Source organism: Callorhinus ursinus, unplaced genomic scaffold (assembly GCF_003265705.2).
Source record: "Callorhinus ursinus isolate GAN/ISIS: 27379988/994484 unplaced genomic scaffold, GSC_fseal_2.0 scaffold8, whole genome shotgun sequence".
NCBI classification, from domain to species: Eukaryota; Metazoa; Chordata; class Mammalia; order Carnivora; family Otariidae; genus Callorhinus; species Callorhinus ursinus.
The window spans coordinates 58,333,370-58,621,727 of NW_027397070.1; the positions used below are offsets into that span (position 1 = coordinate 58,333,370).

At 43.4% G+C, this 288,358-nt stretch overlaps 2 protein-coding genes, 1 long non-coding RNA gene and 1 pseudogene across 14 annotated transcripts; 3 read left to right on the forward strand and 1 right to left on the reverse strand.

Moving 5' to 3' along the window:
* Nucleotides 1–757: 757 nt before the first annotated feature.
* On the forward strand, nt 758–37,833 carry LOC141373295 (uncharacterized). Of its 2 annotated transcripts, XR_012379119.1 has the most exons (5): nt 758–1,026; nt 2,228–2,336; nt 22,238–22,386; nt 30,185–33,521; nt 35,176–37,833. It is a non-coding gene; the product is annotated as an uncharacterized lncRNA (long non-coding RNA). The 2 variants fall into 2 exon arrangements; XR_012379118.1 differs by having other exon boundaries at nt 33,400–37,833.
* Nucleotides 37,834–74,950: 37,117 nt separating this feature from the next.
* KCNK10 (potassium two pore domain channel subfamily K member 10) lies at nt 74,951–209,788 on the reverse strand. 6 transcript variants are annotated; one of them, XM_073895698.1, is made up of 9 exons: nt 209,679–209,757; nt 205,658–205,983; nt 142,964–143,298; nt 129,110–129,238; nt 124,040–124,157; nt 112,414–112,574; nt 83,502–83,733; nt 78,919–79,061; nt 74,951–76,815 (listed from the first exon to the last, which is right to left on the reverse strand). In XM_073895698.1, exons 2-9 carry the CDS (start codon nt 205,698–205,700, stop codon nt 76,195–76,197), a joined length of 1,782 nt encoding a protein of 593 aa, XP_073751799.1. In that variant the 5' UTR covers nt 205,701–205,983; nt 209,679–209,757; the 3' UTR covers nt 74,951–76,194. The 6 variants fall into 6 exon arrangements, with proteins under 6 accessions (XP_073751799.1, XP_073751802.1, XP_073751800.1 ...); XM_073895701.1 differs by lacking the exon at nt 205,658–205,983 and having other exon boundaries at nt 209,679–209,788; XM_073895699.1 differs by lacking the exons at nt 205,658–205,983; nt 209,679–209,757 and adding an exon at nt 202,115–202,412 and having other exon boundaries at nt 83,502–83,688.
* On the forward strand, nt 183,609–185,411 carry LOC112822717 (insulin-like growth factor 2 mRNA-binding protein 1 pseudogene; annotated as a pseudogene).
* A 32,175-nt stretch (nt 209,789–241,963) lies between the features above and the next one.
* Nucleotides 241,964–284,595, forward strand: SPATA7 (spermatogenesis associated 7). Of its 6 annotated transcripts, none has more exons than XM_025869504.2 (12): nt 241,964–242,129; nt 248,111–248,185; nt 250,061–250,156; nt 253,429–253,476; nt 267,965–268,116; nt 274,375–274,856; nt 275,979–276,045; nt 277,431–277,546; nt 279,244–279,297; nt 280,685–280,762; nt 283,665–283,722; nt 283,973–284,595. In XM_025869504.2, the coding sequence occupies exons 1-12, from the start codon at nt 242,111–242,113 to the stop codon at nt 284,555–284,557; spliced, it is 1,830 nt and encodes a 609-aa protein (XP_025725289.1). In that variant the 5' UTR covers nt 241,964–242,110; the 3' UTR covers nt 284,558–284,595. The 6 variants fall into 6 exon arrangements, with proteins under 6 accessions (XP_025725289.1, XP_025725290.1, XP_025725292.1 ...); XM_025869505.2 differs by having other exon boundaries at nt 267,983–268,116; XM_025869507.2 differs by lacking the exon at nt 250,061–250,156.
* The last annotated feature ends 3,763 nt before the right edge of the window (nt 284,596–288,358 follow it).

The window sequence follows — 288,358 nt, forward strand, 5'->3', positions numbered from 1 at the left end:
ACCAAATCCTTCTTGGAATTTAATGCCAGGTCTGTTAAGCCGCACGAATGACCACAAGAACAGCCCATACATTTAACTGTCCCTCTCGACCCCTTGTTTTTAAAACTATGTGACCACGATGAGCACAAGTTTGGGGGAAAGAATCAACTTTGGAAAGCTCTCCCGACCGTGATGATACAGTTATTATCACATTTCCTTATTTTACAACTGGAACACGAAATGGCTTTAAAAAAAAAATGAATCGTCGGAAAAAAAAAAAAAGACAAAAGGTAGAATCTGTGCAATGTTAACAGTTACAACAAAACATTTACCAGGGTTACAGTGTTTTGTTACAATAGTACTTTGCAGGAGCGTTCATGTTTTCAGCCAGAGGACTGTAGCAAGGGGGTGGGGGGAGGGGTTCTGAAAAGGAAATACGTAAAAAAACAAAACCAAACAACAAAGTTTTGTTCATCAGGTACATTTCAAGTCATCATTAAGCAGGTTTGCTACACAACGTTCAGCAAGAAAATGTGTTCAAAGGCAAACATGATCACATTTTTGTGCAAAAAGCTCAATCATCAACTAACACTTGTTAAGGTGGTCAGCGGGTTCGACAGCAGGCCACAGGAGAAATGGAAACAGACATTTATTATTCACAGGGCCCCGGGTGGGGGGGGAGTACACAGCAGGCCTGGAGGGGCCACACAGGACGGCGAGGCAGAAAGCAGACGGAAAGAGACTGGACCTGGGGCACGTGACTTTATTAGGGTCCATAGGCTAGGACCACGCTGGTCAATGCAAACCAGAAAAAAGAAGGGTTTAGGTAAGCGCCACGGGGGCCTTGGTTAAGGAGCGCGTCAGGCCGACCGGCGCTGGCGAGCAGGGGAATCTGCAACTCGCAAGATGTGGGAGAAGCCACGTGGAGACCTCACATCTGCTGGAGGCTTTGCGGCTGCAATCAGGGGGCCAGCGTCAGGGTCGGGTCCCCGCAGACCGCTTGGCCAGACAACGCGGGAGCGGAGCAGCTTAGCCAGCTCTCGACAGGTGTGTATCTTAAGATGCGAATTCACCGTTTATCCACCTGGGCATACGCTGTGCTGCCTGAATATGTGAGCTCACGTCTTGTAAAATCCGAGCCGGGTTTTCTTTGAATATTTACTTGTCTTCCTCTAGTCTGCCTTTTAGGAACTCCTGCTCGCTCTTCCCGTTTTAATCCCAATGCTTCTCTGCAGACTGACTCCTAGGAATCTGCTTTGCTCTACTCTGTTCACTTTCTCTGCAGCTGAGTATCGCCTACCACAGGGCTTTCCGCTCAGCATTTTGATGTTCACGTTGCAATGCCTGTATTTCTCTGTGTGTTCCCCTTTCCAAAGAGACCAGTGATCTGGCTTTGTGCCTTGCTTTCATGTGGTTTTCAGTTTTTGCTTCTCATCATTTGTGAAGGTAGTTATTTTTATAGAATTTTGTGTGTTTCTACGACCCTAAAATCCTGGATGTCATTTTGCTCAAGTGTCTGTTGACTCTCTTGCTGTGGATTGGTCCTTCTGTTCCATAGTTTGGGATTATGAAGTCATGTTGGGTTTGTATGTCAGAAGCCTGACAAATGTGGGTTGAGGGTGTCTCCCTCCAAAATGTATTTTGTTTGCTTCTGTCATTTGTTTCAAAGACAGGGAAATTTCTATACTGACTGGTTAGTTTTAAGACTGGGACAAGAACAGGGGAAATTCCAAATTCTGACTCACACGGAATGCTGGCCGGTCTCATGAATCATCGGGGTAAATCTTTCCCCATCAGAGCCCAAAGGAGAGACAGACAAGCTTTCTGCATGAGATTTTTCGCTAGTCCACCCCCTTTTCCTGTACATACAGACTTCTGAAATTTCTGAATTTGTAAGTTACTTCAGTTCCCACTCTCTGCCTTGTGTGCCCCAAGGCCTCGCGTCGCGTCCTCCTTTGGTCTTGAACACCCGAGCTTCGGGGTAAACCCAGTCAAACCCACAGGGCAGCTACAGCTTCGGCCCTCCACCTACATCTTTGGCTCTCCGTTCAGCTTACCTCGCTGGCAACTGGAGACTCCACTGGTTTTCTTGCCATCTGAACTATGCATTTAAAAGAATGTGTCCCAGTTAGCACACTTTTATTGTTTCCAAATCCTTCATAAAAGTCCAGGTCCAAGGGAAACAAGCATGGTGTTTCTCTTTTCGCAGTGGGCGATTTCCTTGTCAAGATCATCTCTTGCTTTTCAGGATCCAGTGTCTGCTGGAGGAGACCCGCTTTCTGTTGTTGTCATGTCCTTCAGATGATTGGAGGGTGGGGAGCGAGGAAAAAGAGAAGAGGAATCATGCCTTGAAATGGGTAAGAGTGTTTTTGTTTGCACATCTTGCATTATTAATATTCCTGTTTAGCATAATTAGCTACCCTCTCCAGCTTACAACCTGCAGTGTTTTATGCCTCTGTTTGATAGCTCACCCATTAGCAAAGCAGTCCGGTTCCCCGAAGGCTGAGTGCAGGTGGTTCTGAACGATGCAGGGTGCCGGTTGCTCAGAAAAGCAGGCGACATAAGCTTTAATTGATGCTAAAAATACATTCGCTAGAAGAATCAGACTCCTTCAGTCTGTCTGCAGTGGATAAAAGCATCTATGGGTTCAGCAGTCTTAAGAAAGGCCCAGCAGAACAAAGGAGAGGTGAACAAATGGGAACAAAGGAATTTTATTAATAGGGAAAGAAAGATAGCTAATACGGGACAATATTACTTCTCTTTATTCAAATAATTGGCAGTCCATTTTACTTATACAATGACTATTGCTTCAGAATATGATTTCAGACTCAACAAAGCAGTGCAATTTAAGTTCCATCATTCCTTGTTGTCCACCTTTGGGCAGCCTGGAAAAAAAGTCACTCAACCTTCCTTATGGAATCATGGGCTGTTAAAAGCTGGAGGAGAGCTCAGAGACAGAATTATATGATATGTTATTATTATATGATATATGTCATTTGCATTACATTGTTATATGTATATTTCAGTGGTCTGAGTTAATATTTTTCCATCAGCTGCTAATTCATTACTCAAGAAAGAGTTATCCATGAAGGAAAAAAATAATCCACTTTGACTTGTTAGAAATGAGTCAACATTGACAGAGTACACACATGGGGGTATGTGAAAGTGATTCTCCTCAATCTGCTAAGCAGAGCACCACCCTAGCATCCAGCAGGACCTGGAAATCCAGGTCAAATAATGCTCTCAGCAAATATTAATATAGTACTGATGATGTGCTAGACACTGTTCTCAGTATTAGCTATATTTAATTTATGTAATCCTTAAAAATCCCTGTCAGGTCAACACTATGATCATTCCCACTTGATACCTAGGGAAACTGAGACACAGAAGTTACAAAAGTCAGGGCACCTGGGTGGCTGGGTCGGTGAAGCGTCCAACTCTTGATTTCAGCTCAGGTCACGATCTCAAGGTCGTGAAATTAAGCTCTGCATCAGGCTCTGTGCTGAGCATGGAGCCTGCTTAAGATTCTCTCTCTCCTTCTCCCTCTGCTCCTCCTCATCTCTCTCTCTGAAAAAAAAAAAAAAAAGAAGAAGAAGTTACAAAAGTCATCTATGGTCACAACGTTAGCAACCAGAGTCAGGGTTTAGACCCAGACAATCCGGTGCAAAAGTCTGTGTGCTTCATCAGCACGTTGTACTGCCTCTCGGTTCAAATTTGAATGTTTCCATACTTACCAGTGATCAGGCCTATATCACCCTAAAACAAGTTATTACCTCATTTTTAGTGTGCAGAGTATTTTCACATGCATTCTTCCATGTGATCTTTGGATCAGATTTGAGAAGTAAGCGTGGCACAAGGTTTTGTTTTTTGGATTTTTTTAAGATTTTATTTATGTATTTGACAGAGAGAGACACAGTGATAGAGGGAACACAAGCAGTGGGAGCGGGAGAGGGAGAAGAGGCTTCCGGCTCAGCGCGCGACCCGATGCGGGGCTCGATCCCAGGGCTCTGGGATCATGACCCGAGCGGAAGGCAGACCCTTAATGATTGAGCCACCCAGGCGCCCATAGCATGGCACAAGTTGTTAAATCACAGATGAAGGAACTCAGAAGCCATTTTCTCTAACTCCTTTATGTTCCTGATTAAGAAAAGTAAGCTGAATACATATAAAGAATGTTTACAAATAAATATTGAAGTAATGCAAACAATTTTATAGAAAAGTAAAGACATGAAGAATATTTCACAGAAGAGTAAACACATGGCTAGTGACCATATGAAGGATATTGAACATTATTAGTGTAGAGGGAAATGCAAATCAAGGCCAGAATGGGGCACCAGTTTCCATGCCTTTTGTGGGCAAAAATGTAAAAAAATCCATCTATGACAATTACTGGGGATGAATAGAGCCATAAGAGATATCAAAAGCTGCTGATGGAAATGTGAGTTTAGAAAAGCTGATATTATCTACTAAAGTTGAACAGCCATGTCTCATGACCCAGAAATTCCACTGCTACATATATTCTCAAAATATAGTCTTACATATCTATAAAAAATGTTCACATCAGCATTGTTCACAGTATCAAAAAATCTAAAAACAACCCAAATGCCCATTAACAAGAGAGCGAATAAATATATTATGAAAAAAAATGTCATGGAATATTATGTAGCAGTTAAAAGTGAAAGGATTATAAAAACACATACCAACATGTATGAATCTTAGTATTATAATAGTAAGTGACAAATAAAGCAAGTCTCAAAAGGTAAATAAACCTACAGAGAGAGGAAAGCAAGGGAATGACAAATAGATTTTAGAGGGAGAGAGCCAGGTGCATGGGATATTGGAAGGATTCCATATAGGTAGTATGGTAGGCAGAATTCTAAAATGACTCCCAATGACCCATACCCTTAGATAATCCACTCTCTTTAAGTGTGTGTGAGTGAGACCTGTAACTTGCTTCTAATCAACACAACATGGCAAAGGTGATGGGCCATCACAGCTATGATCAAGTTATGTTATATGGCAAAGGTGAAGGGCTTTTGAAGATGTAATTAAAATCCCTAACAGTTGACTTTAAGTAAACAAAAGGGGTAGTATCCTGGGTGGGCCTTACCTAATCGGGTGAATACATTAAGGGGACATGGGGTCAAAGGCTCAAAGCAGCAAAGAATCTTTCTGTCCATTGCTAGCTTTGAAGAAGCAAGCTTCCATTAATTCAAGAGCCTCAAGGAAACTGATTCAGCCAACAACTTGAGGGAGCTTCCCTTGTCAAGCTTCCAGATGAGATCCCAGTTTGTCTATGGTCTAAGGCTTGTAAGACCCAGAGCAGAAAAACCAGCTAAGTTATACCCAGATTCCTGCCCCACACAATCTGCAACATAATATTTGGATGTTGTTTTAAACTGTTAAGTTTGTGGTAATTATTTATGCAGCAATAGAAAATTAAGGTAGATAAAGATTATTGTCAAAATCTTAGCTTTTGTTTTAAGATGTAGTCCACTGGTAGTGATGAGATTACTTGTAAGTAATTAAAGTTCATTCTGTCTTCTTTTGATGAGACGTAGGGAAAGAAAGAGCAAAAGTTAAATATTCCATTTATGTCTTTGGCTTCTATAAAGCAAAAGGCTAACAAAGCTAACAAGGACAGCATGTCCAAATTTCCTGCTGGGCATGTCTCCTGCTCGAAGGAGCTGAATGCAGTACTGAATGGCAGAGAGTCCTTGAAGGGGGTTGCAGAGCCTGCAGCACTCTTGGTGATCTGGGAGGGGGGCACCAGACAGACCACCCAAAGACAGTGATAGATGCAAACATCTTACTTAACTGGGCATTCAGTACTGGAGAGTAACTGTCTGACCCCATCAATCCTTTTTATGGAGAAAACAATACTGTTACTGGATTACAGGGTAGGCAGAAATGTGTGCACATAAAGAAGGCAAAAGGCAGATGCCATAGGTAGTAGAAGCCTTGTATAAGAAGATGTCTTGTGGTAGAAAGAAACTGAGTAGAAACAGCTAGTAGTTGAGTGCCGTGGTCGGGCAGAAGCATGAGAAGTAGTGATGGAGAGTAATTGAGGCACCATAATGTTAGTACGATAGTCTAGGAGGGATGGTCCCGTCCTGCTGAAGGGATAACCAGACAGGGCAACTCAGGTGACCACTGAGGTATTCTTTATTTTTCTGACCTCCCTGTCTATCCTAAAAACAAACATCCCTTACTTGAGATAACATAAGTGTCTCTATTCCTGTCCCTCAGAAGAAACCACCTAGCTAGTATAGTGGTGCATGAGCTCTAGTGCTAGACTGCCTGGGTCAGCTTCCAAGCTCCATCACTTCCAAACAATGTGACCTAGAGCAAGTTAGCTAACCTCTCTGTGCCTGTGTTTCCTCAACTGTGAAGTGGGGATATTACTAATATCTAGGATTGCTATGAAGATTAAATAAATTAAGAGTTGTAACGTGCTTAGAGTACTTGGCACATGCCAAGTGGTTGTTGAATATAATTGTCTGTTGAATGAATAAACTTGTCAGGGGGGAACTCTTCTTCCCTACTCCCTAACCCTCCCTCCCATGTGGAGGGACATCAATTGGTGTAACACTCTGGGCTGCTCCCCACCTCTCAATCACCCCTTTCCTGACTTAGCGCCCAAGGAGATGGAATGACTTATCTGACTGGAGAGTTTATCGGTTAGTTAAGTGACAGGAAATTCAAAATAATAGTGGCTTAAACAAGATAAAGGTCCTTTCTCTCCCATACGTAAAGTACGAGGTAAGTAGTCCACGGCTACTATGATGTCTCAGGGCCCCCGCCTCCTTCTAGTTTGTATGCCATCCTCAAAATTCAGTTTCCATTTCATGGTCCAGATGGACACTCCAGTTTCTTAGTCTTGGAAGAAAGGATGAGGAAAACTGGGGAGAGAAGCTCAGATAACCACTATTCCTAAAAATTGAGCACACTTCCTCTTACCCCACCCCCCCGCACCCCCTTGAACTAGGTCACAGGTCACACCTAGCTGCAAGGGAGATTGGGGAATGTAGTCTTTGTTCTGAGGAGCCACTATCCCCCCTGAAAAGGGGGTTTGTATTACTGTAGAGGAAGGGAAGAAGAGATTTAGCTGATAATTCTCGGTCTCTGCCATAGTGAGTTTGTAAGGAACAACTGAGAATGCTTAATTTATACCGTTGCTGGGAAAAGGCTCATCCTAATCTAGCAGGGCTGGGTCCATATCTGCTTGATTCTAGGGATCAGTATTAGAGAGTTGCCTTGGCCACCAAGAGCAGCCATTTTCCCCCATATCATCTTGGACGCCACAAAGGTGATATATTTATCTCCACCTGCTAAACAAGTTTGTCTTGTTTTCATTGTTTCAGAACCCAGGCGGGGAAGTGGGAGATGATAGTATTATAGATCTTTCAAGATTCCTGATATAACACAAGAAAAGACATACACAGAATTTGTCAACACACACAGGAGTTGTATAGAATTCCCTACACTGTGGACTCGTATCACAGAGAGAATCCGGGGTATATTTGTAGCTACATTTCAATTGCAATACTCCCAGATTCAAATTTATTTGGTGGTTAAATATATCTGGATGTACTCTTTTAAAAAGTTCCAGTGAAAGCAATGCCAAGTCCCATCCTCCATTCTGGGAAGATTTGATAACTGAGTGGGATGGAGGGCTCTACTTTAGTGTTAATCCCTTGGCAGAGTTGTGGGGTTTTTTTGGTTTTTGTTTTGTTTGTTTGTTTTTTTGTGTTTTTTTTTTTTTCTTTTGGATCTGAACTATTCTCTACCATGGACTGTTTTAACATTTAGAAAGTGTCCATTTTTAGCAAAATCACAGCTGTGTGAATGTAGCATATTGATGTAGAGGAGGGTTACATTTCAACTTGTTATATTAGAAAAGTAAGAAAATCACTGACTTTTAGATCTGGAAAGGAACTTGGAGATCATTGAGCCAACCCCTCTTATTATGGATGAGAAAACCGAAGCCCAGAGAGGGAAAGTGGCATATCCCTGGTCACTCACACTAATCAATCATGGAATTAGACAGGAGTCCAGTAGCTGCCAGGCCAACATACTTTCCAGCATATCACACCATGCAAAATCCTACTGTACTTTCTTCCACCTGCCACTTTCCCTACAGTGAAGAAAATAAAAAAAAAATGAAGTGGGTTATTTAAATTCTCTGTGCCTCACTTTCCCATCTGTAAAATGAAAATAACAATGCCTACCTCATGGCACTATTTATAAAAAATTAAATTAGATAACTATGCAGATACTATAACACAAAGTAAGTGTACCTCAGAGTAAGGACTTGGTAGTAGCTTTTATTAAAAGAAGCCCTCATAGAGAAGGTTCAAAGAGCTAAGCAAGGACTGATGTAAGGTAATCATTCTGTCACTTGTTCAATCATTCAATCAAGAGTAAACAAGCAGTTCTTGAAGTGCTCTGTGGCGAGCGTTGTGCTGAGCTCTGAGGATATAAGGTGAATCTGATAATTCTCAAAGGGTAGATGACTACATAATATATTAAGGGCAAAAATTGAACAATACAGTATGAAATGTAAGGAGTGACCGATCTTGGTTAAGGGTGTGAGAAGGAAGGTTAATAAAAGCTCCCTGATGAAAGTGACCTCCGAGAATGATTTTCAAAGTCAACTAGAAATGTGTCAGGTGGAAGAACATCCTTAAAAGAAGAAATCATATGTGCAAAGGCCCTGAGGCATGAAACGCCATGCTATTCATGGAAAAATAACAGCATTCAGAATTGCTAGAGAGTAAGGTGCCAAGATGACAGAAATAGAAGATAAAGTGGACAAGAACCAGCACGTGAAGAGTGTGCAGTCCGTGTTGGGAGCTAAGAGTTTGGCTACAGGCAGTAAGGAGCTTGTTGAATATTTTCAAAGAGAGAAAGGTATGGCCAGATCCCCTTTGGTTTGAGTAGAGGAAAGGGGGCAAGCTGCTGAGGCAGGAAGCAGGGAAGCCAGTTAGAAGATGAGGTCAATACTGCAAGCTGTCCACCAATATCCACTCTCCCTTCTTACCTAGATTAACATTTTTACCTGGACATAAGGCTGCCCAGAATGAAGATTGCATTTCCCAGCCATCTTCTTCAGTGAAGGGAGGCCATGTGGCTAATCTTGTCCGATGGGATATGAGTGTAACGTACATGTGAAACCTCTGGGTCCTGCCTCCAACGAAAGGGATATGCCCTCTCATTTCCCATCTCTCCCTTCCTTCCTCCTGAATTCAGGCTCGATGATGAGCCATCTTGAACTGTGTAGATGACAACGGTATTTAAAGATGGTAGAGCAACAAAATGGAAGGAATCAGAGCCCCTACAGAGGAAGAGGCCCCATCCCAGCCTGGGTCATTATATGACAGAGAAAAACACTTCTATCTTGTGTTTTAAGCCACTGCGACTTTCTGCCTAGATGAAAGGAGATGACCCAAGGCAGGGGCAGAGGGAATGGAACAGAGACAACAAATTTGAGAAGAGTTACTGGACTCATTCACAGGATGTAGGAGACAAGAGAGGAGGTGTCAACTGCACCCCCTACATGCCTAGCTTGAAAGCTAGGTGGATGGTGAAGTCATCAAGAGAGAGAACAAAGGAGAAATTCAATTACTTCTAAAGATGTGGAAGTTTGCTGGAAAAGATCTCAATTTTCAGTTCATATGTTCATCCATTCTAAGACCTTTCGCTAAACTTGTGTAAGGAATTGTATATGGAACAAAGGGTTTTTTTAAGTTGTCCATTAGCAGTAAAGTTGTGTTTTTTTTTTTAAGATGGACATCTCATCAATAGATAAATGGATAAAGAAGATGGGCTATACATATAAATATATATGTATACATATGTATATATATAATAGAATATTATTTAGCCTTAAAAAAAGAATGAAATCTTGCCATTTGCCACTACATGGATAGATCTAGAGCGTATAATGCTAAGTGAAATAAGCCAGTCAGAGAAAGACACATACCATATGGTTTCACTCATACGTAGAATTTAAGAAACAAAACAAAGGAAAAAAGAGAGAGAGGAGAAAAACCAAGAAACAGACTCCTAACTATGGAGAACAAACTGGTCACCAGAGAGAAGGTGGGTGGGGGGGTGAGTGAAATAGGCGATGGGGATGAAGAGTATACTTATCACAATGAGGACCGGGTAATGTGTAGAATTGTTGAATCACTATATTGTACACCCGACACTAATAAAATACTGTATGTGAACTATACTGGAATTAAAATTTTTTTAATGTAAAAAGATAGACATCTTAGCTGTAAAGACTATAAAATACAGAACTCTCCAGACTGTGCACAAGAGTGGTGGACCTTTCACGGCTTGAGCTGTTAACAGACGATTACCTATCAGGGCACCTGGGTGGTGCAGTCAGTTAAGCGCCTGACTCTTGGTTTTGGCTCAGGTCCTGATCTCAGGGTCATGAGATTGAGCCCCGAGTCCAACTCCACACTCAACACAGAGTCTGCTTAGCTTCCTCTCTCCCTCTCCCTTTGCCCCTCCACCTGCACGTGCACTCACTCTCTCTCTCTCTCTCAAATATATAAAGAAATCTTAGGCAAAAAAAAAAAAAAAAAAGGTTATCTGTGACCTGGTTTGGTGCTCTTTCAGCTTTGCACAGATAGTTGCCTGGAAAAGGGAAGCGTGGAGAGGCACACTTTTTGCTTTAAGATTTCATAAAAGCTCACGTTTGTAATTGAGGTGGTGTAAGAGAACGTCCCTGAAGTGAGGATAATTCCACATAGCCACTCATTTGGTTGTGCCATAATCCTCAGTATCCTGAGGAAGTCCATTTTAAATTAAATTGTCAGGACAAAAAGATATGTGTGTGTGTGTGTGTGTGTGTGCACGTTCCATACATTTAAAAACACAGCCCTGCTTAAATAATCTCCGCACATTTTCACAGCAGACTTTCTTTTTTGCACTATTTATCCCTCCTACACAAGCAGTTTAAATAATCACTCCACATGATATTCCAGACTTCCTGGGTAGAAGAGCTTTTCTTATATTGATTAAAAATTCAGAGTCTATCTATAAATCAGGAAAGTCATTTAACATTCATGTTAACATCCATATATGTTAGGCTGCCTCAAACATACCCGAAAAAAAGGTTTCCTAAACATGAAATATACAGGAAGGAAGGTCAATAAACTTATTAATTCCATGTGTCTTAATGGGTCATTGGGATCATGCCCATTGCTCTGGTCTGTCCCCCTTAGAATACTCCATTGCCAGTCAAATGAAGGTACTTCTCAGCTTAGTGAGACAAAGGGAAAACATCGGTTTAACTAACCGCATTCGGTGCAGCTCACCTGGTTATTTCCTGAACGCCTACTATGTGCCAGATCCTGTCTTAAGCCTATGGGGATGCAGATGTAAATAAGGTCCAGTGTGACTCTGATACAGATGCAAAGAACTCGGGGGGCCCGGAAGGAGAGACGAATTCCTTAAGTTTGGGATCCAAACATACTTCCTAAAGATTCCTACCTTTGAACTGGGCTGCAGAAAGGAGGAAGGGCTGGACACTGGAACTGCCAAAGAAGCAGATCTGACACTCCAGGCAGAAGGAACTAGTTTCCGCAGGTGTTCAAAGAAGAATGCAGGAGCCCCGTGGAAGTGAGCTGTAGGCTGTGCTGGAGATGTGCTTATGGGCTGAGTTGTGTCCCCCCAACATTCCTATGCTGATACCTCGGAATGTGACAGTATCTGGGGATAGGGCCTTTATAGAGGTAATGAGGTTAAATGAGGACATTAGGGTGGGCCCCAATCCTATACAACTGGTCTCCTTATAAGAAGAGGAGGTTAGGGGTGCCTGGGTGGCTCAGTCGGTTGAGCAGCCAACTCTTGGTTTCAACTCAGGTTGTAATCTCAGGGTTGTGAGTTCATACTGAGCATGGAGCCCACTTAAGATTCTCCCTCTCCCTCTGGGGAGGGCCTTTTCATCTTCCTGGACCCCAGGAACTACAGAGAGCTGAACAGGCAGGCTGATCCCTGCCTACCCCTGAGTCTGATAGAGCAAAGGGAATGGAGCTGAATGGTCTGGTAAAGGAGGGAAAGAATTTTAAATGGCTCACGGCAACATTTGGGAAGCATTGGCAATGGTTTCTATGATTTGAGAGATAAAAACTGGGAGTTCTGTTCTTGATTTTTATGTAGAGATTATCCAATTCATTCTTTAAAACCGTTTTCAGAATGGTCTGGGTGATCGTTTCAAGACCTAAGTCAATATCCAGTGAAACGTTTCAGGAACCCGTATCCTTCAAGGAGAAAGAAAAGAAAACACTCATTACCTTCTAGAAGCTTACTATCTGGCTGGGGATAACATGACGAAATATTTTTTTAAAAAATTAGAAAGAGGGGCACCTGGGTGGCTCAGTCTGTTAAGCATCTGCCTTCAGCTCGGGTCATGATCCCAGGGTCCTGGGATAGACCCCAACACTGGGTTCCCTGCTCAGTGGGGAGTCTGCTTCTCCCTCTCCCTCTGCCCTTACCCCCTGCTCATGCTGCACTCTCTCACTCTCATGCTGTCTCCCTCTCTCAAATAAATAAAATTTTTTAAAAATTAGAAAGGAAAAATACAGGAACACATTTAAAGCAAACTTCAGGTTATTTTTTTAAACAATCTAATAAGAGTCAGTGTGAAAATCCTTTGTAAATTTTGATGCTCTATAACAGGTTAAGGAGTTTTTATTACTGTTCACCAAAGAACAAATACTGAGCTTTTTCTGTGGGCCAGGCACTGTTTTGTGATTATTCATAACAAAAGGATGCAAATTAGCATAAGTAGAGTTCAAACTGAGTCAGTGGTCCCCTGGGAGACCCATAATAAAGGAGCAATCCGAAAGGGTTGAGGGGTACTCCCCCAACACTGTCACAAACATTTTGGACACTCCCATGGCTGAGGAGCATCATGGACAGGGCACAGCTTTAAATTCAGGCCTGGGGCTGGAATCCTAACTCCACCATCTATAGCTATTTGACTCACTTATGTCACAAAAAGGTCATTGATAATAGCATACCTTGAAGGGCGCCTGGGTGGCTCAGTTGGTTAAGCGACTGCCTTCGGCTCAGGTCATGATCCTGGAGTCCTGGGATCGAGTCCCACATCTGGCTTCCTGCTCAGCGGGGAGTCTGCTTCTCCCTCTGACCCTCTTCCCTCTCGTGCTCTCTCTCATTCTCTCTCTCAAATAAATAAATAAAATCTTAAAAAAAATAGTATACCTTGAAGAGTTCCTTTTTTGGGGGCGCCTGGGTGGCTCAGTCGTTGGGTGTTTGCCTTTGGCTCAGGTCATGATCCCAGGTCCTGGGATTGAGCCCTGCACTGGGCTCCCTGCTCAGCAGGAAGCCTGCTTCTCCCTCTCCCACTCCCCCTGCTTGTGTTCCCTCTCTCGCTGTGTCTCTCTCTGTCAAAAAAATAAATAAAATCTTTAAAAAAAAATCTTTTATTTGTCAGAGAGAGAGAGCATGAGCAGGGGGAGTGGCAGAGGGAGAGGGAGAAGCAGGCTTCCTGCTGAGCAAGAAGCCTGATGTGGGACTCCATCCCAGGACCCTGGGATCATGACCAAGAAAAAGGCAGATGGTTAACCAACTGAGCCACCCAGGCACCCCACCTTGAGGAGTTCCTAAAAGATTCCATGATAGCATGTGTAGAGTATCTGGACCACATTCAGGGCCCTATAAATAGAAACTTTTATTATTCTTATCTCTCTTGGTTTCCCAGAACTGCCATAACATCGTACTAAAACCCGGGTAGCTTAAAACAACAGTAATTTATTTCTCATGGTTCTGGTTGGAGGCTTACAAGTCCAAGCAGGGTTGGTTCTTTCTGCGGGCTATGACAGAGAATCTGTTCCATGCTGGTCCTAGCTTCCGCTGATGTCCAGCCATCCTCGGCACTCCCTGGCTTGTACCTGCGTCACTCTGTCACTTTGGTCCCTGCCTCCATCTTCACCTGGACTTCTCCTTGTGTCTCTGCATCTCTACATGGTCACATGCCCTCTGTGTCTCTCTCCTCGTCTTATCAGGACAACAGTCCCATTGTATTAAGGGCCCACCCTACTCCAGTATTGTCTCAAATCTTAACTAATTAAATCTGCAACAACCCTATTTCCAAATAGGGTTTCTGAGGTGCTGGGAGTTAGGATTTGAACATACCTTTTTTGGAGAGGGTGGGGGGAAGTGGGCATAATTCCACCCATAATGGGAGTTTGAATTCAGCTTCTCATCCTGCTCTATCACAAAGCAGCCAAGTGACCTTGAACGAGGCACTGCCTCCAATCCTTAGTATCTTCATTTATAAATAGAGGTGATAATAATAATACTGACCTTATAGACTGCCCTGAGAATCAAGACAGACTATGAGTGAGATTGCTTTGTGAACTATCAAGCATTATATAACTTAAATTAACCTTAAGCATTCCTCTGGTATTACAGTCTTTGAACGCCTATTCTACCCCGAGCCGTCTGCTTCTGCAGCGCCTGTGAACCATCGATGCACCACGGTTCCTTGCTTTCTTTCCCCAGTCCCAAATAGGACATGTTATCAATCATTAACTCTAAGTGAACTAAATTATACCTGTGAGTGATTGAACTACAGCAATTGAGTTACCTGACAATTTCCATGCAAGTCACAGGGCTAGCCTAATTCAACGTGACAGCTTTTTCCTGTAGCACGTTCTTGAAATTCGATTATTCTGAGTAAGAAAACATTCACTGGGAGGCCTCACTCAGATTGCACAAGGCCTGTTCAGCATCCATATGGAGAGATTAGGCTTTGGGACTGAGGACCCAGAGAGCAGCCAGCCCGCCTGTCAATCATCTTTCTCAGGCTCCAAAGGGAATAAAATTGATCTGTGCCTGGTCCTGTAACCTTCTGCAGAATTAGGGACTGTGCTAGCCCCGGAATCATGAAATCTACTATTAGTCATAAACTGGAGGGGTACCTGGGTGGCTCAGTCGTTAAGCGTCTGCCTTCGGCTCAGGTCACGATCCCAGGGTCCTGGGATCGAGCCCCGCATCGAGGTCCCTGCTCAGCGGGAAGCCTGCTTCTCCCTCTCCCACTCCCCCTGCTTGTGTTCCCTCTCTCGCTGTCTCTCTCTCTGTCAAATAAATAAAGTCTTTTAATAAATAAATAAATAAATAAAGTGGAGGAGATATTGTGTATTTTGACTCCAAGAAAACAATTTAAAAGGAAATTGGCCTTTGATACTTACAGACCAGGCACACTTGGGCCCTCGAAATAGGTTTCACTCAGGTTCCTCATTCCACTAGTATTTAGTTATCACATATTGTCGGTGTCGTTTTAGTGAAACAAAAGAAACAAAGCAAAGAACCTGGGCATTTGGTTCATTCTCGTTTGATTCTGTACTGGAAAACGTGCCTTCCCTTTTCTCTATTTCCACGTGATGCTTCTTATCATAAGTTATGACGCCCCCACCAGTGCCCCCAAACGACCTCCGCCATACCACAGTGAACATTTAGTGCCATAGAAGGTAAGCCTGGGGTTCTCACCCCAGTGACCCCAATGAGGAAAATAGGGAAAGGTGATTTCAGAGCCCCTTGGAACGGCACTAGCAAGACACCAGGTCAAGACCTTATTGACCGGGCTGGACACCATTCCTCCCCAGCTCGCCCTTCCCCAGAGGTGAAAGCCCAGGAGAGCCGCAGTCACCGCAAGCCATGTGTCCTGAAGATCCACCACCAGGGGCATTTCAACTCACATAAGGTACTGACCCAGGGTTGGAACAAAACAACACTGAACATTCGCAGGAACTAGTGGAATATGACTCAGCCCTCACAAAGGATGGGTACTTACAATTTACATCAACGTGGATGGAACTGGAAGGTATTATGTTGAGCTAAATAAGTCAGTCAGAGAAAGACAATGATCGTATGGTTTTGCTTATATGTGGAATATGAGAAACAGTGCAGAGGATCATAGGGGAAGGGAGGGAAAACAGAATGGGAAGTCATCGGAGAGGGAGACAAACCATGAGAGGCTCTTAACCACAGGAAACAAACTGAGGGTTGCTGGAGGGGATGGGGTGGGGGGATGGGGTAACCGGGTGATGGGCATTAAAGAGGGCACTTGATGTGATGAGCACTGGGTGCTTTACGCAACTGATGAATTATTGAACACTACATCTGAAACTAATGAAGTATGTTGGCTACTTGAATTTAAGTCAAGTATATATGTTGGCTAATTGAATTTAAATTAAAAAAAAAAAAAAAGATGTTCATGTGAACCACTGATGGTCCTGAAGCCAGTGGGGGAGAGCAAAATACTGAAAAGAATCTCAGCAACATGGAAACTTGAGGTAAATGAAGGTCACGGTTGAAGGTCATAGGCTGTCCCTATAGCAGAATAACCATAGATATGGGCTGTTGTAGGCAGAATCCTAAAGATCTCTCTCTCTCTCTCTCTCACACACACACACATTAGCAACTCTTGATTACTCATTCAAACACTAATATAGGTACTGCCTTAAAGGCATTTTACAGGTGTAATTAAAACTTCCAGTACCAAGTCGGTGGACCTTAAGACAGCAACTCATCAAGTCATGTGAGCCCTTGACAAGCAGAGCTTTTCCCCAGCTCATAGCACAAGAAGTATTCCATTGAGCATCACTGCTGGCCTGAAAATGCAGGGCACCACACAACAAGGGAAGCAGGAGCTTCCAGACGTGGCGAGCAGCCACCTGCCGGCAGCCAGCAAGCGGACAGGGACCTCAGTTCTGCAACTGGAAGACGCTGGATTCTGCTAATGACCAGAATGAACTTGAGAGAGCACTCTGCATTTCAGGTGAAAACACAGCCAACCACCCCCTGCCTTTTGGCTACAGCCCAGACATCTGCGCCAGAATTCTGACCAATGGGACTAGGAGCTGATAAGTGAATGGCTGCTTGTTGTATCAGCTTTATTGACACATGTCTCTCTTACTATAAAATTCACCATTTAAAGGGGTACAATTCAGTAGTTTTCAGTATACACAGAGATGGGCAACTATAGCACTATCTAATTTCAGAATATTTTTAACACCCCAGAAAGAAATTCTGTACCCATTAGCAGGTCCTCTCCATGCTTTCAGTCCCTGGAAACCACTAATGTACTTTGTTTCCATGAATTTGTCTATTCTGGATATTTCATAAATGGAATCATATACATTATGCGAGCTTTTGTATTTGGTTACTTGCATTCAGCATGTTTTTTTCAAGGCTCTATCCATGGTAGCATGTATCAGGATTTTACTCCTTTTATGGCTGAATAATATTCCATTGTATGAGTATATCACATTTTGTTTATCCATTCATCAGTTAATGGATATTTGGATTTTTTCCCACATTTTAGTTATTGTGAATAATACTGTTATTCTTATTTGTGTACAAGTTTTCTGTGGACATGGGTTTTCATTTCTCTTAGGGTATATACCTAAGACTGGAATTGCTGGATCAAGGAGAACTCTATGTGTAACATTTTCAGGTATGACCGAACTGTTTTCTGAAGTGGCTGCGACATTTTGCCATCCTGTCAGCAATGTGTGAGGGTTCCAGTTTGCCACATCCTTGCCAACACTTGTCGTCTTTTTTATTATAGCTACCCTCGTGGGTGTAAAGTAGTATCTCCTTGTGGTTTTGATTTGCATTTTGCTAATGACTAGTGATGCTGAGCATCTCTTCCTGGGCTTTTGACCATTTCTGTATCTTCTTTAGAGGAATGTTCTAGTCAAATACTTTGGGTTTTTTTTTTTTTTTTTCAGGAAGCTGCCAGACATATCACATAGTGACAGTTCTCTGGGGAGGAGACTCTTTTGGAAACCTCCAAACTTTCTCAACCCCCTCAAGCAGAGAGGAGGCTGCTGGTATTTCCAGTTACCACAGGTGCGAGGCTGTTTGTTTTTAAAGCTTCTTTGGAACTTGGGAATGGGAGATGTGAGTATAGTACTTTAAAATGCCCGAAGTTCACTGTTCATGCTGAGATTCAGCTGGTATCCTTGAATTAATTAATTCTCTTCAGATCATTGCAATCCTTTGGTTAATTTTACAGAGTTCTGAAAAAGTTAATTCTGGCAATATTTTGCCAATGCCCCCATTGTTTTTATGGAGAAGATTTTCAGAGGCCCTTATTCTGCCATTTCCAAAGGACTTCCCCCTGGGTCTCACTTTAAACAACTAAGTTGGTGGTAGTTTGTGTAGCAATAGAAAACTAATCCATGAGTCAAGGCCAAGGACATGACTGGACCACAGAGCTAAGGTCGGAGCTCCCATTATGGCAGGAGTATTGTGACTCTCTGGGATGGCCTCTGATTTACCTCTTTTGTGGTTTCTCCTTTAGATCTTTCTTTTTTCTTGGTGCTCCAGCAGATCCTCCACTCTAATCCAGGAAGAGAAAACCCAGGCAAAAATCTGTTTCATGGGGCGCCTGGGTGGCTCAGTCATTAAACCTCTGTCCTCAGCTCCGGTCATGATCCCAGGGTCCTGGGATCAAGCCCCACATCTGGCTCCCTGCTCAGCGGGAAGCCTGCTTCTCCCTCTCCCACCCCTCTGCTTGTGTTCCTGCTCTCACTGTCTCTCTCTGTCAAATAAATTCATAAAATCTTTTTTAAAAAATCTGTTTCATGTTCTAGGAATATCTTTCCAGATGCTTGCTTTCAAAGTGGCAAGCAGTGGCTTTGTTTATTCATTCAGCAAACATGTACTATGGCAACGGCCAGGGTGACCAACTGTACTATTTTGCCCAGGACGTTCCATTTTCCAACACTGACAATGCTTCATCCCAGACAATAACTCAGTCCCTGGAAAACTGAAATGGTTTTGAACCCCAGAATCGCTCAGGCCTATGGTCTAGGGCAGGGGTCGGGAAACTTTCTCTGTGAAGGGCCACATAGAAGGACTTTAGGCTCCACAGTCCAGATGACCTTTCTTACAACTATGCAACTTTGTGTTTGTAACACAAAAACGGCCGTAGACAGTGTGCAAACAAAAAAACACGGCTATATTTTGATAAAACTTTATTTTAAAAAATAGACGGCCATACAAGAAAATACACATATGGTCAATACACATATTTAAAAAATTGCTCTGCATCATTACCGATCAGGGAAATTTAAAAAAATCAAATACACATCAAGCCACAATGAAGTATCACTTCACACCCACCAGGATGGCTACCATCAAAAAGACAGAAAGTCATTGGGACGCCTGGGTGGCTCAGTCGTTAACTGTCTGCCTTCGGCTCAGGTCATGATCCCAGGGTCCTGGGATTGAGCCCCGCATTGGGCTCCCCGCTCGGCGGGAAGCCTGCTTCTCCCTCTCCCGCTCCCCCTGCTTGTGTTCCCTCTCTCGCCGTCTCTCTATCTGTCAGATAAATAAATAAAATCTTTAAAAAAATTTTTTTTTAGAAAAAAGACAAAGTCGCAAGTGCTGACAAGGATGCAGAGAAATCGGGAGTCCCCCTATTTTACTGGTCAGAATGTAAATTAAGGGAGCCACTTTGGAAAATAGTTTGGTAGTTCCTCAAAATGTTAAGCCTAAAGTTACCATTTGACTCAGCAAAGCCACCCTAGATATCGATCCAAGAGAAATGAAAACCTACATCCACAGAAAGCTTGTACCCAGATGTTAATAGCAGCCCAGGAGTGGAACTGCTAAGTCGAATGCTGAGTCTCCTTCTCACTCATGTGCGGATTAGCACTCAGCCAAAAACACAAGGACTTTCTCTGGAGCTCCCTGGAGCTTTGTTTCCTTCCCTCCTGCCCAAATTCCAGCCATATTGGCACTCCCAAATTCCCATCCCGGTCTCCGTCTCTCAGAGAGACTGTCCGGCCATGTTTGGGCTCCTTCTTGCGCTGCAATCTGGAAACTGAATCCAGGCAGTAAACTGTGATCATTGGGCTCACTCCTTTCCCTTCTGTCAGAGACCACAGACCAGTGCTCCCGCCACCCAGGGCCACGCCTTATTAAGTCATACATTTTAGGGGTGCCTAGGTGGCTCAGTTGGTTAAGCAACTGCCTTCGGCTCAGGTCATGATCCCAGGCTCCTGGGACTGGGCCCTGCATCAGGCTCCTTGCTCAGCGGGGAGCCTGCTTCTCCCTCTCCCACTACCTTCTACTCCGCCTGCTTGTGCTTTGTCAAATAAATAAATAAATAATCTTTTTAAAAAAATCATACATTTTAGCTGCTATTTCTTAGCTGCTTGAGGTGGGAGGGTAAATTCAATCTGTTATCCCATCCTGACTGGAAGTGGGAGTTCAGTCTTGCCTGCTTTTGAACTTTGTAGAAATGGAGCCAGACAGATTGCATTCTTTTGTCTCTCTCTGGCTTCTTTTATTTGGCATTCTGTCTGTAAGGACCAGCCGTGTTGTTTAAAGCAGGCTTCGTTCCTTCATTTTCATTGCTGGTTTGTATTTATATACATTTATTGATTTCTTGCCATGTGTGCCAGGAACTGTGCCAGGTTCTAAGGATACAAGTTTGATCAAGATATAGTTCCCACTCTCAACAAGTGTAAAAGCCAGTGCAGGATTCAACAAACCACAGCCCCGTCGGCAAACCCAGCCTGCTACTTGTTTTTTAAACAAATTTTTATTGGGCACGATCATACCCATTCATTTATACATTATCTATGGCCGCTTTCATGCTACAATGACAGAGTTGAATAGTGAGAGAAACCGCATGCTAGCCCACAAAGCCAAAGATGTTTACGATACAGCTCTTTCTAGAAAAAAAAAATTGCTGATCCCTTGTCTAGTGGAGAAGGCTAGTAGCTTCTTACTGTAACACAGTACAAACATGGACACCAAGGCTCAGAGAAACTAAATGACCTACTTAAACTTACCGAGATCTGTCCAGTGGCATGCTGGTAAGCATTTACCAACAGGCACACAAAAAAAAAAAAAAAGGTACATATATGATACATTGTACCTTTATTATAAGTAATAAAGAGTATGTATACAAATGATAAAATGTATATTATTTTTCTAGTATTACACAGTTCTGTGACTATACTAAAAACACTTCTGGTTGCCTGGGTCTAGGGTGGAGGGAGTGGAGAATAACTGTTAATATGTATGGGGTTACTTCTGGAGGCATTAAAAATGTTCTAAAATTAGATCCTGGTGATGGGTGCACAGGTCTGTCCCAAAAACGCCCCTGAAATGAAGAGCTTTATTCAGGCAATCTACTCAGTATCTCTGGGGACTTGCCTATTCTGGACATGTCACATAAATGAAATCTAACAATATCTAGTCTTGGGGACTGACAGTAGTCTTTCTTGTCAAATACATATGAGCAACTGATTCTCACAGACTGCTTTCCTTGATTTTGCTGAACTTTTATACCCATAGACTGCCAGTGGTTGCAATGGATGATTGAATGTCATTCCAACATGGTCATGATATTTCCATTTCTATTCAAGGGTAGAGAGAGAAACAACAAGGACTTACGTCAGAACTTCATCAATGATATGAGCAACTCCTATGCTAAACAGCATGACGGTTTTTGAATACTGAAGTCATGTTGCCTCAGTATTTATGCCTTGCGCAATGCAACAATCATAAATAGGCAGCACAGTTTTAAGTTTAATCTTGATTATTAGCATTTTCCTCATTACTTTTTAAGTCTAGACCCGAGATCGGCAAACTTTTTCTTAAAAGGACTCACAGTTAATATTTTAAGTTTGTGGGCCGTACGTTTTCTCTTTCATCTGCTCAACTCCTGCCCTTGTCACCTGAAAAGGACCATAGACAATAGGTAAATAAAATGGATGGGTCTGTATTCCACTAAGACCTAATTTACATAAACAGAATGAAGGCCTGCGGGCCATGGTTTGCCAGTGCCTGGGTCTAGACAAGCAAGAATATAAATAAAAGACCTGATTTATACTGTGTGCCAATCCCACCAGAATGGCAAGCTACCAATAAGACATTAGTGAATGCGAAGTTAGGAAGACACACACAGAGGGAGGGTGGCATGGTGCTCTATAATAAAAGGAGCGAGAGTAACAAAATTCTGACAGCATAGTACTTAAGATAGGAGCTTCATGGAATATATAAGGCATTTCAACATTCTTCCTATCTTCCTGCATGATTACTAATGCTCTTTGCTCTGGCCCTTTTCCCTAAAGATAAGTTATAAGGGAAAGGAAAACCATATTTCTTCATCAGACTGGTTAAATGTTTCGGTTGTAGGATACCAATTAACATTTTAAGTGACTGACGATATTGTATTTTCTTACAGAATGATGACCTTTGAATAGAATGGCCTAACTAGATTTCAAGGATGCAAGGAAAGTAAGTTTCGAATAAACACGTGAACAAAACTTCCTCCAGCAACTGATTCCTTTCTGTGATCTAAAGGAAATGATGAGTTCACACAATCAAGCACAGGTATTTATTCCTCTAATTACCTTACCTCAGGTTACACTGAAATTCAGTGACAACTAAAAATATCAGACCAAGTGTCCTCAATAATTCAACAATGTAATTTATTTTAAAATTTTAATCTAACATACTGAGATATAACATAGGATGATAATGTGGCTATAACATTACTTACTAGAATTCCTTAGTTACTAGCAAGAATTCGGTCAGCACCCGTAAGATGCTAGACACTCCGCTAAGTAACAGGAACGATACAGACATGAATGAGACACTCCCTCTTCCCTCTCCATTCCCGCTTCTAGCACTCCGCTCCAGGCCCTTGGCCATATCAGGATGACTGCATTTATTTTTTTTTAAAGATTTTATTTATTTATTCGACAGAGGGAGAGAGAGAGCGAGAGAGGGAACACAACCAGAGGGAGTGGGAGAGGGAGAAGCAGGCTTCCCGCGGAGCAGGGAGCCCGATGCGAGGCTCGATCCCAGGACCCTGGGATCATGACCTGAGCCCAGGGCAGACGCTTAACGACTGAGCCACCCAGGCGCCCCCAGGATGACTGCATTTAACACCACTTCTTACACCCTTCAACTCACTCAGCACACTACCAGGTCGATATCCCTAAAATACAGCTTCCATGATATCACTTCCACTCTCAAAAAGCACAAACTCCTTAGCCTGGCACTCAAAGTCCTCAACAGTGAAACATCTCCTCCACCTTGTCTCCCCCTCTACACATACTTCCTCCAACCCTTCTTTGCCCCATAAATATATCTTTGCAATTGGGACCACCACCCTTTTGCACTTGCTGTTTTCCCTGCCTGGAATATTCTCCAATAGAGAGTCCTCCCCACCCTCCTGATTCAAAGCTTTAGTCAGCCTTCGCATCTCACCCACCTCCAGCCAGTAAGGCTCTCTCTAGCTTTGGACTTCCTTACACTTCCTTACCCTTCATTCTACCTGTTCTCCGTGTGGTGCAATTAGTATGAACTATCAACTCTGTCAACTCTATTAGAAAGGGCCCTGTGAGAAATCCAATTTAAGCAAGGTTTGACCTCCCCCCCCCAAAAAAATCTTTACTGAAAGAATATTAGGGTAACTTACATTATGGAAGGATCGAACAATCAAACGTACTAGAGGTGCCCCTGAAATTCGAGAACAATTGGAACAAAGCACAGTACGTCTTGGACTCCCACTGTGTCTTGCCTCTGCTTCTCATGGGTAGACTTGGTTTCTTCTCAAAGTGGATGCCTTCTTGCATGTGGCAGGAAATAGGGCACCCTACAGTCACTGAGTGTCCCATTTAGTAACGCCTTCTTCCCCTGGACTACAAACCTTACTTTTTAGACTCCAGTTAGAAGGATACTAGAGAAGGATTCAAACGGGCTTGGCAGAGGCCACGTACCCGTTCCTGAATCACTCAGCTGTAGCTAAAAGGCAGTGTTACTTAAGTCATATGTGGCTCCTGAGAACCAACTCCCATACATCCAGGGCTGTTCCCAGAATAAAAGGAATATTTATGAATAAGACAATAATCCTAAAAGGTGTCTTGTTCACACCACGCCTTGACTTCCCAGTGTTAAGTGCTATGGGTAGGTTTGTACGTCTGCACATGCGTGTGCACACAGACACACACACACACAGTTTTCAGGGGACCTGAGCACCATAGTCACAAATGAGGACAGAGTTCTCACTGAAGTAACCACAGACACGTTGTCTGGAATTGAGGTAGTTATCAGGATGCCTCTTCGTGCCCCAGGACCGTTATTTGTGATGCCCTTTGTCAGCTCCTTCAGACCTAGCACTCTGCAGTAAGGGTTTTAGATCCCTAAAGCAGAGCCACTACCGCCACCCCTGTTCTCTGGGTCTCTGAAACCCTATCAGTGAACTAACCTGGGCTTATGGCTCTCTCTAGCCCCATACTATTCAGAGCTACTGGATATGCTCTGTTTTAACTCCAGATCCACTCTCCAAGCTGCTCTGTCTGTGCTTGCAAAGCTGCCGTGGGTAGAACCACATGAACGGGTTGATTTTCCCTCTAGCTTCTAGTTGAGGAGAGCTACTAGGGAGCCCCTGTAGGAGACCAGATAGAGGAAGAAGAGTACAGTCAGAGCATTTATCTCCCCAGCTTCCTCCCTGTGGGGTTGCCATGGGCTGACTGCGTCTGTTAACTGAAGATCTCTGTTCTTCTCTGTCCACATAGAATTTCTGTCTCCAAGTTCCCTTAACTTCTTGTAATTCTGTTCTCTACTTCCCAATTCTTGTCTTGCGTCATGACATGTAACAAAGCTAGAATACTAGAAGTAGTTTTTGGCAATTCAGCTCAAGCTGGTAGGAGAATCAAAGACTCTCTGAGAATAATTTGTTGTAATTATGAAAGGCGGAGTTTTACATTGTCAATATCCAAGAACTGCTTGCCTCACTGCTCCACCCAAAGGATTTGAAGATTTTACCCTTTGCTCCTCACCCATTCACCATCACATCACTTCAATCTCTTTCAGAGAATCTGGTAGAACTGAGTGACTTAGGACTGACTCTCGGGATCCTGAGGTAGGATCCTGAGACCAAGAAAATTAAATAGAGGACTACTGGCTAGGGCAGAAGCAGGGGTCCAAGACAAGGGATAGTTTCTTAGTATACTGCAAGAGGACTGAACATAAGAGCCCGCGCACCAGACCCAGGACATAGGACATGGGACCATAGAGGAGCCTAGAATGAACTGGATAAAACAGGAACCACTCACAAATCCTCCCTCCCACTGTGGACCAACAATGGACTCAAGAATGAGACTCAAACCTGAAGTAAAAAATTCCTGAATATTCTTCTGGAATCTATAATCTGTGTAACCTGCTAGGAGCTAAGTTTTTTGAATAATGTCATGTGTCAGTCCTCCCTTCCCTTTTGAAGAAACTAGTCCTCTGTTAAATTACCGTGAATCCAGGGTCAGGGGAGTCATTTCCCAGAGCCATAGCCACTGATCTTCTAGACAGGAAGCCTCTCCATGGTCACCCTGCCCAGACACCTGGATCGCTAAAATAAATAAATAGATAGACAAATGAATAGATGATAGAGAGAGAGAGAGAGAGAGAGAGAGATAAAACGTTTTTAAAAACTAATCTTTTTGAATTAGTTTACATTCCAAATAAATGCCACTAGAGTACAACAATAAGATGGAGAGATTGAAACACAGTCACATTTTTCTCTTAAGAATTACTTTCCCAGAGAGAATACAATAGAAAATTAACACGCGAACAGGCCAGCTGCAGGTGTGGCACTCTCTTGAAAGCTAGGAGGGTATATATTCATTTGCTCTTGTTGCGGTGACAAATGACCACCAATTTAGTGGCCTAAAGCAAAAATCTGTGATGTCCCAGGTCTATAGGTAGGAGGGGCTCACCTGGCTCCTCTCCTCCTGGGTCTCAAGGCCAAAGCCAAAGTGTTGGCCAGCTTCAGCAATTCTGTGGAGGCTCTCAGAAAGAACGTGCTTCCAGACCCATTCAGGTTTTTGGCAGAATTGAGTTACTTTTGGTTGTAGGACTGAGGTCCCTGTATCATTGGCGGCTGTCAGTCAGACATTGCTCACAAATTCTAGAGGTTTGATTATGGTTCTTTTCATCTTTAAAGGCAACAACAGTGAGTAACATGCTTCTTATGCTTCACATCCCTTCTTTGGTCACATTCTTTTGTCTCTGGCTGGAGAAAGTTGACTGCTTTTAAAGGGTTGTGTGATTAGATCAGCCCCACCTGAATAATCCAGAATAATCTCCCCATTTTAAGGTCTGTAACCTTAATTAAATCTGCAAAGTCCCTTTTGCCATGTAATGTAACATATTCACAGTTTCTAGGGATTAGGGTGTGGACATCTTTGAGGTTCATTCTCCCTACTGCAGTGTCTCTCTGCAGAGACACTGAAGCTGGGTCACGGCCAAATGGAGGGAAGGAAGCAGTGTAGACCAAGATTGATGCCACTTTCACATGGGATTTTTTTTGTTGCTATTTTATTTAATCCAACATATTGGGAAAATGTTACAAAAATAAATGTATATTTAAATATACTTTTCTGATTATATCTATAAATACATGATGTACATAGACTATATATATATAGTCACAACCTTGAAGTTGCATATTTAGCTCATTCAATTTGTGAAAAATATCTACCACATAACCTAGTTTGCAAAGGCAGTCCTCCTTATCAAGTTACTCAATCAAATCACACTTACTGTTAGGGGAAAAAAAAACTGACTTAATTTTTTATCCAAATAAATGAATTATACAATCTGCTGAAAAAGACACAAATCACAATGGTAAGTTTACACTGCTGTAACATAAACTACTCAAAGTTATCAAGATTAAAATTACTTGGATATAATATCTTTAATTTATGGATTTTTATAAGTTATAAGATCAAGCATAAATCTTTGTTTTTCATTATTTAACTTGTAATTAGTTCAAAATTTACTGTATAGTTAAAAATAAGTTCTTTGTGAAGGGAGCCTAGGAGAAAAAGTGGATGGGTAAGCATGTGTATACTGAATACTGATGTTAGGCCTTTTGGGGAACGTCACGAAGGGAATTCCCTTGACATAATGGTAGTTTCCAGCTATGCTCTCAGGCAAGCTATCTCAAAGATCACAGAACAGAAAGGTTCACCAACTAAATTAAAGTACTTGAATCACAGAAGTTATTTCATCAACTTGATACCCCCCGAGGACAGAAAGCAACGGGGTAGGCTCACACACTTAGCAAAGGGTACAAGCAGATGAACTTCTCCATCGGGTACCTTTGACATAGACACAACAGTTTGGGGGCCCCCAAAACTCTTTTAATTTCATTTAAAATCATAAAAAGAAAAAAGTATAATTCAGCCTGGATTATATTGGTCTTTCTTTCAATGCAGTAGTAAAATATAATTTTTAATATTTCTTGATGGTGAAAGGGGCCCAGGAAGAAAGGCTCACATGCCCAGGGCCCAGGACAGACATCCTGCAGCCCAGGATGGGAAGACAACACTACCTAAATCTTGGGTCACACAATATTCACATCTTGTCTTTCCTGCATCGACATTCCCCACTGATGGCGGGCTGATGAAAACCAGAGTTGAGGTTTGAACGGAGGGCTTAGCAGACAGAAAGTGTCTGGAGCCAATATAAACAGCAGCTCCCTCCGAAAGACTCAGGACCTGGATGCCTGGCCATAGCCCCAGCCTGGCAGTTAGCCTGCTCCATAGCTTTGGATTTTGACGGAGTTTCTTAGGTAGAGCACATGTGGGGCCTGAATAGGACCATACTGGGAGCCTCCAGGGGATGGCCAATTTCAAGATGCCCAGAAGTGGCCTTCTCATACTTATAACTTTCCATGTCTTTCCCTGTCTTTGTAGCTGTAAGTAACACTCATTTGTTCAATTACACGTTCTATCTATTCCATCTTCAACACATCTTACGGGTTACTTACTATCTGTACTTAACACACTTACAAATTCTGCCTGTGTTTCACAAACTATTTGTTTGCCCATTATCGATCCCAAACATGTCCAATCAATTTTGCCTGAATCTTATAAGCTACTAGCTTCCTTGTTATGCTTTACACTTCTTGTGAGTTTTATCCACCCCATTTGTTGGCCTTTTAGAGAAAGACTGAATATTCTCAAGTAATACAGAAAGCACATTATAGGAAAGATTAAATAAGAATAATATATGATATTAAGAAATAGCACCATTAATGCATTAGACACTGTGATCAAACATGATTTATGTAAAGAGAGAGAAAGTTCTGTTCCACAAAAGGCCATGGGGCTCATCAACTTTTCACCATGCTTCCGTCATCATGTTTCTACTTCATTGCAGGAGGTGGGCAAAATTAAGCATTTTATAAGGTGAAATAAGGCAAGCATGCTAGGATTACAGTGCAGGTTTGAACACAAAAATTTTATCCACGGGTTTTATCCAAGGTAACTTGAAAATTTGATAGCTCCCGAAAAGAGTTCAGTTACGTTTTTTAAAATTAACCATCACTAATCTCTTCTACGTGGGCCACTCATAGGTGTTTTTCTTTCCAGCTAATGACTTATCTCAGGGATAAGCACTGAGAACAACCGAAAAGGATTCCTTACGTGAAATTTGTTGGGGGAAGAGCACCAAGGGAGAGAGCCATTTTTAGCTTTTATTACTTCTTATCAATATTCTCTTTGCTTTATTTTCAACAAATTCTCAAGAGCTATGCATTTCTTGGTAACAGGGGTGAAAGAGTAAGTAATTAAATGAAAGTCAGGCTCATGGCCTACAGTTAATATATTATTTCCAATTGCAGAATACAACAGTAGGGGCCCATATATCCCCATTTCCAAAGCCATGCTTCATCTTTAACAGAAATATGTACAAGACATAAAAGGAAAGGAAGTTTTGGGGGCTGGTCCTTGATTTCATCAATTAAAAGACTCTTCCCTCGAGTCAGTATTTCAAATTGACTATGCCCTGGACAGAGTTGGGAGCAGGGGGTATAACTCAAAGCAATGGGTCACACTAAGAATTGGAAATGGTAAAATGTTTATCTTTCTTAGATGAAGTGGAAGATGGGCTGTGGAAAGGGGAAAACAGGAAAGAACGGCTCTCAAATGCCAGGAAAGAAATGCCCCAGGGGTCTGAGTACCCCAATTTGAAGGTGCTGGTCTTTACCACACAGTGCAACTAATAATAGTCTATTACTACTATCATTATAAAGTAGTTTAATCTTAGGCCATTTTTTTAAGATTTTATTTATTTGAGAGAGAGAGAGCACAGAGGGCTAGAGGGAGAAGCAGACTCCCCACTGACCAGAGAGCCCGATGTGGGACTCCATCCCAGGACCCTGGGATCATGACCTGTGCCTAAGGCAGACACTTAACTGACTGAGCCACCCAGGCGCCCTAATCTGATGCCATTTTAAGAATTCTAAGAATCACTTTCTATACTCCACCCCCCACCAGGCTTCCCAAGTCATAGGGGTTCAATGATACCTATTCATTCAATTCTTCATTCATACATGTGTGCGGGCATTTGCCAACAACCTGTTATGTGTCAGATGCTAGGGTAACAAGCCCATGAGCATGCACTATCACTCTGTGACAGGCACTGTACTAGACACTGGAGATAAACAATGAACAAAACTGTCTTTGAGAAGTTAATTGATTAGCATTTGCTTTATACATTTCTAGACAAAATTCCCCAGTCCTCTTTATTTAAAAATCTCTGATTCTGGTCTCACTATCACTTACTTTTATACTTTATATCTATGAATCAAGGAAAGGTAAATGTGAAACCACTCTGAGCTCATGGGCCACCCAAAAAGAGGGGTGGGCCAGATTTGGCCCTTGGGCCATAATTGGTTGACCCCTGGCTTAATAAAAGTAGAAAGAGAAAGAAAACTGGGGAATACATTTTCCAACAGCAGAGATCATTTGTTAGGTGCTGATACACCACCACTACTTTGGCAACATTGTTTGAAAACCAAGGAAAGAATAACAGTTGTGACAGTATTTCTGAAGGGATTGTTTTGAATCCAGTCTTCGGGTATGAAAACATGCCTATCTCTGAATAACATGCTATTATGGCTATATCTTTATGTTGGGGTTTTAGACATTATCTCCTGGCTTCCTGATATGAAAAATAAGTCTCGTCCTTCCTTCCCCTTCGCTCACCAACATCTTGTGCATTTTCCATCCCCCTCTCCTTTGGCTCAACCCGATTGGGTCAGTGCCTATAAAATCATGCCTCTATGTGCTACTTTATAAGTGAGACGTGTAAGGACGCTTAATTTTCTTTTTCTTTTCAGAAACACAAATTTTGCTTTTTCCTGGAGTGAATTATTGTTCACACCCCTTAGTTTCTGTGTTCTCATCAGTAATCCAAACGCCAGTTGTCCAGCAGAGTCCTAAATCGCCTGGTTAGCGCTCCCACCAGATAATCCATCAGTTTCGTCTGACCGGGAAGCCTCTCTCGGAGCCTCCGGACCTGCTGCAGCCAGATGGGGGGTCCCCCAGGGGTGGTGCACACCGTTCATCCCGCGTAGCTCACAGGCTTTGCTGCCGTGTTGCAGCTCCCGGGTCCAGTGCTGCCTGCGTCTCAGAAGAACAGGTGCCGGCAGACGCAAACCTTGACCTTCCAGGGCTCCACACGACACGTGCGCATTCGCATGTTTGCTCCGTGCCCTCCCACAGTCGCTCGGTTGTGGCTGTAGCCGTGTGTACGTACAGTGCACGCGTCCGCAGTCTTTGCGCTAAAACACCTGCCTCCAAAGTCGCCCGTGAAGGGGAACAGAGAGCTGGAGGAGTGTATATGGTATTGCTCAGGGCCAGACCTGGAAACGGTTTTCATTACCTCTGCTCACCTCCCAGTGGCCAGAACTCCAGTCACAGGACCCCCGACCACCCCCACACCCCCCGCCGCCCCCCACCCCTGACTATGAGGGGCATTAGGGCAGGTCGTCTGCCGGTGTTCCAGGAAGAAGAAACGCTATGGGAAATTTATAGCATTATGTCCGCCGGTCTGCCCGTCTGATCACCAAACCATTTTATTGTTCTTCCAATATGTAGACAAAAGACAACAAAACAATAATCTCCACTGGTTCTGACCCTCTTGGTCTGGCAACTACGAAGTTAAAAACAAAAATCACCGGTTGCATAAACACCCAAATAAAAAGGTCGCTTGGAGACAAAAAGTACCCCAAAAGTTGAAGAACAGCAGATCGAAAACCATCACTGCCCTGGAGCAATTCAGAAATCCCTCTGGGCACGGGGGGGGGGGGGGGGGGCAACCCGTGGGAGTAGGGAAACTTCCTGGATTGGGCCCTGATTCTGCCTCTGGAAGGAGCTCCTGTGGCTATTCTCTGAGGCCTTTTTCTCTGCTTTCTGAAAGACTCTTATTTTTATTTTCCTTGGTCATATCAGACCAGAGTGCTAGCAAACATGTCCCTTCAGGAGGAAAGTATATACAAAGCCTCCGAAGTCTCTTTTTCGGTTGTGGTCGTTGGGCTGCTGGGATTGTTCCAGTTTTCAAACTGTTCAAGATTTGGCAGGGGCGGGGGGCAGTGGTGTCAACCAAATTCATGGTTTCTTTGGCAATACAATTCCCTCAGAAGCCGAAGTTTCTGAGGTATTTGCTTTCCATCAGATTCATAGGCAGCAAGTGTAACAAGTTCTTTCCTAAACATAGGTGTGCCTTCTAGATAGAGACCCCAGTCATTGCCTCCCTCCTCCCTCCCTATTCTTCTCCCAGTTCAGTGACCACCACACTGATGTTATCAGGTGTGAAAGGTACCATAACGCCCAGGTCACTTTTTCTGAGAAGTTTTACTGTAAGTTTATGTCTCTTACCTTTTGTGCTTTATAACTGAGAAGATGGCTTTCAGGGTGCAAATTTCTGTATCCCCTTTAATTCCCTTTGATTTCTCCTTGCACACCAGACAGTTATTTCCAAAGGCTGTCATTTGCAACACCTTGCCAAATGAATCCCAGAGTGGCCGACTCCCACCAACACTTTCTTTGTAACCAGTTCTCCTTGGGCCTCTAGCTCCCACATCGCAGCAAGTGATGGTTTTTTCAAATGTTTGCCACCACATAACTTGGGTCCCCATTTCTTAATTTCTGACCTTAGTTCCTTTGCTAATCGCCATGGAGCCACTAAGCAAATGCCATATAGTTTTAAGTTTCTGTTACATCAACACCCACTTTCTAGGAGTATGAGAGCACAACACTAACTACTACAAAGGCAAACCCCAAATCTCAACGACTCAACTTAATAATTATTTCTTGCTCATGTCACAGTCCAATGCAAATCAGGTGGCTCTTCACCTCATAGAGAGCCATCTGGAACCCAAGGCTTCAAAGTGACCATGGAAGGGAAAGAGAGACCAGACGATCATTCCAATATTTTTATATCCAGACTTGATGCACCAGACGTGATTTGGGGGCAGGGTGTTACATCACTTCTCCCACATGCCACTGGCCTGAATTCCATCATATGGCTCCACTACAACTGCAAGGGATGCTGGGATATGTAGTCTTCCTATGTGCTGGGAAGAGGAAACACGTGGCATTATCTCTGACAATGTCCTCTGATTTCTTGGTGCTTCCCCTCCCTGCCCCCTCCCCCGCCTTGAAAAGGGATACATAGAGAGGTAAAATTTTGAGGACCTCAGATGTCTGAAAATTTATTTATTCTAGCCTCTGTCTGGGTACAAAATTTATTGGAAATTTTGGTTTCCTTCAGAATTTTATAGCTATTCCTCCAGTACGTTCTAACTTTCAGTGTTGCTGTTCATTTTGAAAAGGGTCTGATCATTGTGATTCTTTTGCATGGGGTATGTTTTCATTTGAGGTAGGCAGGTTGTTGTTATTAGTGCTTCTCCCTCTCTCTCTCTTTCTGTGTGTATGTGCGCGTGTGTGTCTTTCTCTCTCCCTAGAAATCTGTAGAATTTTCTCCCTGGTGCTCCAGTGATTTCAGATAAACTACACTTGGGTTGTCTCAGCATGGATCTATTATTATTCATATTTCTGGACACTGTGAGCTTTTCAATCTGGGAACTCAAGTCTTTCCATTTGAGGAACTTTTATTGACATTATTTAGTGGATTATAGTCCATCACTATCTTTGTTATTGTCCTTTCTGAATGCCTATATTCAGATATTAGACCATCTAGGCTAGCTTTATTATTTTATTTTCTCTCCTATTTTTTATATTTTTGCCATTTTGTTCTACTTTCTGAAGCGACTTTTCAATGTTCTCTTCTGGCCCTTTATTGGATTTTCTTCTTTAACATCAAATTTTTAATTTTCAGAAACCTTTTTATATTCTCAGAATGCTATTTTATGGCAGCCTGTTCTTCATGCATGGGTGCTAGATTTTTTCTACAAACTTTCTTTGAGGATATTATTTGTTCAAAGTTTTTTTCCATGCACAATTGAGTTTCCTCCAGAATGCTTTTTTCCTATTGCTTTTATCATTACAAGTCTTCAGACTTCTGCTAATGGATGTTTGGCTGTTCCTGTAGACTAGAAGCTCTGAGCAGATGAGGGGGGCATGTTGACTGTGAAGATCCATATTTTCCAGAGAAGATCTTCCAATTTTCTGCCTGGAGACCAGTGTTCCTAAACAGAATGGAGAAAGATGGTTGTAAGTAGAGGTGGGGGTCTCTGTCTTCCACAGACATATTTTGGTTAAACCTCCATATTTTCAGTTTGGCACTCTGCCTTCAGTTATGCCTGGCTGCTCTTGGTCCACAGACCCTAAGCTTAGTTTCTTTCCTGGGTGAGGGAAGAGTGGCTGCCCCACAAGTATGGCGTAAGAGAGAGAATCTAGGGGTCTCATCACTTCTTAAACAGCATTCAACCCTTCTTTCTTATAGGAAATACACCATTTCAGAAGTCCCTGAACTACCACCCCCCTCCCAGTTTCAGAGCTTTTTGAGGATTTTGGAGTTAAACCAGTTCCCTTTCCCCACTGGTGTCTGATAAGTCAGTTACTGTTCATCCGTTTTGTTTTCCAGTCTCAGAAATTTTGTTACTCTGGGTGAGTTAACTGAGCAGAGCCGCTTCCATCCCAAGGAGGCAAAGACCCACCCAGGGTCTTTACCATTCCCCTTTGAGATCACACTCTTGGTATAGAGGACCCCCAAATTCTCTTTCCAAGTAGTCCTCAGGACATGCCGAGAGCCTACCAGGGTTTCTTCCTCAGTCAATCCAGTAGGCTGACTCACACCCTAGACCTAAGGGATGGTCAAGAAAGGGCTCTATGCAAGGGCTGAGGATGGAGGTGGACACGTGCGTCCATGCTCATGCTCATGTGTGCATGCCACTGCCTCTTCCCAAAGCCAGTCACAGCTTTGACAACAGTCAAATGAATTTTTACATTGCACTGTCTGCAGTTATTTGGTATGAATATACCCGTATATGTTTAATGTTGTCATTATGAGGGTGTATTGGTCAAGGCAAGAGGATAAACTATAATAGTTTGTTGTCTTGATTTATTACTTAAATATTTAAACATATGGCATGGCCCTCCCCATTCTTGCTCAGTAGCTCTGCAAATATCGGGGTGGCATGCTCCCCATATTTATAGATTTTGCCCTTAAAAGTCACATTACTGTAAGCTTTTAGAGGTGTTTCAGGAGGGAACCACATTAGACATGTGTGTCCAGTCTGCCATGTTAAACAAAAAGTATACCCGTTTCCCTCTCTACTTGAGGCATTTCCCTGGTGCCTGATGCTCCCACATCGGTTACATTTCCTCCTCTCCTTTTGGATTTTTCCTTTTTTGTCTTTCTCAGCATCACTGCTGCTCACTGAGGTATGACCAAAGAAGGAGGTTCATAAGGAATATTTATTCTTGTGCTTCTGCACAAGAATTCTTCTGCATTTTTCCCCTTATACACATTTTCCCCTCAGGTCATTTCAATTTCTTATGAAGTTTTTGAGGTCTTCTCATTTATTTTCACTGTATCTTATCATCCCGCCTCATTCACCCTTGAGTCCCATACAGTGTTTAGCATAATTCCTAGCTCAGACTAGAATATTTGTTCAATGGCGCTGCACTGAATTATAAGCTCTGAAAATCTATGCCAAGGGATGTTATTTTGAGATGTCACTGAATGCCTCCTCTTTGCTGACAGAAAACAGGTGACACTATAACCAGACTATTTAAGGCATAATTATATTTACATGCTTCCTGCCAAAGGGGTAGTTAATTGTACTGATTGGTTGTTTCAGAACTGTATAAGATAGTCTCAAAAGTACATAATCAAAAGAGCTAAAATTATGCCTCTGCACAGACTTATGATTCCCGGGGATAAGGACCATCCAAATAGAAAAATTTCTGAAGTTCTCCAAACATTTCCCTCCGTACGTATCCCTGCATATCTACTCGGACGGAAGGGACATCGAGGCATACTGTGTACCTCAGCCATGGGCTAGTGGGAGCAGAGAAGCTACACAGTGAAAGTGAAAGGAACTGAGTTGGTTGTAGGAGCCAAGGGACCTCTAACAAGAGAAGCCACAGCCAGCAGCTAAGACAGTCCCCAGAGGGACATAATAAATCCAGGGAAGATTTCAACCAGCTTTAAATCCTCTTCAGGAAGAAGCTCCCAAAGGGCATGAGAATTGGCATTTGGAAAGCCAACAGTGCAGTGAATCCAGGTGGTTTGGACTATCCCAGTGAGTGTCTGAGGACATGCCAATCAGTGTCTGGCCTCCCAGAAGAATAAAAATATCTAAGAAAATTGTCAGCTAGCCAAGCAGGCTTTGGAGTCAGGACAAGATTTTGATCCCAGCGAGGAGATGTGGGGAGCTCATCATGAATCCATCATGAATCCATCATGAATCTATTTTGATCCCAGCAAGGAGATGTGGGGAGCTCATCATGAATCCATCATGAATCCAAGTTGGCGTCTGACTTCAATGACCTTTGCCCTTGGTTTCTCGGCCATTTGAGAAATCTCTGCTCAAAAGACCTCACTAGGGCCATGTGTTTGGACTTCCTCCTCATTCTCAGTTGCTTAGAACAAAAACAACAGGCCTAACTCCCCACCTTTGAAAGTAAGGGAGATGTATTAAAATGGACCAAACAGGGGACATTTACTGTAGGAAATTCCATCATCATTTGAAGTCAAATCTAGGGATGAATTGGCCAACCCAGCCCCTTAGAACCAAGGTTGAGTTTTCTGCAGAATAAGGAAAAAACAGCTGCATCCTCAGTCAAGAAATTCCAACTACAAAAAATAGAAGTTTTGTCCAGTGGTTCCTACAAAACCAGGGACTTCCCATCAAGATGCCCAGTGACCTTCGTCCACTGTCTTTACTGGGGACGCATTGCTGTGGTTCCTCCAATTGCTAATTTTTTCTGCTTTGGAGATCCAGGAGCATATTTCTCTTGCTTTTCCCATGCCATCAAAAAAGTTTAACTCAACCTAAGAGCAATTTAAAATATTGTGCTAGTAATGAGAAATCTGACGAGCTCCAGAAGAAAAGAATGAAATGAACAAAAGTCAGATCTTAGGGGTTGGGTTTGAAATTAAAGAAAAGACCTTTTAAACTAGAAGTTAGGTATTAGGAGCTGGCCTCTTCCAAAACAAAAGGCAACAGAAACATAGCTTCCAGAAAGGCTCTACCGTCCTCTGTGTAATAGCGCCCTCTGGCTTTAAATTCCTTGGCAATGTATTTGGCTTTGAGCCTCAGGTTTTGTTAAAAGTCCATGGCTGGGGGCGCCTGGGTGGCTCAGTTGGTTAAGCGACTGCCTTCGGCTCAGGTCATGATCCTGGAGTCCCAGGATCGAGTCCCAGGATCGAGTCCCAGGATCGAGTCCCACATCGGGCTCCCCGCTCGGCGGGGAGTCTGCTTCTCCCTCTGACCCTCTTCCCTCTCGTGCCTCTCTATCTCTCATTCTTTCTCTCTCAAATAAATAAATAAAAATCTTAAAAAAAAAAAGTCCATGGCTGGAAAGAGAACCCAGGATCCCCCATATCTGAAACCCTGCTCATCTGTTTTTCCTGCGTCTGCCTCTGCAAATAGGAAGTATGACTCAAGCAATGCTTCGTCATCTGTGGAAGAAAGAACTGTCAAAGAACAACTCCAATAAGTGCTTGGGGACATTAGAAATGTCTTACCAGTCTCTGGAAAATACTCTCTTGAGACTGCCAGCATACACCAAAGAAAATGGTCTTCAGGTTGAGATATGGTCAACTAGAACAAGTAGTGGGAAAGGAAGAGACCCATCCGAGACCATTAGTATAAATGATTATTGATCTGTCATTCATGAAGGAAGCTGTGAGGCTTCCTTGTTTCTTGTCTGTGTTTAATTTTAAGACTCCTAAAATGACCTCTAAGAAGAAAGAAAATGCTCTTGAAGCAAATGACACAAAACCTTGCCTACATTTGATTCTTTGTGTGAATACAGATAATGAAAGAGCTTCTGGATTCTTCATGGGGGTTTTAAGAGGAAGGTGTGAGAAAAATTCCCAAAGGCATCATTGGCTTTTGGCTTTCCATAAGAGCTCAATTTGATCTTTTTGACCCTTCAAAGTGCTGAGCCTGGTTTCGCTCCAGTTTTGACCCTTCAAAGTGAGTCCTTCCTGGAGCGAAACCAGGCTCGGCAAGAATTAAATTATTCATCCCAATGGGAAGGAAGAAAACTACATAGGTTCATGGAGAAGGGCAAAAAACTATCTTGGGAAAAAATCCAGCCAGAGCCCTAAGAATCTTCTCCTGGCTTTGGGGAAGACAGGATGGTCTGGGATGGATCTTCCCCATGATACGCTTTCCTTGGAAAGCATTATACTTTTGCTGCCCTCAGGTGAATTCTTGCCTACCCTTAAATATTCAGTGTGGAGATAAACATTTTGTGCCTGAAACTACCCCTCTCTTGGTAGATCTTTAGAATAAACCAGTGTAGCTAAGAAAACTAAGCAAGCTGCACTGGTATATCGGAAATGCAGATTTTTATCAGGCTCGTACCTGGTTTGACTGGGCATGATATCATTTTGTTTTCTCCCACCAATGCCTGAGGCAGATTCCATCATTTTCAAGTCAATTTCAGCCATTAAAAAAACAGCCCTGTCTTCAGGAATTAATACATCCAGTCCAGACCATTTAGATCAAAACATTAACCTTGATCCAATTAAAACTTCTTTCTCCACCAAGCTCAGGCTTGACTTCAGGTTTGGGAATCAGCATCTCAGAAGAAGGTCATTGTCTGGCTTTGTCTCTTTGGCAATACCTCCAGTTCCACTTAATTCTGCCCAATGCCTGCTTTTGGGTTCTCCAGGTATAAGAGGGATAAGAGGGAAAAGATCAAAGGAATTTTTACTTAATTGGTGCTGTTTTCAGTGTTCTCTTGGATCTTGAAGTGCCTCCATCATATAAATACTGGCTTTATTTTATGGGCAACAGTTATGGGCATGTTGGAGACCCCCAGGGGGACCAGCCTGTGACACCAGCCTCTAACCCGAACAATTCTTCCCCTGGCTGAGCTCCCATGACCCCTGCCCCATCAGCTCCAGCACTGGCAGTATGCCTCGAGGTCCCCTTACCACCACAGATAACCTTCTTAGACAGCATCTTTTCAAGACAACTTCAGCCTGGATCCTTTTACACATTTGCCTGAAGCCTTGGAGATACACTCTCGTCCCTTAAAAACTGCAAACATAGCCTGCTCAGCCACTGAACTTGCCCTTCTCACCTACTACTGTGAGCTGCCCCAGCCAACCTCTCACTTTTATACTTCTTCAGGGGATACCTGTCAACCTTTCTAGAGAACTCTGCTCCTGTAGGAAGGCTAATGACTTTCTGAACCCCAGCTGGCATTCAGCCAGGGGATGTGACATGGTCACCCCTTCTAGCCGACAACGCCCAAGTCTGTGCGAAGTTCTGGTGGTTCTATTGGGCCCTCTTTGTTTGGCTAATGAATGAAAGCAACACCCTCTCCTCTCCTCTTTTCCCTTCTCTGAGGAGGAGACCTGTAGCAACTTTACTCCTGCAAATTCCCTTCAAAATAGTTCACCCAGCAAATACCAATCTTCCTGGATGATAGGTGCAGGTGTTGAAAGGGACCAGCCTGGTTTCTCTTTGGTAAATTCTGAATGAATGTGGAGTTATTTATTTCACCCATTGCCCCAAACTTAAAGGCTTTAGCCGAAATTCCAATATGGAGAGAAAAATCTCTTCATAGGCCATTGACACAGATTCTGCCTCTTGGTGAATGAGATCTACCTCTACCAGGTTAAAAAAGTCACAAGATGAGGTGACAGGATGAGGTGTCTGCTTCAAAGCGTCCATCTCTATTGGACTTCTCTTTGGCTAATGCCAAGGAGTCCTTAGCACAGACCCTCTGCTCAAAGTCATGTGTCAGCCCCAGCCCTATGTACTTTGACCCCTCTACAGGAAGGTAACTATCCTTTCCCCAAAGGAACACCAACCAAATTTTCAAGGGGCTTTCAGACAACTGGATGAGTCTTCAAGCCTTTACTTCCATAAAGCACTGAAGCATCATATTAATGAAAACTGGCTACATACAGGCAAAAAAATGAAAATCCTTAACCAGTAGCATATGTTAGCTCATTAAACATGAAATTTTTCTTCTAACCCCAAAGAACATCATCAGAAGTAGTCAACCTAAAGCACACCAAAACATAAGAGATAAAATGGAACTTAATGAGTAACATCCACTTTCAGTGACCCCCTTGTGATTTATTGAGAGGAAAACATTCATTTCGTCCAAGCTCAGTATAGGGGTGGTTAAGCTACCCCGTGTAATGGTGTGACATCAAGGAGTCAAATCTAATTAGATATCCCTCCCCAAAAGAGAAGTAGACGGTTAATCTGCTCCAGGAAAAAAACACATAGTGCATCTCAAAGCCAAACACAGATTGCTTCCGGAAATTCTGTTACATTGTCCATGGGTAAGGTGGTGAATCTGATAGGAAAAACCCAAACATGCATATGCTTGAATTTTCTCACACATCAGAGCTATTGAAAGTAGACTGACTGTGATACTCCATAACCACAGTGTAAGGCAAGTCCGACCTTTTCTTGTTGCGTGTTCCCAGCATGGACAAAACAAGTGCACATATGAATTACGGACTGGGGTCCATTCTGAACACTCAGACAAGTAATGGGGGCCATGAGAAGGATGTGGTGAGCAGAGGGAGGGAGGCGGCTGGGCCTCCGTCAGGGCATGCCCCTAGGTGTGACACGTTCCAGCCTGGGCCAGCTCCCTGGTCTTGGCTCCAGAAGGGAGGACCGGCAGAGAGAGCAGGACAATCAGGCTGTGCCTGCCCTCGCCCAGCTCTGTTCATTGGCTCACCTGGGCACTCTCCTGGCCTCACTGTACCCATGAGCTCTGGGACCTTGGCCTGGTCTCCCTTTCCCGGCCACTCTTGCTCCCTGTGTTTCATGCGTCAATGTGTTTTACACATATGGGCCTTTTAGGAAAGGCTTTTAAAGACTCATATTTATGGTGCCCCGTTTGGGTGGTCCGGTCAATCCTGCCTCACCCTCCTATCCTCCTCCCATTGAGTGTTGTAGAACTGGGACCATTCCCGTCTGAGAGTGTCACCTCGGACCCATCCACATCCTTTAAATTGCTATTCCTTTCCCACTTCTGTTCTAAGCTAAGTGGAGCTGATGTTCCAAATATTTAACAACTGGTACTTGGTACGGGCACCAACCAATCAGAACGTATTCCAACGGTAAACATAAGCCATGAAGGGCTGGTGGCACCTGCCAAAGAAGAACCCTAAAGTAAGGACAAAGAGACATCCACCTTTTGGGGGGGTTGCGGTGGCTAATGGCTTTTCTTCTGTTGCTAGCCCTGGTGTTCTTCAAGAGCCCCACGGCTGTCTACCACTAGAGCTTAGCTTGACCCATCACATCATTTACGGAGGTAAAAGCCTTATCTTTGTGGAAACCAGAGGAGTCACGCCTATATTTTTTGTTTTCTGGGTTAAGGGTTGTTGGATCTTTTGATATTTAGGTCACATTTCCCCACAAATAAACATCTCCACACCTAAAATTTTCAACACGTGTATTTTTCTGAAACAACTTCCCTTCCCAAGGACAAGCCCTTTCCTGAACTGCTAGGAGGTTCCAAGGAAACCCGTAACTCTGAGCTGGGGCTTCCTCTACATTCAGGGGACCAGGAAGAACGACATCAGCCCTCACAAAGTGTCCTTGACTGCCCCAGGAAGACTGTGCCTCCTGTTTTATTCCTCTCCAAACAAGACAGACCGATTGGCATCTGAGAGAGAAACCACATTAAATAAAGATGCCCAAATATAAGTTCTATTTTAGCAGGCCAAGTAAGAATTCATGATTAAGACACCAGCCATTTCCTGGAAATAAAAGCCCACCCGGAGGTGTTTGGGAGCTCAGAGTATCGTCAACACCAGCTGGCAATTAATCTCCAGGGAAAGCTCTTCTTCGAGTGTCTCTGTTACAGGCTAAATATACCCTAAATATAATTTTAAATATAGATGTTCTATCTATTCCTCACATTCCCTGGGGCTGCCAGCGTAAGACACGGATCAGCCCAGGGGCACTTGGCATTACAGGGTGTCCGTCGAGAGAGCATACTGACCCTGTTAGCTCATCAGTATCCCGCATCGGCTGAAATGGTCTGCACTCTGCATATTTAAAAAACACTCATATCTCTTCCCTCAAAAAAAGAAATTCATGAATTTCTTGAGTATTTTTTTGTTTTACTATTGAATTGGGATAGTGAAATATGTTTTAAATCTGAGCATGAATATTTGTTGCAAAACTGCAGTTATAAACCTCCCTGCCTTTCACTATAATGTTTTACTGCTTTTCAAGATTTGGACAGAAATATTTGTGTACTTATATATTCAGCAGACGTAGTCAAATTACCCAAAAGACCAAGGTCTGCCAATGGAGAGAAATTTATGCCTAGAGCTACAGGGTGAAATGGCCCTTGTCAGAGCCCAAGGGCCGTTCTCCTTTAATTCTGCATTTTGTGGGCATCTCAGCCATGTAGGGCCAATATGGTCTGAAAGGAAAGATCTGGGGTCAGTTAAAGAATAAGAGTGAAAGAACAATCATAGGACAGGAGGATTGGGCATGGTTTTGATTTCTTTAAAAACGCCCAAGTGCATAACCTGCAGCCAGCAGGGAAATGGCCACACGGAGCAAGAAACAAGAATGAAGGCAACCACCACTGGAGTCTCCGAACACGGAGAGAAACACCATTTCCTATCCCTTTTGTCTGAACCAACGGGCCAAATGTTTCTAGACTCCAGGAACCTGACACTGCTCCCAACAAGTTGTTTGTGCCTCTGTGCTTAGAAAACATATCCATGGTTTTAAAAAGAAGTGCGCTGGCCCTGAGTTGTAAATCTCACCCAAAAGGCAGCTATTCTTCTTAAAACTCTCTTCCCCAGAAGTTGCTCATGTGGGCCAGGTGTACACAATTGCACCGTGAATATCTATCTGTATCCTCCTCCGGAAGAGATTTCACTCCAGCTTGGAGACATACCACTGAGGAGGTCATCACCAAGAACACAATGTTGATCGGAGGCAGATTTGGCCAAGCTGGGGGGTCCAGGACCCCATGTCCCTGAGGGGGGCACCAGTATAGAGGCAGATCAAAGAGCATTTAGGACTGGGTGCCGAGATTCAAAGGCTAAGTTCTCTTAAGGCCGGGCTCTGGATCCAGGTCTCAGGTCATTCCCAGATGGTCACATGCGTAAGGTACAGGTAGAAAAGTACTCTCTGAATGAAGCGGGTCAGTGGGAATCTAGAAGAAAAGGTGCACAATTGTGGATACAAAGAGAGCCTCCTGGTTTCCGTGGTCTCTAGGAGGCATCCTGAGCAGACATGGGCGGCTAGGGTCAGATGGACCGAGGGTTTGCCCCTGGTGCAAGGTTGATGGGATGAACCCTGACAAGTCTTCCTTTTGTCGCAGCTCAACTTTGTTATCAGTCTCTGCAACAACATTAAGCGTGCATTTGTACATGACTGCTTTTAGACGACCCAGCTCTCAACCAGAAAAGCTCACAGCTTCATGGAACATTAGCGCAACTAATCTCTCAGTGCATCTGGACCCCCCACCCCAGCTCCCCATTTTCCCCGACACAGCCGGATCTAGCCCAGGCCAGTTACCTCACCCAGACCAAGGCTGGCCTGAGGAAAGAAATGGTCCAGTTGCTTCAGCCCTCCGTCCTTGTCCTTCTGACACCACCACCCATCTGGCAGGTCTTAGCTTTAGATTTCTTGCCCATCGAGTGGCAGGGGAGTGGTGTCCATCCATGGTGGCAAGGATACAGCCTCATGCCTGGGACCACCCTGGCTGCCATCTCGACCTCTAAGCCCCAGGACTGATCCCTGAGCTCCCACCCATCCCCTCGGGGCATCTTATGTGTCCATTCTAATATCAGGGCAGTCAGGGTTCTTGCAGCCGGGGGTTCCCAGACCCAGATCTCTGTGTGCCCCACATCATAAAACTGGGTTTCTGCCTTCTACCCTGTGTTCCAAGGTCCCGTTCTGATTCTCCAGATCAGCTGTTCTGATTATCCGATCCCCCAACCTTCAGAAGCCCAGGCCCTAACCACAGCCAAGTCAGGCTGGACGATGACCTGGCAGTGGGCGCCCTCTGCTGGAAAATGGGGTCTCCACTTCATTCTCCCAGCACACTCTGTGGGGCCAGATCCAGATCTAGAACAGAAACCCCCTCCTTTGGACACCTTTCCTGATTCTCCTCACCCCAGCAAGGTGAGGGGCTTTGCTCCAAGGTTGCAGAGCCCCCGTGTAGTTTGTCTCTAGGATAGTGCGTTTGTATTCCATTGTAATTCTGCTTCAACTTGAGTGCCATGTCTAGTAGACCTCCTTGTAGGCAGGGATAAAATTTTAACCTTTTCTGTACAACCTTAGTGCAAACACAGTGCCTAGCACGGAGAAGGAACAAAATACATGTCAAATGAAAGAACTCTGGATGGGTGGATGAGAAAAATGAATGAGCTTTCTTATCGATAATAGCCAGCCTGCCTGGACTTCTCAGTACACCCTGAATTTCTGTGACCTAGGTCCACCTTCATGATGAGATTTTGCTGGGCCTCCCAGGAAAGTTCTGCCCACCTATCTGGACCTCAGCTATGGGGATCTGTTGCTGGACTTACTACCCCAGAATCTACCCCACCCTACTGGGAATGTTGGTGATGAGATGTCCAGCACAACCCCAGCCCTTGTGACCACTCTCTACTTTGATCATGTCTCACAGAAAGCCAGTTGTCTGGTGGCACTAACTAATTCTGACATGTAACACAGCACCCTTTGAAGTGATATTGTATAAATCGGTACCATTTTTGGAGTGGCATTGACACATATCTCCTTAAATAATATTCCAATAGTAATGACTCATGTTTCACAAACAACCAAGTTCACAGGCTATGGAAGAGAAGAGAGAAGAGCAAGGAGGGGCATTTTACAATTTATCCAAACAAGTGCAAAAAATCTTTTAAAGTTCTTAATCATTGAACACCAACAGCATAGAGAGAACTGCACTTAATCGTGAGTATAGACAGGCTTTGGAGTATTGTGTGTAGCTTGTCCCAGTGCCTCTTGAGAGTAACCAGAAAAATAATCAGGGAACTGAGTTCAGGAGAACCCGTTTCACTGGGAGGAGATTTGGAGAGGCACCAGGGCCAGGGCATGGAACGCTACAATGCTGGACTTTCCAGAACAGTCCTGATTTCAAATATTCAGTCCTGTTGTACAACCAAACAGTATTTCAACATTTTCTCATCCAAACTACATCTCCTGGACCATCTCTTACACATAGGAGTCCCTGTGTCCTGATCTGAGGGTTGAGAAAAAATAGTACCCACTGATAGTTCCTAATAGAGATAGCCTTTAACTTGGGCCTTTTATAACTAGATCTGCACTTTCTGGGTAAAGCCTTTCACTAAATAGATCAGAGGGGAGGTTCTCGAGCTTCTCTGAGAATCCTGAGAGTCCTCACTCCATCCCTTGCAGGGGTGAGAAGAGTATTAAAGCAGAAGGCTCTAGAGAGCATCCTCACCTGCAGAAGGTGCGCAGAGCATGTATGCAATGGCACAAGGCTTATCTGATGGGGCAAGAAACTGGAAGAGATTCTGGGCATTGGAAAATTGCAGTTACTGACATCTCAAATGGAGCTGCCTTCTAGGGTCACAAAAAGCCTCTTTTTGATAAACTGGGATCAAATTATTTCTTTTTAGTGGGAATGGATCGAATTATTTCAATTGTGAAGTACTAAACTGTCCAATTGGAAGTATCCACAGAGTTCCTCATTTGGTTCCCCCAGGCACCCAGGACTCTGTAGGAGGATGAGATTCTTCCTGGTACTACTCTTACTGACCACTCACCAAAGTCCTTGCTCTTGGCATTATCTGGTTATCATAGTGCATCTTTTTTTTTAAGGTTTTATTTATTTATTTATTTGAGAGAGAGAGAGAATGAGAGATAGAGAGCACGAGAGGGAAGAGGGTCAGAGGGAGAAGCAGACTCCCCGCTGAGCAGGGAGCCCGACGTGGGACTCGATCCCGGGACTCCAGGATCATGACCTGAGCCGAAGGCAGTCGCTTAACCAACTGAGCCACCCAGGCGCCCCTATCATAGTGCATCTTTCCTAGTTATGAACTTGGTACATTTATCATCCTTGGTCTAAGTGGTACTTAGGAGGTACTCTTCTCAGCTTTGTCTTCCAGGTAAGAGGTGATCCTCCTTCTATCCATTTTATCAGAGTTTATCCTCCAGGTAAGTTCATACTAGCCACTACTACCTAGAAATTCTCCAATCCCCTTCATCACACAACTAGGACATCTCCAACTCTAGCAGCCAATAGGTATCACAGATTTGAGTAGCAGTTAAAGACATCTATCCGGCCTTTGTCCTCCAGCCACAGTGCAGTAGGCAGATGGCATGTATTCTTGTGGGGAGGGGGGTGGAATAGGCTCTAGCTACATGACCCACAAAAAACAAAACCAGTTTTCCATAAATGGGAAGCTCACACAGTGCACAGCATTCCTCCACCCAGAACACCCCTTCTGACATAAGCTCAGTAATATCAATATTCTTATCACTTTGGTACCTAGCCAATACCTTAAAGGATTTCAAAACAACCCTTGGTGTGCAAAAAAAAAAGTAAAAGACAGTGACTCTCAAATCAGTATCCATGGGTTGGCATCAAGGGAATCATAAAAACACTGAAACTGTATGCAATGTTCTTCCTTCTTTCTGAAAAAAAAAAAACAACAACTACTTTCTTCTATGTTCATAGAGATCCATAACCCAAGTGATGTTGAATTCCACTCCTGTAAGGTATGTTTCAGAGTTACCCACTGGCTTTCTGTGGAAAATGGAAAATACACCACTTTCTTGTGCCCAAACTTGAAAACCACTGGTAGGAGCCGCTTGAGGTAACCAAGGATATAACCCCATAGCCTTCCAGCTCTGTCAACTTCCCTTCATAGGCATGTGCCCCATCTCTCCCTGGGTACTGGCTGTGCCTGACTTACCCAGTTTCTGCTCATTGCCCACACATTTTGGTGACCCTGCTTGGGGTCCCGGGTTCATCACTGGGGAACCATCTGTCCCCATGGACACCATGGCCAGCTTTGGTACCTACTTCCACCAGGAAGGGCACAGACCAGAAGAGCTATTTCTTGGTGTCTCCCTTTTCCACATCCAGCACACTTTTTCATCAAGGATCCCAGGAACTTTCTGTCATGATCTGCCACCATGAGGGCACCCAAAGGTTGGGAAAGCAGTATCTACCTTGTCCCACTGATGCAACTAAATGCACCTGTATATTCTGCTGCAGATGCATGTAGATGATTATTGCAAACAAGAGTACCCCACTAGTGATTCATTCAGGACCACTCTTTTGCTTAGTCCTGTTAAGATCTAAGGTTAAGATCTAAGATCTTGATTTCAGCCAAGTCCCATGTGAATCACCTTCTCTGACTTAATGACATATTGAGTTCTTGCTTCACATGTTACCTCAGTTCTGGCCCTTGTTAAGAACACTCTAACACTTTGGCCATGGAGAGCGTCCCCCACAGTCTGGCTAAACTCTCTCACTTCCCACTTCTCACGTCCTCAGGTCTGCCCATGAAGGTTTCTAGAAGAGTAATCATATTTATAAGTTTTTCAGATGCTTGGACTATTTCAGGGCAAAGAAGGGCATTTCAACTCACTTCAGGCAATAAATTTGCCCACCTTTTGCTGTTTGAATTTCTGAAACCAAAGAAACTGAGTATTGTGTTGAAACATGATTTTTTCCTTTTCCCTGATAGAAGGTGAAGGCCTGGCCCTCATAGAGCAGATGTTCACCTGCTTCCTTGCCATCTTGAGTAAAGCAATAAACAAAGAGGGCCTTCCCATTCCTTCTGTTCTCCACACCCAACAAGCTGGACCTCACCCTGACAATTTCTTCTTTTCCACATGGTCTTAGAGGCTCAGGATGGCCTGCAGGACACCTATTGTGAAAGATTTTCTGGACTTTGCTGCCTTACCTTACAGGATGACTTCCTCCTATAGAGCAAAGAGGATGCTGCAGCCCCTGGAGCACTATCCCTGGTCCTGATATGCATATTCCCTTGAGGACCTCACAGTCTTTTCTTCTTGGGAACCATCCAAGAGCAAATCCATCTGGTTGTGAGTTCTCTAACTAGAGACTATTGTTGGTAATTGGACAGGAAAAATGACCCTTTGGCTGGGGTTCATCACAAGGCTCACCCACTTCACACTTCACAGAGTGATGAATTTGGTCCTTAGTTACCCTGTTTCCCCAGGAAGGCAGATATCAGAAGGGGAAGGCGGCATGGGTCATGGCATCAGCTCCTTTCAGTGCCCTCAACCCTGTCTGGATGCCACCCTGCCACCCACCTTCCCCTCTCTTTCTACCCCTTTGGCTAAGCTCTCTTCTGTTCCTTCCCCTTCCCATCTCTTCAGTCAAAACCCAAGTACAGATCCAGAAAAGACTGGGAAAGAAAGGGGGTAATGCTCGGTAAGGAGAGGAAAAGTAGAAGAGATGACACATTCTAACTCTTTATTCCACCACTGAAAACACTGGTCCTCTGAGATTTTACAGAATGAAGGTGACAAAGATCTATGTGAAACAAAACCTCAGATCTGATTATGTCTTTGCCTTTGGATCATGACAGTGCTCACCTTTCACTCAACAGAGTCATGCACCATCTTCTTTCTTGTTTTTTCAAGGAGGCAGAAAGGGAGAGAGGAATGAGCATCTAGAATCACAGGACCTGAGGATATGGTGTCTGGCCATGCAAATCTGAGTCAATGAATTGTAGATCCTTGGTTTGGGCTGGTGCACATGGAACACAGCAACAACCACAGTCCCCTCCAGACTTTTGCAAGCCCTGTGGGCCTCCAGATGTATTGAAACAAATTCTAAACAATTTATTTGAATCCAAACTTACACAAATATGAATTGATGCAGCACTCTCCAGTGACCTGGCCCATGCCTTAAAGCTCTGATCTTTTATGGGGGGGAAAGCTGGGGTCCCAAAAGCCAAGAGTTCCCTCAAAGACAATGGAGCCCTTCCTCACCCAGAGACCAAATCCAAGCCACCTTTGCCAGGCCCTGCTAGTGGATGATTTTCTTTACTCTTTATAAAACTAAATAGCTGGTTTGTCCCTGCGAATCAGCAAACGATTAGTGAACACCTCCTGTATGAGAACACTGCGGGAAGAGTCCGTGCAAGGTGATTCAAATAGGAGTATTTTATAAGAATTGGGGCTCCTAAGGGGGCTGGGAAAAGAATAAGAGAGGCAGGATGCCAGTATCCTTAAAACAGTCTGTGAGCCACCAGCAGTTCAATCCTTGTGTTTGTTTCTCAAGAACGGAAGCTACGTATATGGTCCAGTGAACTGATAATCAACAAATAGCAAGTGTGATGTTTGCCACAAAGACAGAGGGGGTGGAATCTCTAAGTTAGCCTTGGATTTGATGTTTGTTTTGCAGATGGAGTTAAGCAGACAAAAATTCTGTCCCCTCCCCAAAGCTCTGTTTGTCAGTTCTGCATCACAAAAGTACAATCAGGCTCATTCTCGATGTTGGCCCCTCCTGGTAAATCCATGGTAGTTTTCAGGCAAGAGTTATCATTGTCTCTAAGAACTGGACATCTTACTAAACAAAACTGCATCCCATTTGGGTGGCAAATTAAGCAGCTCCGTTTACCCTGGGGGGGATGGGGAGGAAGGTAGGAGGACCCGACTTTCACATGGTAGTTTATGAAATAGTAGGAAAAGCAAGGCTACTGCAGAGGAAGGCTGGCCACAGATACAGAAGCCGACAAGGCCACAAAGAAGAAAAACAAAGCCCGAAGTCCACACCTTTCACTTCACTCTCCTCTACTTAGGGAGAGTTACCGCTGCCAAGGCCCTGCCCGCAGGGAGCACACAGTGTCCTCCGTCAGAAGGCATTTCAACCCCTCCCAGTGGAGCGGCCAAGTGATTCAGGTTCGTGCAATCTGAGGCCTGAAGAAGGAAGGAAACCTCTCATAGAAAGGGTCATAACTACAAAGGGAAGACTGCTGTGTTAGAAAGCCCAGTTTCCTATTTGTCAAGGACTCACCCAAGGTCATGTTGAACTGCAGTCTTGAATCATCGACTCCATGAAAATTCCCAAGTTGCCTATTCAGTAAGTAGCACACTCACCACCCAGCTACTGGCCTCTCCCGAGGCAAAGGCAGTAACTCCAGCAGAAAACCTAACACAGGGAATTTGCAGGCTCCTCAGATATGAGCAGAGCTGGGAGCTGGGTGCACCCTCCTCCAGCCCCTATACCCCTCTCCCTCTCTCTATCACACCCACGCCCCACATCAGGGGAAGGAAACAATCTCTATCTAAAACAATCAGAAGTTCTGACTGCTTCTGCCTTCTGGGGAAGTGGCGTGATCCATCTCCCTGTAGGTGGTTTTTCTGTTGAGATTATCAGTTGGAGGGTCCCTTGGGATGTGAGACAGGAGGCCATTGACTGAGCTGGTCTGGATGGGTGTGGATTACCAAACAGAGCTTAACTGCTTTGTTCAGTAAAGCAACCAACACCTTGGAGCCATCTGCAGATGCCGCAGTGAGGGGCCTGGGATCTCGGAAGAAATGGGGAGGTAGTGAGGTTGACAGCAAGGGGGGGTGGAGGGGGGGCTCCTAGGAGAAAGGTGGCCTGTGAAAACGTCCCCACAGCCCGGGATGGATGGCTAATGAATCATGTCTCATGTCTCCTCCTAGTGCCTGTGGTATTAAAAACCTCTCCTGCTAACCCCAAGCCTTCAGGTACACAGAGAAGTAGCAGTGTTTCATTCTGGGCTGATGGGGCCAAAAAAAAAAAAAAAGAGAGTTAAAAGAGGCCAAGGAATGGGAAAGAAAGACTTAGGCCAGGTCAGGAAAAGGGAGAAAGGAAAGAACAAGAGAAATTCCAGGCCCACAGAAAACCCTTGGATGTGCTTGGGAAGGCGCTAGACCCCAGAATGGGGGTTCCAGGCTGGCGATTTAGTCACGCAAGGAGAGAGCCCCTGACCTGGGAATGACGCTGGACCTGAGTGAGGAACGAGCAGACTCAGAGTCTCAAGGGGACCTTCTCACCTCCACATCACCTTGTCTGCCTTAGTGCAGCCAATTACAGGCAGCTTAGCTAGAGGCCTGCTCGAGTCCTTCCATTCCTCCAGCCCCCAGGTGGCTTCTCTGGTGGGCACTAGCTCCTCCTCACACTCTCCTATCCTGGGGCAGCCCCATCAGGCTCCTGTGCCTGACTCCCCGGTTCACATGGAGAATACTCCCTCTTCCCCGTTCCACCACCCCAATGACCAATCAGAACCAGAGCAGGGAACCCGGGGGTGCCCCCCTCCATGCAGCTTTCCTGTTGGGAGCAAGTTGGTTATAAAAGACGTTCATTGACACGAACCTTCTATCTTCCAGACTTAGGAAATGGTGAAAATGCAAAAGGAGACCAATCGTAAAATGTCTAATGACAATTTTCTTTCAGAGTTTGTGGGGAACTGTTACAGACACAACCATCCATTTTTGCCACTCTAAAGCTCCATCCAAAATATTTGACAGGCTGCCCAGCGACCACACAAACTGACTGAGGCTGAAAGTCACCAATTCAAGACAATTTTTATTACTTTTTCACAGGAAATGTATACTACTTGTATTTCTGAAGTCTCGATACATTTTTTTTTTTACCAGCCTACCACAGCTATGTTCCGAATTCATTTCCTAAGGCTGTCGTCATTTCTAAATATTCTGATCCATTTAGGCAGGATAAATCCCACTGGATTCAAGGCAGAAATATGATAGTGTCAGGAAAAACTGAAAGCCCCCTGTTGCTCTAGGTAAAATCTGGTTCTTCCTCCAGAATGTCCATTTGCTCCCCGCAACCCCACAACCCAGCATACCATTTTTACTTCCTTAGTCAGGACACAGAAGAAATATGAGTGTGCAAAAAAAAAAAAAAAAAGCCCATACTTTCTGGTGCCAGGTAGCCTAGGATTTTGCCACTTATCAACCTGTTTACCTAGGGCAAGCCCATCTATATTCTCTGAGCATCAGTTTCTGCATCTGTAAAATGGAAATAATTTTTCTACCTGGCGAAGTCCTTACAAGAATTAGAGTATATAATGCATGTCCGGGGGCACAGCTGTGTGTCCAGCAGACAGCGGGTGCTCAGGGAAGGTGACTGCCCCCCCACCCCTCTCCTTCCATCCAGCTATGTAGACTGCTTCCCTTTATCCTTTGACATGAGGACCGTTTCCTAATTTGAGGGAGACTGTGGTTAGGAATCAGTTTTGCTTTTCTGTTTTCATCTCCAAAACGTCACATTCAACTCCAGCCTTGGATACCAATGTAAGTAGAGGACTCCGGGCGTCCTTCTAGCAAATGGAAGGTGTGGGTGTCGACCTTTCACCAGCAAAACACTCTCTACGCCTTGGGTCCCCCATGAGTTCTAAAGCCCTCAGAGCTCCCTGGCTTCAAGCCACCTTGAGGCTTTGTCTGTCTCAGCTGAGCTGGATCAGTACCTCCCTTCTCTTGGAAGGAGAGTAAGTTAACCAAAATACCTCATCGTTTCTTCAATCCTTTGGCAGTAGCCAGAGTGGGGTTACAGTTGTAGACCTTTGTGCAGCCCTGGGAAATATAAGAGGTCATGGAAATTCGGGAGAGTGAAACTGTTCGTGTCATCAACTGAGGATTCCTGAACTGGGTTTTTCTTAGGGGAACATGTCACAGTTTACCATCAGAAAGGAAATACTCTGTGCAGGGAGCTTATGTAAATCAATTCCCCAAGAACTGATTGAGCAACTGGCTTTTTCTTGGGCCCAGGTGGGTATAAAAATGAAACAAGCCCCCCGTCCTTGTGGAGTTCCTAGGCTCTTAGGGGAGACAAGCATGTAAACAAATCATGAAAACAACAAAACTATATGCATCGAGTAGCAGAAAACAGAGTCAGGAAGGGCTTCCCAGTAGAAGAAATGTCTAAGTTCATCCTTAAAGGGGGAAAAGGAGTTTTCTAGAGTCGGAAAGTAGGGCGGGTCCTTTCAGGCCAAAGGAAAACAAGTACGAAGTCCCAGCAGGTGAAAAACAGCAGTACCCATCTGGAACGTGTAAGAAATTTCTTTCCTAAGCCTGCAGCCCGGGGAACCCCGGGGAGCAGCCGGAAGCTGGGGGGTTGGGGCTCCAGGCAGGGGCAAGGCCACAAGGCAGGCTGGAGACTGTGCCTGTGTGAGCAAAGGGTCGACCCTGTAGGTGATGGAGAACCACAGGGGAAAGAAGCCCCTGGAAGCAAGGCTTGCAGCTTAAGCAGCAGCATGAAGAACAGGAACCCGGCTGCTCACTGTGACATTCACACTTTAGGAAAGGAGAGCCCGACAACAAATGTCCACAGTCACTCTGCGCCGTGACACCCACCCTATGACCTTCAGAAAATAAGGGGGGGGGAGCTGATTTTGCTGACTCCTCTTAACCAGAAAGAACTTCCGGAAGGAGTGGAACGGTGGGTGTATGAGGGCAGGTATCCTCCATCCAAAATTTTGAGTGAAGGCATTCCAAATAATTTGGGTAAACTAACCGAAACAATTCAGATGATGCCCATATTGTCAAAGGCAGCAGGTTACCCATCTGCCTGTACTTGGGTCCAACCTGAGTCCGGAGAACACCCCTGGGACAGCTCTTGCTCGGATGCGTTCAGGCAGTAGAGAGGGAGGCCTGGCCTGGCCCACCCACAAGTACCCATATCAGGTGTAACCTCGAGGGAGTCTCTGAACATCTCTAAGATCAAAAGAGTGCACCAGAGAAATAGGAAGCTCTCTTTTATTTCCAAAGTTCCATGATTTATCTGCATTTGCGGGGCATGGGGGTGGGGGGGGATAGTAGATCTAGGGAGTGATTCAAATTCACAGAACTAGTTATTGGAAAGTACTGCCCACGATGAAACAGGGTGAGGAAGAAATTGGAAAGAGAGGAATCCAAGTACTCTGCTAGAGGGGAAGGCCTCCAGTGGAGGCCTGGACACAGGGGGTAGGGAGTATCTTAAATGCAGACACCAATTTCTTGCATCTGCTGAACATCGGTGGTAGCAAGAAGTTTGAGCTTGTCAACACTTGGAAGACAGAAAAGAATTTCCCTCTCTCTAAACCCAAAGGACCTCCAGTTTTCTTGCCTGGGCCTCTGGATTCTTCCCTTCCTCCACTATCTATAGTGAATGTCTACACTCTTAGCATTAATTCCTTTCTCCCCGACTCCCTTCAAGGAAGGAGCCCCTAGCAATCCATCCGTATGTGATCATCCATCCATCTTGTCCAGGGTTATTCTCCATTCCACCCTCAGCAAGCACAACCACAAGACACAACTTGACAGGGTTGCCAAGGGGGCTTGGCCCTATGTTCCTGCTCTTATAATGGAGCCTCTGCTAGCAAGGATCTCCTAGGGAACTGCCCCCAGGCCCACCTTCCCCAAAGAAGGCAAAAATTCCTTAGGGAAGTGTGTGGTCTTATGTAGGTTTGTGTCTGGCAGGACATGTAGGTATATATACTTATACCACCTTCACTTGATGGAAACAGAGACCTTCATATCCTATCATTTCAGACGCTTCAATCCATTACATTGGGCAGCTACTCTGCTTAAGGGCTTAGCACCAGGCACTGTGGGGAACACCAGGAAATAAATAGTATGACCCTGTTTATTAGGATCTTACAGTTTAGCTCTGCAGAGTTTCCCCGGGGTTATGGAAGATCCGTGGGCAAATTTCCCCATATACAAATTGTTCCCAAAGGCACCGACTAAAATTTGAGATGCGCGTAAAATTATGTATTGCTGAAGTAGCTACAAAGTCGTCTTGAGCATAGATGAAAGAAGAGAGAGGGAGGGAGGGAGGGACAGGAGAGGGGGAGACTTGAGTTTTCAGCCCCATGTTTCTGAATCATCTGGATTCTTCCTTCACCAGCTCACATTATTTCCATGTTTTGTGTATTATTCCTTTTCCACCTGCCCACATGCATCCTGTTATTGCATTTTCACTGTGATTGGAGACTCCAGTTGAAGCAAAGAGTACAAGTCTTTCTGAGGACATAAGAAAGAAAACACAGAGATTTCTGTGGTCAGTCATGGCTGATTCAAAAGATTTAGAATCCACTCCCGTCTTTATGATGTCAACGTGATTTCGAGGTTTTTAGGTGGCTTCTATGAAATAAAAGCAAAAGACACAAATCCGAAAGCTTTTTTGTCTTATTTATTTAACTTATGAGAAATCTGACTTGTTCACGGAAAAGGGTTATTGCTTTTCATAGATGTATAACCAAGTATGCAAAGATAAACACATAATTAAGCAACTAACGTCTATAAGGAATACTAGCGGGGGTGGGGGGCGCCCATTTGTGGTAGTAAGCTTTGTGAGCTGGGAAGCCTGGAAGGCTGCATGACTACACGGGGGAGCTGAGTCTTGAGTAAGAATGGGTGGGGTTTACAAGGGGAAGAAAAAAGGAGGAGGGTCCTATTGGGAGGAGGAAGCCTGCCAAGTATCTGCAGAGCCAGAGGAGCTATGTCCCGGATGCGAATGGACCCAAGGGTTGCAAGATTATTGTAGGCAAGCACCATGAAATAAGAGCGGAGAGTTCCTCCAATGGGAAATTAGCAGCCACGTTCGTGTTCAGCTGGGGAGATTCATGGTATCAACTGTGCTTCTGGAAGGGTATCTGGCATATCTAACTGTCATAAAGGCCCAAACTTTCAGAATCACCTAGAGACTGTTATGCAAAATAAATGCAGGCAATGAGAAAGGGCAACTCATTTTTACAAACCGAGATAAGGAAGAACTAATTCTTTTTCTCCCTGGCTAGTTTGTCTCCCTACTCCGTATCAACTTCCGTAATTTCGGCTTTACGTATGCACCCATCAGGTACTTCAAGAAGCAGATGGAGAACAGATGGAGGTTGAGACATCTGAGAATCCTGGGAACAAGAAAATGTCTGGAGCCCCAAATCATTTCCAAAAATGATAGATGGAGTCAAGTGTGTGCAACTTTACATATGCAGTCATAACAAGATACAAAAACAAGAAACCAAATTGCCATTCAGTCATATGATCTCCCAGTAGAAATGAGTTTAGTGAAAGTCAATGCTCCTAGAACTAAGAGCTTTTTCTCTTCTTGTTCCCTATTTCAGTTAGACCCTTAATTATCGTTACCCCCATTTCCTAGAGAATCTAAACTGCATAGGATGCAGCCATTAAACCTCATATAGAAAATGGTATTAATGTGGGGAAATGTAATGCATTATTAAATGCAAAACCAGGCAAGAGGGAAGTAGGGTAACATTTTTATTAAAACAATATAAATATTATATGAATTTATATATATTTATAGATAAATCTGGGAGGAGGAGAAGCCAAATATAAACCAAAATATATTGTTATCTTTGCATAGACGTGACTGCAAGTGGATTTTTCTTGCTTTTCTTCCCTTTAATACTACTCAAATTTAATATTAAGCATGTGTTTTTAAACTAATAAACTGTGATGTTTTGAAACTACATGAGTATGTGGGATAAGACAAGACCCACAGATTATAGTTTTGATTAGTGGAGATTCCTGAGTCTTTTATCCTTCCCTTTATAAGCAATTTGACAATAGAAAGCGGTAAAAGAAGTCCATGGTTGATTTAAACCTGTGACCAAGTCCTCCATTATTGCCAATGTGGGCAGTATCCCACATCTTAATCCAGGTATATCTGCAAGTGATTAAACTCATCAAGCTAGATTGGGAACGGGAGTGATGGACCCCCAAGAAATGACCATGGATGTTTTAAAAAGAAAACAAATGATAATGTCAAATATTCAATCCAAGGTGTTTGTATGCTTTCACATGCTCCCAGACACTGAGTCACCGACAAGGACTATCTGAGTTTATGGCCGCCAAAGGGATGTGGGTTTCAGTTAGAAGATGGGTTCCATTTAAAGATGGATCGCTTGTGTCCTCACCTCCTGAATCATAAGCAGTTACAATTAATGCATCTCAGCATACTACAGTGCAACATAGAAGAGAAAGACTTCATGCTGAAAGGCAGAGTGGGGTCCATCCCAGATCATTGCTTCCGCAGACCCTCAGTGGGAGACCACAGGCAGATAATGTCCTGCCTGCAGCCAGAACCACAAAACACACTATTATTTCTCCCTAAACTGCTGTCCACAATGAATCTGCTAATACGTAATTAATAGGAGTTATCAAAACGCATTTCTCCTTATCCTGAAAACTCATTGGCAACTACCATTATTAGGCTGCATTTGGCATCTGTAAATCTTACTATAGAAACTAGAGCTGTCATTGATATTTTCTACCGACACATTTTTCTTTTCTCGGAATGGAGTGCCATCCAAGTTCACAAGAGATTGGTAGCAAGATGGCAGACTGGGACACAAATTTCCATAATGCCAGTACCTCCAAGAGGGTTTTCCTTTGTCCTTCAACAGATTCTCAACGGTGTCCATTTCTTTCCCTCTCTGAGCTAAAAAACAAAGACAAAAAATGAAGACCAACAGCCTCTGAGGTATTCTAACCCTGGCAGCCATAAATCAGACAAGGTGAAGGAAAAAACACTCTTTGAGCCAATGGGCTTCTCCTAACATGCCACCTTAGTGCCTTCTAAACTTTAACGTGTGTAGGAATTACCTGGGGATCTTCGTAAAATGCCCTAGGTCTCAGCTGAGGCCCAGGATTTGGGATTTCTAAGGACCCCCTACATGATGTTCATGATGTGACCAGACCATGGTCCATACTTTGGGTAGCAAGAACCTTGACTTTTCTGACCTTGGCATCTTGTGGATCCCGTTGGTTGAAAAAACTCACTAAAATCACTTTTGCCTGATGGTGCTCCAAGGTAAGAGAAATTTAATGTGGTGGTAAAGAGCTCACTCCTGGCCAAGGCATATTAGGAAGGAATTCCAGTACTTCTGTGCCCTGATCATTCAGCAAAATGTGGAAGGAAAAGGGAGAAAGAGAGCACAAAGAGAGATAAAAAGTGACATATAGTGGAAGACATATTCCAAGGTCCTTCCAGAAGCTAAAAGGGTAAAAAAACCTGATTACCATATTCTTACCCTGTTGAAGTCAAAAGAAAGCCAGGCACCAAAACAACTCTGGAAACAGAAACAGTACAAAACTGAAACAGAGCTATTGATTTTTTAAACTATTTTATCTCGGAATCTAAAATGTTGGGAAACGGAGGAATGATTTGCAATAGGAAAAAAAGGAGATCATATTGCCAGTGCCTTTATAGGTGACTGACCCCGGCTGAAGGCATTAGGAAACCAGTAACTAGGCTCTCTGCATTCAACACTAGAAATGCAACTGTACAAAGACATAAACTACGAGGCAGGAGAGGGGGAGACTTGAGTTTTCAATAGGTCACAGCAATGAGATTCCTTCATTCCTAATTTCCAATGTTTTATGATTACAGAACATACGTGAATTAAGGATGCCTGGGGAGGATACATTTACTGTCTTCCTAGTGAAGCATCTGTACCTGCTCGAGTCTATCAAAGATGCCCACTCCTTTGTGATCTCCTCTTACATAAGATGGTTAAAAGTGTATAAGTGTGCTCAGATATCCCTACACCATAGCTCACCAGGGGTACAAGGGATTATACACCCACATTCTCAGATCACAGAGGACTCTGAGGCCCACATGACTTGTCCAACTCCCAGCTGAAGGAACATTCTACCATGCCAAGAAGGGAAAGTTATTTATGGCAGAATCACAGAAGCTCCGTGGTGTCTGGATTTGGATTCCACTTGGCCCAAATTCAGAACTCATTTACAATTCCCCTGCCTTCCCAATTTGCAGGCTTCAGGGAAAGAGCAAAAGGCCAAAAGGGGAAATTTGAGCAAAAACATATCCTTCCTCTTCAGGGACTGCTTGCTGGAAAGAGCAGATCCCCTGAAAGAGGTGCTGAACCTGAGTATCCAGCTACGAATCACAGTCCCCGTGACAGGATGGGGGAGCAAACCACACAGCAACTCTCTCTGGCAGGTAAGAAGCCAACCTCTGGCACCCATGTGAAAGACTGTACTTACACATGAAGGATATTCTTTGTATTGTCCCAGACAACCAGAGCCAGAAGCCCACACTTGGACCTGCCCAGCTGGGCAAGAATCTAAGAATTAAGGTAAAGGAAAGTATTCTCACATATGCAAGGTCTGTAACTTCCTGTAATTGTCTGGGTGACCTTTTTTGAAAAGTTAGTCAGTGTTATAATAGGAAGAGAAGAGAGAAAGACAAAGGGACTCGTCTTCAGAATCCCTAAAAGTGAGGGAAAAGAAAAGCGTTTTGGACACCCTTATCCCACACTACCAAAGATTATATTGAGCAAGTGGATCTCTCCGTCAAGATGCAGACTTTTCTCCCGTCAAGATGCAGATAAGTGTGGTTAGAGTACTGGCTTGAACAATAAAATAAGCAAGCTCAATAAAGGTCTGCTGGAAAAGTCTGAACTCTACCCCTCCAACAGCCAGACCCTCTGTGTGGACCTTGCCAACCCCTAAAGTAGCACTATCTTTGAAATGTTAAATCCCAAGTCTTGGCCACCATGTCCTACTATCCATTCTACTCTTAATTCTTCTCTGGCCTTCCACCAGTTCTTCAGTCTCCCTGATCCTGTACTCTCCCTGCCCTCCTTCCCTCCCAGCCTAACCCCTCTTTGTGGCTTCTCTTCCTGTTCTGGAAAGGCTCCTCGTTAGAGTCATAGTGAGCCCTTCCCCGCCCCTCCCAACACCCTCCATGTCCCAGTCTTTTCTCCTCCAGCCTCACCGGCCCTATCGCCAACCTTGGATCGGTCCGCTCTCCCCCTCCTATGCTTCCACCCCTGTGCCGCGGAGCACTGCTTGAGACAGTCACCGCGCAGGGTCCGCAGCTTTTCCTGGGGCCTCAGTGTCCCATAGTAACCTTTTCATATCCTACCAGAGTTATTCCAAACCTTCACCACTCTTACCAAATCCCCGTCGCATCCCCAACCTCCTGCCCTCAGCGGACCGTCTTGCCTTCTTGTACCACAGAAGAAAACAAAGCCCTCAAAAGGGTCAGGCAAGAGCCCCCATGCCTTTGAATGTATCCAAATCTGTGTCTACCCTCACTCCACTTCCTTCAGAGAATGTAATCTATCTTCATGCTTGAGAGGCCATCTTGCCAACAACTGCTCTACACCCAGCCTCTCTCCCCTCTTCCTGGCCCGAGACCCAGTCTCTCCCCAGTGCTTCTTTTCTCCCTCTGTATGCTCAACCCCTCTCATCAGGTTCCCTTTGTATAGCTTTAAACTGTGCTGCAATGCTGCCTTCCACACCTGTGGAAAAAGCAAAGTTTCATTAATCTTCCATCTTCTCCAGCAATTGCTTCACCTTCCCTGCCAAGTTTACCAAAAAAAAAAAAAAAAAATCAACTCCACTTGCCGCCGTCACCGCCTCCTTTAGCTCACTGCAACCAAGCTCCTCACTCCTCCAGCACTGAAAAGGTTCTGGCAAAGGTTATAGGCCACCTCCTACATGACAGGCCCAGGCTCAGTGGATACTTTTCAGACCTTACCTTCCATGAATGCTTTACTGCTTCCTTCTCAAAACTCCCTCACCCTGTTCGAGCCCCTGGCTCTGTCTTCTGGGATCCCACTCTTCTCTTTCTCTCCCCCCACCCCTGCTTTACTAACTTCTGCTTGTTTTGCTCCTTCCTTTGGCACGATGTCCTAAGGTTCTGCTCTTCTTGCTCCACATGTTCTAGTAGAAGGCTCTTCCCCACCCTCGTGGCCTTATCTCATGGATGGGCAAATGGACCCAGAGCAACCGAGTCCTTTTCTAACCATCTCTGGGTCCAAGTTTTCTAAAAGAATGCACAGGCACTTCGTTGCCTGACTGATCCCACAACTTCCAAGTCACAAGGAGGGTACCACTAAGTCTGGGTGCCTTCATAGAGAAAAGGGTCTCAAGAAGTTAGAAAGTTTGAAGATGCGAGAGAGAGGAGGAAAGAACAGGATTATTGATGGCACAAATAGAAGCCTTAGCTTTGGAAATAAGCTGTGCTACTGAGGAAGAAAACCGGGTATTTATTGAGTGCCTACAGGTGCCAGCAAGTACGAAGAACTTGCATATAATAGTTCAATTTAAGCTCACAATCTTGTGAGACACAGATTATCATTCCTGTTTTACAGAAGAGGAAACATATGCCAAACAAGGTTAATTTGCCCAAGATCACAAAGCTAGTAAGTGCCAAAGTCAAGACTCAAGCCTAAACCAGCTCTCTCCAAAGTCATTGTCCTTAAGGCATGAGAGAAATAAAAGAAGGATCCTGGAGAGAAGAGAAATGGCAAGGAGAAGAGAAGGGAAAATGAGAAGTCTGACAAACTTCTGAATATGAATATAAATAGAAAGAAAAAATATCACAAAATCTAATAAACTCAAAAGCTTGCTAGAATATTGCCCAATGCCTTCCCATTACCCAATGTCCCTTTCTCCATACAACCCAACAGTCACCTGGATTCATAGTATTTCCCTTCCCACTGCTGCTTTTTTGTTTTTTTGTTTGTTTTTTTTTAATGTACGTGTTAAATCTCATTTGTGGCCTTTGGTTACCTTATTAAATTTTGAAGGTAATCTAAATAGGGAATGGAGATTTTTTTTTTGCCTCCATCTAGTGACTTTTGACTCTCTTTCCTCTTCTTACCCTTTCCCTCCCCCATCACTTACAGTGATGAAGGAATTTTGTATACTCCATTATTGCTTTAGGTCTTGGCACTCTGGGCATGCAACACTCACAACAGATACTTCCTAGGATCTTGATTTTATTTTCCTGAGGCTTAATCTTGGTCACTACCTTTCATCTTCATCATTTTCTTTTAAAAATCTTAACCATTTCTATAATTTGATTGGGCTTTTATGGGAGAAGGTGGGGGAAGATGAAGCAAGAAATCCATATATTTACTTCCTTGGCTTTTTTTCTAAACTTACGACAATTTCCTATGCCAAGAGAGCGATCTCTTTCTCTTTTGCTTAGCTCTGGAAATGGATTTTGAAAACCAACAAGAACTACATTGGACAGCTCACAGACAGTTTGAGAGTATATGTGGTATGTGTATGTGCACGGATTGAGGGTGGGCTGAGAGCATGGTCTCTGAGGGACTGACCATTGAAAACCACTTCTCCTGCCAGGTTACCTTCTCCTGAGGGGACTGAAAACTAAGGATCCAGGTACTCTCTTTAAATATTATAGTGAGAACAGAAAATGATTCTGACCAATTAACATCCAAATCACAATGTTAGTCCAATTAATGAAAGCCCACTTCTAAATTTAGCTTCAGTTAGCTGTTCAATAAACACCTCTGCAGTACAAGCGTAGATCAAAAAATATTTACCTAAAGAACACTAGGGTTGGTCCTACTGTTTTTCTTTTTGCCTAATAGAGGCATGCAACTAGACCTCAAGATTTGGGTGATAAACCATGATCTTTTATCCCTCCAGGCCCTGTTCAGCCACAAATTAGCTAAGAAATCCACATTTTTGTCAGCTCCTCAAAGTAGCTTTCCCCTTGTATTGGAGAAAGGGCTGCCTATTCCTCTTGGAAAACCTTTGGCCCCAAGTCTGTGTGAAATTCATACTGAAGAATGGAGCAAACCCCATAAAAAACACATGTAAAGGGGGGGGAAATGACAGACATTGGAGAAATTAGATCTTAAACTTGAGATTTAAGGTGCCTTCAGACACACAGGAAGAGAAACCAGTGCTGTGTCTCTGAAGGGAGGCAAGTGTTAAGAGGAACAAGCCAAAGAACAGTTTAACTGAATGGAACTTTCATGAAGGCAAGGTACCACTTCGATCCTCAAATCTGGAGGAGGCTTTGGGGGGGCCTCAGACTTTGATTGCTTTCACATTCCAATGAACACATGACTCTTCTTCCATAATCAGTATTCATTTTCTTGTTCATCTCCCACTTGATTATAAGCCACTTCATTTATCTCAGTGCCCCAGCCAAGCCTGGTACATAGTAAGCAACCAATGAATATGGCGGGAAGGAAGGATGGAAGGAAGAAGGGAAGGAAGGAAAGAAAGGAGGGAGGAAGGGAGAGGAGAGAGGGAGGGAGAGGGAGAGAAGGAGGGAGGGGGGAGGGGGGAGGGAGGAAGGGAGAGGGAGAGAGGGAAGGAGGGAGGGAAAAACAACTGGAAAACCTACATATAGACACGGAAGAAACGATTGTAAATGAGCAGAAGACCTGTCTCACGTAGACAGCTGAAAGACCCAGAAAATTTGGTGGAATTTCTGAAAAATTCAGTGGGCTCAGCTCAATGGAGAAGAGGTTCAAAATGTCCCTAGTGGCCAAGACAAAAAGGGAAATCCTGAGGATGTGCTCTATTCTTTATTCCCCTGAGTGCCAGGGCCAGAAGTTGCACAAAACCTGGCAAAAGGTGTTCCCTCAAAATATCTTGAATGAACGTGAAGCTCATCTCTAAGGCCCTTTCCAGCTCTGACATTATGGGACTCTGCCTTTTAGGAGCTGCTGTGGCTGGCAAATCTCTACAACCCTCATTCTTGGGCCTGGCAAAATAGACAAGGATAAAATTGCAAGTTGGAGGTTAGCAGTAGAAGTGAAAGCTTGACCTTGGGAAGCGGCCTCACTGTTTAGCCCCCCAGCTTCCTGTATTGCTAACCAAACCAACGTTTTCTCCAAGAAAGACCATTCTGCTGATTGATGGGAACAGACGTTGTGTTGAGAGACACATTTACCTATTTGATTGATGGTCTACACCACAAAACTCTGATCCACATTTCCTCCACACTGGAGCCCTCCATGGCCTTATCTATGAAGAGGAGGGCTAGTTCCCAAGCTTGAGGCATATTTCCAGTCTGGGCTCCCTCTCTTGTTACCAACAGAGGAGCTCAGCCTGGTTGACCTCATCCAGGGAGGGATGATTTAGGGAAATTGCTCTGTGCCTTAACTAGAAGGCACGCAGTCCATAGTAGGAAGAATTACTAATGAGCTTTTGCCTGCATTTATTAGTGGGCAGTTAACAAGAAGGAAGGGAGATGGGGGGAGAGAGGGAGGGAGGAAGGGAGGGAGGGAGGGATGGAGGGAGGGAGGGAGGGCATATACGCAGATACAAATGAAATAAGAACCGAAAGGAACAAAAGCCCCCGTCTCAAGTGCACAACTTTAAAAAAAACAAAAACAAAAACAGAAAATTGTGTTGAATTCATTTCTGAAAAAGGAGAAAAGTTGTAACTGAACCCGCCTCTTGGGCCTCACCCTTCCTCACAGACCTCACAGACCCTCAGTGCTCCCCCACAACCTGGAGGATAAAGTCCAAGGTCCTCAACATGGTATTTGAGGCCATCACGGGCCTGGCTCCTCCACACCCCCATTTTCTAACAGCACCCCCATGGCTCATCCCAACCCATGCATCTCTGTGCTTTTGCTCGCAGTTCTGCGCTGCTTGGAACCATCGCCTACACCCTCCCAAGGCCAACTGCTGTGCAGGCCTCTTCCTGAAGACTGCCATGACCCCTGCGTGCTCATCCCCACTGTGAGGTGACGCCTGGGACACCCCTACCCTGGGCATGCCTCTGTCGTTGCCCTGGCCACGTCCTGTGACATTTATCGGCTTCATGGATTTCACATGATAGTGAGGTCCTTTGGGCAGATCCATCACTGGATTCCCCACCTTTGAGCACCATTCCCAACACACGGCAGGCCGTTGATGAATGTTTGTTGGGTGAAGGGGATGACTGAATGATCATCTTCTCTCCACACTTGAAACCAAGATGTCCTTTAGAAGATGGAAAACAAAGTTTGAAGACACTCTTGTTTGTTAATCCCTCCCTCTGGCCCCTCGGTAGGGGCATATTTTGTGCCTTTTTCTCCTCATACCTTCGCCTGTTCCTGTCTTATTCTCCTTTGTCACCTTGGTGGCATGCCAGCCCCTGTATGCTGGAAGCCTGGCCATGGTGCTACCAGAAAGTGTCAACTGTCAGAGATGGGGCCGAGTCAGTTGGGGGCATCAGGAGGCAGAGAGATATCCTGGAAATCTGTTCCTAGGGACTCAGAGTATGTTGGGAGACAATGCTTCTGTCTCAAGAAAACCAAGGAAAGCCTGACATACAAGTATGGGCGCCACATCAGGAATGTTGTGTTGCCTTCTGGACCCTTCCCCACTCATGGTGGAGATGTGCAAGGAGCAGCTAGAGGGCCATCTCTCAGGATTACTGTAGAGAGAACGTGGGCTCCGTATGGAAGGTTGGAATAAGTGACTTCAACATTCTCTACCCCCCTATTGGCAGCTCTCCATCTTTGAATACAGTTTGGAGAAACTGCACTGAGTCTCTGACTGGGGCTGTGATTCAGACCCACTGTCTCACCCCCTCCCCTTCCTTCCCAGTAGGGGGTACTGGGAAGGCTCTAGGTCCACACATCCCTTCTCCCTGTCCTTGGAAAGATTGGGCATCCTCCTCCCCTGGGTTCTTGCAAGGTCCAACCTATGAAAAGGAAGTGAAAATTGGAGTTGCAGAGAAAGACAGTTACCATAATGTCAAAGAATAAACACATCCACCCCTGGGCCCTGCCGATATATACACATAACATATGTGACTCCCCTCTAGTTACTCAAGGCAGTGTGGACTGTGGCGGGCTTGATGGCAAAGTTTTCAGTGCCTCTGGCACAAGCACCTCCCAGGACCTTCTGTTGGACATACATAGTTAAGCATCAGCCCCAGGACCTTCTGGCGTCTTCCATGGCCTGCCTGCCAGTTTGAATGTTGGCAGGTGCCCAGAGCTGAAGAGGGAAATGATGAGTAGTGTGTGAGAGAGTCGCTCTTGGCGGGGAGTGGTGGGGGGACTCTCAGGATGATGTGAGAAACTCCAGGGGCAGGGGCTTCCTGGGCAGGTGCAGGCAGCACCCAAGAAATAGTGCTTTGCTGCTCTGGCTGCAATTCTCACCCTCCAGGTGATTGGGGATTTCCCCGCGAAGTTCTATCGCATTCAGAACAACTGGACCAAGAGAACTCCTGAGAAAGGGTTTGGGAATAAAGAGAAATGGCAATCCAGAGGCATGAAGCCATCCTCGTAAGTGGGGGTGGCAGCAGAAGCCTGCGGCCGTAAGGCAGGGCTCTGGGCAGACTGTCCTGGTAGGCTGGCAGAGCAGAGAGGAGCCTGCTGCTCAGCAGCGGTAGAGGGAGAAATGAAAACAAGAAGAGGCAAGCCACTTTTTGTCGTGATTATCCAGTGACTGGCTGGGAAGGTTTTCCTGGCCCACGTGGACCCAGGAAATGGGGCCTCCAAGCATGCTGTGCAGCCAGGGGGTCGGGGGGTGTGTGGGAGGTGGGTGAGGGGGCAGTAGCTGTGTGCCGCAGGGCAATGGGATGCAAGGTCACTGCTTGTCACAGCCCTGCCTGGAGAAGGGCACAGGCTCTGCTTGAGTCTGGAGTCCCATCCATATCTTGCCCATTTCTGTACTACCTCCACCACCCACCCTCCCAGACCCCATGAAGCTCATGGGATGGACCCAGGAAATGGGGCCTCCGAGCATGCTGTGCAGCCAGGGGGTGGGGGAGGGGGCATGTGGGGGCTCATCACCCACCTCTAACAGACTCTGCAGGCAAGGAGAACCAGGCAGGAGGGAGAGGTGGAGGAATGGCCCGTCACCTCCATTCTCTCCAAGAGCCACATCTGGTGAAGAGAAACTATCCAGGATGAGGAGGGCAGGTGTGGCCTAGAGAAACTATTCCAAATGCCCCGGTAAGGATGAAGCCTACCCACGTCCCTCCAACAGACCCCTGTTCTTAGCTGCTTCGAACAGGTTGGGACTCAGGGAACAAGAGAGGGAGACCGAAAAAGAGGAAGGTGAAGACCCTACCTTGTCTTTTCCATTACACACTTGTACCTAACCAGGACAGCCTAACACGTTTCCTGATAGGTAGGGAACTTTCTGGCTTTCCCTAGTGATATTACGGACGGATGGATGGACAGCCCGTACCCTGAGCTCTGACTTACCTTCTCACCTGAGCTGGATGGGGCTGTTGATATTTTCTGGGATAAGTCCTCCCTCGGGCTGGCCAGAAATTGATCCTGGACCCCAGATCCCACAGGGCTGAGCTAGAAAGGAAGAGAGCCCAGGGGCGGGCGTAGAATATGTGTCTGGGTGCCCCGAGGGTAGCCAGGTCTGGGCTGGTGTGGAGTCTGGTCCCGTGACCTGGTTTGGCCGTGGGTCTGATTGGATCTCTCTCTCTCCCCACGGGAGCCCCCCCACCTTCCGCCCCCATCCCTGCCCCCTTCTTCAGGCAAGTAAATTCTGCTGGGCCCCACCTTCCCACTGCTGAGGCAGGAGGGAGATGAAAAGTAGTTCAGCTGAGGGGTATTCCTGGTCTCTAGCTAGAGGAAACTCCCCAACCCTTCCTCAGAAAGAGATTGTCCAGTCCAAGGCACTGCTCAGATAAATACAAAGTGTTCCAAGAATAAGAATCTTCCACAAATCAGGGAGAAAATGGTCTTCTGTTCCTGCCTAAGCCACAAGACGATATGGTTTCGGATCAAGAAGAATCCTTTAGGACAGAAACAAAGTTCAGGTATGCAAGAAATGGTGAAGCTCTTTCTTTTTCTGTCAATCAACCTAATTTCCCTTTCAAGGAGTGTGGGAATTTACACGGCGTTGGTGGTTGGGGCTGGCATCCTGGGGCCCTGTACCTCTCCCAGCACCGCACCCGTGCCCCTGGCCCTTCTGGCAGGGCTGGCCCAGGGCTTCTCTGCTGAGGCTCATCATGCTGTCTGTCCTTTCTCTTCAGGGGGCTGCACAAAGGTCTCCGTCTGGCGGGGGGGGGGGGGGGGCCGCAGACTCTGTCCCCAACCTAAGGCAACCTCCTCCGACTCGGGGAAGATGCTTTCCCACCAGTGTGCTCCAAGCTGCTATGCTTTCTGTCCAGTGAAATCCTCCCGTGGGCCTGGCTGTTAAAACCAAAGAGGCAGGAATATTCTTGCCATAATATTCCTTCTTTGGGGAAATGAAGCCAGCACCTAGGGTCTGCTTGACGTGAGACAAGAGGGAGGGAAGAGAAGCAGATGTACTGCTCGAGTGCTTGAGTCACGTGTGGCTATCAGGAGTTACCATTCCTGTTGCAGTCGGTGCCTGACAGAGCTTATCTTCTGTTCATCTTTTAAGTTTGGCTTGGAGTTTGCGAATGATGTGTCATCGTAAAGCTTTCCCACCCTCAGAGAAAATGTCCTATAACAAAGTAATCCCAAGCAAGGATTGATTTGTGGTATCCTCAGACAAATGGATTCATCTTAAATATTATTGCAAAGAATTATGCTTGGGAGCCAGCCACGCACCCCTGCTCCCTAACCAGTCCTCCTCTACCTCCTTGAAGATTTCACCTCTTAAGCCTGCTTTGACTGCCATGGTGCGTGCTGACTCTCATGGCCTCTGAATTTCTAGCCCCCTTGTGCTTTTGAACCAAATCACATGCTGTCCTATTATTGCTCTTCCCAACCCGATTGCCGGATTTTGCCATCCAGGGCACATTGCCCTGGGCTGCCTAAGCGTACAATGGGAGATCCGTGAGGGCTGGGACTATGGCTTTGCCAGTCCCCGCCACCCTCCCAGGACCTCATACAGCATAAGCTCCATAAATGTTTGTAAATGGATGGATGGATAGATGGATGCAATCTGCAATCTTCACCAGTCACCGTCCCCATTAGCTATTTCTCTTTTTTTTTCAACCATAATTCAGTGGAGAAATTGTTTCGGATTCATATTCATTTATGGGAATAAGGGGACACCTTGTTACTTTTCTTCTTTCTATGGAACCAGACAGCTAAAGAACAATGTTCTTTGAAGGCACAGATTAATGCTTTATATAAAATATGAAATGTACACCCGTAAATTATGTTAGCATTATGTGTATTTCTCTTTCTTAACATTTGCAACTAATGTTGATTCCAGAACAGTGGCCTTCTCCAAGGCTCTTCATTTCAAAGCAAATTTATATCTTATGAGGTCTTACCATTGTTCTTTGCCTCAGGTATTCACAAATCACTCAAAAGAGCCATTGATGTAAACGGTTTATAGATAACACAGATTACTCTATTGGAATATATTTTAATATTATGTTCCAAGTGAGGAAAAATCCTTATTTATCCTAAATGATTCCACATAATAATTAGTGACCTTTAAAATTCATTTAATAAACACAACTCTTTCAAAGAGGTTGTGTGAGACATTTTAAATATATATATATAAGCTTTAGAGTCTTACAACATATTTTTAAATTTATCTCTAAGAACCAGCCATTAAAAATTTGAAATATTTCCCACAGAGGCAATGGATGGCTGTTGACTTATGCACCATCTCAAATTCATACAGCCAGGTATACCCTAGCATTTCAACGCTGGAATAATTTTGTGTTAAGGTTGTTTACACTGCTCTGATTGCCGTGATTGATGTAAGACCATAGAAGTGAGCAGGTAAAAGTTGTCTTTGATGTCAGTGTTCTGTATCCAGAAATCTTCCAAGATACTTTCCATTTGTCTGGACTGCTACCCTGTGCCCTAGGCTCCCCTCTCGTACTGAATCCGTCCAACCTCCCCTCAAGCTCCCCCCCAGATTTGGGCTCTCTTCTTCTATTCCTACAGTCCACAGAGGCCCTTTACTCAACACCATGGTTTTGGATTTGCTATTTATCCAACAAATGTCTCTTGAGCTCCTACCATGTTCTGTGCACCGTGCCAGGCCCATGAAAACAACGATGGAACAAGATGTCCCTCTAGGAGCTCTGGATACGGGGACGATGGGACAGTTACAACAATGGGGGGACAGTTGTCACCAGGGGGTCATTAGAAGGCCATCGATTCCAGTCCTGGAGGGGCAGAGAGGCTTCTAGAAAACTGATACCCACAGCATGGTGGCCGTGACACTGAGCACCTTTGAGATGCCTCTGGGATTCTTGGGGCTAACTGGAAAGGATTTTGAGGGGCTGGATCCTCACAAAGCAGCCGGGCAGGACCAGAGAAATATTGTATCTGGGTACTTTGGACTTCTCTAAGAAACACATATCTATTTAAAAGAATTTTGGAAAACTCTTTTAACGTTCAAGAAAAGTTATCATATGACCTTGCCTCCATCCTCTGAGTCACTACTACTCCTCAGTTCTAAATGCTATGACTTCAGGGCACCTGGGTGGCTCAGTTGGTTAAGCGACTGCCTTCGGCTCAGGTCATGATCCTGGAGTCCCGGGATCGAGTCCCATATCGGGCTCCTTGCTCAGCAGGGAGTCTGCTTCTCCCTCTGACCCTCTTCCCTCTCGTGCTCTCTATCTCTCATTCTCTCTCTCTCTCAAATAAATAAATAAATAAAATCTTTTAAAAAAAATAAAAATAAAAAAATAAAATAAAATAAATGCTATGACTTCATGAAGGAATGAGAGTTTAAAAGGTGAATAATGTCTTAGTATTGTTCTGGAAATTGTTCCGACCTCATGATCCCAGGAAAGAATCTGGACCACATTTTGAAAACTACTAACTTCGTGTATAGTCTTAAAGTAGATTCTAGAATGTACCTGGCTTAATAGGGAAGTAACTCTGTGATAAAAAGAGCTGCTTTGGGCACAGGAGTCAGGAACGGAGGCATATTTGCCATATATTTGCCAAATATTTGACATCCCCACGAAGCATAATCATCCTTTATTTCCTAGGTTCACAGTCAAACTGTATCTGTAGTAATAAGATCAGTTTTAAAACAAAAATTCCATCACCAAACATCAAAAAGAGAGTTATCCTTCAGAGCAGTCATCTTTGGAGTCTAGTTACTTCAAGAACTATCACTACAAATTTTGGAGTTCTTTGTAAAATACAGCGCAAACTCGTTACTTTGTGGGTAAACTGGGTTTTGACCTTAGAAGCAGGATAAATTGCTTATTTCACCAGCCTTGGCTCCAAATGACTTCCAAGTCAGGAAAAGATTAAATCTGTCTTGAAGGATGAAAATGTGCTATCAATATGGGTATTAAAATTACTCCACCAATAATGTGAGTGTCTCTAATTTATAGAGTGCTCAGCGCTGGAAGTGGAGATGAAAGGCCTAATTCCTGCCCTGAGGAGCTTATAACCTGCATCAAACACCCAGCAGGCTCCCTCACCTGCAAGACAATGGGTTTCCATAGGCTCTGGCCTGATGCTGATGCAGGCCTGTAAGTGTGTGCTCTGCCAGGCAAGAAGCCTGTCCCCAGAAGACCTGAGAGTAGCTCCTACCCCAGCCACTGTGAACCATGCTTGGCCCCACAAAAGAAAGGAAAACAGGAGAGACATTGTATCAGATCTTCCAGAAGGTCTTTGTTGCAATTTTCTGCATCATTGAAAAAAAAAGTTACATCATCATCAAATAAAGACAATAGCAGCAGAGCTCATTGAAACATCACAAGCAAATTTGCTCTTGTAGTTTGCCTAAGAACATTACGAAATTCCCTCCTCCCCCCACCCCACATTATTTTCTGTAAAATGCCTTTTTTCTTTTTAAAGCACCATGAAATCCTACAGAGAGAAAAACAGGTAAAACACCTCCACACGTGGGTTTATCGTCGTCACTGGGGCCCCTGCCTGGCAGTCTGGGACGGGGAAGAGGCTGAAGGCTGACTTGTGGGTTGGTTTGCACATCGCTTCTAGGCACCACTGCACCTCCTCCCTCCAAGCCCGGCATCCTGATGGCAAAAGGAGAGGTTTTTCCAATCACCCTGTGTAGCCCTGGTCTGCTGTACGGAGCTGAGTCCTCTCAAGGATGTTTTTGGTTTTTTTTGTTTTTTTTAATGCACAGGGAACTATTTGAGGTTTTTCACTTAAGAACCAGTAACAGAAGGTAGATTTCAAATCTCTTAGGCACCTGTGAAAAGGATCATCACTTTCTGTAAAATCAGAGACACTTCCTATGTCTCCTCAATGCCACTGTGCTGATGTCACGTGACCTAGGGACGGCCGCGGGAGGACTGAGGTTTCCATGGATGGCTGCTGGTTTATCCTGCAAGGGCAGAGTGCAGGGCTTTATTTAGAGCCATGTAATCAACATGCTATTCCCAAGTTTCCGTATGTAGAATTAACAGCATCTCCAATGCCAAATTCAAGTCACCTTTGTTTCAGAGAGTTCCCGTTTTTATCTTTTAAGGCCATCGCCAACTAGCTCTTACACTATACCAGTGCTGAAGCAGCCACGGTCTTCGCACACAGTTGCGTCGTGGCAGAAATAATAAACCTCCTCTTGAAACCTTAGCGGCATGCAGAAAGCAGAGACCGGAAAAGCAATCCTGGGTTTTTTCCTCATTTTTTTAGAGAGTCTCTGCACATTTGTTTGTTGTCCTCTGCCTTACCTGTGGTTCAGAAACCATGGTATACATTGGATGGTCTACATTCTTACCCAATCCAATGAGTATAAATCTGCCCCACCCAGATTCTGGCCACATTCTCACTAGTCCCCAAAACCAAGCACACAAATAGATGAGCAGCATTGACTCAGCCAGGAAATGACATCCTCTCAGGGAGGTAAGGGGGTGGTTTGCTAATGTCTAGCACAACTAGGACTTTCAACATCGAATGGTCCCCATGGAACCCAGAGCAGCCATTTCCAGTGTGTGTGTGTGTGTGTGTGTGTGTGTGTGTGTGTGAGACATATCTGTCTATAATATATGAATTCATGAAGTAATCAAAGGGAAACTTTACCACAATTGACTGCAAATAGCAACAGCTTAAAATTCTTTAAATAGTCTTAACACCATGCAAAAAATGCCCGTGTAGCCTGAGCCCTCTGGGTGACCGTGTGCTGTAAGGGAAGATAGTGTGAGCCTACACAGGGCACGATTCTAATTTGGACACCAGGCTCCCAAATACATCTGGTCTCCATTAATTACCAGAAAGCAAATCCCAAAGGGCAGGAGACTAAGCTCTCCTCTTAGCCTAAAATGAGGGGGCCCGCTAGTCAGTATACACAAACCCAGCTAATACTGTTCTTAATGAATTTCACAAACTCATAGACCAGGGGAGATTTGGTCAGAGAATTGCAGAACTAAAAGGGACCTTGATGATTATCTGTGTTCAACTCCCTTGGTGTGCCGATGAGGTAACAGAGAAGCTTAGGGACCGAGGTGCCCACGCTCACAGGCTGGGACAGGGAAGCACGGACAAATAGTCCCTGTTGCCTCACCTGTAGGCCAGGGACACTCCTAGCCACACACATGTCAGGGCCCTACCCTAAAAGTGGTAAGTTTCTAAGTTCACTATTGGGTTAGGACTGGGTATGGAGCTACAGTCTCCAAATGGTCCCCCAGCTGTCCCCAGTAAACCTCCAGATCTATTAGGGAAGAAAAAATGGGTACCCAATTACCAGGTGAAGCAAGAGACACCACCACCCACTGAAGATACGGAACATGTGCTCTTCCTGTGCGCAAAATCAAGGCATTGATTCCAGGTTTATGGCAGGGTGCGGATGTGTGTTTAGGGGCAGGGCTGTGCTGATGTGCATTTAGAATTTGCAGCAGCTTTGCCACGTGCTATTTGCTATGTGTTATTTGGCCCCATCTTAAAAGGGTACCATTCACACAACTTCATAACAACTGGACTCCCCCCAAATCTTAGCTTGTACACATTAAGAGGAGTCCAAGCTCGTATTCCTTCTCAGCTTCTCCTTTGGAGAGTATGTTATAGTTTGTCCAATACTTCCCACATATTTAATGGATCAATCTCCATAGAGGGAGGGCTCTTCTTGGATTTCATTCGTCAGGGCTTTGGCCCCCTCTGTACTCAGGGAACAGGTTATATTGGATATTTTCCCACTCTCAGCCAAGGGCTATTTTTGATTCCTCTGTATTACTGTGATTTGACTCCTTTGGGGAAGCGTCTATGCACACACCACCTGTTCCATTTGGTAGAATGTGCAGCTTAGTGCTTTGAATTGTTTTATTCCTGCTGTATACGGAGTTCCTGCAAGGTAAGCAAGTAAAGTGCAAAAGAGTGCTTTCAAAGGACATTTTTAACAATACAGAAAGGGCGCCATACAGCATTCCCAAAACCCAAACCGAAATAAGGTATAATTGTCTGTAAGGGTAACACTTTAGGTCATGTTTACACAAAGACTTCATACCCTCTTGGTAATAGAGATCTTCTCCCCACCTCTGTATGTCGTGTCCATGAAACTAAAAAGACACACATGCACACAAACACACACATACACATACCACACACACACGCACAAGAGTGCATGACATGGACATTATAGCAAAGTCAAAAGCAGACTTTGGTCAGACAGCCTTTGAATACCAGCTCTACCACCTTCTTGCTGTGTGCCATTGGGTAAGTTACTCAGCTTCCCTGAGCCTCCATGTCCTCATCTGTGTAATGGGTTTGCCAACACTTCCCGTAGAGGGCTGCTATGAGGTTTCAGTGAGCTAACACCCATAAAGTGCCTGATCTAGTGCTTGGCCCAGGGAAACCACTGGATAAATAACAAGGAAGCCCCTCGGCCAGATTTGTCTGTAGGGTCTAGAATTTTTAACACATGACTATAAAGAAGGTAACGAGTAATACAGGGCAGAAACGCAAACGAATGAGATCAATGGATAGTTTAATCGGGATGCTTTTAACTTGTCAGAAGAATAGAGAAAGTCCCAGATATCTACCACTCAAAACACATCTTGTCAGGCTGGAAAGACTCTCACAGTAAGAGCAGTGCCCGCACCTGCATAAGCATCGTTTCCGCGTCTGTTAATATGCCGCGTCTGTTAATATGTGGACACAGGATGTCACCAGTGAGCCATGGCTCCAGCCCAGTGGAGGTGTTAAACCAAATCTACAGTGGACAGGAAGGGCCTCGTGAAAGCTGATTCTTATTTGGCTCCTTCTCAAAGGCAATGCCAGAACTCTCGCTAGAGCCTAGGAGGTTGGGGGAAGGGAAGGCGGAGCCACGTGCGCTCCAGGCGAGGGAGAGCTGTGCATTTTTGGGAAACGGGCAGGAAGAGGTCTGCCCTGGTACCACCGGTCAAGGATGTGGTGGGTATAATTTTCCCCAGAAGTCAGAAAGCGTTAGATTATTTCAGGAAGTCTCTGCTAGTCTTGTGATCTTTCGATAAATCCACTCTGTGTGTTCATCTTGTGAAATCTCCAAAAGGTGGCGCTGAGCCCGGGTTGGGGGGGGCATCACTAGCAACTTCCTGGGGTTGCCAGGTCCATATGCTTAAGAGCGTGGTCCAAACAGCTACGTCTGAACCATCGATAGCCAGCCAACTATGCAAGGGACTGAGGCACACACAGGATGGTGAGCCTAGCACCTATTTTGCCCTCTCTGATTAAAAAATCCATTTAAAATCTTCTCCAAACTTGACTAGCCCCTCCCCCACTTTCCTTCACTGACCGTTCTAACCTCCTGAAACAATAGTGTTGCTATTGTTGGCCTTGGAACAATCATGCTGGTCTTCCAATTTTAGGGAATAGCAGGTTCGAGACAAAGAAACAAGCAAGGAAAAGAAGTGATGCTTTCAAAATAAGGAACACCCAAACATAAAAGTGGAATGTTGTAAATACTTCTTTTAAGCATTAGTTTTTAAATGGCATTAATGGCACTTAAGCTGCAAGCAATTAAAACAATTCAATTTTCTTGTACAAGAGTTGGTTGGGGGATTTTTTTCTTTTGTTTGGAGATAGCAAGATTGGACCTCGTCACTATGTCTACCGTAAGACACCCAAAGGGACAAAAAGCCCTGAGATGGAATGATGCCATGGTCCTCCTTGGTATGTCTCAGACATGCAGGATGTCTATTTTTATAAAAATTTAGGATCAGCTAGACAGAACAGCAAGCCACTGGCATCATGCAAGGCAACCATTTTGGTATTTTTCCCCCTCTTATCAAAACAAGTTATAACCGAAGTTCCACTAGAAAAGTGAACATGGACATTTCAAAACCAGTTTATTTTCACCACTGCACCCACTGAGGAAAATGCATGATTTTTGCCTGTAACCATGCAGCGAATGAGGTTGAGTTTTCGCCAATGCTTGCAAGTTCATTTGTCATTTGTCGATAGACAAAATTCAGTAGGCTTCTGTCATTGGTTAAGGTGATATCCACAGTGAGATGCATTTGTGATTTTTTTTTCTTTTGTAATGAGGAAAGCAATTGCACCTTTTAATACGTGTGCTCTGATCTGTTTCCCACGAATTCCACGTGCTCCCGGGTCCCATGGACACTCATTTGGAGCTTAGAAAGACTAGGTGTGCACTGAAGGATGTGTATCAAAATTCAAGCTCAGAGCAACATGCCACAATGTCAGCTCGAACCCTCATTGCAGGTACTAGTTCATCCCCCATCCGGTTCCCTTCTGTGTGTGTGCATATCTCTAACGGTAGGGTCAGGAAACGAGGCTCCATGTAAAAGACACACCAGTTCCTTCCAGAAGGCTGGTCTAAGGAATAGCTGCCCTTTCTCCACGCCAGGCCTGGGCGGCGCCACACTGGGGGCACAGCGCCGTCCCACACCTGCCCTTAACTTTTGTGGCCACGACCTCTTGCGTGTGCGAACGCTCCCGGCGTGTCCCGCGGTCCCTGTCGGAAGTGCGGTCGTTATTCTTTGATTCCTTTTGGCAGAGCGATCTTTCTCCATCGTTTATGGCACAGTGAAATATAGTCTTCAATGCTATGTAATTTCGGACTAACGAGAAGTCTGTTTAAGGCACGTGTCTCAGGGTGAATATAAAAAAAAAAACACACATACACACACACACAAAACGCTTGGTCAAGTCCTAGGTCCTCAGCATTTAGTTTCTGTCTTCAAGTAATGCATTGTTCTCAAGTTCCCTGTCTTTGGTGTCCGTGGGGACCATTCCGTTCTCCATCCCGGCCTGCTGCTGGACGCACTCGGTCAGCATGGCGGTGCTGGAGTGGTCCGAGTTACACATCTTCTCCGTCTCCTCCTCCTTCTTCTCTTCGTCCAGGGAGTAATTCCGGAAGGTCTTGTAGATTTTGTGAACGTCCTCGGGCAAGGTCTTTTTGAGGTCCTTGTTTTTCCTCTTGGTGAGTTTGGAGGTGGACCCAAACTTGTTGATGATGTTGTCCTCGGAGGCCCCCTGCCCGTGTTTGTTCAGCTGCTCGGAACCCTTGAGGCGCAGGTTGTTGGGCCGGTTGTTGATGCTCTCCTGGGATGAGGCCTTGAAGCGGCCCGTGTCCAGAGCGGCGAAGACAGAGCGCTTCTCTGGGGAGAGCATGTCCAGCGAGTGGGCCCTTTGGTCCAGGCCCAGGCGCCGGCGCTCCATGCTGCGGATGGTGGCCGCCCGCTGCAGCTTGTCGTGGATCTCCACGCTGAGCCGCCGCCGCGTCTCTCGGAACTCGGCCGTCACGTTGGCCTTCCACTCGGCCGCGTGGGCCTTGATTTCACCGACCTGGCCGGGAGACAGGAGAGCAAGGGCACGCTGAGAAAGTTGTCCCTGCCTCGGGCCCCCCAGCCCTCCCGGCGCCCACAGCCCTTGAGTGTCCCGATGGGAAGGCTGGCTCCGGGGAGGCCAGGGGGTAGGGGAGCCCATGCCCGGGTGGGGATGCTACCTCTGCCCTAAAGACCCATCTCAAATTGGCTCCTGTGGCTCGGGGGGCACTCCTGCTAGAGAACCCGGCAGGAGCCTGAGATGTGGAGGTGGTGACCGAATGGGAGGAGGACGGCATTCTGCGGCAGAGGTCGCTATCTAGAGTTGGCCAGGCTTGGGTTCACATTATGCGTCCACCCCTTTTTTAGTTGTATGGCCTCATTCCTCCGGCGTAACTGGGGTGATCATATCAAGCTCATGGAGTTCTTAGTGTTACGCGAGACAGAGACATGCACTCGGGCACAAAGCAGAGGTGCAACCTGGCCTTGGCCCTTCTCTGTTCCTCCAATGCTTCTGTCTGCGTAGGGTGAACAACCCGTCCCAGTTAGACGGGGACTGTCCTGGTTGTGGAACAGAACGTCCTGTGTCTTAGGTACCCCTGCAGTCCTGGGCAAACTGGGAGTGTTGCTCACCCTGAATCTGGGCCACACTACGGTCGAGTGCCATCCGGCTTACCCTGCTTTAAGAAGACCCTCCAGGGCATCTGGGAGCCAAACTTCCCTGGTCATGTTTGCGAAAGCCCACAGAACATTCCTCCTCAGAATGCATGAGGATCGATATCAGGTTTCTTGGCTCTCATCCAGCACGGCCAACAGCACTAGCCCCGTGTTTTCTATACAGACGAGCCACTCAGAAGTCTGCATTTTTGCGTTTAGGAAAGTCGATATTTATATAGTTAACTTTCTCTTTCACTACAGCTGACTTTCAGCAGGTCAGTTAGCCATCGGGGGAACCAAACTGGAGATTGCATTGACGGGATTGCATTGCCAGTGTTTTTCTAAGCCAGGAAAATTAACCCTGGGGCCCGGGAATGAGATGGGAAATGTTCCCATTCGGCAACTTTGTCCTGGGGCCTTCTATACAGAACGTCTGTCTGCCAGGAAGCGAGCAGTCACCTTCCAGGAGACTCTCCCTCTTTCTATTTCTTTGTTTCTTTTAATCTCCCTTCCACTTGTTAGCTCTTTTCCTCTTCTTCTCTTGCCCTCCTTTTCAGTTCTTTTCCTCTCTTCCTAGAAGAACTACATGGACATTTTTTTTTTAAATCACAAGATCTACCTTCCCCTCTTCTGTCTTTTCTTGCTTTTGTGTAGGTTTTCACACACATTTACCCAAGGGAGAAAAGGCTGCATGTCCCTGGACATGAGGCTGGTTTTGTTTCCATAGATCTGACAACCAGGAGGGGATAAAGGTGAAAAGGGACCCCTTGTGCTCGCTTCCCCACAGCTGGTCACTGTTGGAGGACTTCAGTCTCAGAGAATCGAGAAGGAGTCCTTGTATTCTACTGCATTTCCATATAGACCCCATCCTTCTCAAGCTTTTTACAAACTTTCTCAGCCTCTCCCACATATCTGCACACCTCCCTCAACTACGGTCTACCCCTGCTGACCACTGCTATTTTTTAAAAATCATTCTGGGGTGCCTGGGAGGTTCAGTCGGTTAAGCATCCGACTCTTGGTTTCGGCTCAGGTCACAATCTCAGGGTCCTGGGATCCAGCCCTGCATTGGGCTCCGGGCTCAGCAGGGAGTGTGCTTGAGATTCTCTCTCTCTCTCTCTCTCTCTCTCTCTCTCTCTGTCCCTCCCCCCACTCAGGCTGGCTCTCTCTCCCTCTCTAAAGATAAAAAAAAAATTTTTTTAATAATAAAAAAACAAAAAGTCGTTGTTTACTAGTCCTTCCAGGATCTGTGGGCTGATGAGTCATCAGATGTTCTCACCTGCCAAAAAAGGACCCAAAAATAACCGCTATTCCACTGAACTTGGCTTTTAGATAATGATTCAAAAAGAGGAAGCCATAGGGGCCCTCCACGTATTAAGAAACCCTCCAGCCCATAAAATAGAGACAGGTCATTCTTGACATGAATTCATCGGATCTCAGAAACATTTATAGAATTTGGAAGGGGTCCTACCTCTTCTTTCGTCTTTTTGGATAGAACCCGTAGCCAGTCTCCGATCATACTGAGGACAGCTGCAAAGTAGGCCAGGCCAACAAGGATCCAAAACCACACTAGGGGCTTATACCACTCCCGGTAATTGATGCCGGCGTTTCCCCCTGAAAACAACCAAACGTTACTGTAACCAGGGTCTAGCATTTGGTCTTTGCAGAACAAACATATTCTAGTCCATGTAGCAGAGATGTCATCCCATCCCCATCTGATACTCAGCTGTTAGGCCTGCTGTATACAAGAGGCGACAGGCAAGGGAGGGCAAGGAAAAGATGGGTCCCTTCCCTAAAGGAGCCTGACTCGTGGCTTAACTTCTTTGATTCTTGACCACTAACCATAATACCCATAACAAAAAAGTGTCCGTGGCCAACTTGGTCCACCTCTGCTCAACCGGGGCTTGACAATGAATGACGTGAGCTAGAGACAAGACATCAGGCCCAGCTGTCGATTGTCTTCTTAAAGTTCTTTAAGTGCAATAAAAATAAAAGATCAGTAATCCCCAATGGCTTGGAATTCTTGGCACCATTTCCTCCTTAACACACGCATTTACTAAGAGCGGACTGGATGTGTGGAAGTAAAATTAGACCTAATGGCATTCTTGAGACTTTGATCCTGGCAGCAGTGATTTAACACTGAGGGATGGTGTTTACATGATGCTAATCCAAAAGGTCAACTAGACTGAGTAATTAGAATCACCGTGCTAGAACTAAAAGGCCAGTGAGTCCAATCCCTTTATTTCATACGTAGGGATTACAGTAGAAATCCATCAGATCCAATTGGCCAGCTGCCCGATTGCATTGACCGGCTGTTGTGCTAAAAGGACCAGTCATTTATTGCAAATAATTAGCCTACTTATTCTAGCCCTCCTACAGGCGCTACCAAAGGTAGCCGTGCAAAACAGGCTCCAAGCCCAGCCCCTTCCCTAAGGAAGTGAGGAAGTAACTGACATCAGCCTGGCTCTCACTCTGTGAGACACTGTTGCCCAGCGAGGCAGGCCCGCGGTCATTTCTAAGACGACCGACATTGGCGATGTATGGGTAATTATGGGACTACGCGATGAGTGATTACTAGTCTTTCCCACTGGGTCGTGGCTGTAACCTCATCTAGCGCCACTGAATCCACACTGAGTTCTTACGGTATCAGTAATACCTCCCAAACGCAGCTGGGCAGGCACTGTGGCCAGGGGCTCCTCTCAGTGAGACCAGTGCAACCCACAAGGTCCCAAATTAAATGGCCACTGCCATCTCTTAAAATTAGAATTCCAAACACCACTAATGGGCTGTGTGGCCTGCCCCCTTCGGTCTGGTTTAACTGCCTTTGTTCCCCTCCCCCCCCTTTAGGCAACTCTCCCCCGCAGCTTCCTCTAGGATACTACTGGAGTTCCTGCCACAATGCGTGGTTTTTGCGGTTCATTCCGTCTCTGCACGAGAAGGGGGCAGCTTTCTCCTTGGGGCTAAGAGGAAATAATCATCTTAGCAAGTCGCCGCCACCCAAAAAAGCTTGTCACTAGGGGGCGCTAGCGAACAACGCAATAAACACCCTTCGGCTCTTTATCGATGGCTGGTCTGGAATTCAGAGCTCTGTGCGCGCTCTCAGTCAGGGTTTCCAAAATGCAAAATGCTGTGATGTTGTTAGGCTGTCCTGACGTGAGTCGGCTACGAAATAAACCAGCACTTAATCCTGCATGGTGATCAATGTTCCAATTATACTTCTGGAAGGGTTGATGCCATGTTCAATCACAGCAATTATCAACTCTCTTTAATGTACCTTTTTTTTAAAGGATCTGGTATCCTTCCCCATTGCTCTTAGAGTGTTGCCCAAAAGGTTGTGACAAACTTTCAGGCTTTTAAGGCGTGCATTCTTCAGACCAGTCTATGTAAGCTCTGGAAATCAGAGCTTCGAAGGGCCTGGTCTAATTGCAGTCAGCACTGTGAATTATAAGAGATACCTGTCCATGGAGACCTCAGGACAAACAAAATCAGGCTCTGTAATCAACAGCAAATAAGGGAATTAAAACAGGGCCAGGCCTGTGACTGTGGAGGTCACGCCCTTTCTAGGTAAGTAAAGATAAAGGTCAAGTGCAAGTTTGTACTACATGCCCTCAATCCACAGTGGGTAATTAGAACAAATAATCAATTAAAATCATTGGCAGCACCCCTTGAAGCACCAGAGTCCCAGCTCATTTTGTCCTTGCTCCCCCCCACCCAAGGAGGAGCAGCAACCAGCTGGGCAGTGCTCCCTAACAAGTGAGGTCCTCGTGGGTGAAAGGGTAAAGAATGTGGATGTCCTTTCTTCTCTCCCGTCCATGGTGAAGAGCAGGGGCCCACTTCCCGTGCATTTATGCGTCACAGTGTTAAATAAATCACATGTGTCCTTTCCTGGGTTATCTTTAACTTTTTTACTTAGAACCAACATAAGCAAAATCATTTAGGTTGGCCAACTATATTCGTCTAAGATCTAAATAAGTCAGAGCTACCTTTCCTCACCTTTTTAATAAAGCTCTAAATCAAGTCCATTGCATAGGCCAACCGAGAACATCCATGTGCATTAAATCGGGGGCTCCTTTTATTTTACTTTTTATTTTTTGGTCCTTCAATCAATGTTGTTTTATAAAATGTAAGTCATATTGTTTTTTTACAGATTCATCATCACTTCTCAATTAACATGAAGGCCTGGCTTCAGTAATGTTAACCAAAACAGATAGTAGATAGTTATACATTGACTCTAATTTGAATAGGCTATAACAGTTTTTGTTTTAGAAGATAATATCACAATGTATAACATTAAACTTTTAAATATTCAATCATGTTATTGTCAAATGGCATCATTTTTATTTTTTTTAGTGACAAGCTTCCCTGCATTTTCTTACATGGTATAATTAGATGCAAACAAATAACCTGAATTCAAATTAAAAATTTAAACTCTTTGCTGATCACTAAATAAATAAATTTTAAATTTTATATCCCAAGGCTCTATTTGTGCCCCCAGATTAAGAGATTAACAGGCCGAGTCAAGCAGGTGTTTAGAGAGAAGGGCTCGTTGCAAGTGTCCTCTGTAACAGACTGCGGCAGATGGCCCAGGGCTGCCACAGGGCACTCTTGAAGCACAACCCAGTGCAAACTATGCTCTGGGGGAACTTGAAGAAGTTTGTGAAATAGTCCCAATAGTTCTCTGTGGTTTCCCTCCAGAGCGGCAGGCCTCCGCTCAGAAGGCACCAGGTGACTCCCCACACAAGGTGAGAGGCACAGTGGCTGAGCACTGGGGTGGGGTCCCAGACCCCTAGCTTTTTTAATCACTCTGACTTTGCAGTGCTCAGTCCTTAGGCAGGAAAAAGGAAGGAAAAAATAAAAACTGCTATTTTACAAACTGGACTTCAGTCTTCATCTGCCCAGTTGGAACAGCTAGGAGACCACCCTCCTGGTTATCACTGTCAGAATGAATATGGACGCACCCATGCGTCTTTTGAAGAGCCCTCAATATCCCCTCCAGAATATCCTGTTTTCCAGATTTCCAGATCCCTCTCCCCCTTGTGAGTGCCATACTCCATGAAGTAACCAAGGCACCAGGATCATGTGCCAAATAAAGGACAGTCTGCAAGCTCAGCCTGCAAATGTTCAGGCTGCTGCTTAACCAGGAACTGGTCAAGAACATGCACACGCACACACGCACTCGCACTCACAATGCACATGCATCACCCAAACATTTTGAGCTCAGGACAGAGTTGTTTAATCAAAGCGTTCACTTCTCAGAGTAGAAAATGATCAGTTGTCGGACCCCGGACCCTGTAGAACCATCCCTTAGGAAAGGGAAGGATGGCGTCCTCTCTTCCTGCCTTCCTACTACATTCTGGGAAAGCCATTCATGTAAGAAACCAGATCTCATTTCATTTTCAGGCTCCCTGTCCCTAGGTGAAATTGATGGCCGTTTCCTTTTGCTTCTATAAACATAGTTCATTGGCATCTATCTTCACAATGAAGGATATTGTTTCCATATATATTCATGCAGAATCCGTTATAATATTGTACTCCCTTGGGACAGTTCTCAGCTCCTGGTAGTCAACTGAGTCCTAAGTCTTGTGTCAGGGCATGCCCGGGATAACTTTTGCAGGGAACACAGTCCTCCCCTGGGCAGCCTCAGGAACTCTAACCTACAGGTCGCTGCAGGCCAAGCTTTATGCTAATCTCTCCAGAGGTTCATATTTGCCACTTGCTAATACAGCCTTTATCAATTGATTCAAGGAGCTTTAATGCAAATCAGAAGTCCAACATTCAATGAGAAATTCATTTCACTCATGCATAATTCATAGAATAATAAGGGCAATGAGCATCCTGGTAAGGAAGAGGCTGGCTTTCATTTCACAGCAGAATCTGCTGCTTTTTACATTATGTGGGACCGTGGGCTTGAAATGAGTCCACACAGCAGCAGGGACACTGAGCCATTTTCATTAGCTTCTCCCACAACATGGTTTCTCACGGTTTTGAAAAGCATTATCAACAGCCTCTTTTCCCTGCTGGGGCCCTGGTGACTGGGATGCCCAGGGTGCTTACCTGCCACAAAATCACCAAAGCCCACCGTGGTGAGGGTGACCACCACAAAGTAAATGGACTCCAAGGTGGTCCACCCCTCGATATATTTGAAAATGACAGCGGGAATCGTCACAAATACAATACAGCCGGCCAAGATGAACAGGATGGTTGAGATGACCCGGATCTTGGTCTGGCTCACTTGCTTTTTCTGGGAACAGCAAAGGAGAAAGATAGGCAAGTCAGCTTCATCACCCTGGATTCAGAAGACAGAGGCAGAGGAAGAATGTATTATGCCAGTGGACTTTCACCTTTTGTCAGTCATGGGCAGCTTTGGGACATTCTGATGAAGGCTATGGGCCCTCTCCTAGAAAAATGCACACACAGAAATTTTCAGATGCTCTAGGTGGTTCTCAGACCCATGAAGCCTGTTCGTGGAGCTCAAGAAACCCTGCTTAGGTCATGTCTTGAATGTCCTTTGTGTGGTTCCATGACTGCAGCCCAAATGCTGATTCTAACTTCCTCACTAGCACAAACACAATGATTCCCCAAGAAGGGCTTGCTGACAATTCTCACGTGGTATTATTGACCCTTCTCCTGGAGGGTGCAGGTTTGGAGCTCTTTCCACAATGGTAGATATGGACCTGGCGCCTAGTTCCCCTTGTATCAGTGGGAATGTGTTGGAAAAAAACAAAAGAACAACAACAACAACAAAACTAAAGACAAAAAAACAAAAACAAAAACAAAAAAACAGCTGACCTGAAACAGACTAAAATGTTCAGATGACAAGAAAAACAGTCACCCCCATACACATTTGAGACAGACTCTAGCTTCTTCACCTTCCTTCCCTGCTGAAGTTGTACACTTATAACATACTTTTCTTTTAAAACATACATGTTTGAGCCAGCGCTGCGGTGTGTTCGGGCTGTGTTATCCACTGGGGACAGACAAGAGTCCAAGTCAGAATGACAGGCTACTGTCTAAAATGATCAGCTTCGTTTCAGGCCATCTTCTGAAGGAGCCAGTCAAGAGATGAAAGCATTTAGATTGGGAATTAGACAGATGTCACCCAAAGGAATGGTGCCAATGGAGTCCAGATGTGGACCGGGAACCTCCCTGGTATTCCCCTTGAACGCATTCAAGACAACACTGGCATTGCCTCTGAGCTGAATAATCCTTAAGGTCTTCTCAAAGTTCCCAGGACAGGCATGTAAACTGTCCTCAGGGGGCCCTAGCACCATAGCCCGACCAAAACCACATACATCAGAGTGACTGGGCCTTTCCACATCGCCTAGATTGATTTTCTGCAAAAATACACCACATGTGGGGCATTGGATATAGGAAATCCTTACCATGTGCTCTGTTTTCTATTCATTGCCTTCCGGTGAATTAGAAGGCAGAGAACCTCAGAGCGTACAGAGACCTTTGCATTCATACACTTCAACAGAAGCCAAGAGGGGTTGAGAGACTAGCATAAAATGATTTTGCTAATTAGAGCCAAGGCCCAGATTAGAATTCTGATGTGATTAACTCCCAGCCCAGTGCTTACTGATAGAACCAGACTTCAAGTCACTCCACAATTTCCCAGCTCACACAAAGTCGCCAGAGTCCCGCCCCCACCGGCCCCCTCATAACAAAATCAACCAGACTAACCCCCATGAAGAACAACAGGCTGTCCTGCTTCCCTTCTGGAAAGGAAGACGGAGAATAAAAAATTGTTACTGTGCAATGTGTCCAGGAATTCCTAAGCTTCGGTCATAAGCAGTGACACCTCTGCCATGTGTCCCCAGGACAGAGATGGTCAAGAGAGTGTCTTCTAAGGTCAACCACGTGGATCAACTGTGGAAATGCTGGTCAAGAAGATGACTAGGTTCCCCTCCCTTCCATCCCCTTCTCCCCGACTATGGGAGAAACGTCGGCGCAGCTTGTTTACTGGAAAGTTCCAGGGATGCGGGAGCTGAAAAAGGGGAAAGGATGCTGTCCGCCTCTCTTCACACCTCAGAAACACTCAGTCCCACCTGCCTTGGGTCCCGGTCCCAGGTATGTTCAACACAACAAAATGGAGGACTCGGTTCAACGAACAAGAACAGGGATAGTGGAGAACATTTATTTGCATGCATCTAAATCAGCACTATGTACACCCCCATTCTGAGATCAATATAGTCCCTAAAAATACACAGGAAAACCTAAGGAAATACAATCCTTCTTTATGAAAAGCAGTCATGTGCTCTTACTCCCAAAAGGGCACTCGGTATATAAAGTGGGAATGGGGAAAAATTATTTGATCCATGCTTTTATACAGTCCCCTCCTCATCTCTTCAGAAAAGCCATCTGAAAAAAAAAGTGATAATTTACTGATATTGCTGAAACTGCAAATGAAAATTCCAATTCTTTTTCTCATGAAAGTATCATGACAAGATGAATCACCTGAGAATCACGGGAATGTCTTACCCATTCCATGAATTTCCAGCCTGGATATTATAGCAGGACTTGGTGAAGGCAGTTGAGCCCCTCTGAGAATCCAGGAACATATTTATTACTAGCCTAGTTTTGTTTATAGACACGTATGAAAATCCAAGCCCCAAAAGGAGACTTCACCATAGATCATTAAATTAATTTAATTGCTGGCAACGGGAACATCATTCTCCCCCTCCTCTATAAACTGTCCTCCTCAAACGCACAATGAAATTAAATGTTTCTGAGACACTTGTTAAGTCATAAATTAGGATGTGAATACAACTGCAATCCAAATGAGGCTGCGGTTGCCAAAGGAGGGCTTGCAAGTACGTAGGAAGCTGGAGACATTCCCGGGCTCCCTGCGGTGGACAGAAGGGATGCTGGTACAGGACAGGACCTGTTTGGTGGCAGGGAGGGAGCTAGGTAACAAAGGCGAAATAATGGTGTCTAAAGCGCATTATCTCTTGGAGAGTTTATCAGCCAGGTAAACATTTCACCACCGCTCACCTCAGCGCCCAAGGCAAGCCTCAGCTGTTTCTTGCAGACAACCTAGGATGATGCTCAGTGAATGCTTGGAAAATTCAATCATTAGGGTATTTTAGGGACTTAAGAACTCAAATGTCTACGTGGTGTGTCTGTGTGTGTGTGTGTGTGTGTGTGTAAATGTGTGTACCCATACTTCACTGTAAAAGGAAGAGGTGTGGACATAAGGTTTTAGCAATATCTATTATTCTGGTTACCCATGTTTTTGCTGCCCTCTAGATATTAAAACAGAACAAAAACAGTTACCTTAACTGAACACTTTTTCAACATGGAACTACACACTATCTTCCACATCATCCAGTGATCTTTGGGCTTCTCCTCCCCAGTAGCCCTGCAACTGCACACTACCACTTGTAAAAGGGTGTTTAGGAAGTTGGAGTTTAAGGGTAGACTGCCTGAGATGCATCCCACCCCCACTGCTATGTGGCTGGGTGACCTTAGGCAAGTTTCTCATCCTCTCTGTGCATCAGTTTCTTCCTTTATAAAATGGACATCGAGAATCCACCTCACAGGATTGTTTGGAAGATTAAATAAGTGTGTAAAAGCTTCACACACTGCTGGCTAAGTGCTCAGGGATTGTTAATGATTATCTTTTAATGTGAAAGTTCAAATCTTTTCTCAGATGTGGACAGTCCCAGATTTAATGCTGTCCTTAACTACTGAGGAATGCTCCCTCGTGTCTGGCTTAAGATAATCTTCGTTTCGCTTCAGGAAGTCACTGTTAGTTGTCCCTTCCTGGATACGTTATCTCATATAATTACCTCATTGTTAATGAGAAAAAGGTCCTCATTCTCTCTTGATTCTTCTGTGTTGGCTCTGGGTTGAGCTCTCACACAGTTTCAGCTCACAATCTTGAAAACTTTTTTCTTTGCCTTTCCATTAATTTCCCCCTAGTTCTTCATCATCCTTCTAGGACTGCCAAGAATTGCAGATAAAGTTTGCGACGTCAGGAACCAGGTACAGAGAGGCACATACCTAGCTTTCCTTGCCCCCCTCCCCCACGTCCCCACCTCTCCGCCACGTATGGACATGAGCTGTCTTTCCACAGAGGGGCTGCTAAGCAAAATCACACTGCTTATTTACCAGTAAGCAGAGCAGCTAGCAAAACGCTTAGTGAGAGCCCAGGTCCGACTGAGCTGATGTGTTCTTGGGCTAACAAAATTGTTACCTGGGAAGAGATGGTTTGATACAATATTTGGGCAGGAGAGACAAGATGGTTGTGCACATCTGTCCAAATCTTGTTTTCACACTTTGTTGATTAGAATAAACGACGTGTTCTTTCCTTCTTATGCAAATAGCATTATGCAAAACTATTTCCTGCCTCCCAATTGGCACTAACTGCAGGAATTTTCAAAGAACTCAAAACCTACCTCCTGTAGAGTTCATTTTGTTGTCACGATTCTTTGTGCAATTATTCCAAAGAGCAAAACAAACTTCACAAACAGAGAGCGGAAGAGCCAGGTCTAAGAGCTCTGCTTTGAGAGAGGGATGTACATGCTGACAACCCTAGGAGTGTTTACTTGTTTCAGACCTCAGAGGACTAAGCCACATGTCCAATTCTCATTAAGCAAAATGCCCTCTCTGCGGTTGCCTCCTTCCACAATCTTATTTTAGAGGAGTATATTTCTATTCATTTGCGGGTTGGTTCTTTATTTCATTTTTGCCCCTTTAATGCCCATTCTCCTTTTCACTTTTATGTGATTTCTTAGAATTCTGAGATTAGCAACCCAGAGTGTTGTGTCTGGCTGAGGAAATTGCTTCTTCGTTGTGATTTTTAGCCAGGACACTGGAGATAATAAGAATACTGCAATAAAAAAAAGTCTTGGACAGGAGCTAGACGTGCAGAGCTCTACTTTTGGTCTGGTTTGGTTTGGTTTGTTGAAATGCGAACACATCACCATGGTGATACAATTGAACTGAGAATAATTTCTCAAAATGGAAAGATAATAGGAACTGCCTCAGAGAAGAATTGACTTTATTTTCTGATATTATTATGTTTGCCACAAAGATTTCTTTTAAAAAGGTGCAGTTCCAACAAATAGTTTGAACATCACAGTGAATAGCTATGTAGCACAGCAATTCTATAAACTACGAAGAGAGCTTGTAAACACCATTTGCCTATAATCTCCATGGCAGAGACACTGTAAACACACATTAGTGAGAATCACGCAGCAAAATCTCCATGGAGCCTATGGAAAAATGTCCTCCTCAAAAGCTGAAGACACAAATGTATTTTGTTTCCATTCAGCTCGATAGCTAAATTCACACACACACAAAGTTTTATCTGAGCCACACTGAAGCATCTCATAGATTATTGGCCAGTTCAGGGCTTTGCTGGTATCACCATGCAAAGTTTTTGAAAAAGCTTTTGGTAGATACAATTAAATCGTTTTTATCACTGAGATGCCAATGTAGGTACGCCTGGGATGGAGAAAAGATCCACAAATAATAAAAATTCGAAGCTGTTCCACTCCAGGAACACTTTCATTAAAATCTTTGAAAGTTTTCTCTTCTAAAATTCAGTGGCTTCTAATATCTGGAGATAATACTCGACCGGAACACAAGAGTTTGCGCTCAAGATACAACCAATTAATTCACTTGGCCCATAATGTTTAAGGATCCTTTACATATCAGGGGCTGTTCTGGTTGCAAGGGACATAGCAGTTAAAAAAGAGAGCAAAGTTCCTTCCACATGTACAGGAAGTCTAGTGGGTGAGGCGGAGTGGCAACCTCTGGGTCTTTGGCTGAAAGCAGTCTTTGTGGCGCTGTCCATGGTGTCCAGCCCTGCTCTAGCTATTGAAGGCAAAGTGTAGTACCTAATGACAACCCACTGATGAAAAATATCACCTGGGAGAGAAGAAACAAATATTCTCGTAGCTCTGGTATGTGGGATACAAAAGCATGCCAACTATAATGGATGATCTTTGGATTTCTGTTAGTTAAGCATTCAGAAACTGTGTCCCAGGGATTGGAACAACTCAGAGGCAATCACACCAATGTAGGAAACACCCATATGTAACCTTGGCTGAAGAATGGCCCTTCTCTTCAGCTGTAGTTCGGAAAACAAGCCCATGGGAAGGAGAGGAGGATGGGCACACCTTCTGATGAGCCACTTCAACAGAATAACTCCTGACAACCCCGATAGATGCCCTACCTAGCTGCTCACCTATCCAAATTCTAAATTTACTTCACCCAGATTTTAGTAGCACAGGGAACAATGCCTCCACCCCAAAATGCCCTCCCACCATCATATACACAAGCATACAATAATAATACTACAGTAACAAGGCTACAGACACCTAAAGCTGCCTCCCTCTTCTCCTCCCCCGGCTAACAGGGTTCAAGGTCATAGTTCATTGGCCAAGCAAGCCACATTAGCCAGAGAAACAAGATCCCACCCCAGTGCTTCTTTCTTGTGCAGGGAGTTTCCCTGCACATGCCCTCTCTCCAGCCTTACTCTGACCCAGGAACTGAGCATTCTGCCTCTTCCTCTCCCTTCCTTTTGGGAAAAAGCTGACCTCCTGAAGTGGCCTCATGATCTCCTGTCTAATTCTGGGTCTGTCATTAAGAAATCCATTTTTCCACAGATATAAACCATATTCTCCAGTGTTGAGAAAATATAGTAATACTAGGCTTCAGTGCATCATCTCCTTTGTCTTACTTCTCAATCAGTTTATACCTGGGGTGGAAAAAAACAGATGCTATTTATTTGGCTCCTTTGAAGACCCCCATCATCTCAATTCTCCTCCCCACAGTCCTCCTGGTACCATGGTCTTTTATGTTAGCGACGGCTCAATAATTACTTCACAATGAAGGGGAGAAAGAGTCCAGTGGGTCCACTGGGGCAAGTTCTCCTCAATGGAAGGTGAGTTCCCTTCTTTAGACTGCAGCCCCCTCCTCCCCCCACCAAGGAGGAACACATATAATGAAAGCAGAAAGGAGAGAAATTACAATGGGTCTCCTACTGAGAAGCCTGTCCTAGAAGGAGATGAGGAAGGGGGGAAGTCATTAAGGAAGGCCAGGCCCTGGCTGGGGCTCTCTGAAGGGGCAGGAACCTTCCACAGGGACAAGACAGGCTGAGGGATGGAGGTGGGAAAGCAACAGTCATAATGCAGCCACATAACACACTGAGTGAAGTAAACGGTTCACTGGGGATTATCAAGGAGCTTTGACTCTTCTTCGTCCTTCCTGGCCATCTCCAAGCCACGTCCCTGCTCACTGGAACCAGCATCCAAGGGTGGGAGAGAAGAAAGCCTTCATAGGCCCCCATCCCTCCATTCTCAGCTAAGAGTAGCTCAGAGAGCAGGCCCTTGTGAGCTTCTGGTGGGCTGCCCAGAATGCCTGTCTACATGCCCAGGAATCAAGGCTAGTGACAAAGAAGCATGCATTTTCTGTGGCCTACTATTTATCTTGCCTGTTAGAAGATTTGGAGAAAGCCCCCATGATCAGCCCGATTCAGGTCAATACCTTAAAAATGCACGTGGGTATCATTGAGTCAATACCTGTGCAAATCCCTGGGTTTTACTGGGGGTGCAGTAAGCAATCCCCTCCCCAAGAGTCACACCATGCCTTTCCTTCTTTCTAGACAAACACCTTCTAATGAAAGCACACAGGGATGGTCACCCTCATAAAACTATAGACAATAATGAAATAGGCATTAAGAAATTATATGGGGGGGGCGCCTGGGTGGCTGAGTCGTTAAGCGTCTGCCTTCGGCTCAGGTCATGATCCCAGGGTCCTGGGATCGAGCCCCACGTTGGGCTCCCCGCTCAGTGGGGAGCCTGCTTCTCCTTCTCCCACTCCCCCTGCTTGTGTTCCCTCTCTTGCTGTGTCTTTCTCTGTCAAATAAATAAATAAAATCTTTAAAAAAAAAAGAAATTATATGGGGAAAAGATGGCAACTAGAAGAGAAAGAGGCAAGGTGAAGCAAGAAAAAAAATAAGAAAGTCTATGAGAAGGATGAGCACATATGAGAAAAAGACTTTGAGCACACAAAGCAGAAAAGAGGCCATGGTCTGAGGGCCTAGAATTTTCCTGGAGGTACAAGAGGGCTGCCCAGACAGATAGAAAGCAAATGGAGAGAAGACAAAAAGAGATATGCTATGCGATTTCTAGTTAGACTGGGAACAGAGAAGTTTAAAGAAGAATGAAACAGAACTTCATAGAAAATCGCTCAGAAATTAATCCTAAACTAGGAAGCCCTGCATTGAGGCAACTTGATAGAGACATCCAGATCAGACAAGATTTCTTCAGCAGAAAATTTTCCAAGCTGTGAATGAAGTTGAATTCTATAACTTTTCTACTCTTTCATTCAATAAGTATTTATCGTGCACCTACTGAGCTAAAGTCACTGATGAGCAAAACAGAACAGCCCTCCTCCGTACAGAGGCTGAGGCATGCCAGCGACTCACTGTCCCAGCCTCCCCAGTGCAAAGACTGAAGCTTGCAGTCCAGGCTCCCCCAACCACAGAGACATAAGTCAGACTCTGACCCAGACACTAGTGAGACAGGTGACAGACATGGTCTTGGACTATCCCTTCTACGGTCTTCTGTGTGTTTCACTCTTTTCTTTCTTGCCAGTATCCCAAAGGCTATCCCTAAGTGAGGAGCAAAGATTCTCAGAGGCATCCTTCCAGTACCACTTTCCTCTCTCCCCCAGACTCGATGAGTCTGGCCTAGGGTCAGGGACAGAGAGAAGGCAGAATGGCCATTCAGCTGGAGAGGAAAGAAGGGACAGCCTCTTCCTAGGGTCTTCCAAGTGGCATTAGCAGAACCTGCTGTCTGGAGGGCAGGGGCAGAGAGGAAGGAATTAGACGCAGAGCCCTCCTCTAGAGTGGGCAAAACTCCCTCAGCACCTGTGCCCGGCCCACCTCGCCGGAGTCCTGGCTCCCCCTAAGTCTCCTGAACAGAGATTGGGGGACATGGACACTAAACAGGGTGGGGGCCCGGAAAGAGAACCTTGCCCCCAATCAAGGTGGAACTGGACAGCACTAGACGGAAGCTTCCATGGGGACAGTGAGGTGGCAGGCAGCAGGGGACACACCATCGATAAGGAAGCAGGGACTGTGTGGGTTCCATCCTGGGGCTGGTGGCCACAACGATGGGATCATAACCTATTTCCAGGGGCAATCACAAGGGTGGTTCTAGTAACAGCATCTAGGGCCTAGAATCACTGGGGTCAGCATGGCCAGCTTCTATCTATGCCAGTCAGAAATGGCAGTGGTTCCTTCCAGAACCAGTTCTGCGGCATGATTTGGGTCATTGTTCTTGGCTGGATACCTCCCAAGTCTGGGTCTCTATCCAGCCCAGGGACTCAGTAGCTATCTGATATCCTTAAAAAAAGATTTTTTTTCTGTTTAAATTATCCATTAGTTGGTTTCTCTTGAATCAGCTAAGCTGCCTGCTTGCAGCTGCCTCTCCTGGCGGTCAGGGTAAGCTGGCCTCAGCCTCTTGCAGACAGGTCAGGGACATGGCCCCAAGGGGTCCCCATGACAGGCGGAGAACTCCGAACTCCAAGATCAGCCCGAACTAGAACGTGACGCGATATATAACTGCGTGGGCAATCTCTCCGACATTTCTAAGTCTTCAGAGAAGTCTTGTCAGAAATGACAGCTAGTTCCAGCTGTAGTGTGGAAGGGGCTGCAAGCACTCCCAGGATGGACAGTTAGAGAGAGAGCAGTATCAGACTCTGGGTCAGCTGAGCAGAGGATCTGGCACCTGCAGGAGGGGACCAGCAGCACTACCCAGAGAGGCTGCTGGTCAGAGCAGAGCCTGGCCACTCAGACAAGTGAATGGGGAAGACACAAGCTGTGGCCAGGACTGACACGGGCACACATCAGTGATGGCCCCCACAGGCACCAGAGGGCAGAGGACCCCGGGGAGGGGGGGCCGCGGTGGGGCCTGCTGCGTGCCAGTGTAGCGGCATTTGGGCTAACGATGCAAAGAGCAAAGATTCAGAAGCACAGTTATCCACGTGTGAATGGTAGATCTCTTTGGACAATGGGTTTCCACGGGATTTTATTTTCTTCTTTGTACTCTGTTCTCCAAAGTCTCTACAACGGCCATGTTGTCTTTGTCATCTTTGCAATGAGGGAAAAGGGCAGGGGAAGGCTGGAAGGGAGAGGGGTGAGGAGGAGAAAAGGGAGAGAGGCAACAGGGACGGTGCTCCTGACCGCTGCATGGCTCCCTTGAGAAGTCACACCAACGTCTTTGACAAGGCAGCTTGTCTTCATTTGAGAAAGAGATGATGGCCATGCCCTCGAGGGAAAACTGGAAGAGAGAAGGAGTCATCCATACTCCCCACAGGAAAGTGAAGAGATGGGCCTTGTCTAAGCCTTCAGAATCCCAGGGACAATTTGCCAACAGTGGCGGTGGCAGCCACGAGGACGTGGCCTTGTTTCAAGGCGGCAATTGCATCCTGCTTGCTGCCCCACCACCTCCTCGTCCCACAGAACGTGGCCACCCCCTTCCTGAGCAGAAGTGCCGGGGAGCTGCACTGTTGGCAAGCATCGGCCGGCCCTCCCCGTCTTGTCTATAATTCCAGCTATTTTTGCAGCTTACTCTCTAAAGAGAGTGAATCGTTTCCTGGTACCCACAGTCCCGTTTCATGTTTCTGTTCTGTCTGCTAGGATGTTCTTCCCCTTTCTATGCTTGTCAAACTCCTGTTGGCTCCTCAGAACAAAATTCTACTATTGCCTCCAGCAGGAAGCCCTCTGCCTTCTGGCTAGAGTGACCTGCCCTCCCCCTGGCTGTCTCTGTTCCCAGTGCGTGTCCCGCACCGTCGATGGACCCTCGCATGCAGCATTTGCTGTCTACCTACATGTGTGTCTCCCTGTCTTTGCATCAAATGTGCAATGCATCTTTCTACACTTGTTCCCTCTTTTTTAACACCTAGGGAAAATAGGAGAGCAATTGTTTAAGGTAAGCTAATGAACAAAGGACGTAAGATAAAACTGTTCTTCCAGCAAGAGATAGACTGTCAGGAGTTTGTAATATCGGATGCTAGAAGGGGTATATATTACAGAGAGACCCAGGCAATGGACATACACACACATCACACGGTACACATTTGTTGGCTGGAACTGAATATTAATAGCACAGAACTGCCTCAGTGGGAGAGTCCTGACTATTTGAACATGGCTATTTACACAAGGATAGAAATTATATGTGTGTATTCCTGAAATTACATAGGAGCTCCCGGGAAGGTTTTTTTTTTTTTTTTTTTTCTTATAACCCCATTCAGAGTATAACACTGTAGGAGGTGACTGGAAAATCTGTGCGGTGTTTGTGGTTGCTGCACCGAGGGGCTCTCCTGGCATGTGGCAGGAGGGGGTAAGAATGTTCAGACATCCTGTCTGCAAGAGCCAGTGCCACCGACCAGACAATAATCCCAAATTCAGTGTGAGTTTTGACTATCCCACTGAGAAAAATTCATGTTTATACTTACCTGACCTGGGAACTTAACTCCCTTTTACATATAAATACACACATACACACACACAAACACAATTTTTTCAGCATAATTTCAACATAGGCTGGATTTTACAAGAATATGACTCCAACGTACATTGCAAGAAGGTTGAATTTTGACTAATTGGAACCCTGCCGAGAATTGTTCTCCCTTTTGAAAAAGGACATCACTGACGGGGGGGACGTCCATCCCCTGTGGCACCTTTGTCACTGGTAGGACACACCTGAACTGACCCACGTCTGGAGCGACTGCATTCAACACACGGATGGAATGTGACCAAGTGCCTATGATTAAAGCGTGTTATTTTATTCTAAATGCCCTACCTTTTCTCTCTCCTTCACATTGCAGCTAGAAAGCTGTATTGAAATTTGCAAAATTAGATGTGTAGATCGGTTGCACTCTCCATGAGACTGATTTCAATGTGGTAAATGGACACGAAGGAATATTTGCTATAAAAGAGGGTGTTGGGTATTACAAGGTTGAGAACCCCTGGAGAAAAGTAAACTGTACATTGTATTCGAGGTTGACTTGAAAAGTCTGTAGAATTATACTTACAGGTATTGCCTGATGAGACGAAAGTCCCTGGTACATAAATAATCATATGCCATGTGCAATAAGCATCATGAGAGGACAGGTCCCCTACTGGACCACGTGTCCATCAAAATAATTGCACTTCAAAGGTTAAGACTGGGACACCTTTTTTTCATTGCCATTTATTTGCACACAACGCTACTTTTGGTTTCAAGGTCATTTTCCATATCAAAATGTATGACAATGCTCCTTCATTCACTCATCAGGTATGGATTACATGCTCTTTGGGTGCCAGGTGCTAGAGACTGTGTTGAAGAAGCAGTCAGAATGGGGCCTCACAGCTGATGGGGACTGCCTGAAGCACCGTAAATACCTCATGCAAAAATCCGAAGATGAGACCGTGGCACGTTCAGTGCAGACACATGCCCTTTGGAGTCCCCCCGTGGAAGCGGAGATATCACCCCCGAATACAACCATCAAGGACCTCACTCCAAGAAAGAACGCTAATTTTTTTTAAATTTGGATATGAACTTTTCACAAAATACGGTTAGTCAGTTCATCTTTTTGTTACTTCCCTAATAATAAGAGAAGAATTTGAATTCAAGATATTTCTAGAAATATTATTAGTGCATGCATATCACATGCATTAAAGGCATGTGATCATTTTTTAAAAAATAGAAAAGGGATAGGAAGCAGCGTGCCCATTTTTCAGGCAGGAGGAATCTCATCAACCCTCAAACACCCCCCCCCATAGTGGCTCCCAGAAGCAGGTATCACATGTTTATATGGCCATCTGGACAGGTCCTCTTCCTCCTCTTCCCTGGAGAAAAGATTCACAGGCCTCCAAAGGAAGATAAAAGAGAAATATACCTCGTAGAAATATAGAATCAAAAGCAACAGAGGCAAGAAGCAAACAGCAATGTCAGAAAAAGGATGAAAGCCAAAGAAAGTGGTAAGACCACTGCGAGAACACCATATGGCATTGATAGATCTGCGTTTTATTTTAAATGTTGATATTTGCTTTCTTGTTATCTTTGGTGCCAATTCTGTTACAGTACTCAGTAAAATTCATCTTTAAAAAATCACACAGAAGCTCTCTATACTCTATTCTCAAAATCATACATCAATTCCTATCCTTTTTTTAACTGCGTGCTATCTCACTACTAATTGTTCAAACTAAACTGCAGAGCGGTGTTAAATTGCAAGGGAAATCCCGTTGACTGATATGAGATGCCCAACACATTTGTTTGTGCCTACTCAGCAGGAAGAGGTAAACAGGTGTGGGGGTGTGGATAGGTAGACAGCCAAATAAAAAGGCTCACGTAGAAAGACTGTGGATGTTTCTGTTAAATTCACTTCTGCTGGGAGCACCTGGGAGGCTCAGTCAGTTAAGCGTCCGACTCGTGATCTCAGCTCAGGTCTTGATCTCAGTGTTGTGAGTTCAAGCCGCGCATTGGGCTCCATGCTGGGCATGGAGCCTTCTTAAAAAATAAATAAATAAAACAAAACAAAATAAAATAAAATAGTTCACTTCTGCCAAGGAATGGGAACAACTAACGGAGGGGACCTTGCTCCATCTAAGTGGAGCCACAGCGGTAAGCACATAAGATCTGAACATGAGAGACAGGGTGTGAGTGCAGCAAAACCCATCTTGCAGGGGTCCCTTTTAATATTTGGGGGTCAGATGTATTTTGGGAAGAAAGTCTGGGAACATTTGATGCTTTATAAAAATATGAACTGGCCCTTGTGTTTCAAGATCTAGTGAGAGCACACACAAGCTGAGAGGCAATGAGCACGTAGCTAAAATAAATTCTTTTTCATTCTTTGACTTTTCCTTTTACTAGAATCTATATGCGTGATGGGACATCACGGATACCTCTGCATATACATTTGCATTAAGTGCAACCAGTGATGCAGAGCACAACCTCCCCCCTCACTCAGACAGAACAGCAGGGGCACGCTCAGATCTTCTATATTCTTCTTTCTCTGAATCATGGCCAAGGCATCTTTTCTTTGTAGGACAATGACTGACAATGAGCTTTGTCCCAGACCCAAGCCCTCCTGCCCATCAGATTCCCTCTGTTACTGCTGCTTCCTGAACTCCTCCAGCCCATGCACTCCTAAGGCCACTCCCAAGAAGGGTAGGACTAAGGGCAGCATCAACAAGAGTCTCTTCTTCATTCAGGTTTGCAGGGGTAGGGGTGAGGCGCAACCTGCCCACCCTGGGTGCATGGAAAGGAATCTGGTTCATCTCCCCTTCTTCTCCAATCAATTCACAATAAGTATTTATTAAAGTATTTATGCCTCCAAAGTGCTCAGCACTGAGCAGGTATGGCAAGGGTACAGGAAAAGAAAAGACATAGAAGTTCTATATTCAAGGCCCTTATGCTTTACTTAAAAAGAACCACCCATTATTATGCAACGTAAGACAGGTGCAGCACTGAAGATGTGTGTGATTTCAAATATACAAGCTAGAATTTGCAAGTCCCTCCTCTGGGCTCCCATCGCTAATGGCACACTTGTCCTAACAGTAACAGCCTTTACTGAGTGCCGACTACAATCAGGCAGACTCTCAGGCATCAACTAAGTACCAAAAGAAGGAGCTACTATTTTTACCTCATTTTTCAAATAAAGAAATGGGCACAGAAATAGACACATAGATCAATGGAACAGAATAAAAGACTCAGGAAAAAACCCACATTTATATGGTCAATTAATCTTCAACAAAGGAGGCAAGAATATCCAATGGGAAAAAGACAGACTATTCAACAAATGGTGTTGAGAAAACTGGACAGCTACCTGCAAAAGAATGATCCCGCTGGACCACTTTCTTACACCATACATAAAAATAAATTCAAAATGGATTAAGGACCTAAATGTGAGACCTGAAACCATAAAAATTGTAGAAGAGAGAACAGACAGTAATTTCTCTGACATCGGCCATAGCAATATTTTTCTAGACAGGTCTCCTGAGGCACAAGAAATAAAAGCAAAATTAAACTATTGGGCCTTTATCAAAATAAAAAGCTTCTGCAGAGTGAAGATAAACAATCAACAAAACTGAAAGGCAAAAGAAACCTGAAAAGCAACCTGCTTAATTGGAGAAGATATTTGCAAATGTCATATCTGATAAAGGGTTGGTATCCAAAATATATAAAGAACTTATAAAACTCAACACCCCAAAAAGAAATAATCTAATTTAAAAATGGGCAGGAGACATGAACAGACATTTCTCCAAAGAAGACATCCAGGTGGCCAACAGACACATGAAAAGATGTTCAACATCTTTTGGGCATCTTCAGAGCAATACAAATCAAAACCACAGATATCACCTCCCACCTGTCCGAATGGCTAAAATCAACAACACAAGAAACAGTAGATGTTGGCGAGGATGTGGAGAAGTAGAAGCCCTTCTCATGCGCTATTGCTTGGAATGCAAACTGGTATAACCACTGTGGAAAACAGTATGGAGGGTCCTTAAAAAATTAAAAAATAGTACTACCCTATGAGCAAGTAATCACATTACTGGGTATTTACCCCAAAAATACAAAAACTCTAATTCACAGTGATACATGCACCCCTATGTTTATAGCAGCATTATTTGCAAGAGCGAAATTATAGAAGCAGCCCAAGTGTCCATCGATAGATGAATGGATAAAGAAGATGGGGTATACACACACATATACACAATGGAATACTATTCAGCCATAAAAGGGAATGAAATCTTGCCATTTGCAACAACATGGATGGAGCTACAAAGTACAATGCAAAGCGAAATAAGTCAGTCAGAGAAAAACAAATATCATGTGATTTTATTCATATGTGGAATTTAAGAAACAAAGCAAATGAGCAAAGGAAAAAAATAGAGACAGAGACAATCCAAGAATCAGACTCTTAACTCTAGAGAACAAACTGATGGTTCCCAGAAGGGAGGAGGGTGGGGGATGGGTGAAACAGGGGATGGGGGTTAAGGAGGGCACTTGTCGTGATGAGCACCAGGTGTTGTAAGGAAGTGCCGAATCCCTATATTGAACACTTGACACTAATATAATACTGTATGTTAACTATACTGGAATTTAAATTAAAAGCTTAATTTTTAAAATTTTAAATTAAAAACTAAAAATAAAATCATTTTTAAAAAGAAAAAGGGGCATAGCCCAAGGCACATGGCTGGTAAGTGGTGGATCAGGGCTTAGGCACTGAGGCATGCGGCTTCAGAGGCAGCCTACCCCAGCTCCGGTCTCATCATGGACATCGGTCTTTATCTATGCCCGTTTCTTCCTGGGGCAGGAGTGTCACCTGCTCACCGTCACATACCCCAGTGTTGAGAACACAGAAGGCATTATTTGATAATGGCTTCTTAAAGTGACCTGGGGAGAGGTAGGAAGGAGCAGCACGATGGGAAGCTGGAGAATGAAACGTTACGAGGCGGATAAAAGAGTGTCAGAGCAGCGGCAAGGCCAGGTGGACACCGGACGTCACCAACATGCAGAGACCCCCATTGGCTTGGTGCTGAGCCCCCCCCCCCCCACCAGCAGCTCTGCTGCAGGGTCGGAGCTGAGGGAGCATGACGGGGACAAGCATGGGGACACAGATGGAGCTGAGGGTGGGGGTCTGGAAGGGGCAGGTGCAAGAGGGAGACGAGGCACAAGGCCCAGCCTCATCGTTTTGCCTCCAGTGTGATGGGATGGCAGCTGTTGGGGCAGCCAGGACGTAAGGAGCAATCAGCTAGCAATTTACCAAATGCCGTCTCTGCGGCATTTGAAAGTGGAAGGAAAAGAAAAAAAGCAGAAAACAAGTGCTGTCAAGGATGTAGAGAAATTGGAACCCGTGTGCATTGCTAGTGAGAATGTAAAACTGTGCAGCATTGTGGAAAACAGTCTGGCAGGTCCTCGAACTATTAAACATAGAATTACCACATGACCCAGCAATTCCATTTCTAGGTATGGCTCAAAGGAACTGAACACAGGGGCTCAGACAGACATTTGCACGCCTGCGTTCATAGCCGCATTATTCCCAACAGCCAAAAGGTGAAGCAACCCAAGCGTCCATCAACAGATGAATGGATAAACGAAAATGTAGTATGTGCACGCAGTGCAATATCACTGAGCCTTAAGAAGGAAGGAAATGGTGGCTGTTGCTACAATATGCATGAATCCTTAAAGATGCGATGCTAATGAAACAAAGCAGTCACAAAAGGACCAGTCCTGCATGATTCCACTATATGAGGTCTCCAGAGGGGTCAAATTCCCAAAGATAGAAAATAGAATAGCCGTTGCCAAGGGGCTGGGGGAGGGGAGAATGAGGAGTTAGTGTTGGATGAGTATCTGGGAGGATGAAAAAGTTCTGGAGGTGGATGTGGTGGTGATGTTTGCACAACAATGCAAATGTAATTAGTGCCACTGAACCGTACATTTTTAAATGGTGAAAATGGTAAATTTCCCACAGTAAAAAAAAAAAAAAAAAATAGGCATAAGGGAAAACATTGAAGCAAGGCTCTAAAGTATCCCGCTAACTCCTGGGGTTACCTTAAATGAGAAGAGAACCTCTTTGAAACAGTGACTATGGCCGGGACAAAAATGTTAATTCCGTGGAAAAAAAAAAAAAGAGAACCCAGAACGACATGGAAACAGTGCTGATTTGAAAAGCCAGTGTTGCTCAGTCTCTTTGTACTCAACTTTTTTGAGGATAAGAATCCCTTTTAAACATTAAAAAGAAATTCCTCAATATACACACAATAGAATGTTTTGTACCCACCGATTGAATTCTTAATGATGATCCTTCCACATACATTCAAAAAAGGGTAGTATATATGTGAAGGAGACATACTATTTATTCTATCTACCAGCAATGTTTGAAGTACAAAAAGTAATTCTCTGATCCTTTAAAATAGCACCCCAGGCCCCTGGGAACCCACCACCCACAGGGCGAGAACCACAGCTCTATGCTAACAAGAGACTAAAGCTCAGCTGTGAACTCCCAAGACTCGGTGCAAAACCATTAAGTGAAAAATGCTATGATGCACAAATGCAGCTCTTTGCAGAAAATAAAAAGCGAAACATTTTCCCCCAGACAGACAAAGTGTATTTCCTCTAACAGGAATGCACATGTCCTAGGCTAGATTTAATTCGGGCAGCCCTGCCTTACCCAGAGTTCTCAGAGCCTGTTCAGCTGTATCACCATGCCCCTCGTGCAGTCACTTCCGAAGGGAGCTGCCTCTTTGGGACTGGTGTTCAAAACAGTGGCATGCCTCTCAATGAGGATGTCTTCTAAACAATTTCCCTTTCCTCAAGCAATGAGAAATTTATCCATGACTACTGACATATATAGTTGCTTAGAAATCATGTTCATTGCTGCCCTGGTATAAACATGCTGATCATATACCCAGCACCATGATGGGCAGACTCAGCTCAACAAGGGCGTTTCTCAATTTTAATTTGTTGTAAGCTACACTGGAGTGGGTTATTACTTGCTTGACTCACAGAGGTAGCATGAGGCTAAATGTGTAAAAAAGAAAAAGGTTTTTTTTTTTTACATTGACATGTGTAACCAAAAAAGAGAAAAGAGTTCTATAAAAAAGCAAAGGAATATTACTCTATTAAATCAGTACCTTCCAGCATGACCAAACTAGCCTGTGAAAATTGGTGATGAAGGGTGAACATGGGAAATCATCATCCACCTGTTAAGCTGGTTTTATGATACTAATAAAAATGTGAGTCCTAATAAAATTCTTGCATTAAATTCATTAACTCAAAAGTACCCAGAAGTTTTCTTTTTTTTAATATTTCATTTATTTATCTGAGAGAGAGAGAGAAATCACAAGCGGGGGGGGTATAGAGGGAGAAGCAGACTCCCCAATAAGCAGAGAGCCCGATGCAGGATTCAATCCCAGGACCCTGGGATCACAACCTGAGCCGAAGGGAGACACTTAACGAACTGAGCCACCCAGGCACCCAGTACCTGGAAGTTTTAGAAACAGGTTACCTGGTTACCATGTGGTAGATCCAAAGCATCGCTGGACTTGTGGTGGCCCCAACATACAAAGATATAAAATGTCTTAATAAAACCCCTGAAATTCTAGAAAGTGATCATGTGTTCAGTGGCCAAGTCCTAACAGATAATGAATATCCATAAAAATCTTCCACAGACTTTCCTCTACTGGATGACCATTGAAGAAGAGCTTTTTCCACAACATTTCTTGAGTTTAGGGCTGAGTTAAATCCCCACTGGGAATTAAGGTCTTGGTATTGGTTCCCTCAAACTCCAGATTCTCAAAACCATTGAGGCAGAGCATTGAGACAATCTAATGAATCCAGGAAAAGGAGAATGCTTTTGAGGGCAAGACCAGCTGGCTCAGATCACCAAGAGGCTAGGCTTCAAGCTATGTGTTCCTCTTATTATCCACACTGAGTGAGTTGTATGAAGTGGGGTGATGAGCTGCAAGAACAGAGAGTAGAGAATATCATCTGCCTGGCAACCTCTCTCTTGCAGGTGGCCCAGGATGAGACAGCCATTGGGACAGCATAAGCCCCTCTTTTATGAGCCCATATTTGCATTAGTCACATAGCAGACATGAGCAAGGGGACATTTAAATCCTAGATGAATCTCCAAGAGAAGGGAACACCATGAAAGAGATGTTTGCTAATAATGAACCAATATTAGGGAGATAGCGCAGGTGCCCAGAGAAGAATCAGAGACTATTGTCCAATTCAAAGTATCAACAGATCATATGAAACCAGAAAACTAAAACCCTTGGAAAGCAGAGAAAGACAGAGCCAATATTAACTTTTCCTCAACTAGCTATCTTTATCTGTCCCCAGGTCTTCCTAAATCTCTCATGGAGACTCTTCTGAGCCATCAGATGCCAACCCTACCCTACAAGAGAAAAAAGGAAGGAAGGATAATGGAAAGACTAAGTCTATGCATGCACACTGGGGCACGGTCACCTGCTTTGGAATCCTTGCTCTGTCATTTAGGGGCTGGGTGACCTTGGGCAGGTCACAGAGCCGTCTAAGCATTCCAATCTCATAAGATAAGAAGATGATAATGGTCTCTCTGGGAAGGCCATGGTGCAACTTACTCTGGGTAAAGCCCACAACCCAGGGTGTGGCATACAGTAAACTCTCAAAGCAGACTAGCAACTCATCTCTAGACTTCGATACTGAGGTGCCATAATACTCAGTCTGACCTCAACCAAATCCTACTGGACAAACGACAAATCCGAGGCTCCCTACAAAGTTCCCTAAGCATGGAAGTTTACGAGTGATTTGCCACCCCTAAGTAACAGGCAGATTCCCAGAAGTTACCTGCAATCAAAGCTTGCCAGAGAGAGAGAGAATTTGTTAAAGCTACCTTAAAAATGTTTAAATGTTAAACACTATGTGGGCAGTATTTTATGTAGTTCTATTTTAGGCAGAGTTTGAGAGCTTTAATGTTTATAGAAAGGAGTGAAAATGCATTTTAAAAGCCATTAAAGCCTACAGAGATCTCAGATGACCACAGGAAAGACCAAACAGACACCAGCTAGCTACCAAAGATGAGCTGAAAAAGAGGAAGAATCATACATTCGATTAGTGCCTACGGGGTCAGCTAACGTCAGTGCTGAGATGGTTTGCCTGCTAAAAAATACCAGCCAGAACAATCTATCTTTATGTATATCATCAGGGTCAGGCCCCCAGGCATTTTCCCTCATTGGTGACAAACGATCTTATTCACAGAGCATAAAATTTCTAAAGCCCCCTTTAAGGACCCATGTGAGAGAGGAGAGCTCTGGGCAGGACTGGCACCAGTGCTGAAGAAGCAGTTAAGACCATTGGTAGGGTCACTGAAATTGGAGTGGAAGATTCAGCCAGGGGAGCAGGGCATGCACCTTGGGACCTGTGGGGCAAATGACTCCTTACATTTCAGCAGAGCTGTGGCTTACCCGGGGCGATTCTGCCCCGAGGGGACATTTACTCATGTCTGGAGATGTTCTTGGCTGTCATAACTGGGGGCACTGGTGATCCCGGCATCTAGTGAGTGGAGGCCAGAGATGCTGCCAAACATCCTGCAATGCACAGGGCAGGGCCCATGACAAAAATCCAGACCCAAATGTCAATAATGCCAATCCTGCATTACAGGAAGAGAGAAAAGAGGAAGCCATTCATGGACAGACTTTGTCACAGGCTGTCATTAACAGATGTTGTGCATTCGGGCACCCGGTGTCTCAGTCTGTTAAGCGGCTGCCTTCAGCTCAGGTCATGATCCCATGGTCCTGGGATCTAGTCCCGCATGGGGGGGGGGGGGTCCCTGCTCAGCGGGGAGTCTGCTTGTTCCTCTCCTTCTGCCCCTCCTCCCACTCATGCTCTCTCTCTCTAAGAAATAAATAAAATCTTAAAAAAAACAAAACAGATGTTGTGCAGTCTGGTTTGTGAATGTCATTTACGGACTATGTCTCAAGTTCACATCTGTGCCTATCATTAAAGCCAGACAGTATCTTTAATTTAGAAGAGGCCTGTTTGATAAAGCTTTAAAAATATTTACCTTCTTTGAAATTGTTTTTAAAACAATTACTTCCCAACTCCTTCCAATCCCTGAGGGAAAGTAAAAAAGCAACTGTTCACATTAAAACCAGGATCTTCTCTCTGATCAAAATAAACCCACATTATCCATGTAACATAAATTCTACTGAGTTAGCTGTCAGGAATTTTTAATACAGTACGCACTAGTTTAAGTGTGATACAGAGGCAAACAGGCGCGTACACATATGTGTACACACACACACACACACACACACACACACACACACACACACACTTGGGCACTCTCAGCCCACCACCTCGCCCTCCAACCACACACCCTCCCCCCGCCTCTTTAGGCTGGTGTGCATCACTAACACCCAGTGATATTTCCACTACTAATAGAATTGGAAATTGTAGTTGAACTCACAGAGCTGAAAGAACACCCAATTTCCAAAACCAGAGATTTCATCTTCTTGAAATAATAATTCTTTTAAGTTAACCCCATTGCTATTGGGGGCTATCTCAAAGACCACTTGTGAGTAACAGAAGGCTCTTGCCATGTGTGCCCTTCAAAGTCTTTCCCTGACTCATGCCAGGCACATGGCAGAGGCCCCCAGCAGTCCTTGGCTTCCACCACCAGCCCCTGCCTGCAATCCAAAGTGATTGATTAGCCCACTAATTGAGCATCATTAGCAGATTGAGACTGTCATCACCCTGTCTTAAGCATCTCACAGCCTCTAAAGTCCCCAAGCAATCATGGTGCTGATAAGCCTAGGGTAATGTGTTATTATTTGTCAGCTACACCGAGGCTCCTTTGGCTCCAAAGGCAAATAAACATTTCTGCTATATCCTTGGGGGAAAAGCCAAAGAAGAAAAAGAGTGTCTCTTGGTTTTAAAGGTAATATCAAAAAGCCTGCTGTTCAGCCAGATAAAAAGAGGCAGCCGCTTCCCACCAGAGGCCAAAGTCCAGCTCAGAGCAAGAAAATGGGATCCAGTCCAAAATCTGACCAGTTTTCCTACAGCATCCTATCAGGTGACAGTCGGCCTGGCCCAGCAAAAGAGCCAGCTCACAGCAGGGGAGAGAGAAGCTTCCCGATTCCAAAATCTGCTTCAGAACTCAAGGTCAGCCTTATTTAATCCCAAATAATTATCCTTCCTTGCTAATTGCCCAGATTTCCCTTTGGAAACCCAGGAAGAATTATTTTTACTTTATATTATATAAATACTTAAAAATCATCTCCATGAATTAGCATGACATGTTCAAAAATCTTACACTCTACATTGGTTTCATAACATGGATGACTATATTTGACAGTAAATATTTTTGGCCCACCTGGAAGAAGTTAAGGCAAGATTACTAGTTCAAGCCCAGGCTATACCCCCAACTCACTATGTGGCTCTAGGCACATCACTTAACAAATTATGGGCTCCATTTCCCAGATGTGAAATGAGCCTCACAGAGTAGTGTTCCCCAAAGAGTGACCCACAGACCAACTGCATCTAAATCTTAAGGATGCTTATCACCCTAGAGAGGGGTCCACAGATAATCCCAGACATTACTAGTACTCATGCATTTTCCCATCCTGGAAATCACTTCCTGAAGATCAAACAATGCATTACAGGCTCCTTTGTGGTTGGGTGGAGCTGAGTGACTGCTTGGACCCAATGGGTCAAAAGGCCAAAGCTCCCAAGGGCCAGGGTGCAATGCCCAGCTCTCTTCCTAAGCCTGGAGGGTTCCCAGAGCTACAGCAGCTCTAGCAAGGGTAAGAGAAAGCTAAGATTCTTTGATACCCCAGCATAAGTTAGTCTTCCCTGACTGATTTGAGGATCCCAAAGACCATCTGATTTATGACAAGGAGGGAAGATAGCTTCCCTATGAGTGGTCGATGTGGTTAATGGTTGACTGACACCTGAGCCAGATGCTGTCATTTGCTTATCCCAACTTCTTCTTCGCTACCAGAATTCTCACTTTGTTCATCACAGCAAGGCAGTCAGTCCCAGGAGATGAAGCATGATGCCTCTGTGCCAAGGGTTCTGAAACTTTAGTAGGCATCAGAATCACCTAGAAAGGTTGGTGGACACAGATTGCTGGGCCCCAACTTTGCTAAGAATTTTCATTTCTAACAAGTTCCCAGAGGATGCTGATGCTGATGGTCCAGGGAACCACACTTTGAGAACCACTGGTCTCAATCAATGGATCCCACTCTTCTTTGTCAGATACTCACTTTCTTAACTTCCCTTGCAGGTGGGAATGGTCATATGATCCAGTTCTGGTCAGTGAGACAGAGGGAAGTCTGCAGGGTACTTCTGGGGCAGATTTTTCTCCCATAAAAGGAGACCTTTTGTCTTGCCTTAAATGTGGTCGAATGAAAGCATGACATTGGTCCTGAGGCAGCCATCTTGCAAACCAAGAGGTAACAAGCCTGAGGATGAAAAGCCAACATGCCAAGGACAGCAGAGCAGAGAGAACAAAACATGGGTAAACTCGTGTGAAGTTGTGATTTATAACAGGAAACAAATATTTGGTCTTCCTCCCATTCCTGGCACAGCGATCCTAAAACCCCTGGAATTTCCTGTGATGAGAGTGACAAAGGTGTTTTTTGTTACGTCAGTGACATGACTTTTGGATCACCTAGGGATGGGGACTGGGTGCCAGGGGAACCAACCAGAAATAGAGTTTGGAACTTTCAATCCCACCCCCTGATTTCTGAGGAGTGGGGAAGGGCTAGAGGTTGAATCAATCATCAATGGCCAATGATTGAATCAATCATACCTATGTAATGAAGCCTCCATAAAAACCCAAAAGGAGGGGATTCAAGGAGCTTCCAGGTTGGTGAACCTGGAACTATGTACTACAGTGCCAGGCCCCAACTTCCACAGGGACAGAAGCTCCTTTATCCAGGACCTCCCACGCATGTTCTCAACTGGCTGTTGACTTATATCCTCTACAATCCTTCAGAATAAACTTGTAATCTAGTGAGTAAACTGGTTTCCTGAGTTCTGTGAGCCATTCTAACAGATTTATTGAACCCAAGGAGTGGGGTCATGGGAACCTGTGACCGACAGCCATATGGTCAGAAGCATAGGGAACAACCTGGACTCCTGCCTGGCATCTGAAGCGAAGGGCCATCTTGGGACTGAGCCCTTAACTTATGGTATCTGATGCTATCTCCAGGTAGATAGAGTCAGAATTGAGTTGAACTCTAGAGCATCCAGCTGGCATCAAAGAATTGCTTGGTGGTGTAGGGGGAAAAAAATCTACACATCAGAATTGGTACCACAATCCTGAACTTCTCACTGGGGAACTGATACACCAAACTTGAAACAACCTTCCTCCAGGCTTCTTGTTATGCAAGATAAGTAAGTGTTGAACTTTAAACCCATGGTTAATCAGTGTTGGGGCAATGTCCATTTTCCTGGCCTCATGTTCCATGTGGAAGGACTTTAGCCAGAGTCTCACTCTGGCTGCTCAATCAGACAAGTGACTTACAGGCGGATTTAGCAGAAAGGACTGAGCTCCTTCACCTCAGCCCCCTTCTTATCCCATCTGAAACCATCCGCTACATAGAGGTATACTTTGATTTTCTCTCTATGATTTAGCAAGGTTAGTGGGGCTGACCCTGCTCTCATTGAGAGGGCCTGGGCTGCCAATGACTAGAAGAGACAGAATTTCTAAAATGGCCCATGAAAATATCCCACCCTAATCCCCAGGACTTCTGCTATAGTGAGCTATCACTCCCACGACTATGATATATCATATGGCACAGTTGACCTTAAGAGAGGGAAATTATTCCTGTGAGCCTGATCAAATCATATGAGCCCTTAAAAGCAGGGCACTTTCTCAGGCTGGTGGCAGAGGAACAAAGGGAAGTCCGAGAGATACAAAACACCAGAAGAATTCCATGTTGGCTTTAAATATGGAAGGGCCATATGCCAAGGAATTCAGACATCTCCTAGAAGCTGAGCATGGATGACCTCCACCTGACAACTGGGAAGGACACAGGAATCTCAGTCAGTCCTATGACCAGTGGCAACTGATTTTTGCCAAAATCTGAATGAGTTTGGAAGCAGATTCTTCCCCAGATCCAGAGCCCAACCCAGCCAACACCTTCATTTCAGCCCCATGCTATGCTGAGCACAGCACCCAGACAAGCCCGCCTGGACTCTGACCTAGAGAACTGTGATACAATAAATGGATGTTGCTTGAAGCTTCTGCACTTGTGATAACCTGTTACACATCAGTAGAAAACTAATACAGCAGGGAAGTCCTTCTGATTCAGGGTGAAGTGGTTAACAAGTCTTTTTGGCATCAAAACCAAAGCTAGGGCACCTGGGTGACTCGGTCAGTTAAGCATCTGCCTTCAGCTCAGGTTATGATCTCTGGGTCCTGGGATGGAGCCCTGCATCAGGCTTCCTGCTCCTTTCTCAGTCTGCTTCTTCCTCTCTCTCTGTACCTCCACTTATGCTCACTCTCTCTCTCTCAAGCAAATAAATAAAATCTTTAAAAAAAAAAAAGCTACATCCTCTGATCAGCTTATCAGCAATAAAGCTGACATCTTAATCTTCATCTGACTCCCATGTCTATTTCTCAATTATTTCTGATTTCAGAAGGGGAAAAAAGGGAAGGGAAAAAAGGTTTTATTTATTCACCCAATATAAACCCCAACAGGCAGATATTGTATTACTCTGCAGCCAAAAGCATCCCTAAATAATACATTAACCTTCAGCAACTCAACCCAAGCTCAGGCCTGGGATGTGGTAGAAAGATCAAAATCATGTGACCTCAGAACACAGGCATCCAGAAGGCTTATTTTATATTTTATCTTTACATCAAAAATCGTCTCTTCCTTACACCTGAAAGAAAACAAAGCAGATGAAGAAAAAGACTTAATCCTTGAATGGGTGGGGGGGGGGGAAATGTACCCTCCCCACAGGAACTAAAAATCCATAACCCCCAACTTCGTTGGTTTATAAAATTTTCAATTTTCAAGTAATCACCTAAGAATAGCTGGCCTTTGAGATGTCGTTTAAATGAGTGGCAAAGTGCTTTGAGATTTTCCACCAAAACTACAGGCAGCCAGTGAAGTGCAGATGGGTTGTTTGTGTATTCAGGAAGTGCGCTTCTACTCCTCCTGGAATTCAGTCACCCCTTCCAACTGCACCCTCCTCCAACACTCTGCAAATGCATACATCTCAGGCTGCCAATTTGATAATATACTGCTATTTCCTTCCTAAAAGACTCCCAGTCTTTGATGGCGCTGCAAGGAATTGAGTGCGCCATCAGCATAAAAATGAAACGCAAGGTTTTTAAGGCTCTGTCCCAGAGTCCTTTGAACCATCCATCTGAGAGGCAGCTTTAAGGGAAGGAGATGAGTACTCCTTCCCTTAAAATTAGTTTGAAATTCATTAGGGGAAACTAAGTGCCCAAATTCAGTAGCAGATGTGGTCACAATGACTGCAATCGCTTCCTTCATTTAGAATATAGTAACTAATTTTTTTTTTTTTCCTAAACGGGGTACTTCAAAAGCTTTTAATGCAACCCTTTCTTTCTACAAATAAGGAAACTGAGATCTAGAGCAGCTACATAAAATTTAAAATGCTGGAGCAGTCATTTCTCCATTTGAATCCTGTTCTTCTGAGTGTTCAATCCTCTCTACCTTGGAGGGCCATGAGGCCCTGGCTAACAGGGCACCTCCGAGAAGCTCAAAGCAGCTCTCGGAGACGGGTTTGGAGACGGAGACTTGCTATGTCTGGTTTAGGGAAACCTAAACATCTGAGAAGCAGAGAAGCTGAGCTCTGACGGTTTCCATGGTGACCACTGAGCCCAAGTGCATGCTCTAATGAGCCAGCTGGGCAAGCCAGCACCTGGGAGCAAAGGTTGTGGGACATTCCAGGAACATCCACGCGCCGCTGAGCTCCTCAATTGAAATCTGAATGGGTGGCTAGGCTGCTAATAAGGGCTTCTTTTGGGAGACAGATACACAGCAGATCTGAATGAACTCTATATGTCTGGCCCTGTGCCAAGATCTCTTCCACACATTATTTCATTTAATCATCACCAAAACCTTCTAAAGTGGATTCGAATTCTACCCTCCTCTTTCTCACCAATGAGTAAACTGAGGCCACTCACCCAGGATCACTGAGCTCATAAAAGGCAGCTCTAAGCTAATTCTCCTGCTCCATTCTTCCACGCCGGCAAACCTGAAACCGCTCACCTGGGGAGCTCCCCTGTCTTTTTCTAAAGAGAATTCATGATTTCTTGTCTCAGAGAGAAAAACAAGTGCACATTAGAACTCACCACTGATCTATCTTTGCCCATCATTGCCAGATTCTGAAAAGGTCTCAAAGTGCCATTTTTAAAAATTAAGTCATCATCAGAAACAACTCCCTGAAGAAGGTTTGAAAGACTCAAGAACGAGGTCAATAATGAAAAATAGAGCAGAAACGATGTTACACCTGAGTCAAACAAGCTTTCTGTGAGATCGTATGAATAAGTGTTAAAGGGCATTGAGAACCCCAAGCCAATCACATCTGCTCTACAACCTGTCGCTGAGGCTAGGAATGCCATCTTCAGTAAATAAATTCCTTGAGTTGAGTTTTTGTCCCTTGGTTAAAGATAAGTATTCTCAGGAAGAAAAAAACCCACAAGATATTGGCAATCATCAACACCTTAGTATAAATTAGTACATCAGTGTACTATTGCTGAGAGAGCACTCAGAAGTGAGAGGACAGAGAGGGTGGGGCCTTGAAGAGATGGATACAAAGCACAATGCAGTATCTGGAAAAGGCAGGCTTCTGGAAGAGGTCCTAGAAGCCAGGATCAGCCTAAAGACACTGGACTTGGAAATAAAAAGGAATGAAGAGGGGCGCCTGGGTGGCTCAGTTGGTTAAGCGACTGCCTTCGGCTCAGGTCATGATCCTGGAGTCCCAGGATCGAGTCCCGCATCGGGCTCCCTGCTCAGCAGGGAGTCTGCTTCTCTCTCTGACCCTCTTCCCTCTCATGCTCTCTATCTCTCATTCTCTCTCTCTCAAATAAATAAAATCTTTAAAAAAAAAAAGGAATGAAGAATTTCCAATAACAAAACAAACTTCTCTACTTTATTGCAAATACACTTAGAAACCCATCTTCCATCCTTAAGATGGAACTGAATATGCCTCCCATCTTTAGAAAATCTTGTTTTGGCACACCTATACTTAACCCTCTTGTGTTGTGATTCCAGAAATAACACTGTAAAGAAGGAAACCGATAAAGAGAAGTTTAGGCACAGTACTTGCGACTACCATTGGCCAAAACAGAAAATAGGATTATAACATTAAACTCTTCCATTAAAAGTGACAATGATATGGTAACACCGTAATCATTCCTTCTGGATCCCATCAGGCTAAAAAGCCAGTTGGACCACAGAGTTTAGGGTTTAAATAGATGCAGTACTCACTCGAAAGACCTTCTCCACTCTTGCAATGCTCTTCCCAAAGATGGTTCCAAGTTGGTCTCCAATTCCCGCCAATAAGAAACCAAAGAGCGGAATTCCAAAGATGGCATATAAAATACAAAAGATTTTGCCTCCTTCGGTGCTTGGAGCAATATTCCCATACCCTGGTGAGAAATAGTAAAAAGAGAGAGGGAGAGTGGTGAGGTGGTAGAGAAATCAGAGAGCTGAACAAAAGAATCCACAGATTTCTTGAAAGGTTTCTGTGCTCCCCCACTGCATGAGCTTCCGGGAGCAGAGCATCATCAAAAATCTAACATTCAGAACATTGTTCCATTACTTCTCTCCCTTCTCTCCCTGAGAACAGTTTTAAGGAGTTCCAGCCTTCCTGGATCTTAATGTGTTTAATTAGATTACATTTTAGGAAATTCGTAGTCACCCAGAATTGCATTGCTGATGAAAACCAGTATCATCGATTTCAGAAACACCAAATATCTTGGTTCAGGGCTTCAGGAGACCTGAAGATCCAAGGAGGGTTCACCACTGCCCTTTTTAGACTGGAAAAGAGCTTCTCCTTTACAGTCTCTTCCCAGGAACATCCCCTCCACTTGACAGACTGGCTGTCTTCAACATTTGGCTCTATAGGGTGATGGGTGCTCCACAGGATATGTGGTCTAACACAAATTCAGAAAGGACTCATGAATCATACAGCCCTACCCTGAGAAGCCTGAAAACAGAAGAGCAGGGAAGGAAAACGGTGCCTTTTCCCGCATTGACAGTGATGTTTAGCTCTACTTGGCTCTTTTTCTCTTTACTAGGAACTTTGCTTCGAGTCTGGGTCCTGCCTCTCTTCCCACCGGCTTCTTTCATCAAGGGCTATCAGGCACTAAATATATGTTTATTGGTGGAATGGATGTTTGAATATAAAAGAATCTTTTTATAGCCGTGTCTATGATATGTATTTCAAATAGTGCTTGAAAACACCAACATCTGCATTCTTAAGAATTCTGCAATTATGTAAGTAACTTCTGTATAGTGAGCAGTGGGCTTCCTCTATACGGATGGGGCTAACGGAAGCAGTGCTGGGGAAAAAAGGCTATGGTATTGGCATGATATATAGAGAAATGAGAATCTAAATTGCTTGATATTCAGTTTGATGCCAGTGAGTACTGCAATGCTAACTAGCATCTGGATAGTCACCCAACTGTTCTCCCATATTAGGGTAACTCACGTGGGGCCTGTTTCTAAATCCATGCGATGAGTGAGTTACTGGGTTCAAGGCTGTGAGCATGTTAGGGATGCGGCACAGCCAAGGCCAATGTCGATACTGCCCCATCCCGAACCTCCGATGAGCCTAGAAAACTCTCGCGGCTGCTGTCTGCTTTTGGGTGATGAGTCACCTGGCTATTTTCCTTTTCAATTTTCTTGTCAGAATCATTCAAACCTTTTATCATGAATTATCTAAATTACAGTTTCCATTTCTCAAATGAGTGTTCAGGCAAGCCTTCCTCATCTTACATTCCTTTTACTCAGCACCGTTTTCACTTAATTGTGCAAAAGAGACTCTTGGAACTCTTTTCAGGTGCTTTCAGGAACTTGGACAAAACCATTTTTCTAGGGGCGCCCGGGTGGCTCAGTCGGTTAAGCATCTGCCTTCGGCTCAGATCATGATCCCAGGGTCCTGGGATCGAGCCCCATGTCAGCCTCCCTGCTCAGCAGGGAATCTGCTTCTCCGTCTCCCTTGCACTCTCCCCTGCTCATGCTCGCTCTCCCTCTCTCTCTCGAATGAATAAATAAATCTTTAAAAAAAACCATTTTTCTAAGTGTTGCCCTCTAGAATAATCTGAGTGACGCTGAAAAGGGAATAAGTGCCTACACAGCTTCACTTCACACAGGTCGATGGAGACCTACGGAAACATCTATGACTCTTGCTTGACTGTCTCAGAGTTGCCTGATCACTGTGAGGGAAGGTAGGTTTTCTTTCGTCTCAATATCTCAGAAGGAAACATGTTGTAGACACAGCACAGGCAAACAAATTGCTGAATAGGCATCTCATTAGCCCCAACAAGAGGTGCACACTCTTCCCCCAGCTTTTGGTGAGGACCTGCCCCACTGCCTGGGTAAGGACTGTATTCAGGGAATTTCCTGGTGTCATCCAAGGGGCATGACAAAGAAGAGAGAAGACAGAAGGTCCAGATCCAATTCCACCTCACTCCACCTGCTTGTCCCCAGAGTCACTTAACCTCCACAGATCCCAGCCTTAGAGGGGTTTGAGGATCATGTGGAAAAATCAGTGAACTGTAAAGGACCATACAAATGCAAAGTAGTATTACTACTAGCAGTATTTTACTACAATTGGCTTCTTATTTATTCAGTGTTTCACAGACTAGAACACTAAGATAAAGTTAAAGCAAAGCTCTTGGGTAAGGACACCAGTGAAGTAAAATCCACTAATATTCAAATAAATCTTTAAATATATTTAAGGCCATCACTTCATACTGGGCATAAGGTAATTGCCATTCTTGAGTAACGCTGTGTTTGTGCATTGTGTGTGTGTGTGTACACGTGTGTGTATGTGTGTGTGTGTCCCTTGCCTCTGATGAACTGTATGGAAAAGCCGTCCCAGTGGACCCCTCGACCCTGTCATTCTAGACTTTTAACATTTTGGAGCTTTGCTCTGAGGCAATGGGAGGGCCACATGCCTGGATACTTGGCTCTACTTTACCGAGCCTGTTAGACTGCTCTGCCCATCCATCAAGGATCCTTGGCAGAACGTTGAAGGAGGGGGTGGTGGTCATATAGGCTCACGACTGGAGACTGCAGGGCTTCCTGTTCTGACGCTTCCACTTCCTGACTCTCGGATCTTGAGGATTTCCCTCCCTAACCTTTCTGCCTCACTCTCCTCCTCTGACATGGGGCTAAAGATAGCACCTGCCTTTTGCTATTAAAGATGAAATGAGGAGCGCCTGGGTGGCTCAGGCGGTTAGGCGCTGACTCTTGGTTTCAGCTCAGGTCGTGATCTCAGGGTCATGGAATCAAGCCCCACCACGTCAGGCTCCGCGATCAGTAAGGAGTTTGCTTGGGATTCTCTCTCTCCCTCTCCCTCTACCCCTCCCCCCCCCCAAAAAAACACACAAAAAAATCTTCAGAAAAAAAAAAAAAAAAAAGATGGAATGGGTTACATGCGAAGTATGAGTTGCCCGTGGAGATTAAATACATGTAAATCATGACGCAAATCATGACACAATACTTGGTAAGTATTAGCAATTATCATCTTGCCCAGGGTTTTCTGTAGGAAGGAATCACTTCTGAGCAATATGTCTCCAGGAAAACTAAGCCCCAGGAGAAAACAGATGGTTGGTTCCTGTCTTCCCTCTGGAAACTCCGCTGTTCTCCCACAGTGCCAAGCCAAGGAACAGAATGTCTGTACCACCAGTGGGGCCGGCTCCACGATTTGGATGGGCCCACCGTTGCATTTGGGGTGTGGGCGTCTCTCAGTGCGGCTAGGGGCAGCAACATCTGGGAAATGAGATGGGGCGACATGGCAGTGAGAAAGGCAATTGGTCAGGGAGAACTAGCCTAGAACATGAAAACTGGCTTTAAGGAAAGCAAAAGAAGTCGAAAGAGTGACTTTTGGCCAGAGTGGACCAGCCCGGCAAGGAGTGTCTGTTATGAATGAGAAGGACCACGGCAGGGCTTCGCTGTGTTTACCTTTGGCCAGAAAACAGTTCCAGGCCCTTTTTGAAGAGAAAGCTGGTGTTTAAAGAAGGCTGCCTGGGTGCCTGGGTGGCTCAGTCGTTAAGCGTCTGCTTCAGCTCAGGTCGTGACCCCAGGGTCCTGGGATCGAGCCCCGCATCGGGCTCCCTGCTCTGCGGGAAGCCTGCTTCTCCCTCTCCCACTCCCCCTGCTTGTGTTTCCTCTCTCGCTGTGTCTCTCTCTGTCACATAAATAAATAAAACCATAAAAAAAAAAAAGAAGGCTGCCTGAGTAGCTCATGTGTAACACTTCCATTTGCCATTTACATTCCAAAGCCAGACCTCTGCCAAACCACGTGCTGTTCAACCCTGTTATCTGGTTAAGAGTGTGTGTTTTAGACCCAGAATGTCTATGTGTGCTAAACCGGCTTTCTGGGGGTGAAATCTGTGCACCCACGCTAAGAAGGGCCCTGTGCTTGGTTTATTGATCTGCTGTTGCCATTTTGACGTTCTTAATCATTTTTTAGCAAGGGACCACATTTTCATTTTGCGCCGGGCCCTACACATTATGTAGCTGATCCTGGTGAATGTGGCTAGGCTCCACTCCTTACCTGCCGTGAGATATTGGCCAAGTTACTTGATATCTTGGAGCCTCCATTTTCTCATCGGTCAGCTGAGGTTAATAACAGTACCGACTGGATATGCTTAATGCGAGACTAAGATAATCACATGGAGCCCAGTGCCTGGCACCTAGTGAGCACTCAGTAAATGTTAGCCCCAATGACAGCTATCTCCAAAGCCACAGGTTAGCACCCAGTTCAGGTGCTGTGTAAGTAGAAATAGCTGCTCAGGTACTTTGGCAGGTACAACTCCTAATTAAGGCCACCGGGCAAGTGACAGTTACTAGCTACTGTCTGGGACCTGACCAGGTGCTCTCTCTGATATGAGTAGAGTCAGATGATTCAATCCGAAAATGTCTCAAAGACTAAAATCTACTAGCATTCCATAGCTGTTGATGAGAATGCCATCATTTGTTGCCCTTACAAATAATGGCTTGTGCGAAAGCATTTGAACAAAGAAGTGAGCATCATTCCTCCAGCTTAGAAACCCTAGTTGGTGGGAACCCACCAGCAGAGTCAACAGTCAAGAGCAGGTGGGACTTTCCCACATCAGAATTAGTTACTGAGAGAGGGGACAGGGGACAGTGAGCCCTCAGCAAAGACTGAACAGGGTCTAGTCTTCCTCTGGCATTGCTCCTAGTTTGGAGAAGTGCCTGAGTATATGCCCTTTTGCTACACATTTGTAAGCCTTCCTGTATATTGTGAACATAAGAAAACATTGTTTAAAAAGAAGTACTTTGATATCCTCAGATAAAAGAGACCTCTGATACTGAGTACTATTGCTGCTTTTCAGAAAAGACCGTTATTCCTAAGACCTCTCTATACACATTCTAAATAATGAACACATTTTTCTTGTGTCTGAAAAGTACTCATGTGGCTCATGAGAGTCTTTCTAGAAAGCAATTTGGCAAGCCTTTAAAAAGTCCATGCCCTTTGACACCACAGTTCCTTGGGGAGTCTCCCAAGGAAACAACCAGAGATGAAGACCACATTTGACACACAAAGATTTTCACCATGGGGCACCTGGGTGGCTCAGTTGGTTAAGCGACTGCCTTCGGCTCAGGTCATGATCCTGGAGTCCCGGGATCGAGTCCCGCATCGGACTCCCTGCTGAGCCAGGGAGTCTGCTTCTCCCTCTGACCCTCCCCCTCTCATGTTCTCTCTATCTCATTCTCTCTCCCAAATAAATAAATAAAATCTTTAAAAAAAAAAAAAAAGATTTTTCACCATGATGTTACACTATCACAAAATAGAAAGAGCTTAAGCCTCCAACAACATGTGACTATGGTGTGGGTAGTATATCCAATGGCACCCAATAAAAATTATGTTTTTCCAAGAAGCTTATAATATGGGAAAATGTTTACATTATTGTGTCACAAATTATATGAACTCAAGTAAGCAGGCTAATGTTTGGATATTTCACAAATAATGAAAAGACAGCTCCTCAGCTCCAGCTACCCCACTGCACAACTCGTAAGTAGTGAAAATTTCTCAAGAACTAGAATAATTCAAGAGTCCTGAGTTTTCTTTTTTTTTTTAAGATTATTATTTATTTATTCATGAGACACAGAGAGAGAGAGAGAGGCAGAGGGAGAAGCAGGCTCCCAAGGAGCCGGGAGCCCAGTGCAGGACTCGATCCCAGGACCCTGGGATCATGACCTGAGCTGAAGGCAGACGCTTAACCATCTGAGCCACCCAGGTGCTCGGGCCCTGAGTTTTCTTAAAAGCCTTGCTACCATATGTGATGAATGAATTCAACACCAAATAATTATTCTTACCATCATTGTACTCAGGTTTTGTTTAGAATTCTCTAACTGTATGATTTTACAAAAAAATCCTCCACTCTAGAGTTAAAATTTAGCCAGCTAAATGGTTTTCAACTTACAGTGCTTTAGTTTTCAATTAAGAGAGAGAGTGAGAGAGAAAATAGCGCTTTTACCCGTTGCGTGGAACAAGGACCCAGTCTCTAGCAATGACACTGAGCCATGATACTGAAGTGGACTTGTAATTGGGGCTGGGTTTTATCTTCATTGGTTTTTTGTTTGTATGCTTGTTTCATAGTAGTTTCCTGTTCAGCACCCACCTTCCCTGCAGATTTTGGGGAAGGGTCTTCATCCCATGCATAGATACGACATAGTGTCCTGCCTCCCACAACAGAGGCAACAGAGCCTCCCAGGCAGCCAGGACAAAAATGCCTTGACCCAGAGTCTCATCTGATCAGATGTTCTGCCTAAGACATCAAGAGTGAGTGGCCCAAAGAAGGTGCGGGATAGCACCTGTGACTACTGGGTCAGGCACAGCCCATCGAGACCAGAGGACACTTACGGACCCTCCGTGATCTCTGACCCATAAGTGTGTTATTACTTAGGATTTTTTCAGTTTTAGGTCATAGAAACCCAATGCAGTCTGGCTTGAATAAAAACAGAAACACACTGCCCACAGTAAATAAGGGATTCAGCATTTGTTTCTTAACACTTTGTGGGTAGCTTCATCCAAAGTTCACAAGATGTTAGCTGGACCCCATTTATCACTCTGCTTTTCTTCTGCTGCTTCTTTAGTGTTATCTGAATTCTAGCCAAGAACACGACTGCCAGTCATGGGCCTATCTCCTTCCAGATTTACCTCCAGGAAGAAAGAGAGGAAGTCACTTCCTCCAAAGCTTAAGCAAAAGCCTAGGAACTGAGTTTCTAATTGGCCTAATCTAGATCTCACGTCCACCTCTGAACTAAGGACTGCGGCCAGACACAGGCAAAGCACTAGATTTATTGGTTTAGGAAATGTGATTCATCCCCTGAAGCCCGGAGGCCAAGCTTGTGGAAGGCGACCACTTAGGAACTGGTTATCAGGAGACAAGAGTGTACAAGTGAATGGACACCAGGCAGCAGAAGCCAAGGACTAAGAGTGATTTGCCCAAACTCAAAGATTCCAGGATACATACATCACAAAGGGCAGCAAATGATACATATCAAATGTTTCTCATTAGGCAGATGGCACCACCATTCCCCATCACATAAGGTCATGTGGTCAATAAACACTGTTGTTTAATAAACCAAGCCCCTGGGACCCTAACAAGTTGACACAATAAATACCATCAGTGTGCATTCCAACAAAGCTAGAGTGTTTTTCAGTGCCTCCTACAGACCACTGATTTAACTATTTTATAAAGCAAGAAAATTAGAATTTTTTCTTTTTCTGTCTTCTTTAACATACACTAATGTCTCATGGATCCAACACTGAGTACTGGAGGGCATTTCCCAAAATGTACCTCTTGAAGTGGCTCAGACTTCTTCAGTTTTAATTATTTTACTATAAATCCTCCTAAAATGCATAACACATTTCCCCATCTTAGTAAAACCAGGCTGATGAACACAATTTAACCTGAGACTGGTCGTTTCTGATCCACTACAGTGATGCTCTAGGGGGTCATTGAGTTCTATACCAAATGGTGCCAGGTCACCCTGCTTCCTGTGTTGGGAGCTGTAAGATTGTGGACTAAAATGATCCAGTCTGGTCTAGAGTGTCAAAAGGCTCCTAGGCCCCAAACCAACTAGTGCAATGCACACCTCCAATATTTGTAATAGCCAATCTTAATATATTTGTATATTTGCATTTCTAAAAAGAAATGCCAATTCTGTCTCATCCCAAATTTTCTTATTGCATATAACTTTCTTGAATGAAACAACACAGGTCCTAAAGGCTAGGTCTAAAAACAGTAACAAAAGCCTGTGCCTCTAAAACAATCCTTAGCCTCTGAAATTTGCACCAATAGGAAATCGATCATCAAAGATGTATGTGCCCCAAGGAGAGCACACTATCTAACACCCACATAAGAGGTGGTTGTGAAGGGTAAGGGGGAGGGAAGACCCTCCCAGAAGGCAGAGCTGGGCCTCAGAGAGCAACAGATGAGGGAGGTCCTTCCAGAGAGCATAAAAGGTGGTAATGATGAGATCCTCCTGCCTCTCAATGCTATGTGTCTCCCATTCTTCTGAATGAGGATTTTTATTGCAGTGTGACAACATTTTTGTAGAGGGGCAGAAAACTCTCCTTTTCAACAGAACTGGGAGAGGAATTTTATCCATAGCTTCCCCCACATGTGTAAGGATTACCAAAAAAGTTGGACTGATTCCATATGGGAAAAAATAAAGAGAAGAGGCACAGAGAAGGAAGAAAGGGCTCATCAGTGGAAAACCCTAGAAAATACCAGCAAAAATCCAATTATGAAGGCGAGGGTCTCATTCTGAATTTCAAAAGAGATACCCTTGTTTGCACCAAGTATAGAAAACAGGGTGAATAGAGAGAGCAGCAGAAGCCCCCTTGAACTTGATCTGGTTCAGAAAAATCAAAGAGGCAGGACTAAACAAAAAATAACATAGATGGGTCACATTTGCAGGCAACTCTCTCTCTTTGGCAGCAGAAAAGTTGGGGATGTGCTACCTGGAAAGTTACACTACCTCTCCTGGCTCTCCTCCCCAGCCCGACATAATCATTTAGCAGATAGCTGGATCAGGAATATCCAGTTTGTTGGGAATCAAGTATTTAAAAGAGAAATCATCCCAGCATAAATATAAAACTTCTGCCTTTTTTTTTTTAATGTGGAAGGAGCAGCAACACTTACGAATGGATGAAAGACACTCAGCAGAAAAATATATTGCCCCAACCAGACAAAAAGTGTGACCAATTATGAAGTAATCACCTCCAAGAACCTTCACAGCAAAACCACAAAGCAGAAAAGCAAGAAATCAGGAAAGAATTGAAAAGATAACAAGGAAAAATGGAATGTGAGCTAACAGAATTCAGAAAAGAAACACAAAGGGGAAAAAAAAGTCCCCTAATGATCACAAAAATGAAAATAAAATCGGAAGAAATACATGGCAAAATAGGCACCGTGCAAAAACAGGAAAGGAATAGAGAAGATAAAATGAACAAAATGGAAACCACATTTTAAGAGTTAAAAAGGAGTAGAGGGGGAAATGACAGGCACAGAAGACAGGCAAAGAAGTGACAACACATGTATAGTCGGAATCCCCAAAGAACAGAACCAAAACCATATGGCAGAGAACGTGTTTAAAGATGACAATCAAGAACACTTTCCTGAAGGGGAAGGGGGTAGGAGGGATGGGGTAACTGGGTGATGGGCATTAAGGAGGGCACAGGATGTAATGAGCACTGGGTGTAATGAATCACTGACCTCCACCTCTGAAACTAATAATACACTATATGTTAATTAATTGAATTTAAATTTTTTAAAAAAAGAATGCTTTCCTGAAATAAAAGGGACAAAGCCTAATAGTATTATCAGATGAAAGATAAATAATCTTTTGAGTAGCGAAGCAAAAAGGTGAAATCATTTATAAAAGGGGGAAAAACTTGGACTCGCATCAGGTTTCTCCACAGCAGCACAGATATCAGAAAAGAGTGGATTATCACCCAGAAGACCCTCAAAAAAGAAAATGTGAGTCAAGAATTTCATTTCCAGCCACACTGCCGCAGGAGGGTAAGGTTGCCATTTTGAGCAATGCAAGGACTGGGGAATATTTCTCCCGTGAGTCATTTTTAAGGCAACTACTTGAAGATGAGTTTCAACTGAGCAAGTGATGATGGGGAAAGTCACGGAAGGACTAGAGAGGAACACTGACAATATGTAACTTCGTAAACGTGACTAAAACAAATGCGAGTATCAGGGTAACAGAACAGAATGTAAATCATATACTCTGACATTATAGAATGATACAGTGAGTAATAATCCACAGCCCAAGAGTGAAAAAAGTTGAGATGCTAAGTTCACTGACTGCATTATACATAATAGCTGAGAGCCAAGAGTTACCATTTGAAGTGAGCAAATCATCGAACAGAACCATAAGTATATTTAATAATTTAAAAATAAACATCAAAAGGATGGTGTCAATTGAAATTGTGTGGAGAGAAAAAGAGATGTCATCGCCTATGATAGGGAACTAATAAATACTGCTTAAAGAAGAGAAACTAAGTTTGTTGTGTATGATTATAAAGTTAACCCCCAACACAAAAATATAAAACTCCCCAAGAATCAGAAAAAGAGACACACACAGATATAATAAGACAAAATTCAGTGCAGGAAAGAGGTAATCATAGATCACCACAGGATCAGTTATAAAGAGCATTTGCCTGGTCAAAATCATGTAAACATCCACTGTTGATCTAATTAAACTATATTGGGAAGATAGGAGGATGGGAAGAGAGACCTTTTACAGTGGGGCAGGGAGGGAAAAAAAGAACTACAGTCATCCCCCCTTGTCTGCAGGGGATAGGTTCCAAGACCCCCAGGGGTGCCTGAAACCACGGAGAGTACCAAACCCTATATATACTATATTTTTTCCTATACATACATCCCTATGATAAAGTTTAATTTATACATTATGCACAGGAAGAGACTAACAACAGTAGCCAATAATAAAAATAGAATAACTTTAACAATATACTTTCATAAAAGTTTTGTGAATGTGGTCTCTCAAAATACCATATTGTACTGTACTCACCCATTGATTCTCAGCCTTTTGGCTAAGATCAAAGGTAGTATCTGTATTGAACTCGCCCTTCCTCTTCTTGTGATGCTATGAAGTGACAAAATGCCCATGTGGTGAGATGAAGTGAGGTGAATGACGCAGACACTGTGACGTAGCATGAGGCCACTACTGACCTTCTGATGCAGCATCAGAGGACAATCATCCACTTCCGGACCACAGGTGACCCAGGGTAAATGAAACCCCGGAAAGCAAAAGCGTGGATGAGGGGACCACTGTAATTTCTCACCTTCCACAACCGGAAGTCAAGAAATAATCTCTAACACTGAAAATTCAGGAAGTGGCAATACAAGTGTGATATTTAAAGACAAGGAAATGAATATCAAAATAATCAATCAAAAGAGACGAGAGTGGTTGACCCAGGGGAGGTGAGGACAGGCAGAAGGGCAGAGACGGCTCTCTCATAACGAACTGTAGAACTTTGGGGTTCTTTCATAGGCAACCTTAGTAATAAAGTACACGTTTTTAAAAAGGAATTTGAGCTCCACTGACCACTCCATATTTTGATTTTCCACTCTGACCATTTCATCAGGTCCTTTCAAACGAAAGGCTCTCTAACCTCTTATTTTGAAAAATGAAATTCCTTAGTCTGCTTTGCCTTTTATGGAAAACCACTCACAACCCCTGCATTTATCCGACAGTGTGCCATGAGCCTCCTTTGAACCTCAAGCTGTCATGGTTCTAGGACCAAATGTTGACCAAGCGCCATTTCTCAGGAGGGTCCCAGAGGAAAAGATGTTAGCGAATGAACGGATACCTATGGTGGTGATGACAGTCCCAGCAAAGAAAAAGGCACTTCCAAGGTCCCAGTGACTGCTGTTGTTGGAAGAGTTTCCTATCGGACTTACTCCTGCGTTGTCAGCGTCAAGGGCATGCTGCAAAGAGAGCAAGAAAGCACAAGATTCAGTTAAAAATTTAAAAAAGCTCTCAAATTGTTTCCTTGCTTAGGAACCTGAAATGATTGGGCAACTGAGTGGCTCAGTTGGTTGAGTGTCTGACTCGGTTTCAGCTGGGGTCATGATCTCAGGTTCATGAGATGGAGCCCCAAGTTGGGCTTCGCACTCAGTGGGAATCTGCTTGAGACTCTCTCTACATCGCTCTCTGCCCCTCCCACACACACCCCTCCCCCACTGCTCTCACACATGCCTCCTTCTCTCAAATAAATAAGTAAATCTTTAAAAAAAAAGAAACTGAAATGATCTATAGGGGACTGGTTACGCGAATGTGGGTGCAGTCGTAACATGAAATACTAAACACCCACTTGGTAAAATTAGAAAATTCGTTTTAGGTGGGAAAAAAAACTAGGCTATATAGTATGGTGCCATTTATGTAAATTTTGCAGGCACAGGATTTAGGCAATCTGGGCACGGGTTATGCAAAATACATACATATCTCTGTGTATATACATAGAAAGATGTCTAGAAGGATTGTCACCCAAAATGTCATTCCTGGATGGCAGGATCTCAGCTGCTTTTCACTCTTCCCTTTTCTGTTTTGTTAAAATGTTTTACACTGAGCTTGCTTCAAGATCGCAGGAAGTGAGAGCCTGGGCTCCTAGATCAGACCAGCAAGGCTCTGCTCATTATTAACTTCAGAACCATGGACAAGTTATCTTAACCTCTGTAAATGTAAAGGTCCTCATTTGCAAAGGGGCGATAATAATACCTTTGCCCACAGAGTTTCGAGGATTCAATGAGAAGATCTGTGTAATGCACTCAGCCCAGGGCCCAGCACCGAGTTAGGGGGTAAGGAATAGAGGTCAATTTCGTGACTGTCATTTGGACTCCCCCCACCTCCACCCTGCAACACACACACACACACACACACACACACACACACACACACACACACACCTCCTTTTAAACTAAGTAACCATGACTCTTCGCTGGCTGCAGGATTTGGAATTCCATACCCCTTAAATTCACATAAATTGGCCACACTGATATCCAAGCTCGTTTCACACTAAGACACTCCCTGATACCTCCGGACCTTTGCTTATGCCCTCCCCCAGTCATGCCTATCCTGCAGGCTCCAATCTGGGCTCCACTTCTTCCAGGAGGCTCGATCCATGTAGTGCAGCCCCCACAGATACCTGCTTCCCAGGGCTCCTACTCCTGCACCACATATATTTAATTGGCTTTTGATCACACACTCCCCTGCTGAAAATCCTTGCCTAGACTCTGCATGTGCAGAATAAGGTGCCAAATACGTCAGCAGCCCTTCCTGAGCTGGCCTCTGCCCACCCCTTTCAGGCCAGGGGAGAGGGTAGGAAGAACCTTCAAGCAAGTGAGCTGTGCTGAGGAAGTGACAGGTGGGGCCTTCAGAGAGAGGTGACAGACATATGAGCTACTTCTGGAACAACAAATAGAGACACTGTTCCCTGAACAAAGTTGGAATAACTTCATGTGGAGATAACAGGTCACAGTTAAATACTGAAATGTGATTCTATTTATCCTAAATAATGCCCATGAATCTTTGTTCAAACAGGCGGACAGCGTTTGCCACTAATCAGACTAACTGAAAAAGTCAATCATCGTTACCTTTTGCCTTCACTAATTGGAGATATTTCAAACTCTCTAGACCACGGATCAGCAACCTTTTTCTTTAAGGGCCAGATAGTAAATATTTTAGGCTTTGTGGGCCACATATGGTTTCTGTTGCATGTTTTTCTTTTCCTTTCACAATGCTTTAAATATGCAAAAACTAGTCTTAGCTCATAGTTGATACAAAAGCAGGTCGTGGGCTAGATCTGGCAGACCCCTAGACAACTGACTGGACGATAGGGGGGAAAAATCTCTTTTGTTTAAGTGTATTCTTTTCTGCCCCTAAGAACATGACATATTCCACTGGATGCTGTTTCTAAGATTAAACCCTGGCACCCCAGGTTTTAAAATCCAGCCTCGTGGAATTCACACAGGCTGTCTTAGCCCATGTTTAACCGACCTAATTGACAACTATCACTCATCAGAGGCAACGCTCTGCTCTGCTTCAGAGGAAGACAGATGGCAAGTCCTTTCTTCTGGTAAAATACCCATTTTCACTGTGCTGTGTGAGTGCCATCAGACCAAACCACAGGCCTTAACTAGTGTTTATGTCCTCTTTAAGTATTCGGCTCTGCCAGGCCCATCTGCAAGTAATACCTTGGGGACAGCTCTAGGCCTCAGTCACTTAGTTGGGTTCAAATCACACTATCAATACCTAATATTTACAACATCTATGAAGCTGCATAGAGAGTTGGGGTTCAATCAAGTCTCACTGTGCTGAGAAATGCACCTAAATGTCATGAGCAGCACATAAAAGTACAGATTTGCAGCAGAGACAAGTGGGGATGATTATTTGTTTCATCAAAAAATCCAGAGTAAGATTCCTTTTTAAGTTTCATTTTTTGAATTATGCAATTCATAAATATTTAATGTTTACATATGTAGCCCTCAAGGAAAGCATGTGTCGGGAGGGAAACTACTATTTGTTGAGTTTCTGCGCACGGGCAGGTGCTTTAGAAGTGTTATTCCATTTTATCCTTCCTGCAACTTGTGTGTTATCCAATTTTACCATTTCTACAACTTGCAAGAAAGTAATATTATCCCCACATTAGAGATAGGGAACCAGGCTCAGGAAAGTCAAATAACTTGCCCTAGGCCACACAGCCGGGAAGTGAAAGCCAGAATTCAAAACTGGACTGGGCCCAAGCCGTGGTTTTTACCTCTCTTCTCTATGTGGCATGCCTCTCTCCCCACCTCCATGCTCACCTCCAGACAGAAATGAGGAGGAAGACCGCCACTTCCCAAGAACTTAGGCAAAAGGACCTTTCAAAGGATCATTTCTAATTAGAATACATCCTTAAACATATAAATGCAGGCACCAACCTTCATTTGGCTGTTGAAGCTGGTGAGAGCTTAACTGCTTTGCATTTAAAATAAAATTTAAAAAATAAATAAACATGGGGAAAGACTGATTTTATACCCTGAGAGGGAAGGAATAGATAAAAGAGAGTGAAAGCCCCAAAAAAGCAGGAAGACAAGGAAGAAAAAGTGAGAAAGGAGTGTCCATGGATGCGTGGGAGCTTCGGGCTCAGCTGCAGCAAAGCCGGGGACTTTGAAAGGCAGGTGCATCCAGCATCCAACTTTAACTTTGTTTATATCTGCGATGTAAATCCCTCTCTCACTTTCCCAAATCTACAGTAAAATGGGCTACACATGCAAATACTTTGAGGAAGTGGTTTTGTGAAAATTAAATATAAGGGCTGTTATGGGCACGGTGGGGCCAGAACGAGATTTGGAACCTGAGCAAGGAGAAAATGAAGCTCTCCAACAAGTCACCAAGACCTTGGTGAGGCTTTGGACAATCCCCAGTCCTGGGAACAAGGTTTGATTATTCTGTCTAGATCGGGTGGGTCAGAAAGACTCCAGCAAACCACCACAATTAAAACAAATTGGCAAACTCGGGCTATACACACAGAAAGAAAACACAGTTTAAACAGACTATCACTTGAATTAATAACATCATTTTTAACTCAATAAGAATATTTCTGATTGAGCTCAGAGTTCCAACTTTATTAATTTTTTAAAGTATTTTCTAATGATCTTAATTGTTTGAAGTCAAGTAAAACATTTTAAAATTAAATGCACTTGCTCTTATGTTTTTTTCTCTGTGTTCAGTCTGCAAAAGTGAAGATAAGCCAGCCCATTAGAAATGTCTGAGCACATAGATAATGAAATGATGCATCTGAGCTGTGTACAGCTTCACTCAAAAAATCAGTTATAGGGGAGAGATATAACCAACAGTGACATCATGTTAGGCCACAATCTCAGACCCAGTGAGCATCGTGTGTGCACTTACAAGTTCAACCAATATCAAGTTCAGAGAGCTCTTATGAGGATCCAAAAAGAAATTATACTCGATATGATGTGAGACCTTCAGGAAAAGGGTACTCTAGATAAGAGGGCATTACTTTAAAATTTAATTCCACTCATTCTTGTATTTCCTTTTTAGCCTCTAAGTTGGAATTTCCAGCACCCATCCAGCTACCCAGTAAACAACTCATGAGTAAATGTTCAGATCAATAATAAATGAATGAACAAACTAAAGTAATAAGTTTAGACCCATGCAATTTACTTCTTTGTAAAAGCAGAGAAACATAATAAGAAAGTAGCCCCACGAAAAGAAATATAATGATTGTTTTAAAAAAGAAGAAGGTGAGTAGCTAATGTGAATGGGGTAAGATCTAAAAGAATAGAGTGGTGGCTGCCCAGGGGCTGGGCGGTGGGAGAAATGGGGCAATGTTGGTCAAAGGGGACAAACTTTCCCTTATAAGATGAGTAAGTTCTGAGGACCTAACGTACAACGCTGTGATCACAGTTAGTGCTACTGCATTATACCTTTGAAAGTTGCTAAGAAAGCAGATCTTAAGTACTTTCACCACAAAAAAAAAATGGTAATTATGTGACATGATGAAAGTATAATGTAATTCCTTGCAATATATAAATGTAGCAAATCAATATATCGTACACCTTAAGCTTACACATTATATGTCAATCATATCTCAGTAAAACTGGGGAACAAATAGATAAAAGAGTCTGTCCCCCTCCCCCCCATCCTCCCACTACCACCCCCAGGCGTTAAGACCACCCGAAAGGTATAACAAAGAAACTGCATCCCCTCTGAAAGTGAGGTGGGTCTGAGGCTGATAGGAAGACAGGAGGTAAAGATAACCCTCGGAGGTCCCCCACCAGGTACCCCCACCAGCTCCCCCCTCCCACCCCCATGCTGTAATCCCATTAGGCAATGCCAGGCTGCCCAAATCACTGTTGCAGATGGCGCAAGATACCATCGTGAGCTTTAGCACTACAGTGGGATGAATGATGACCCACAGGGGACCGCTAACTGTCTGTGGCTTTTCTCCGATGATCTGTGTACTCGGTGAGATAATCTGTTTCTCTGTTGCCTTATGTGGCACCTGAAAGAAAAACAAACAAAGGCGGAGTTTGTCTGAGACCGGCTGATGGATACAGCCGATCGACGCCATATGCGTGGACACTAGTAGCCAGAGTGATCATCTGACCCACGGTCCAACCCAGCACACTTGCCGAGTAAAGAGGGGCTCTGTGAATGGCTATGCTGGGGCCACAAGACAGGGGAAACACAGGATGTATGGTCACCTTACTAATAGCTTATACCACGTGGACAAAAGGAAAGGACCTCATCTGAGAAGCCAAAGCTGGTTCTGCATCTACCACATTCTTAGTCCCAAGAGGGCACAGTCCGCAAAGGGGTCTATGAAATAGATATTTAGCCAGAGGCCGAGGCAGGATGAGGGCGGTGGGTATGAAAAGTGACTTCATAAATGTATTAAAAGGGAGCAAATTTCAGTCATTAATGGACAGAAGGCAAACCACAAACCCCACGAGACAGAGAAAGACAATTGGCAGAACACATTCATTACAACTCAGAAATGCCTCTAATGATTCAAAACCCCCAAAACAGGACAGAATATCTTTCCACCTCCTTCCACATCTATGGCAGAAGGGCCTCAGGTAAGAAATGGAAGTATGATATTAATTTGCTCGCGACAGTTGCTTTTTATTTCCCCTGCTCCAGAAGCATTTCTCACATAAATATTTCACCATGGCAGGAGCGAATACGCTGGTGCTAGGAGAGGGGCAATTTTACATCCAAGTGTGAGACCACATCACAAAAACTTGAGCCACCCCCAGGAAGGCACATCTGTGGCTGATTACGAGGAGTCTTTGCTTCAGTGCAGAGGTGGACAGGACAGCCCCCATCAGCACTTATTCTTTCAACAGAGAAAGTCTGTGCATAAAGTGGTAAATGTTCATCATATGCACATTACTCAGCTTCTCGGAGTCTCCATTTCTTCATCTATAACACGAGGAAGTCTTTCCCTGCAGGGTGGTTGTCAGGATTTTTTTTCAGTGGGTATAAACCTTTGAGCCATGTGCCTTGTCATTTCATATATAATAATATTAATAATAACAGGAATCCTTTCTGAGAACTTACTAGTGCACAGAGGAACTCAGTCAACCCTCATGATGACGCTGGGAGACACACATCACTATTGCCCCAGGGGCACATGAGATTTAGAATAGTCAAGCCCCTTGACCATGGTCCCGTATCTAGTGCACAGCAAAGCTAGCAAGCAGATGCTATTAGAATTGTCAACAGGAAGATCACCTTCCTAAATGCGGGAAAGGCAGCTTCTCTCCATCCTCAGTGTTCTCCTTTCTCCCCATCCCGGACCCTCTTGGCCCAGCTCCCTGCCTTGCAGAGAGCAGGCTGGCTCCCACCCAGGCTGGGTCTCCTACAGCCGTAACCCCTCAGCATCTCCCACAAAGAAGTATTCGCAAAAACTAGACCAGACCACAAAAAGAAAAAGCAAGAGCCACCTTCTGTACCTCGGTGAATATTATGACAGTGTTTATTTTCCTGCTATCCTAACTGTATCTAGTTATATGTCAAATACTAGCCCTTCCTCGGGTCTCCAACAGCAGGCTTTCAACAAAACTTTATAGCCTGGTTATAAATCTAAAGTGAAGGCCACCTGCAGAACAGACAGGATGAGTACAGAATCTGTCTAGAGACTAAAACAGCAAAACCCGAGGCGAGCTAGACCGCACATCCAGAGCCTATGGTCTTAGACAAGTGGTTTTCCTTGCTACCACTAGTTAATTCCCTGGTGGGGGTAATGTTCTAAAACTCAATTCATGGGGTACCCGGGTGGCTCAGTCAGTTGAGTGACCAACTCTTAGTTTCAGCTCAGGTCATGATCTCAGGGTCATGAGATCGAGCCCCACATCAGGCTCTGTGTTCCGCAGGGAGTCTGCTCCAGGTTCTCTCTCCCTCTGTCCCTCCCCTCCTTCCCCCACCCCCACTGGCATGCTCAAGTGTGCTCTCTCTCTCAAATATATAAATAAGTAATCTTAAAAAAAAAAGATTTGGTCTAAAAAAAATAAAACTCAATCCATTAGCACCTGGGTATACACTAATGACTATCTAAATATTGTCATGTGGGATCAAGCCATATTTGGGGGAGCTCTTTTACCTTCCAAATTGTGCCTTACAATATAGAATTAATTTTCACTCTCTCTTTGACTACATAAGGGATGAAATAAGAGAAGTTTTAAACCATGAGGAAAGCATCAAGTCCGTAAGGAATTTGGGTATCGTGTATGCTCTGATGAGATCAGCAAACTTTCTAAAGAACTGTCACTCTTTCATCTCCATTTGGACTCATCCTTTACAGATTCAGGAACAAATCTGCCAAGTGTTGCTGAAAAGTCACCCTGGTCCTGAGGGTCCTTGATGTATGCCCCACATAATCCCAAATTAATACCTCATTTCCTCTGCCCTCTCAAAGAATGTGTCAGCCCCTACAACCAGCACCAATCTCTAATGAGCGCAATTTGTTCTGGGGACAGAAGGAAGCAGAGACAATCCCAGAGACTTTGAAGAAAGCTCTAGAATACTTATAAAAATAATGCTAGTAGCCAGCATTTGCAATGTGCCTTCTTCCCTTACTCAACCCTCCACAAAAACCCCATTATGAAAAGTCACGTTATTACTCCCACTTTATAAATGAGACAACAGAAAAAAGAAGTAACTTGGCCATGGTTGTAGTAGTTAGTAAGTGGCAGAGCTGGGACTGGTTAAAAGTATTCTTTCAACCCTGCCTTCTCCTCTCTCCCACAGAGAGTTCTCTGTCCAGCATGCGAACATTGTGCTAAAGCTCATCTGTTATGTCACCTTCTTCCCCATGAAATAGGACAATACAGAAAAGTAAGAATTTGTGATCTGGCCCTCATTTTTCAAAGAATGAAAGGTTAAGTCCTCACTTCTCCATAAAGTTAACCTGCATCGGCAAGCTTTCCATCTCTTCTGTCCATTGAGAAGGAAAAGAATTTTCCTTGTTCTCAATAGACTAAGAAGTTACTCTTAACCACAGACCCGAAGGATAACCATAAACACAACTTTGGTTTTCAACAGAATATGTTGACCCGACCTCAACACCGTATGTGAAGACACAAAGCCATGTCCCTCTAGAGCACAACCAACAGCTAATCGTTACTCTGCAGTGAAAGAAGGTCCTTTTGGAGGTCCCACAGGTTGAGTCAGAGACTCCTGCTCTGTGAATAGGGACCGCAAGTAGAGCATCATGCAGATTCTCCCCATCTCCAGATCCCAGTTCTACCTCTCAGTTGAGCTTGGGCAAGTAATTTAACTCCTCCCTTCAGGTGCTTACCCCTACCTCAAAGGACCACTGTAAACATTAAATGATCAACAACATATTTAGAGCAGTGCCTGGCCACAGCAAACACCATGCAAGTGTTAACTAGTGGTACAACTAAGACAAGACTGGAAGCTTCTGGAGGACAGGAAGAAGGCACCTTGCCTCCTTTGTTACTGTGTTCTGATCGCTAGAGCCAAACATAGCACCTGCTTCGTGACAAGCATTCAGTTAATATTAGTTATCTAAATGAATACATTTGAGAGTAAATAATGAAAATAATTATATGAGCCAAATTCTCATTAAGATTTTCACTTCACTTTAAACAAACACAAGCACACCTGTATAGAAATGTGGACACCACACCACTCCTTGATGCTTTTTGTTTTATTTTTATGGGAGTTTTTTTTTGTGGGGAGGGACACAATCCTCACTTGCAAATTCATTTTTTCCAGTGCCATGCCAATTTCCATTAGCCCTTTAATTTCTAGCTTAAAAGCTTTAGAACTTCACTAAACGATGATGGAATCACAGCCTCAAGGATAAAAACAATAATAATAATGAAGTGGAGGCCTGTAAAGACAGGCCGGGGACTGCAGGCCCGATCTTGCATGCATTGAACAATCTTCTGCATGAGCACTTCGCTGGAGAAAGGGCAGCACCTCTGACTTCAGAGCACCAGGAGGGCGGGGTCACTTCACTTCGTCAGAGCTGTGTCCTTGGGCCCAAAGGACCCAAACCTGTACTCAACAGAGGTCACCTGCTGCCGCAGCTGTGATCTAAACTTCTTGCACAAAAGGCTGCTTGGAAGAAGGGATGGCCCAGGGTGGGGAAGGAGAAGGCTTAGCTGGCTCTGCACTCTGACTCCCAGCAAGGATCTCCACAGACTGCTGAATCCGTGGCTCAGGTGCCATGCTTCCCTTAAATCATTGCGTTCCTAAATATGTAAAGCTTTGGAGGTTAGGAACACCAAGGGAATTGGCTCATGCAGAAAAAAAAACAGAAAGATGATTTGAGAGAAGTACCTTGACGGCCAGACTGAAAAGAAAGGAACTCTCTTGCCCAGAAACAAAAAAATTTTCTGCTTTGCTTCTCCGAAGGTTCTGAATGAAGGGCTCTCAGTCTCCAAAACAGATATAAAAAGCCCTATTCACTCATTCCTCAAACCTCAAGCATCTTCTATGGGCCGGCCGCTGTGCCAGGCATGAGGGACATATGGATAAAAGACACAGACTCAACCCGGAAGACCTCACAGTTGTGGGAAGGAGGCAGATAAGAAAAATAATGTTCACTCAATAGGGTCTATTAAGGGCGGAGGCACACGTGAATGTTGGATGCTGCAGGGCCAAGCCACCCTACTGCCTGAAATGGCCATAGCCTCCCAGGGCTCTTAGGATAAAGCCCTGCGTGGTTTGACCCCCTCTTGACCCCAGGGTAAACTCCTACCAAGTTCCCTTGGGAACTCACCTCCAGCCATATATGCTCCTCTTCTCTCAAGTCCTCAGAGATCCTGGGCATCCTTCCACCACGGGGCCTTGGCACTCAGTTCCCCTGCCCAGAATCCCTGGCCTCCTGTGTCAGTTCTCTTGCTCATGTGCCCGACAGCTCCTTCTTCTTTGCATCGTTCATCACAGTTTTATTTATACTGATTCATGGGATTACATGCACAAGGTTTGCCTCCGCTACTACTTATCAGTAGGGTAACCATAATATCTTTCAAACCAGGTCAATTTTGAGAGAGAAAGGGATGCTATTAATGAGTATTCCAAAACCATGAAAACTGGGATGATTGGTCATCCTAGCTAGAAACTCCAAGAGGTCAGGGACTATATGTACCCCTTTTACTCACCATCGTGTCCCCAGGACTTAGCACTGAAGTTGGCACGCAGCAGGAAAACAGGGAATTTGTTGAATTAATGAATGAATGAGTGAATGAGTGAGTAATTGAGTAAGGGATTTGGGGCTTGGCAGAAGAAGGGAATGGTAGATGTCATGGCCTTGGGAAATGTTCGTGGCTCATGCAAATTAACCAACAGCTGCTGCTTCTGGAGAGAAGAGTTTGGCAGCTCCTGATCCCTGGCCCTCCTGTATCTGCAGAATAGCAGTTTGGGTCACCATGACAGCATTAAAGGTCCACGCCCAGGACACCACCCAGTACCCAGTCCTCTCACACAGCTGCTCGTATCTTAAATGAATTCGTGTGCCGCCAAAGCATGGCAGAGTCAGACCCAAAGAGCAGAGCCAGTGAAATGAATCAGTATGCCAGAGTCCTGAACAAAGTATCTAAGACTCTAATCACTTACTAGCAAAGGATCAAAATCCCCAAGAGATCATAAAATGAAAACCAGTGGCAGAGATCCTGTTGACCACCATAAAACGACATGAACCAGTCAAGGAAGGAGAGACATAGCAGGATGAGAAGGGACCCCTGCATCCAAAGGCTCACATTTCCAGGAAATTCCAGACCTAGCCCACGCCAGGCAGGTGGAAGCTTCAGGTTTTCTTCAGATAAAGAGACCACCAAGAATAGAAAGTGCCCGTTTTGAGGTCAGGAGGGTTCCAAGAAGTTAAGTAACTTGCCAAAACAAGGTCTGAGTGAAGTACGCCAGGAAAAAAGTCAACTTTCCAGACAGTGAGGTAGCCTGCTCACTCGTGGGGGGAGGGCGGCGCTACACGAGCTGCCCCCAAGAGCGCCCTCCGGTGAGAAAGGAATCCTTGTTGCCTGCACTACAACAAGGCCCTTAGAATGGAAACTCCCATGTCCTCTCTGGTGGTCTCCTTGCCCAACACTACACCCACTCCGGTGAAACACCCCTCCCTTCCACGTGGCTAATACCTAGAGAGAAAACAGCTGTGTGACCCCATGAGCTACAGTGGAGACATTCAAAGTCTTAAAAAAAAAAAAACAACATGTAAGCATTCGCAGCCTGAAAAACAACTGCTACATAGCATTATCCACCCAGGCTGGGACATGGTTCCCTCCCCCTGTCAGTCAGGGAAGCCGCCTTGTGGTTTTATTCTTTGAGGATTACAGAAGATGAAAGTGTTATCGCTTTCTCCAAGACTAGCCACGACAGAAGTTTCTAAGGCAATTGTAGTGGGGACAGGGAAATAAGCAATCGAGGCATGTCAGAGCAGTGAGGATAAAGAGGTTCTTGGAATCAGATGGCCATCAAATCAAGTTGAAGGAAATAATGTTTCCTGAATGCCAGCTAGATGCCAGGCTCTCTGCTGGTGGTCTGTGTGGGTTATCTCCTTCCCCCCACCTCATATTCTGAATGAGAGGGACTGTCCCACCGTTTCCTAGGAGAGGTGGCCTTAGTTTTGGTGGAGTAAGGGACCAAGTCTACCTGACTTTCATAGCCGTGCTCCTTCCTCTCCTTGACACCCCCTTCTTGAAAATGCAATAGTCCACATAAACCCACTACAGTACCAAGTAAGACAGCCCATGCCTCCTTAAAAATTCATCCTTCTCCCTCCAGTCTTTTCCTTGGAGTAAAAGCTTTCAGAAAAGGTCCAGATGTACTGTAGGGAATACCCACCATTAACACAAGTGAGCAGCATAGCACAATGTTAGACCTATGGGCTCCAGAGTCAGGTGTCCCAAGGCTCAAAACCCCATTTAACCATGTACCGACTCTCACTTACTTGGACAAGCTACTTAGAATAAGATTTAATTTTCTCATCCATAAAATGGCATGATGGCGATGGAATCTACCTGTAGGCTCAAAATTGCAAGGGCAAAATGAGCTCAGACATGGAAGCACTTAGAACAATGCCTAGGGGAAAGCGAACAACCAAAAAGCGGGAGCCATCTTTTATCACTAAGGACAGCTCTGCAGGAAATCTGTTAGTCATCTGCAGACTGGGTGAGAGTCCAGAGATGGATGGCTCTTATGTGTCCGCTCTGGGTTGAACCGCTGAGGCTCAGCTCCGGTTAAGTGGCTTGCCCCAGGGCATCAAACTGGAAGATCCACACGCCTCAGTAGGGGATGAACAGCAATCAGGCCCTCAGTCAGAGGACACAGGCCCTTTCACTCAGTCATACCTCGGAATGATGGCCATCTTATCCTTGTGCTGACCTGTGCCTTGGGGGCTACCTGAGTCTTCTGGGTCCCTGAGGTTCTCTAGAATGTTTCCCAAATCACATGAGGAACAGTGTGGGGAGGGTGGTACAGACAGTGATCAGGGGAGTCAGCGTTAGTGTCTACTTAATATGTACGAGGCTCAGTGTCCCCACCAAAGCTCAGGATACAGACGCTGATCTAGGTGGCCGTGGTAAGCCCTCTAAATAGAATAGGAACGGCTATGTTGCCTCCCTGGGCTCAAGCCACAAAACACAGCCCCATTGGTGTTAGCAGACCAAACCCGCACTCGCAGAGCAACTTCCGTGAAGGTGACTTCACACTTTAACAGTAGAAGCAAATTGAGAGAATTCGTCAACTAGAAAATTTAAGATTGAAGCCCCAAAGGGCACTTAGGAGCTTTCTTCTCTCTCCCCTTAGCAGGACCCCAGGATGGATATACTTTAGGGGCTTTCTGGTTTCTTTTTTCTTCCTTCCCTAACAAATAAATAATAGCAGTCACAATAGTAAAAGTAACTGAATTGTTTGTTCGCTATTCAGACTACCCGAACAGGTAGACCCGAATACCACAATGTCCAGTTTACAGATGGGAAGCTGAGGCCTGGGGTGACTACTTCCCAAGTCACCCAGCCGGGAAGCAGGAACGAGATTTAACACAGGAGGGGAAACTGCAGAGCTTGAGTGCTCATCGCCGGCTATGGTGCCCACGGGGCTCTGCCTGAACAAGGAGGGGCGCGGAGCACTGAGCAGGCACTCCGGAAATCTCTGCTGAATGGGAATGAGTCATTTGCCAGTTTTCTTTGTCTGACTCTCTTCCATGCGGCCCCTTCTCTGTGTCTTGGCATCTCTCACCTCCAGTGTTCTAATATTCTTCTAATGGGTCTTCCTTCCTCCAGTGTCTCCTTCCACCAACCCAAAGTCCCCATTGCTAAAAGAATTATTGTTCCGGAAGAAAATTTTCATCATGTCACTGCCTTGCTTAAACTTTGCATTGACTCCCCACTTCCCAGGGCATAAAGCCCAACTCCTGAGCAAGCCTCTGTGGGCAGCTCCCAAATCCAACCCCACTCGCCTCTCCAGCCTCATTTGCCATCATTTCCCATACCTCTCAGCTCTAGCCACAATGACCACCTGAAGCTCTCTCAATGGGCCACACGCACCCCTGGGATGCCCTTTATCCATGGCCTGCAGAATGAACCTCCTCCCATAGTCCACGTTTCTGTTTGAATAGGTTGTGTTTAAAAGCCTAGGATACGTGGTCAGACTGCGCAGGAGTAAATCCTAGATCTTCTGCTTACTAAATGGGCAACGTTGAGCATGTAACTTTGCTGCCTGCTGCCTCAGTTTCCTCATCTGTAAATGGGCACAAAAGACCATCTTTCTAGAACAGTTGTAAGGACTAAAAGAGATAAATGACCACAGAAACTTCCCTGACCTCCATTTGCCTCACAGGGGCCCCCATTTTTCATATACTTCAAATAGCTCCATTCCGGTCATCATCAAAAAGACAAGAGACAACAAATGCGGGTGCAGATGTGGAGAAGAGGGAAGCCTCGGGCACTGCTAGGGGGGAATGCAAACTGGTGTCACCGCTGTGGAGAATAGTATGGAGCATCCTCAGAAAATTAAAAATAGAACGGCCATATGAGCCAGCAATTCCACTTCTGGGAATATGTCCAAAAAAAACAAAAACTCTAACTTGAAAAAACACACACACCCTCATGCTCATAGCAGCATTATTTACAATAGACAAGACCCAGAAACAACCTAAGTATCCAGGGACCGAGGAGTGGATAAAGAAGTTGTAGTAATACATATACAAAGTGGAGTATGAATGGACCTTGATGGCATGAGGCTAAGTAAAACAAGTCAGAGAAAGACAAATACTGTATGACCTCACTTAAATGTGGAATCTAAAACAACAACAACAACAAAGCAAACAAAAAACTCATAGAAAAAGAGATCAGAGGCCAAAAGTGGGGGTGGGAAAATCAGAGGAAGGTGGTCAAAAAGTGACAGCTCCCGGTTATAAGACACAAAAGCACTAGGATGTAAAGTACAGCATGATGCCTAGAGCTAACACCACAGGAAAGGTGTTAAGAGAGTCAATCTTGAGGGTTCTCACCACAAGGAGAAATGCTTTTTTTATTCTTTTTGCTTTTGTTCTTTATTGGGTCTATACTCGGTGATGGATGCCAAGCAAACAGCGGTAGAAATCACCTCACAATATACGTTCAGACCATTCTTCCGTACATCTTGAACCTATACGGTGAGTAGGTCAATTATATCACCATAACACTGGGAAAAAAAATAGCTCCATTGCAGTAAATTCCAATTGTTGGTTTATGTGCCTCTTCTTCCAGGGTTTCTCGGCCTTGGCACTGCTGACATTTGACTGAATTAATTCTTTGCTGTGTCGGGGCTGTCCTGTGCATTCAGGCCATTTAGCGGCATCCCTGGTCTCTCCTCACCACATTCTACTAGAACCCCCTCAAGTCACGACAACCAAAAATGTCTCCAGATGTTGTCAGATGCCCCATGATGGGGGTGAACCCCCTCCCCAATAAGAACCACTGCTTGAACCAGGGGACATGTGGAACTGTGGAATCACTACATTGTACGCCTGAAACTGATATAACACTATGTTAACTAACTGGAATTAAAACAAAAACTTAAGGAAAAAAAAAAAAGAACCACTGCCTGAAACTCTGAGTTCTTAGAACAATACTACAAGCCCCAGCAGCAGGGGAAACGATCTTTTTTTGAGCACTCGCCATGTGCCAAACATCGTTAAAAGCCCTTCTCATGAATTATAGACTTTAATCCTCTCAACACCACCAAGGGTGAGGGATTTTAGGCACATTTTATTGATAATGAAACTGGATCACAGAGAGGTTAGTAACTTGCTCACGGTGTATTTTATGCTCCTCTTTTCTAACCCCAGCACTTAGCATGTGACCTGATACAACAGGAACTCAATAGCAACTTAGAGAACATATGGATGAATTCATTGAGACAGTTCCCTCCATAACAGCAATCTGGTCAGGGACGGTGACCCAACGGTCTCCTCTGGAGTCCCACAGCACCCCATAACAGTGGTTTCATTCTTTTGAAAACCCTTCCCCCAGCTATGGCTCTTTTAAGCTATCCAGGCCTTTCATGGGAGTGAAGCGGTTCTGGGTACTCTGTTTTTATTATTAATAACATGAATTACACCTTCCAGCTTACTTTATGAGGGGTTCACTCAATCCAGCCAAGGGTCCTGACATTACCAGATAAATACCATTGATATCATTTTTTACCTGTCAGTCACTCCTTTCAGACTTGGGTGAAGTACAATAATACTATGTTTGTCCAGCTTGGAACATACCACACTGAAAACCCTTCCAAAAAGTTGTATGAGCACTATATCCAATGCTGCTCAGACACATGAAGTGAGAGAATGCTTCCTCTAATCCATAGTGTGGACCTTTTCATGCTATGAAGGAATCAGTGAACTGAAAGGCAAACCATGATCAATTTGTTCTTGATTAACACAGATTCAACATTTAAATCTGCTTAACCTGTGTGTTGTGAAAAACTCTGTAGATAAACACAAGTATAAAGCCTTACATCACAGTGGCTGGAGATCTTAAAGTATCCCAAGCCCAAGGCTCACACTCAGTGGGTGCAGGGAGAAGACACAGAGAGATGCTTTCTGTTAAGAAACAGGGAACTCCAGTGTTTCTTGACTCCGTTAAAATTCTGGAAACTGTTAAACACAAAGCAAATGTTTAAGAGAGAGCTGAGTTTATGCAAAGCAAGACCTACCTAAAGACCTTGTAGACTCATTGGTTGGAGGAAGGGCAAGGTCAGACAGACCACACTTTGAACCCCAGGCTGGCCACTTTGGGGGTTGGGAAGTTACTCTACCTATTTTAGAATCGGCTTCCTCACCTATAAAATGGGTGTAATAGTGCCAACTTAGAGGGTTGTTGGAATGAATAAATGAGATAATGAGTGTAAGGCATCTGGCTTATAAAAGGTGTCTAATACAGGGTAGCTTTTAATTGTTACAAAAATGACCTTAAGGATGTGTATGTGTGTCATACACACACACACACACACACACACACACACACACACACACACACACACATTTCCCAGAGAAATTTTTGAGGCTAAAGTAGGGGACAGGTTTTAATGGCAGCACCAGAATTAGAATCTCTACACGCCCCCATCCTGTCCATTCTGGCCTCTGAGCTCTTTCATGAAGAAGAGAGCCAAAGAATGGGCAATACATAAATAAATAAACCAGTGCATGAATAATTTCAGATATCTCATGGTATCACCAATGTTACAAATTTAGTTTGATATCTCAATCCAAAAGGATTTCTCGGGTGCCTGGGTGGCTCAGATGGTTAAGCGTCTGCCTTCGGCTCAGGTCATGATCCCAGGGTCCTGGGATCGAGTCCCGCATCGGGCTCCCTGCCCCTTGGGAGCCTGCTTCTCCCTCTGCTTCTCTCTCTCTATCTCCCTCTCTCTCTCCCTCTGTCTCTCATGAATAAATAAATAAAATCTTAAAAAAAAAAAAGGATTTCTCTATTGGGCAATAATTAGATGCAAAGCAATGCATAGGCTACACGTGGATGCAAAGATAATATGACATAATCTTTTTCCTCAAGACCTCACTGTCTAAGGAAGGCAAATGCAAGCATGACTCTAGATTCAATTCGGACCACTTTTTAGGTTGTTATATATATTGCAACTAAATAGAAAGGATCTCACCACATATCACAATAACATGTATAATTCCGTTCTTACTTAAAATTACTCCAGAATTGTTTCCCCCATTTTCTTTGACATTCTAGGCCTTAAATCTGGCACAGATTGGTACAACACTCCCATCATCACAAATTTGATAGCATTTTCTCATAAAGTGAGGGGAAAAAAGACAAAGCTATCGAAGAAAGAATAATATGAAATACTGCCCTTAGATTTTTGCATTTTAAAGTTTTCTTTCTTAACAAAAATTATAGGATCATAGATATGAAATCATATTTATTTCCGGGGGGTGGGGAGAATGTGTATTTCTATTTATTTATAAAAGTCAAGTCAGATTATCAAAATTTCTTTAAAGGAATACAATTGCTATGAATGTTCCAGATCATAAGGAGCCCCATAATTCTCCTAGCCTATCAATGTAGTTTGAAATAAATATACAAATAGCCAGGTCAGTCTTGCAAATCCTGCAATATCCTGGATTGCAGTAGCCCTTAGAATTTAATGCAGATAACCCCACAGCAGAAGGAGTCACGGGAGCCATCATTTTCATCCCTCTGCCTTGCAAACTTTAGAACCCCTGGAAAGATATGACTCTCCCTTGCCTCCATAAATGTCACCGCCTTTCACCCAGGACCTACACTTCCTGGTTCAGGAGCATGTGTAGGATAGGAACTCAAACCTCAGTCTCTGAGGCAGCCATCCTCCATCTCCTGCACGATGAAGCCCCCCAACTGGGCTCCCAACCACTGCCCTTCCTCCCTCTGGGACATGGCTCCCTGCCCTTCCCAGGCTTCTGGAGCCTCCTGTTTCATTTGCTCCCACCACACCACCTGAGATGACTCTGTCTCCCATGGCCCTCCCAGCTACCCCCACCCCTGCTTTCATTGCCCTGCTTCTCTAGGTGGTAGCCCAAAGTTCTCTGTCTCCATCTTTTTATGGATATTTTTTTCTTAATATCCAAGGTATGCAAGGACCTTAGCACAGTGCCTGATGCAATAAGTGTTCAAAAACAGCAATCCTGATTATTACTACTACGACTATCCTTATTATTTCATCCCCATAAATCCACCAAAACTGCCCTGTCAAGTCGCCAACAGCCTCCCATCCCCCCTCTGGTGATCTTTACTCCATTCTCATTGACCTGGGACAGGTTAACACATCCCTGCTTATTTAAAATTCCTTCTTTGGCTTCTAAGGGCACCCTCTTGGCCCAGCGTCTCACACAGACTTCAGAATCAGGAACTTGATCAGCACAAAGAGATGGACTCGAATTTGAAGATCCAAAGCCCTTTCGCCTACTTCTGCCTCCAGCCACCTCATCCAAAAGCAGGTGATGCGAAACCCTGCCTGCTCCTAACGTCGCGGCATCAAGGCTGTGGCACGCGTGGCCCCCCCTTCCCGCACATCATCACATGCCTCACTCTCTGGCTCCTTTGAGGTCCCAGCTCAGATGCCACCTCCCCAGAGAGGCCCTCCCTGACCATCAGGAGCATCTCAACCAAAGGCAAAAACTCAGTGAGCCCGAAGAACAAAACCCAAGCTGCCCCTTCTGCCCGCAGGCTGCTCTGCAGCTGACTCGCTCCCCGCTCACCTGGATCAGCGTCTCCAGCTCCTGTGGGCTCACGCAGATATGATCCCGCAGGAACTCCGCCTTCTCCAAGGCAATGGTATTCTTCTGGCTGCTCTCGAAGGGCTGCTCCAATGCTCGAAAGACCAGACCGCCGGTGACGAGGTAGACCACCACGACCACAAAGATTGCGACGACTGTTTTCCACTTCATGACGGTCTGCAAGCCCCCCTGGGAGGCGCCTTCCATCCTGGCTACCACCGTGGCTCGGGAGGAGATGGAGAGGCGTGGGGCGGCGTAGTGCCCGTTAGTGGCCCCCTTGGGCTGGCACACAGGGGGCGCTGCTGCCGGAACGGCCACTGAGAAACAGGGCGGGGGACAGGGGGAGAGAGAGTTTGTTGATAAATACAAGGCACGGAACTCGTCAGAAACAAAGCACAGATGTCTTTCTCAAGCCAGCTTTCAAACGGGAGCATGAAAACCTGGCTCACCAAGCCGGGCGGTAAGAGGATCTGATCAGTTTCGAGGTGCCTGCTTGAGTTCTTAGAAAAGGAGCACCAGGAGTCCTGGTGTTTCAAAAAAAAGTAGTAGTAACTGAGTTTAAAATTCTTATATTTCTCTACAAGGGTCCAGTTTTGAAAGTCAGGTCGCCGTAATTTAGAATTCATTTCTTCTCTCAAGCTTCCTTGGTTAAACAATGTCTAGGATGCAGGACAAACCTTCATATTTGAAAAACAGACGTGTTGGGCAACTCGGAGAGGGAATAAATAGGAGATTGATGCCCAGCTACTCTGTCCACATACTGAGGACTGGAGGATACCAAGAGCAGAGAGGACATGAACGTCTAATGAGTTTCAAAGTCCCTTCCATCCCGGGTCGTGGTCACAAAACAAAGGGAAGAACAAGGCAAGCTTGCTATCAGGCAGACAAGTCAAAACTCAGACATAGTAAAAAAAAAAAAAAAAAAAGTTGGGGTTTCAGAAGACAACCAAAGTGAAAAACAAAAGAACGGGTGACTGGACTAAGGGAAGGAAACAATGAGTGATGTTTCATGCCAAGTAACTTGGTTTCCTGGAAAAACATAAGAATAATAAAATAGATTTTAAGCACATTTCTAGGTAGAAAATGCGATGACCTTAGTGACAGAATTTTTCTTCTATTTTCCTCCAGTAAGAAGCCATTGAAAAAGAAATTCCCCCTTCGTTTTGAGAACATATTGGATTCTCAAAGGTCCCTGGTCTCTAGAAGGCCAATTTCATTACCTTGGAAATAAATATGTGAAGCTGGAGGCTTTTCTAGAATGGCAGGAAGAGCAGAGTCGTGTTGCACACGGGATGCTCTCATGCACTTCAGAACGCTGTCTTGTGCAGCAAGGAACAGCAACGCATTTGATTTTGCTCTGTCTTTAGTACACTAATGTTTATTATGGCCTCTGTCATAGTGCAGCCTGGCTGCTGTGTAAATAAGGTTTTAGGAGATGGTATTAGCTAATTACCTAAGTGGAGCAAACAAGCCCACTCAAGAGACTGGACTGCACACTCCCTGCCTTGGGAAACTCAAGACAAATAGAAGCACGGGAAGGTCACTCCGTCCCTGTTCAGAGCACCAATGATGCTGACGACACCCGGACAGAAGGGTGGCCGCCTCAAGGAATCCAGGTCTGTAAACATCTGCCTTTCCTCCTGGAGCCTCTAGATCAGCTTTTCTCTTCGAAAACCAAGCGGAACGTCATCCGTTTATTGGACATGATTCTAGCAAATAAAATCATTAAATGTTAGATTTCCTCCCGACTCACTAAACGCAAAACCATCTGGAATCTCTCACTGAAAGATTTAAGAATCAGAATCAGCACCCTGGGCATCACGTTCTTGCTAATCCTTTCCCCAAAACACAACTCTCAGGTTCCTACCGGCCCTTGTTGATACTGAGGTTCGTCTTGTCTAGGACAGTTTCTTTCAACCTTGCCCCTACACTTCCCACCCCTTCACCCTCCCTGCTGTATCTCAGTCCCCAGTGCCTCTCACCCTTCCCAGGGCCACCAACCTCAAGGGCCCCTCCCAGGGGCCATCATCAAGGCTTGCCTGGACCAATCCAGCAGCCTCCTAAGTGACCTCCCTGCCTCCACTCTCACCCACCTTTGACAAGCCCGGGGTTAAATACCACTTCTGGGAGCACCTCCCCCTCTTTTCCCCTGGCTCCCTCTGTGGTTGGCGGAACCATGGCCCCCAAAGATGTTCACGTCCTAATCCCTGGGCCCTATGCCTACGTTACCTTACATCACCAAAGGCACTTTGCAAATGTGATTAAGTCACGGATCTAGAGATAGAGAATTATCCTAGATTACCAGGGTGGGTCCAACATAATCACCAATGTCCTTAAAAGAGGAAGGCAGGAACATCAGAGAAAGACACACAAAGAGAGAAGCAGAGGTCACAAATCAAGGGATGGCATCAGCTTCTAGAAGCTGAAAGGACAAGGAACAGACTCTCCCCTAGAGGCTCCAGAAGGATCCAGCCCTGCCCATACCTTAATTTTGGCCCAATGAGATAGATTTTGAACTTCTGACCTCCAGAACCACAAGATAACAAATATGCATTCTGTTAAGCTTCCAAGATTGTGACAATTTGTTACAGCAGCAATAGGAAACTCATACACCCCCACTAGATCAAGGTCTCTCTTGGCCCACATTCACTGTGCTGTGCTCTTAATAGAGCCTGTTTACTTGTCATTTGACTTAGAGCTCCAGGAGGGCAGGCCCCGAGTCTACGCTCTCACCTCTGTACCCCAGTGTCCTGGCACACAAAATGCTGATTACATGAATGGAGGAGAAAAGGAAGAGACCTTGGCACATCCAAACCACACATACCATGTGGATGAGGGGTGCTCAATGGGAAAGAGCTTGACACTCCAGCAGCACTCAGCAGCAGGTGCCCCAACACAGCAATGCTCTGTTCATGCCTCCACAGTCCATGGATGTTCCTTTGGCCAGCAGCCCCCTCCCCACCCTCACCTGCCTGGGAAACTCTCACCCACCCTCCTCAGTTTCAGCTCAAATCTGCCTCCTCTGTGAAGTTGTCCTGGACTCTCCAGGCAGACTCAGCATGCCCGTCTCCCCACGAGCCTAGAAATCCCTGGGAGTCTGAAAGCTTGTCTTTTGATTGTTGGATCTCCATTTCTTGGCACAGTGCCGGGCATAGAGCAAATGTTTGTTTTCTGTTGTTGTTGTGGTTGTTAACTCCTTCAGACTATAAACAAAGGCCCATCAGAATCACCACCACCCTCAGTAACAAGCATTTATGTAGTGGCCAAGTGAGCAGGAGGCGCTGTGCTATGGTGGGGATAAGTCAGAGTCCCTCCCAACTTTGGGGGTTTGATAACCTACTTAGGGAACATCCTCCCACAGCGTCAGGTGACAGACACTAGGAGGAAGCCCAACGATGGCCTTGAGTTCAGAGGTCAGCTGGAGCTGGGTCTCCTTCACTGACTTGCATTATGGATGTTTCCGGGGCTTCTAGCATTCCTGAGGCTGAGCAGAATTGGGCCTGACAAAGGTCTTTCTCAGACCAGTTCCTGATGCTAGTTTGCTAAGAGACTGTCCCTGGGAGCAGAGTCTGAATAGAATCTACCAATCCCAAGTTTCCAAAGCACCAGGAGCAAAGACTGGAGTTTCAGTTCCAAAGCCATCAGTGTCTGGCTGACCACTTAGTTTCTCTGTTTCCTTATCTGCAGAAAGTAGATAGTAAGGACTCCGTTGGAGGGCTGCAAGGCACATGCATGGTTATGGCCACCGCATATCCCCACTTCACAGATAAAGAAACTGAGACCCAGAGAGATTACATGGCTAAACTGAGGTCAAAGGGGCAGAAAGTAGGGGAGCCAGGATTAAAACGAGAATAATCTGACTCCAAAGTCAATTCTCTTCTCGAGCATAAGCACAGAAGAATAGGAAACAAAGAAATTCCCCTGGTGGAAAGGGCCCTTTTTCTGAAATGTATCAATAATGGATGGGGCATAGAAAGCAATGACCTATCATTCCTCACAACTCCCACAGAAGAGTATCCGGCACTAAATGCACTGCCAAGAATTGATGAGAAGGGAAAGGCGGGAAGGGCAATATCCCTTCGGTTAATTTTCATTTTAAAATGTTTCCTCACAAGCATTCGCCCATTCCACTTCTACCTAAACACAGGTAGATACGGGAGCACGTGCGGAAATCTGCTTCTTCATGGTTGAACAGGTTCGAGGTAGTTTTGAATTTTTCAGGCTTTCCTGTGCCCTGTACTTCCTGCCCGTTCTTGCACTCGGTCAACAAACACTGGAGTCAGCCGGGCACCGTGCTTGGTACTGGGGATACGGAAATGAATAGGACCCACCCCTGCCTTCAGAGTCTGTGGGAGGGTCGACAAGGATCCTACACATGCACGAACCTAGTGCATCGTCACGAAACCTGGTGTGGAGAGCACTTATTATTATCTATCCCCCTGGACAGGTGAGGCATGAAGGCCCGGGGCAGAGGCATCCTTGGACCCATCTTCAGACACCTAGCCCCAAGTGCCTCCACTCCTCCGCGCCACTTGAAACAAATGACATCCACAGGACTCAGGGTTTCTAGGAAACCTGAAAGGCAGCCCACCTCAGAGGTGCCACTGTCACATAACTACTTGACTCTGCCCATTGACCCAGGCAAAGTACAACTGATTGCAACACAATGGTGAGAAGCAGAGAACTCCTGCCTTCCCCACAGCCCTCCCAGGCCTGGAACGGGTCCAGGGCCACCTGCACCGGCAGCTCAGAGCTTCCAGAGAGCTCCAGGTGAACGCAGAGTCTGGAATCCCCAGAAAGCTTCCCCGGGTGTACGTGGACTTGAGGCAAGTGCAGGGGGTGGGTGTCGGGAAGAAGGAAGGAATGCTGAGGAACCTCACAGCAGCTGGTTTTACCGTGACCCTCCTCTAAGAAGAGCAGAGAGAATGTGCGAGCTCCCTCTGATTCCACCTACGCCCACAGCTAGACCTTGTTCTTCCCGCTTCCATCTGGTGGCTGTACCTTAAAGGTGATCAAGCTTGTCCTGGTAAGAACACAGGGACGGTCTACACACACTGAGTGAGCAAGCCATGCATGTCCCCAAAAGGCCACCACAGAAAAGGCTCTCCCTTTGGGTTCAGGGATTTCTCTCCCCTAGCCGTCTTAAAACGCCAGGCTTTGCGTCCAGACAGAAGAGACCAAGGCATCAGGAAATGTCTGGGACCCTTTAGAGACAGAGAGCCAAGACAAAAGGCAAACAGGCTGAATGGGGAGGAGGAAGGAGCTGAGAACATGCTGCCACCCTGACTCACATCTGTCCCCACCTCTCTCTTTAGGGCAGACCTTGTCTTCTCTCACCGGAATCACTTCGAGAGCCTTCAGTCCTACCTCTTCGAATCCATCCTCCACATCACAGCCAGGTGGCGCTCTCCCAGGTGTGACTCTGAACACAGCCGCCTCATACTTGAGCCCCTCTGAAGGCACCACAGTGCGTCAGTAAAGGGCAGGCTCCTTCCAGGACCTGGTGCCTGCCTGTCTCCCCAGCCTCACCTGCTGCCATGCCCCACACACACACAACCTTTGACCCCGCCAAACCCAGCAGCACCCTGACCCTTGCATGCTGAGCCACCTGCTGATGCCACCCTCTGGGCCTTCTTGCTTCCCAGATACCTTTATTCTCCCCACTCTTTATCTGGCCCACAACAGCTCCTACTTCAAAACTCACTTCATATTTCACCACCTCCAGGAAGTCCTCCCTGACTGCCCACCCCCCAGTATAATCAGATGTCCTTCCTCTATGCTCTCTCTGTGTCTCAGTATGGAGTTTAGTACACTGCCTACAACTGAGTTGCTCCTACTTATAATCTGCTCCATTCCTGAATTCATTCACGCATCCATCCACAGATCTACCAGCATTTATGATACCCATTTCACACACTTGCCCAACAGAAAATCTGACTGCAGAATTCATTGAATCTGGTAGTGTGAGCTGCCCCAGTACTGTAGTATTTTCTTCCCACAGAAAGACTTCCAGAGTCGAGGTGTTAAAGTTCTCAGAGAGTAAAATAGTCTAAGGAGAGTTCTTCATGATTTGTTCAATTCCTAGGGAAGACAAGAAGGAGCCCAGAACCAGGGCTCCTCCTTGTCCATGCTGAGCTGGTCAGAACAGCCCTGGCATTTCCCACTGCCCTGCTCCTCTTCCAAGATCTGGGGCTCCCTACCTTGTGGTTTTCCCAACAGGCCCCACACCCCACCAAGCTGGTGAGATGGACCCCTCTGTCGTGACTCTATCATCAAGGCCTGAAGGCACACAGCCACAGCTGGGGTTCTGTTGTCTAGTTCCAAAATGCTTCCTGAATAACATATTTTGTCTCTTGCTCTAGGTTTTTTCCTCCATAATTGAAATTAACTAGAGCTCTTAAAAAAAAAATTTTTCCCCCTACCTTTCGGACTAAAAATGACATAAGCAGCTGTAGTTCCCCAGATACCTCCTTTACCCTGGGGCCAAGTGTTTTTAAATCCCGTTGTCAGGACTCATGCCTTCCAGACAGAGGTTTGCCTTTCCCAGGTGTTTTCTCAAAAGCAGTTACCTCTTCTCACTGGGCTCCATGAAGGGGACCTTTCCCAAGCAGGTCAGAGCCAGGGGACCCTTCTAAAATTCTAATCCTCCTCCTGCTTAAAGCCCCACAATTATTCCCACAGCTGTTTACATGGCCTCCAATGTCCCATGTGCTTAGGGCCCACCTTCCTTCCCCAGCCCCTTTGCCCCACCCTCCACATGCTGCCCTCTGACCCCAGCCAACTCCCTTGGGTATCAGTTATCTCAAGCACATAGATCACAAGTGGTTGTACCAATCGAACCAATTCTTTTTACAGATTCACAGTAGAAAGCAAAACGGAAAAGGTCATGTTAATCCATTCGGCAGAAAAATCCTATGACTTAAGCCCATAAGCCAGTGAAATGCCTCATTCTCTAACCTGAGGAAATCTGTTCACGGCATCCCACCCAATGATGGTGACAGAAGCAGCTAGAGGTACTTTGATAAATTCCATAGTTATCAGAGCATAAAATACAGAGGTGATCAGGACACTAATGTTTTACAGTGATGAAAAGGGAGGGGCATTTAGAAACTCTGTGTGCCCTTTGTTCATTTATTCAACAAATACACGACAACTCTGTGCCTGGGGTAGCAGCAAACTCCACACTCAGCATCCAGGCTGCCAAACCACCATCCACCGGGAAGCTCAAGGGACAAATTCTTTTGAGAAGCGCAAGGCCAGGGACACCAGTGGATGTAGGCTTCCCTGTAGCTTTGATTCCCCTCAATGTAACTTTAATCCCTCTTCAACTCTCTGCTTCCTCTGCTCTGACCCAACCTGCCCTCTTCATCCCAAACCTTTCCAAAGACACCTCAGGTCCACCAGACTGAAGACCTCCCCAACTTTCTCAGCATCTTCAGGGAGCTTTCCTCCACCTTCTTCAGTGACACCTGAGCTTCCCCTGATGACACTGTCCTCTGAGTGTGGCATTCAGGTAGAGGCTGTTCAATCTCCCTCACCCACAATGTCAGAGCCACCCTGTCCCAGAAAAACAACACTCCACCCTCTTGCGTCCCAATCCCTGTTCCTCTGAGACCCAAACCCTCTGGCTTCTCCACTTCCTCCTCTTCCCATGGCTGTCTGTGGTAGAGCCACTTCTCTCCTTGATGCCCTGAAGCTTCCGTCCAGGTCCTGCTTGCCTCCTGAGTTATTTCAGCTGTTACAAGGACAATCCATCCAATACCCAAAATTCCCATTTCCTTGATTATCATCATCTCCAATCCACTTCAACCAGTGACTCAGGTCGGTTCCCCAGAAGCAGATCCCAAGATGAAGACTGGTTTGCAAGCATTTTATTTAGGAAGTGCTTCCAGGACAAGCTCATAAGGGAGTGGGGAAGCAGGGAGGGGAAGGGCAGGAAACCAAATAAAAGTAGATTCCAGCTGAAGCCCTGTCCCCTGAGCCCATGGGAGCTCCGCAGTATAGATGACTTCCCCAAGTTTGTCCCACCCCGGGGCCAGGGAGCTAGGCTCTCCTTCTCTCCCCTAGTCAGTCACTGGCTACAGACACCCCCGGAGGGACATAAATGCCCAGGAGCATCCTGGTAAGAGATGCCAGTAGAGCAAGGAAATTCTTCTGAAAAAGGACTCTTTGTAGGGACAAGCTACAAGGAGAGAAGCACACAGACTCTGGAGGAGGGGTGCACAGGGCCAGGAAGAGCGTTCTGGAAGAGCTGGTGGGGCACTAATGATTTCCAGTACAACTGCCTCCTGCTATGGCCACATCCCAAACCCCATCATCACAAGAAATGTCCCTGCCTCAGAAATATGCCGGTAAAGAAATCCACTTCAGACTGGAGCTTCCTATCCCCCTGGCTCTCTCCCAGGAAGTAGCCCCACAACACATCCTGCCCCCCCTTCTCACTCTTTTGTGCCCCCCCCCCCGTGTTTTCTTCCCTCCCCGCCCAGCTTAGATTCCAAGTTCAACCCTTTACTCTCCAGCTCACAGACTCTACCCCCTCTCTTTCTGGCCTTTCCTGGAGACACCTGGAGACACCCCCTTCTCTCTGCTCAGAGACCATATCCAGGCTGCTAGATGCTGCTGGAAAATCGAACAGCCTTGGGGATTGCTGCCTCTCTAAACCTACAGTTTCTTTCTTCAGCTCGGTTCCACACAGCCAGCTGCCCTGACAGACGTCATGGAGATATTAAGGTGTATTTGACTGTACACACACCTGAAATTGTACATGGCGATCCGTCTGCAAGATAGCTTCTACTTTATGGAAGGATTTGCGGGGGAAAGCATGGGAACGGCAAGCTGTGTGTACGACTAAAATGGGCTGTAGTTTATATTTATAATCTTTAAGAACAAACTGTTTATGTAGAATGAGCTGTACCCTCATTGTGCCTTGTCCCAGGGTCACTGAGATGGAGTCTCCATGCCCCAGTACACTGTGCTTTGCAAGCAGCCTCAGCCACCTGCCCCTCCAGTGTAGCCGCCCGGTGCTCCTGGCTTGCTTCATAGTCACTAAAACCTCCTATTAAAAAAAAAAAAACTTGGATTAAAAAAAAATTTTAGATGGCTCTTCCTTCACTGTGCCTACTAAGTCGCAAAAATGAATGAGATCCATCAAAGGCAGAAAACGGTTTCTACAAAACACCCCACAAAATGGCTTTGCCTTTCAGCATTACCCTCTGGATAATTTCCCCCTTAAAGTGGCTCTTCTAATGCAGTATCAGTGCTGCTGCCATCAGCAACATTTCAGTGATTCGCTGCAAATGCAGCCATCCGAGGCTGGGAGTGAGTGCAGGAGGGAGGAAGGGAGAAGCCTAAAAGAGAAAAGAATACCCACATTGTTCCTCATGAGGGTGGGCAGACAGTGATGTAGCAAACATATCTGTCCCTTTCTCTGAAGACTGAGAAGTGTTTGCAAGTACTATTAATAGCTCTAATTAGTGAAGTCTTCAAGGAATCAACAGACTTCCTGAAAAATTGGGGAAGCAGATCTAAAAAGATAGGGAAGGGAATCTTCAATAAACCAGCACTCCTAGGTGTGGGGTACCAAATGGGATCTGATGAAGCCAAGAGTCATTGCTGCCAGGGGAATCCTAGGGCAGAACCAGCCTCCAGGGGAACTTTCCAACCAACCATGAGCTGCTGAATGTAGGCTGGTCCTTCTAGCCAAACCAACACCTCACTCCACCCCCCAAATATCTGCAGTCCTTTCTCACTAGTAATCCCTCCTGCTAGAGAGTAAATTCCTCTAGATGCCCCCTACTCTGGGCCCTTTGCCTCTAAATCTCCCAAAGTCCCCATTCCAATGCACAGCATATAATAAGAGCTCAATTAATATTCATGGAATGGATTCAACAAATGTTGGTCAAGTGTCTATCACGAGTCAGGCACCAGCGAGCACAAAGGTGATGGAGCAGGACCCTGCTGTCCAGGAGCTCACCAGGCAAAAAGTTGGATGCAACCTTCACCTTCACTCCCATGTAATTCAGAAAAGGCCTAGCACTCAAGGATCTAGAAAAGGGATCTGAAATCTCAGAGAGCAAATAGATCCCTGCCTGGATTGTGAGGAAATCTGCCAAGCTGCTATGCTGGTCCTTAACCTGCTCCCCAAGAAACAGCTCATAAAGCAAGGGAGTATAGAAAGAAGTGTGCTCTGGCATTGTTTTCAAAAGTTCACTTCCTCTTCCATGTTACTTCTGATAGATCCTCAGACCCACAGCTGTTACCCAGGAGACCTTTCTATGTGATGGGTTAGCAGCAATTAAGCCGTCATCAAAAACATATTTCCATTCAAGAAACTGCCCAGTTACAAGAACCATAGGTCCTGACTCAGAAACCTATAACCAAAAACCTACAACCAATTAGCGAATATTGGCACATCATAGGGCTCAATAAAATAGCGGGGGCGCCTGGGTGGCTCAGTCATTACGCGTCTGCCTTCGCTCAGGTCGTGATCCCAGGGTCCTGGGATCGAGCCCCACATCGGGCTCCCTCCTCTGTGGGGAAGCCTGCTTCTCCCTCTCCTACTCCCCCTGCTTGTGTTCCCTCTCTCGCTGTGCCTCTCTCTGTTAAATAAATAAATAAAATCTTTTTAATAAATAAATAAATAAATAAATAAATAAAATAGCGTAAAATGAAAGCGTTCAGCTTGCCATGTAAACAATATTAATGAGGGACGCAACAGTCCCTGTAAACAGCAAAGCTCAGGGGAAAAACCACAAGAGGAAAAAAAATTTTTTTCCATAGACAGCTAAACCCAACTTTTGGGTTCTCGGCTTTTAAGCAAGGAATATAATCCTCTTGAAAATCCTAGCTGATGTTTAATGCGTCATACGCTTTGGATTCAACCTGTACTTAATTGCTTTGAAGTTGCCTCTGAAGAGGTCATTTGAAATACAGTCTTGTGGTTATGATTCCTCCTCTTCATAGAAAGGAGGAGGGAAAAGGGCCCAGAAATTGTTACAACCAATTAAAATAGCAAATGACACAACCCGGCTATCTTGGAATTTGAGGGCATTTCCAAGAGTTCCCTGCCATTTAAAGATTTTTAATGGCCCCTCAGATGCCAGTTGCATTTCAGCTGCTATAACTGGGAGGTGCTGAATCCAGCAAAGCCATTTGCTCCATAGTCACGGGGCTAGATTAGGTACGTCGTGGAGTTAGCACTTGGTTCTTCAAGCACAGCCAAAAGTGCCATACCATTTAATTCACTGGAAACTTCCGCGTGAGGTCCATTTCCTGACATTCTCTAAGTGGTTCACAGGTAGCAGGGTAGTGTCTTTCCGTTCACGGATCACTGTCGGCTAATGTTCCCCATGGCACATAATGCGGCTTCTATCATTCGATGAGTGCCTACTATATGCTCAGTAGTCTCTGAGGTGCTCTAAGGGAACTTAAGCATTAGCTATCACCAGAAAAAAAGGATCCCTCAAAGTTGTCATTTCTTACTTGTCCTGGTGACTCAACCCAGAAGCAGACCATAGGGTAGCTTCTACATGACCGTCTAGCTAGGATAGGGTTGCTAGATTTGTGAGTGTGCTAAAATTCACATCACATAAAATTCACCATTTTAACCATTTTAAAGTATACAACTCAATGTGCACTGAAAGATTCAGCAAAAAAAAAAAAAAAAAAGAATGCAGGACAGGCAGTTAAATTTGCATTTCAGATTTTTTAAAATTAAGTATAGCCCATGCAATATTTGGGACATACTTATACTTAAAAATTATTTTTCTGAAATTTGCATTTAACTGGGTGTCCTGCATTTTATCTGGCAATCCCATGGCAGGGGGACAGGAAGAACACAAACATCAACCACCCAACACAACCAGCCAAAAATGTAGGTAAGTACGACACTGGGTGATACCAATCATAAATATAAAAACAACCAGGCTTGAACCTCTGGCACCCTATCACGGCTGCTCTTCCCAGGGCCCCCACCGCCTCCACCTTGCCAGATCCTGTGCCCACCAACATGGCTGCATCCGACTTGGCCTCCCACAGCACCCCACATAGAAGGCTTTGCTCCTTCTTTTTTTTTTTTTAAGATTTTATTTATGTATTTGTTTGAGAGAGAGAGATAGGGAGAGAGAGCACAAGCAGGGAGGAGCGTGAGAAGCATGCTCCCTGCTGAGCAGGGAGCCCGATGTGGAGCTTGATCCCAGGACCCCGAGATCATGACGTGAGCCAAAGGCAGATGCTTAACCGACTGAGCCACCCAGGCACCCCAGGCCTTGCTCCTTCTTAAAACGCTCCCATTGGCTTCTTGACACCACATTCCCAAGATTTTCCTCCATTCTCTCTGGTTATGTCTTATGGGTTTGTTTGCTTGTTTGTTTGTGTTTGTTTTTGTTTTTGAGAGACAGAGAGAGAAAGCACACCCATGCGAGCAGGGGAGGGGCAGAAAGAGAGGGAGAAGCAGGCTTCCCGCTGAGCAGGTAGCCCGATGTGGAGCTCGATCCCAGGACCCCAAGATCATGACCTGAGCCAAAGGCAGATGCTTAACTGACTGAGCCACCCAGGCACCCCAGGCCTTGCTCCTTAAAACGCTCCCACTGGCTTCTTGACACCACATTCCCAAGATTTTCCTCCATTCTCTCTGGTTATGTCTTGTGGGTTTGTTTGCTTGTTTGTGTTTGTTTTTGTTTTGTTTTTGTTTTTGAGAGACAGAGAAAGCACACCCGTGCAAGCAGGGGAGGGGCAGAGGGAGAGGGAAAGAGAGAGAATCTCAAGCAGGCTCCATGCTCAATGCAGAGCCCGACACAGGGCTCTATCTCATGATCCTGAGATCATGACCTGAGCTGAAATCAAGAGTCAGATGCTTCACCAACTGAACCCTCCAGGCTCCCTGGTTAGGTCTTTTCAAATCCATTCTCCAGATTCCTCTTCCTAAAAATTTGTAAATATTGGACTTTTGTGGGGCTCATCCCTGCACCCTTTCTTCTCTGCATTCTCTCCAGGACTAATCTATTTCAGGGCCAAGGTTTTAAATACCACCCACTTGCTGATGACTCCCAGATCTTTATCCCCAGGGAAGCGGCAGCCAGAGGCCAGCAGGAGGCCACTCACGGATCAGTGTGCAAAAGCCACAGGAGGTACAGGCATGCTGCATCCCAGGTGATAAGCCATGCCAGCACTGCAGTTGGCCAGAGTCCCCTGCTGCAGAGAACGAGGGAGCTCTGCTGGCTACTTGGGTTACAGGGATACTGATATCTGGGTCACCATGGCCATCGCCATAACATCTGGGCCACTTACAACCGGAACAAGAACCAAGTATTTAATGACGACAATCTCAAAGTCATCCTCGTGGACTACACAGAGGGCCATGTAGCCACTACCCAAGTGACCATCCTTCCTCTGTGTGTATGCCGAGAGAGCGTGGGCTTTGCAATGCTCAAGGCCAAGGTCCGGGCCTTGGTGCAGTAGCTGGAGAAGCCCCTCACCCAAATAGCGGCATCTCAATGGGCACTGGTGGGAGCCTGGGATCAGAAAAGAGAGAGAAACATTTGGAAGGACAGGACCCCCAGGAAAACTGTCCTGGACTGTTGGGGGAGGGAAGACTGTTTCTTCCAAGAATAAATTTCTACTCCTGAAAACACAGGTCTAACTGCCTGCTTCATACACACAAATACCAATGGTTCAATTTCACTGGCAGATCTCAATTGCGTCTCACACTTAGTATGTCCAAATTGTGCTAGATCGCCAACCGGCCAAAAAAGAAGGCTCCTCTCCCAGGATGGTATTAACATCCACCCAGTTTGCTCAAGCCAAACGGCCAGACTCTCAGAGGCAACCTCACTTCAGCCTCCCTGTTCCTCCCTCCCTCCCAGAATTCTGTCATTTCTACTTCCAAATAGACCTAGAAGGAGCCCTGACCCTCCTTCCCCATATCCCCACCATCCGCCCAGGCCACCGCCCCTCTGTGCGACTCTAGCCATAGAGCCTCACAGGTCCTGCCACGTCCACGCTCACCCCACCCCCAGCCATTCTCTGCCCAGAAGTCAGAAAACATTTTCAAACATAAATCCTATCACCTCCCTTCCTCAAACCTTTCAGAGCTCCCACCATCGCATCTAGGATAAAATGCAAGCCCCCTACTCTGGCCCCCAAGGCTTGACAACAGACCCCGGCCCACTTCTCCAGTTTTGTCCCTCCACCCTCGACCCCACCCCCACGCCCTGCATCCCAGCCTTCCTTCACTTTACACAGGGTCCTCTTCCCCCCCATTCTCCCCATGGCTGACTCCCACCCATCCTTTGCGGCTCCGTTTAAATGTTACCACCTCACGAAGGTCTTTCCTGACCACCCTAAGCAGCCCCTCTCCTTTTGTCTCTACCTTTGCAGGTAGTAATATTATTTGCTAGTTTACTGTTGATTAGCCCTCTTCCTCGGCACCTGCACCACAAGACTATCAACTCCAAGGGTAGAGACCTTGCTCATTTGGTTCACTTTTATACACCCAGTGCCTAGCCCAGCACCTGGCACATGGTAGGCATTTGATAAATACTTTGAATGAATACATAAAGCCAAGGAAGAGGTTTATTGTGTAATAATTACAAATTATACCAAAAATCAATAATATAATTTTTCTTTACCTAAAGGGGGTCCTAAATATCAACTAGTTATCTAACACCCTCAGCTAGAGGACATAAGCAACTTATCCAAGGCAAGTGGTAATCCCAGGATACAGGCCCAGTGTCCATCTAACTCTAAAACCCATCAAGACTCTCCGCTGCCTTCATGTTCTGTTACAAGAAATTCTCTGAAAGAGCAGCTCAAACCGCGATCCTGTATTCATTCAAAAATTTAACCTGAATTTCTCCATTGGGTACTAATAAATCCTGCCATAATCCCAAATCGCAATCTTTGGTGTTCAGGACTGGATTTCACCCAGTGGGAGCAGAGAGCAAAAGCTGAAGCATGGGAGACACCTGCTTTTCGGGTATACCCCAAAACAAATCAGCCACCCTTTAGTCATCGACATGAAGGTGAACTGCATCTTTCCCCAGGATCTTCCATTTAAGTCCAGCTGCACCTTGTCTCAAACCAACTCCTTTTTCATTGCTAGGCACTCACCAGAAATACCCTCATCTGAAAGCCCTGAAGGTACAGAAAGGCACGCCTTTGGAAATGACACCACATAATATCTTCTTATTCTTATTGCCTTGAAGCCTGCCATCAAGCCCTCCCGTGCTTACGAATCAACAGAGACTGAATCCATGACCTCCTGACAGGACTGCCACATTGACAACCTCCAAGGGATCCATTCACAATTGTACAATACACAACCTGCACAACTGTACATAGTGGCCCTACCTCTTAAGGCCTGCTTCAGCTCTGTCAAGTTTATGACCACTCTACAATTTGGACATGAGCTAAAAAAAATGTTCTTGTGCCAGAAAATTCAAATTTCCTTTCATCACACGTGAACAATTACTGGATACATCTATCAAACTCTGCAGTCTGCTAAAGAGGATGGTTATCATACTTCAAGGTTATTTTTTTAATCAATTTCCATCAAAAAAACTTGATATGAAAAAGTAAACTGAAAACAAAGATCATGGTATGATCACTCTCTGGGACATATTTACATACTAAATAAATCAGTCAGGATAACCCATAAGATCTCAGTGAAACCAAAATTCTTAAAAATGGAATAAACCCTCTCTTCCTCTTCTATGACTTTTAGTTTTATGGATTTGTGCTTATATTCTACAGCAGATGGTAATGTAGATCTTGTCAGCAGAAAAGACTTTAGCTAGCGACTCAGATCTTGAGCCTGAAATTAGGTTAATGACCGTGGTACCGCTCATGGGCCAAATCTGTAACCTACAAATAACCGAGAGGGATGTGGAATAGACCAGAGGTGTTCAAACTTTTCAAACAAAACCCTTCCATTTCAAGGAAAGGTTTTGTTCTAAAAGTTTGAATTTCAAGTAGAAAGTCAATTGAACAGAATAAAATTCAAACTTTAAGTGGAAATTATAGCTATGGAGGTAAAACTCCATTTGAAGGAAGGAGTCGGTCAGGTAAACCTAACAGACTTAAGATCTGAATCAAACTGAACTTCCTTCAGATGAAAGAGTTTTGTTCTGAAAGTTTGAATTTTGGGTGGAAATTCAACTGGACTGAATAAAATTCAACCTTTAAGTGAAAATTATACAGATACAGACACAGATGTAAAATTTCATTTGAAGGGAGGATTTTGTTCTAAAAGTCTGAACACTATTCTTGGATATTGGATATTGGATTCTGTAGTACAGACGTAACATATTAAATATGAAATACATATTGCTGTTATTACGTACCACATTGCATTATATATAATATAGTGTAGTATAGAATAACACACTATAATATCATCTCAAAGCAAGCTGATGAGCTTTGTCTCCTTCTCGATCTCTACACTCATTCCAAGACCTCCTTGGGATGCAGAAGATTCGTGGAACAGGGATGGAAACCATGAATCTGGAAGAAAGAACACCAAAGGGAATATCCAGAACTCGGGTTCTAGTCCAAGCTTTGTACTAACTTGCCCTGTTACCTTCAGCATGAACTGTGGGAGCAGAAGATCTAGGCACCAACACCAGCTTGTGTCACTTAAACTACTACTCTACTACTCTCTCTTATCTATAAAATGGAAACAGTAATCTGCCTCAGGGGATTACACTGCCAATTAAATGGTATCATCCCCTTAAGGTGCTCATTGTTTGAATGGCTGTAGTGAGTATTTAATGATCACTAGTTGTGATAATAATTAAGTCATTAGATAAGGTCTATAGGATGGGAAATGTGTTACTGAACGTTGAATACAATGCTAACTGAAAACATTTGCACCAAATTCATTTTGGGTCTTGTTTTGACTAGTTTTATTGTAACTATCATTAGGGATTGTCACTGGTTTTCTTCCTCTCCAGAGACTAGCTAACTGAAAGCCAAATGTATTCATCTTCACCTTTTGGCTTGTAGGTTCTTTGTAGCATCTCGATTTTCCCCCACAGCAATTAGCTCAGGGTCCTACAGAGTCAGTATTCCATCAGGGTTTCTTAAATGAATGAGAGCTTACCAGTTCTGAAATCCCAATACAACAAAGACCAAGAGCAGTCAAGTCCTTTAATAAATAAAAGAGACCCTCACTTCAGAGCACGTCCAAAATTTAGAAGTACACTGAATCCTTTAAGCCAATTGGCCTTATAATTGACCTCCTGGCTAAGCCTCGAGACAGGCTGTATTTTTTCCAAAACTGGCCACAACATCTCCAGTCCTGCATGCTCTCCTCACCATGAGACTCTTGATATCCCTCCCATAAGATGGAATCTACATGCTCCCTCTCCTTGAATCTGGACAGGCTTCTGACTAAGGCAAAAGTGGTATTGTGTGACCTCCAAAGCTTCCATAAAAGACCACACTGCTTCTTCCTGGTTCTCTTGGGACACTCACTCTTAGAACCCAGCTGCCATGCTATGAGGAAGCCCAAATTAGGCCATACGGAGAGGCCACGTGGCATGGTCCTGTGTGGGTGCTCTGGCCAACAGCCAAACTAAGATCTCAGCTGACAGTCAGCAATAACTGCCATCACATGAGGATGACTCCAGTTGATCCCAGACCCCTCCTGCTCCCCACTAGCCATCAATATTCATAGCCTTCAAGTGTTCCCAGGTGAGGGCCCCCAGACATCCAGACATCATGGAGCAGAGATAAGCCATCACTAATGCGTCCTGCCTGATTTCCTAAACCACGGAGTCTATAACAAAATGCTTGCTTTATGCCAGTAAGTTGGCCTGGTTTGTTATATAGCAATAGGAACAGAAACAGATTTTAATATATATTACAGTAGAGGAATTGCTCATAAAATGGAATCATGGCAAAAACCAGGAACAGAACCTAAGCATCGTATATATTGACTAATAAACAAGTCAAAACAAGATTCTAAAACCATACTATTATAGCATATCTTATTCTTCCATCTGTTGAAGTGCACCACACAGAGTAAATATAATAGTAACATTAAAATCACTATCATTTATTGAGTGCTTATTATGTACCAAGCACTACTCCAGGTACTTTACCCATATTAACTCATCCAAACATCAAAATAACTCTATGAACTGGGTACTAGTATTACCCCATTTTACAGATGAGCAAACAAAGCACAGGACTAAATTAACTTGCCCAAGAACACACATCCAGTAAAAGGCAGGGCTGGGATTTGCATCTAGTGATCTGGTTCCAGGATGGGTAATCCTATGCAGTGCACTGGGGATGCTTCTCGAGCCTTATGCCCTGTGAAATATACTATATGCGAAGCAGCTAGCACGGTGCTTGGCACACAGTCAACACTCAGTGAATATTGCTTCCTTCCTTCCCCAACACTGACATAATTTAGATCGCCACATTTTCTAAAGCAAAAATGATGTCCTTCTAAAGCCAAATGTACACCTCCCACATTTTGCTTCACTCCTTGTTCATCTGACTGATGATTTCTACATTTTCATCCCCTGCCCTGACCTTTTCCCAGAACTTGTAGATTTCACTGTCTACCCAATTTCTCCACTTAGATGTCCAATTAGCCTCTCAAATTTAACACAAACATAATTTAAAGAAAAATCTTGTTTTCACACATACCCTGAAGCTGTTCCCCAGACTTCCCCATCTCAGTGAGAGGCACTGCCTTTCATACGCCCAGAAGTTGAGCCAAAAAGTCCAGAGTCGATAGTGGTTCTGCTCTGCCCTGGCCACATCCGTCAATCCAGCAGCCAATCCGTCCAACTCTTCCGAGTGGATCCTGATTTCCACCACTTCTCCCCACCCTCGCCCCCACAACCTCCCCCCCCCGCCGTCCAAGCGTCCAAGCTGCACAACCGTGTCCTACCCAGCCAGCCCATTCACCACACAGCAGCCAGCGTGACTTCTTTCTAAAAACCAAAGTCAACTCCACCACTCCCTTGCTTAAAGGCCTCCAGAGGATTCCCATTACACCCCAAAGAGCATCCAAACTCCTTCTCTTAGTTCTCCACGTTTTGGCCACTGCCTACCTGCCCCCTCAACCTCAGTTCCCCATCAAAACCCTCCAGCAGCCACACCCAGTCTTCCAGTTTTTCTGAGTTACTTCCCACCTCTGGGACTTTGCCTTTGCTGTCCCCTCTGGCTGGAACATTCTTGCCCAGATCCTTGCAGGGAAGCTTCTTGTCAATGCTCAGGGCTCTGCTCCACATCACCTCCTCAGAGAGGACTCCCGGCAGAAAGGCTAATCCCCCAGCTGTCACTCAGCAGCCCACGGCCTCACTGTTTCCTTCACAGCTGAAACTGTATCACCAGCTGAAACTGTCTTCTGTACTTATTTGCTTATTTACTATGTGTCATCCCCACTGGAATCGAAACATCTAGAGTATCTGATCTAGTGCATTTTGTTCCTTGCTTCATCTCAGCACTTAGATTGGTGTCTGTTACATCATAGAGGCTCAATAAATACCCATTGGCTAAAATGAAAGAATCCCTTTACTGGACCATAGATCCCTGGCAGTCTCGAACCAGTAATTATTCATCTTCGTATCACAAGTGCTGAGCCCAATGTCTGTCCCAATGTCTGTCTATAGGCAGTGAAAGAAAGAAGGGGGGAGGGGAAGAAAAAAGGAGGGGAGAGAGAAGGAAGGCAAGAAAGACAGGAAGGGAGGTTGGAAACACAGCCACAGCACACCACTGAATTGTTCTGATTTGTGGATTTTATAGATGTACTCTTACAAATAGTCAAAAATTTAATCCCACATTGGATTGATTTAATCAGTTGTCATTACTGAAAAATAATTACTTAAAATCAAGACTGTTTGAAAAAGTCAGAATGTGTGGATGCTTTTACTATATCTGCCACAATTTAACAAACATTTTTCTGCTAACCAACCAGTCTACCAGACACATTTGTGAATGTGTCTACAATGTAATGTCTCCTAAGCTCAGGGATGTAGGCAAGGGAGTAGAGAAAGAGAAGTTGTCCCAGGAGGAAACAAAAAGGTAGAAATGCAAACCCTGCACCAAACAGCCTGCCCCTCCAGCAGGAAAGACGCCAGGGAACGTTCACAGCTGTACTACCTCTGCTCAGAGCAGAGGAGGTATCTGCACTTCCTTGCACACTTCAGCCCATCCTAGACTCTGGGTGGCACCTCTGGAAACGTTTCCCTCCTCTCCCTGTGCTACATGGCCCAGGTGAGCTGCTACTGGTCATCCCAGCACCCGGCAGGTGGGTTAGTCTCATTATAACGCCACATAGCCTGAGGGCCAACCTTCCCCCTACCTGGCCCTTCATGTAAAAGTTGCATTTCCCTGGAAGGAAATTCTGGCAAAGATCAAGAATAATGTGGCCTTATGGAATATTACTCAGCCATCAGAAAGGATGAATACCCAACTTTCACATCGACATGGATGGGACTGGAGGAAATTACGCTAAGTGAAACAAGTCAAGCAGAGAAAATCAATTATCATATGGTTTCCCTTATTTGTGGAGCATAAGGAATACCATGGAGGACATTAGGAGAAGGAAGGGAAAAATGAAGAGGGGGAAATCAGAGGGGGAGACGAACCATGAGAGACTGTGGACTCCGAGAAACAAACTGAGGGTTCTAGAGGGGAGGGGGGTAGGGGGATGGTTTAGCCTGGTGATGGGCATTAAGGAGGAGCTCCTTACTGCATGGAGCCCTGCGTGTTATACGAAAACAATGAATCATGGAACACTACATCAAAAACGAATGATGTAATGTATGGTGATTAACATAACATAATAAAATAAAATTAAAAAAATAATTTGCCTAGAAAAAAGAAGAAGAATGTGGCCTTTAATATTCAAATGTTTCCCTCAGTTTCACTTGAATGTACCTTCTTTTTGTCCTTTAAAATCACTAGGTGGTTTCTATATTAATCCTTAAAGAGGAACTTTGCTGGGCTCTGCTGTTCATACACTGCCTCGGCTTAAAGCAGGACCCCATCAGCACAACGATAAACGGTCTTGGGAAGGAACAGTTCAGTGAGATGATGAACACATGCTATTAGATTCTCCTGAAGACAACCAACATCTGCCCAATGGTCAGGGCCATGAACTTGCAGCTTTGGACCATGATCAGGATGGGAGAGAGAGATGTAGAATTAGCCTCCCCTGGGAGCTCTGCCCACTGGTGCTGAACTGGAGCTACCTGTCAACCTTTATTAGGAAGAGAGCCACAGGTCTACCCATCCACCCTTCCAGGGTCGGCAGAGAATCCAGTAATTAATTGTAGGAGCTGAGAATCAGACAGACGTGGGCTCATGTCACTAGCTATGTGACTTTTAGAGAAAGTACTTAAGCTTGCTAAGCTTCAGTGATCTTATCTTCAAAATGGCGCTTCGGCAAGATTATTCACCTAAAGTGCCTAGCATAATACCTCGTGTATAGTAAATAGTAAATGTCGACTGCCATAATTATCACTACTATCATCAGTATCATTTATCTATTTTAGTATAAGCCTTGTATTTTATTCATTTTTTATGCCCAGAGCAAAGCAAAGGGTCTGGCACACTGTGGATACTTAAAAGACTATTTTTATTTTGTTTAAGATTTATTTATTATTTATTTGAGAGAGAGAGAGAGAACATGGGTGAGAGAGTCTGAAGCAGACTCCTGTGCTGAGTGTGGAGCCCCCGCGGGGCTGATCTCATGACCCTGAGACCATGACCTGAGCTGAAACCAAGAGTCCAATGCTTAAATGACTGAGCCACCCAGGCGCCCCTTAAAGGATAGTTTTTGAAAGAAATCGGTATGGTAGACAGAATGATGGTTCCCTAAAGATTGTCCATGCCCTCATCCCTGGAACCTGTGAAAATATTATGTTATGTAACAAAGGGATTTGGCAGATGTGATTATGTGAAGGCTGTTGACATGGAGAGATTACTCTAGATTATCTGAATGGGCCCTGTGTAAACACAGGGATCCTTATAGGAGGGAGGCAGGGGGAACAGAGGCAGAGAAAAGAATGTGAGGATGGAAGCAAAGGTCAGGGTGCTGCAGCCGTGAGCCACGGAACGTGGGCAGCCTCCAGAAGCTGGAAAGGGCCAGGAGAGGATTCTCCCCTAAAACCTCCAGAAGGAACACAGCCTTGCTGACACCTTGATTTTAGCCCCACAAAGCCAGTTCTGAAGTCTGACCTACAGAACCCTACGGTAATAACTTTGACTGTTTTAAGCTCCATCTGGTTCATGGTAATTTGTTACAGCAGCAACCGGAAGCCCGCACAATCCGCGACGGGTGCTGGTTGCTTGCTCGGTGCCAGACGCTCTGCACCTTTCACATAGGCTCGCATTAAGACTCACAACAGGCCAGGGTGGAGGTTCCACTCTTGCCCCAATTTTACAGACGGAGAAACCAAGGCCCAGGGAAACTAAGCAATTCACACAATAGCCGGAAAAACAGAGGCAGTAGGACTGACCCTCAAAGCACTGTGTGCAAAGAAGAAAACCTTTACAGAAAAAAAACCTTAATAAAAATTCTCACTGATTTTCCTGCAAGGAACAAAGCCCTACACTACAGAGCCACAAGAAAATGACAAAAAAATTTTCTACAGGTTGTCCAGGTGCTATTTTCAGAGCCAGAGGCAGATCTTTTCATTCACGGAAAAAAGGCACCCACCAAGCAAGTTTGTGCAAAAGCTTCTAGGTCAGTGTCAGGAGCCCAGAAGGAACTGTGCGCTGAAAAGGAGCCCATTTCCTCGGCTGGACGGGTGGTCATCTGCAGCAGAAATGGGCAGCGCCGAGATTATTTTCATTCCCACATGACTTGCATGGACTGTCATTTTCACCAAAAAGTCATGAACAAGCCAAACGCTGCAGAACTGTAAAAAGTGGGAAACTCTCCTTGGCAGGGACACCACAGCTGGCTTTCCCAGGCACAATGATTCTTGAACTATACCCAGGAGCCAGCCTTGAGCATCTGCCCTTACTGCCCACCTCATCCATCATGTGACACCAGGTCTGTCTGCTTTTTACATTGGACTTTCCTGTGAGCTTTTCTTTGAAGAAAGGGTTTCTCTGCCATAAGGTCACATGAAGTGGGGCTTTTCCTTTATCTCGGGATTTACACTGAGACCCCAGAGCTGAAAACTGAGCATTTATTTATGCAGAAATTGCTAAGCTAAGGTCAGACTGGCTCAGACACCACCTGCTGCTTCCAGGCCATGTAAGAGAATTCACTGGAGAAAAGGCGTTTCTTAGAAAAACAAAAACAAAAACAAAAAACACAACATTGGGAGCACAGTGGCAAAAAAGCAGCAATGAAACTGCTCAGAGAGATCAGAGTGGTTGGCAGAAGAGGAATGCAGCATCTTGGCCCCCCAGCTGCGTGCTTGCTGAGCTGCAAACTCCATAGATCTGCCTTGCACTGTTCTGGAAAAGAGTGTGAGAGATTTATGAGAACTCAGATCTGCTCCATTAAGTACATAATTCCAGAGTACATGCAGATGGTGCCCCCTGGAAGTGTGCAATGAACAGAGCCCTGGGAAAATCAGACACAGGTTCCCACAGTTTGGCCTATAATGGCTGTTTGAACACAAAGGACAGCAGTGGAGTGGCCTGCTCCTCCCAAGCTTGGCAGGACCGAGATGCATAATGATTTCTCATGGGCCAAATGGACACAGAGGTGGGGCAAGGGGATAGCTAGCTTAGAGCCTTCATAAAAAGGTCTTCCCCCAAGAAGACAGTCTACTTGAGCAAAAAAGGCCCACGGTGAGCTCAAGCAGAGCCTGAAGGGACATCACAAGGGACCAGCCAGGGAGGGCACCACTCATGCAGGGGGAAAGTTTAGAGATCTTTGCAGGGGATTGCCAAGAACTCACAAAAGCTCCTGAATACCTGTAAGGCTAGAGACGACCAGGAAGGACAACAGCTAAGTGGAACATTTTGGCCTTCTCTTCATCCCTCTCCCTGCCACCTGACTCTGGAGGAGCCTGAAGCTGCAAAGCAGGCAGGGAAGGTGTTTGGACCTGGAGAGAAAGAGAACAAACAAGCCCCCCCCCCCACCTTTTCCACTTCTGGTCTGTGGTGTCTCAGGCCGGGCCTGACCTACGGGGAAAGGAGAACTCTGAAGTAGACCAGAGATTGGTATTTGGGTTTATATTAAACTGGACTTTAGAATACTTGAAAATAATTATTTCTATTTTTGTTTTATTTTACTTGAAAAATGCCTGGAAAAGCTGTAGGGTATTTCTGGGAGATGATCCAGGGTTGGCCTACCAGAACAAATGTGAATGTCACAGTTGAAGGGAAATAAAGCCATATTCTGTTTGCATTCCCAATACAGTCCGGCCCATTTAATAAACCAATTACACAGTATTTAAAAAAAAAAATGCTTCCAGCATCCCCATGTGCGCTGCCCCCCCCTTGCCCAAACCACCGCGATTCCTTGCCTGTACCTCAGTAACCTCCCATATAGTATCCCTGCTTCCATTCTCATGCCCCCTCTCTCCCTGCCCCATCCATTCTCTCACCGCCACCTGTCGGGGCAACAGCCTGACTGTTTATAGAGACACCCTTCCCGCCCAATCTCAGCCCTCGTGTGGGGCTTCAATGGCCTTGGCTCCTAGGCTTCGGGAGTGAAGCACGTGACCCGGGCTAAGCCAATCCACACATTGGATCCCCAAATCCCACTCTGATTGGCTAGAGGATGAGTCGCCGACCCTAGACAAGCCAAGAGAATTTAACCGCAAGACTTCCATCTGAGCCTTGGAGAAAGCAGCTTTCTGTGTCCTGAAGGATGTGAATCTGTAAGGATAAAGCCCTGGAGCCGCTGGCAGCCATCCTAGAACCACCAGGTGGGAATGTGCCTAGGGACACAGCAATGCCAAATAGGCGAATGAAGAAATGAAGAAATACATCTAATCCTGGATGCATCATCAGAGCTCTAGACTGAGCCCTGCCTGGACTGTTCAGTTACAAGAACCAATAATCCCCTTTTGGGCTGGATCCCATTTGAGCCAGGTTTTCTGTCACCTGCAGTAGAAATCATCCTAACTGATCCATCGGCTGACCCAGTGACTGTGTTTATGCCCATTAGGCTCATGTCTCAATCAATCCAAACTTACAAGTGGCCTCATAGGGCTACTTGGCAAAGGCCCAAAGAGATTCTGATTGGTCTTCAGAGCACCAATTCCAGCAGCATCGTTGCCATTAGGATCAATTCCTGACCTGAAAAAGTACCAGCTTTCTCTGTCTCCACCTAAATTTAACATGCAACTTCAAGGATACTGTCCTGACCTTCCCCTCTTGCTGTCTTAATGATGTTGCCTTCTACCTTTAGAAAACATCGAAATACAATCACTGTTAGCACCCTCAAATAGGTCGTAAATTTCTCACTGCACTTTCATTAATATTCTAACAGAACAGTCTAATTCTTTTCAATGTATTTCTCATATGTGCTTCTTCATCTGTTTGTTCTTATATTAGAAAATACATAAAAGATGGGGAACAAGCCTCTTTGTAGGCAAAGAGCAGTTAGGAGCTTAATAAACGTTAAACTATTGACAAAGACATGATGACAAAGGTGACAGTGGTGGTGTTACATGCATCATTAGAAGGATGACTTTCTCACAATGTAGAGGAGATATTTCCTCCGAATTAATAAAAATCTACTTTGTTCATTTACCCTCATGAGAAGAAATCAGAAAGGTTTAGGTGGTCAACTGAGCAGGGAGCCCGATGAGGGACTTGATCCTGGGACTCCATTCCCACATTTGAATAGCTACCTGTGGTGTTTGAAAGCTTGGACCCTTTCTTAGAATATGTAAAATTCTTCTTGTCTATTCAATACCTCTAAGCAAAATAACATAGTGATTCTAAATAATGAACCAAACATTTTAAATTTCCTTAAGATACATATGCGATCAAAATCTAAAAGGAATCCATTGAAAGCAGAACATCCCCCACAGATATTAGCCACATAATTAAAATTATTCATCAGCTCCCAGCTATAGACCATGAGCTCACCCCTACAGCAAGCTGATCTTGGTATCAGGGGCTTTACTAAAATACCCATTACTGATTTCTGGAATCTTAGCTATAACAGCACTTCTGTTCTGTGGGGGTCTGATTAGAGTGAAGTAAGAAATTCTTGAACCTCAGCACTTAAGCCACCCGGCTGTCAGTTACTTCCCTGGGTCTGGAGGGCATCTTCCCCCTCCCAACCTTGTGCAGTCCGTGCACCTGGGCTACAGCACACAGGGACGTGACTTAAGACATTGGTGGAATTCTGCTTACTGGCCCTAATACTGGATTCTGATGCTACTGTATGTAATTGTCCATGTACTGCTCCGACCCTGGTGGGCTTCTGGGATCTCTGATGATTGGACACAATGTCCCTGCACATTCTGAGACTGTGGGATGTCCAGCAGGATGTTGAAAATGGAGTGGAGGGACGCCTGGGTGGCTCAGTTGGTTAAGCAACTGCCCTCAGCTCAGGTCATGATCCTGGAGTCCCAGGATCAAGTCCCACATTGGGCTCCCTGCTCAGCAGGGAGTCTGCTTCTCCCTCTGGCCCTCCCCCTTCTCATGCTCTCTCTCTCTCATTCTCTCTTTCAAATAAATAAATAAAATCTTTTAAAAAAGAAAGAAAGAAACAAGAAAGAAGAAAGAAAGAAAGAAGAAAGAAAGAAAGAAAGAAAGAAAGAAAGAAAGAAAGAAAGAAAGAAAGAAAGAAAGAAAGAAAGAAAGAAAGAAAGAGGAAGGAAGGAAATGGAGTGGACTTTGATGATTCAAAGCTGAATCCTGCTTCTGGGACGTACTAACTGTATGAAGCTGGGCAAGTTATTTACCTTCTCTGAGCCCCCGGTTCACACATAAAACAAGGGAGATAATGATGCTCAATGAATATTTATCTTGCAGGGGTTTTCTTTTTTTAAGTGACATACTTGACTCAAAACCACAATAAGATATCACCTCACACTGTTAGAATGTCTGTTATCAAAAAGACAACAGATTACAAATGTTGAGGCTGTGGAGAAAAGGGAACCCTTGTGCACCGCTGGTGGGAATGTAAATCAATGCAGCCACCTTGGAAAACAGTATGGAGATTCCCCAAGAAAGTAAAAATAGAACTACTGTATGACCCAGCAATCACACCCACCCACCCCTGGGTATATCCCCAAAGGAAATGAAATCACTATCTTGCAGCATTATTCACAATAGCCATGGTATAGAAACAACCTAAGCATCCATCAATGGATAAATAGATAAAGAAAATGTGATTTACAGATATACGGGTATATAGATACGCACACAATGGAATACTAGTCAGCCTTTAAAAAGAAGGATATTCTGCCATTTGCAACAACATGGATGAAACTAGAAAGCATTATGCTAAGTGAAATAAGCCAGAGAAAGAGAAATATTGCATGGTATCACTTATATGTGGAATCTTTTCTTAAAAAAGTCAAACTCAAAACAGAGTAGAATGGTAGTTGTCAGAGCAGAGGCTAGAGGAGATAGGCAGACACTAGCAAAAGGCTGTAAGATAAGTAAGGTCTGAGGATCTAATGGATAACATGGTGACTGCAGTCGATCATACTATATTGCACAGCTGAAATTTACTAAGAAAGTAGAACTTAAGTGTTCTTACCAAAAAAAAAAAGGTAAATATGTGAGGTGATGGATGTCTCAATTAACTCATTAGTGGAAATCTTTTCACAACGAATACATAGGTCAAATCACCACATTGTGCACTTTAAATATATTTACGATTTAAATAAATTCCAATTTTAGTTGTCAATTATAATTAACAAAGTTCAATAAAGCTGAAAAATGGTGTTTTTGAAATGGGCAAAAGTAGGACACTCAATAAGTGGATGGCGCCATCACTATAACTTCGCTGTTCACGTTATCACCAGGTCCTCACACTGATGCTACTCTCCATTCTCTGACAATATAGTGCTAATGCCATTCATTTCTCATCCTTCCTGCTCCGCTCTACTGTCTGGAAGAGTCACACTGCCTGAATTTATGCAGCAGAGCAGAGAGGCAAAGAAGATGCAAAGAGGTGAGGCTTTAGAGAATTTCTGTCCACCCTGCTGTCACTGCCTATAAAGCTTGAACCACTGGCTCTCGGTCTGCCTTCTGACCAACTTTTCTCCTAATCTGGACATCTGGGCATCTGAGTTCTGGCATCCCTGGACCAACCCCAGTGCCTAAAACTAGAGGCTTAACGTTGGTATTGAACCCCAAATGGGGCCATAATATGGGTCAAAGCATAGTACCAATAATAGTATTGTGCACATATTTCCTATAAAATACAATCCATCATCAATTACAAAATGCATCATCATTTTATGTACTTCCAGAAAACTAATATTGCCAACTAAATGATTATATATCATTGGTAGAAAGACACATTCTGATTTCAGATGTGTAATGAGAATAATGCATCTTAGAATTAATGTAGTACAATAGAACATTTCCCTTGGGAAACAGTTAAAAGTACATGGTTCTTATTCTTATGTGCAAGAGTCCTGCACAGAGCCTGGCAGACAGTACATAAATATTTGTTAAATGAATAAATAGATACATGAAGGAATGCATTCCTTTACGGCCACATTATAACGAGGTTCTGTCATTTAAAAAGAAAATTTGATGCAGGAAGAAAATCATGCTAAAAGTTAAATACATCATTTCACCAAACCTTCCATTTATTCATTTAAAAGAATAAACTTCACTCTGAACATTTCGTACATGTGTTGCCTCTTCAGCAAAATGGAAACCTAGATACGGTAACAGATTCCAAAAGTTTCGTGTCTACCTAATAGCCAGTCTTCAGGTAGACACTATTTTTAAGTGTGCAGTATCTGGGACCATAAAATGTTAAGGTGCCCCTTCAGAAGCATCTGGCAGCATCCACAGGGCACACTCACTTTGGGTTCCTATTAGCTAGGAGACAGCGCTGGCGTCTTTGATAACTGGGAACACGGATCTGCCTAACAGAGCCTTCTCCCTTCTTTTGTACCCCTAAATTGGCTATAGATTTGCTGGAACTATGATGGGGATGCAGGCGAGTGAGTCACAGTCCCCAAAGAAGTTCCCGTTAGAAGAATTCGCCTCCACTTCCTGCCCAGAGCAGCTTTGCCCTCTTCGTTGCAATTAAAAATTGGTGCGTTTCACCTCAGATACTACAGAGCTAGGCATTATATAAAATAGATAAAAGAACAAGAAGTATACGAGCAGAAACTAAATGAAAATAGATGGATTTTGGAGATTCATAAATGTAGATGGTGCTCCAGGAAAATTTCAGGGAACAGGTGCCACCGTCAACAAAGGACCATCCTTCTCTTTGCTGTGCAGTGGCAAGTCACATTTCGGACCCCCCTCTTTTTAAGTCTTCGTCTGCTGTTTGCTTAAAAGTATTCAAATTAGATTCCTCTCTGTGTAGAAGCTGAACTGCATCCACAGCTACTGGATGTCACGTCCATATCAAGTGGAAAACAGGAGTTGGAATAGAAGAATCCTGTTATGTAAGTGTCCCTCCGTAGAGGGATATTGCAGGGGAAAGGACTATGGGTAAAAACAAGTCACTCAAATGACTTTTCACAGTATACTGTAGGCCAGTTTCCCAGGACATGGTACCCTTGTACAAGTCAAGAACAATAATGTCCATTTTCAGTGCAACATAAATGCCTCTGGAGCTTGCAAGTCCACATGGAAATTATACAGCTATTTATCCTTGTGTATAATTAAAGACAAAATAAAAGGAATTAACAGAGCCTGGACTGCTTCTGCTCCTTCCCAGCAAGAAAATTACCTGTAAGATGCCTGCTCACCCTCACCCACATATGCTAGAACTACAACCATTATCTTATTTCCCCTACATACAATCAACATTCCCCAGTATTCCATACCTCCTGGATGACACCACTCTCTTCTTGTAATTTAAGGGAAAGGACTGACTCCACTGTGCTGCTGGTGGCTGGTCTCTCCCCAGACTTCTACACTGACCCTCTGTTTAGATCTTTCTTCTTCACTCCCTCATTGGTCCCTCTAGCCCAGAACTCTGTCATGTGACCATTCAGGATCTCATTATTCATCACCCAGATTACCCTGATAGTCCCCAGCTTGCTATTCTTCATCATCATCCACTGGATGTGGATTCATATCCATTAGTGGTTTCATAAAGTGCAACACATCCCATGTCATAGCCGTCAAGGTCTCTTGATTGCCTATGGAAAGAAATCCACACTCAGCCCAGAGTCTAGAGTGTCCACAAGATCCCAGCCTTCTTTTCCACCTTCATCTTCCCACATTGCCACAGGACAACTGGATACTTGCTCTTCTTCCAAGCAAGGGCCTCCGTTTCCCTCTTTGGTGCCTTGTGGATGTCCTTCCCTCTGCTGGACCCTCTCCATCAATGCCTTTTATATCATTTCATCCTTCAAAGTCCATCTGAAGTGCCAGGTCTTCCAGAAAGCCTTCTGTGGTCCCCAGAGCTGGCTATGAACTCATCCTCTCTCCTAAGCCCTGAGCATACACTCACTCACCGCATCTCTCTTGAGGTCCTCACCCCATTCTGCTCCCCACCCTCCCACTCACCCCCACCACTTCACCCTTCATTTTCTGGTATATCACTCACTCAAACACTGTACTCTCCTTCATATCTGCAAAAGCATCATGGAGTCTATGGCAAGGACTTGCTGAAGTGAACTGGAATTAAGGAGAGCTTACCAGCCCCGATTCTATAGATGAAGTTCACTCCACTGCCCAGGACAGAGCTGCTGTCCAATGACATAATGAGAGCTGCTCCAACAGCTGGAATTGGCCTCATCAAGCCTACATCTCACCTTCTTACCAGTGTGCCATTCTCCCGCTGCCTTGCTCCAAATCCATTAAAACAAAGACTGCATATACTTCCTATTTTCATCTCCTCTGGCACAGTGGTTTGTACACGGTAAGTACTTAATGAATGCAGCTGAACCCATTTACTCAATTCATCATGTCACAACCAGAGAGCTATAACAGTGCTCTGAGTGTTCCCAAGAGTGTAGTACAGGACCCACTGGTGGTACACAAGATGGCATTAGGTGACACGCAGATGAAACATTTTTTAATGGCCGTGCGTTTATTTTAATGAGCACCAAAACAGAAGTACTGCAGAATACCTAGGATTTCATAGATACCATTGCTTAGGGTAAGGCTAAATTTATTTCAGTTTTTAAAAGAAGGGGTCAATTTAAAGAAAAATAGGAACTAAATAGTGGGTAGATATTGCTTAAGGCAAAGCTAAATTTATTTAAGTTTTTTTTTTTTAAAGATTTAATTTATTTATTTGACAGAGAGAGACACAGCGAGAGCAGGAACACAAGCAGGGGGAGTGGGAGAAGCAGGGAGAAGCAGGTCTTCTGCTGAGCAGGGAGCCCGATGTGGGACTCGTTCCCAGGACCCTGGGATCATGACCTGAGCCGAAGGCAAACGCTTAACAACTGAGCCACCCAGGCGCCCTAAATTTATTTAAGTTTTATTTAAAGATTTTATTTATTTATTTGTCAGAGAGAGAGAGAGAAACAGAGAGCGAGCACAAGCAGGGGGAGGGGCAGAGGGAGAAGCAGGCTCCCCGCTGAGCAGGGAGCCTGATGTGGGGCTCTATCCTAGGACCCCAGGATCATGACCTGAGCCAAAGGCAGCTGCTTAACCGACTGAGCCACCCAGGCGTCCCTATTTAAGTTTTTAAAAGTTAAATCAACTTAAAGAAAAAAAGCAAATTAAGTAGTGTTATAGGGTGTATCTAAATATGGCCACAAACATTTTAAAGCAAAGGTGGCACAGGAAAGGCTGATGTTTAGAAACCTTGCCCTAACTAGTATTTCCAGTTTGAATCTGGTTTGCTCTCAAATGCCCCACACCTACTGCAAGATTTATCCTTTATAAACATCCCTTCATGTCACATCAGGTCTGGGAAACCCCAAGTAGCTCCACACAACCAGCCCACATCTCACTTCCTCCACTGACAGTTACTTCTCTAATCCTCTTTCCAAGCCCTCCTCTGATTCCTGGGCAGGGGGCTCCACCCTTTCTGCCCCTTGGGCAAATCATGCAAATGGGCCAGCTTGCCTGTGCCTAAACTATTCTCCCTCCCCTTTCCTTCCACCAGTCCATGCACATTCCTGCCCCTAAATAATAGAAGTTCAAAACCATCTGCTCCTTCCATTTCTTATTCCAATACATCTTGTACGCACATTCTTCATCTACTCAATTAACAGGTTTTACCTGCGATCTTGCTTTCGTCCACAGGCATGTTTCAGCACCCCAATCAGAATGTGAACTCAGCAAGAACTCAGCAAGGGCAAAGACTATGTCCTTGATGTTCTGTGAAGTCTCCATCAGCCTACAAGTGTGCTGAGCATGTGTCTCATCATGGAATAAACTGAAACCAACACATCCAGAAGGCATCGAACACCGGGTGCTCTACTTGTATGTCAAACATGAACTCGGTTCCAGATAGCTCACCCACAGCATCATCCAAGTGGGATTCTTACTGCACTCATCCCAAAGACCAAGCTTTAACAGTTTTCCTGCATAATGAACCTGGATTTATCATTAGAATTCATCCTTCAGGGTATATTAATAAAGAAATCACTCAATCTGGGTTCATCACTAACACTTTTACAGAACTCATCTATCCTGGGTCACCTGGGTGGCTCAGTTGGTTGGGCGTCCAACTCTTAATCTCGGCTCAGGTCTTGATCTCGGGGTCATGAGTTCAAGCCCCACATTGGGTTCCAGGCTGGGCATGGAGCGTACTTTAAAAAAAAAAAAAAAGAACTCATCTGTCCCTTCAAAAGATTTGATGGAATCCAAAATTCAGAAGGCTGTTGGTCTCAAAATTAATTTTACTTATCATGATTTCAAAATAAATAAAAATCACCTATCCTACATTATACTTCTCTTTCTCAATCTGTTAAGAGGTAATTCAGTATTTCAAACATCATCTGAGGAAATATAGTCCAGTTGTTCATAAACCTGGACTTTGGTTCTACTCAGACCTGGGTTAGACACTCAACTGTACCATTTGCCGGCTCCAGGACCTTGGCAAAATTCATTTACTCACACAGCGAACATTAATTGAAAGCTACAGTGTGCCAGGCACTGTGCCTGAGCTCCCTAAGCCTCATTGTTCTCCTGTATAAAATGGGAATGATGACATTCCCCAACAACAGACACACTGCCAGGATTAAATAAGATAATGTATGCAAAATGCCTGCCCCTCTGCCAGCTCAGTATTAATGAATAGTAACAATAAACATTAGTTGTCATTGTCCTTACCACATCATCATCGTGGTCTTCTTCAGTCTTTGTAGAGCATTTAACTTTGGCAATGAAGGTTCCCTTCTTAAAACTCTCTCTTCCCTTGATTTCATGGAGATGTCATCTTAGAGTTTTAAATTTATTAATTTAGTTTTAGCTTACTAAATTAATAAACAAAAAACATTTTCAGTGAGTGACAGGCAAGTTGCAGACAATGACAACAGTGTGCTGACAGAGTGTGACCTGCGCAAGTGGGTGGACAGAAAAGCATCTCTGAGAGACTGTGGACTCTGAGAAACAAACGAAGGGTTCTAGAGGGGAGGGGGGCGGGGGGATGGGTTAGCCTGGTGATGGGTATTAAAGAGGGCACATACTGAATGGAGCACTGGGTGTTATATGCAAACAATGAATCATGGAACACTACATCAAAAACTAATGATGTAATGTGTGGTGGCTAACATAACATAATAAAATAAAATTTAAAAAAAGAAAAGAAAAGCATCTCTGAGGAGATGACATTTGGACCAAGGTGTCAGAGGTGAGGAGGAACAAGTCACATGAAGATCCAATGGGAGAGAATTTCAGGAGAATAAAAGGTCCTACAGAGGCTAAGATAAGAAGGGACTGGTTTATTCAAGTAACAGAAATAAGCCTAGGGGTGCCTGGGTGACTCAGTTGGTTAAGCATTGGTTAACGTCTGACTTTGGCTCAGGTCATGATCTCAGGGGGATCTCAGTGGGATTGAATCCCTCACTGGACTCTTCACTCAGCAGGGAGTCTGCTTCTCCTTCTGCCCCTCCCCCTGCTTGCATGTGCATGGGCTCGCTCTCTCTCTCTTTTTCTCTCTCTCAAATAAATAAATAAAATCTTTAAAAAAAGAAATAAAGAAATAAACCTAGGGAGGGCTAGACTCTAGATGAGGTTTAGAGAGGAAGTAAGCAACAGCCCTCACACGGGGCTTTGCAAGCAAGCATCAGAGGCTCACAGTTAATGCCAAGGGGACAGGGGCACTATTTGTGAATTGTAACCTGTGGGTATGATAGGATCTGATTTACATGTTTAAAGATCATTTTGGTTGCCCTGTGAGGAACGGATTATGGAGAACAGGAGGGAAAGCAATAAAAAGGCTATGTCAGCCATCCAGCTAAGAAGATGCATCGGACTAGAGTGGCAGGAACATATCCTGGGTACGTTTTAGAGGTCACAGTTGGCATGACTTATTGATGAATGGATGTGAAGTGTCAAGGGGCAGAAAAGAAAGGACTCACCCATGCAACATGCCTAGATTTTTGTTTGAGCAATTATATCTATCCATGGTGGTGCCATTTATTGAGAAGAGGAAATCTTGGGGAGAAGCAGGTTTGGGATGGAAGTCCACAGTCCTGTTTCAATCTTTGGAGCTGGAACGGGCCACTAGACAGGTGAGCAGAAATGTCAAGGGGGCAGGTGGATGTGCAAATTTGGAGATACACAGTTGGGAGGTGCTAGGGCTGCTGACATCACTGAGGGAGAACCACAGACAGAGACCACAGGGACAAGTCCAAGTGCTTGGGCATGCCGCCATTTGGAAGGAGAGCACCAGAGAAGGAGCCAACAGGAAAGTGAGGAGCAGCCATGACAACTGAAGGAAAACCTCCAAGGAAATAATGTCACAAAGCAAGCAATAGAAGTGAAATGCTTTAAGAAGGAAGAAGCGGTCAACTGTTTGAATGGCCTCAAGGTGTCAAGGAAGATGCAGCTGATGCTGCCCCTCTCCCCACCTTGCCAACACACCCAGTTTCAAGCATATGTTGGTTAAATGGCAACATGTTTAAAGAACATGGGCCCCAGTCACAAGTTCAGGTAGTAATTCTTAATTGGTCCAAGCCAATAATGATAATACCCTTCCCCTTTAACACTGACTGGTTTAGGGTTTGTTTTAAGGAGAAGTGTGCTATAGGGCTCCTAGGGGGGAAAAGTCCTCCCTGATGAAAAGAGAAATATAAGGAAAAGCCCCTTCACTTCCCTCCCTGCGTTTAGATAACATAATGCTTGCTGGAGCTTCTGCAGCCCTCTTGCCACCATCCGGGGAGCATTTGCCAATGTGATGAAGTGAGGCAGGGCGGAAAGCTGGACAAACCCGGGTCCTTGATGGCATTACAAAACAGCTGAGCCAACAATGGCAGCCCCTTGTTCAGTGAGAAATAACTCACTTAATAGTAAATGTCCTTGCTGTCTAAGCTTCTTTGAATGGGACATTCTGCCACATGCAGCTAAAGCATCCTAATTGATAATTAAGATACAAGAACAGACAATGGAGTGCAATGGCTACTGGTGACCTCAGTCAGAACAGCCCCTGTGAAGAGGTGGCTTAGAAAGGTGGTGGGGTGGGAAAGTAGAGACCATGATTCCAGACAACTCTTTCCAGACATTTGGCTGTGAAGGGCATAAAGGAATTAGCTGGTGGCCACAGGAAATGTGGAACAAGGGGATGCTGGAAGATCCTGAAGTGAGTTCACACACTAGTGGGAAGATTCAAGTAGATGGGGAGAGGGTGATCGTTTGGGAGAAGGGAGGAGACCAAAAGAGCATACGTGGTGGGGTCCCCAGCATACATGGGAGGAGCAGACGCACTTCATCCATTAAGGAATAAAGGCGGGGCAGTGAGTGCAGATGTAGGTAGTCTGGCAGAGTTGGGGTGGGGGGAAGTGAGGTCGTTCTGACCAATTACTTCCTTTTTTCTGTGATGTAGGAAACTCTCAAAATGTCTCTCAAGACTATCTAAAACTCTCCCCCCACTGAGAATTCCATCCTGAGTTACTCTCAACTCCTTCCTCCATATTCCCACAGAACTGTGTCTCTCTCCTCTGGAGTATGTATTCATCTAGCGTCATAGTTTTAATCCCCCTTGCCACCAGTATGGAAACTCCTTAAGAGCAAAGAACATCTAGGGCACCCGGGTGGTGCAGTTGGTTGTTGGTTAAGCATCCGACTCTTGGTTTCGGTTCAGGTCACAATCTCAGGGTCCTGGGACCGAGCTCCGCACTGGGCTCCACACCCAGTGTGGAGTCTGCTTGAGATTCTCTCTCTCTCTCTCTCTCTTTCTCTGACCCTTCCACTCATGCTGTATGTCTCTCTCTATCGCTAAAGTAAATAAATAAAACCTTTTAAAAGGGGGAGGCAAAGAACATCTAATTAATATCTCAGAACCCATCACAGAGCCTGGCACATGTGTTTAATAAATATATTGAATTGAAATAAAGTCTTCATGTGCTGGATTGAAAAAGACAGTCGGTCCTTATTCACAGATGCCACATATGCAAATTCTTCTACTTGCTAAAATTTATTTGTAACCCAGAAACAATACTCACAGGACTTTCGCAGTCACTTGCGGACATGTGCAGAGCAGCAAAACATCTGTCATCCACACACACGTCCCCAGCTGCGGTCGAACAAAGCCACGCTCTGCCTTCCTGCTGTGGCTCTGATACTGTAAGCAAGTGTCCTTTTCATGATCTATTTAGTGCCATATTTTTCACATATTTTTGCTTTTTGTTGGTCATTTCATTGTTTAAAATAGCACTCAAGCATGGTGCTGAAGTGCTTTCTAGTGCTCCTAAGTGCAAGGTTGTGATTGCTTTATGGAGAAAATATGTGTGCTAGGTAAGCCTCCAGCAGGCACAAGCTACAGTGCTGTTGCCGTGGGTTCAATGTTAATGAATCGGCAATATTTATTACATAAAATGTCTTTAAACAGAAACACACATAAAACGAGGTTACGTAGTGATCAGTGGATAAAAATGTGGTGACCAGGGGCTCTCAGGAACCTAACCCTGTCTTTCCTCTAGAAGCAACAGTTCCATATTCACTAACTCAGCATCCGAGGAGACTTTATAGAACATAACCTCTGCAAATAATAAGAATCAACTGTACTCCATTTTGCCATCTTCCGAGAAGGAGAATTATGGAAACAGAATGGTTTGATGAGGCTGAGATGAGTCTCATCAAGCCTTAACCTCTCTTTTCATGCTTTATGGATTACTCATCAGCACCAGGATTTGTGCTGAAGATGTCTTGCAGAAAAAGCTGCTGATTAGCTGTAAATCGTATCCCCTGAGAGCCACTAGCCTGTGGGGGGGGAGGGGCAACGTACGGAACCCTCTCAAAGCTAGTGGGGTGCGGAATAAGGCAGAGAAGCAAGGGAAGGGTGAAGCTTTACCATATGTCTTAATGTGGTTTCCCCCAGAAGCTGATCCTAAGATAAGGACGTTAACACTGTAGTTATTTGGAAGGTAAAGAAAGCACTGGTGGGGGAGGGGGGGTGTGGAAAAGAGAGAGGAGATTGGAAAGCAGCCAAGATAACCAATAAAAGGTGCAATATCAAGCTAATTTTCACTGTGGGGATAATGGAATTTTTTCCCATTGGAGAAACTAAGACTCCATGCAAAACATATTCCTGAGTTATCCCACCCAAGGCTGAGGGAACTGGGGTATTTATACATCATCTCTCATCAGTCATCGGTTGAGGAATGCTCTTGGGATGTGCACTTTCTGCCTTCCATGGAAGCAGCAAAGGAGGCAATGTCAAGAAAACAGGAGAAGATGCAAGAAATGGCAGTCAGAAGTCACCCATTTTGCACTGAAGGGGTAAGAGTGCAGGGGTAAGGATGGGCCCTGGCATGTCTGCTACGCCATACAGGGCTGACACTGAGGGTCTCACATTAACTGAGACCAGGAATGGGCCACTTCCTTGAGAAACCTACAAAACAAGCAGGTAACCATTACCTAAGTCCTGGGGTCTTCATGTACTTTCAGCTAATTAACTAATTCATAGACCAATGCCCACTAGTTTTAAGTCAAAATAAGGTTTAATGATGTTTCTAAAGGAATCTAGAGGCAGTACATAAGGTTATTTTCCTTCTTTGGTAGAAGCAAGATGGAAATCTGATTTGCATTTTTAATGATCAAATGGGGCCTCTTCCCTAAAATAGCATGTGAGAAAACAGCAGGACAGAAGCAGTTTTTGGAAAATCTACAGAATCTAACACTCCATAGGATATGCTGACTCACCATCATTGACTAGGTAGGTCCCCCATGAACATGCAATGAGGACACACATGCCTGCCCAAGAGCCAGCTGGTGCTGGGTCTTCCCTTCCACAAGCACCAATGCCCACCACCTCCAACGCTGTCACAGAAACTGAGGAATGTACACTGCAACTTATGTCTCAGGAAAAGTCCTGGGGTTAGGAGAGGGAAGCCAGTTCACACCTCGAAGTGGTCAATTACAAGCTATTATTAAAGATAAGGCAAGAACGACATTTCCTCTTTCACATCGGGTGAGTGGACTGCTAGACTTTGAACACAGAAAATATATTTCTCTCTTCATCTTGATTTCTACAGCTTTCACAGTTCACGCCACAACCCTTGAGAAATGGACAAAAGAACTAGACTTCATAAAGATAAAAAGCTTCTGCACAGCAAAGGAAACAGTCAACAAAACTGGAAGGCAATGTATGGAATGGGAAAAGATATTTGCAAATGTCTTATCAGATAAAGGGCTAGTATCCAAAATCTATAAAGAACTTATCAAAATCAACACCCAAAAAACAAAAAATCCAGTCAAGAAATGGGCAAAAGACACGAACAGACACTTCCCCAAAGAAGACATCCAAATGGCCAACAGACACATGAAAAAATGCTCAACATCACTCGGCATCAGGGAAATACAAATCAAAACCTCAGTGAGATACCACCTCACACCAGTCAGAATGGCTAAAAGGAACAACCCAAGAAACAACAGATGTTGGTGAAGATGTGGAGAAAGGGGAACCCTCTTACACTGTTGGTGGGAGTGAAAACTGGTACAGCCCCTGTGGAAAACAGTCTGAAGATTCCTCAAAAAGTTAAAAATAGAGCTACCCTACAACCCAGGAATTACACTACTAGGTAATTATCCAAAAGATACAAACATAGTGATTCGAAGGGGCACATGCAACCCAATGTTCATAGCAGCGATGTCCACAATAGCCAAATGATGGAAAGAGCCCAGATGTCCATCAACAGATGAATGGATAAAGACAATGTGGTATATGTCTACAATGGAATATTACTCAGCCATCAAAAAGCATGAAAACTTGCCATCTGCAACAACATGGATGGAACTAGTAGGTATTATACTAAGCGAAATAAGGCAGTCAGAGAAAGACAAATACCATATGATTTCACTCATATCTGGAATTTAAGAAACAAAACAGATGAACACAGGGGAAAGGGAGGAAAAATAAAATAAGATGAAAATAGAAAGGGAGGCAAACCACAAAAGACTCTGAACTCTAGGAAACAAACAAAGTTGCTAGAGGAGAGATGGGTGGGGGAAGGGATAACTGGGTGATGGGCATTAAGGAGGGCACTGGATGTAATGAGCATTGGGTGTTATATGCAACTGATGAATCACTAAATTCTACCCCTGAAACTAATAGTATAGTATATGTTAACTAAATTGAATGTAAACAAAGAATTAAAAAATAAAAAGACTTAGACTGGCCAACGTAAATCACAGAAGCCACCTGTGGGTATGCAGCCATGAAACCAGATCCTCCTCCAGGAGGTAGATGGAGAATATCAGAGTCCAGTGAGCAGGGACTCCCTCAACCATGAAGGAAGAGGGGCCAGGAAAAGGGCCAGGTCTGAGGCCCAGGTAACCCGCACCTAGAGGGACACACTGCTTTACCTGGACGTGGTGCTCAACATGACGCAGAGGCCTGATCAGAGGCCAGCAAATGGCCTTGGAACCCACACAGACCTGGGTGCAAGCCCCAGCTCAAGCACTTTCGAGCGGCGGCAGCCATGAGCGGCTCCATACACTTTCTCAGCTTGGGTTTCCTCATCTTCCAAATGGCGCTGACACTACCTGTCTCGTTGTTGTCCATTTCTTCATTCAGAAGTAGATACGGATGCTACAAAATGAGTGAGCCTTGAGAACATTATGCTAAGTGAAAGAAGCCAGTCACAAAAAGCCACATGTTGAAACGTGACACACCAGCCCGCTTGGAGGGATTTCGGACAGAAGGGAAAGGAGCAGCGCCGCGTCGTCCGCCTCCCAGCGCGCCCCAGGCACTTCTCCCCGGCCTCCCCGAACTCTCCCGCGACCTCTGCGCGCCCTCAGGCCGCCCTCCCCGCCGCGGGATCCGGACAACTTCAGGGGTGGGGTGCAAAGAAAGTTTGCGGCTGCTGCCGCCGGCCTCCTGCCTCTCGGCCTAGGAGGCTCGCCGCCCGCACCCGCCCGCTCGGCCTTGCCAGGGACCGCATCCCGCCCGGAGACCGCCACCATGAACAAGCTGTACATCGGCAACCTCAACGAGAGCGTGACCCCCGCGGACTTGGAGAAAGTGTTTGCGGAGCACAAGATCTACAGCGGCCAGTTCTTGGTCAAGTCCGGCTATGCCTTTGTGGACTGCCCCAATGAGCACTGGGCGATGAAAGCCATCGAAACTTTCTCCGGGAAAGTCGAATTGCAAGGAAAACGCCTAGAGATTGAACACTCAGTCCCCAAAAAACAAAGGAGTCGGAAAACTCAGATTTGAAACATCCCACCCCAGCTCCGTCGGGAAGTGCTGGACAGCCTGCTTGCTCAGTACGGTACAGGGGAGAACTGCGAGCAAGTGAACACCCAGAGTGAGACTGGGGTGGTGAATGTCACCTATTCCAACCGGGAACAGACCAGGCAAGCCATCATGAAGCTGAACGGCCACCAGCTGGGGAACCACGCCTTAAAAGTCTCCTACATTCCTGATGAGCAGATAGCACCGGGTCCTGAGAATGGGCGCCCCGGAGGCTTTGGCTCTCGGGGTCAGCCCCGCCAGGGCTCCCCTGTGGCAGCGGGGGCCCCAGCCAAGCAGCAGCAAGTGGATATCCCCCTGCGGCTCCTGGTCCCAACCCAGTATGTGGGTGCCATCATTGGCAAGGAGGGGGCCACCATCCGAAACATCACGAAACAGACCCAGTCCAAGATAGATGTGCACAGGAAGGAGAATGCAGGCACTGCGGAGAAGACCATCAGCGTCCACTCGACCCCTGAGGGCTGCTCATCTGCGTGTAAGATGATCTTGGAGATTATGCATAAGGAGGCAAAGGACACCAAAACGGCCGATGAGGTTCCCCTGGAGATCCTGGCCCATAATAACTTTGTGGGGCGTCTCATTGGCAAGGAAGGGCGTAACCTGAAGAAGGTGGAACAGGACACAGAGACGAAGATCACCATCTCCTCGCTGCAGGACCTCACCCTCTATAACCCCGAGAGGACCATCACTGTGGAGGGGGCCACTGAGAACTGCTGCAGGGCGGAGCAGGAGATCATGAAGAAAGTTCGGGAGGCCTACGAGAATGACGTGGCTGCCATGAGTCTGCAGTCACACCTCATCCCCGGCCTGAACTTGACGGCTGTAGGTCTGTTTCCAGCCTCGTCCAGTGCGGTCCCGCCACCTCCCAGCAGCGTCACTGGGGCTGCTCCCTACAGCTCCTTTATGCAGGCTCCGGAGCAAGAGATGGTGCAGGTGTTCATCCCGGCGCAGGCAGTGGGTGCTATCATCGGGAAGAAGGGACAGCACATCGAACAGCTCTCCCGCTTCGCCAGTGCCTCCATTAAGATTGCTCCTCCTGAAACTCCTGACTCCAAAGTTCTATGGTCATCATCACTGGACCCCCAGAGGCCCAGTTTAAGGGTCAGGGAAGAATTTATGGAAAACTCAAGGAGGAGAACTTCTTTGGTCCCAAGGAGGAAGTAAAGCTGGAGACCCACATCCGGGTGCCGGCATCAGCTGCCGGCAGGGTCACTGGCAAAGGCGGCAAAACAGTGAATGAGTTGCAGAGCAGCCGAGGTGGTGGTGCCAAGAGACCAGACCCCGGATGAAAATGACCAGGTCATCGTCAAGATCATCGGACATTTTTATACCAGCCAGATGGCCCAGAGGAAAATACGAGACATCCTGGCCCAAGTTAAACAGCTGCACCAAAAGGGACAGAGTAACCAGGCCCAGGCACGGAGGAAGTGACCAGCCCCTCCCCATCACGTCGACTCAAGGACAACGGGCTGAAATCGAGAGCGCGTTCTCCCCAGCAGGCCTGAGAATGAGTGGGAATCAGGGACACTTGGGCCGGGATGTAGATCAGGTTTGCCCACTTGCTTGAGAAAAGACGTTCCAGTGAGGAACCCTGATCCCTCGGCCCCACACGCCCAACCAATTGGCCTGACACTGCCCACCCCTCAGGGTGTCACCATGGAAATTTCTAGCTCAGGGTGCTTTTAAACGTGGATTGTTTAAGTAAGTTCTCCAGGTCCCACCGAGAGGGTGGGCCAGACCCCAGTGGGAAGAGAAATAAAATTTCCTTCAGGTTTTAAAAAAAAAAAAGCCACATGTTATATGATTCCATTTATATGTAATGTCCAAAATAGACATATCCATGGAGACAGAAAGTAGATTGTGGTTGCCTAGGACTGGGAGAGAATGGCGGGGCGGCGGGGGGGGGGGGATAGGGAGTGACTGCTAATGGGTATGAGGTTTCCTTTTGGAGTCACGAAATCTTCCAAAATCAGATGGTGGTAATGGTAGCACAGCTCTGTGAATATAGTGGGGGAAAAAAAACACACACACACACACACACTGAATTGTACATTTAGATGGGTAAATTTTGTTATGTAAATTGTATCTCCATAAAGCTGTTATCTTAAAAAAAAAAAAAATTAGAGCCCTGGAGCCCTCACTATGTGCAGATTCTTTGGAAGCCGTGAGCGTCCAGGTCATGAGGCTACCCTTTAGGATATTAACTTGGAAGAACAAGCAAAGTGAAGAGTAATGTATATCATGTGTGTTAAGCACCGAGCACTGTGCCTGATGCAGAGAAACCCTTGGTAAATGGGTGGGACCAGTACTATTGTCATCATCGGTTATGATGATTGTGTGCCAGGCACTGAATTCTATTCTTTGTGCCCACTGTCTCATATAAGTCCCACAGACCCTAGGGGATGCATGTTATCATCATTTCTGGATCTCTGATGGGGACGCTAAGGCACAGAGAGGTAGGTCAGCCCCTGAGACCAGCCGCTTGCTGTGGCAGAGCTGGGGGACAAACGTGGGCTCTTACACAGCTTGTCATCACACACCCCCTCATCTCCAGCAGCAGGGCCACTGGTACCCTCATCAGCACTCACTACCACTGGGCAGGGTTCCCTCAATCACCAGAACTGGTTTAAAACAGAACAGAAACTTCTGGAAGCCACTAGCAGGATGGCTCGTACAGCTCTCTCCCAGCCACTCAGCTGAAAACTGGCATGGCAATGTGACCTCACCACAACCCTGTCTCAAACCCCAGGTGAGATTCCTGCAGCCCCACCCCACCCCCAGGGTTCTCAGTGGACACCCAGCCAGTCCAACCGGCTGCTGCCTCCTTAAGCTTTCATGACCCAGGCTGGCATACTTTACTGTCTGTTGGCCTCAGTCTGCCCCAGCATCCCAGATGCAGCAAAGAGACTGCCAGGTTCATAACCAGCAGACGCCCCAATTTCCCCCTATTCAGAAGATATGTAAATTTAGACACTTTGGGAATCATGTGTAGCAGCAAGAAGTTCCCATCTGCCAGAGAGAGAGAATGAGAAAGACAAAGTATTTAAGTACCTAACATTTGGGCCTCTTGCAGTTCCTCAGAGATAATTTACACGTCATCATCACGGGGGAGACTCACACTCTCCTCCCTTCCCAGTGGCACAGGCCACACAGTCCTAGTGAAGAAAGATTCTTCTTAGAAGTTCAGGGGCACTTGGGTGGCTTAGTCGGTTGGCTGTCCGACTCTTGATTTCGGCTCTGGTCTAGTCTCTGGGTTGTGGGATCGCGCCCCACGTCGGGCTCTGCGTTCAGAGGGGAGTCTGCTTGAGATTCTTTCTCTCTCTCCGCCTCTCCCCCCTCTACCTCTCTTTCTCTCTCACTCTCTAAAATAAAATAAATAAATCTTAAAAAAAAAAAAAAGTCCAGTACAAAGTAGGCAGCTCTGAGGCCTTCTACGACATCACTGAATTCTCTAACAGAATGTTGCTGCCTTCAGCAGGATCAACACTCATTCCCTACAAACTTATCAAACTAAACATTTTTGCAGAGCAATGCAACACCAGAATGGCCTCATTTCCATCCTTATTATAAGATTGCTTAAACTCCTTCATGTGTCAAATGTGCATCTGAAAAAAATTTCTACGATGCAGAGGAAGTTGACCTGAGTGTCTACAAGACAGACCGAGAGGTCTGGCCTGGAGGTATGTTTTGGGAGGGCAGGGATTTTGTGTTGTTCAATCCTGCACCCCCAGGCCTAGAACACTGCTGAGCACAAAGAAGACATGCAGTAAATATTCACTGAACAAATGAATGGATGTCTTCCCCAGGAGGCTGAATATACACTCACATCCACCATACTATTATAAAATTTAGTTTGGAATCTCAGAATTAATATGCTCTAGGCTCTACAGAGCTATAGCTCTTCATTAATTCTTCCCAAAGGAAGGGGAAGGGTTTCAAAAGAGGCCCCAGCACCTGTTGGTATTACCTTAAGACACAGTGTTGAATAATGGAGGTTAGCAGATAAGGATGCAAAGAATGTGCTTTGTCCCTCTTTGCTGTCTGGTCAAAGGCAAGTCACTTGACCTCTGTAGACTCCAGTGTTTCCCTTTACAGGTCTCAAAAGTCCCTTCCAATTTCTTGGGAAGAGCCAAGATGCCCTTCAACAGATGAATGGATAAGGAAGATGTGGTCCATATATACACTGGAATATTACTCAGCCATCAGAAAGGATGAATACCCAACTTTTACATCAGCATGGATGGGACTGGAGGAGATTATGCTCAGTGAAATAAGTCAAGCAAAGAAAGTCAATTATCCTATGGTTTCCCTTATTTGTGGAACGTAAGGAATAGCAGGGAGGACATTAGGAGAAGGAAGGGAAAAATGAAGGGGGGAGGAATCAGAGAGGGAGATGAACCATGAGAGACTGTGGACTCCGAGAAACAAACTGAGGGTTCTAGAGGGGAGGAGGGTAGGGGGATGGGGTAGCCCGGTGATGGGTATTAAGGAGGGCACGTACTGCATGGAGCACTGGGTGTTATACGAAAACGATGAATCATGGATCACTACATCAAAAACTAATGATGTATTGTATGGTGACTAACATAACATAATAAAATAAAATAAAATAAAAAAAGTCTTTCCAATTCCTAAAGTGAGTTTCATGTGAACTGGATAACATTACACAAGTTTGCCTTTGATGCCCTTTTCCTGTCCTCTGGGTACCTTCTGCCTTCTACCCCTGAGACACCTTCATGCCCCCACCCCCATCACACAGCCTTCACTTCCAGGGTCCTCCAGGTGCACCCTCTGTGGCTCCTTCCCAAGGCCAGTGTTCCCTGCTCCTGACTTTTCACTTCCTTACTTTACACCAACCCATCAATTTGGGTCCTGTGTTCCATTCCCTCTTGCCCAGCTCTCTCTTAGAAACTTGATTAACTTGGCTGCACGGATGGGTAATTGAGAGTTTGTATGTTATCCCAAAGAAAGACATTTGCATTTTAACAAGATGTGTTCTGGAGATGACATTTTAATCCATATCTCTATCAGCACCTTTATCATGGTATATCACGATACTTGATTATGCACCTGGCTCAGCAGCTAAACTGTGACTTTTCTGGGTATAAAGCCTCAGGTCTTTTTCCATCTTTCTGTGTCTGGTGCCTAGCCCCATTTCTCCGGGCACTCACTCAATAAATGTTTATGGATAACCACGCAGATGAATGAAAGGCTGCTGATGAAGAGTTAACATAGATTTCAGGCGATCTGATGGTCATGGGAAGGACTGATGTGGCTCAGCAATAGACAAGGACTTAGAGGGCTTCTCAAATCCCACCCCCTGTGGCTGTCGGCTCCGCCTGCCTTTAGAACTGAGTCTGAATGCAGACATTATTGCCTGACAGCAGGCATTCATGCTCCTATAAAAGCTGTGTTCTCACCCCGCCAAAGAAAGGGACCCGCACATCATAGCGTCTCATTAATTCAGGCTTCTGGGAGGCCTTCTGAGCTGAGGCCACAGAGACTCAGGGGTTTCCATTATAGTCAAAGGAGAAATACCCCAATGTCACAATGCCTCTCAACACTCCAGACACAAAGTGACAGTGGGTATGAGGGGGATGCTGGCAATTTTTCTCAGGCCCATTATGCTAGACTGATAGCCAAATGCTCCTGAAAGGCGTCTGAAATACAAAATACAGGCACTCCATAGTTTTTGGTTTATTAATTCATTGACTACAGATATGTAAATTATGACAGAATCAAGGGCCACGTAACAAAGCCAGGGAAAAGATTATTATAATTAACAGAAATTGAAAATGCACAGCCTGGTTTTAAGATACACCTCCCATTTGTAACCAGAAGTTTGGAATTGGTTATCGTAAAACAAAGATGCCAAGAAGAGCTTTTTTCCTGCCTAGATGTTTTTCAAACATTCCTATGTTTCTTACAAGGAGACAGAAAGTCCCCCAGGTGAGTCTGGCACCCAGCACCACGCCTGGCCCATTGGAAGCATCCTCCATAAACATTTGCTGAATCAACCATTTAATTGATGAGTGATTGAAATAATCTTTAAAATGCAAATCTGATTGTGTCATCCTCCTACTTCAAACCATTCAGTGCCTTCGCCTTATTCTAAGAAAGCAACAAAAGTCTTTCATAGGACCTACTATACCCTGCATACCATGGCCAGCACCCACTGCCCCACCTTCATGCGCCGTGCACACTTCACTCTCCAGCCGGCACCAAACCCCGGGTCTCCTGAGACCAGTGCTCTCCTCACTATACCTCACTGGCTTTCCCTATTCTTTTACAACACGTCCAAATACTCCCGAGATCTCAACCAGACTAACCACAGGAGCGTTACTTGAAACAGAGTGCCACGAGCCACCATCCTTCTGCACAGTTACAATCACACCTACGGTATGTATACTAGATGACTTACGAGCAATTGTTCATAGTAAAAGTGGAAATGCTGAGGAAATGATGTGCATGTGGCTTCGTCTGCTTCATAATGAACCAGTTATAGGTCCAGGAAGTGAAAATGGGGCTTCAGGAAATAGAAGAATCAGTCAGAAGTGAAAACCCTCTGAAAGTCCATCTCTTTGCAGGGGTAAGTGGAGGCAGGGGGTCGGGGAAGGTCATTCCTGGATGAAAGAATAGAGGGGGAAATAACAAGACAAGAAGGTAAGTACAATGGCATATCAGCATCCTGAGAAACTTGCAGCCTGTGGTTACTATGGTTACAGATGCCATGAGAGTTGGCTCCAGAATGTGATGAGGGGGAGGGGGCTCCGGCAGCCTCTTTCAACCCCCTCTCCCAGTCCTAGGGCCTCTTTGCCATTTTGTGCCGGAAGTGACATATTCAACAAAGCCTGTGGTGGCACTCAAAAGAAACTGTCTTCACTCTCCTCTCATTCAGGACACAGAAGCTCCAAAACTTTCCTCAGAATGTAAAATTGCCTCAGGAAGAAGCCAGGCATGCTGTGTTCAGAAACATGAGACCCTCTAAGGCATCGAATGCATCCTTCCTGGAAATTGTTTTCTCTTCAAGAACGTGCAGGAAAAGCAACAAGGTAGTCAAAAAAAAAAGTTTACTCAAAATATGACACAGAGCACTGTCCACCAGTGGCTTTTCCCATGCACTGGCTGGGCCCCTCATCCCCCAGCACGCCATCCCTGCCATGCTGGCTACATTCTGACTTCTGTTTCAGTCACACGGTACAGACACGAGGTCTGCTACAGAAACACACCAGACACCCATTCCCTGACATTTCTGCTGCTCAGCCTGAAGGATGTCCTGTTCTTCTGGCTTTATCCAAGGAGGCTGGGTTTTCAGGCACTGGATCTGTAAAGGAAGGGGGTTGTCATAGAAGGGGAATCTGGAGAAGAAGTGGGCCAGTGAGTCATCACGTGGTCTCTGGTTTCAGAAGAAATTGGGCTTATCGTGTGGTCATTTCTTGGTGAATGTTCTACAGATGTACACATAGCATGGCACCTGCCCAAGGGTGACAGGCTCAATAGATGCTTTTTGTATCTGAATAACCAGCTTGGGCTGGTAGGCATACTGGGATCTATTACAAGACCATATATTCATATTTTATATAAAGCATCATCATACTCACTGTCTTTCTGAAATACCATTTTGGGTAGTGGGTAGTAGGAAGGGTAAATGGAGGTCCGTGAATCATTGTTCTGTGGTAAGTGGGAAATGCAGAGCTAGACAAAATCAACCAGGCTTCTGTACTACAGGATGACCAGAAGCAGTGTACAGGTGAGAGCTCCAACATTAACAGACAGACCCAGTTTAAGCCATAGAACTATAACATAGCTCTGTGCAAGTTACTCAGGCTCTGTGGGACTTAGTCCCCTCATTCAGAAAACAGGGATAATAATGTCATCTGGTTTTTTTTTTTTGGACTATAAAGAGGATTTTATGAGATAATGGCTATAAAGCACTTAGCAGAATACCTGGAACTTAGTGTATATTCAATAAATAAGAAGGGGAAATGCTTACAGTGATTTTAAAATATGTCCTCAAATTCTTTGTTACTCCTCCCTTCCAAAGTCAGCTTCATCACCCCAAGTATGAATTCAACTTAGTAACTCACATCTAATGAAAAGACTGTGGTTGTAGGAACAATATGTGATTTCTGAGGTTGGGTCATAAAAGGCATCATTGGTTCTGCCTTGTTCTCTCTCAAATGGCTTGCTCTGGAAGAAGCCAGCCACCATGTTGGGAGGACATTCAAACAGCCTGTGGAGAGGGTCATATTGGCAGGAAATGAGGCCTCTCCCCCAACAACCAGAAATAGTTTGCAAGTCACATGAGCACATCATCTCAGAAGTAGATCTCCCAGCCTCAGTCAAGCCATCAGATGATAGCAGCCCTAGCTGACATCTGACCACAACCACTGAGTGACTCCTGATCCAGACCACTCAGCTAAGCTGTTCCCAAATTCCTGATCCACAGAAACTATGAGATAATAAATATTTGTCATTGGTTTAAGCCACCAAATATTAAAGTTTTCCTTACACAGCAATACCCACTCTCTAGGAAAGAATGAGAGAGAACACACCATCCTGTAAACCATGAAACCATTTTTTTTTCCCTCAGAGCTTCTGAGGAGATTAATTTGTATCTTATGGAACACACTTCGGGAAATGCTGGTTTAGAACTTAACAGTTTATAAAGCTTGTTCACGTTTATTAACTCATTAAATCATCTCAGCAACTGTGAAGCAGGTGCTGACTGTGATCTTTATTTTACCCAGGAGAAAACTTAGGCTCAAAAAGGTTAAATGACTTGCCCAATTTACTGTCTACTAAAAAATTGGTAGAACAAGAACTCTATTGGTAGAATAATACTCAAGTATTATGACTCCAAATTATGTTTTTTCCTCTGGTCTTTTCTCTGGTTTGACCCAAACAACCTAGGTTTTTTTAAACCCGGGATAAGAATATTGACAGTTGAAGAGAGTCCCAGGAAGAGGGGCTGTGCAACAGGCCACCCTCCCCGATGATCTGGAAAATGAAAGAGATGCTTCTCAAGTGACTGGAGCTGTAGTCTTTTGTGACTTCACAGAACGGGAACCCCTTCAACCGTGATAGGAACATAACGCAGGAACACTCATGGAACCTTTGCAATGCTCCAAGATGCTTTTGAGAGTTAGCATTTTATTGGATCATTGGTCATTTTATTGGATCCACATAATGAATCAAGGAAGTACAGGCTGGGGCACCTGGGTGGTTCAGTAGGTTAAGCAGCCGGCTCTTGATTTTGGCTCAGGGCATGATCTCAGGGTCCTGGGCTGGAGCCCTGTGTTGGGCTCTGCGCTCAGCAGGGAGTCTGCTTGATGATTCTTTCTCTCTTTCCCTCTCCCTCTGCCCCACCCCCTGCTCTCTCTCTCTCTTCTCTCGCTCTCTCTCAAATAAATAAATAAATCTTTAAATAAAAAAAAAGGAAGACAGTCTATCATCATCTCCACCTTACGGATGAGACTGTCACAGAGAAATGCAGCTACTCACCAAAATCAGTCACTAGTAAGTGATACAGCTCAAACTGGAACCCAGGCGATCTAAGACTATCAAGGCATGAAGGTAACTGAGCCATCAACATCTCAACTCTCTCCTTTACCATAAGAGTGGCAGAACCAGCACTAGAACCCAGATCCTTCCACCTTAAGCTGTAGAGAGGGTAGCATCTAGCCCAGAAGCTAAGTTAACTGAATATAACATACATTTACATCTACCAGGGTTTAAGGATGTATATGCTAAACCAAATCTACCATAACTACTTCCCATATGGCCTCAAATTCCAATATGAGAAATGAATGCCTTTAGTCTAAGGCAATATTCTCAACCAGTAGAATCTGGGAGCTGACCCAGGTTGGTTCATGGTTAAAATGGGTAACAATAGATTACCCCAAATTTGCAGACAGAAAAAAATAAGTCAATGGATAGAATCCTTTCATCTCTAAGCTTTTTCTCCCATCAGTTTTTCTTAAACATTTGGATACTGCTTTCTCATCTCATATGATAAAAGTGAGTCAATGTTCAATTGTCAAATATCACACCTGATACCAAGCATCTCTATACAGACTGTCAGGCTCATTAAATTCGATAAGTTATGCTATTTGTCTTTATCCTGCTAAAATATTTGATATTTTGGGGGCTTACAGACATGCTTACACATAAGAAACTCATTTTCCTGGTATTAAAATTGTTTTAGAAATACAAATAGAGGGACACCTGGATGGCTCAGTCAGTTGAGCCTGACCTTGATTTCAGCTCAGGTCATGATCTTGAGGTCCTGGGATCGAGCCCTGCCTCAGACTCCATGCTGGGTGTGGAGCCTGCTTAAGATTCTGTTTCTCAGATGAACCACGAGAGATGATGGACTCTAAAAAACAAACTGAAGAGTTCTAGAGGTGAGAGGGGTGGGAGGATGGGTCAGCCTGGTGATGGGTATTAAAGAGGGCACATACTGCATGGAGCACTGGGTGTTATACACAAACAATGAATCATGGAACACTACATCAAAAACTAATGATGTAATGTATGGTGATTAATATAACATAATAAAAAATACTAAAAAAATAAAACCTTAAAAAAAAAAGATTCTCTCTCTCCCTCTCCCTCTGCCCCTCCCTCTGCTCACTCCCTCTCTCCCTCTCTCTAAAATAAAGAAATCTTAAAAAAAAAAAAGAATACAAATAGCATTTGGGGCCACTCTGCAAAGGCCACCATGACTTCCAGATTCCTAACACTTGAGCAAATCTGCACTCTCTTCGAGCATCTCTTTTTAAACTGAAAACACTACTACCACCTCTACATTGGGTAGCTGAATTAAAAAAAAAAAATTAGGATCCTTTGCATAAGAGATAGTAATTGAGATGAGAACTCTGTAGGAAGACAGGGGGAGAGAAGAATGAAGGAATAAGGAAGGGAAATAGGAATGAAGGAGGGAGGTAAAGTTCCCTGTGATGATGTGGGTTATGTACTGCAGCAGTTAACTCTCCAAATCCTATGTTGTGCCACCATTCTACTCTGCTTCAAAGTCCCCTCCATGGCAGCGAGAAGTCATGGAACCAAAATTAGTGGCAGTATGGGAAACGGAATCCCCTGAAATCCTATCTACCTACCTACCTATCCCTCCATACCACCTCTTACACCCATCTCTCCCAACTCCCTGACTCTGGGAATGGAGGAGAAAGAGAACATGATTCCCCCCACCCCGTGACCATTGCCCCCCCCACCAAGGGCTCTGGCGCTCACCACTGCCACCACCCCAACCCTAAACGGAGGATTCGAAAGTCAGGTTTCATTTTTTATTCATAGTACTCAGTCCCAGACACTTATGAAGGGAGAAAAAAAAAATCTCAAACTCCGTCTGCAAACCACAAATAAATGTTCTCGAAATTAAACAGGAGGTTTTTGTTTCTCCGTCCTGGGTAATAGGCATGAGCCTGACCTAGATCAACAGTAAAGTCTCCACTGAGAAAACCACCAAGACCAGAGCCCAAAAGTGGATAGCCCTGCTGACCACCATAAAAACATCTGCCAGGTGGGTGTAACCGACATGGTGCTGGTGCCCCGTTTAGGTAGATTCCATTACCAAGTCATACAAAGCTGAGCCCCTAACGGACTCCATCTCCATCTGCTTCATCTTGTAAGTGCCCTTTAGAACAGAATCCGAGTACAGCAGAAGATTCTCCCTTTAATTTACCTTTATGCATCGGCCAAGGAAGCTATCCAAACTGAAACTTTCTAATTGGCTATCAGTAAAATGGCTTTATTCTGTTTCATTAAACTCTTCTAATTCTCTATGGACTAAAAGTAAAAAGGATCCACTATCTCAATAGCCTTTCTCTTGCCAACAGAGGGCCCCTAGTTCTGTGCCTATAGTAGATACCCTTTGTGCTATATCTCAGTTGTGGTAGAAGTGTTCCAATTTCCTGCAAAGTGCACAATGTCTTTTTTGAATGCACCTGATTTATGATGTTAATATAGAGGCTGTTGTGGACTGAATTGTGTCCCCTGCAAAATTCATATGTTGAAACCTTAACTGCCAACAGGACTGTATTGAAGATAGAGCCCTAAGGGGGTAATTAAGGTTAAATGAGGTTATGAGGGTGGGGCTCTAATTCAATAGCACTGGTAACCCTCATAAGAAGGGGAAGCCACCAGAGTGTTCTCTCTCCACTGCGAGGGCACAGCAAGAAGGTGGCCATCTGCAACCCAAGGGAAGGGCTCTCCTCAGACATCGACCCTGCTGGCACCTTGATCTTGGACTTCCAGTGTCCACAATTGTGAGAAAATAAATTTCCATTGTATAAGCCGCCCAGTCTATGGTATTTTGTTACGATAGCCTGAGCAGACTATTACAGAGCCAAAACATACGTTTTGGAAACGGGGTGAAATAGCAAAATCAACCTGCCCCATCTTAATTCTACCCAGCAATCGCGGGCATTGGCAAGAGGATGATGAACCTCCCTCAGACCCTGCCGGAAAACAACCCTGAACCAAATCTTGGCCCAGACAATCTTTGGAACCGTCTTTCCTTTTTACTTTCTAGGATAATTGTGGTGATTTTGGTACATTATTAATCCCATTTGGAATTCCGATCTCCTGAAAGTTGGATATTAAATCAAAAATAGACGATTTTCTTTCCAGAAAATCTAAGCTATACAAATTGGTGTTTGGAAACAATCATTAATAAAGAGAGCGCTCAAGCAACCTTGCAAGTTGAGCGTGGCTCACCTTCACAAGATGCTGAAATCTCTTTTTAGCCAGGAGAGCAGAAGTGAAATCCAAGGGTCTTCAACTGAACTCATGAGATAAAGTGCCAGCCAGTGCATGACCTACCAAAAACAGCCATGGACTTGGGACTCACCCATCAACCGAGAGCCTTTTTCCTCTAAATCTCTCAGAGAAACTTCTGAATACACCTTGTATGATAAGAGGCAATGAAAGCGTGTGAGATAAACAAAGACCCTGGAAGGGTGGAAAGCTTGAGGGAAATGATCCTGGACATGAGCGTCAAAAGGACTGGGTTGGCCCCACCTCTGCCTGTTTGTAGTCTTGGGCCCCCAAATAACTCATTTCTTCTTTCTATTCCCATCAGTAAGTCTGAGGCTCCAATATCAACCAAAATAGGGTTGTTTAAAGAACAAATGAGATAATTTGTAAAAAGTGTTCTGTAAACTGAAAGGTGCTATACACATACAATATAGGTCTCTCTGGAATTTTGCATTAAAGTATGCACTGAAAAGGCAGCCTTAAAAAAAAAAATACAAAAACAAAAACAAAAAACAGCTCCAGCTCTGAAGCTTTGCTTCTTCCTTAAGTAGATTTAAATACCTAAAAAGAGCTACGGGTCAATGGCCAACATGAGCCAAATTACTAATTGGACACCAACCATATCTTTGTCAGGCTACATGGCCTCCCTGCCCCAGCCCCTACCTCCACACTCCACCCCCCCCCAGCGCCCCGCCTTCTCACTCCTGGTGAAAGGGAGAACAGAAGGAAAAGTCTGTTGGAGACTTCAGAGAAATGGGAGCTTGCAAGAAGAGGGAATATCTGTATCCTTTCCGATACCCCATTGTTTAGGGATATGCTTTCATTTTTCCTTAGTTTTACTTTGCCCTTTGTAGCTTGGAGGAGTCCTGGAATTTCCTTCATACGTGAAGACTTAGAGATCCTCTCCATTCCAATCCCCCACTCATCATCCATCCATTCAGCAAAAGTTACTAAATGCCTACTACATTCCAGGCTCTTCCTGGGGGCACTAAGGACGTTAACAGTCAATGAGACAGGAAATTCCATTCATAAAGCTCACATGCTAGCAAGGGAGGCTGGCATCATCTGAGACACATGAGTAAGATGCTTTCAGATGATGACAAGTACCAGGAAGACAACTGAGCAGGTGACATAATAGAAAGTGACCGGGCTGGGGAACAAGAAGAGAGGTCTTCAGGTGGGACAGGGAAGCGCTTGTTAAAAAGGTGACATCTGAGCTGAGATTCAAAGGTGGAAAGGAGCCAGCCATGTGAACACACATTATAAGTAGGGGAAAGCACAAGTGTAAGTCCCTGAGACAGGAACAAGTTTGATACACCTGAGGAACAAAATGAAGACAAGCAGCCCAGAGGTCAAATCAAGAGAGAGGTTGCAGAGATAGGGTCAGAGAGGCCATGTCAATGGCCCTTTTGCACAAAGGAGGAGGGCGAAACCCAGAGGTTAAATGGGCTGCCCAAACTCACATGGCTAATAATCGCTATGGCTCATTCTAGAAACTAATTCTTTTGCCCCCAAATCCAGAGTTTTCTGTACCATATTGATCTGCTTGACTTGAAGTGTGGCAATATCGTTTGCTGATCTTACTGATTTTTAAAAGCCCTTAAGAGGGGCGCCTGGGTGGCTCAGTTGGTTGAGCACCCAACTCTTGATTTTGGCTCAGGTCATGATCTCAGGATCATGGGATCTAACCCCGAGTTGGGCTCCATGCTCAGCGCAGAGTCCACTTGTCCCTCTCCCTCTCCTCCTCGTCCTTCTCTCTCTCTTTCAAATAAATAAATAAAATCTTTAAAAGCCCTTAAGATACCCCAAAACAGCAAACCAATCCCAGTTTTCAGCAAAAAAATCAACCACAAGTGACCCCAGCGATGTAAAATGCACATGAAAGCCAAGACTCAGTGCCAGTCTACTTTTCTGTTGGTCCCACAAAAGCAGTTACTCTATTTGTTGTAGGCTCAGCTTTACAAATACGGAGGAAGGCCATAGCTCACCAGAGAATAATCATTTTATATTTAGGTCTTATTTTTGCACCTAAACCTCTTGAAAGTGCTTCGCTTAATTCACGCAAGTGCAATCAAAACCAATCTGCTCTCAATCCACCTTCATTCTGTGCTATTAAATTGTCAGGTAATGGGACTGTGAGCAAAACATCCTAATTACAACTTCCTTCCACAATCTGTGAGCATCTCCACCTGAAGGTTCAAGTCTGTTAAAACTCAAATCCTACAGTCCACAGAGCTGTCTCTCCCCTGTTCTATTCTAATGTTAGGTTCCCCGTCATCCCTGCCCTGCTAAATATACTTGGTCTGTCTGTGTAAACCTGAACCTCCAAAGAACAGACCCAAAGTCTGTCCAGTGGCCAGTGACAGGCCCACCAGAGGTAGAGGAAGAGATGCTGTTTGGCCAGATGGGTTAATGGAGAAAGGAATGAGTAGAAAAGGCATTCTTCTTCCTCTTCCTCCTTCAATCTTCCCTCCCCTGCCCCTCCCAACTCCTTTTTATTGTTTTCCTTTCTCCTTGCAATGAGCTTCCCCAGTCCTTGAGCTCTGCAAGCCTCACCAGGCAAGAGCCAGAGGTCCCAATAATTTAAGAGATAGACTTAAGAGATAGACTCAAAGAATGTATAAGGACCCCTGTTCTAGTCCAACCCCACCATCTACTAGCTGTGTGACCCTGGGTAAGTTACTCAACCTCTCTGTGTTTTAGTTCCCTCACCTATAAAATTGGGACAGCAACTTCCTCCTAAGATTAAACAAAGAAGACTAAATAATTTATTCTTCTAGTTAAATTGTAATTAGTTAATAATAAATTGTTTATTTTTTAATATATGTAAAGCACTTCACAGCACCTGACACATAGTTCTATAAGGTGTGAGATGTGCCACCCTCACTCCTGACCTCTCTCCTGCCTCCACCCCCTTGGCTAAAAAAGACTACTGTCACCCTCACCCATGAACAATTGTACATGAAGTCAGAGCATCTTACTGGAAGATAGCTCAGTGGTATCCTGATGCCGATCAAGTGGGGACAAAGCACTGATATCATTGGGTAAGTATTATGAGAATAACTATATGAAATAATGTGCATAAAACACCTGGCATGCAAAGATTTCTCATTAAATGTTGGTATTTTTATCAGAGTCTTTTCATTTTTGGCACCATCAGTTGTGACTGGAGATGCTACTTGCGTACTGCTTCCCTGTGTCAAGCTGTAAAATGTTGGATTCATCTGTGTTTAGCAGTGTGATATAAATATATACAATGATGATCATATAGAAACATATTCTCAAAGCCAAGGCAAGCTTCACTGCCCTCCATCCTGACCAGAGTTCCTTGAAGATCCCAATATGACTTTTTAGACAACTCCCCACTTGACACACCTCTTGGATGGCTCAGGACATCCCCCCCTCCCCCTCAACAAGCCCCGGACTGAACTCACGAGCTTTCCCACAAGACTGGTCCTGCCCCAGCTGCCTTCCCAGTCATTCCAATGACTCTATGTCCACACTCTATTTACACAAAACCTGTTGATTTTCTGCCCTCCATAGCTCCCTACCCCACCCACTTCTCCATCCCACAGCCACCACCCTGGTCCATGTCACCATGGCATCTGGTCCCTCACATCCACAAGAGCCACACAGCACTTGTTTTGAAACTCAGTTCAGATCATGTCTCTCCTCAGCTTGAAACCTTTCAGTGGCTTAGGATAAAGGCAACACTTCTGCCCCCACCCCACAGCCCCACCCTACCTGCAACAACATGAGGCTCTGGGGTCTGACCCTATGGATCCACCAGCCACTCTCCCTTGCTGTTCACTCTAGCCATGAAAACTGCCTTTCAGTTCCTCAAATACACATGTCCCCTCTACCTCAGGGCCTTTGCACTTGCTGTTTCATCTTCTAGGTCAGTTCACCTCCTCAGTAGCCAGTTAATTGCTACATATCTTCCAGGTCTCAGTACAAGTGTCTGACTACCTTCCCTGACTACCCACCCTCCCTGATCCTTGTCAATCTATCACTTTCTTAAAATCCTGATGCTTTCCTTCATGGAACATACATAAACATGTAATTATCCACTCTTCTGTGCATTGATTGATTTAGGTCTGCCTCCCTCACTATAAACTCCAAGAAGGCTTTGTCTATACTATTCTGACTATACCTCCAGGGACAGCGTTTGGTAAGTAGTAGGTATTCAATAAATACATTTTACAGGGATCAAAAAATAAAATAAATAAAATAAAATAAACCAAGGCACACTTTCCAGAGATCAACAGACAAAAGTGGATTGGGTTTGGGTTGTATTAAGGTGTAACAGTTTCAGGGTTGAAACAGGCAACACATCTTCCCTCATTCTATAATAGCCAGTCAGTTTATAAGACATTCACTCAACAAACAAGTGGGTTTCCTCTTTTCTGGTCTGGAGAAAAGAATAAATGCACTCGTAAAAAAGCATTAAACATACCTGCACACATCAAATAAACCAATTTCAACCCAATACACACAGAGGTGTTGCCTAGCCCGACCCAGCTTCAGAGGAGCTGAGAGAAATGATAAAGCACATTCTTGTCAAAACTGGACACTTGGTTTCAACTTGTTCTGCTCCCACACCAATCACTCAGGAGGGGCCTTAACATCTGTATGCTAATTACAGAACGGTGGTCAACGCCAGGCACACACAAATCTGTCTTAGTCGCTCTCTTTTGCGCCGAGGGAACACTGTCCAACATGCATCAGAGCGTGTAAACCACACTACTGCTCAGGCGGACACATTCCGTTCCCCCTCCCCAGCCCTTGGCAGCCCCACCCTTCTTGCAAACCCTTCCCCCCTCCCACCCCTACTCCGATCTGAGCCAAACTAGCTGCCTGGTTTGGTAATAAGATTGAGGGAAGACTCCAAAGGCCCCCCGGGCTCCATTATTCCATATGCCCTCCGAGAAGGGCCACCTCCAGGGACCGTTGCTGCAGATCCAAGCCCCACTTGCTGCCAGGAAACCTTTCCCACTGAGGACACCCTGGGCAGGCGGCGCAGCTCCAGGTCCAGGGGGAGGCACCCCACCCATCTGCCAGAGAGACAAAGATCATCAGAAACAAAGGAAGGACACACACACACACACGCACACACACACACACACACGCACACATAAAGTCAAAAGCAAATACCGACACTTGGTGTGATTTCAAGCCAAACAGCCGGCTTGGTGTATCTCTAAATAGGTTTTTGGAACAATCCAGGAGGGACAATGATTATGTGGTAATGACAGGCACTATCTGGGTTTGGAACCCCCGCTGCCTCCGCCCTCCTCCCACCCGCGCTGCGGCTCCCAGGCGCATTTTCCAGCCTCAGGACACACGCTGCCAGGAGCAAGAGTGCTTCCACTCACGGAAGCGCGCGCACGCCGGAGATGGAGGCAGGGCGCGGGCCGCCAAAAGTAGGAAATACCAACCTTTAGGATCCCAGTTCACCTGTTTTCTTGGAGTCTCGATTGGAAATTTCATTGCTCCGTTGCCCAGAGGGGAGGAAATGAAAAGAATCAAAATAATAATAAAGTCCTCAAGCTTTACACGCCTCGGTACAGCAGTCCAACAAAACAATTTCCAAGGATGGGGGAGCCTTGGACTGGCTCGTGGAGGAACCCCAGAGAAGGATAAGTGGAAAAGACTGGCTAAGGAGAGACTGCAAACGGCTTAGGTGTTGGCACCGGTTGAGGGGTGGCCAGCTGCAGCCCCCTGGGTGAAAGGAAAAGTAAGACTGGTGAGGGGTGGATGGAGAGGGAGGCTCAGGAAGATAAAAGAGCCAAGCTGCTTCCCAAACGCGGTGGCGGCAGGTGGGGGGCTGAGCAGCCGGAGGGCCGGCGCGAGGGAGAAACCCACTGCAGTGTCACTCCAGCCCCCGGAGGCGTGTGCGCACACACTCCCGCACACACACACTCGCCCGGGCGCGCGCTCCGGCGGGCACGTCAGCCTCGCTCGGCCGCGCACAGCGCACACGCCCCACCCCGGCCGCGGCTCCTCGCCCCCGGGCGACGCCCCCCACTCCCCACCTCCCGAAAGCCATTGGACGTGGGAGTGGCGCTGCACCCAGGGAGCGCGCGGCGAGGGCGACCCTCCCCGCAGCGCGCCGCAGACGCCGAGCCGCGGCGGGAGAGCGCGCGGCGGGTGAAGGCGCGGGGCCACGGAGGCGCGCGGGGCTCCGGGCGCCCGGCCGGGAGCAGCGGCCGGGAGCTGACTCGCCCTCGAGGCGGCGGGGCGGCGGGGGACGGCGCGCGGCGGTGGGCGCGGCGGCCGGAAGCCGCGGCGGGGCGGGGAGCGGGCGCCAGGCGCCCCGCTACTTACTGGCTCGGCCGGCCGGCGGGCGGGCAGGCGTGGAGGCGGCCGCGGTGCGCTCGGTGGAGTTGCAGCCGGAGACACGCTTGGCTGCCTGGAAGGCGCTGCAGGAGGCGGAGGAAGGGCCTCGGCGGCCCCGCCGCGGACCTCGGCCTCGGGGGTGACCTCTTGTCGCCGCTCCCACCCCGGGCATACACACACACAGCCTTCTTTTCTCACTTCATTTTTCCACTCCAGCCCCCTCCCGCGCCCGGTTCTCCCGCCTGCGCCCCGAACCCGCGTCCCCAGCGCACTCGGAGGAGGCCGGTGCCAGCCATGAGCCTTTTGTTCTGGGACCGCTCCGCGTTGGCCGCGCTCTCCCCACCCGGGGAAGCTCGCTCCCCAGGCGCAGCCCGGTCCCTTCCCCAGCTACCTGCCGCCCGGCTGGGGCAGCTACTCGGAGGCCCTGGAGGCGGCTGGAGAGAGACGCCACGGCCCCAGAGGAAAGTGGAGTTGCCAAGACCTAGCGGCCCCGGGATCCAGGGGGCCCAGCAGGAGCAAGTGCGAAGGGACCCCACACATGTTCCCGGAAAGAGGCTGAACCTGGCGCATTTCCCCTACCCCCACTGAGGCCTCGATCTCCAGAAGAGCCAGGTGGTGCTGAGATGCTCTTGAATGGGCCACTCGAAGTACCGATATGAAGGATGCTTACAAATTACTTCGGCTCCTAGCAACAGAGACTTGCACATAGTAGATATTCAAGAAATACTGGCTAAATGAAGGCATAAGCTGCATGAAGCAGTGTTGGACAGAAAGCAGTTTAAATTACTCTCCGTTCACTGTCCACTCGACATATATCTTTAACCCCTTCTACGTGCCATCACTGTGCCAGGTGCTGGTGGTATGGGAAAAACGACATAGGTATGGACCTTGCTTTCAGGGGTCTTACTGTCTAGTGCCCACGAGGTCCAGCTAGGTTTGTTGCTGCCCTTACTTATGAAAGAGTGAGTGACTACCTGGCTTATTGCCAAGCCTGCCCACTGTGGCCCTAAAGCCGCACACTGGCAGTTGTGCTCTAGATGTATGCCACTCTAGCACCTTGAGGCTTCTGGGAGCCCTGTTACAGCAGCATTCTTTCTCATCATCCTTCCCGCACTGTCACATCCAGGCTTCTGAGTTCCAGAGCAAGATCCACAGAGGTCCACTGTCCTCTGTGGGAAGGGTTGGTAAGTGCTTTGTCACTGACCCTGCAGGCTGCTGGGACCAGAACCCTGAGTTCTCTGCAGACCTCATTCAGGCACACCTGGTACCAATCTGATGGTGCTACCCTGACTCCTCAGCCCTGCAGACGCAGATTCCCAAGCCACTTGACCGCCACTTTCTCTGGGAGTCCATTTCCACACTTTGTTTCCCTCTACTAGAAGGCTGAGAGGATGGAGGAGACATGGAAATGAGACAAACAAGGAATTTCTGCTTCTCCAGCCATGCCCCCAGAGACACTAGTATGTGTGTGAATTCTGCCCCAAAACCCCAAGGGAGTTGCTTTTAAGCTCCTGAGACAGCCTTCAGAGCTTCACTCCGCCCTCTCAACTGCTCACAGGCAGGAGGGCTCCAGCCCAGTCACTGCAATGCAATGTTTTTACTTGCATCTGAGTCAGAGAGAAGTGCCCCCTGGGAAAGACACCTTCTCTCCCGAAGCCTCTGAGGATAGGGGAGCAAGACTGACATGTATCAAATGGCCCCTCACAGCCTCATACTTCTCTCCATTTATCTTCTATATGTCATGTTGAAGAAGCTCTAACTGGCCTCATTTTACAGATGAGAAGATCAAGGCTCAGAGACTTAAAGGAACATGCCCAAGGTCACAACACAGAGAGTCAAACCCAAGGGAGAGCATCTGGTCCCTGGATCCATGAATCTTGACCCTGACGCTGTCAGATGGGTTCTTTGGGGTCGAGGATCTAAATACTATATTATCTAGGACTGCAGCCCTTCCTCCTTTGCAAAATGAATTGGGCTACCCTGCTGCCCTAAGGCCTCCATCAGGGAATTAGTTCACTATCTGAGGCAAATTCCCATGGCACAAAATGTAGCCTTACGGTGCATCATTCAGTCAATCAATCAACAATGTATTGAGTAGGTCTTGTGGATGAGATGATTGGAGGTTTTCCTCAGAAGTTATACTGGGCCCTTGGAGAACCTTACCCCAGAAAAGCATCAGCAGGATGGTTTTAGGAAGGCTTAGGATGGACCTACTGGGGTGAGGGAGCAGGATCAGGGGTCCGGAATGCCTGATGTGGGATAAGGACTTGCCCTAGTCATAGGCCCTTAGGATCTCTCTGCTAAATCACTCGCCCCACCCCCCACCCCCAACCTCTGGGGCTTTCTTTCCTCCATTTCCATTCTCCCTTCTCAGTATGTGGACGACACGAGTGGGGAGGGATTCACCAAAAATTAAGTAAGTAATTCCTGCACCCCTCCGCTAACGTGCCTGAAATCAACTCCCAACTCCTAAACTGCGTATGTGGAATGGACTGCGGGGGATGGAGGGTATAAAGGGAGAGTCCCCCCCCCCCAACGCCCCAAGGAAAACAACTTATCACATTAACCCTTTGTGTTACTGCAATCCCCTTCCATCACCGTCAATTCTTCCCCTTCGTTATTACGCACTAGATTCCACTTACCCCAAGAAGGAGGAAAGAAGTGGACTGTGTAGAGAAAAAACATCCAAAATAGATGCCGCGCCGAGCGGTTCCCTCTCCCTCCGTGCCGCCGCAACTTCCATGGCTATTGCTGCGGGCGGGTTAAGTCTGGTGGAAAGAGACCGCCTCGGGTTCCTGCGGCAGGACAACAAAGCATCGTGGCGCAAAGTCGGCGCGCACCGGCCGTCCCCCGCCAGCAGCCCCGGGCCGGCTGCGGCCGCGTCCTGGGCGCATTCGGTGGCAGAGGGCGCGGGTCCTTGCCGGGGAAGGGTTGCAGCGGGGCGCCCCGGGTCTCTGCAGCCCAGAACCTGCAATAGTTGCGACACTACTTTAACGATCGCCGTGCGGCCCCCGCGCGGGAGGGCTGCGGGAAGCCGGAAAACCCCAGTCACCTCCCAGGAGGAAGTTTTCCGCGAGTTGGTGGCTCCCCTACCCCCTCCCCACGCCTCAGTCCGGGATGAGTGTGAGAGCCGAGGGGTGCTGCCTGCCGCGCGGGGAGTCGGTCTCTCCGAGTGGCTGGCGAAAAACAGCTCAGCCAGAGAAGAGGGGAACGTGGAGTCCGGCGTGAGTCCGGCGTGAGGCGGGAGAATGTCTTGGACCCAGAATAGCAGGGAGTGATGGAGCAGCCTAGGGAATCCTGCCTAGTGCTGGTTCGGCAAACAGAAGCTGGAGGACAGAGCTGATGAGACTCTGCTTTGAATTCACGAATACCAGAATGAATTCATTAACCTGCTTTGAATTTCTCCCTTTGGTTCCATCATTTCTCCCTGAAGTCCAGAAGAAATCCCCAGCTTCCAAGATCTTCCCCACCCCCAAGACACCTCCAGGTCCTCTCCTCCAGAGAACTACAGAGAGGTTTCCCTGTCCTTTTGTCAAGACATCCTCACCCACCCCCCCACCCCCGTGTACCCACTCTGCGGTAAAACTGACGAGTTTATGCGTTCAAGTTAACTTAAATTTCTCCTCCCAGAAACGTTTTCCCCAGTAAAGTTTCCCCTTTGTTCTCAGCATTTAATCCCTCCTCCATTTGGCTTCATGTCCCAACCAGCATCTGCAAAACACACCCTTAAATATATGTTGTTCTAATCTCGGGTTCTGCTTTTGGCTTGGAAAAGCTGGAGACACATCAGTAGCTAAAGGGCAGAGGGTGTCATATGTCACACTGCTCAATAGCAAACTCTGTGTACTGAACCCTGAAGATTTATTTTGGTGACTCAAACCTCTGATTGCCAATGAATGAAAACAACATAATATGAACTCCAAAGAAGTTGTACTTAAAGCATCAGACTGATGAAGGTGTTTCATAAGGAGGAACTACATTCCTCTTCCCTTGTAAGTTTCTCTGTTAAATTTCAGTCCTTAAGAAAATATTATTTAAGCTCCCATAAGGCACTGTGCCCAACATTTTACCAAATATATACAAAGCTGTAATCCTGCTTCTTATAAAACATGTTTTAAGGGATTCCCTCTCTCTGAGTTACCACCAATACATAATCCCTGGTAATTTTTTTTTTTAAAGATGGAGCTGAGGGGCGCCTGGGTGGCTCAGTCGTTGAGCATCTGCCTTCTGCTCAGGTCATGATCCCAGGGTCCTGGGATGGAGCCCCGCAAGGGGCTCCCTGGTCCACGGGAAGCCTGCTTTTCCCCCTCCCACTCCCCCTGCTTGTGTTCCCTCTCTCGCTGTGTCTTTCTCTGTCAAATAAATAAAATCTTTTTTAAAAAAAAAGATGGAGCTGAATTTGTTGTTGTTGTTGTTTTCCCCTCAACTTTTTTTATTTTTGAAATTTTCAAACACACAGAAAAGTTATAGTTGTTTGGTAATAACCAGGATGCAGTCAAAGATTGCATTTCTTTGTTATTTCTATCTAGTGTATTTTATCCTAGAAAAGTGTCTTCATTTTTTTTTTTATGACAGTGACTTTTTTAAGAATCCAAATTCAGGGGCGCCTGGGTGGCTCAGTCGGTTAAACGTCTGCCTTCAGCTCAGGTCATGATCCCAGCATCCTGGAATCGAGCCCTGCATCGAGCCCCATATCGAGCCCCCCATCAGGCTCCCTGCTCAGCAGGGAACCTGCTTCTCCCTCTCTCTCTGCCTTCCTGTCTGCCTACTTGTGATCTCTCTCTCTCTGTGTCAAATAAATAAATAAAATCTTAAAAAAAAAATCCAAATTCATTTGCTTTCTCGTAATGTTTAATGTCATGATGTAGCTAAAGATAAATTGAGCCAAAGACGGAAGAAAATGATTTCCTGACTACAGCAGGTCATTAAAAGAATTCAACACCTTCTATAAATTCAGTGTCCATGACAATATCCATGGAATAGAAATCGGTTGTATCCCTGCTCACTCAGGTTTCTCCCCAGACTGAGTCCTAGCCTTAGTCAAATAATTTATCTTTGTTTCTTATCCCTCAAAAGGCCATCTTTCAGGGAAGAATGAGCGTTTTCACATATGTACACCAATTGGACAAGTGCATATGGTATTTTACTAAATTTTAAAATAAGAATTCAGCAAGGTTACACACCATTATAAATGAGCTCAGATTTTCATGTCATTCTAGGAAGGTTTTAACTTGAACCAAAATTTTAAGGCATGTAGAAGTCTTGCATGGTTTCAATAACCTATTTATTTATGCGTGAGTCTTATTCCCAAAGTCTTTCAGCTTGCAGAGTTGAAAATCCTTTAGAGGGACCTACTGTCCCAGCATATTGACAGATGCTTCTCTCAAGCAGCCAATGAAAGGCTTGGGAAAGTCTGGTCAATAGAAAAGGTTTTGCTCCATATGGGGTGGGACAGAGTCTCAGCATCTAATGGGGATGTTTGAAATATATTCATTTCATTTTTGCTGCTTTAAAGCAAATATTTGTTTGGTTGAAAATGGTTATAACAAATGTAGTGTTAGAACTTTTCTCTCCTACTACTAAGTCATCTAAATGTTTGCTGAGGGGTGCCTGGGTGGCTCAGTTGCTAAGCATCTGCCTTCGGCTCAGGTCATGATCCCAGGGTCCTGGGATTGAGCCCCACATCTGGCTCCCTGCTCAGCAGGAAGCCTGCTTCCCCCTCTCCCAATCCCCCTGCTTGTGTTCCTGCTCTTGCTATCTCTCTGTAAAATAAATAAATAAAATCTTTTTAAAATTTAAAAAAAAAGTTTGCTGAATCATAGAATAAGATTTGGAAGAGGTCATCTCAAGATACTTCCTGGTTCAGTTTTCCACCTCTGAATAGCATTCCAATTTATATGACCATTCAAGATACTAAATACAACAGACTCTTAACTCTAGGAAACAAGATGAGAGTTGCTAGAGGGGAGTTGGGTGGGGGGTGGAATTGGGTGATGTGCATTAAGGAAGGCACATGATGTGATGAGCGCTGGGTGTTATAAGCAACTGAGGAATCACTAAATTCTACCCCTGGAACTAATAATACAGTATATGTTAACTAAACTGAATTTAAGTAAAGAATTTTTTTAAAAAAGAAAAAATACTAAATACAAAAAAATACTAAATATATATAATGAAAGAAACTGTAAACCCTGTATTGATAGGCTTTTTCAAAATTTAAGAAACTTTGCTAAGGTCAAAGTTTTTCTTACTTCCAGGCTAAATCTTTTCCTTCCTTAAAATGTTCAATACTTATATGAAGATGAAGAGCAGCAAGACCCTTACCAATTAGAAATTAAATTATCCAACACCTTCTTCTTCATGTCAGGTAATTTTTCTACCCTTTTACCAATACGTACAAGAATTTTGCTAACCCATACTTTTCTTAAAAGCATCTCTTTTGGGTGCCTGGGTGGCTCGGTTGGTTAAGCTTCTGCCTTCGGCTCAGGTCATGATCCCAGGTTCCTGGGTTCGGGCTCCTTGCTCAGCAGGAAGCCTGCTTCTCCCTCTGCCTCTGCTGCCCCTGCCTGTGCTCTCTCTCTTTCTTTCTCTGACAAATAAATCAATAAAATCTTTTTTAAAAATAAGGATAAGCAATAAGCACAAAATATGTGACCAACTTACGAGTATTTTAGCCAGCCATCCTCTTCAGGAAGAAGTGCAACCAAGCAGGTGAATTGTGCCAAGCTTCACTCAGTTTCTTCATCTACAAAATGGGGTACTAAATATCTGGCTAGTTGTACCTCCAGCGTTGCTTAAGAAGACAATAGTGCTTTGTGAAAGTGCTTTGTAAACCGTGCTTAATGAGACAATAGTGCTTTGTGAAAGTGCTTTGTAAACTGTGCAGGCATTTGCAGATTTAAGGGATCATTCTTATTACTTAATCCATCAGATTTTTCTTACTCTGCCAGGCACATAGCAAGCACTTTTTAAAGAATACCCCATTTATTGCTCATAATGATCCTAGAAGATGGGTACTATTATTAACACAATTTCATTTAAAACAATGTCAGGCATATATTAGACACCTAAATATTTGTTAAGGGGGAAATTGGAGCTTGGAGAGGCTAATGGTTTGTCTAAGTAAACACGGCTAGTTAGGGATGGAAGTAGAAATCAAACCAGGTCCCCACTCATCTATAGATCAAAATACCATTCCTTATTCAGAGCTAATTACATAAAGTTATCTTGATCTCTGCAGTAGTCAGTTTCACTGGAAATGGCAGCCTAAACCATCTGTACCCTTTTCCCATTACATTGGCATCTCCCCACCTTCTGGGGTTCCTTATATTCTTCCCTCTGTCAAAGTGAATATGAACCTTAGACCATCAGGCATAATCAAACAAATAAAAGAAATATTGGGGAAGAGGTGATCAGGAAAAGTGGTGGGAAAGCCTTTGTTATGATCCCGAAAGTCACACCAAACCATACTACATGTGGGCCATCTTAAAGTAGTTAGATAAGCAGTCTTGTTGACTTTTTCAGGTCTTACTCACTTCTGCACAACCACATTATGTTGCTAGGTCTGCTCTACTCTTCCAGTGGTCGATTAATAATGCTGATTATAGAAAGAGGATCTCCTTCCAGTTTATGTAATACTTCTATATTTAGATTCTGATACTGTGTTTTAAAAATAGTTATATAATGTTACTGATACATATTGAAATATGGATCCACTCAGACCTGCAAAATAATTGCTGATATGCATAACTCTTTTCATCAGGAAACAAAGTTAAGCTGACAACTGTAATTTCTAGGAGTCTTACTCTATCTTTTATGGACGATAATTCTTTTTCATATCTTTTCAAACATGGGGCATTATTTTTCAAGAGGAGTCTCCAAAGAGCCATATCCTTGGGTTCCAAAAGTTGTAAGTGACCATAACCTTCAGTTAGAAAGAACCCAACATTTTTAGAAAACCACCATCAATTATTACCCTGTCATCCACTGCACCATACTAAAATCTTGGCTCATCAGAACCCACCAAATTAAATCTGCCCTCAGCAACATCTTGGAAGGGTCAAATACTGTATTTGCTAGGATATAAACAAGATCACTGCAAGTTTAGATGGCCACTGCTATCCTATATGATAATATAAAAGAAGTTCCTGCTAGCCTATATGGCAATTGGAGAATGGCACTCCGTCCAGTGGAAAAAGCACCATGGCCCTGGCTTGATTTGTAGACAGTGCCTTTGTTCAAGCCAGATGACCCTCCTTGGGGATGGAGAGTGGGGTGGGGGAAGACATACTGAGACCAGGAAACACAGCAGTGTGTCCAAAACTTGGAAGGGACTTTAGTCCCCATTCATCCCCTCAGCTTGGTGCAAGGCAGAAACTTCATAACTATATGCTCTGGCCCCTTGTATAAGATATATAGATGGATGTATTGAGCAGGAGTACATGATAGGTCCCAATTATTCAAGGTCAATTTTTGGAAAACAAATATTTAGTACTTTATACAATACATGAATTCAAAATAATGTTAAAGAATTTATTTATTTATTTATTTATTTATTTATTTATTTATTTATTTGAGACAGAGAAAGTGTGCACATGCGAGCGAGTGAGCACGGGCAGGGGGAGAGGCAGAGCGTGGAGCCTGACTCAGGACTTGATCTCACAACCTGAGATCATGACTTGAGCCAAAATCAAGAGTTGGATGTTTAACCAACTGAGTCACCCATGTGCCCCCAAATTAATTTTAAAGTAGTCTATCATTATTATTTATTATCTTATTATTATGTTTGTCATTTCTGGACATGTTCAGGTTCTCTTGTTTCCATTATTTTTCTCAGTTAGTAGAAGATCAAACTATCATAGCTCTGTAACATCCTAGCCATGTTCTTTCATGAAATCCATACGTTATGGGGCACCTGGGTGGCTCAGTCGGTTAAGCATCTGCCTTCCGCTCGGATCATGATCCCAGGGTCCTGGATCGAGCCCCATGTCGGGCTCCCTGCTGAACAGGGAGTCTGCTTCTCTCTCTCCTCCCTGCTCTTCTTCTCTGTCATTTCTGTCTCTCTCTCTCAAATAAATAAATAAAATCTTAAAAAAAAAGAAATCCATACATTAAGCTTGAACTTAATATGATAGTGATGCCTCCATTGCTTCTGAGCCATGAATGATGGCAACAATAAATTTAATTCTAAAATGTTAACATTAAATATTATTTAATTCTAAAGTATCGCCTTCTGCCTCTGACCAGCTGGGTAACTTGTTATTGTGTTAGAAAAATTATTGAGAAAATGTGAAACTTACAGAGATGTTTTGCTTTCTTCTACTTTATCCCTAAGAGATAGCGTCACCTACTATATTCTGTCTTTGATGCTGAGACTTTTATTGGTAATGCAGGCACATTGGATATAGAGTATTTTTTCTGGCAAATAGAATTTTAAAAGCTGACATCAGAGAGCTCACTTATTAAATGTTATACTCAAAAGGGGTAGCTGGGGCTAAGAGTATTTATCCATTTTTTTCTGCCCTCTCTCCATGCAAAGCTACAGATCCTTACAATGTTTATATTGTCAGTGATCCCCAGTCCATCAAACAGAGATGCCGTTGCTTTTGAAATTCTGAGCTTGGGGCCCCTGGGTGGCTCAGTCGGTTAAGTGTCTGCCTTCGGCTCAGGTCATGATCCGAGTCCTGGGATCGAGCTCCACGTCGGGCTTCCTGCTCAGTGGGGAGCCTGCTTCTCCCTCTCCCTCTGTCTGCAACTATCTCTCTGTCAAATAAATAAAATCTAAAAAAAAAAAAAAAGAAAAGAAAAGAAAAAAATTCTGAGCTTACTCCAGTGAGAAAGTTGAATCATAGAATGTAACTATTAGTAGAAGCAACTTCAGAGATCATGTAGTGAGAGCTTTCCAAACTTTCCTGGTAACAAAAAGCAGATTCCATGGTCCAGGTGCTTCTGGAAATCCTGTTTCAGTGGATCTAAGATGGCTGTCCGGGGATTTATTTCTTTAACAAGAGCCCCAGGTGATTCTTTCAGGCAAAGTCTGGGAACCTCCCTGCCCTAGAGCCAGTGAAGTCCTGAAAGGTAAGGTGACTTTCCCAAGGCCAAACAGCTGGTCCGTGACAGAGCCAGAACTGGAATAGAAATATCCTGACAGGCCTCAAGTCTTCATAAAATAGAATAATGTGTTTGAGAGACATTTTCAACCATCGTAGGGGTTGTGGCTTGGGGGGGGGAGGGGGAAGCAAAGGTACATAATCAGAAATTTCAGTTATCTGAAACTCTTTGCTTCAGATGCGTTCTGGTTAATTGAGCATTTGTCACACTCTGGTCCTTTATTTCCTGAAAACACATTCCTCCAACCTTTTCTCTGATTGGTCCCATACGCCTGCACATGGTTTATGGGCCTTTCCTCAGTACCTTTGGACCTATCATCACATCTGTCTTCTTCATTGCCCTCCTTAAAACTTTTATCAAACTAGATGTGTCTCCCCCGACTCCCACTGCCAAATTCCTTCCCATATCATTCACTCTATTATCCTTCCATTTTATTGTCTATTTCTGCCCCTAACTTTAGTGCATGCTTGTTCATATGATGTTACACTTTTTGCAAAGAGAAGACTGTCAGAGTGGGAAGACCACCATGATAGAGATTGGAACTACTAATTTTTAGTCCCAGCCCTGCCATTAATAAGCTGTGTGACCTTGAGCAATCACTTAGCCTTTCTGAGCTCTTGTTAATGAATGGGTTAAACTCTGAGATTCTGAGTCCTCTCTTTCTGTGTCCACCCCGTGTCTTTCAGGGAGAAAGGAACTATCTTTTCTAATTTATTTTTCTCTTTGCACTGGACCTATTTTTATAAAGCTACATAGAGTGCTCGCTCATTCAATAAATGCTGACACTTCCTTCCTTGGGCTAGTTTGGCTTTCCTCCTCCCATCACAGATGGTGTATGAGCCACATATCTGATCACAGTTGACCTTTGTATTTGGTAAGGACTGGATTTTTTAAAAATAGTACAAACTGTGTGTCTTTCCAGTGCCACCATTCCTTTTCATGAAATGGCACATCCTGTTCCTTGGCTCTCCATATTTTCCATTTAAACAAAACATTATTTCCACCTGTCCCTCTTATCTTGCAGGGTTTTTTTTTTAATTTTAAGCATAGCAGTCCTGATTTTTGAGTTTATCATACTATTTATTTATATTCCTGATGACCTGGTCTGCTCACCTCTTTCTTTAAAATTTCCATTTGTAATTAGGTCTCTATTCAGCTGCGGCTTGGGTCATGTTCATTTATGTTTGAAGATACTTGGTCTCACAATCAGAACCATAAGCACGTTTATTTGTTTTGGTTATTTTTTTTTAAGTAGCTCTTAAAACATATGGCACTCTATCACATGTAAAATTGCTCTGTTCAGTCAGCTGATCCACATTCAAATATACTAACCTTAGAAAAACATACATGAAAGAGGTCATAAAGAAGTATGAAATGATAGAAAGTCACTCAGAGTTCAAAATAATACACAAGATTGTAGAATAAAAATATGCGAGACTTCAGGACCTTGGACAGTTAAATGTATTCAGGCTGTAATCCGGGGCATCACAGCATAAGCAAGCTTGCAGTACACTTGAAAATCTACCGCATCATATCAGACATGGTGCTTTGAAATACCATGAATGATTTTCTATAACTCATATCTTACAAGAAGAAAATAAAGACTTCCCTAATGAAAACAGTAAGGCCCAGACTATATGCTCAGATACACAAGCATGAACAGTTTCAAAGCATTGGTGGAATGCTAACACCAGGGCATGGTGGTCGGGTCTCTACAAAGCAGTGCAGAGTGGCTTACATGACTCTTTCTTACATAGTTTGCTATTTCTTTTTAAAATGTAAGCAAACACTTTTAATTACACAATTATGAAGAACTACAGGTAAGCAGTATCAGAAACAAAAAAGTTCAACCTCACTACCATCCAAGAAATGCAAATTGAAACAACAATAGGGTGCTGTGTTTCATCTCTCGGATTGGCAGAGATTACAGAAATTTCCAGGTATGTAGGGAAATGAGCACGTTCATGCACTGCTGGTGGGAATGCAAATTGGTACAAGTCTTTGTTTGGGGTGATGTGGAAATATGGATTGAAAGCCTAAATAATGATAAAGCTATATATGTAATAAGATGAAAACAGATTCTCAATTCATTGTTAAGTAGAAAGAGCAGGCTACCTAGTTATACAATAACATACTCATGATATTTAAACACACATTCTGAAAGGATATAACCCAAAATGTCATTTTCTTAGAGAGTAAGGTGGGGCAGGGGTGAGAGCATTTACATTTTGTTTGCATGTTTTCTAATGTATCGGTTTTCAATATAAATTACTGTTTCTGTTTATAAAACAACAATTTGGGGTACCTCAGTGGCGCAGTCGGTTGAGCGTCTGACTCAATTTTGGCTCTGCTCACGATCTCAGTCAGGGTTGTGAGATCAAGCCCCATGTCAGCTCTGCACTCAGCATGGAGTCTGCTTGGGATTCTCTCCCTCTCCCTCTGTCCCTTCTGCTCATGAGCCCGCTCTCTCTAAAATAATAAATCAATCAATCTTTTTTAAAAAGTGAATTTATAAACAACAATTTACCCAATTATCAACAGAATTCTAGTGGTCAAGACTGTTTCATTTCTCCTTTTTAGGAATTACATTTGGTGGAATTGGCTTTGGCATGTTTAAGGGAAGTCAGGGGGGTAGATAGTCGTGAGCAAGAAAGCAAATGTCCCCAAATAAGTGTAGACAAAGAGTTGTGGTCTGAATTACTCCCAGCTTTGAAGCTATGGTACAGAGTTTGGATTTTATTCTGGAAGCAATGGACCACCATTTCAGGTACTGAGCAAGGAAGGAACAATGATTAGATCTATGAAGTTTTTGTTTTCTTTTGTTTTTAATTACTCTGGCCTCTTCATGGAGAATGGAATGAAGTGAGGCAAGATTAAAAGCCAGGAAGATCACTAAGAAGACCACAGTAAAGGCTATACTTTCAGGGATCATTTTTATAGTAAGAAGACCACTGTAGACTATGGCAGATGTAAGTATAGAAATCATTGAAAAAATGAAATAGATTTTATTTAAATTTTGGAAGTAAAAATCGTAAGACTTGCCTATGTGGTAAGGTAGAAAGGAAGAAACCAGGAATACCTCACATATTTGGAATTAGGGATAACTCTGACAGTTATGTTTTAAGTAACCTCTACACCAAACATGGGGCTCAAACTTACGGCCCCAAGGCACATGCTCCTACCGATTGGGCCAGCCAGGTGCCATCTGACCGTTATTCTTTAATATCAGATTTAGAAAGACTAAACCATTCCTTTTGGTTATTAGTTTTCAGATCCTCTTATTGAAGTCTGTCATTGTAAGGGGTTGAATGGTGACCACCAAAAAGATACGTCCCCGTCCGAATCTTAGTAATTTGTGAATATTACCTTATTTGGGAAAAGAGTGTTTGCAGATGTAATTAAATACCATATGATTTTTTTGTATGTAGAATTTTTTTTTAAAGATTTTATTTATTTATTTGAGAGAGAATGAGAGATAGAGAGCACGAGAGGGAAGAGGGTCAGAGGGAGAAGCAGACTCCCTGCCGAGCAGGGAGCCCGACGTGGGACTCGATCCCGGGACTCCAGGATCATGACCTGAGCCGAAGGCAGTCGCTTAACCAACTGAGCCACCCAGGTGCCCACCCCTATGTAGAATTTAAGAAACAAAACAAATGAACAAAGGTGGGGGGGGCAGAAAGAGAGAGAGAGAGGCAAACCAAGAAACAGACTCTTAACTATAAGGAACAAACTAATGGTTCGGGGGATGGGTTGAATAGGTGACGGGGATGAAGGAGGGCACTTCTTGTGATAAGCACCAGGTATTGTATGGAGCTGATGGATCACTATATTGTATACATGAAACTAACATTACACGGGTATGTTAACTAACTGAAATTTAAATTAAAACTTTGATAATTAATTAATTAATTAAGGAGTAACCAGGATTATTTGAGTGGGCCCTAAATCTAATGACCAGTGTCCTTATAAGAGTGAGACAGAGGGGGATCACTGAAGAGAAGACAGTGTGACCATGGAGGCAGGAGATGGAGTGAGGCAGCTCCAAGTTAAGCATTGCAAGCCCCGCCAGAAGCTGGAAGAGGTGAAAATTGGATTCTCCCCTAGAGCCCCTGGAGCTAGCACAGCCCTGCAGGATTTCAGACTTTTAACCTCCAGCACTGTGAGAGCAGACTTTCCTATCATTTTAATCCACCCAGCTTGTGCTAATTTGTTACTGCAGCCACAAAGAACTAATAAAAACATAGATCCAAAACCTGTACAAATCATAAGTGTACAGTTTAATCAGTGTTCATTACTCTCTCCTATTTAAAAAAAAAAACAAAAACATTTAATTTAGGGAAATCTTCAAACACACACGAAAGATAATGAATCTTCATGTTTCCCAAACCCAGTTTCAATAATCGTCCACACACAGCCAAAAGGGGGGAGCCTGGGTGGCTCAGTCAGAGAACCTGCTTCTCCCTCTCCCTCTGCCTGCCACTCTGCCTACTTGAGCTCTCTCTCTATCTCTATGTCAAATAAATAAATAAAATCTTTAAAACACACACACACACAGCCAATTGGGTTTCATCTCTATTTTCACCCATCACAGTGGCACTCCATTACTTTGAAGCAGATCCTAATCATCATATTTTCCATCAAAAATACTTCAAAAGATGAGTTTTTATTTAACATAACAAAAGGCCATTTTTCACTTAAAAGTTAACATGTCCTTCATAATATCAGATATCTAGTCAGTATTCAAATTTCCCCCTAATTGTCTCATACAGTTTCTTCTTTCACTTGATTGTTTGAAAGAGGATCCAAACAAAATGTGCATTCTGTATTTGGTTCAGACCTATTTTAACTCTCATAATCTATGAGTTCCCTCTCCTTTTCTTTTTCCTTCCAGTTTGCTTATTGAAGAAACCACTTCAGATCGTTGCATGGTAGAATTTCTGGGATTTTAATCCATCCCTGGGTGTCTTCAATATGCTCCTATCTCCTGTGTTTCCTGTAAACTAGAAATTAGATCTCGAGCAGATTCAGCTTCAAGAGTTGGGGCAAAAATGCTTCCTAGGTGGGGTTTGGGACTGCACTGCATCTCATTAATGCCTGGATGCCTTTTTGTGTGACACTAAGATCGACCAATGGTTTCAGGAGTTATCAACTTGATCTACCCATTAAAAACATCCCTGTTAGCTTGTCCCCTAACCATTTTATGCTCATTCATGATCATTGCCCAAAGTCATTGTTTGGGGTTACAAAATGATGATATTCTAATTCTACCACTCTTTGTGGATTTATTAGCTGGAACTTTTGTGGGGTTTTTTTTTAAGATTTTATTTATTTATTTGAGAGAGAGAGAGAGAGAAAGCATGAGCAGGGGAGAGGGGCAGAGGGAGAGGGAGAAGCAGACTCCTCACTGAGCAGGGAGCCTGATGCTGGACTTGATCCCAGGACCATGGGATCTCGACTTGAGCCAAAGGCAGACGTTCAGCCAACTGAGCCTCCCAAGTGCCCCTAGCTGGAACTATTGTATAAAGAACTTTCCCTCACAAACTATGTGATCACCTTGATGTAGAGACCATACAGGAAAGATAGGATAGATGCTGAATTCTTTCTCTTTATGTAACAATTTTCACACTAAGAAGTTGTTTCCCTAACATCCTCCAAGGATGACCAATGGGGTTTATTTTGTCTTGTGTCATTAGGAAATAATAAATTTTCCTTTAGTTGTTTTATTTCTTATTTTGGGGGTTCTAGTGCCAGATTTATAAAGTAAGTGATTTTAATAATCATTTATTGAGCACCTGTCCTATCATTTAAGAACCAAGCCTAGAGTCTTTTCGCATATAAAACTGTATTTGAAATCAACACGTGTCCTTGAAGTAACCCTTTATATCTATATTATATTTAGTATATATGGTGTGTATGGTAATAGACTTGAAGGAACTAGAAAATTCCTAAAGAAGACTAAAAATTGATGTTTTCTCATCTATTGTATCAACAGGTAAATAGAAAGCGGAGTTGATGTCTTCTTTGCGGCTCCATACAAATACCTATGTGTGCAAAATACAATGACATATTTTGACTCAGCAATGTCACAGGGAAGACAACTAGAACAACCTTCTCTTCATTCTCTTCCCTATAAGTGAAGCATCCAGGGAAGGAAGAAGAATACACATATACCTCCACATTTCCAAATCAGTTTGTTTTTATTTCTAGAAAACTGTGATTTAAAAAAAAAAACAATATTAGTATAAGTTCTCACTTTCCTCTGCCAACTCCACCACAGCAATCTTCAATCCTTTAGCAGTTATGTTTCTCTAACAGCATCTCTGCATCTCTCCCAACTCTTCCTCTCCTGCCCCATGTCTTCCCTTGCTTGGTTCAGAATTCTTGGAAGAAGATTGGGCATCAGTGCCCCAGAATTAGTGAGGGAAATCCTGTAATATAGCACTGGTTCCCCAATCTTGGAGTTTGTTTAAAAATACAGATTCTAGGCACCAACCCACATTTAGTGATCCCGATCTCCAGGGGTAGAGGACCAAAATGTGTACTTGCAACAAGCTCCTCAAGGAATTCTGACAGACCAGGTCTAAGGACAGGTGTCTGGGAACCACTCTCATGAAGCACAGTGATTTTTCATGACTATAGACAGGACACACATTTGTCTTTTCCCATCTCCCTCTACCCAATGAACCCTAACCAAACATTACCACTATAATAAACTTTTAATTCCATACACAAGTGCTATAAAAAACTTAAAATCCTGGTCCCTAAATTTTAAAACCATTACTTGAAATAATTTCCTTTCAGAGAGAAGGTTTTGCTTAAGACCATATCATCACCTTACTTTGTATAGTACACATAAGATTGAAAACCCCATCTGGGCCAGATATTTGCTTCAGCAAAGGCTCTTCCAGTCTCAAGTGTCAGGAAAAAAACAATCCAATGCATCTTAAGCAGACAAGGAATTTACTGGCTCATACTACTGAAAAGTCCAGATATTACTGGCTTCCATCATGGCTTGATCCAGGGGCTCAAAATATTTTTTCAATTCCATTTCTCTTTATCTCTTAGCTTTCCTTCTTCTGGTCTGGCTCTGATTTCAACAGAATATCTCCTCAAGTTTGCAAGATGGTCACAGCACCTCCACTTCACATCCTCCTAAAGTCAAGTCCAGCAGGGAAGAGGCTTCCTTTCCCTCTGTAGTCCCAGAACTGATCTCGGTATATGTCATTGGCTCTATTGAGCCACATAGCCATCCTGGAACCAATGACTGTGCCATGAGGAATGTGGTACTCATTTGGCCAGGTCTGAGTCAGTGGCACCTGCTCTCTGCTGAAGCTGGTGGTAGAGTCAACACATACAGACCAACTGTGATCAGGGTAGCTCTCCAAAAAGATACTGGGTGCTGTTACCAAAAGGATACTGGACAGCCAAAAATGGCAAATGTCCCTCCAAATATATGATTATTTCAAGACTACTTCGACTAATGTAAGAAACACTGGTAGGTTGCAAAACTGAAACCCAAACCAGAATTTTTAATCTTTCTATGAGCTTCATCATAGATACTTCCCAAAATGAGACATCATGGTCTATTTTAACAAAGCCAAAGCAAGATCATTATCCCCTCACATTTAAGAGGGGAAGGTTGTCTTTCTTATCTCCATATTCAATTTTTTTAAAGATTTTATTTATTTTTTTGACAGATAGAGACACAGAGAGAGAGGGAACACAAGCAGGGGGAGTGGGAGAGGGAGAAGCAGGCTCCCCGCTGAGCTGGGAGCCAATGCCGGGCTCGATCCCAGGACCCTGGGATCATGACCTGAGCCGAAGGCAGACGCTTAACGACTGAGCCACCCAGGCGCCCCTCCATATTCAATTTTAAACAATGAATCAAACAATATGAAAAGCTAAAAATAAAATATAGATCATGAATGTAAAATGTCATTAAATAATGATGATGCATTTCGTGGTAGCTGATTGCACGCAGTACTTTCAATTCTGGAATAAGGTTACTTTTTCCACCTAAGTGTCATTAGAAGCTTTTCAGTCCTGAATATACAGTCATCTGAGATGCATATAGAGGCATAGTCTGCATAAACAGAATACCTGAAAACATGAAAAACATACCTAGCATAAACCAAAACACTTAAAATCATATCATACATAAGAAAATTAAGAAAATATCCAGTCTATATAAAGAACACCTACAAATCAATAAGAAAAAGATTACCAAGAGAAAATTGGGCAAAGACCCTGAACAGACACGCTTCACAAAAGGAGCTACCCAAATAACCAATACACATATGAAAAGGTGCTCAACTTTCTTTGTCATCAAGGGAATGCAAATTAAAAGCATAATGTGATAGGACTACAAGCCCACTAGAAAATAACAAATGTTGGAAAATATATACGGCAACCAGGATTCTCATCCATCACTGTTGAGAGTGTAAGTTGATAGAACCATTTGGAAAACTGGCAGAACCTATTCACGTGGACATGTGCTTATTCTATGCCAGTAATTTCACTCCTAAAAATATACCCAAAAGACATGACCAAGGATGTTCATTAGAAGCACAACAATAAAAAATTAAAAAAAAAAGAAGCACAATTCGTAGCAGTAAAATGCCAAAAACTACCAAAAGGCCCATCAACAGTGGAATGGATCAATAAATTGTGTTACAGTTGCACAATTGGATATTGTGTAGTAGAATGAACAGACAGCATGGATGAGTCTCACAAACAAAATTAAATCTAAGAAACCAGCCATAAAAGAGTACATACTGTAGCCCTCCACTTATATAAAAATTAAGAACAGACTAAACTAATCTGTGCAATTAGAAGACAAGACACCAGGTAACCTTGGCAGGGCAGTGACCAAAAGACTTAGGGGTTTTGTAATACTCTGTTTCTTGATATGGCTGCTAGCTACATGAGTGTATTAAGTTTGTGAAAATTCAGCTGACACTTACCTACATTTCTCTGAATATATGTTACACTTTAAAGGTTAAAAACAGAAAAGGAAGAAATCAGTTAAGTCATTTCCAACCTATCCTTTCTTTCCATTACCAATTCCCTTGCTGTTCTGTAAAGTTGCCTTTGTGTTAAAATACTTGCTCTGTTTTAACATGTGGTGGGTGGTTGATGTGATTTTTCTATAAATAGTTTGTAGAGAAATTATTTATAACCACTATAATGGTTTGGGAAGTACAATATTAATGTTAGTTCTAAGCATCTGGGGATGTACACAATATTTTGTTCGCATAAAGATAGCATTATTAAGTTATAATACTTTTACTCAGCTTTATTTTATCTGTGCAGCAAAGCACCCAGAAGCACTCACGATTTCCAGCTGCAGAAGACACCACACTTGATTCCTACACAGATCACAGCTATTAGAGACATGAAATCAAGGCAAGAGTCAGAGAAAGCCTTCATTGTTGATCCTGTTGAATCTTGTTTGAGATAATGAAGAAAATCTGAGATTTGCTGCCTTCCTCATTCTATTGCTACTTCCCATCAGTAGCCCTGTATCTAGTACACACAGAATAATTAATGGTCAGGTTTTCAACAAAATCTTCATTTCTCCAGGCATCTGGATGGCTCAGTCAGTTAAGTTTCCAACTCTTGATTTTGGCTCAGGTCATGATCTCAGGGTCATAAGATTAAGCCCCACGTTGGCTCCGAGCTTAGCGTGGAGCCTGCTTGAGATTCTCTCTCTCTACTGCTCCCTCTGGCCCTCCCCCCCCCAACTCAGGCTCTCTATCTCTCTAAAATAAATAAATAAAATCTTTTTTAAAAAAAATCTTCATTTCCCTAGCTTTCTCCACGTGAACCCACATGTCACTGATCCCACCAGAGCTCTTCTCACTGTTGCAACTTCCTCTGTAAATAAAAACAGAAGAGTTCTACATAAATAAAACTAGAGACTGGCTTAACATTGACAATAAACCAGTGATCCTTATAAGCAACATTCTGTTATTCAGGATAATGGAGTTTGTGGACTACCTAGCACCATAAAAAAAAATAAAAAAGAATATGAAAATGTTTTAATTGTGAAACAATGAGTTAATGGGTAGACATTTGGAAACAGACAAAATAACAAAAGGAATGCATCAAGCAGTGAATCATTTTACTGTGAGGTCTCATAACAAATAGGCAGCAGAAGAGGATTCACATCTGTATCCCTTGAGGTCACATATTAGGAAAATCAAGGCAACGGTTTTTTTTTTTTCCTTAAGCTCCACACCCAAAGTGGGGCTTGAACTTGCGACCCTGAGATCGAGAGTCTCATGCTCTACAGACTGAGCCAGCCAGGCACCCCAAGGCAACAGCTTTTCTAACCCATAATGTTGAAAATAAGAACTACTATTTTTTGGAAGTTGCTATACTTTATTTTTGTTGGTATAATATGCGGACTCAAACCCTCCCAAAGATTCTTAGGATATTATCTTTTGAGATTTCTTGGAACTATAGACTGACTTCTAAAGCTGAATGAGACATGAAATTTTACCTAACCCAATGGTCCTCAAATTGTGCCCCTGAAGAGCCCTGGGGCATCCTACCTGATATGTCAAGGGTGCCCAGGCGTTGGTTAGATAAGGACCAAGAGAGAAATACTCAGAGCTCTCCCAACCCTGGACCAAATTTAACAAGTTGAACTCCACATTTTCCGTTTCCGTAATGGGCTTCCACATGTTTTGTTTTGGTTTTTAAGATTTACTTATTTGTTAAAGAGAGTGAGGGAGCAAGCAGGGGGAGGGACAGAATGGAGAGAGAGAATCCTGAAGCAGACTCCCAGCTGAGCACCGAGGCTGACAAGGGGTTCCGATCCCAGGATCCTGAGATCATGACCTGAGCTGAAATCAAGAATCAGACACCCAACTCACTGAGCCACCCAGGTGCCCCTGGGTTTTATTTGAAGAAAGCATTCAACTATTTAAAAATAAGAAATAGGGGCGCCTGGGTGGCTCAGTCAGTTAAGCGTCTGCCTTCAGTTCAGGTCAGGATCCCAGACACCTGGGATCAAGCCCCGCACTGGTCTCCCTGCTGGGGGGTGGGGAGGGAGTGTGCTTCTCCCTCTGCCCCTCACCCTGCTTGTGCTCTCTCTCTCTTTCTCAAATAAATAAGTTTTTTAAAAAAGAAATATTTTAAAAAAATATCTTTTAAATAATTTAAAAAATAAAAATAAGAAATAATAAAATTTTTTTAAAGTAGACAACTTATCTGGTCCAGTATCCTCAAAACTGAAGATTTTACAAAACGGAAAGTGAGGCCCAAATGTATTAAGTGATTTGCCCCAGATCCCAGAGCCAGTCAGGGGCAAGACTGGAGCTGGACCTTTTGTTTTCTGATTCTGGTTTGAAAGGACTTTCCAAACCACCAAGGGCCCATCAAAGAGCTTCCACAGTTTCCCAAAAAGAGGGGTTTTAGAAATCTTAAGGGGAAACTGGCATCTGCTTATTTATCCATCCTTTATAAATTCTTCTATTTTCAGTGTCAAAGCCCTTGATACAGGGGCCATCTGCATTTTTTAAATAATGCATAGCATGCCACATGAAATAATACGGACAACAGAAACAGGGATGAGAGTCCACTGTTTACTCCAAAGTGCGATTTGCAAATGGAAAAAGAAATTAGCTGCTAAACATGTTACTCTGGTTATAATCTGGAATCCTTCAACAGAGTAAAGCTGCCATGGGAACTGACTAGCTGATTTTAAAGCTTAAAACAGGCATTTTACATTTACATATACATATAAATCAGGGTTTTTTTTTAAATATCAGGATGTTTGTTCAAAAATGCTATATAATTAGATGCCGGCCTTCTCTGTATCATGCCAGCTGTATTTTCTAAAGAAAATACACTGCAATTAATTTTTTTATCCAATTTGGTAGCTAACAGGTTAATTAAAGAGAAGGCCCCTCTATTTTTAGCTGTTACTATAGCCAGACTCCCATTCAATCTAAAAACAGCCATGCCTTCTGCACCATTTTTAACCCTGCAAAGCTGAGACTCATGCTTATCCAAATTAAGGATAAGCCTAAATAGTCCATCCTCAGCCAAAACCATGGCAACCAGTGCACAGTACACATCCTCCATTTTGCCCATCTTGCCTGGTAGTCCTTAACATTCTTTCATCACAAGACAGGAAATCTGTTTTGTTTGGTTGTCATTTAAGGACACACTTACACTATAAGATGGCTAACCCTTTGCTTTATTTAGGAAAGAAATGGATTGATGATGCCGTAAGCTTTACAATTAGGGAAAGACAGGAATAATTTTCATCATTTATTTATGTGTCTCTATAACCGCCCCCTTATTTCAAAAAGAGACCTATGGTAACTCCCAAAACCTCCAAAATGGAAGATGGCAAAAGTGAGAAAAATAACTTGAACATGGCTTTCTATACTTATGACCGTGTGCACAACTGGTTCTTACGTGAGGTTAAATAATAAAAATAAAATTGGATTCTGTGCAGTGACACTACCCAAGTATTATGCAGGTACCCAAGGATCAAATATGGAGGGAGCCTTATTTTTCTAACTTGTTTCAAACTGAAAATAGCTTTCTGATTTTCTTCTGATAATAAGGTCGGTACATGTTCAAGTAGACAATCCACGCATTTGAGAAGGGTATTAAGAAGGAAGTAAAAATCAGCCCAGATCACTCAGAAGCAACAGTTACAATCGTGGTGACCATCCTCCCAACATCTCTCTGTACAGAGACACATGCTTTAATAAATGTATATAAATGCAGCCGTATTCCCACATAAGTACAGTGACCTGCTTTTCCCCTGCTTTTTCAACTCATTGTGAAAATCTTTCCATACCAATTAATATAGAATTGTTATACACTCTACTATGTAGAGGTACCATAATTTATTTAATTAACCGGCTATTTAGGAATAGTAAGAGTGTTTCCAGCATCTCGCTATTATAAACAACACTACAATGAAGATCCTTTTACAAACATATCTTTGTTTAATTGGTCAATTACTTCCACAGGATAAATTCTTAGATGTAAGATTGCTAAGTCAAAGGTGATATATTTTAAAATTTTGGGTCCATATCATCTGTACAGCACCCTGGAAAAGTTGAGTTAATCTAGATACATGCTTGTAGGAGATGTGAATGAAGTTTCTCCACACCTTCACCAATATTTGGCATCTCATTCTTTTTTAACTTTTTCTGTCAAGTAGACAAGTTATCTATGTTTTAATGGTAGTAGGTCTTCTCCCATCTATTCATAACTCCAAGAAAAGGAACAATATAATTATATAAATGAAATAGTTGAACTACATAATTTTGAAAGGCTCTTCCAGTTTTAACATTCTATAATTCTAGTAGTGCAATTGCTGGATCGTAGGGCATTTCTATTTTTAGCTTTTTGAGGAACCTCTATACTGTTTTCCACAGTGGCTGCACCAGTTTGCAGTCCCACCAGCAGTGTAAGAGGGTTCCCCTTCCTCTGCACCCTCACCAGCATCTGTTGTTTCTGTTGTTTCCTGTGCTATTAATTTTAACCATTCTGACTGGTGTGAGGTGATATCTTATTGTAGTTTTTATTTGTATTTCCTTGATGATGAGTGATGTTGAGCATCTTTTCATGTGTCTGTTGGCCATTTGTATGTCTTCTTTGGATTTTGAAGGGATACATGCACCCCGATGTTTATAGTAGCATTATCAAATTATGGAACTAGCCCAAGTGTCCATCAACTGATGAATGGATAAAGAAGATGTGGTATATATATACATAATGGAATATTATTTCACCACAAAAAAGAATGAGATCTTGCCATTTGCAATGATGTCGATGGAACTAGAGAGTATTATGCTAAGCAAAATAATTCAATCAGGGAAAGACAAATACTGTATGATCTCACTCATACCTGGAATTTAAGAAACAAAATGATCATAGATGGAAAAAAAGAGAGAAGAAAACCAAGAAACACTGCATGTTAACTAACTGGAATTAAATTTAAAAACTTAAAATAATACATACATACATATTACAATTAAAATTTTTAAAAAGATTATTATCATCATTAAGATTATTGCTATCAATCACTAAACATAGGTAACTCATATTTTCTATGGTTCAATGTTGGTTTAAAATGGCACTTCTCAACTACTACTATTCTAGCTTGGTTACTGAGTCCTAAGAGCTGGCATATGGTATAAGCAAAAGCCTAGGACTCAAAAGTTACTGACTTCTGATTGTTTCTGGTCAACAGGTCCAAATGTTGGTGCCAAGGTGCATTCACAATATCTAGGATCTAGACTCGACATAACCACTCTTGCAAAGAAATCATATAAGGTGCATAATTTTATATTTCACATAGCTTTTTAATTTGACTTGTGTAAATAGATGACAAGCTGCAATTCAACACTTTCTGTAGATGAAATACCTTCAAAAAAACAGCTGGAAAGACATGTACATTTACATTGTAAAATTCCTGTAAACCTCACCTTGTACATGAAGCTGGGCTACATGTCCGTAATGACTAAGTATTTCAGGTGCTTTGGTTAAGCTAAGAAAATGTTTATTTTTTTCTTGTATTCAAACAATACATCTTTATTATCTTATGTCACAACTACAACTTTACATTTATTTTTTGAACTTTTTAAAAAAGATTTTATTTATTTATTTGACACAGAGAGAGTACAAGCAGGGGGGAGCAGCAGGGAGAAGGAAAAGCAGACTCCCTGCTGAGCAGAGAGCTCAACATGGGGCTCAATCCCAGAACCCTGGGATCATGACCTGAGCTGAAGGCAGACACTTAACCGACTGAGCCACCCAGGTGCCCCAACTTTTTTTTTTTTTTTTAAGTAGGCTCCACACCCAGCATGGAGTCAAATGTGGGACTTGAATTCCCAATCCAGAGATCAAGACCTGAGCTGAGATCAGAAGTCGGACATCTAACCCACTGAGCCACCCAGGCGTCCCTACATTTAGTTTTATGACTTCATTATTAGACTACGAAGTAGTGTTCTAACTACTCTTTTTGCCTCTGTGTTTTTAAAATACCTCCAATGCCATTACAAACAAAAATGACAGCAGTAATAATAAAAATTATTAATAATTACTGAGTGTTCATAATGTGCCAGATACTTTTCTAAGTGTTTTATAGAGATTATCCAAGTTGCTCTATACAGAGGCCTTATATGGTAGGTAATATTCATATACCACTTTATAATAAAAGAGATTGAGGCAAAGAGAGATAAAAGAACTTGTCCAAATCATCTATTTGGTAGATGGATGAACATCCAGTTCCCTGCAATAAAGAATTGTCTTCCTAAAATACAGCAAGAAAATGTTTATTTTTATCAGTGTCTATGGTTTTTCCAGGCTCTTGGATATGACAAGCCCTCCACTGTGGCCTCCCTCACTCTAAGACTAGCTTCTCTGTAGGAGAAACAATGGCCATGGGCAAAGACGTTTGGGCCTACAATGACAGCCCATTCTCAGGAAGAAGAGAATCATGCTCTTCCTTCTGATGCGCCATCTTTTTTTTGTTGTTTTCAAACAAATGTGTTATTGCCCAACAACAAAGGGCCTGACAAGATGCCACAGACCTCATACTACCTAGCTACATAAAAGCAGAAGATGATGAATGTTAAGTGCGTTCTGGCTTGATCTGATTTAAAGAGATCACTTCCAAGAAACACTTGGAAACAGTACTTGAGGAATCAGAGATGTGCCCTGACAGCTGGGGTTTATTGGAACAAGGGCGGCTTTGTTCTCTTTTATGTCCATTTGTTCACATGCATTTGTGGTCGGTAGCTGCTCATGCATAGGGGCAGAGCAGAAAATGATGCAAAAGAGCAGAGCAAAGAAGGGGGAGATTTTCTCCCACTAATGCTAAGGAGGAGGGATTGGCTGTCACGAGTCTATTTTTAGTAGTTGCTGCCATGTTGCTGAGTACTGAGTCCAGCCTGTCCCTACAAATGACTTCATGTTTGGGTATCAACAGGCATGTGTACAACCAAACCCATAACTTCTTTCTCTTGTGCACATAACTAGACTATACTTCTCAACCTCCCTGGAGAATAGAGCTAATGGAGTGCACGCAGAAGCGATGTGGGCCACTTCTGCCTCTGACCCATTAAGATTTCCATGGGTAGTTCTCCTCTTTCTTCCCTCATCTGCCAACTGGATGTCCATGCCCAGGTCACCATGAAATCATGTTTGAAGAATGGAGGAGCCTCCATAGCCAGATCCTTGAATGATTGTGTGAAGCTAAGCTTGCCAATACTAATACTCCTGTTGATTGGAATTTATGAAAAGAAAATATAAACATCTAAATATCAGGCTCTTAAAATGTGGGTGGGGAGTTGGGGGAGATTTGTTACAGCAGTTAGCCTACCCTAACCAATAGAGCATGCTAAGAGCCCAGGGAAAGAATGGATGACAGTCATTCTGCATGTGCTATAGTTCTGGCTGCCTTTTCTCATCACCTCTCCTTCGACCTCCCCCTCTGCTTGCTCCCTGACAACTGACCCTGAACTGGGGAATGATGAAGGAAAACACACTGGGTCATTACACACAAGCATGTGGTATGACTTTGGAAAAGACTCTGTAAAGATAGCGAAGAACTCACCTTCTTGAGGAAAGAAATGTTATCCCAACCAACGACTGTTTGTTGGACATTTCCCCTAAAGAAATCATTTTTCTAGGTGCTGGGAATACACAGGTGTCAAACTTCACCTCTATCTTGGAATTGAAACAAAACAAAAAAGATACAGCCCTATCCTTCGCCTGTCTGGCGAAACATGATTTAAAAGATAGCTGCGGGGGAGGGCTCTTGGGTGGCATAGTCGGTTAAGCCTCCAACTCTTGGTTTCAGCTCAGGTTGTGATCTCAGGGTGCTGGCCTGGAGTTCTGCATTGGGCTTCACACTCAGTGAGGAGTGTGCTTGAGATTCTCTCCCTCTACTTCTGCCCCAAACCCCTTCACACTCTCTTTCTCTCCTCTCTCTAAAATAAATACATAAATCTTTAAAAAAACAATAAATAAATAAAATCTATCTTCTTACTAGCTGTTTTCTATTTGTTTCATCGTTTGTCTCTTTTTTCATTTTCTCTGTCTACTGTCAGGTTCATTGAGTATTTCTTAGAATTCCATTTGATCACTTTTATAGACATTACTTATATCATTTTTTTAAAAATGTTTAGTGGAGGGTGCCTGGGTGGCTCAGTTAGTTGGACCGCCTTCAGCTCAGGTCACGATCCTGGAGTCCTGGGATCGAGTCCCGCATCGGGCTCCCTGCTCAGCGGGGAGACTGCTTCTCCTTCTGACCTTCTTCCCTCTCGTGCTCTCTACCATTCTCTCTCTCTCAATAAATAAATGAAAATCTTAAAAAAAAAAGAACTCTGAAAACCTCATTTAAAAAAAAAATGTTTAGTGGAGGGGTGCCTGGCTGGCTCAGTTAGTAGAGCATCTGACTCTTGATCTCAGGATTGTGAGTTCATGCCCCACATTGGGCATGGAACCTACTTAAAAAATAAATGAAATTAAATGTTTAGTGGATGCCCTAGTTTTACAATATGCATCTTTAGTTAGTGAGAGTCTACCTGCAAATATATTATACCACTTTACTTGTAGTATAAGGAACTTCTAACAGCTTATCCCCTGCTGTACCTGAGAATCACCAGAGGAGATGTGGAAAAATATACCAATGCCCAAGCTTAACCAAAAATAATTTTTTAAGTGGGCTCCATGCCCAGCGTGGAGCCCAGCAGAGGGCCTGAACCCATGACCCTGAGATCAAGACCTGAGCCGAGAACAAGAGCTGGACACTCAACCAACTGGGCCACCCAGGTGTTCCCCCCAACTGAAAATGAATTTAATCAGAATCTGTGGTGGGAGGTTGAAGGGGGAGTACAAGGCATCCGTATTTTTCCAAAAATTCCCAAGAGATTCTTAATAAGCAGCCAGGTTGGACCACCAATCCCTAATGATCATGTGTTACCACCTACTGCTTATATGCAATGTATAGCCTGGGGATGAGTTTGATTATATCCGTCGTTGGAAAGGCAAAGTACATGAGCAGTGCTTATTCTTGGTAGCAGTACCAATGACTGAGCACCTATAGTCCTCATACATTTATGTCAGCTGCCCACCCCCTGCAGGCTTTTGTGATTTCTAGTTTAGACTGTAACCATTAGAAGACACTGAATTATGGTGTAAGGAACGTGTAGAAGCATGTTTAATGGAAATGGGTAAAAGAAATCAATTTCTTATAAGTTTGGTATAACATGCCTCACTCCAATCCATCAAGGAAGGACCAGGCAGAATAATTTACTTCCTCACCCTCACTGAAACTCTTCAATTTTTATAGACGTTAGTGTCAACAATCCGAGAGTCTGAACGTGATTTAAGACCATGAATAATTTTCTAAGAACAAAATATCAGTGAAATCACTAACACTAAATCTGCCATTTCCCATAAGCAGCTTGATAGCATAAGTCCTAAAATAAGTCCAAAGTTTAGAGGTTTGGCTTTTCTCAGATCACTAAGAAAAGGCTATCTTTAAAAACACCCAGGTTTTCATAGAAGAAGGACTAGAAACAACATTTATCGTATTTTGACCCTTTTATTTTAACGGTTAGGAAACTGAGGGGCGCCCAGGTGGCTCACTCGGTTAAGCATCGACTCTTGATTTCAGCTCAGGTCATGATCTCATGGGTGGTGAGATCAAGCCCCTGGTCGGGCTCCCACTCAGCAGGAAATCTACTTAAGATTCTCTCCCTCTGCGCCCCCCCTTCCTTGTACACATGCTCTCTCTCTCTCTCTCACTCTCAAATAAATAAATAAATAATCTTTCAAAACGTATCTTTCAAAAAATAAAGGTTAAGAAACAAGCTTGGAAAAGTGCTTTGTTAAAGTTCACACAACTAGTCAAGACCACGCAGCCCAAAGATTCTGATCTCATAAGTCTTCATTCTGTAATATTTCCATGCTCTCATAAGTTAAGCCTTCAGAATTGTTAGAACAGTTATTCTGGATAACCCCAGGAGTAGAGAACACAGTGGGGAAACAGTAACCTTTACATAAAATTTGAATATAGGTTTGATTTATTTCAAGTCAGTTCCCAAATTTCTCTGATTAGAAATTAGAAAATACTCATTTATAACAGTAGAAGTACTATTATATTTTTGTTCTGGCCATTCTGGTAGGCATTTCTGAATTGACTGACTATTCCAAGTGGTCAATAAAGTTACTTTTAGGAGGACCCATTTCTGTAGTGTAGTTTGAGGACTATAAAAATCCTAACTATGATTGGTTAATACCATGTATAACACCGAATAGTAGAAAACCCAAAGTTTAATTTTCTCTTTTATGAAAGTCTGACAAAAGATTGGTGTCTACCAGGTCTATTCCAGGATCCGTATGAAACCCAATAGTGTCAGAGACTCATGCTCCTTCTACCTTGTTACTATACTGAGCATTGCCTTCATTCCCAGGACCAGTTCATGGGCTGAGATAGCTGCTCCAGGTCCTGCCATCATATCCACATTCCAGCCAATAGGAAGAAGGAAAGGGGAAAAAGAAGGGCACACTCCCTCCTTTACGGACACATCCCTAATGTTGCATACATCTCTTCTATTTTACACGTTAACAAGAATGTTGTCACCCGTGAATGCTTCTTGCAAAGGAGGATGAGAAACGTTTTGATTCCCAACGGCCAAAAATTGGGAGTACAATTATCTTTTAAGGGAAAATAGACATTGAGAGCAAGTAGTAGTCTCTATCATAACTTGTGAGAGAATCTCTTGTTTTCTATATGTAAGTGAAAACCAACATTCTCAGTTGTTGAGAAAGCAAGATTTTTATTTTTTAATGACCATGCTAGTGGTTAATGGTGATGTTCCTTTTTGGAACAGGATGATGGTAAGTGTTTAGTGGGATTTTTTTGCAGGACTCCCTAAATTGTAATCAAGACCCAAAATCAAAACAAAAAGAGATGGGCACTTGCACTGTTATTTCTGAGAAATACTTGTCTTGAACACAGTCATTGAGAGACATCATTTCAGCAAAAAGGATCCTATGCCACTGTATTAGTTTCCCAGGGCTGCTGTAACAAATTCTGGTAGTTGAAAACAACAAAAGTTTCTTCTCTGACAGCTCAGGAGGCCTGAAGTCTGAAATCAATATCACTGGGCCAAAATCAAAATGTCATCAGGTCTCACTCCCTCTGGTAATTCCAGTGGACAATCCATTCCTTGCCCCTTCTGGTTTCTGGTGGCTGCTGACGATCACCTGGCTTGTGACCACATACTCCAATCTCTGTTTCTATATTCACACCATCTTCTCTTCCATCTGTGTGACCTCCCTCTGCTTCCCTCTTATAAGGATACTTGTGATTGTATTTAAGGCCCATCCGGATAATCCAGGATCACTGTCCCATCTCAAGGCCCTTCATTTAACCACCTCTACAGAGACCCCTTTTCCTTATAAAATAATATTTATAGGATCCAAGGATTAGGGCCTGATATCTTTGAGTGGCCATCATTCAGCGTACTACAACTGCCAATAAGAAAATGTGAAGATGACTGGGAAAAATGAAGTCATCACCTTTCGGTGGAAGGCATTTCTTCTAAGGAGAAGTCATTTCCTGCCTCTCCTCTTTGTCATGGGGAAGAGGAGAGCTGCTTCCCCTCCTGGAAACTAAGGAAGGAAGATGCCAAGAGAATCATTCACTGGTGGATTCATAGGTGCCTAGGAAAAGGGGAATTCTGATTCCACTCCCTGGTTACATACATACCTATGTTAGCCAGTGGTTCTGCTCACCTGCCCCAGTGATCCAGGCAGAGGGGAATGAATTAAGGAGACAATGCAAAGTAGAGGGTAGTCGGACAGAGAGGGGCCACTCCCCTTCCCTGCACCACTCCCATGGTTCTAGTTCCCAAAAAGCACAGAAAAGGATTCCCCACACACCTGCAAGTCAGTAAGTCTGGGGTCTACAGTCTGGTTGGGGATTTCTAATGCAGGGACCAGACAGGCAGGTACATTAAAGCTGTGGGGAGCAATGCAGCAGTGGGGTTCATCTGGAGTCAAATATTGCAACATATTACCCACAACATCTGGGGAAGCCACTTTTGGCCCTGAGACGCCACCAGAAGGGCACTCCTCCACACTGAGTTCATAGACAAAGAGCTAGAAGAACAACGTGGACCGCCCATGGAGAGATATGTAAAGGCATCAAATCAAATAAGGAGCTTGGTCTATCTTATTCCTTCTTCCTCTCCACCTTAGCAACAGAGTAGCCAGGACAAGGAGGTAAGGAGAGGGGGGGGTGTGAAACCTGATCCCAGGCACCTCCGATACCAGCTAGCAGAACCCGCTAGTCTGACCAGTGCTACAGGAGGAGGGGAAGAGAAGAGCTTTAGATCTGACAAAAGGTTACATTTTAAGATAAACAGAACTGAGCCTTAAAAACAATCAAAGGTGCGGGGCGCCTGGGTGGCTCAGTCGGTTGGGCGGCTGCCTTCGGCTCGGGTCATAGTCCTGGGGTCCCGGGATTGAGCCCCTCATCGTCGCTCCCTGCTCAGCTCAGCGGAGAGCCTGCTTCTCCCTCTCCCTTTGCCTGCCACTCTGCCTATTTGTGCTCTCTATCTCTCTGTCAAATAAGTAAATTAAAAAAAAAACAAAAAACCAAAGGTGCTTTTAATTGTGGAAAATGACCAAAAAACTAAAGAATCAGGCTGAAGTGTCCTTAAGAGCCCCTGTGACCCAGTGGGAGGGGGACTTCATTAGAGCACAGGTGAAAGCAGGGATCTGGAAAAATAAGTGTTCTATGTTTTTACCCCCCACTTGAAACTGAAACTTTCTAATAAACCCATTTTGTCTTTTAATCAAAATCACAATGGAGCATCAGCCTCTGCAAATCTGAGTGCGGCCTTCTCTACCAAGTCCCTCTTTTACCGTCCCCTGCCACCCCGTGGAAGCAATGATACTGTTATGCAAAGCAGGTGATTTCCAAACTTCAGTCTTTTAAGTGTCATCTGCATGACGTTTGCCATATTGTGACATCTGTAAACATAATTGTTCCCTTTATAGCTTCCCTTTGAATTTACTCACTTTTTAAATTAAACATTTTTAAAAGAAAAACTATGCCTCAATTATAATCGGAAGAATGGTAGTAATTGCCATAAATAAGCACCACAAAGATAAAAAAGGATGTCCTCAAATACTATGGCCTGAGACTGAGCTTCAGCCTTCGTTTAAAAAGGAAGATTAGCAAAGGTGACGGGTGCTTACAGCTATCATAGGATCATAATGAGACTTCCTGTAATTAGGAGTGAAAGAATTGCAAAGGGAATAACTTTCTCATGGGGTAATTGGAAGTTATTCAACACTGTGACTGAGCAATAAGGTATGAAATGCCAAAACTTCAAATGAGAGGAACGTTATTCCAGAATATAAAGATACCATTGGGTATCTTTAAGGCGCACTTAAGGGGCGCCTGGGTGGTTCAGTTGGTTTGGCATCCGCCTTCGGCTCAGGTCATGATCCGGGGGTCCTGGGATGGAGCCCCACATCGGGTTCTCCCCTGCTTCTCCCTCTCCCTCTCCCCCCACCCCAGCTCGTGTTCTCTCTCTCTCCCTCTCTGAAATAAATAAATAAAATCTTTAAAAAAAAAAATACCATCAGTACATAGCTGCCTCCACCATCTTGCTAGCAGCTTTTACAACTACTTGGGAATTTACACTGGAAGGTGAGGTGTTAAAAGATGTCCTAGAATTTTAGAGCATGAAACGCTACAAATGTGCCCATTAGTACTCTTTCCTTGCAAGTGAGAGCAAAGAATTTATTGGTTCCTATAGCTGGTAGGTCTGGTTCAAATACTTCCACCAGAGCTGTATTGGGGGACTCTCCTCTCTCTCCTTCCCTCTGTTTCCCTCTCCCTCCCATCCTCCCTTTCTCTCTCTCTCTCTCCCTCTGTTTCTGTTTCCCCTTACCTGTTGTACATGTGCTTTCACAGAGAGCAAGATAGCTGTCAGCAGCACAGACCTCTATCTCCCAGCTGAGCAAACCCAGCAGAAAGAGTCAGTGCTAATAGCTCTAGCAGCTAGGTCCCAACGAGGATGCTGATAGGGTGGGATGCTGACTAGGTTTGAATCGAGCCCCACAGCCAGCTGGCTGGACACATTCTGGCCAGGCCAGAGTCACAGTCCCCCTTCCAGTGATAAAGGAGGGGCAGGAGAAGAGAGGGGACTGGGAAGATGGAGACTATCACCTGAAGGACAAGGGATGTGTTTCCCACAGGAAGACAATGGAGAGGATGCTGGGCAGACAAAAATAACAGGTGTTCACAACAAACGCCTTCTCTGTGCCAGGTGTATGCAATTTGGGAAAAGAACCTAAAAGGTCACTTAATAATAAAAACATTTACAAATACAATGGGTAAGAGAAACCTCATATCTGAGCCAAGTCAAGTCAGAAATTGAGCATATCTGAGGGGGTCAGGAAACCCCCCACCCTTATTAGCTAAGCCTACTTGCTCGAATATCCTAAAGAAATAATTAATGAAGTGGAAATCTGCATCTAAGTTTCCAATGGTGCTCTCCAAACATTTTAAGTTATTAAGTCAAACCAAATGGCTCTCTCTCTCTTTGGTGCTGCCTGCAGGGGTGACAGCCATCTCGTACTTGGCATCAGACCTCTAGTGAAGCCCAAGATTGTTAAAAAGAGGACCAAGAAGTTCATCCCAGACCAGTCAGACTGATACGTCAAAATTAAGTGCAACTGGCGGAAACCCAGAAGCATTGACAATAGGGTGCTCAGAAGATTCATGGGCTAGATCTTGATGCCCAGGATTAGTTACCGGAGCAACAAGGAAACAAAGCACATGCTGCCCAGTGGCTTCTAGAAGTTCCTAGTGCACAATGTCAAGGAGCTTGAGGTGTTGCCAATGTGCAACAAATCTCAGTGCGCAGAGATTGCTCACAGTGTCTCCTGAAAGAACCACAGAGCCACTGTGGAAAGAGCAGCCCAGTTGGCTGTCAGAGTCCCCGATCCCAATGCCAGGTTGTGCAGCGAAGAAAATGAATAGATAGCTTATGTGCATGTCATATTTGTGTTCATAAAACCATAAAACTAAAAAAAAAGTGGTGTTGTCTGTATTTGACCACTTTTGATTTATAAAAGAGCAATTTTGTGTCATTCAGCCTAATATTTCAAGTGTTTGAGGAGTATATTGAAGGCAGATATCCTAAAAGACAAAGCACTAAAGGATGCCTGGAGGGAAGATTGAATTCCTAAGGAAAACTAGATAGGGCATCAATAAAGGATGGTTTTCATTGATGGCTTACAAAACCCAGTTGTTGTTGTTGTTGTTGTTTTAATTGATCTGTGCGGGGCAGTTTGTGAATCATAGATGTACTTATAAGAGCTTTACTGCAACATCCCAGAAATCCATTAATTCTTAAAACTCCAAACTCTGCTTTTTTTAAGTGAAACAAATATTACCAGGATAGACTAACAACTTGGTTATGTCTTTTTGGTTTTGTTCTGTTTTTAATGGTGAAGCCACTTGTAAACAAAGAACACATTAGGTGGAGATTATCAAACCTTTAGGCTGAGCATTGCCCCTGATGTATTGAGGCAACTGATTGGCAGGGGAAGAGCAGATAAAATGCTCTTCCTAAGCTATGGGGACAGGTTACCTAGTAACCACAGAATGATTAAATTCTGTTCACAGAGACTTGTTCTCTTAATTGGACAAAAAGATTTAAAGAACATAGCTGGAGAGCAACTGGAGCCATGGAGGACTGTGACAGGTGTCAGTGGGTCTCATATCAGCAGTTCTAGCAGCCTTCACTTAAGGGGCACAGCATGTGATTGAATCCTTTGTTAGTAATAAGCAGGTAAGCTGCCTATAGAGCCAGAATTCTGCGCTCTTCTCACCTATAGGAAAAATGAAGACAAGGTATGGAATGGAACACATTAAATGCAGTGCAAACTCCACGTGGCATTATAGTTCTGACAGTGATCACTCTCCGTGTACAAGATTGTGTTTGTGCTCAGATATCAAAGTTCTATTCCTTACTAGAACGCAGAGTGGTCATTTGGGGTCAGTATATCCTGTTATCCCTCTCTTTTGTCTGTTAGGCACATATTGCTTTATAGAGAATTATGGTCATTCCGTTCTCCCCTGCTTTAACAGTAAAATTAAGAAAAACAAAGTTCTAGGTTGACAATGATTAAAATTTTTTTTTATCCGTTAAGGACCTTTAGGTAACACAATCATTTTTTCCTGTGCTCAAAAAAGAACTCAACATGCATGTCACTAACTGTAACTTGAAAAGCTCTATCTGAGAGTCACTTTTAAAAATGTTTTCCATGGGGCACCTAGCTGGCTCAGTCGGTTGAGCGCCCGACTCTTGATTTCGGCTCAGGTCATGATCTTAGGGTTATGAGATTGAGCCCCACATTGGGCTCTGCGCTAGGTGTGGAGCCTGCTTAAGATTCTCTCTCGCTCCCTCTGCCCCTCCCCTCCCCACTTGTGCTCTCTCTCTAGGAAAAAAAATATGTTTTTCGGTTATACCTTATACTCCTTGAGTAAGATTTATAAGTTAATATTGCCTCGGTTTGGCAGCTTTCCTAACAGGGATGCAGCTTAAAATTTTCTTAAAGCCCCCCCCAAGTGACAAACAACAAATTAATCCATTACTTCATAACATGCTAATACCTCCAAGCGGCAAGTTCTGTTTTCTCTTTTAGTATTAGATGAATCAATAGCTACAGTACTTTGATTGGAGAATGACTAAGAGATAGTCAATAGCTCACAGTCTCAAGTGCTCTTCAGTCACCAAAACCTAAGGGATTTTGTTTTGAAACTGAAGTCAACACAAAGTGCACACCCATCCTGTAATTCTTCTTCTCTTACTCTGCCCTGTTATCTATTTCTTTTAAAAAATTTTTTCCTAAATATTTGTTTTTGTCCTCCAGGGACTTTAGGGATTAAAATATGTTCATAAGAACCCAGTGAATGGAAAAAGATTATCTTCAGCTTTTACAACTTGTTGCTTTTATTGCATTTATTGGGTAATTTTCACTGTGGTGTTTAGCATGTCCCAACAGACAAACATGAGTTCCAGGAATCCTCTGAATTATGAAACTAAGGGTTATCTATAAAGATATAGATTAAATGTATAAATAATAATATGTTTTTAAAAATGTAAAATAAAATGCAATAAACAAACTATGTATTATATGTATTAGACTATATATTACAGTATGTGTGAGATATAGTTTATTTTATTCATATCTCTAGTTCCAAAGAGTTTAGAGCTCCTCCAATAAAATATAGGTTTAATTGAGCCATTAAAAAAAGCCACCTGCTTAAGAAAGGGAATTAGAGATAAACAGAAAAATAGGCTATGAATAATTATTGCAACTGAGCATAAATCTTAGTTTCAAGCTTCCTGTCACCTAAGAAAAAAAGGGAAACCCAATAATAAAAGTAAGCATGCCAATTCTTTAGGGAAGAAAAAGATTTTCCATCTAAAATATATAAATTTCTAAATATCAATAAAAAATACATCATTGGAATAATTTCATAACATGAAATTCATATTTAAATATACAATAAAAGGTCTTTAGGCATGCCAATTCTCCAAGTCTATTGCACCTGGTAGTGATCCCTCACCAATGGAAGGGTGTTTCTGGGAACTAACTCTGCCATAAGCCCATATTGGCTGCATGCATCTGCCTATGATCACAATTGCCTCTTGGGAATAGCAACCAGAAAGGATCCTCTCTTGTTTATACACACCGAGTGAAAGCCAAAGACAAATTAAATTAAACTTATTATAATGTGTTCGCTGCTAAAATTGGAGAGAAAAAGTAAATTCTTGAAAGAATTGGAACAAAATACTTAAATAATGAAAGTAGGTGGCTTCAATTGAAGTTGGATACCAAGCAATGTTGTCTCCAGAACACTCTGCGGGTCTTGGAGATTCTTTCCTATTCCAAAGCAGTATCTACTTTTCATCCTAAATTTTACTTTCGTAAGAGTAGCTGGCATCACCTTTATGTGAATCAAGTCACTGTGTTACCTCTCCCAGGGGTGTTTGCCCTTTAAGCTTTCGCTCTAATTCGATTTAACAAATGCTTACTGGAGGCGTATTATATGCAAGCAAGGTACTTTCCAGATGCTAGCAGTGGAATAAAAGGCTTCATGTTCTTAGGTAGGGATTTCAAGCATCAGTGAATAGGTAGGCAAGAGAGTTTTCCTTCTCTGTGTAACATCTTACTCTCCGTCCCTGTATCCTTCTAAATGACCTTTGTTGTTGGGGCCACAGAGCCATCACACATACTTACACATTCCTCAAATTTTTAGTCTAATTTTCTCCTTTTCCTAGTCTTAGAGAACCAGGAGTTTAGACGTTATTGTAGCTGAATTTCTGGCTTATTCCCCTTTCCTTGTCATAGGATTCCTGACTTACTCCCTTATGTCTGAATTTTTCTGATACCCCAGTTTTTCCTTAGAAGAGAGAAAAATATTATGTGTTGAAAACCTCATTTTAGGGGTGCCTGGGTGGCTCAGTTAGTGAAGCATCTGCCTTCGGCTCAGGTCATGATCCCAGGGTCCTGGGATCGAGCCCGCATCGGGCTCCCTGCTCAGCGGGAAGCCTGTTTTTCCCTCTCCCACTCCTCCTGCTTGTGCTCTCTCTCTTGCTGTGTCTCTCTCTCTCTCTCTCTCTCTGTCAATTAAATAAATAAATAAAATCTTAAAAAAAAAGAGAAAGAAAACCTCGTTTTATTTTCCAGGCAGTAAACATAGTAATCCTTGCCACTACAATATTAGTAGCATCATTTACATTTAAAAAAGGAGGGCCTGAGGCTCAGAGAGGTTTCCAAACAAGGACCGAAGCTGGGAGGTGGCAGAAAAGTCCCACATATCTGACTCCAAAGCCAGTTCTTTTTCCATCACAGCAGCCGTTCTCAAAGGGGGTGAAATTTTGCCCCTCCCCCGAGGAAATTTGGCAATATCTGGAGACATTTTTGTGACAACCAGAGGTGGAGTGAGTGGGTTACTACTGTCATCTAGTGGGTGGAGGCCATGGATGCTGCTAAACATCCTACTATGTACAGGGCACCTCCCACAACAAAGAATTATGCACCCAGCCCCAAATGAAGAGAAGCCGGTGCTACATTACAGAATGCTCCCTGCCCTATTCTGATCTTATTTCCAAGGATCCAAAGGTAGGTAACTGCCTCAAAATTAAACAAATTGTAGAAAGCGACAGACCAATCAACGCCTTGTTCATATTACAACTCTCTTCCAGCATAAAGAAAACCAGATTGGAGCCTTAAAACGAAAATGCTGGGTGTGGGGAGAGAAGAGGGGTAGAGCGCTGTAAGCAGAAAGGAAAGGCAAACTGGTTATTGAGTTTAACAATCGGGATGTGAATGTATAGATTTTTTTCATCCCCAGGATTTTCACTAATAATCCAAATGTCCACGCACTGCTTTGAAATTTAACTATTTGGACCTGGTTAATTTTACCCTGACCTCAGCCAACATTTGCGTTTGATTTTTTTTCCGGGACCCAGGGAACGTGGACGCCAGATGAGGCCACCTTGTCTCCTGCTGTTCCCGCGGGGACAAGACCTGCCAGGGGCTGGTGACTTGGCTCCTGACAAGAGGCCGCTCTGTGGACGACTGGCAGGATCCCAGAGCCACAGACAGGCGTTTGGGACACTTTCCCAGCCCAGGGGCCCCCACCCTCAACCGCTCCCGTCCTCCCTCCGGGTATCCCCGGGGGCGGGGCTGCGGGAGAGCACGTCCCTGCGCCGTGACGTCACAATCCCGGCGCCTTGGCCCCTGCCCTTAGCAACCGGCCTGGCGACGGTCTCCAGTAGCTGCGGCCTAGCGCCGGCTCCTGCGCGCCAATCGTGTGCGGCGGGGCCCGGCCCGACCCGGGGAAGGACCGAAGGGGACCTACCGTGTCCCCACGGTGGCTGCAAGAGAATCTAAGCATGGATGGCAGCCGGAGAGGTAAAGGGAGCTCTCGTGGTGACGGCAGCCTCGCGCCGGCCCTCACCCCGGGCCTGGGGTCCGGGATGCGGGTCGCGGGTGCGCGGGTCCAGGCTTCGCCCAGGGGGCTTCCGGGTCCCTGTTCAGTCGCCACTGTTGATCCAGGTGTTACCCCGCTCACAGGACGAGGCCCTCCTTGCCCATAATCTGAGGCCCTGCCTGCTGGAACCCCGGTCGCCTGAACTCGGGAGCATGCAGCCTTTTTTACCTCGGTGGCTCCGAGGCAGAGGAACTAAATTTGGTCTTTGGAGTCAGACCTCCCAGAGCCCCAGATCAAGCCCCGCTGCTCTCCGCAAGGGTGACACCCAATTTCCTCATCTCTCGAATGTGGCAGTGAAACATTCATGTCAGAGTTCTTGAAAATTAAATGCAGATAATATATAACTCCTGGCATATTTTAAGTAGTCAGTAAATAATGAAATCGTCCTTCTGTAATCATCTCCCTCCCCCACGAAACAAGTAACCCAGGGTTTCTTTAACTTTAACGTGAATAGGAATCCCCTGGGAATCGTGTTAAAATGTAGATTATGGTTCAGTATGTCTGGTGGGGGCTGAGATTTTGCATTTCTAATAAGCTGTCAAATGATACAGTGTTGCTGGCTACAGTTTTAGTGGCAAAGGACTAATCCATAATCACTGTGTACACCTGCACTTTACTGAATACTCTCTGGGTCAAGTGGACATCACGGTGGAACTCTTGGGGCCATATAACTTTAAATCTCTATGAATTGGCTCAATGCAAATAATTTGCATTTTCACATTCTGTCAGCAAGTAGAGTTCTTGCCTCAAGCCAGATAAAGTAATCTCCAGATCCTTCCCCTCCCAATTATCACTTTTAAAAGTATCCTTAAACCAAGCTGCTAGATGGTTCCTTGCAGTAAGTCTTGCTTTGAACATGAGTGTGCCTTTATTATGTAATCATTGGTCAAAATAAGTGCTGTTCTGAATATAGTAGATCACTATTCATTGATAGCAAACTGTATATTATGACACTCTGTCAACCTAAATTCCAGAAAAAGCAAACCAACATGCCTTTATGGTTTTTAGAAATTTTGCAACATAAGCTACCCTTGCTGTGTACCAGAAATAATTCTCAAGCTATGTCTTGGTAGGTATTATCCTCATTTCACAGCAAATAAACTAAGAGATCATAAATAACTTGCGAAGGTCACAGTAAGTGGCAGAACAAGCTTTATATCCAGATGAGGAATGTGAACCCCTAGAGCCATTGTTTTTTACTTACTATCCCATGGCAGAAGTGGGAGTATGAGAAAGGATGTTTGTAAAATTTCAAGTATACAGGCATACCTTGGAGATACTGCAGAATCCGTTCTATTGCAATAAAGCAGATATCTCAATAAAGTGAGTCAAATTAATATTTTGGTTTCCCAGTGTTTATAAAAGTTGTGTTTACCCTACACTGTAGTCTGTTAAGTATGCAATAACATTATGTCTAAAAAAATGTACATGCCCTCATTTAAAAATACTTCGTTCCTAAAAAATGCTAACCATTATCTGAGTTTTCAGCAAGTAGTAATCTTTTTGCTGGTGAGGGACCTTGCATTAATGTTGAAGGCTGCTGACTGGTCAGGGTGGTGGTTGCTGACCATTGGGGTGACTGTGGCAGTTTCTTAAAATGAAACAACATTGGGGGTGCCTGGCATGCTCAGTGGAGCATGTGACTCTTGATCTCTAGGTCATGAGTTTGAGCCCCACGCTGGGTGTTGAGATTACTTTTAAAAAATGAAATCTTTAAAAAAAAAAAGGAAGGAAAAAGAAAAGAAGACAACATTGAAGTTTGCCACATTGATTGACCCTTTCTTTCATGAATGATTTCTCTGTAGCATGTGATATTGTTTGATAGCATTTTACCCACAGTAGAGCTTCTTTCAAAACTGGAGTTAATTCTGTCAGCTAAGTTTATGTAGTATTCTAAATCCTTTCTTGTCATTTCAACGATCTTCACAGCATCTTTACCAGGAATAGATCCCATCTCAAGAAACCACTTTCTTTGCTTGTCTTTAAGAAGCAACTCCTCATCTGTTAAAGTTTTATTGTGAGATTGCAGCAATTCAGTCACATTTTCAAGTTCTACTTCTAATTCTAGTTCTCTTGTTATTTCTGTCACATCTGCAGGTACTTCCTCTACTGAAGTCTTGAACCCCTCAGTCATCCATGAGGGTTGAAATCAATTTCTTCCAAATTCATATTAATGTTGATATTATTACTTCTTCCTACAAATCACAAATATTCTTAATGGCATCTACGATGGTGAATGCGTCCCAGAAGGTTTTCAATTTACTTTGCCCCAATCCATCAGTGGAATGGCAGCTAAAGCCTTATGAAATGTATTTCTTAAATAATAAGACTTGAAAGTTGAAATTACTCCTTGATGCATGGGCTACAGAATGGATATTGTCTTAGCAGACATGAAAACATTAAGCTCATTATATATCTCCATCAGAGCTTTTGGGTGACCAGGTACGTTGTCGATGAGCTTAGTAATATTTTGAAAGGAATCTTTTTCTGAGCAGTAGGTCTCAACAGTAAGCCTAAAATATCCACTGAGGGGCACCTGGGTGACTCAGTTGGTTAAGCGACTGCCTTTGGCTCAGGTCATCATCCCGGGGTCCTGGGATTGAGCCCCGCATCGGACTCCCTGCTCAGCGGGAGCCTGCTTGTCCCTCTCCCTCTCCCTCTGCTTGTGCTCGCTGTCTCTCTTTCTCTCTGTCAAATAAGTAAAAATTAAAATCTTAAAAAAAAAATCCATTGAGCCCACCCAGAGACACCAAAAATAACAACAACAACAGCAAAACACCCTAACAACAAATGTGCTGTTATAAACAAATGTGCTGTTACATGGGCATTGTTGTTCTATTTATAGGGCACTGACACAGCAGATGTAGCATAATTCTTAAGGGCCCTAGGATTTTCCAAAATGGTAAATGAGCATTGGCTCCAACTTAAAGTCACCAGCTGCATTAACCCCTAACAAGAGAGTCACCTGTCCTTTGAAGCATTAAAGCCAGGCATTGACTTCTCCTCGGAGGCGATGAAAGTCCCGGATGGCATCTTCTTCCAATATAAATGTTTCATCTACATTGAAAATCTGTTTAGTGTAGCCACCTTTATTAATTATCTTAGCTAGATCTTCTGGATAATTTGCTGCTTCACCTTATACTTTTATGTTATAGAGATGGCTTCTTTTCCTTAAACCTCATGAACTAATCCCTGCTAGCTTCAGACTTTTCTTCTGCAGCTTCCTTACCTCTCTCAGCCTTCATAGAAATGAAGAGAATTGGGGGCTTGCTCTGGATTGGGCTTTGCGTTTTTTTGTTTTTGTTTTTTTTTGGATTAGGCTTTGGTTTAAGGGAATGTTGTAGCTGATTTAATCTTTTATCCAGACCACTAGAACTTTCTACATGTCAGCAATTAGGCTGTTTTCACTTTCTTATCATTTATGTGTTTCCTGGAGCAGCACTTTTAATATCCTTCAAGAACTTTTCTTTTGTATATATAACTTGGCTAAGTGTTTGACACAAGGGGCCTAGATTTGGCGTAACTCAGCTTTGAACATGCCTCTCTCACTAAGCTTAATCATTTCTAACTTGATTTAAAGTGAGATGCATGCAACTGTTCCTTTCACTTGAACACTTAGAGGTCATTGTAGGATTATTAATTGGCCTAATTTCAATATTGTTGTTTCTCAGGGAATGGGGAGGTCCGAGAAAGGAAGAGATGTGGAGGAATGGCTGTTCGATAGAACAGTCAGAACATACAACATTTATCAAGTTCCCCTGGATTCAGATCCAAAATCTGAGTCTATTACACACAATTGTCGTGTAATCTTGGGCAAATTACATGCTTTACCTCTTTGTGCTTCGCTGTAAAGAGTGGGGATAATGATAATACCTATCTTATAGGATTGTTGTAAGGATTAAATGAATTTATAGCTACCAAGTGCTTAGAACAGTACCTGCCTGGCACAGTTAGTATTCAATATATTAGCTTTTGACTACAAGTGGAGAAACCCAATTCAAACTGATTTAGAGATTTTTAGCTCCTGTAAAGAAACGTCTAGTAATGTCAAACATGGTTAGATCCAGGGAATCAAATGAAATTACCATCTTCCATTTCTCTCTGTTAGGCTTCATTCTCAGACAGGTTCCCTGTATGGTACAAGACAGCCACCAGGAGTACCAGGCTTCTTTGTCTTACACTGGGCTCCAGCCCAGTAGAGAGAGTACCTCTTTCCTAATAGTTCTAGTGAAAGTCCCAGGATTGTGTGTCATTGGCTGGACTTGGATCACATACTTATTCCTGATTCACTAAACATAACTGGTCAGATGTGGGTTATATGCCAACCCCTGAGCTGTGGGATAAGCTCTACTTGAATTACTTGGGCTAAAAGTAAGGCAAGAGTGGTTCCCCAAGTGCAAGTTGAAGGTCCTATTTCCAGATAAAGGGACATAGGGTTTTGGGCAGGCAAAATGTGAGACACTTTGTTTTCCCCCAGAGAAACAAGGTTTGCTGGAGAGGTTTTGTTGGTCATTTTGCTTTCTTTGTGTGTTTAGGTCTCAGATCTCCTTCTTTCCTGGTAGAAACAAACTATGCTAATTTCATGACTGTCATTACCAACTCACATGGTATCACCTTGACCTCTCTTGTTCTAAGTAATGTTAATTTTTTTCCTTCCTGCCCTCTAGCCTGTGATAGAGAAGGATCTTCTCAGATAATCAGATCTCAAGTATTTTTTATTTTAGTCTGTTCTAGCAGGCTTTGTTCTCTGGTCCTGGATTTTAATTCATCTCGATACCTCTCTTTCCATTTTCAATCATCCATATTTCCAGACTTTGTGTCCCTTCCACACCTTTTAGCTTATAGCAGCCCACCTGATAGCCGACTGACCATTTTACCATCTTAAAAACATGTCTTAAGGGGGCGCCTGGGTGGCTCAGTCGTTAAGCGTCTGCCTTTGGCTCAGGTCATGATCCCAGGGTCCTGGGATCAAGCCCTGCGTCGGGCTCCCTGCTCAGCGGGAAGCCTGCTTCTCCCCTTCCCACTCCCCCTGCTTGTGTTCCCTCTCTCACTGTGTCTCTCTCTGTCAAATAAATAAATAAATACTCTTAAAAAAAAAAAAAAACATGTCTTAGGGATACACTATTCTTATTTTGCGTGTTAAATTCCATTAAAATCTATAACTCAACCTTCTTATCTTGAAGGTTACTCCTCAAAACACAATTCACTTTTAGGGGAGAGAAATTAATTTTGTGATGAGGTATATATCTAATTTTCTGACGTTCCATCTGGTCTGAAAGATGAGACACTGGCTTTAGGGGAGATAGCAAGGATCCAAACAAGAGCGTAAGGGGGTTGGATGAGATGAACCTTACATCTTTTAATAATTAAGTTCTGATTCTGATATTTTTATACATATATTTTACATACAGTAACATTGTATAATTTCTAATTTACTAAACTACTTTGTGAGAGGATTACTTTCTTAAAATTATTTTTAAGAACAGACTTACTTATGATTAACTGAAATAGTTAATGTATATGTATTAACTCAGAATCTCACTTCTATATCTCCAAATCATTAAAAAATCTGGTAGGTCAGTGGTGTACAGAATAAAATTAATATATATCAAATAACATAAGTGAGGTATTTATCATTTTATCCAGTGAAACTAAAGTCTCAGGGTATAGCTGTTTTGAAAACAACTTATTTTCTTAAAAGAGAAAGCCTTTTATCTTCTACAGCAATAGAATTTTTGTCTGTCTGATGTATCATTGCTGATTAGTATCATGATTGAATAAAATTTTAAACAGTTCTGATAGTTAAAACCAAAGATACAGTTATTATTTTTAAATATTCAATATTGTTGTTTTTGTACAAGTTGCCTTTGATTTATCGTAATTTATATTTTTTTGTTAAAAGTCAGAGCAACCTCTGTCCTTCCCAGATACGGTCCAACATGCGTATTTAAAGGACACTTGAGCACCAAAAGTAATGGTAAGTGAGGTATTTAAGTGGTAAAAGATTATGTGTTAAAAGGTTGACTGTTTGTTTCCTTTATTTGTAAAGTGTAGGACATGATGAAAAATTACTTCATTTAATCAGTATTGAACTTCATATTGTTAATTACAATTAAATATTATAGGAATTATTGAGATGAGGGAATTTAGGAAGCCATCCTTTCAAACTGGTGTTGTGCCCAGGATGTGGCCCTGGCCGCTGCCTGCTCCCTCCTGCAGCTCCAGCCCCGCTCTCCTCTGTGCTGACAAACCTCCCTGGCTTCCGGCACGCCTTCCTGGGTGAAGTGGTGAAGGGGTTAGTAAAGACACTGGCACTGAAAAGGGAAAGCTGTGCAGAGAAAAAGAGCACTTGAAAAATATATTTTGTATCAGGAGTAAACACCTGTGATTTTACTTTTCCAACTGGATTTCTAGATTCTATGAGAAAGAAATCTGTATTTTCTGTATTTTCACATTTTTAAAGCCTTTACATTTTTAATGTGAACTTAAAATATATTTTTATAATGATAGCTTCAAAATTTAAACTCTGGGTTTTTTAAGGCAAAATAATTGAAAGTCTTTTTTTCTTTATTTACATGAAAAATCTTTGATACTGGTTTCTCTAAAAGTGAAAGAAGGATCACATTTTCAGTTAACTTATCTCTTGTAATAAAATATATGTACACATAGATCAGAGTCATCAATGTTGAAAAATTATTTTTAACTAAAAATTTAAAACTAGATGTAAAGAATACATACATTAGAAAAGCAGAAGGAACAACAATAAATAGTTGGCTAACTTTTTTTTTAAGAATATATGTGCAACTACAAAAAAAAAAAAGAATATATGTGCGGAACTGGTATAGGTTTAGTGGATCTAAGTAGGAGGCTGCCTGTGTTCGCGTCAGCTATGGGACCTTGAAGACCTTATTCATATCTCTACCTTAGTTTCCATTTCTATTAAATGGTGATAATGACTAAATGAGTGTTCACATGTTAAGAGCTTAGAACAATGCATGAATGGTACCTATTCAATAAATTTTAATAGTAGTAATAGTATCAAGCTTATCAATATTGTATATCCTTGTATTGTGCATAGAATTTCCCTAGAAGGATGCATAAAAATAGTAGCAGAGTATACTTCTGGGAGGGGAGGAGAGGGGTCATGGCAGGAAGTTCACTTATTTTTCAGTCTTTTTATATACCGTTTTAGCTGTTGACTTTTTAAAACTCTATGTATGTATTCTCAAAATCGGCTTTTAATGTTTAAAAGTTATGCCTACATTTATTTACATTTTATACATTTATACTTATATAAATTTCTAAGATTTCTTTTACACAGTTTAGATGAGATTGAGAAGTTTAATGTCATAGAATTTCTATGTGACTGTATTTGTCTTAAGATAGCCCTAAATTTCAAGAAGAGTGCAGTAAACTGATGGTGTTTTCAGGTGTAAACTTAGAAGTTGCCTCTCAGAAAAGAATCTTTGCATAGTATTTGAGTTTCAAATTTGATTTATTCAACTATTAACAATGCTAACATTTTATAATCAGGCAAGTGGCTGAACATTTTTACGAGATTGAGGCCTGTCAGTAAGAAACAGTTTTGTAAATACAATGATAGATTATATTCTAGAATCTCTTCCCAAACTCTCAGTCTTAGAAAGGTTTGAACCCAAGTAGTCAATAGCTTGTCAGTTATCAGTGCAAGATTAAGGCTAGGACATATTCAGCATCACAGATACGTCAGTATGTTCATTGGTTAATTTTCAGAACATTTTATAAAAATGAGCTTAATAATCAGTATCTTGTTTATCTCATGATGATTTTTATATTCTAAATATATAATGATTAAATATGTTTTAATTTTTAGCTTTTTGCACTGACTCCTCCTCTCTCAGACTAAGTACTCTCCACCTGGTCAAGAATCACATGGCTGTTCACTATAATAAAATCCTTTCAGCCAAAGGTAAAAATGTGCAAATGTGAACTATACCCAGTTTAAACCCTCAGCTTCCTTTCTAATTAGGGTAAATCTGTAGCAAAAATGAATATATATATAAATGGATTTGTGTTTGGTGTGGTAAGATATCAACCGTTAACTCTAACTTTTATATGTAGAAAATTCAGAATGCCATTTTTATTAACTATATTTGATATCTATATAATAATTACATTATTTCATTTTACCTGTGTTATCCGTAATACATTTTTGTGGTTAGATATTGATCTTAATATAATAAGTTTGTAATCTGCTTTTTTGTTTTCAAATCTATTACAGAAATTGTACAAAGAGGATGCCAGCTATTACTTTTTTCTTTTTTGTTGCTTTACTGAGATAATAATATACAATAAAATGCGTTAATTTTAAGTGTACAGTTAAGGGTTTTGAAACATATATACATTTGTATAATCACAACAGTCATCCTATAACAGGGATCGGCTAACTACAGCTCGTAGGCCAAATCCTCCTGCCACCTATTTTTGTACAGCTCTTGAACTAAAAATGATATTTGTATTTATGTTTTTAAATGGTCAGAAAAAATCAAAAGAACAATATTTCAGGGCACCTGGGTGGCTCAGTTGGTTAAGCGACTGCCTTTGGCTCAGATCATGATCCTGGAGTCCCTGGATCTTGCTCCCTGCTCAGCGGGGAGCCTGCTTCTCCCCCTGACCCTCCCCCATCATGTGCTCGCTCTCATTCTCTCTCTCTCAAATAAATAAATAAAATCTTAAAAATATATATATATTTTGTAACATGTGAAAGTCACATGAAATTCAAATTTCATTGTCCGTAAATAAACACAGTCATGTTCATTCTCAGATATATTGTCTGTGGTGGCTTTTGCTCTAACGAGCAGAGCGGACTAGTTGTGACAGAGGCCATAATCCCTCTGTAAAGCCTGAAGAATTTACCATCTGTCCCTTTGCAGAAAACATTCACTGACCCCTGATACAGAACATTCCCATCACCCTAAAAAGTTCTCCCTAGTCCTTTGCAATCAGTCTCTTCCCCCAATCCTTGGCAACCCCTTATCTGCTTTCTATCACTATAGTTTTGCCTTTTCTAGAATTTCATATAAATGGAATCATACACTGTGTATCATTTTGTGTCTGGCTCCTTTCAATTAGCTAATGTTCTGGAGACTAATCCATGTTGGTATGTACGTCTGTAGTTCTTCCTTTTTATTGTTAAGTCATTTTCCATTCAGTGAATATACCACAGTTTGCTTATGAATTCATCAGTTCGTGAGTATTTGGATTGTTTTGACTCAATTTTGGCCATTAGGAATAAAGCTGCTATAAGCATTCTCGTACAGTCTTTGAACATGTGCTTCCTTTTCACGCTGATAAATGTTATCACTACGAGTGGAATTGTGGGGTAAAATGGTAAGTATGTTTAACTTTATAAGAAACTGCCTGTTTTTCAGAGTGAGTGCCATTGTGTGTTTCTATCACTTCTGCATTCTCACCAGCACTTCCTTTGGCAGTCCTCCTGCAGCCATTCTAGTGGAGATTTAGGTCGCTCATCAGGGCTTTAGCTTTATTTCCCTGATGCCTAATGATGTTGACTAACTTTTGTGCTTATTTGCTATCTGTAAATCTTTGGTGAAATATCTGTTCAGATCTTTTGCCCATTTTTTAAAATAAGTTGTTTCTTATTTTAAAAGAGAGCATAAGTAGGGGGAGTAGCACGCAGAGGGAGAGAGAGAAGCAGGCTCCCACAGAGCAGGGAGCCCGACCCGGGGCTCGATCCCAGGTCCCCCAGGTCCCCGTGATCATGACCTTGAGCTGAAGGCAGACGCTTTACTGACTGAGCCACCCAGGCATCCCAAGTTGTTTTTTTCTTAATATTAAATTGTGAGAGTTCTTTGTATATTAAATACAGAGTCTGTATCAAATACATTTTCTCCCAGTCTGAGACTTACCTTTTCATTTTCATTTTAAAATGTTTATTATGAAATAATTTTAGACTTATAGAAAAGTTGTGAAAATAATATGGTGTCACAGAAACCCTTCACCCAGCTTTCCCTAATGTTAAAATCTTACATAACCGCAGTACAATTATTAAAACTAGCAAATGAATATTGATAGAAAACTATTAAGTACAGATCTTATTTGAATTTCATCAGTTTTTCACTAAGGTCTTCTAAAAATTTTTGTTTTCTCATTTGAAGAGCTAAGTTTATAAATCTTAGTTTGCATTTTATGAAGTTTATATTTTTAAATGAGAAATCTAAAGACAAATTGTATTTTGTGACATGTGAAATCAAGTTCAGCTTTTCAATTGTTTTAATAGTTTATACTTTCCATATCCTGTTTAAGAAATCTTTTCCTAATCTTAGGTCACTAAGATTTTCTTATGTGTTTTCTTCTAGAAGTGTAAGTTTTAGCTCCTACATTTAAGTTTGTGATCCATTTTGAGTGAGTTTTTATATAAAGTATCAGTTTTTTGCCTATGAATATCCAGATATTCCTAGTACCACTTGTTGAAGAGATTGTCCTTTCTGTGTTGAATTGCCTTTGCAGTTTTTGAAAGACAGCTGACCCATATTGGAGGGTAAATTTCTGGACTTCTCGGTTCTGTTCTAGATCTTATATGGGCGCCTGGGTGGCTCAGTCGATTAAGCACCTGCCTTCAGCTCTGGTCGTGATCTCTGGGTCCTGGGATCAAGCCCCACATTGGGCTCCTTGATCAGTGGGGAGCCTGCTTCTCCCTCTGCCTGCTGTTCCCCCTGCTTGTGCTTGCTCTCCCCCCAACCATATCAAATAAATAAATAAAATCTTTAAAAAGAAAAATACCATACTGCCTTAATTACTGTAGCATTACAGTAAGTCTTGAAATCAAGTAGTGTAGAGCCTCTTATTTTGCCTTTTTGGGGGGGTTTGTTTTGGGACTCCCAATTACAGGTATGCTAAGTGCATGATAGAGGTAGGTTAGGTCAGTGATGCTCTGTGCATTTATTTTCCAATCTTTATTTACTGTGTTTCATTTTGAGGATTTTATATTGCTGTGTTTTCAAGTTCACTAATACCTCCTTCTACAGTACCCAATGAGCTATTAATCCCAACCAGTGTATTTTTTATCACGGGTATTATATTTCTTATCTCTAGAAGTACCATAAAGATCAAAACAAGGAACTGGAAATTCTGGAACTTTTTGTGCTTTTCATGTCTGATATTTATTCATTTATATCTATTAAGAATATTACTAAACAACTGATTTTTTTTTTCTTTCAGCTGCAGTAGACTGCTCAGTTCCATTAAGCATGAGTGCCAGCATCAAATGTAAGTTACTTTTCACGTACTGACTTTTAAAAAACACTTATGGTTAGATGGGTGTTGGAGATAAAGGAGGGTACTTGTTGTGATGAGCGCTGCGTGTTATCTGTAAGTGATGAATCACTGAATTCTGCTTCTGAAAGCAGTATTTCACTGTATGTTAAATAAACATTTCAATAAAACATTTTTAAAAACCTTGTGGTAAACTATACATACCATAGAATTTACCATCGTAACCATTTGTAAGTCTAACCATTTTAACCATTTCAGTGGCATTGGCTATGTTCATACTGTGGTACAACTGTCACCACTACCCATTTCTAGAACCCTTCTTATCTTGAAGAACTGAAACTCGTACCCATTAAACAATAACTACCTTGCAACTATCATTCTGTTTTCTGTCTCTGACTCTGACTACTCTGGTACTTCATGTAAGTGGACTCATCAGGTAGTTTTCCTTTTGTGACTGGCTTATTTTACCTAGCATAATGTGCTTGAATTTCATCCATGTTGTAACATATGTCAGAATCTCCTTCCTTTTTAAGGCTTTTTTGTTTATACAGTCATTAAGTCAGTAGACACTTGGGTTGTTTCCACCTTTTGTTTATTTTTAATAATTCTACTGTGGACATGGATGTACAGATATCTCTTTGAGACCCAGCTTTCCATTCTTTTGGGTATATGCCCAAAAGTGGAATTGCTAGATCATACGATAATTCTACTTTTAATTTTTTGAGAAACCACCATAGTATTTTGTACAGCAGCTACATCATTTTGCATTTCTACCAATAGTGTGCAAGGCCTCCAGTTTCTCCACATCCTCCCCAACACTTGTTATTTTCTATGTTTTTGATTGTAGCCATCCTAGTAATGGATGTTGATATATTGCCTTTTGAGGAAGCATTTTCTAACTTTTAAAAATTATCCATAAATAAAAGAAGTTTGTATTTCTAAGTTTAAGAACTTAGAATTGAGCCCAGGCTTTGCCACTAAATTGCTGCATAACTTTGGATAAATTATTTAACTTCTCTGGATTTCATTATTCCTACATATAAAAATTTGGATAGTACTAAAAGGCTTGACAAGGTAAAGTTCTAGGATTCTGTGATTCTAACTTCCCTTGGTTTATTAAGGTTACTGAATGATTCATTAAAACTACCATAACTGGCACTTTTCTTCAGAAAAATACTGTCTACTATTTATATCCTAATAACTGATAAACTTGATAGTATCTGAAAATCCATATTGACCGAAGTTTTCTAAATAACCTCTACTAAGGAAATAATCAGACTCCAGAATTTGAAATTCCTATTTTAAAATGTTCTAAAAGGTACTATATGAGGCTTTTGTTTGAGTTCAAGTCAGGAAATATATACTTATATACCTAAAAATAGCAAAAGGACATAGATATCATAGCCTGAGAGAGGATTTCTATATTAGACAATAAGTATCAGCCCAACGTGTAGTGCATGCTAAGTGGTGAATGAAAGAAAGAATAGGTAGAGAAATGCCCCTTAGGTGCAGTCTGGGAAAGATCAAAGACAGCAGGATCAGTTGAACCTGATCTCTTCTTATAGACCTTCTTAGTGGAAGAGCTAGGACTTTTAAGCTGAGCCAGTTGCCCCCAGCTGCCATTCAGTGAGCACGGTGTCCTCGCAGGCCCCATGCTTGGCACTTTGTAGGCTCCCTCTTTTGTTCCTTTATTTGTAACAGGCCCTAGTGTGGGCTCTCATACCTGTGAAGGAATCTTGGAGGTCAAATAATTTTAGAAGAGGGTCAGAGGCATTTTAGACAAGAGTCCAGACTTAAATATATATCTTGAAAGACCAGATTGACCACAGCATAAAAGTTATGTGGGCAAGTCATTTTACCTCTTACCCTCCTCTCTTGTAAAATGAAAGGTAATTAGATAATCTCTGAGGATTCTTCCAGATTTTTAATTTCTGTGGTGTATTCTTTTTCTTCTGTATCATATTAATGATATTTTTATAGCACAAAAAACTGGTTCAGTGTTTATCAACTTAAAAAATCTGAATCATTTGGGGCGCCTGGCTGGTCCATCGGTAGAGCATGTGACTTTTGATCTCAAGGGTCTTGAGTTCGAGCCCTACGTTGAGTGTAGAGATTACTATAAACAAACAAACAGTACATAAATAACAATACATAAATTTAATCTTCAAAAAAAATCTGAATCATTTCAATTAAGATGTTTTTACCCTTTGCTGTTAGATTGTTTTGATAAGGAATAAAGGAATTCCTAACTAAAAAAAAAAATGTTTTTACCCAGTTGTCATTATCAGATAATCTTCTTTAACTAGGATCACCTCTAAATGGGAAAGTTTTGCTAAATTTTCACACTGATATTAATTTCCTGAACAATAAATATGTAAAATAAGGTTATCTCTCTTTTTATTTAGATTGAGTAATAAAAAGCCTGCCTGAATGTATGTATTAATCCTCTTACTGAACCAAACCCTGGGATCTAAGATCCATGTTCACCAGTTTAAAGTAATCAGGCATTTTGCATAATATTTTGTTTAGTTCATTAGAGTTTATTCATTGACTAATTCAGCAAATATTAGGCACCTACTATGTGGTAGATACTGTTCCAAGGGCCCTTAGAACAAAAGGAGGTGGAGGTGAATAAAATACCTGCTTTTATAGAGCTTACATTCTAGTTGAAGGAGACAAATGATGAGAAAATACAAAAAAAAAAACTAAGTAGGTACAGAATATGTCAGAGAGTGACAAGTGCAATGGAAAAAAACCAGGCAGGATAAGGGAGATTGAAAGTCTGCTTGGAAGAGAAGGCCTCACTGAGAAAGTAAGCAGAAACCTGAAAGAATTAAGGGAGAGACAAGTGGGTAGATGGGGGAAGAAGAACAATAAAGACCAAAGAAACAGCAAGTACAAAAGCTTTGAAATGGCATTGTGATTGGTGTGTTCAGGGAACAGCAAAGAAAGCTGTCTTGCTGATGTGAAGTGGGCCAGCTGAAGAATGTTAGAAGAAGTTATTGAGGTGGGACAGAGAGAACAGACTTGGTGGGCTGTAGCCAGTGCAAGTGCTTTGCCTGTCACTCTGCATGGAATTGGAAGCCATTGGAGCGTCTTGAGTAGAAGAGTAATAGAGCCAGTTTAACTTTTAAAAGCATCTCTCTGGCTACTGAGTTAAGAATAGCCCATAAGGGGCAATGGTAGAAGCAGAATGACTAGTTAGGAGACAGGAATGCAGATAAGAAATAATGGTGAGTTGGGGCACCCAGCTGACTCAGTCAGACCATGTGGCTCTTGATCTTGGAGTTATGAGTTCAAGCCCCACTTTGGGCATATGTTACAGGATTTTTGTCCCCTTAGTGTCCATGGTTCTTGGTCCTGCCACTTTGAAGAATGAAGAGGTAGACCAGACAGAGTGGTGGGCAGCAAAGCAAAGTTTACTGAACAATAGTAGTCAGAGCTCCCGAAGAGGGAGGGGACCCAAGAGGGGTGCCCTTTGAGCTTCTAAGTGTAGGGGTTTTTATAAACTCATGAAATTACCTTAAGCATCCTGAATGTGGGCCCCTGTGGATTGGCTGCTAAGGTGTGCCAGTCAGGGCTTTGATCATGCACCCATCCACCGATCAGGTTATTGTTCATGTGTGGTGATCTTGTGGGCTGACATTTGGAGACGAAGTGATAGTGACCAATGTTTTATGGTTAATTGTTTTGTTTCAGGATGTTTTGCAAAAGCCATTTTTGCAAAAGCTGCTAGACAGTGTGCTCTTGTGGTCTTGTCTAAGCTGCAAAACAGGTGGTCTTGTCTAAGCTGCAAAACTGCAATAGTGCAGTTTTGTTTTAGCTGTCCCGGCTTTTTGCTTTCTTTTTGGGGACCCTGGCTCTGACTACCTAAGTGTCCAACTAACTCCTAACACATAGAGCTTACTTAAATTAAAAGAGGGAGGAAGGGAGGAAGGAAGAGAGAGAGAGAGAGAAAGAAAAGAAAGAGAGAAAGATTTGAGAATTGACAGCATATAGGTTGTATTTAAAGAATTGCTCCTATTTTTTGTTTTTGCAATTTAAATTTAGCTAGTGCTTATTTATCCAGGGTACTTTCTGCTTTCAGTCAGTTGAGACAAGAGGTTTTCTTTTTTTTGCCATGTAAATGAAAATTGTGATGGCTAGAAGAATTACAAAGATTGTTATCACCAAACTAAAGTGTAATTAATAATCATTATTCTTGTGTTATAGAGCTGATGTTCATTATAATTAATATAACTAACTTAGAAACAGATTTTATAGACACTTAAAGAAAGAAATCTCTGGGTTTGAGCCATCTGTTTTTATAAGATACTCTCTTGTAACAGACTACTGACTCGATCATTTCAATCTTCATAGTATCTAAGCTAGAATAGCTCTACATAGTTTATTGAATTGTTTAAATAATCCCATATTCGAGGGGCACCTGTGTGGTTCAGTGGGTTAAGCGTCTGACTCTTGGTTTCGGCTCAGGTCATGATCTCAGGGTCTTGGGATTGAGCTCCACGTCGGGCTCTGCGTTCTGCAAGGAGTCGGCTTGAGGATTCTCTCTTTCCCCCTGCTGCTCCCCCAGCTCGTGTGTGCCTGCTCGCTCACCCTCTCTCTAAAATAATCTTTTTTAAAAATCCCATATTCGAATGCATTAAAAGACTTTACTTTTTATAGCAGTTTTATTGACAAATGATTTGCATACCTCACTATTTTAGGGGCTTCTGGCTGGCTCACGTCAGTAGAGCGTGTGACTCTTGATCTCAGGGTCATGAGTTCAAACCCCATTGGGCATAGAGCTTCCTTACTTAACTAACTGGATAAATAAGATTCACTGATTTTTACTAAGTTTAAAAGTTGTACAGACATCATGACAAACCAATTTTAGAACATTTGTGTCAGCCCAAAAAGATCCCTTATAACCATTTGCAGCTGCTCTCTCTTCCCACCCCTGGCTTCAGGCAACTACTAACTTACTTTTTTTCTCTATAGATTTGCCTTTTCTGGACATTTCATAAAAACTGAATATGTGGTTTTTTGCATTACAGTTTTCACTTAGCATGATGTTTTTGAGATTCATCTGTGTCATAATTTGTCATTACTTCATTCCTTTTAATTGCTGAATAGTATTACATTGTATGGATAATACCACATTTGTCTATTCATCAATTGATGGATATTTGCATTATTTCTGGGTTTTTTGGCTATTATGAATAGTGCTGCTAAGAACATTCAGGTACAAGTCTTTTGTGTAGACGTAAGTTTTCATTTCTTCTGGGTATATACCTGAGAATGGAACTGCTAAGTCTTATGGGAAAATTATATTTAATTTTTTAAGAAACTGCCAAACTTTTTTCCAAAGGGGCTGTACCATTTTACCTTCTCACCTCCAGCATATCCCTGCTAACACTTGTTATTAACTCCCTTTTTTTTTTTTTAGTTTTTTTTTTAGTAATCTCTGCACCCAGTGTGGGATTCAAACTCCTGACCCTGAGATCAAGAGTTGCATGCTCTTCCAGCTAAGCCAGCCAGGTGCCCCACCTATTGACTCCTGTTTTGATATTAGCCATTCTAGTGGGTGTGAAGTGGTATCTTATGGATTCAATTTGCATTTTCCTCATGACTAATGATGTAGAGCATTTTTTCCTACGCTTATTGGCCATTTGTATGTTTTTGATAAATATTCAAATCTTTTGTCCACATTTTTTAGAGGAGGTGGGGGCTGGCAAGAGGGAGAGGGAGAGAGAAAATCTTAAGCAGGCTCCACACCCGGCACGGAGCCCGATGTGGGGCTCAGTCCCACGACCCTGAGATCATGACCTGAGCAGACATCAAGAGTCGGACACTTAACTGACTGAGCCACCAGGCACCCCTGTCCGTTTTTTAATTGGGTTGTCTTATTATTTTATTTTTAAAGATTTTATTTATTTGAGAGAGAGAGAATGAGAGATAGAGAGCACGAGAGGGAAGAGGGTCAGAGGGAGAAGCAGACTCCCTGCTGAGCAGAGAGCCCGATGTGGGACTCGATCCCGGGACTCCAGGATCATGACCTGAGCCAAAGGCAGTCGCTTAACCAACTGAGCCACCCAGGCGCCCTGGGTTGTCTTATTATTGAGTTGTGTATTATTTATATATTTTGCATGGAATCCTTTATTAGCTGTGTGACTTGCAAGTATTTTTTTCCCCATCTATGGCTTGCCTTTTTATTTTTTTAAGGATGTGTCTTTAGAAAAAGTTTAAAAGGCGCCTGGCTGGCTCAGTCTGTAGAGCATGTGACTCTTGATTTCCGGGTTGTGAGTTCAAGCCCCATGTTCAGTGTAGAGATTACTTTAAAATAAAACCTTTTAAAAAAAGTATAAAATTTTTCATTTTAAATCTAATTTTTTTTAATTGCTTGTACCTAAGAAATCTTTGCCTCACCCAAAGTCCTAAAGATTTACTCTTCTGTCTTTTTCTAAGAGTTTTATAGTTTAAGCTTTCACATTTAAGTCTGTGATACATTTAGAGTTGATTTTTGTGTATGGTGTGAGGAGATGTTACTTAAATGAATAGGTTGGACAGATTTGGTAATACGGAAGTATTTAAAAATTGATAGTCTTGAGGACTCTGTTGAGGATTTTTTTACTCACTTGTTTTACCTATAAGTAAGATAATAGATCTTTTTTTTTAAATAATTTTGTATTTTTCTACCATTTTTTTTAAAGATTTTATTTATTTATTTGACAGAGAGAGACACAGCAAAAGAGGGAACACAAAGAGGGGGAGTGGGAGAGGGAGAAGCAGGCTTCCCGCCGAGCAGGGAGCCCAACGCGGAGCTCGATCCCAGGACCCTGGGACCATGACCTGAGCCGAAGGCAGATACTTAACTGACTGAGCTACCCCCAGGCACCCTGAGATAATAGATCTGACAGAGAAAATTCTATTTAATTCACTCCACAGATATTATCTGCAATAATGTAGCTAATACATTAACAATAATTAATAATAATAATTAATATGTAATATTTTGTATTATATATTACATATATAATAGTTAATAACTAATCAGGCATTTGAGGACAGAATAAGTTGAAAGTAACACAGTTGACACCATCCCCCCCATATAGTCAAAAATCCCTAACTTTTTTTTTTTTTTAAAGATTTTATTTATTTATTCATGAGACACAGAGAGAGAGAGACAGAGGCAGAGGGAGAAGCAGGCTCCCCGCCGAGCAGGGAGCCCGATGCGGGACTCGATCCCAGGACCCTGGGATCATGACCTGAGCCAAAGGCAGACGCTTAACTGGCTGAGCCACCCAGGCGTCCCTCCCTGTCTAACTTTTGACTCTCCAAAAACTTAACTATTAAGAGCCTACTGTTGACCTTACTGATAACATAGTCATGTAATACATATCACACACATACTTTGTGTGTGACATGTATTATATATATTGTATTGTTACAATAAATTAAGCTAGAGAAAAAATGTTATTAAGAAAATCACAAGGGCGGCACCTGGCAAGCTCAGTTGGCAGAACATGGGACACTTGATCTCGGGGTTGTAAGTTCGAGTACCATGTTAGCTGTAGAGAATACTTAAAAATAAAAAATCTTTTTAAAAATACGGCCAAGTTACTAATTAGGTTTAGAAAAAAAAAATCACAAGGGAGAGAAAATACATTTACAGTACAGTGTTGTAAAAAATCCACATATAAGTGGACCCATGCAGTTGTTCAAGAGTCATCTCTATTCAGTCCACCTTTTAAAATAATAAATATATTTACTTTATCATGCTTATTTTTTAATAATTATAGTTCAAACTTTGTTTTTTAAGCTTATAGTAATTTATATAAATTCTGATTCAAATCACAGTGATTTGAAACTTAAAATTATCTTGTCCATTAAATTGGGATAAATTCCAATCGAAAAAGTATATAAATTTTTAATTTATATGAAAATACAAGTCATTTTGATTATGGTTAACTTTTCATTTAACTTCGAAATTTTTTTTTAATTTAATTTAATGTTATTATGTTATGTTAGTCACCATACAATACATCACTAGTTTTTGATGTAGTGAGCCACAATTCATTGTTTTTGTATAGCACCCAGTGCTCCATGCAGTACGTGCCCTCCTTAATACCCATCACCGAGCTAACCCATCCCCCTACCCCCCTCCCCTCTAAAACCCTCAGTTTGTTTCTCGGAGTCCACAGTCTCTCATGGTTCGTCTCTCCCTCCGATTTCCCCCCCTTCATTTTTCCCTTCCTTCTCCTAATGTCCTCCATGGTATTCCTTATGTTCCACAAATAAGTGAAACCATAGGATAATTGACGTTCTCTGCTTGACTTATTTCACTTAGCATAATCTCCTCCAGTCCCATCCATGTTGATGTAAAAGTTGGGTATTCATCCTTTCTGATGGCTGAGTAATATTCCATTGTATATATGGACCACATCTTCTTTATCCATTCGTCTGTTGAAGGGCATCTCGGCTCTTTCCAGTTTGGCTATTGCGGACATTGCTGCTATGAACATTGGGGTGCATATGGCCCTTCTTTTCACTACATCTGTGTCTTTGGGGTGAATACCCAGGAGTGCAATTGCTGGGTCATAGAGTAGCTCTTTTTAATTTTTGGAGGCACCTCCACACTGTTTTCCAAAGTGGCTGTACCAACTTGCATTCCCACCAACAGTGTAAGAGGGTTCCCCTTTCTCCACGACCTCTCCAACATTTGTTGTTTCTTGTCTTGTCAGTTTTTGCCATTCTAACTGGTGTAAGGTGGTATTCAATGTGGTTTTGATTTGAGTTTCCCTGATGGCTAATGATGAACATTTTTTCATGTGTGTCTTAGCCATTTATATGTCTTCATTGGAGAAGTGTCCGTTCATGTCTTCTGCCCATTTTTTTGACTTGATTATTTGTTTTTTGGGTGTTGAGTTTGAGTAGTTCTTTATAGATCTTGGATATCAGTGCTCTGTCTGTAGTGTCATTTGCAAGTATTTTCTCCCATTCTGTGGGTTGCCTCTTTGTTTTGTTGACTTTTTACTTTGCTGTGCAGAAGCTTTTTATCTTGATGAAGTCCCAAAAGTTCATTTTTGCTTTTGTTTCACTAGACTTTGGAGATGTATCTTGAAAGAAGTTGCTGTGGCTGATGTTAAAGAGGTTACTGCCTATGTTTTCCTGTAGGATTTGGATGGATTCCTGTCTCACATAGAGGTCTTTCATCCATTTTGAGTTTATCTTTGTGTATGGTGTTAGAGAATGTTCGAGTTTCATTCTTCTGTATATAGCTGTCCAATTTTCCCACCACCGTTTATTGAAGAGACTTTCTTTTTTCCATTGCATATTTTTTCCTGCTTTGTCGAACATTATTTGACCATAGAGTTGAGGGTCCATTATGGGCTCTCTATGCTGTTCCATTGGTCTGTATGTCTGTTTCTGTTCCAGTACCATTCTGTCTTGGTGATCACTGCTTTGTAATATAGCTTGAACTTAGGCAATGTGATGCCCCCAGCTTTGTTTTTCTTTTTCAACATTTCCTTGGTGATTAGGGGTCTTTTCTGATTCCATACAAATTTTAGGACTGTTTGTTCTAGCACTTTGAAAAATGTCATTGGAATTTTGATCGGGATGGCGTTGAAGGTATGGATTGCTCTGGGTAGCATAGACATTTTAACAATGTTTATTCTTCCGATCCATGAATGTTTTTCCATCTTTTTGTGTCTTCTTCAATTTCTTTCATGAGTGTTCTGTAGTTCCTAGAGTATAGATCCTTTACCTCTTTCATTAGGTTTATTCCGAGGTATCTTATGGTTTTTGGTGCCATTGTAAATGGAATCATTTCTCTAATTTCTCTTTATACAGTTAAATTATTAGTGTATAAGAAAAAGACTGATTTCTGTGCATTGATTTTGTATCCTGCCACATTACTGAATTGCTGTATGAGTTCTAGTAATTTGGGGGTGGAGTCTTTTGGATTTTCCACATAAAGTATCATGTCATCTGTGAAGAGAGAGTTTGACTTCTTTGCCAATTTGAATACTTTTTACTTCTTTTTGTTGTCTGATTGCTGTTACTAGGACTTCTAGTACTATGTTGAACAATAGTGGCTAGACTGGGCATCCTTGTCATGTTCCTGATCTTAAGGGAAAGGCTCTCAGCTTTTCCCCATCGAGGATGATATTTGCTGTGGGTTTTTCATAGATGGATTTTATGAACTTGAGGATTGTTCCCTCTATCCCTGTACTCTGAAGAGTTTTAATCAGGAAAGGATGCTGTATTTTGTCAAATGCTTTTTCTGCATCAATTGAGAGGACCATATGGTTCTTCTCTCTCTTATTAATGTGTTCTGTCACATTGATTGATTTGTGAATGTTGAACCACCCTTGCATCCCAGGGATAAATCCCACTTGGTCGTGGTGGATGATCCTTTTAATGTATTGTTGGATCCTATTAGCTAGGATTTTGTTGAGGATTTTGGAATCCATATTCATCAGGGATATCGGTCTGAAATTCTCCTTTTTGATGGGGTCTTTGCCTGGTTTGGGGATTAAGGTAATGCTGGCCTCATAGAATGAGTCTGGTAGCTTTCCTTCTGTTTCTATTTTTTGAAACAGCTTCAGGAGAATAGGTATTATTTCTTCTTTGAATGTTTGGTAGAATTCCCCAGGGAATCCATCAGGCCCTGGACTCTTGTCTTTTGGGAGGTTTTGGATCACTGCTTCAATCTCATTACTGGTTATTGGCCTAGTCAGGTTGTCAGTTTCTTCCTGTTTCAGTCTTGGCAGCTTATAGGTTTCCAGGAAGGTATCCATTTCTTCCAGGTTGCTCAATTTATTGGCATATAGCTGTTGATATTAATTTCTAATAATTGTTTCTATTTCCTTGGTGTTAGTTGTGATCTCTCCCCTTTTATTCATAATTTTATTAATTTGTGTCCTTTCTCTTTTATTTTAGATAAGTGTGGCCAGTGGTTTATCGATCTTATTAATTCTTTCAAAGAACCAGCTTCTAGTTTTGTTGATCTGATCTACTGTGTTTCTGGTTTCTAATTCATTGATTTCTGCTCTAATCTTAATTATTTCTCTGCTAATGCATGGCTTAAGCATTGTTTGTTGCTTTTTTTCTAGTTCTTTAAGGTGTAAAGTTAGTTGGTAAATTCGGGATTTTTCTATTTTTTTGAGTGAGGCTTGGATGGCTATGTATTTCCCCCTTAGGACTGCCTTTGCAGTATCCCATAGGTTTTGGACTGATGTGTTTTCGTTCTCATTGGTTTCCATGAATCGTTTAGGTTCTTCTTTGATTTCTTGGTTGACCCAAACATGATTGAGCAGAGTGGTCTTTAGCTTCCAAGTGTTTGAATTTCTGCCAAATTTTTTCTTGTGATTGGGTTTTAGTTTTAAAGCACTGTGGTCTGAGAATATGCAAGGAATAATCTCAATCTTTTGGTATCAGTTGAGACCTGATTTGTAACCCAGTATGTGGTCTATTCTGGAGAAAGTTCCGTGTGTGCTCGAGAAGAATGAGTATTCTGTTGTTTTAGGGTGGAAGGGTGGAATGTTCTGTATATATCTATGAGGTCCATCTGGTCCAGTGTGTCATTCAAAGCTCTTGTTTCAGTTGATTTTCTGCTTAGATGATCTGTCCATTGCTGAGAGTGGAGTATTGAGGTCTCCTACAACTAAAGTATTGTTATCAATATGACTCTTTATTTTAGCTAACAGCTGGCTTATGTAGATGGCTGCTCCCACATTGGGGGTGTAGATATTTACAATTGTTAGATCTTCTCATTGGATAGACCCTTTAAGAATGATATAGTGTCCTTCTGTGTCTCTAACTACAGTCTTTAGCTTAAAATCTAATTTGTCTGTTATAAGAATTGCTATCCCAGCTTCCTTTTGAGGTCCATTGGCATGGAAGATTGATCTCCATCCCTTCACTTTCGGTCTGGATGTATCTAGGTTCAAAATGAGTCTCTTGTAGACAGCATATGAATGGGTCCTGTCTTTTTATCCAACCTGTAACCCTGTGCTGTTTTATGGGAGCATTTAGGCTGTTCACGTTGAGAGTGATTATTGAAAAATATGAATTTATTGTCATCATGTTGCCTGTGAAGACCTTGTTCTTATAGGTTGTCTCTGTAAATTTCTGTTCTGTATCACTCTTGGGGTCTTTCTCCTTTTATAGAACCCCCCTTAATGTTTCTTGCAGGGCCAGCTTAGTGGTCACATATTCTTTCCATTTCTGCCGGTCATGGAAGCTCTGCATCTCTCCATCCATTCTAAATGAAAGCCTTGCCGGATAAAGTATTCCTGGCTGCTTGTTCTTCTCATTTAGTACCCTAAATATGTCTTGCCAGCTCTTTGTGGCTTGCCAGGTCTCTGTGGATAGGTCTGACGTTATTCTGATGTTCCTACCTCTGTACATAAGGAATCTCTTCCCCCTAACTGCCCTTAAGCTGGTTTCCTTGGTTCTAAGATTTGCATGTTTTACTATTACATGCCGGGGCATTGGTCTGTTTTCCTTGATCTTGGAGGGGTCCTCTCTGCCTCTAGGACATGAGTATTTGTTTCATTCCCCAGATTAGGGAAGTTCTCAGCTACGATTTGCTCAAATATATCTTCTAGTCCTCTCTCTCTTTCCACCCCCTCAGGGATCCCAATAATTCTGACATTGGAACGTTCCATGGTGTCACTTACTTCTCTGATTCTATTTTCATGGATTCTGAGTTTTTTCCCTGGCCTCCTCTTTTCCTTCTTGTCTATTAATTGGTCTTCTAGATCACTAATTCCTTCTTCTGCCTCGCTTAGCCTAGCTGTTAGATTATCTTGATTAGATTGGATCTCACTGATAGCATTTTTAAGTTCTGCCAGTTCAGCTTTCATTTCTGCCCTTAGAGACTATGTTGCCATTAATTGATTTCTCCATTCTAGCTATTGTCTTTACAGTTGCTACCCTGAATTCCATCTCTGACATCTTGGTTATCTCTGTATTCATTTGTAAATCTGTGGCAGAAGTCACAGAAGTCTTTCCTCTATTTTGGGGGTTGCTCCTCCTAGTCATTCTGTTGAGGGGTAGTTGAGGGAATGTAGAGTGTCCAAATTACTGACCAGAACCCAAGCAAGATGCACCTGTTTTCTAGGGACCTTAGGGTTACTGGTCTCTTGTTCTCCCAGCCTGTGTTCTGGGGGGAGGGACCTGCCACGCTGTTACTCAGGCAACCCTGTTTGGACAGAGTTGCCTTGCCCTCTGTGGTGGGGGATGGGCTCAGTGAAAACCATTTTTGGGGGGCTTTTGTTCTCTGGTGGCTTTTCTTGGCGGCTTTCCGGGTCTCTTCTGAGAGTCAGAGCAGAAGAGATCATTTCCAACCCTCTGCCTCAGAGCAGAGAGATCACACTCTGTTCGTCAGTGAGCACTATCTCCGTTTCTGTCTGTGCTGCTATAAACTGCAGCGTCCTGGGTTGTGCACCCCTCCGCAGTGCTCCCAGTCCTCACCTCCAGGTGGGGCATGGGGGCTCATCTCTGCCCTTTGTGCTTCTAAAACTGCCAGCCACTCCAAATTTGCTCCCGCGGCCCCGCAACTCCAGGTTTCAGTCTGGGGGGCTGCCCTAAAGTCCTTTCCCCACTGCTACCAGTCTGCGAGTCTGTGCCCTGTCCATCACTCACTGGCAGTGTAGGATCACCACGGCTCCCTCCCCCTTCCGTTTATCCTCCAATATCTGCCCCCAGGATCACGGCTTCCCACTTCGTACCTTGAAACCAACCGCCTGTGATAGTCTGTAGAGATCCAGATCTGACCTCTTACATCTCAGGCTGATTCCGTGGGTTTTCAGAGTGGTCTGGTAGATATCCAGCTCAATTCTGGGGACCGGCTGGAATAGGGTCCCCTACTCCTTCACCATCTTTTCCTCTCCTCTTAACTTTGAAATTTGACTAGGTTTCATTTCACCATTTTCAGCCTTCATACAATGATAAATCTTTGATAACTCAATACCTGACCTAAAGCATTCTAAAGTGCAAAACCACTTTTTTCATTTACATTTCCAAATGAATAGCAGTTAAGAGAAGTAGAAATCAGTTATCCTAATTGAAAATGTTATCCTTTTAAAGTCTGTAAAACTTAAATTTGAATGACATGTGATGTTATTGACAATAATATGCATTTGGGGGAGAGTGTATGGACTAATTCAGACTCTGCATTTGGTGATGACAGAGTCACAACAAACACATCAAGCATTTCTCACCTTCAGTATCTCTGAATATCTGCTAGAAATTGCTTTCTTGAGCTCTTAGGCTTAGCCAATTTGTCACATCTTGTTTACGCTCTTTAAATAATGCACTTAAAGTTTCTGTAAATTAAATATTTGTTAGCTTCTCTTTATACAGAAAAGTATGTGGATTTTTATTTATATATCAATAGTGTAAACATTTTTAGTAAGAAAAACAATGTGTCCTTTATTAGACTTCCAAGACCAAAACCTTAATTTTTCTGTTTTGTTCTTTATTTTAAAAGATTTGTTTTCCCCATCAGATGCAGACCAACAACGAAGAGAGAAACTCAAAAAGGAATTAGCACGATGTGAAAGGGATTTGAAATTAAATAAAACAGCAATGCAGGCCAATTCTAAAAATAATTCCAAGTCACTATTTAACACTCTACAAAAGGTAAGATAGTATTTTTACCTGTTAAAAGCAGATGTTTCTAAGGTATTTCATTAGTGGCACAACCTGACTTTGTTGTAGTATGTTTACTTTAGGTCAGAATCAGTAAACTTCTCGTTTAAAGAGCCAGGTAGTAAATATTTTAAGCTTTTCAGGCCCCACAGTCTCTCACAGTTCTTGTGCCCTTGGACAGTAGCCACAGACAAGATGTAAATGAATGGGCATAGCTGTGTTCCAGTAAAACTATTAAGAAAGAGAGTAGGCCAAATTGGCCTCCAGGCTATAGTTTACTGACTCCTGCTCTTGGTGTTTTGTGATACCCTTTAACATCTGATTGAGGAAGTTCTCTTATTCCCAGTTCGCTAAGAGGATTTGTTTTTCCTTTCTCATGAATGGATGTTAATTTTATAAAATGCTTTTTCTGCATTTTTTTGAAAAGATGGTATCATTTTTCTTTTTAATCTGTGTATGTTGTGAATTATGGTCAAGTTTCTAATGTTAAAACAACTTTGCATTCCCAGTATAAACACAACCTTGTCATAATGCAATACCTTTTTTATACATTGCTGGATAAGTTACTAATACTTTGTTTAGGATTTTAGCATCTACTGCCATTATTGATATTGACCTGTCATTTTCCTTTTTCTCTACTCTGTGTATGGTTACACTAGCCTCATAAAGGAAATTGGGTGCTGTTTCCTCTTTTTCCATGCTCTGGAATAATTTATATAAGTTTGGAATTATTTATTCCTTGAATTTGATGGCTCAACATTAAAATTATCTGGGCCTAGAGTTTTCTTTGTTAGAAGATTTTTGACTACTAATTCAGTTTTTTGAATCATTATAGGATTATTTTTTAAAGTTATATTTATGTTGGAAGTTGTCCTTTCATCTAAATTTTCAAATTTTTGGCATAGATTTACTTAAATGTAATCTCTCTTAATCTCTTCTGAATATGTATTATTTCCCCCTTTTTATTCCTCATGTTGTTTGTGTCTTTATTCTTCTTTCTTTGATTTTTTCTCACCAGAGATTTGTCAGGTTTTTTTTTTTTTTTAATCTTTTTAAAGAGCATTTTGTTTTACTTCATTAATCTTCCCTATTGTATTTTGTTTTCTGTTTTTTTAATGTCTGCTCTTATCTTTCTTTTCCCCTTTTGGTTTTCTTTGGGTTTATTTTGTCTTACTTTCCTACTTTTGCTTAGCTTATTTTCAGCCTCACTTCTGGACAGTATAAGCATATTTTAAGGTTATAAATTTTCCTCCAAATGCTGCTTTAGCTGTATCCCACAAGTTTTGTTATATGGTATTTTTATTATGATTCAATTCAGAGTATTTTCCATTATAATCTCTTTTTTAACCCAAGAGTCATTTAGAAGTATTTCTTAATCTCTGTGTGTATTTTTTTTCCGTAGGAGTTTTCTCTTGTTCCCGATTTCTAGCCTAATCGTAGAATATCTATATGATGCTAATTTCTTGAAATTTGTTGAGAAATTTGTTTTATGGCCCAGTAGGTAGACAAATTTCTTAAAATGCACTGTGTCATTATGTGTTTGGAAAGAAAATATACTATAGTTGTTGTGTACAGTATTTAATACAATGTATTCATTAGATTAAACTTCATATATATTCAAATCTTACTGATTTTTTTGTCTGATCAGGCTGTCATTTATTAAGAGAAATCTTCCACATGATTATGTATTTAGCTATTTCTCTAAAAATTAGTACTGCCAATTTTTGTTTTGTAGATTTTGAGTCTATATTATTATTTTATAAATACAGATTTAGAGATAATATATTTTTTTGGTGACTCAAACCTATTGTCACTGCTTTGAGATTCTTTATCTTAATGTTTTTTTGTATTAAAGTGTTTTCTGATAGTGATATAGTTAAACCAGTTTTCTTTTGATTAGTACTCCCTTAGTATATCTTTTTCCATTTTTTAATCCTAATGTTTTAGGTGGGTCCTAAAGTTTGGGTTTTTTTTTTTTAAGATATTTTTTAAAGATTTTATTTATTTGTCAGAGAGAGAGAGAGAAAGAGAGCACACAAGCAGGGGGAGCAGCAGGCAGAGGGAAAAGCAGGCTCCCCGCTGAGCAAGGAGCCCGATGTGGGACTCGGTCCCAGGACCTAAAGCTGAAGGTAGACGCTTAACTGACTGAGCCACCCAAGTGTCCCTAAAGATTTTATTTTTAATGAATCTCTATACCCAATGTGGGGCTCAAACTCACAACCCCAAGATCAAGAATCACATGCTCTACCGACTAAGCCAGCCAGGTGCCCCATAGTGATTATACTTTTTAACTGAAAGTTTAAAATATTTTTCTATCATAATATAAATTAATAATTATATTTGGGGATAAGAATGGAGTTTGTTAAAAATATATAATTAAATCTGTAAATGTAAGATGTTTTCTTTCATTTTTCCTTTAGCCACTGTAACCTTCTATTCTGCCTCCATAAAGTAGTTCATTTATGTTTTATATGTGTGTGTATTATATATTTTTTTAAACTTGCCTACATTTTTTATAAGCCTTGATGATAAATATTTACACAAAGTCAGATTCAAATTATTTTTTTAGGTATATTTCAATAATTGGGCTTTATGGTTAATAGCTATCTTAATTATAATCTGCATTTACTGAAAACTTTGCTACAATTAAAAAGAAAATGCTAACTTTAGGGGCACCTGGGTGGCTCAGTTGGTTAAGCGTCTGCCTTTAGCTCGGGTCATGATCCCAGGGTCCTGGGATCAAGCCCCACGTCAGGCTCTCTGCTTGGCAGGGAGTCTGCTTCTCTCTCCCTCTGCCTGCCGCTCAGCCTGCTTATGCTCTCTCCCTCTCTCTCTGCCAAATAAATAAATAAGATCTTAAAAATAAAAAAAAGAAATGCTAACTTTAGCCTCTGAACATATTAGCCTTTTATATACGTGAGATCATATAATCAAAAACCCATAACTGCCCATACACTCATGCTGTTCTTTCTCTTACACTTTGACTCATCTCAGAGGCCTCCAGTACCTTTCCAGTCTGCACCCTGTAACCTCCACACAATTATTCACTCACATCACTGGTACAGCACTTACTATATGCTATTAAGATTAATTGAATATGTGGATGTGACCCATATTCCTAATTAAATCTATGAAACATTTTTAAAGCAGTATAAAACCATGAAAAGCAAGAGCTATCAATTTCTTTTATAAAATATAATTTGAAACTTTTTTGCAAAACAAGTGTTAATCGAATTTTTAAATAATTTGTACCCACCCTATTCTGCAATTGAATTGATTCCTCAACTGCTTTAAAATCTGACAATTGAAGGAGGTTCTGGTTGAGTGTCCTTTGGGCTCAGGCCATGGTCTCAGGGTCCTGGGATCAAGCCCTGCATGGGGCCCTGTATGGGGCTCATGCTGTCTCTCAAATAAATAAATAAAATCCTTTAAAAATTAATTAATTAATTTTAAAAATCTGACAGTTGGAAAAATCTTTGTATACTATTTCTTCTAACATTATCCCTAAAAAAGATTTAGTACTCAGTTCTCTGATTATAAACTTTGATATGTGTTCTTGACATGAAAACCTTATGAGTATATAAACTATGCAATCATTATCACTTTACATAAATTCTCAAATCACAGAAACAGTTCACAACAAATTGCATTGAACTGTAAAGCTGACTTAAGAAAGTGAAAGTGGTCAAATTACCACCAGAATTTTTGTTCCATTCACGTGTAATTGATAAACACTTTTCTGATTTTAGAGCCTTACAGTTATCTTTTTTTCACATGTTGGTGAATTTACCAGTATGTTACATATTTTCTGTGAAAATTATATCCAAGATTTCTGTTATTCATAGCTATAGGAAACAGTAATATAATCTCAAAAAAAGCAGATTGGTACAATTGATTTCATACTACGTTCTACTGGTTTCCAAGGAAAGAAGAAATATAGGATACAAGGTAGGAATTAAGAGACATAAAAATACTGGAAAATTTCTTGCTTTTAGTCAGTTCAAAAGCAATTTTCCCAGCCCATTTCAGACAGATAAGAGTATATTTCTGTCTTTAAAGACTTTGGTGTTTCATTTTGTTTATTAAATAACCATTACTGGTAAGAATTTTCTTACAGGCAGTCTAATGCCTTGTGCATTTCTGCCTGCTCTGATCTCAGCTTGTACTATTCCTCTAAGTGTAAATAATTCCTGTGATTATTATTTAATAACCCTGTAGGATTTTTCAGATACTATTTAGAAATTTTTCTCCTGGGAGCCAAACTTTTGTGGTATATAAGCTACGAGTCTTTTTTGGGAGCATTTTTTAAAACTAATATATTGAAATCATTTAAAAAGTGCCCTAGTGATTCAGAATTTAATGCCAAAATATTTCCTTGCCTTGAGTAATTTTGCCTTGTATTCGAGATCAGGTTAGAAAGTACTTGGAAAGGAAATGGTAGGTGACTTGACCTATTTTAGGCTTTAGTTACACTCTGTGGTCTAAGTAAGTCATCTGCATTTTTCTTACTTAGATGAATCAGTACTTAGATTAGCTGACAGGTTCACTTTCAGAAAAAGAGTTAAAATCAGTTTAAAATTCCTCATGGTGTAAAAAATCTAAAATACAGGGACACTTGGCTGGCTCAGTCAGTAGAGCATGCGACTCTTGATCTTGGGGTCGATTTTGAACCCCACTTTGGGGGTAGAGTTTACTTTAAAAAAAATCTAAAATATATAATTTTCAGATGGTCTTCATAATAGACAATATGATATAATGAATAGCATAGGCTCAACCTGGTCTGATTCTGAGACCCTGCACCACCTGAGTTTTTTCATCTATGAAATAAAAGTAGTATTTGTATCACCACCCAAAAGTTGATGTGAGGATTAAATGAATTGTGCATGTAGATTACTTAGAACTACACCTTATACATAGTCAGCATAGTAACTTACTAGTAGCAGTGATAGAAGTTAATTGTCCTCTTTTATCCTACTCAGTGGCAAGAACAGTACCTTGCACACAGGAGGCCCTCAGCCATTCTCTTACTCAGGTTGTTCGTCTTCCTCTTGTTTCTCTCCCCATGAGCTTGGAGGGCAGAGGTAACAGCTAACTCCTAGCCACTGTCACCTCAGAATCTGTAACTTCCATGTAACTTCCCCTCTACCTAATAAAGTGTCTCAAAGTTCTTTAAAGGATACACAGGTGTTGGGGATGCCTGGGTGGCTCCATCAGTTAAGCGTCTGCCTTCAGCTTAGGTCACGATCCCAGGATCCTGGGATTGAGCCCCGCATCGGGCTCCCTTCTCGGCAGGAAGCCTGCTTCTTCCTCTCCCACTCCCCCTACTTGTGTTCCCTCTCTCGCTGTGTCTCTCTCTGTCAAATAAATAAATAAAATCTTTAAAAAAAAAAAAAAAAGGATACACAGGTGTCCATAAAGTCTGGAATCACACTCATTGCATCTTGGGCATCTAATCTGTAAAAGAATAAAATATTATCTATGTTTTAAGACTTTGTGGATACCCTGTAGAAATGGTTCTTCCAAAATTAAACCAGAAAGAAATGGAGCAGTCCAAAACGTCTTCCCTTTCAGCTTTCCCCACTCATGAGGAGAAGTTGAGAAGTTCTTTTCATTTCTTCAAAGCCTTGAAGTCTGAGGAACTGCTGACGCTGGAGATTGCCATAAAGACATGATGGGAGGGGAAGGATGCCACCACCAACAGAGTGATTGAGAAGGGGATTGGTGTTCACGAGTGGTTTGGAAATTTTCAGATAAAACTGAGATCTACCTGATCTCAGTACACAAGTTCAAGACCATAAATGTAGGTAGATGTTAGTAATTATTTTTTTTTTTAGTTTCAGAAAGAAAAATGATTGCTGGGGCACCTAAGTGGCTTCCGCTTAGGTCGTGATCCCAGGGTGCTAGGATTGAGCCCCGCTTCGGGCTCCCTGCTCAGTGGGGAGTCTGCTTCTCTCTTTCCCTCTGCCCCTACCACCCACTCATGTTCACTCCCACTTTCTCTCTGTCTTACTCACTCTCTCAAATAAATAAAATCTTAAAAAAAATTGATTGCTATTATATTTAGAATTATATTTTTATATATTAATAATTCAAAACCTTGAACAGAACTTCATATATAGTGCTAACATCTTCGGGAATATATCATCTCTAAACCCACTAAGGCATCTATTTTTTGGTATATAATGTGGAGAGTCCCAGTTAGGTGAATTTGTAAACATAATTGATGACAATCAAACCAAATATTCTTAGCCCTCAGGAGAACCACAAGATGAAGATGTGTTAATTGGAGAAGTGAATGGATTTTCATCCTTTACAAGGTCACCAAGGTCACCAGTAACTTCTTCAGAGAGACTACACCTAAATCTACCTAAATCTGATAAAGTCCTCACAAATGGTACCGAGAAGAACTCCAGTTGCTCTGTGTTCAACGTGGATTACACTGCCTCTGGGCCCAGGAGAGCATGCTCTGGAACTTCATATGGCAGAGGGCCCAAGAGCACATTCCCAAATACCCACCGGTTTCAGTTAGTTATTTCAAAAGCACCCAGTGGGGACCTTTTGGATAAACATTCTGAACTCTTTTCCAACAGACATTTGCCATTCACTCCACGCACTTTAAAAACAGAAGCAAAGTCTTTCCTGTCACATTACCGATACTACACGCCCGCCAAAAGAAAAAAAGATTTTACAGACCAGCGGATAGAAGCTGAAACCCAGACTGAATTAAGCAGGTATGGCACATTCACAGCCAGTAGTAAGTCCTTCAGGGTCTTGTAGAATTAAATAATATTTCTTATTTTATATCATGTACCTAATGTGTCGGACTTAAGGTCTGGTAGTGCCCTTTTGAATTGGATGAGATTAATGTGACTTTTCCTTTTGTATGTATCACTAGAACTACCTAAGTAATTGTTGAAAAGTAGTTATTAAACTTGTCAAGCTCCTTATAAACAGGAATATTACATATTTTAATTTATTGTTTCCAAACATGGTATATGCTTTTAAATATACTTTCAGAGAATCCTTAAAATATGTCATCAAATAGCATTTGTGTAAATACGTCTATAGATTTGTGTTAAAAACGGCAAAACAATGGGCTATCAAGGAAAAAAACACTGTTTCTCTGGCTCTCTTTGGGTTCCCTTCCTGCAAATATTCAACCCCACTCTTACATAGCAGCAACTCCCCAGGAATAATTTAGCCAAGTGGGATAATTTCTGTAAATTAAGTATAATTTGCCTCAATAATGTTTTCAGATTTGATAGTGCCTGACACATAATGAATATTCAGTAAAAGTTTGCCAAATGATTGAAGAAACAAACAAATCTTATAAAGTATTAAGTGTTAACTGATTTGTGATTGTTGTTCCTGGTGTTATTTAAACAACTATTTACCTGGTCCTAGGTTTTAGTTCTTTTTAAGAAAGCGAAAAAAAAAAAAAATTTAGGACTAGTATTTTCTCTGGGTATAGATAAGAGGTACAGTAATATCAGATGAGTCTGCATTCATTTAATCCCAAGAATTAAGGAATAGAGAGAAGTAAGGAAAGCAAGCATATGGTATCCTTTTCTAATTGTGTATGTATGAAAGCTTTTGAGGATTAATGGTTCCCATTTCCCTAGTCCCATCCTATCCAGCGGAAATTTAGCTGCTATTCAAAAAAAGGAAAAATAAGCTGTGTAATCCAAACCATGTCTATTTCCTGATTATATAATAAGAAATTACACATTTTATAAGAATAGATGGATTTCATCTCTTATGTGTGAGAGGTTTTTTAAGACCGTAAACTTATCAGGGTGTTTGTATTTTGAAGGTTTGTATTTTGACAATTGCTCCTTTTTAAAATATTCCAGCTTTAAATCTGATTTTGAGACAGTTGACATCAAGAACTCCACAGATTCAGAAGAGAACACAAAGCAGGTAATAAAAATGAGATCTCTCTGTGTGCCACATTGGAATTATAGCTGCTTTAACTTAATAAAATATATATAGCTGTTTGGACTTGAATAATCTTCTGGTGACACTTCTTGCAGATAATGTAGCCAGTATAGAGAAAGACTACCTATTTATACATGGCTATAGGTCTCTTTGAGTGGCCAGATAGATCCTGCCCAGTCTGGGAAATCGTTTGTTGCTAGCACTTTTTCTAGATGGTTGGTTGGCTGGCTAGAGAGATGAATAAATGAATAAAATACCTTAAATGTTGCTTTCAAAGATGTAGACTTGGATCACTGAAGGAGCCAGAAAAGCTATGCCAAAGTTTTTGGTTTCTGTGCCTGTATTTTTTTTTTGAATTGCCACTGATTATTGGAAATTATATAAGAATAGATGGATATCATTCTCTTATATTTGCTTTTACTTTTTTCTAGACCATAAGGCTCTTTTTTTATAGTGTTTATGTTTTGAGTGGTTAGCAGTCATTTCTTCTAAAATATTACAGCTTTAAGTCTCATTTTCATATTTTATTTTTATTTGGGGGTATTAATCATACACTTGTGTCCTATTTTAAATTTATTGCTTATAAAAACAGTTTGTCTATTAAAATGTCAAACACAGGGGCACTGGGTGGCTCATTTGGTTAAGCGTCTGACTTCAGCTCAGGTCATGATCTCAGGGTCCTGGGATCGGGAGTCTGGTTCTCCGTCTCCCTCTGCCTCACCCCCCACTCATGCGTACTCTCTCCCTCCCTCTCTCTCTCTCTCTCTCATGAATAAATAAAATCTTTTAAAAAGAAGTATTTAATAAAATGTCAAACAGATTTCGGGGATAAAAGAATATAATCACACTGAACTTCTGTTCTCTTCTGAATATGGGTAGAGAATTGTCAGTTTCCATCTCGGTCATGAATACCTGTTTGACATGGGGCCCTGCCACTCAAAGCTCAAGGACAAATCGCTTATCCTCTGAAAGCTGAATTTTCAGATCTAGAAAAACTACTTAACATGTAGGATCATTGGAGGCATAGGCCTAAAGTGCCTAGTCTGAGAAGGGCTCAGTATTGATGGCTATGACTAGCTTGAGATTTAGGAAGACAGTTAGCTCTGTAGATAACTAAATAAATTAAAGCAGAAGTCCATTTTCATGGCGTTGTGCTCCAAATGCTTATCCATAACCCTGTCAGACTTTGAAGGTGGTCACTTAACCAACTGAGCCACCCAGGCACCCTGTATCAGTCACTTTTACCTATGGGATATCTCCACTCTTTTTCCTTGACTTTTTTGAAATTTGCTATTTTGCTTTATTTCTGCTTTCATAATGTGTTTTTGAAGCAAAATAAAGATAGATTCTTCTCATTACATCCCTAGGCATCTAATTGTATGACATATGATATCAAAGGAAAAATAGCTCCTTTACCCTTACAAGGGCATGACTTACCATGGGATGAGATTAAAGATGGTACACTTCAGTGTTCCTCACCAAGGTAAGCAGGTGACAGAAGTCATTGCAACTGTCTATTTAACTGCTTTCCTGTGTAACAGACATATAATATTTGCAACATAAGTCCTACTCTAATCACATGCACTTTAATCTATTTTAGTGTTATACAGTTCAGCGGCAGTGTTATTTTTACTAAGGAAATTGTACAAAGTAGGTTCTCAATAAAAGTTTAAATGAATTCATTTTGCTAATTCATTAAGAAAGAAAAAGGCGATACTGGCTTGTATTATTTGCCATTGCTATTCATATGAAAAAGTATTTTCCTGGAGTGCCTGGGTGGCTCAGTTGGTTAAGTGTCCAACTCTTGATTTCAACTTGGGTCATGATCCCAGGGTCATGAGATCAAGCCCCGCATTGGGCTCCATGCTGGGTGTGGAGCATGCTTAAGATTCTCTCTCTCTTCCTCTGCCCCCCCGCCCCTTGTACACGTGCACACTCGGAAGGGAGGGAGGGAGGGAAGAAGGGAGGGGGAAAGGATTTTCCTGAAGACAAAATCTGTGGCAGAAATAATACTGAGGAACCTCACGATTTGAGGATTCATAATTGATGATTTTGAATATTCACCATATGCTAGTGTTTTATCTGTCACTGCCGTGTACTGGCACTGTTTTTAAAAACTATGCATATTTAGTAATTATGGAATACTACACCTAGATAAAAATGATAGGTTAGCAAAGATGCCTTTGGTAGTTTCAGCTGTCAAATGTATGTCCAGTGTCAGAGATTGTATATGAGATGAAGAAGGTATAAATAAAGGACTAGAGATTAAAAAGAGGGTAAGAATGAGGTGTCATGTAGCAGACCAGAAGGCCAGCACACGTGATCCCTCAGAGCCCAGATCCTTCCTCAGGCCCTTCCCAGGGAGACAGCACCTGGCAGGGCTGTGGGCGGTTCACTGCTAACCTCTCTTGTCTTGAAATTCATGATGCTTCAGTACTCATAACAAGATTTATAAGCTAACTCTTGAGCCACTCTGCAAATGAATATAAAGAATGGCCTAAAGAAAGGAATATTTATCTTTTCTAGTAGTTTCTGTCTAAAAGAAGTAAAAATATTTATAATTGAGCATACCCGAAAAAAAAGATTGGAATTAACTAATGATGACATAACTAAATATTGACAAAATTTATCACAATGACCAACTTAAAACAGTTTTTCATGGGGAAATAATCTGTTTCCAGCATTATTTATATGTTAACCTTAGTCAAAGTGAAATTGTGTGTACTAGGTAAGTGCTGTAGTTCAGTTGGGAAAAGGATTGTGGTAGCACTGAGGTGGCCCAGTCAGTTAAGCATCCGACTCCTGATCTCAGCTCAGGTCTTGATCACAGGGTGGTGAGTTCAAGCCCCACACTGGGCATGGAGCCTACTAAATACATACATACATACATATGTACAGTGAATTTGTAGTCAGAAGACTAATTAAAAATATCTTTGCTACTTATTAACACCTGTCCTTGGCAAGTTACCCAACTGTTCTGCCCCCTGGTGAACTCATCAGTCAGTGGAAAAAATAATACCTACCCAATATACCGTCGGGGTTGTTCTGAATATTAGATCAAATCATGGATAGGAAAGTACTTCCAAAATTCTAAAATACATTATTACTAATATATATTATTGAACACTTATTGCATGACAGTCATTATTTTGTTCAAATATTGTAATTTTCTCTTTCCAGGGCAGTATGTCAGTATTCCCTGCAGCTTCCTCCAGAGAGAAAACTCCACTCTGAGTAAGATCTTTTTGACCTCTTCATTTTGCTTAGCGGAAATCAAGAATTAAGAATCACACAAACTATTATTAAATAAGTCAGGACTGAATACTGATTTCTCTTACAACTAGCTTTGGAGTTCAATCATATAATATACCCTAAATTTGAGAATGATCAGAATTTTCTGAAGTAGTCATCAATCAGTTCATCTTTATGTCCAGGGGACCAGGGGAAATTTTCCCTAAGTTAATAATGCCTGCTGGGTTGTTTTTTTTTTTTATAATTAGTACCCATACAGATAAATAAGAATAACAAGAGTTTTAGAGAAATGCAGACTTTGGATAGCTCAGGATACCCTTCCAGGAGTTTCTAACCTCACCAGGTCTTTACAGATAGCATACTTCTACGATTTAATGTCATTTTAGTTAAGCTACACTTTTTCAGGGAATATCATCTATATTAGAGTTTCATTTATTCTCAAACTTGCTGCTTAAATATTAGAGCCTGAGAATCAGTTTGAAAGTGTAACTTTTTATATAACATTTTAATCTTCTATTATCTAATTTTCTTAATTCTTCCCCTTACATTTACTTATTGAATAATTGTGTGGTTACTTGCTACTTAGATTTCTATCAATTCACTGATTTCAGCTAATTAAAATCAAATTTATAATTTCCATTTTCTTGTACTGGTTATTAAAATATGTTATAAAGAAATGTGCCCACGTAATTAAAAATTATCACTATATTTATATACATAAATTTCCCTACTATCATCTTTTTTTTCCTCTCCATACATTTTGAGAAAAAAGAATAATTTTTTCTGCTCAATAAATTTCCCAACCTTCAAACAAGATGCTCTTCTAGGAGCAGAAGAGGATTTCATACTTGAAGTTCTTGCTTCTCTGGATGAGTTTCCTCTTTCCCCTCCTCTAAGTGCCATCCATGCACAGGGCTCACACCTCTGCTGCTTGACATGGTCAGAAGTCAGGACCTGTAAAATGCTTTTCAAGAACACACACCCCCAGTGGTGGTTCACATTTGGTTGCCCTTTTGTACTTGGTTGCTCTGTTTTGTTTTTTGTTTGTTTTGTGTGTGGGTTTTTTTTAGTTTTGTTTTATTGGTTTTTTGTTCGTTTGCTGTTTTAATTCCTGCTTATCTGTTAGTACTAGATGGATGCTATACACATCTATGAAATTTTACTTGATTAGGGAACATTTTCTCATCTTTCTTTGCATAATTTAAGAATGTAGACATAAGTTTTTTTTGTAACATTCCTCTTAAATGTGAGATAGCAGTATATTTGTTATAGTAGTGGTAGATATTTCTAATTAGGTACTCGTGCTTCCTATAGTTTTCAGTGTAAGTAGGAAATAATTTTTATGCTGTATACTGCTTTGTTTTCACAGTGAAGAAGAACTGTTATATCTGAGTTTCATTGAAGATGTAACAGATGAAATTTTGAAACTTGGTTTATTTTCAAACAGGTTAGATTTTTTAAATTATATTATGGTGGTTGAATAGTACATTAAATATTCATCCTTATCATGTTAATTCCTTTAAGTTATTTATACATATTAGGAAATGAAAAATTATGTTGCTTTCTTGGGGAGGACATTTTAAAAAAAAAGATTTATTGGGGTGCCTGGGTGGTTCAGTCGGTTGAGCTTCTGCCTTCAGCTCAGGTCATGATCCCAGGGTCCTGGCATCCAGCCCCACATCGGGCTTCCAGCTCAGTGGAGAGCCTGCTTCTCCCTCTCCCTCTGCCTGCCACTTCCCCTGCTTGTGCACTCTCTGTCAAATAAATAAAATCTTTTTTAAAATTAAAAAATAAAAAAAAAGATTTATTTATTTGAGAGAGAGAGCATGCAAGTCGGGGGAGGGGTAGAGGGAGAGAGAGACAAGCAAACTTCTCACTGAGCATGGAGCCCAATGCGGGGCTCAGTCTCACGACTCTGAGGTCGTGACCTGAGCCAAAATCAAAAGTCGGATGCTTAACTGAATGAGTCACCCAGGCGCCTCTTAGGGGGGACGTATTCTTATAATTGATAGCAAATTATAAAGAATGTTTAATTCTTACCATATAAGGCAAGTTCACAGTTTGGGGAGTTACAGAAAAGAGCAGAGATTTTATTCATTTAAATACTGTTATTTCTCTTAGATGCAGAGAACAGATTGGTGGTTGCCAGTGGTGGGGGGTAGGCGAAATGGGTAAAGGTAGTCAAAAGGTAAAACTCTCAGTTATAAAATAAATAAGTCATGGGGATGTAATGTATAGCATGGCGACTATAGTTAGTAGTACTCTGTTGTGTATTTCAAAGTACTTTGTGAGAGAGTAGATCTTTTTTTTAAAAAAAAAGATTGTATTTATTTATTTGACAGAGACACAGCGAGAGAGGGAGCACAAGCAGGGGGAGAGGGAGAGGGAGAAGCAGGCTTCCTGCGGAGCAGAGAGCCCGATGCGGGGCTTGATCCCAGGACCCTGGGATCATGACCCGAGCCGAATGAGCCACCCAGGCGCCCCGAAAAAAGGAACTCTTCAAGGCCCACTTAACGTTATCTATCATAGAACTCCATTATTTATACTACATACCCCGTTGAAATATGTCAAGTACAACATTTCTAATGAATTATTTCTATTCCTATGTGAAGTTTTTTTTAATTAAAGTAAACATTTGTATTATTACTACAAAAAGATATACTAAAAGACCTAAGTTTTTTTTTATAATAATTGTTTACTACTTTTGTTTTAAAAAGGTGGCTAAAAATGTTTTCATAATGGTTATAGAGTTTCAGATTTGCAAGATGAAAAACTTCTATTGGTCTGTTTCATAACAATGTGAATATATTTAACAATACTGAACTATACATTTAAAAATGGTTAAATGGTAAATTTTATATTACCTGTTTTTTACCATCACAACAAAAGTATTAAGATTCCAACTGTAAATCAAAAAATAAAGCACAAGTTAGAAGCAAAAACAAAATACATTTGCATAGAGCAAGTGTTTATTGTAGAAAAAAAACTTAAATTTTTCCTTTAGATTAAAAAGCTATTTATTGCAGCATTTGTTATAAAAGCACCAAAAATATGGAACCAACCCATACATTGAATAGTAAAGGTTTGGTTGAATAAATTGTTGAATATTTACAAGAGCAAGTTCTGGTTAGGGACTTAAAATGATGTTTTAGAAGTGAATTTATTTATACAGAAAAATGTTCAAAATATACAGTTGATGAGAAAAAACAAAATAGGTACCCAAACAGTATGTATTATTTATAAAAGGTAGAATACAGATTTCTTGGGCTTTTAAAAAATTGCTAAGTTGGGACACCTGGGTGGCCCAGTTGGTTAAGCATCTGACTCTGGGTTTCAGCTCAGGTCATGATCTCGTGGGTCATGATCTCATGGGTCATGAGATCGAGCCCTATGTCAGGCTCCCCACTCAGCAGGAAGTCTGCTTGAGATTCTCTCTCCCTCTGCTTCTGCCTCTACCCCCCACTGTGCACGTGCTCTCTCCTGTCTCTCTCTAAAACAAATATATAAATCTTTTTTAAAAATTGCTGAATAAAGCAGAACCACTAAATCTAAGATTGGCTTATAATAACAAATGGTAACAAAGGAGTTGTTTTTCAACAAAGGTATTGATACATTCATGTGATAACAAGACAAGCATAGTGTAGTTGAAAAATAATTTCTCTGGAGCCAGACACATCTGGGTTAAATTCTCTTAATGGCTTGTGACCTTAGAGGAAGTCATCATCTTAGATCATTTTCTCATCTTTAAAATGATCTTTACAGTACCTTTCTCTCCAAATATTGGTTGTGATTAGAAGTATAATGATTGTGTGTCTGGCACAAATGTCTAGACCTTAGTGGTATGTAATAAGTGATAGCTTTTAGGTTATTATGTGGATTTACCGTCAGTGGAATTTTTTTTTCAAGTATAATTGAGGATGCATTGTAAAATAACTATAAGAGAATTTCCTTTAGGGTTTGGTTTGGGGGGTTTGTGTATGTGAAAGAGAAGGGGAGGGAGAGGCTTTTGGTGTTTATATATGTGTGTGAGAGGGAAAAATGCTTTTTGGTGTGTGGCAGGGGTATTGTTGGACCTCTTTTAAAATATTTTCACAGAAATAGAAGTGGTATATAATCTTTCAGAAACAATGGCATCTGTTACAAAAGTTAAACAAAAACAAAAGCCATACTAGCTCCCAAATTGGAGAACTTGACAGAACAGGGAAGAATTAAGTGTTCAGCTTTGGAAAGAAAAAGAAGAATCTAAAAAATACTTTTCAACCTTTAGTAGTTCTATTATTGCATGGCTATTTTGTATTTAATTGATTTTCTGATTTTGAGACATTAACATTTCTATTTATCATTTTTAGGTTTTTAGAACGCCTATTTGAGCGACACATAAAACAAAATAAACATCATTTGGAGGAGGTTTGTCTTTCTTTAGACATTCATTAGAAAAAATTCTAATATGGAAAGAATTTTAAAGTTTTTCCATAGCCTCAAAAAATGCATTAAAAGCAAGTGCTGTTTTTCCCTTGTACCTTCTGTGTGTATGGCGGGGGGCGGGGAGGAAGGAAAGAAGCGTTAACCCTGCTGAGATGAGCAGCACTGCAGACAAAAGCAGTTCAATTTGACTAGCTTAATTAATGTAATTATTCCCGTCTTGTCTTAATCCTAGGAAAAAATGCGCCATCTGCTGCATGTCCTGAAGGTGGACTTAGGCTGCACATCCAGAGAAAACTCAGTAAAGCTGGATGATACTGATATGCTGAATTTACTTGATTTTGAACAGGCTGAGAATTCAGAAGAAAATGAAGATAAAAGTAAACATGATACCACAATTCAGCAGGAACGTCAAGAATACCAAAAAGCTTTGGATATGTTATTGTCTGTACCAAAGGATGAGAATGAGAGCCTCTCTTCACCAAATGAATTTTTCCTGCCCATCTATAAATCAAAGTACTCAGAAGGGGTTATAATTCAACAAGTGAATGATGAAACAAATCTTGGACCTTCGGTTTGGGATGACAAAAATCCGAGTGTCTCCGACAGCTTAACGGTCCAAGAGACCTCTGTGAATGTCATTGAAGGGGATAGTGACACCGAAAAGGCAGAGAGTTCAAATGAATTATGTTGTCTTAGCACAGAACTCTCCCCGGCTCTTCAGCTTCACAGTGTCCAAGGTGACAACAGTCATGACATGGCAGGACCAACTCTTAAAATCATGGAAATGAGCATTGAGGACTGCCCTTTGGATGTTTGATCTTCATTAATAAATATCCCAAATGGCCAATAATTCAATATTCCTTTTCCTCTGTTTTATTCTTTCATATATTAAGACTTCTGTATTTGCTTTCTGTGCTCTATAACAATACTTTAAATTAGCAGCTTAAAACTACACACATGTATTATTTATCCCACAGTTTCTGTGTATCAGGAGTCTGGGCATAACTTAGATGTGTCTGCTCTGGGTTTCAAGGCTACAAGCCAGGTGTCATTTGGAGCTATGGTCTCATCTGGAGACTTGACTGGGGCAAGAATCTGCTTCCAAACTCTTTGCAGGTTGTTTGCAGAATTCCTTTCCCTGTAACTGTAGCTCTGAGGGCTTTTTTTTTGCAGGCCATTGGCTGCCCTCAGCTTCTAGAGGCTGCCCACCATTCCCTACCACTTGGTAAGCAGCCACAGCATCTATGCTTGCTTTTTTTTTTTAAGATTTTATTTACTTGACAGTTGAGAGATGCAGGAAGAGAGGGAACACAAGCAGGGGGAGTGGGAGAGGGAGAAGCAGGCCTCCCACTGAGCAGGGAGCCCGATGCAGGGCTCAGGATCATGACCTGAGCCGAAGGCAGACGCCCAACAACTGAGCCACCCAGGCACCCCTCGCTGCTTGCTTCTTGAAGGCTAGTGAGATAATACCCAATGTAATCACAGGAACGACTTTCCATCACCTTTGCTACCTTTTAGTTAGAGGCGAGTCACAGGTCCTGCCCACACTTAAGGAGTGGAGATATTATACAAGGGTATGAATGCCAGAAGGTGAGAATCACGGGGTCCCCCTAGGATCTGTCGGCCACGATTTCTAAAGTTGCCTTTCAGGGGATCATATTTTACCCAGACGTAAGTGATTTTGTATGCAATGGGAAATGGTTTATGATCTGGCTTGGATCTTGAAACATTAAGCCTTATCTGTAGTATCTTTAATTTCTTCTTTATCACTTTCCTGCAATATCTAAAGCTTCAAGGCCTTTCTAGTTATCAGTGAGCTAGGGCAGAGTGTCAGCTCTCCGAAAAATTGTCCCTTCTTAATGAGGGCAAACATTCTGTCAACCCGGTTTGATACTCTCTTGGCCTTGTAGTTCATGAGTGGGCTATTTACTATTAAGATATGTCTCAGAAGGGGCTCCTGGGTGGCTCAAGTCGTTAAGCGTCTGCCTTCGGCTCAGGTCATGATCCCAGGGTCCTGGGATCGAGCCCCGCATCTGGCTCCCTGCTCAGCAGGAGGCCTGCTTCTCCCTCAGCCACTCCCCCTGCTTGTGTTCCCTCTCTCGCTGTGTCTCTCTCTGTCGAATAAATAAATAAATAAAATCTTTTTTAAAAAAAAGATATGTCTCAGAAGACTTATCTCTATTCATATTTTTTCAACTGCTTATAATAATGTAATTGAATATTCGAGTCCCAGTTTCATGCCTAGGGACTATGAAGGATAAAAAGATGAAACAAAATAATGATGATAACCCAGATGTTCTAGAAACTTAGCAATGGCCCCCAAGTATTCCAGTCTTCAACTCAGGCTTTTATCATCCCACACTGCTGCCCACCCAGTGTTTCCACAAAGGTAGTGCATACCACTGGAGGTATTAGAGCTGATTTCTGGTGGTAGATAGGTGAAGATCTATCTCTCTCATGGGAAGCTGATTGTCACCACTGTGTTCAGGATTCAGGCTCAGGGACAACCTGCAAAGTACAATATAGTGGGACTGAGCACCCAACCCACTTCCCCAATATCGTAGGCCCCAAGTCACCCTGCTGCAGCCCTTCCTCAGCCCCACCTACCCCTCAGCTCCCACCTGTGGAATTCTCCCCCCTCCAACTTTCTGAGTAAACCCCTTCCTTTCCCATCCTACAGTCCTCTTCAATCTCCTAAAAGATCCTCAACCCTATGCTTGGCTCCCACCCTGGGCCTCCCCATCAGTCACCCCTCTCTTTTTGGGCTCCATCCTTCTCTCAGCCCCCAGGGTTCCTTTCTTCAGTCCCAGCGTCAGTCTTCCACAAACCCCTTACCCCATTACCCTTGCAGCTACCTCAGACTTACTGCCCTGGCTCCGATTTTCCTCCCTTTCCTGGAGCTGCCATCTTGCTTAAGGGGTTCTCGCTAACTGGCTTCTTGCTGGTTCTCCACGCTTGGGGCTCAGCCTCAGGCCTGCCATTTCCTGCTTTGCCATGTCTGGTCTCCAAGCTCTAACTCTGGGTACAGCTTTTTGTCTCTAGGACCATGACCCATCCTCATTTTTGTACCTTTTAGGGTATTTTGTTGTGGTTGTCGTCGTCATCGTCCTCCGGTTTCCCTTTAAAGTTCAAGCTTAGATGTGTTGGTTTAAAGAAATATCAAGGGGCGCCTGGGTGGCTCAGTCGTTAAGCGTCTGCCTTCGGCTCAGGTCATGATCCCAGGGTCCTGGGATCGAGCCCCGCATCGGGCTCCCTGCTCGGCGGGAAGCCTGCTTCTCCCTCTCCCATTCCCCCTGCTTGTGTTCCCTCTCTCGCTGTGTCTCTCTCTGTCAAATAAATAAATAAAATCTTTAAAAAAAAAAAAAAAAGAAATATCAAAAGTGGTGCTTGGTTCTGGCAAAAGTTGTGCAAAGGTGGGAGGTGCCCGTTATGTTTGGGAAACACTGGCTTAGAGGCTTCCAGCAGCGTCTTAGTCTCTCCCCTCCCCCCTCCTGCCGCAGTCCATCCTCCACTCTGCTCCCTGGTGTGAAGAGAGCCTGTGAGACAGACCGCCTGGGTCTGATCCTTGCGAGCTGTGACGGGGAGCTGGGTCACCAGCCTCTGTGGGCGGCCTCGGTTGTTGAATGCTTGTAATTCAGAGCCTTCGCCGCTGGGCTCTAAGAACTAAATAGGTTGTATGTGAACTAAATATTCACAGTGGCTATTCTAACGCAGATCCTGTCACCACTCCCTTCAAAAACAACCACGTTTGAGAGTTTCCTCTTGCTGACAAGATAAAGTCCAGGGCCCTTTCCATTCTTTATTAAGTCATCCTCCTTCCCAGCTCATCTGCCATCCTCCCCCAAACATCCTAATTGTCTAGCACGTCGAATTACTTGTTCCTTAAACTTGGCAGAGGTCCTCTCTCCCTCCCTCCCTCTCTCTCTCCCCCCGCCAGCCCTTCGTACTTGCTACCAGCTCAGAATATCGTTTCCCCTGTACCGCCCTCTTGGGCCTTCCCTGACAGCCCAGATTGTAACACCATGAGACCTTGTCTGATTGCCCTAACATTTGTCCCACTTGCTCTGGGATCTGGGATCTCTCAGATCTATAGTATGAATTATAATATTGTTTATGTGCCTAGTTTCTCTCCAGTCTAGACTATGGGCTTCTTAAGATGAAAGACATTTCTCTTTGGATCCCTGTCTGCTTGAGAATGAATGCATTTGTTCACGGAGGGAGACAGTTGAAGCTAGAGGAGAGGCTTAGGCACAGGGGAGGTTAGGGGGAAAACACTCAAAGTGCAAATTCCCCATGGAAGGGAGAATGTAGCAAACTGCTAAATTATAAGAAAATTTCCTCATTTGCTCACGTTTTACATGGTATAAAATATAAATTAGCATCTTCCTGAGAAGCCTTACTTCTAAAACTCACTTTTTTTTCCCCCAGTGAAGCCAATCAGAAAAGATCAGAGCGGCTTTTACAGGGCAAGACAATTTGCCAAGCGGATCAATTAGTTGCGAGGTTGCCTGTGAACGAATTTACCCTGGGCCCTGTTTTAAGGGTTTGGACTAGATGATCCAAAGATTTTATTTTTTTAAGATTTTATTTGAGAGAGGAGAGAATGAGCAAGAGAGCA

What these genes read in the sequence shown, in the direction of transcription:
- KCNK10 (XM_073895697.1), bottom strand. Translation starts at nt 202,166, where the DNA reads ATGAAATTTCCAATCGAGACTCCAAGAAAACAGGTGAACTGGGATCCT. An exon ending in GGTGAACTGGGATCCTAAAG is followed by an intron (nt 143,299 to 202,114) that starts GTTGGTATTTCC and finishes CCTGTTTCTCAG; the next exon opens with TGGCCGTTCCGGCAGCAGCG. An exon ending in TAGTGCTAAAGCTCACGATG is followed by an intron (nt 124,158 to 129,109) that starts GTATCTTGCGCC and finishes CTCTCTTTGCAG; the next exon opens with CATGCCCTTGACGCTGACAA.
- SPATA7 (XM_025869504.2), top strand. An exon ending in TAAAATCCTTTCAGCCAAAG is followed by an intron (nt 250,157 to 253,428) that starts GTAAAAATGTGC and finishes TTTTTCTTTCAG; the next exon opens with CTGCAGTAGACTGCTCAGTT. An exon ending in CTTCAGTGTTCCTCACCAAG is followed by an intron (nt 277,547 to 279,243) that starts GTAAGCAGGTGA and finishes TTCTCTTTCCAG; the next exon opens with GGCAGTATGTCAGTATTCCC.